The sequence below is a fragment of the Colias philodice genome, chromosome 10 (assembly GCF_061535455.1).
Source record: "Colias philodice isolate Cphi_HAF_F1 chromosome 10, ilColPhil1 Martin Lab GWU primary, whole genome shotgun sequence".
In the NCBI taxonomy this organism is placed as follows: domain Eukaryota; kingdom Metazoa; phylum Arthropoda; class Insecta; order Lepidoptera; family Pieridae; genus Colias; species Colias philodice.
In genome coordinates, this window is record NC_143095.1 from 8,940,209 (window position 1) to 9,147,684 (window position 207,476).

At 33.4% G+C, this 207,476-nt stretch overlaps 13 protein-coding genes across 15 annotated transcripts; 7 read left to right on the top strand and 6 right to left on the bottom strand.

Moving 5' to 3' along the window:
- Nucleotides 1-1,404: 1,404 nt before the first annotated feature.
- On the top strand, nt 1,405-6,513 carry Cont (Contactin). The gene is made up of 3 exons (XM_089700134.1): nt 1,405-5,055; nt 5,140-5,325; nt 5,412-6,513. Exons 1-3 carry the CDS (start codon nt 1,615-1,617, stop codon nt 5,706-5,708), a joined length of 3,924 nt encoding a protein of 1,307 aa, XP_089556260.1. The 5' UTR covers nt 1,405-1,614; the 3' UTR covers nt 5,709-6,513.
- Nucleotides 6,514-7,172: 659 nt separating this feature from the next.
- On the bottom strand, nt 7,173-10,311 carry LOC149485359 (uncharacterized). Its single transcript, XM_089699685.1, has 6 exons — nt 10,141-10,311; nt 9,853-10,057; nt 9,655-9,779; nt 9,366-9,470; nt 8,846-8,968; nt 7,173-8,753 (listed from the first exon to the last, which is right to left on the bottom strand). Exons 1-6 carry the CDS (start codon nt 10,309-10,311, stop codon nt 7,173-7,175), a joined length of 2,310 nt encoding a protein of 769 aa, XP_089555811.1.
- Nucleotides 10,312-11,041: 730 nt separating this feature from the next.
- On the bottom strand, nt 11,042-136,823 carry LOC149485360 (uncharacterized). 2 transcript variants are annotated; one of them, XM_089700168.1, is made up of 15 exons: nt 136,423-136,823; nt 46,448-46,583; nt 35,913-36,034; nt 25,844-26,656; nt 25,586-25,726; nt 24,731-24,855; nt 24,224-24,352; nt 23,324-23,492; nt 22,966-23,129; nt 22,209-22,376; nt 21,557-21,759; nt 19,248-19,413; nt 15,540-15,670; nt 15,135-15,261; nt 11,042-14,954 (listed from the first exon to the last, which is right to left on the bottom strand). In XM_089700168.1, the coding sequence occupies exons 1-15, from the start codon at nt 136,526-136,528 to the stop codon at nt 13,374-13,376; spliced, it is 4,281 nt and encodes a 1,426-aa protein (XP_089556294.1). In that variant the 5' UTR covers nt 136,529-136,823; the 3' UTR covers nt 11,042-13,373. The 2 variants fall into 2 exon arrangements, with proteins under 2 accessions (XP_089556294.1, XP_089556295.1); XM_089700169.1 differs by lacking the exon at nt 19,248-19,413 and adding an exon at nt 19,444-19,609.
- LOC149485361 (uncharacterized) lies at nt 28,328-29,905 on the top strand. The gene has a single exon (XM_089700207.1). It carries the CDS (start codon nt 28,682-28,684, stop codon nt 29,636-29,638), a length of 957 nt encoding a protein of 318 aa, XP_089556333.1. The 5' UTR covers nt 28,328-28,681; the 3' UTR covers nt 29,639-29,905.
- Nucleotides 136,824-137,256: 433 nt separating the features above from the next.
- LOC149485362 (putative malate dehydrogenase 1B) lies at nt 137,257-139,081 on the bottom strand. The gene is made up of 5 exons (XM_089700190.1): nt 138,944-139,081; nt 138,314-138,870; nt 137,757-138,228; nt 137,564-137,687; nt 137,257-137,492 (listed from the first exon to the last, which is right to left on the bottom strand). Exons 1-5 carry the CDS (start codon nt 139,079-139,081, stop codon nt 137,257-137,259), a joined length of 1,527 nt encoding a protein of 508 aa, XP_089556316.1.
- A 287-nt stretch (nt 139,082-139,368) lies between these two features.
- On the top strand, nt 139,369-140,574 carry Rpp30 (ribonuclease P protein subunit Rpp30). Its single transcript, XM_089700214.1, has one exon. The coding sequence runs from the start codon at nt 139,450-139,452 to the stop codon at nt 140,230-140,232; it is 783 nt and encodes a 260-aa protein (XP_089556340.1). The 5' UTR covers nt 139,369-139,449; the 3' UTR covers nt 140,233-140,574.
- lili (LMBR1-like protein lilipod) lies at nt 140,562-165,905 on the bottom strand. The gene is made up of 10 exons (XM_089700189.1): nt 165,542-165,905; nt 165,201-165,465; nt 164,834-165,061; nt 159,714-159,779; nt 153,896-154,048; nt 148,735-148,934; nt 147,418-147,579; nt 146,581-146,812; nt 145,896-146,052; nt 140,562-140,840 (listed from the first exon to the last, which is right to left on the bottom strand). Exons 1-10 carry the CDS (start codon nt 165,599-165,601, stop codon nt 140,693-140,695), a joined length of 1,671 nt encoding a protein of 556 aa, XP_089556315.1. The 5' UTR covers nt 165,602-165,905; the 3' UTR covers nt 140,562-140,692.
- On the top strand, nt 156,059-158,876 carry LOC149485365 (tetratricopeptide repeat protein 12). Its single transcript, XM_089700217.1, has 3 exons — nt 156,059-156,360; nt 157,797-158,042; nt 158,617-158,876. Exons 1-3 carry the CDS (start codon nt 156,079-156,081, stop codon nt 158,821-158,823), a joined length of 735 nt encoding a protein of 244 aa, XP_089556343.1. The 5' UTR covers nt 156,059-156,078; the 3' UTR covers nt 158,824-158,876.
- A 1,031-nt stretch (nt 165,906-166,936) lies between the features above and the next one.
- On the top strand, nt 166,937-179,418 carry PolZ1 (DNA polymerase zeta catalytic subunit). Of its 2 annotated transcripts, XM_089700136.1 has the most exons (22): nt 166,937-167,029; nt 167,231-167,483; nt 167,561-167,682; nt 167,996-168,124; nt 168,818-168,912; nt 168,985-169,772; nt 169,846-169,988; nt 170,882-170,910; nt 171,019-171,113; nt 171,189-172,339; nt 172,416-172,532; nt 172,612-173,296; nt 174,188-174,379; nt 174,616-174,736; nt 175,344-175,588; nt 175,929-176,086; nt 176,447-176,584; nt 176,808-176,945; nt 177,354-177,544; nt 177,989-178,216; nt 178,557-178,896; nt 179,167-179,418. In XM_089700136.1, exons 2-22 carry the CDS (start codon nt 167,426-167,428, stop codon nt 179,326-179,328), a joined length of 5,325 nt encoding a protein of 1,774 aa, XP_089556262.1. In that variant the 5' UTR covers nt 166,937-167,029; nt 167,231-167,425; the 3' UTR covers nt 179,329-179,418. The 2 variants fall into 2 exon arrangements, with proteins under 2 accessions (XP_089556262.1, XP_089556261.1); XM_089700135.1 differs by lacking the exon at nt 166,937-167,029 and having other exon boundaries at nt 167,168-167,483.
- Nucleotides 179,419-179,923: 505 nt separating this feature from the next.
- LOC149485367 (interleukin-1 receptor-associated kinase 4-like) lies at nt 179,924-182,283 on the top strand. Its single transcript, XM_089700137.1, has 4 exons — nt 179,924-180,194; nt 180,411-180,577; nt 180,660-181,753; nt 181,883-182,283. Exons 1-4 carry the CDS (start codon nt 180,019-180,021, stop codon nt 182,264-182,266), a joined length of 1,821 nt encoding a protein of 606 aa, XP_089556263.1. The 5' UTR covers nt 179,924-180,018; the 3' UTR covers nt 182,267-182,283.
- Nucleotides 182,284-188,689: 6,406 nt separating this feature from the next.
- On the bottom strand, nt 188,690-193,229 carry LOC149485368 (uncharacterized). The gene is made up of 6 exons (XM_089700138.1): nt 193,203-193,229; nt 190,884-191,554; nt 190,261-190,383; nt 189,794-189,940; nt 189,341-189,562; nt 188,690-188,998 (listed from the first exon to the last, which is right to left on the bottom strand). The coding sequence occupies exons 2-6, from the start codon at nt 191,370-191,372 to the stop codon at nt 188,732-188,734; spliced, it is 1,248 nt and encodes a 415-aa protein (XP_089556264.1). The 5' UTR covers nt 191,373-191,554; nt 193,203-193,229; the 3' UTR covers nt 188,690-188,731.
- A 3,058-nt stretch (nt 193,230-196,287) lies between these two features.
- On the top strand, nt 196,288-197,027 carry LOC149485369 (MICOS complex subunit MIC13 homolog QIL1-like). The gene is made up of 3 exons (XM_089699621.1): nt 196,288-196,438; nt 196,519-196,675; nt 196,774-197,027. Exons 1-3 carry the CDS (start codon nt 196,431-196,433, stop codon nt 196,975-196,977), a joined length of 369 nt encoding a protein of 122 aa, XP_089555747.1. The 5' UTR covers nt 196,288-196,430; the 3' UTR covers nt 196,978-197,027.
- A 656-nt stretch (nt 197,028-197,683) lies between these two features.
- On the bottom strand, nt 197,684-202,991 carry LOC149485370 (proliferation-associated protein 2G4). Its single transcript, XM_089700201.1, has 8 exons — nt 202,832-202,991; nt 202,404-202,638; nt 202,166-202,319; nt 201,733-201,954; nt 200,963-201,055; nt 199,997-200,110; nt 199,225-199,371; nt 197,684-198,492 (listed from the first exon to the last, which is right to left on the bottom strand). The coding sequence occupies exons 1-8, from the start codon at nt 202,914-202,916 to the stop codon at nt 198,403-198,405; spliced, it is 1,140 nt and encodes a 379-aa protein (XP_089556327.1). The 5' UTR covers nt 202,917-202,991; the 3' UTR covers nt 197,684-198,402.
- Between the last annotated feature and the right edge of the window lie 4,485 nt (nt 202,992-207,476).

Below are 207,476 nucleotides of genomic sequence, written 5' to 3' on the forward strand. Positions count from 1 at the left end.
CATACATTAAAACATCGTTCTGGTTACTCAAGCTTCAGTCTAAAACTTTTCAATATTCCAAAGGAGAGTTGCATCGCTAGTGTTGATGTGTGGTAACGATATTACAGTTCTCAGCAATTCGTATGTCTTTCAGGAGCTGTACTTACGGTTACTAATGGTTTCATGGTGGTTAATTATAATTACTTTATCAGTTGAGACGCAGTAACAAGAATGTGGTAAATAAAAAGGTATAGCACTTTTCAAAAGGTATTTTTTTTCTGGACCGTAATCCTCAGGCTTAAAATGCAAACTGCATATTCTGGCATGTTGATAAATTTTACCCTTGATAGGCACTATGGACAGCCATTTATTTCTTTTTATTTCATTTTTGGAAAGCTGAAATACGTAAAACAAAAAAATATTAGGTTAAAAAGTATAAATTTCAATGTAAAAAAGAACAAACCACAACATGTGAGTGCAATACCGATGTCGTGTGTTATTTCATTACTAGTATAAAAATTTTTAAAATGGTGTTCTAAATGTTCATCATAATATTGTTTAGCAATATATTATCGTCGCTATCCGTAAAAACCCATCATCATGGTTACCTTACTTGTTAAATTTGTTTGTTGAAAACTTGTTGAAAAATGATGAAAGTATTAGGAAAAGAACTTATTTAACATGATTGCTTAATAAAATGATGATAAATTTGACGATTTTTGCCATTAACATGATTCTAAACAGGTAAATGCATGAGTATTGAGGAATATTGTAAATAACGTAAATATACACTTGCCTGTGAAATTATAGGCCAGAATTTGGTGTCCAAAAACTTCTGCAATTTTTCACAATGCAATACATTATTAATATTCGGAAAATATTTATTAAATACGCAACAATATTAACTTAAATATTCGAAGCGACGCAATTTTTTTGACACTTATGTCATATTGTCAAAGTGAGAGTTGCTACAATTTTATTATGGTAACTACCCATAATCAGGGAATATCGCTTTTTAATAATTGGTTCAGATACTTATTTTATTTAGCATAAATAATAATTGTCTCATCCAACAATGCTTCTGAATGACGTTGTTGGCAATTTATCAACAAACTCATGTACAAAAACTAACCTTTTGCACAGAATATTACAGCATACATAGTAGCCTTGGGAAAACTTCGTATTAACAGTGGCAATACCAAGTTAGGTGTGAAAGTGATAGAACACAACAATTTTCTTGTTACACGTCAAATGTTCATACCGAAATCTCCAGTGTATAAGATATAAGCTTCTTGTACACAATATATAATATATTATCTATTTTATTTCCATAGATTTAAAAATTTTATCTATATTATTCCAATTTGTCAACAATATACAAAAATGACAGTTTGTCTCAGATCTAGTTTGTATATTGTTGTTTATGGTAACTCAGCAAAGGCGGGGCTTGATTTTTAATAGTTGACTTGAATTGTTTTACCGTTTGGTTTCGTTTTCACCTTAGTAATTTAGCAATAAATTGACTTACAACGGTTGAAAATATCACCTTTAAATGATAAATAATCAAAAGTGTTAAATGTTCTTGTAAAACTCAGTGTAATGGTTGGATAGCATTGTTATTAGCAGAAACAAAACATGAAACAAAGTTTGCTTATACTGACTTTGCTCGGATATGTGACTTGTCAAGGTGGAGACTCGTCGAGTCCTTTTAATCCGAATTATCAAAAACCATACCAGTCAGATAATTTCCAAAATAACACTTCTTACCGTCCTATATCTCAAGTACCTTACGGAAGCTTTCCTGTAAACCAAAATGAACATACATATCAGAGTTCTTTTTATCAAGACAGTGGGAACTCGGACACTTACGGAGACGGTGACAATGAAGTAGATCCGCAAAATACCGCTTCCTATTATGCAGGTTTGGATTATGAAGAACGTTATAAATGCCCGCCCAATTGGATTCGTTTTCGAGAGTCGTGTTACAGGTTTACGAAATCGCCAAACAGGCCGCGTAACGAAGCTCGTAAAATTTGTCAAGCGTACGAGTCAGATCTAGTTTCAGTTAACAGCCCTGAAGAACATGGATTCATTATCACAACATTAATGCGTATAGATCCGCAAAAAGGGTCGTGGTATGTGGGAGCTCATCAACAATCACCAGGCTATTGGGCAAACGATGGAGATGGCTCACAATTATCAGGACTCGATAATGCTTTCTTTGATGATCGTAAGTTGACATACACCAGTTATAATTTACTGCCCCGTGACTATTTAGTTTATAGATTTTCAACAGAAGACGGCCGATGGGGCCTAGCCCCTGTTGAGGGTACTCAATATTTTCATTTTATTTGTGAGGGACAAACTCAAAGATTGCATTACCTCATTGAAGAAGCAAGATCTTTTACATATGGATTGGATACTTTTGATCCTGAACGCATACCCAGAGGTCCATACTTTATTAAAGAACCTGTAGACACTATTTATGATCCATTACGAAATCATCATGTACAACTGACATGCATCGCAGGTGGCTATCCTGCACCCACATACCAGTGGTTTAGGGAAGATTATCAGGTAGATAGCCCCGTTTATACTCCAATAGATCCCCTTGCAGACTCCAGATTTATATTAAGCGGGGGAACTCTTATGATATATAATCCTGATGCAGATAAAGACAATGCTAAATATCACTGTACTGCAACAAATAATTTTGGTACAATTAGATCTGAATCTGTGAGGCTATCATTTGGTTTTATTAGAGAGTTCAATCAAAAAAGGCCTGTGGAAAGTGGGAAGCAATATTGGGGTAAAGTAATGTACTGCGATCCACCTTCATATTATCCCTCTGTTAATTTCCTATGGGCTCGTAACTATTTCCCTAATCTTGTAGAAGAAGATAGGAGAGTGTTTGTTTCTTATGATGGTGGTTTGTACTTCTCTGCATTAGAAACCATTGACAGAGGAAATTACAGTTGCAATGTCATGAGCAAAGTGTCAGATGCTGGCAGGAATGGTCCATTCTTTCAACTTCTTGTTTATCCACATTCTGATTATCAACAGTTGAAATTTCCAAACAATTTCCCCAAGGTTTTCCCAGAAGCTCCTGTTGTAGGTCAAGAAGTGAGATTAGAATGTGTATCTTTTGGATATCCAGTACCATCATACAATTGGACAAGGAAGAATGGGAACATGCCTAAAAAAGCATATTTGAGCAATTTTGACAGAGTTTTAACTATACCTCATGTAGGAGTGGAGGATGAAGGTGAATATATTTGTGATGTGCGTAATGACAGAGCACACATATTAAATAGTGTATTCTTAAAGGTACAAGCTGAACCAAATTTCACAATCCCTCTTGCTGATAAGCATATGGATAATAAAGGTGACCTACATTGGAATTGTGAGGCATTTGGAATTCCAGATGTCAATTATACTTGGTGGAAAAATGGAGAGAAACTCTCAATGGACAATTTAGCTGTAGAAGATCGGGATAGGTATGTGATACAAGATAATGTCTTAATAATAAAATATTTGGATCCAACTAGAGATCCAGGCATGTACCAGTGTGAGGCAAAGAATCAGTTAACAGCTAGATATTCCTCCGGGCAGTTAAGAGTACTCTCATTGAAACCATCCTTTAAAAAACATCCATTAGAGCCAGAAACTTATGGTTCAGAAGGTGGCAATGTCACTCTTAAATGTTACCCAGAAGCTGCACCTAAACCAACATTTACTTGGAAAAAAGATAATATTGTCATAGGAGCTGGAGGGAAAAGATTCATCACTGAAACTGGAAATCTTATCATTCGGCAACTTTCTCGAGATGATGAAGGGGTGTATACATGTGTTGCAAAAAATCAATATGGAACAGATGAGAGTAGAGGCCGACTTATTGTTTTGAGAGCGCCACGTTTCATCGAAAAGTTGCCACCACGAATAACAACACAAGTTGGTCGAATTGTATTTTTGCATTGTAGTGCCGATATTGACGCTTTACTGGACACTGCATATTTGTGGAACCATAATGGAATACGCATGAAGGATGCGTCCGATTTCTTTGCCGATAAAAGAATCAAAATAGATGGCGGAGAAATGACGATTTATGACGTCAGTCTTTCTGATGTCGGCGAATATGAGTGTATAGTAAAATCCGCCATTGGGCGGATTTCTTCTCGTACACAATTACGCATCGAAGGCCCTCCTGGTCCCGCTGGTGGCTTACAAGTTTTGAATATACAAAGATCTTCACTTACGCTTGAATGGACCGATAGTAATCCCAATGGGCGGCCAATCACTAGTTACGTCATTACGGGACGTACCCAGTGGAATTCCTCATGGTATATTATTAACGATAATGTTATGAACGTAATGGAAATCGACAGATATAATGGCCGTAAACGTGCAGTTATTTCCACGACTCTGATGCCTTGGTCTGTATATGAGTTCAGGGTGCAAGCAGTAAATAGTTTAGGTATTGGCGAACCTTCTTCCCCGAGTCCACAATTCTCAACCCAAGCCGATAAACCTGATCGTGCTCCAAGTAATATTGGAGGTGGCGGTGGAAAAATCGGTGATCTAACTATAACATGGACACCTCTACATCCATCTCAACAAAATGGACCTGGAATCCATTACAAAATATTCTGGCGACGAAATGGATCTGAGGTAGAATATCAATCGCTTTTGCTCAAAGAGTATGGTAATGTAGGCATGCACGTTGTACATGTAGCAATCGATTATTTCTTTACGCCATACAATGTTAAGGTGCAAGCGTTTAACGATATGGGTGCAGGACCAGAGAGCGAGGTGGTCACCATATATTCAGCTGAAGATATGCCACAAGTTGCGCCGCAACAGGTATCGTCAAGATCGTTTAACTCTACAGCTCTGAATGTCACCTGGAATCCTATTGACCAGTCTCGTGACAGATTACGAGGCAAATTAATCGGCCATCGCCTCAAATATTGGAAGAAAGCAAATAAGGAAGAGGAATGTATATACTATTTGTCTAGAACTACTCGCAACTGGGCCCTAATTGTGGGTCTTCAACCTGACACTTATTACTATGTGAAGGTAAATAGTAATTTTTCTTCTTTGAATTATTCTGATAGATTATGAGTGATGGAGTTATTAATTAATAATATTATATCTTTTTAGGTAATGGCGTTTAACTCGGCTGGAGAAGGTCCTGAAAGTGAAAAATTCTTGGAGCGCACGTACCGCAAGGCGCCACAAAAGCCGCCAGCGTCTGTGAACGTGTGGGCCGTGAACCCCAGCACAGTGCGTGTTGTGTGGAGATATGTGCAACCTACATCTGAAGAGGAACCTCTTCTAGGATATAAGGTATGCATTTTTTTAAGCTTACAACAAATGTATGTACATATTGTTTTATCCAAATTTGAATATAATGTATTTAATGTTCTTTTCAGGTGCGAGTATGGGAAATAGATCAGGATATGAGTGCGGCAAACGATACATTAGTGCCAGTGGATCATAAGCTCGAAGCGTATGTTACGCACCTCACACCCGGCAAGACGTATAACCTGCGAGTGTTGGCCTACTCTAATGGTGGCGACGGCAGAATGTCCTCACCAGCCATTACTTTCCAAATGGGAGACTATCATAGCGACTCTTACGGCTACTATGTTAAGTCAGCAGCCACCTCACACACAATCTACAAAACTATTTTATTGATAATTGTATCTGTCTATTTCAAAGTATTGTGATTTTAAGATTTTCATAGGTTTAGACATTAGAATAAAAATCCAGCTTATTTTTATTATACTTTTACACTTGTAAGTATCGCTAACTTCGCATTTATTTTTTTGCGTGGTGATAAATATCCGGCCATTTTACTTTTTTGTATTTTTTTGCTTTACATTACATATTTTTTTACAAAGGTTTTTTTTATATTGTATTAACTATTAACTTATTAGTATTACACATGTTACTTTTATTTTATCCGTATCGACAATAATTAATAAAAAGATGTTTAAACAAGTATTTACGCGTAGATGTTTGTCTGTAAGAATCATATCACTGGACGAATCTCATAGTTGTAAGAATAATTAATTTGTATGTAATGTGAATCCGAGCCATTGTTCTTTAAGAGTAGTTTATGTGTATATATAGGTAACAGTTTGGATATGTAGTACAAAATATTCTATTCAACTATGAAATACATTTTAACAGACAGTTATTGTAACTTATATTTTTGATTTGCTATTTTTATGCAGTGCTTTTTATTTTTTAATTTATAATATGGGTATATATTATATGTTTACAATCAATAAATCGGTCCAATTATTAGTATCATCATCTGTTCTAAAAGACTGTTTGTAATCTCTCTCTTCAAGAACTTGAATTTTTAAAGGGTTCATTAATAAAAGTATGAATATATTAGCAAAGAAAATTTTTGTAACTGCAATATATAGCAATTTTAAGGCTTAAACCTATTTGTAGTCTATAATAAATTGCCTTATCATTGTTATCATGTAAAATCTTTTATTTTTAATAAACTTTTTAAATACAGTACAAGTGTTTGAATCAAAAGCGTATTTTATAAAAACAAGACGAACCATTCATTTCTTACTGGATTATAGAGATTAGAAAAAAAGAAAGAAAAGACATTTAATTCAACACACATGAAAAACTTAGAAATAAAAACACAGAAATTGAAAAGTGTGTGTGACACAGTGAAATTGCGAAATAAAATGACTTTTTACTAGATACTATTCAAGATTCCGCTGGGAGAGCGTTTGCGCAATTGCTGAAACACTTAGCTTTCCGCCATCGGCTTCGACCTCGTAGTCAAAGAAAAATAGTACGCATAGTTCCCGTTCCCGCGGGATAAAATATCCTATGTCCTTCCTCAGGTCTCAAGCTAGCTCTGTACCAAAAATTTGAAGTCAATCCATTCAGTACTTTTTGAGTTTAGGTACATTACAGTATACAGACAAACACAATAATGCTAAAAACTTTTTTGGAAATTTTTGGCTTCGGTATCTATTGTAAAAAAAAAAAAATTCAATGTACAATTTTGACTTTCCTACGATTTTATTATATGTAAGTGTACCTATAGATTAAAACGGCGCGGCAATGAAATAAAGAAAAGTCCAAGATTTTAATTCTTAGTTGTCATTTATTGCACAATCCCTTATTATTAATTAATAATTATATTTTAATTACCATTACATAATTTTGTGTTTTACTTTGCGCTTTAAACATTTTGCATCAACGCTACTTAAATCATCTTCATTCATTCTTTTTTTACATATATCTGAGCCCTCCCTTTGCTTTTGCGCTTTTAATGGGAGTAAACCAACAGCAAAAGGTATATTCTCGTCTAATGTTGGGCATATGTCACGACGCTCTTCCTCTGCTGCATTTTTATCTGTCCACTCATTTGTAGCACGTTTTAAAGTTTCAGGGTCATTGCCATTATTCATTTCATCATTTTTCAGTGGCAATGGTTCGATATTATCTTCAATTGCATCTTTATCCCATTCTAAATCAACGGGAATAGTTCCAGTAAACTCATTTTTATCGCTTATAGAATCAATTGCTGTGTTTGTTTCCCTGTGTTCCTCATTAAACACACATTTCATATTTTCGAAATCAACGTTATTATTTGAGTTATTTTGCGCTGTATTAATTTCACTCGAATCGTTTTGAACATCGTTAATATTGCTCTCTAAATCCATTAAGTCTTTTATTATTTCGTCTTGTTCCTGAGTTCTTTCATTATGATTAAATCTATCTGTATCATTAGATTGCTTCGGTGCAGAAATTAAACAATCTATTTCATCTTCTTTAAAGTGTGTGGATTCTGTTAGCTGCAAATTGAAGTCATAACAATCTTCGTTTCTTACTGAACTTAAAGGATTATATTGTTGGGATATGCCTTCACCCAACTGAGAACCTTTTGTGTCTAATAAAGACATACTAAAACTTGTATCTAAAGAACTGCTCACTGGACACAGCTGATCTACCCCTCTATGGTCGTTGAGCTGTTGGTCTTGATAATATTTTTTTACATCTTCACTCATAGATTTAGTAAAGTACTGCATATCGTTTTCGATACATGAAAAATCATTTGTGCTTTCGTTGTCAATACTATTGGTTCCATTTCGAAGGCCACTGTCCAAAACCACATAGTTTTGTTGTTCGTTGAATGATTCTAAACTATCAGGTAACAAAGCGTTCAAATTCGTGTTTATTGCATCGTCATGACCAATGTTATTTTTATCAAAATTACTATTTGACGTATAATTGTTGGAGCCTATAAGCATTTCGCCTCGCTCTATAGATTTTGATAAATCATCAATGCTTTTAATTTCACTTGGGTCAGCAACCTTTTCAATGATGTTAGGTTGTTCAATGACTTCATATTGTATTTCACTGCTTTGAACCATGTCTAAAAGAACTTGTTCGTTAACGTTTATGTAAGACCCGTCACCCGACTCAAAGAGGATAGGTAGATCTGTTGGAAGTCCAGCACTCTTTAGCGCATTAACATACTGCGACATGGCTGAACTTATTTCATTATTATTTTTGTTTGTGTCACTTGTAGTTGTAGTGTAACTGGAGGTGATGGTTTCATTCCCTAACGAGTTTTCTTTAGAAAATGATATTGTTGGATCCAGGACATTGGAAGAGGCAGTTTGATCCATATACATGAGATCACTATCCATATTCATGTAGCTGTTTGAATTTGATTGCGGTTCGCATATACTGTTTACAGCTTGGGATAATGTTCTGTCCATGTAGTCCTATAATAAAGATTAATTGATTATTTTTATTTTTGATTAAAAAAATATATTTTTTTTAAAGCAAAGGATGAATATTATGAATTAAGGTGTACCTGCATCTGTCGGCTCTGTAAACTCTTTAAATGGTGGATAGCTTTTCGCGAATCCTGTTCACGTCGAAGCAAAGCTCTTTCCGCAGCCCGGCCTAGGACGCCACTTCCATCCCAACCACCGGACTATATTATTAAAAACATTATTTCTTTTTAATACAATATTATTAACGAGGTTAGAGGTAACTACAACTTCGTTAATTTAGTAGTAAGGCATTTATTCTCAAATTATGATTTTGTGTGTATAGTGAAATATTCTATTTTACAAAGACTTTGTGACTATTACGAAAATTTTTTAAATTATTATTATTTTTTTTAAATATAGTTATCCTATGAATAATTTTCTTCATCTACGATATTATTTCGTTTTCTATATAATCTTGTACCTGCTAAATATTGCATCCATGAAATATGGGATCAATAGTAGAGTATCAATAATATGAATATAGTGATTTAAAATTCCATGACTAACTTCTACGGTCTACATGGTTTCTAAATAATTAGCTATTTAAATATTTCTTACACGAAAACTAGGACGACCTCTTCGTGGGCGAATCGATCGCAAGTCAAATTCTCCACCGTTAATGCCTTTGTTTTCGATATCAAATGGTATGCGCACAACAGTGTCCTGTAAGGATGGGAGTCATGATCAACCAAATAACATTGCTTCAAAATATACTTTAATTTTATATAAGAACTAATTACATTAGCAGTAGTCCGATTTTCACCAGTTGGGATAGTAGTTGGTATCGAATTCAATGTCTTGTCAACGTTATCCTAAAAATGTGTTGGTTAATTATTCATTTATATAGTAATGTAAAAAATACTGTTACTTTTGCATTAGGTAGAGGTACTTTTATTACCTGAGAATGTAAATCAATCAACGACTGAGGCGGTCGATTAATTACCACTGGTGGGGTAAATACGGGTAATTCACCTTCAACATAAACACAAAATTAAATAAGGTAATATAATTATAAGAATAATTCTTGGTTTACTTAATTTCTTACTGGTGCTTGTAATTCCAAGGCCTTCTTTAGTGACTTTCGACAAACCCTTTATTTTAAGAAACTGTGCTGCAGATACCAATTCATCCAAATTTTCTTCAGGGCATTGAGTTTTGCCACAATACATAAATTCTACAAGGCATTTCATTACACCAAATCTCATTTTTAATATAATTAGCGGTTCTCCTGTTTGTTTTTGTAACACGTCCTAGAGTAGTGCTTTTATTAGATTCGAAAATATTAAATATGGGGAAGTAAGGAAACTATGGACATAAAAATATACCTACTCACTTGAAAGTATGCACTACTTGCTGCCAGAACAGCTTTGTGAACACGAAGAGTATGTGAACTACACATAAGCGTCATATCCACTAAGGCTTGCATTTGCAATAGCTTTCCAAATCTTGACATCAAATGTTCTGAATAGTCCTCATAATGTAAGCTGTACCGTATCGGAGCCATTTTTATTTAAATTAAACGTTACTAAAATCATGTACAGAATGTTTCAAGTTACATGACAGAATGTACATTTGATAGTTTAAAACAAATGAATTTTGAAAAAAAAAATTGGTTCAAATAGTCTGTTTATGTTTATCAGCCAGTTTGAAACGTAAGAAGTAAAAAGTTTTTATATACTTAATATGCTATTGTTTTTTGTAAATTTTGTAATAGCTTGATTGATTTTAGGAATTTGTGTATATGCGGTAGGTCTGAGTAAAACTACTTATAAAATAAGTAAAGTAGTCAGATGAACGCTTGGCGGGTAGCCTTGGTCAGCATACATTGAGTTTTATTAAGTACTAGCTGTGCTCCGCGGTTTTACCCGCAGTGCTCAGCTCCTATTGGTCTTAGCGAGATGATGTATAGCCTTATAGCCTTCATCGATAAATCGGCTATCTAACATCGAAAGAATTTTTCAAATCGGACCAGCCCCCCTATGCAAGTTCCCGAGATTAGCGCGTTCAAACAAACAAACAAACTCTTCACCTTTATAATATTAGTATAGATAGGTACTTAAATGTGTCATCTGAAGAATATTTAATTCTACAGGTGTTTTTATTTTCTGATGTACAAGTAAAAACAAAATTTTCCTGCTTTTTAATGGCATGACAAGTTACAGTCGGCCTAAGACCTAAGTCGAAGTTTACCATGGTAATCACAGTTGGTAATCGTTATAAAAAAAAGACAAAAATAAATTGGATTCCTTTTATTTATTTATAAAATACAGAAAAAATAGTAAAATGTTAGAAAATGAATTTATTACAAATTTGTATTCATAATGAGTAATATACTGTTGATTTTACATAGTCTTAACTGATAAAGAAAAATAAACATAGTATTTTCAAACATATTCTATCACAGTCTAATTAAGTACTGGAAATACAACTATAATAACGTACATAATATAATACACATTAAACAGGAGGTTGGATAATGAATGCCACGATAACATTTTTTAAATAAGGATTTGCGTGGAATGATCGTAGGAATGTAATAATTTGCTCGTAAGGCACTTGGAACCAATATTTAATTAATTTCTTCAAATATACATCAGATTACCTGTGTAAACAGATATAATTAAAACAAATAGCCGATATCGATAAATATCTACAAAACCATTTAATAGTTCCATAGCTGAGTTAATTACATTTAAATACATGGTACATAATGTCCGATTTCAAGATCAAAAACAACACGCTATTATAATCTAAATTATTATGATCGGATACTGGAGTAAAAGCTAACTACCTTTTATTAGTTAAACATCGATCTGTTAACAAGCGAATGCTTTAAAACAAACTATCGAAGTAGCAACACCCGTAGGAAATAACTTTCAAATACAAATTTGTAACACGTCCAATACTTTGAGTATCATCTTAGAAATCATTTTTACATTACAATACTTTTTACCCTTACTTTCCTATTACGAAGCTCATAGACGCTTTTGCTCAGTGGGAAAGCATCGCGACGTCAACGCAACGTCCGCCAGACCTAGTTAGTGTCGCAATTTACAATACCTGAGACAGAACATTTTGCCGATTAAAAATAAACGCTTACGTAAAAAACACAGCTACCACATAATAACATACGGTTATCGCAAAAATGTTACTGTATTGTTGCCAAAAAAAACTTTGTAAAATAACCGAGCTATCACATAATTTTACAGCTTGTAAACTTAGGCGGGAACACAACTACATAATACCTATATATCTTCTTACCTAGTAATAATTTAGAGAGTTTACAAAATTACTATTTAATAATATAAAACATTCGATCAACGTGGCTCTATGTACTTAAATATTGTCCCTCTAATACAGTGAATTACGTAAATACAAATTCCATCTCAGACATTAATTGTTATTGCAAATAAACTGCTGAAATTTGCTTTGCTATTTTTCTGTTATTAAAATTTATAGAAAAATATTTTTAATGTTAAAAAGCTTAAAATATTATATTTTTTGATTATCGTTGCGTATCGATTAATACAAGATTCATTTATTGGTTTTCGAGGAACATAAACAATTAATCAATATTTTTTTTAAATTAGACGGCGAAATAACGTTGCCTGAAATAATATTAGGTGAAGATAAATAGATCGATAGAGAGAGTATATGTTATTTATATTCTTGCATTAATCAAATACGTTCCGTGGCTCTAACTTTATTACGATAATTGGCATTTAGCAGTTTTGTATGGATATTTTAAAGGAATTATATAAAATATTTTAATGTTTATAACAGATTGACATATTTAATTGACAGACATTTAAAATAAAATATAAAAAGCGAAATTCATTAGCTTGATAATTATTATTTTATTGTACTTACCACATTACGTTACTTATTCATAATATTATAATATAGTTCAACATCGAAATAATGCCAGTAATATTAGTTAGTTTGTAAAGAAAATAATACGAAGAACTAAAAGAAAAATACATACACGAATAATTTGAAATAATACTACTATATGAACACTTTACATAGGTATGAGTCATTTTGTACAATAGGTTATGTAGAAAAAATAGAGATTCATTTATAGAGATCATACAGTGAAACAAGACCATTGGTAGTTTAAGTAAATAATTTACATAATTTACTGTTTTAATAAAAATAATATGAAGTTACTATCCGAGATAGAAAATTCTACAACGATCTGATGACTAAATGTATAAACTTTGTGAACAATATTTAAGTAATATTAATTAAAATCCTTTAATACACAATTTATTTTTCAGCCCTTTAAAATTTTAAACAAAGATGAACGAAACGAATAAACTTAAAAGTTAGAGGTTTTAAATTAACTCAGGTTTTCCTATTTCATATTGAGGCATTTTACAATGAGAACACACTTTAACTAATCAATGGTCTGTTTCAGTGGCAGGTTTGTTCATTCTTAATATTAAAGAAGCGAATACAATATTTACATTAATTAGCAATAGATACACATCGCAAATACCTAACAATTTACACAGCGATTATTTTGTTCGTAAAAATATTACACCTAAATGTCCACACGGAATGTTAGTTATCGATTATTTTGAGGAATTCTTCTGGTGAGATGTGGATGCCGTCTGCTGTCGACGCTTCGCTGGCATTCGGGACGGTGTTCTTCAGTTCGCCGAACGTGTATGTGGTGCGCTTTGTGTTGTTTCGAGGTTTCGACACGCGGTTCGCCGGCAACGACTCCTCACAATCTAAACTGGATCGTTTATTCCAACAAAATGGCTGCCGCGGTTCGGCTCCCGCAGACATCGGCATCGCCAGCTGCAAGCGTGACCTCGTCAGTTCATTGTCACTCAACTGCCGCTTAAGCTTTTCTTTGCCCACTACTAATTGGAAGCCCCTAAGCTTATTATCGTTGTTTTGTGATTTATCAAGCTCTATTTCACTGAGTTGTCTTTTTAATTTGGCAGTCTCAGAAATACTCGGTCGGCCGTCGACTAGACTATTTTGTCGGGACGTTCTAATCCCGTGTTTTATGCTGCCCTTGGAAATCTCGCGACTACTTCCAGAGGAACTGCTGGTGTTCGTGTTACATGTGTTTGCGTTGTCTCGCCTCAACGTCTCAATGATATTGTAAAAGTGTTCTAGTCCACTGTTGCTATTATTTCGAGACCTGCTTATATTGTTAGTACTATGTCTATGTGGGCGGATTTGAGCTCGAGGTAAATGGCCATAACTGCTCTGCCGAGATATGACGGCGGAGTTTTGCCTTCGTGGCATACTACAACTCTTTGGAACGAACGTATCTTGTGACAACACGACGTTTTCATAAACGTGAGTGTTGTCAAACTCATCTTGAGAGATGAGATTTTGGCGACTCTCGGTCGTGTCGCGTTTTTGACCTACAGAGTTGCTCTTCTTGTGGCCAGCTCGAACTTTAGTTTCCGAGGATTTCTTCCCCAGTTTGCAATCACTTGTACTGCGAGGTAGCAAGTTTTCATACCCGTGACTGACATTCTCTGGCTGAGGCGCGTCCGAGGTTTGGGCGTTCGTTGTATTGTCTATTGTATTTTTATTTGAATTTAAATGTTTGGGTTTAATATTGAGATTCGATTTTCCAAGATCAACGGGGCAAGTCTGTTGAGGTAGTGAATCGTGGCGTTTTCTTTCGAGTTCGGGTTTCGAAGACTTATCTAGGACGACTTTAGTTTTGTCGCTTTTACAAATTTTTACACTAAATCTAAATGGAGGTTTAAACACTACTTGTAGTCTTGCTTTTTCTCCGGAGAACAGATTTGTTGCGCTCTTAGAAGGTCTCGTTTTTCGCGAGCCTTTAGAGATTTGTCTATGTGTTCTTTCAGTAAGTCCTACGGGTATTGATTTAGATTTGGGTATGGACGAAGGTTCGGGTGAGCTGAGAAGCCACTTCTGAACTTTAGTTAAAGCTTCAGTGTCCTTTATCGGCGAAGACGGATGTTTTTGCATTGAACTGTAATCTATTGTTTCTTTCTTCATTTTTAGCTTTCTTTTCTTGACTTTTCCCTTATGTTTAGATAATATCACGTGTTTCGGCGACTTCCCATCTGCATTGGTTACAACGGCAGTCGCTTCTTTAGCTACTTTAATAGCGTCATCTAATTTCGCCTGCGGAGTTGGTTTCTGGAAAACAATAAATATTTTTATATTACAGAATCATACTTATTTTAAAACTTGACATTAAATTCACGTGTTTTTCTAAGATTAAAATATTTTCCCAGTAAAAAATTGTAAAAACAGTATTTTTTTATTAAAGATAAAAATAATTTTCCGGTTAAAAATTGTAAAAGACGTTTTTCATACCCGTTTCTTGCCGTTCTTAGCGGCATGCGAAGGTGACGCTTTGTCACTCTGTTTATTTGTTTGATCCTTCTTGCCTCTATAGGCGCGTGTGCGGAGTGCCACCTTCTTCTTTAGAGGAAGCTTCGACCTATAACAACAAATGTATGAAAACCAATGAAAACCTATCTTGATAAAAATGCTTGTTTGAAATATCATCATAGCAATAGCGATATTGCAATTAAATAAAAAAACTATAAAATATTATCAAAGTCCAGTTAAATAGATAAGAATACTGACTAGCCATTTTTTTAATATAAAGTAATAAATAAATCAACTGGATACAGATGTGTGTAGTGTGTACACATATTATAAAAAATATCATTCGTATTGTGCTACAGTTAAAATTATTTTGAAAATATGACTCACCTGACAGCAGTATGTACAATCATCTGGTCAGCGGCATCCGGCAGACGGACGGTTTCTGTAGTGGATGAGTGAATGATTGTGACTGATTTGATCTTCTTAGCGTGACGACCCAGGAAACGGGTACTGGCCACCTGAAATATTTATGAGAAAATTCATTAATTTATATCCATATTGTTCGGAATAGGTAGAAATAAAATAATTAACGTTGAGGGTAGCGTGTGACGCGATATATTCAATTGGCCGACGGGAGCGGCATTCGCGTTCGTTTTTTTCTGCTTTCGGCAGTCGTTCGTGGGACTCGAGATTTTGCACTGGTAGCAATCACGCGCGGATCGCGATGTATTTAATTTGATACGGATTATCAAAAGCACTTCTTGGGAAGTTTTGGTTGCTTCTAATTGTTTTAAATTTAATTGTGATATTCATAATAACGCCGCGGTTTTTACATAACGCGAGAATTGTTCGTTAAATGAAACAAGTATTCAATGGCGACGTAGTGTGCCTGGCTGTACAACAGTGGTGACCTAATTCGTAAATTGTATCCTTTTATATAATCTTTTGTAATCTATTATTCCCGTAAATATAGTTTTCCTCCCCAAAGGTACCCTATTGTCTTTATACTATTTGACCGACCGACACACCACATATGTACCTATGTTCTACGCAACGTGGTATCAGGTATGTACCTAGGGTTGAATTCGGTAATATTTAACTATTGTTATTTTGGAAAGTGTGTATCGACGGCCGCCGATCTGTTCTTTGTGCTACACATTTTTGGTAGCAGAGCGTGGTTTCGATCCACGGACCTCTGGGTTATGGGCCCAAGCGTGGTTTACACGGAAATATTGATTATATAAACTTATTTTATTTGGTTATAATTACGATATTTTATATGTTCGGTTATAACATTTAAATTGTTATACATATAATTTTCGTAAGAATATCGGCAATTTATATAACAATAGTTGAATATTTCAATCCTAGGTGCATTACTTACGTTTTAAGTTGTAAGGCTTAAGCTGGCCATACACGCAAGGGTGTACCTGACAGGTTTGCCCGTGCAGTTACGCCTGTCAGGTAAAGTTGAGTTGAGAAGGGGACATACACGCAGCGGTAAACCTGCACAAACTTTCATTTGAAACCATGCCCTCGGCCGCGGCGCTTGATATCGACGCAGTAGCGTTAATTGGTTTATTATTTATTTTATTGAAGAAAAAGAAATATAAACGAAGATAACGTGAACGATGGTGCAAACCATGGTTATTGCAAAGAAAAGAGTACTCTCATGTGAACTTGTTGAAAGAATTGAGATTTGATTTTGTATATACATATTATATTTTTACATTTTGCACGGCAACGCGCGCACGTGTTTCCCTGCTGTCCTCACTGGACAACTGACGACTACGTCGAACCGCCCCATACACGCTCAGGTTTGCCTGCACAGTTAAACTGCACAGGTATACCCACGCGTAAAAAATATCAATTTTCATATTTTTTCTGTCGCCTGAACAGGTGTGAAAACTTGCACAGTTCTGTAACATACACGCACCGGTTTACCTGAACAGGCAGACCTGTCAGGTACACCCTTGCGTGTATGGCCAGCATTATAGATTAAGGATTGGTCTCCGCGCGCGCGCTACGACTATATACCGCCCCACCTAAAAACAATAGCTCTGTGAGTGCGGCAACTCATTTCTGTAGTGTGTGTTAGGCAATTTGTAAGGACGCTAGTGTGTGTGAAGAATTGTGCTGCCAGCTACATAAATTTTACCTCATAAATGGGAAATCAGCCATCTTGGAAAGAAGATGGCTGATTGAAGTGCAACAAAATATATCGTGTTGGATATATTTTGTTGCACTTGGGATGAATTCACGCGAGTAGCTTTATTTGTAATATGCTATAAAAAGTGATGTATTTAGTTTGTATGTTATATTATATTTCTAATTTCGATGTAACCATGATGTAACCAATTAAATGTAAAACCACTATCGTATTGGGAAACTGTAATGTTAGTGTGTGTATAAAAAGAAAAAAAAAAAAGTTTGAAAAATATTTTTTTTCATCCTAACCTGGCCGGGAATCGAATCCATGAACATGCGACTCAAATCCACTTGCGACGCTACTATACTATAGTCACAAAGGTTGTTTAAAAGTAAAAAAGCGGAAATAAAAAAAATAACATATTATATGAGTCAGTTAAACATGGTTAAATAGAAATAAGTTATTGTTATTATACTTTTTATATATGTGTTATTAATAGTATTGAAAAAAAAAGTTCAAATTATTACTAAAAGATTTCCTCAACCACGTGTATTGTTTTGGATATGCAGTACGGCAACACTGAATGGCGTCGTATTTTCGTAGACAAAATTTTCGAAGTAAAGGAGAAATTTCGAATAATACGATACTAAGTGATGGTACGTGATCCCAGTGTCTTTCTTATTTTTTGTTGTATTATTTTTAAATAGTTTTATGACGCAGAGAGGCATTTTACTTCAGATTTTGTTCAAAATCTTTATAAACTATCGGATCGCCCTCTCCACACAATGCTTGTGACACGACTGCTTGGGTACGCCGAATTCGGCGTACTATTAGTTGCCGCATTTTTCAAGTACGCCGGCGGTATCTAGTCGTAGCGCGCGCGCGGAGACCAATCCTTAATCTATGTTGTAAGGCTATATCAAGGTTATAGGTATTGCATAATATTGTGTTGAATAATTAATTACGTTCTAAAAATAGAACATTGATATTCGAATAAGTGCATTTGATATTTTGTTATAGTTTGTTTATTCGAATACGGTTATTTGTTTTTAACTTGTGTTTTTTTTCATATGGCTTTTTTAATTTTCAGGAATTATGTAGCTATTATGTAAATCACGTAAATAGAATACAAGATAATTTTTAAAATAGATATTGAATTATTTTATAGCTTCATTTTCTATTATCATGTACATCAAATCATCATACATAATTTTCAAGCATAGTATCATAACTTTTATAATTAAATATCTAATACTTGAAACATTCTAGCTTTAATTCTAGCTCTTACTAATTAATACGGATTAATGAGTAATTATTATAGAAATTCTCAATGATATGTAGCTTTTAACTAATGAATAAACCTTTTTATGCTGGCTTTATGGATCTGGCGACAAACAGATTACATTGTTTTTAATACCTTGGACTAAGAATGGGATTCTATTCCTTAACCTCGATTTCTGTTACAGAGTCTAAAATTCTGCAACAGCGCTAAAGAACAAAATACATTGACATTATTTTTTGAAGAAAAGTAAAAAGTCTATGCAAGACTGCAGATGATCAATTAATAGTTACTAAGCCGGATATTTCAGCATATTGAAACTTTTTATAACCTTAAGAAATACATTTGCAAATACTTCTGAAAAAAATATATGATTCAAAGTATTTTTTTTATTCTCGTAGTTTTACCATATTTGTTTATAATAATAAATCATAAAAAATCTCCAAAATCAAAACTCTTAATTTTAAATAATATCCAGAAATTTAGGACAAACGCAAAATACCTTAAAAAACCATTTTTTTTAACAACACGGTAACGTAACATGACGAGGCTCTCGTCCGACAGCAGCAGCTTGCGCAGCGTGGCCAGCGGGCCCGACGGGTCCACCTCGCGGCAGCGTTGGAACACGTCGCAGTAACTACAACACGTGTTATACAATATGACGTACCAGGAGCGCAACAACGGCGAGCAGTATGAGCAGCACGGCGTACCAGTGGCGCAGCACCCAGCGCCTGAAGCCGGCGAGGCTCTCGTCCGACAGCAGCAGCTTGCGCAGCGTGGCCAGCGGGCCCGACGGGTCCACCTCGCGGCAGCGTTGGAACACGTCGCAGTAACTACAACACGTGTTATACAATATGACGTACCAGGAGCGCAACAACGGCGAGCAGTATGAGCAGCACGGCGTACCAGTGGCGCAGCACCCAGCGCCTGAAGCCGGCGAGGCTCTCGTCCGACAGCAGCAGCTTGCGTAGCGTGGCCAGCGGGCCCGACGGGTCCACCTCGCGGCAGCGTTGGAACACGTCGCAGTAACTACAACACGTGTTAAATATGTAACTACAACACGTGTTAAATATGATTAAAGTCACCCTTGAGGTATTATTACTCGAGAGGGCATCACGAACAAAATCTGTGCGACAAGCGCGGCGGCGCGGGGCGGCTAGGGAGTCATACACTTTGTAGATATTCTGCCTCTTATTTCTTATAAATTAAAACCAATCAATGTAACAAATAAATATTGTATATCTTATTAAAAAAATATGAATAAACTTATCAATTAAAACCAATCAATGTAACAAATAAAAATTGAGTTTGAAACGATTGACTCTAACTCGTGTTAAAAAAAGTGTAGTAGCGATGTCCTCTCTAGTACGTAATACATGTAACTCAATGGTTAAATATGATTATAGTCACACGTTTTTTTGGCACACTACAAGTGTTACACGTTTATAGTCACGAGTTTTGGCACTTTGTATTAAAATACACGTAATTGTAACCCCTCGTTTTCACCAAGAAACAAGTTAAATACTAGTTTGTTACAAAACTTGTAGAATACTTTTCAAAACATAATTATTTGTTTTATACATGTATTGAGACTGTCTCAAACATTCTTTCGTTCACACTTTGTAGCCAACAAGTATTTATACAAGTATAAAACACATTTGCGTTTACACTGAAGTCTGTGACATGTTTAGAACTTGTCTGATCCATTGATAGCGTTCTCACCTACAAAATACAGTCGTGGTTTAGATAAGTATTGTTTATTTTATTGCAATTTCTGTATAATACTAGTAACAAACAAGTTTTAAACTTTATACATGTTTGTTGGATAAAGTTTTCAACATACATACATCTCACAAAAGTTTTTTTTATTAATAGAAATTATACAAGTAGGTACGACTGAATTTGTCTCGAATTCTACAAGTATTGCTACAACAAAAACAAGAGATTATAAACATGTAGGCAACTAGAAGTTTTCAACCAGCAAGTTTCATTAAGTTATCCTACATGTATGAAATTTTGTATACAACATGTTTTACACATGTCTATGAGAAACGAGAACATTGCATCAAATTTGTAAAATACATGTATTATACTTTGGTGAAAACGAAGGGTAATACGTGTGTATGTGTTATATTTAACACATAGATTATAGTCACAAGGTTTTCATACTAAACTTTGCAATAACTACCTAGTGTTTGTTACACATTTACATATACGTGTTAATCTTTATTAATAAGTGAAATTTATTACACCATGTATAGAGGTGCATATTGGCACTTGTGTTAGCACCTACTTCACTTGTATTGATAGACTAGCGGTCCGCCCCGGCTTCGCCCGTGGTACATATTTACGTTTTCTCTACATAAGAACCATCCTCGTACTTCAAGGAATATAATAAAAAAAAGAATTATCGAAATCGGTCCACCCGTTCACACGTGATGCCGTGACAACGCGAAATGGGTTTCATTTTTATATATTGATAGATGATAGATATTTAGAAGCCATCATGCATCACCGAGTAGTAGATAACTTAAGCTTTTATGGCTGTCATCAGAATTAAGGTTACATTCGTAGCATTACAACTCACTCTCGACGGGTTCTCCGTCCTCTATAGACCCGTTTAGACTTTAACTGCATAGATCATTGAGATATACATATGGAGACGACACCGCCTACATCACTTATGTTCCGCTCAACATACGCCATATGGCGTAACTGCACGCCCATTTTTTATTTGTTTTAAAGTGAAACGCATCAAATATGCCTCCGTGTGTGTTACGATATTGCACAAATAATACAAATAATACGGAAAAGTGCAAAGGAATAACTTTTATCGGTAAGTATGTACCTAACTAGATAATAATTTTTAAAACTTAGTTAGAGCAAAAAAATGGCGCACAGATTTTGTTCGTGGTGTCTCCTCCATACGTAGTAATATTATTTCAATGGCATAGATCTAATCTACTTAGTACTTACCCATTATAGTCATTGCATGGCGTGCCCGGTTTAGCGTACATATCGGGCACGTCAAAGGGCGGCGTGTTCCAGCGGAAGGACGACTCGCAGGGCCCGCCCGGCTTGCGGCAGCACAGCTCGCACGCGGACCGCGGGTCGCTATTGTGCGGCCTGCATTGGCACGACTCCAGTCCGTATGCGAGGCAGATTGAGCCGGTACACTCCTGTGAAATTGGAAAATAAGCAAAAAACAAGAACATTTGCAGCTGAATAGTGATTAAAAAGCATGTTGAAAACTTAAAAAATGCACGGAACTTTACTGATTTTACATATTTGGCAAAACCATCAAAAATTGATTTGATTTGATATGTAACATCAAATCAAATGCAAGAATATTCTCAATTTTTGATGGTTTTGCCAAATACATTACACAATTACAATTCACAGAGTTCCTCTAGTTTAAGAGTCAGCGTACATATTTTTGTAAAGTTAATGTTTTTGGCAAAATAAATATTTTATTTATGGAAACAATTATACCTAACATAGTAAGATTTTTGCGATTCGTAGGCTACTTTTTACCGCGTTAAATGTCTTATTCCTATAGGAATTTCCCTTGACCACACGTTCAAAAGTAGCCTCATATTGTTCAATTATAGGCTAGGCTAATACTCACTCCCATAAAGCACACAAGCTCTCTATCACATCTGGTCCTATTCGGCTTGTGTCTACTAGCTGGGCAGGCGGCTCGCTTGCCGTCACAATGTGCGGCGTCGCGACACCCGTTGTCAGAACGACACTTGTCACCGAACTTGAGCGTACAAGATGATGTGCAGCAAGGACCCTGGAATGTTTTATGTTTGGTGTGAAAGTTATTTTGTAAGTGGACAGTGTGCATATCTGTGTCCTATAATAGATAGTTAGTTTTTGCTGGTCAGTAGACAGCGTCTAATTATGCTATATATTTTGTAGTCTGTGCAAAGTGTACACTGTACGGCTACTATACCGTAGGTACACTGTTGCAAATGAATTTTAAAGACTTGGTACTTGGTTTTTCATTCAGCCCGATATTTCTAGATGACTGACCCATACACAAAACGTTCTGGCATGTAAGATAAAACAGAGCTTTTCACTTTCACAGCAGAATTTATCCCATTCTTTCTATATGATTCAGAGCGTTCATGCGTATGTTACGTATGTCTTGGCGTATAGTGTCTGCAAAAATGGAGCTTTTTAAGCTATTGCATAGCTTCTTTCGCGGGCCTTGAGCGCGGGGACCGAATCCAGAAATTCCGTAACGAAAAACCTCACGCTCCCCACGAGGACGGGCGCGGAGGTGTGGCTTGAAGGCATAGCATGAAATAGCTTTACCGCGGCAGTCCCCGAGTGCCACACGTCTTTTTTTTCACTTTCACATCAGAATAGGATCATACCTGACTAGGACTGCACACGCTATGCTCCGTGAGCGTGCATGGCTTATAGTGCGGTCTGACGGCTTGCGGCCGGCAGCATACATCCGTGCACTCGGACGCCCAGCCACAGTCGCACTCTTCGCCTTCTTCAACCACACCGTTGCCGCAAATTGCTGGTTGCGGTTCTGTAATAGGTGTTTTATTTTTAGCAGGATTTTTATTTTAAAGTTATTAATAAGTTGTGACTCCTACGTTTTATTGGCAATTTTCATCATGGTTCGTGGATTGGTTAATATAAAATATTTTAAAAAGTTTTCATATAAAGTAGAAGTTCGCATTACGTCCCAAACTATGAATTAAGATAGGAAAAATATCTCACCTGTGAAGCATCCCTTGGGCGAACGTGCTTTATTATTAAGTACTGGATCTATCGCTCGTAAGGAGCAAGGCGAAAATTTATTGTTGTTCTTACGATCGCCGCTCGTGGCTCTTGCGAACATTATGTAGTTACCGTCCTCGCCGAACGGCGTACATACTTCTGGGTCATGCTGGAATAAAAAATAATTAGTATTAAACAAAATGCATAAAATAGTGTAAATTTATAGATGTGACCATAGAAATTCTATGTTCTAATTTTAGTCTTTAAGAATATAAAGCCTGAAAACAATTTTAGGTCTACATCTTTCTAACGTAGGGGATTCTGTCATTGGGTTTTTCAGGCAGAGAATCCTCTGCCTGAATCACAAACAAATACAATTTTCACATACAAACATAGAACGAATTCTAATGCCTTCTATCATTCAACATTTTAAAATGTTATTAAGTCGTTAAATCGGAAATATGTAACAAATAAAAAGTATAATATCAACAACTTACAAAGATATTTGTTAAATAACAACTAACTACGTCGATATTATCGATAATGGACGAAATTCTCAGAAATAATTGGGTACGAAACGTCATTATAATTGCGGTGTATCGTTTGATATGTTGTTGCTTTTAATAGTGGTCTTCCTAGTAGAGGTGGTACAATAATATTTTCACATGTAAACATTCAAAGCTAATAATTGTTGGTTTTTCCGCTTTAACTCATTCATAAATTTCCCCGAAACGTAATCATTATTTGTGTTAAAAACATTTATTGGTCATTTCCATACCAATTTAATAAAGCGAAAATATATTATTGTACAGTAAAACACTTCAGATCAAATAATTTAAAGACCACCTATCTAGATATCTCCCTTATTTTCATTGCTTTTCTCCAAAATATACCACTTACCGGCGAGCCGAAATTATGGCCGATCTCATGAGCCAGAGTCACGTGGGACACCGCCGGCGGCACGTGCTTGCCGTAATTAAGGAGGGTCACGATGCCCGTGTTCAAAGACTTCATGCTGCCTCTGTAATGCTGAAGTAAATGGTGTCGGAATAAATTAATAAATCCAATTTGCAAGTAATGAAAACTTTTATGGTTGGTTTGATTTGGCTTTCGAATTTGGCTGCTACTGTATTAATTTTCCTTTGGATGATGTTATATCGAATAGGTAGTGTGTTTGATTGTAATTAAGACAAATTTTAAGTCACTCCTTAGTAATTTAAATCCATTTTGTATACATTGCACTTTAAACTACATATAAATAATTCTTTATATTAAAGTCAACGGTAAAAATTTCAAAATATCGAGTCTATCATTAGGTAAAATAAAAGTGCCTATCTACGTATTCATCAAGTCGAAATATATAATCTTTTATATCGCCAAGGAAGATCATTGTTAAACGTTACTTACTCCGTTTTTTTCACAAACGCCACCAGCATTCTTGAGGTCTCCAGTCCAGGCCAAGCCCAGTGTGCCCATCTCGAAATCACGGTACGTAAACATATACGCTAAGCAAAATGCGTCGTAATCTTCCTCTGAAATAAAAACCCATTATTTAGGAGTTTACGACTATCCTCCTGAACAGACTTATGGGTTATATCAGCTAATGCTGATATAACCAATGGGTCGATTATATTTGTGATCCCATTATAATTGGGTTGTCATAAAGAAAACGCTTACCAAATTATATTTTTATTTGGCCTGGCTGCTTTGGACAGCGTCAGACGTGGGTCTATTAACTTTTATTACTCGAGAAATATATTTGGCGATCGTTTTCGAATATACTAGTTACTAAATCTATAAATAGACTGAGGAAGATAAGTTTATTACTTTTTCGAATGGGATGTTTTTAAATAATAATAAGCTGTTACTTAATATTTATAATAAGAATATATTGTAATGTATTGTATAGTTACATATTTTGTAAAATTAAATTGTAATACTGAAATGATTTAAAAGAGCAACTATGGAGTTTCTTGCCGGTTCTTCTCCATAGATACTGCTTTCCGAATCGGTGGTAGATGTTAAAATTATGTATTGACGTTTCAAAAGTGCTTCTCGAAGAAGTCTTATTGAATAAATAATTGTTTGAGTTTGAGTTTGAATGTGACTGTTATGTAACTCTACTAACTAGAATGTTTGTAGGTTTTTTATTAATTACCTTCATACTATGTACATGAGTAATGATGTTATTACGCTAAATATATTCTTGTTTAGTCGAAAATTATACAAACTCTCAATAAAAAATATCGTAAAAAGACGTACCTGAAAAAAGCTCTAGATATTTCTCGACGCCATAATTATTCGGAAAGCGATACGCGGGGTCTTTAAGCGCGTCTAAAGTGTGAACTTTTATCCTTTTTATCATGAACGTAATATTATCTGCTTTCCCATCCTGATTAAAATCTGCAAGGTAAAGAAAGCACAGTTAACAACATTGGTCTTCGTATAACTATTGTAATAAATAACATCGTAACCTAGTTTACATATTAGTTTAATCTTCAAGGCATTCATTAAACGCACCTGTTACTTTATATATGGCATTAACTTTCTGCACATGTCGTGTCATTACTTCAATACAGGCTTCCTCGGAGCCGTAACGCTGATAAAACATGTGATCTGCCTGTAAATAGACTAGACAAGTAGTTTTTCTAGGATCAACTGTTGCCCTTTTATTGACGTGTCTTCCGTCATCGCTGGCATTCGCTGACAGTATTGTATATCCCACTGGCTCCTTCTTAACAATATCTTTACTAACAGTCACTACACCTGCTTTAGTTTTTATCACTTCCACGTGAGTCTTTGGTTTCGGTCTCGATTCCTCCGAATCGAGTCGCACTTTTGTGATGAGGTTACTTTTATCGATTTTGGTCTTCGGTTTTCGCGTGCTAAATTTATCGAAAGGATCGCTATTACTAGTGTACGGAACGTCTAAATCTAGCGGTAAATCAGGATTCTTCTTTGGCTGATCATCTTGCATTTCATCTTCTGGAAGCCATCTCTTTTTTCGTCTGTTTATTTCAGTTCCTAAATCTTCTGTTTTATTGTTAAATGGAATTTCTGTTATACTTAATTCTTGAGTGAAGTTAAATAGTTCTCCGTGTTGCCCGATAGTTCCTTTAATGTGAAGAAGATGAGAAGCACAATGTGTGGTATCTCTGTTGTTGTGAGGGTGGTCGACATCAGATCGTCTGTAGATGACGCTGTGCATGTTCGGATGATCAACATTGTATCGAGATATTGGCTCTACATAGTACTCTTCAGTCGAGGTCCATATTGTACCATCGAAGAGACCCTCCGCTGTAATAACTCCATACACATGAGAAGTTTCGTCATCTGAAAAGAATAATTTTAAATAACTATGAATAATATACATAAATAAAGTTAATAATGAAATGAAAGACTATTACAAAATTGCTCTTTGAATCTCAAACAACTGGGGACGCTTTAATGAATGGCCGGCTATATTTTATGCAAACTAATGCGAGGTGCAAAGAGCCCTGGGGTTTTCGATGAATTAAAATCACAACTTGCACTCATCCGGAGGGGTGAAAACCGCTCATAAATAACAGTAATTACAAGCTCTATTTGTCTTTGAATTCTAAATCTTTTGAAATTATTGATGGCTTAATTAAGGTAAATTTAGCACTTAGTAATGAAATCCACTTTATGTCTGATGTAGTTTATTCTATATTAGTAATCTTTAAGGTGCTTCGTAGGTAAACTCAAAACTCAAACTCAAACATTTACTCATACAAAAAGACTTCTTCTAGGAACGGTTTTTTAATCGTAATATAAAGAATAAATATTTCTTCAGAAAACAGCTGCTACAGAGAAGACACAAATAAAAAACCTTGTCTGCAAATGTTTATTTCAACATTACGCGTAAACTGTACATACAAACACAAGACGGTTAATATGTGTAAGTTAGTCGGTTTGCATCCGTTTACCCCCCGGTAGCCCAGCAATGTCATAGACGGGTATTAATGTCGGCATCATGATGACAAATACAAGAACAGTCAAACCGAGACTTGTACTCTATTAAACTTGTGAACTAATTTCATCAAAATTCACTTTGTCTCCACGTAGCAGATGGGTCGCACCTCGTAATTTCGTTTATTAAGTTAGCTTCTGAATGGAACTTTTGCCTTGTGTTTAATTTATTGTTTTAACGACTTGGAAAATTAAAGGCATAGTGAGTTTTAAACTGGAATCGTTGCTATGGAAATGTATTGAGAAATTTAAACAGAATTTTGCCAAGAAAAAGTAGAAGGCTGAATTATGAAATTGATAATTTGTATTTACGAAGTATAAATGAATAAGAATAGAACAGTGATAAACAACATTGAACAAGAGCCTTTTAATCTTAAACCAAATACGACCGCATCTTTTTTGTAATAAACATATTTTTCATGAGAATGTACAATTTATATCACGGATTTGCCTATTGTTGAGATGATTGTATGAATCGAAGCAAAACGAACCACAGTTTACGTGACCAGCCTACGAACCTTCGCTCGGCAATATATATAAATCCAAGATGATACTGACTACTGAGGTAGGTACAAATCATACTGGAGGCAGAATTAGGTCACGATCGCGATATATCACACGTATAAGATGTATTTAATTGTTATGTAAATTTCCTTAACTTGTTTATTGTCCTCCATTGCATCGTCGTTACTTCCCACCCACTCCCCCTTTACGATCGTATGAGGGTGAGGTAACCTAAATTTTTGGAACGGGGTCAATATAGCAACATCCGAATTAATCTGCTTTTTTAACGACGCAGTTAAAGATAAATAATTCTTATTTGTGCTCAATATTTCAAAACCCCGTTATAGAAGGGACGAGAAAGTTTGTTTGAATGCCTAATCAATCACACAATATATAAAGTGAAATAATTTAATATACTAGTGGCGGACTTTGTATAAATAGATAGGTAGAGCCTGAATCTTATTACCTCGTCTCTTAATCTATACATAATATCTATGGTGGTCGTGACAGTTGGAGTGTCAGTTTAAGCTCCGTAAATTTTATATTATAAAAAGTATTTTATCATAGCTAGAAAGTTCTAAATGTGTATTTGAGTGATAATCTAACCTACTATTTAATAACGAACCGTATAAAACTTTAATTTATATACTGCATTAGTGTAAAAACGTTAAAAAGTGCCAACTGTCAAACAGCCGTGAGCCGATTTAAAATTCTCAACCGAACATCTGAAAGTGTGCTAAGTGCTAAGTACGATTTGAAGTCATTTATACACAATTTATATACAAAACGTTATAATCTGGGCCATCACGTTAATATTTTACATAATTAATCGTTCCTTCATCATAAATCGAAGCTTGAATAAACATGGCAAACAAATGCAACAGTTGTGGAAAGTTCTTCGGGGCGTCAGATAGCACAAAATGTAATAAATGCAATATAACTTACCACAGGCAGTGTAATCATATAAGCCCGTCGTCCCGTAATAATAACAAGTGGATTTGCAAAATATGTACTACTAAAACAACCTCTAAAACTGTTGATGATACTCAGCCTGAAAGCCAAGAATCGGATAACTTTGAAGATGTCAGCACCTCCCCACAGGGCTCAACATCTCTAATACAAGAGATCAAGCTTCTACGGTCCGAGTTATCCAGCTTCCGTTTAGAGATATCTCGTCTATCCACTCTGGTCTCCAATTTTGGCTCAAGGTTGGATAGTATAGAGGAACGCGTATCACATCTTGAATCTGAACCATGCATCGAGATCGGCCAGAAACAAGTTCAACAGAATCAGGAATCGATTGAGTCCCTAAAGGGAAAGCTGAACGACTCCGAACAAGAGAAACTACTATATGACGTTGAGATTACTGGTATACCTGAATCTAATGGAGAGAATCTACTGCACACCACTATCACACTTGCACAAAAAATTGGTCTAACCCTAGATGAGCGAGATATAGCGAACGCGCACCGGCGTGGGCCTAAGCGTCTGCCCGAGTCCAGCTCGCAACCACGTCCCATAATAGTACGTCTCACCCGCAGACCCTTGCGTGATAAACTACTACAGGCGGCGCGCGTGCGACGCAGCGCCGATACCAGCGGGACGGGGCTAAGCGGGGATCCATGCCGTTTCTACCTAAACGAACATCTTACATACGAAAACCGTAATCTTTTTTATCTCACACGGGAGAAGCTGGGACGCACCAAAAATTGGCGTTTTATATGGACTCGTGGGGGCCGAATTTACGCTAGGCAGGACAATAAATCTAAAGTTATCAATATACGTACGGAAGACGATCTAGATAAGGTTTTTCATATGTGAACTATTTTGATGTATGTTTTCTATCATTAATATCTATTTTTAATACAAGTCTAAGCTTTTATAGGTTTGTTTATTACTACCATAGTCTAATTAATGTATTTTTATTGTATAAACTTAACACAAAAGCTAAAATAACTTCTCTTAAACATGTTTACCGCTTACCTAGATATAAATATAATTGCACATATTATGTGACTCATTATCTGAGTTTAATTCTATTTTATGTTATAATTTCATTGTTTTCTTTAATAGTGTTATGTGGCAGTGATGTTTATTACTTCCATAGTCTAATTATTGTATTTTTATTGTATAAACTCATCACAAAAGCTAAAATAACTTCTCTTAAACATGCTTACCGCTTACCCAGATATAAATATAATTGCACATATTATGTGACTTATTATCTAAGTTTAATTCTATTTTATGTTATAATTTCATTGTTTTCTTTAATAGTGTTATGTGGCAGTGATGTTTATTACTACCATAGTCTAATTATTGTATTTTTATTGTATAAACTCAACACAAAAGCTAAAATAACTTCTCTTAAACATGCTTACCGCTTACCCAGATATAAATATAATTGCACATATTATGTGACTCATTATCTAAGTTTACTTCTATTTTATGTTATAATTTCATTGTTTTCTTTAATAGTGTTATGTGGCAGTGATGTTTATTACTACCATAGTCTAATTAATGTATTTTTATTGTATAAACTTAACACAAAAGCTAAAATAACTTCTCTTAAACATGTTTACCGCTTACCTAGATATAAATATAATTGCACATATTATGTGACTCATCATCTAAGTTTAATTCTATTTTATGTTATAATTTCATTGTTTTCTTTAATAGTGTTATGTGGCAGTGATGTTTATTACTACCATAGTCTAATTATTGTATTTTTATTGTATAAACTTAACACAAAAGCTAAAATAACTTCTCTTAAACATGTTTACCGCTTACCTAGATATAAATATAATTGCACATATTATGTGACTCATTATCTAAGTTTAATTCTATTTTATGTTATAATCTCATTGTTTTCTTTAAAAGTGTTATGTGGCAGTGTTGTTGACTTTGACTCTAGTTTCCTCAGTAATAAAAGCAAAAACAAGTTTCTGTATGCATGTTTGTATGGATACTCACATAAGGTAATGATTAATTTTTCCCTAAAAATAATTTCCATAATATTTATATTCTATGTATGTATTACTGCATTCTTATATTATCATCCTAATCTATATAGTATATTTACTTATTATTCTATACACCTACCCTATTTTATTTTTATTTTTTTCTCATTTAAAGATAATAATTGGTCTTCAATTGTAAACATAATCTGAAATTTGGTTTTTTAAATCCCGGATCTCTGGGTAATAGGCACGACGAGTTCCTCGTGGCGATGCAGCGCCATTCTGTTGATATAATGGCTATAAACGAAACATGGCTGAGGGCTGGTGAGGAGGGACGTGCTCCTGTTGTCCCGGGATACCGGCTGCATCATGTACCTCGACCAACCAGTGTGCGGACCCGCGGAGGTGGGGTAGGCTTCTATTTGAAAAAAGGGCTTCAAGTGCGTATTTTATCTAATCCCTCTCCATCTACCGTTGAACAAATGTGGCTCAAGCTTGTAGTACGAGGTAAAAATTTAGTTATAGGAACTGCATATCGTCCACCATGGTTGGATGCTGGAATATTTTTTGAAGCTCTGTCAGAATCTATCGGATCTTTTATCTGGTGCGACTATATGGTACTACTAGGAGACTTCAACATAAATATCTTCAACCCCTGTCACCCGAATTTTATGAAATTGGACTGTTTTTTAAATACCTACAAACTACAACAACATATATCTGAGCCCACGCATTTCACAGCCGAAACGGAAACATTGTTGGATTTAGTCTGTACAAACACACCCGTCTCACATGTCACAGTTGATTATATTGAGGCACTCAGCAATCATGCTTTTGTAACATGTGTCCTCAACATAACCAAAGAAAAAATGCAACCCAAACATTTTACATACAGACCGATCAAAGACATCGACAAGGAAGTCTTCCAACAATCTTTGAATAACATTATTTGGGATAACCTATTACAAATTAATGACGTCGATAATGCTGTTATTACTCTTACCAGTTACATTTTATCCTTATTTGATTTTTTTGCTCCAAAACGAACCATCTATATCAAGGACAAGCAATATCCATGGATTACATACAATTTGAAAATGATGATGAAAAGTCGTGATGAAGCTCATGTTACAGCGCGCAAGAGTAAACTTGATGTACACAAAAAGTTCTACACGGATCTAAAAAATTATGTTAAATTTGCAATTCATAGAGAAAAACAGGCATATTTCAATTCATATATAAATAACAACATAAATAAACCAAAATTCATGTGGAAACATCTTAAACAACATTTAAACCCCAACAAGAACTGCATCCTTCCAACACATCTTAATAACCCTCATAATATAAATAGTCATTTTCTAAATATCCCAGGCACTACTCAAGTTGATATATCAACCATCTCATTTTACAATCTTAATAGATATGGTGATGCTGTATTTGATTTTCAATTTGTCAATGAAGATATAGTCCACAAACATATAAAAGAACTCAAATCTCAAGCTGTAGGGATAGATGACATACAACTAGATATGTTACTACTTACCTTACCAAATACATTACCAGTGATAACACATATAATTAATAGATCCATTCAGACGTGCACCTTCCCGGAGTTATGGCGGCATGCCCTGGTAATTCCTAAACCTAAAATAAATAATCCTGAAAACCTACATGATCTACGTCCCATAAGTCTCCTCCCCTGTATATCCAAAATTATCGAGAAAATAGTTCATAAACAATTATCAGAATTCCTGGAGAGGAACAACATACTCCCTGATCACCAGTCCGGTTTTCGGAAAAAAAGAAGTACCACCACTGCACTCTTGGATGTAGTTGACTCTGTGATAGGAGCGCAGGATGAAGGAAAGGGAACTCTACTACTGCTACTTGATTTTTCACGTGCATTCGATACTATAGATATTACTTTGCTTCTCTCCAAACTAGCCTACTACGGATTAAGTGATAATAGCATCAAGTGGTTTAAAAGCTACTTAAGTAATAGAATGCAAACTGTGATGGTCACAAAAGAGGATGGAAGCAGGTTGTTCTCAGAATGTACCAGCATAGGAAGAGGAGTTCCGCAAGGATCAATATTAGGGCCACTTTTATTTATTTTGTACAGCGCAGATATTATAAACAACATTAAACACTGCAGTTACCAGATATATGCGGATGATGTACAACTCTATCTCTCATTCTATCCTAGTGAAACTATACAAGCACTTGACCACATGAATTCTGACATTAAGCGAATTGACTCTTGGGCACAAAAAAACTCCTTGATTCTGAATCCCCTCAAAACCAAGTACCTTATATTAGGAAATCCCAAAGTAATTGAAAAAATAGCTAACCACGATCCTGTCATAACAATAAATTCAAGAAAAATTGACCGTGTGCATGAGGCACGTAACTTGGGACTAATTTTTGACGAACACCTTAGGTTTGAAAAACACATTAACAAAACAATCTCCACCTCATTCTACAAATTAAAAATGCTTTATAGAATAAGAAATTATATCGAAACACCTCTACGCATTCAACTATGTGATGCTCTTATCCTCTCCAGATTCAATTACGCCGACACTGTTTATGGCCCCAGACTTCTTTCTCGCACACAAACAGCGATACAGCGTGTACAAAATGCGTGTGCGCGTTTTTGCTGGGACATCCCTTCAAGAAGTCATGTGAGCCCCTACCTTAATACCGCAAACGTCCTAAATATGAAAAAAAGACGCCAGGTACACTTTGCCACTTTACTTTTTGGATTGATGCAGTCGAAAATACCCACATATCTCTACGAAAAACTCGCATGGGTAGGTGAACGAAGTGCCTTAAACTACCTAACTAGGTCTGCAAACTGTAAACTATCCATACCCAAGCACCACTCAGCTGCATTCAAGGGTAGCTTTCGATACAATGCCACTAAGTGTTGGAACAACATCCCACCACCATTAACCAGTTTGACAAATATTAATAATTTTCGTTTTCAATACCGGAAACATATTTTAAAATCCTGTTCTAACACTTAGTGCATTTGTATCGAATTACACATTAAATATCTATTTTATAACATAATATTATATACGCATTTATTCTCTGCCTATCTATCGTTATAATTATTATTAACATTGTATACATAATTTCATTTTATTTATTTACATTATATACATAATTACATACTGATATTATATATATATTATATCTATCATATTAATAGAAATATATCCTTCACATAATATACTCATGTTAAATTTTCATTACATGTAATTCTAGACTGAAACTCCAATAGTCACTTGGGGTCACTGAAAATCAGTGGTGGTAAGGTATTAATCACCTTGCCATCATAAACTGAGTTGGCTCCATTTGTCAGGTCACTCACTGCCACATTACCTACTGTTTCTTAGGAATAAGCTTCTTCTTATTCTTATTATTTTTCTTTTATTTGTTTTTCCTTTGTAAATCAATTTGTAATCATGATGTGATTCTGACAATAAATGTGTTTATTATTATTATGTATCTCAATTCCATAATACTCGGGTACCATCATGAGGAAGGTACCCGGTCCTTTGGAAGGCTTACGTGGGGACACGGATCCAACACGCAGAGGCCCTTTAGAGAACTTTACTGTGTTGTGGGACACCAGCCGCAGCCTGCCCATGACTGCACTATAGAGATACAGTCCTAGGCAGTCCGCGGCCGATGTAGGACTATTGCAAGATAAGGGAATAAAATAAACTGGGCTATGGAATGGGATGTTAATGGACCGGAATTAAGGACTATGGAAGACTATGGCACCTGCCTTTCTACTAAGATATAGCAAAAAATTGTTGGCAGGTGGTGACTCGCCCTCTCACTGTATGGGCCCCCGAAATAAGTCGCTGCAATAGTGCGACAAGGGGGCAACATATTGTGAGCAGCTAAGGGTGGAGAGGCGTCCCTGGACTTTAAACTACGATCACGCGCTCCCTGAGGGTCCAGCATCACGTGCCCACTCGCCACTTACGCTTCGCATCCACCCTTCGAGCTAAAAGCTCTCGCGACTCCACTCTGGCCGGCCGGTTAAGGCAAGCCAGAGGTGGGGGTCCTGTCCTCGTCAGGCCTCACTCAGACCGGCCGGTGAAGGCGAGCCGGAGATGAAGACAGGGGCCTCCCCCGGGAGCACTCGGTTCCCGCGGGGTCGCTACTCCCCGACACCCCGCCACAAGGTGTCCTGCGGGTTGACTGACTGCACGGGTGGAATATCTATTATCACGTAAACAATAGATATCCCAACCGTTATTATTATGTTTCTCATTTCCATAATACTCGGGTACCACCAGAAGGACAGTACCCGGATCTTTGGAAGGCTTACGTGGGGACACGGATCCAACACGCAGAGGCCCTTTCGAGAATTTTAATGTGTTGTGGGACACCAGCCGCAGCCTGCCCATGACTGCACTATAGAGATACAGCCCTGGGCAGTCCGCGGCCGATGTAGGACTATTGCAGGGTATGGAAATTTAATGATTGGGCTATGGATTGGGATGCTAAATGGACTGGTACTGAGGACTATGGGAAACTATGGCACCTGCCTTTCTACTAAAAGAAAGTAAAAATATGTTGGCAGGTGGTGACTCGCCCTCTCACTGTATGGGCCCCCGAAATAAGTCGCTGCAATAGTGCGACAAGGGGGCAACATATTGTGAGCAGCTAAGGGTGGAGAGGCGTCCCTGGACTTTAAACTACGATCACGCGCTCCCTGAGGGTCCAGCATCACGTGCCCACTCGCCTCTTACGCTTCGCATCCACCCTTCGAGCTAAAAGCTCTCGCGACTCCACTCTGGCCGGCCGGTTAAGGCAAGCCAGAGGTGGGGGTCCTGTCCTCGTCAGGCTTCACTCCGACCGGCCGGTGAAGGCGAGCCGGAGATGAAGACAGGGGCCTCCCCCGGGAGCACTCGGTTCCCGCGGGGTCGCTACTCCCCGACACCCCGCCACAAGGTGTCCTGCGGGTTGACTGATTGCACGGGTGGAATATCTGTTGTCACGTAGACAATAGATATTCCAACCGTGGGCGATGGGGTCGTCACATCCCTACGCCCTTATTATTATTATTATTATGCCTGATAAAACTGAGCAAACAATTGTAACTTAATTACCTTCAAGCTTCCCCGAGTACACATGAGCGGTGTTGTACTCCATGGGCCCGGCGGTGGAATGGAACTGCACGTCTTCAGCGAACACTGAACTGGGGTCCGGCTGGAGGACTAGCCGGAATTCCCTGGAACAAGCAAATGTTTCGTGATTACATATTAATAAAATTATTTGACCGTCTAGTTTTTCTACGCCTATTAATACTATTATCACAAAGTACATAGTATTAGTTGTGTAATGGATAATGGATAGTAATTATTAAGTATAAATATCAAGTAAATAAAATTATGTGAAAAAAAAAACTTTTATAGTAATAAAACGCACACATAAAATTGTTTGGTGTTGGTCATGCTCTTTTTGTTACACAACTTAAGTGTTTGGAAAATAATAAAGCGAACTGATAAATGATAAGGCACAACATCGACTTGTCTTTTCTTGGAAATTAAGTGTCGTTCAGGCTTTTGAATTGTAGAGATCGTGTCGATATCTTTATTTAATATTTATTGTGTATTATCCGAGAAGTATGGATTATTCTGAAATCCTATACATATCTGTAAATTTGTTTGATATTCTAGTAAGTATTCCTATAAGTATAAAGTATGTATTAATGTTTCTAGAAAATAATCAACCATTCATTAATTATTATACACTTTAGTACATTTTAAGTAAATCATTTAAACGCAAATACCAAATACTATTCTAGCGAACATTTACATCGTAATACCTAGTACATATGAATTCAATAATTTAGTTCGTTAACATTCCTGTTCCGAACACACAAGGAAAAGTTATGAATCTGCTTTAATCTCATTATAAATCGCAAGTTAAACTAGAGAAGTGATTTCGTAGATATCCAGCTATAAAGGAGCGTACCCACTATACATCATGAGGTAATATAACCAGTGTTTTAAAGTTAGAAAGTTCAAACTACAATAGTCACGTGGAGGTAGTAAATTTATGTTACGTAAGTCTACTCTGAGTTATAGTGGCTGCGCCGATCTACATTTTAACACCTGAAGATGTGACGTCGTAAAAATGTCCTGTTCGGACGCATGCTAAAATATAACCCTGCGTGCTTTTTGGAATTGTTGACTACGTAAGTACGTAGACTTTGGTTTTAGTAGTTTTGTATTAATTGTACAGGGAGATGATTATTGCAAGAGATTTTAGCAACAGGAAATATGTAATCGAATTAGGTATCTACATTTGTGATGTTAATAGAAGTTATTATTAGATAAATAAAAACTGATACCTCAACTTGCGATAGGAAAATCTATTAAAATTATTCTATACTGAGTATCCAATATTAAGAACCTATAAATTGACACAAAAATCACACTCTGTATAAGAACGTATCATAGTGTTTTTATTAAAGCCTATCTACACTGGAAACTTTAGTTAAAATTTTGATCACGCAATTAAGCGATTAAGAGCAAGAACTGTGAATTACATCATTGTTGCTAAATTGAAGTGGGTTACCAATTTTCTTTGTATACAATTTATGACAAGTCGTTATTAATATTTCTTTGCTTAATGGAGCTTACACATTACGGTTCTCATACAATTTACATGTTGGTCGGGATTGATGACTTTTTTAAATTTAATATTTTCCATATTTATTAATATTCATTCGAACATTTGCATACTGTGAAAGATACATGGACGCTTGGCAGCGATATTGAAACGAAAAAGCTTAAAATGCATATTTTTATTGAATAAATATTCTTAATATGAAGATATGTATTTATGTATTTTATGGGCATGGTCCAGCAATTATTTCAATTAATAATAATTTGTCCTTCAGTGTCCTTTGAGAGCTGAATATACCTAGTTCCTATAGTCAAAAGAAAATAATATATTTTGTCGATAGAATAACGATCTAAATCTTATTTACATATTTTCGAGATATCACATTTGCTTTATAAACTATCATTTATCTGTTGTCCCGTGTAAAATGAATGAGCGAGCGAATAGTCCTCCACCATAAGGACTTGAACGAATCTTTTTTATAAACTCAATTCATTATTGAAGATCTATTTGTATACCATAAAGTGGTGTTCATTCTATCTCATTATGGTAATCAGAATCAATTCTAGAGCACTTTCCTCAATATAACTCTGCAACTTTATTAATTTTCGTCAAAAGTGAATTTTCGCTGGTCTAATTGTTTGCAAACCTGGTGTTCTAATCCAATTAATTACCTGAACATCAGACTCGGTGAATTTGGAAGCCGTGATTGTTTACCTACTTGAATAAATATTAATAAGCCAACTTTCCCAACAACTTCATTTGGATCCCCGTTCGGGAGGAGTAATAAGATTAATGTGCGGCTTATTTTACTTTCTTTATTAATTCGATATCCGTGGAGACGATCAATTACCTCTGATATTTCGCTAAATCTCGTGTGGAAAAAGTTTTTCGTGTGTTTGCGGAATTGTTTGGAAGAAAAATGGCAATCGTTTTAGTTTTAGAAATAGACGGTTTATTTTTAGCACTTGTTTAGTTAGCTTCCCAAATATATTTTGGTCGAATTCTATTTCTATTTCTAATCACGAATGTGGTTTGAAACTGTATACTTAAGTTCAAGTTCATCCGTATTTTGATTGTTTAAAGCTAACTTATAAATAAGAACATATTGTAAAGCTTTTTGCTGTCACAAATTATCTAAATTTTATAATCTCGCTGAAGAAGTATTAAGCTTACATAATATAATGATTTTTATTGTATTTATATATACTTTTTACTGTAGCAATAATTGACGAATTGCTGGCAAAATGATTAAATTATTTACAGCTTTATTGCCTCTACTAAACGGTTTACACGAAATACCTTTTAATAAGCTTAAATATACCTGTAAGCAAATCAATCCTCTCGCTCTTTGAATCAGCGTTTATCAAACGCGACAGTGATTAAGCGAGCCTTTAATCAAAACAAAGTGACGGCGTAAATTACCAACTTTTATTAGCGAGTCCAACATTCGCTCGTCCATCCTTATTTGGGGGACTCAACACTGAAAACTCTGAAAGAAGTTATTAGGGAACGCAATTTCCCGAAGCCATTACTCATTTCTGGTAACAAGCAGGCTGTCCCGGGGCGCCGACCTGCCGCATTGTTGATTACAGAAGCCGTGGGAATATTAAGTCAGTGCTTTGTGAATCTGTGCGGACGCCAGACGCAAATACCCAATCCCAAACACAAGCTTCGCCTCCTCGTTTACGTAACAATAGAAATTGTTCTCGATTTATCCCTCCGATAAGGATTACATTTATTATTTAATGTCGTTGTATCTCTGTCCGTGTTTAACAAAGTTTAAACAAATAAGCTGTAAATTCGCATATAGTATTGAAATTGTTCAACAGAAGCAGGACAGGAATTCATAACATTTCGGCTCTGAATTTGACAAGCTGTAATTACTTGGTTTTATTAAGCGTTCGAGCTCGTCTGGATACGATCGTCGTTCGCAAATTCGTACTTTTATTATTAAACTCGAAGCTCGGCGAGATTCCGACGAAAGGTTTGGGGCTGAACCTTCGGAAATATTTTTGCAATTTGTCGTAAAAACTTCCATAGCAGTCTCATGGATTACCTCGCAGTTGAGCAGTGTTTGTGATATTGTTAGAATTTTTTGGGCACGTCCCATCTACGAAATAATCTAACACTGAGTTCAGAAGTTACTTTGACGCTCGCGTCCCTTACAATAAAACTTTCTAAATCCCACATTCGAGTGTTTGCCGAAAGAAAAATCAATAAAAGCTTTGTTGGTTTGATTGCCACAGTTCATTTAGCAAACAAAGAGTATATTTAATAAAATTCTGCATATTTTTAACATACAACACAGATTATTTTAGTTTCTATTTTTACTTTTAATATATTTATAATGCAGTTCGAATTTATCAAACCAGTTTTAAGGCTTTGAAATGTTAAATGATCGAAAAGTTCGTATTTATTTCATCAAAAAGAACATTTTATATGATGTTAAAATAAGTTTTTCAATCCTATCATCTTTATCCTCGAGTGGAAGAGAAGGAAAATTGCATCAAGTTAAATCATTTATCCGATTCGAGTCAGTAGCTGCAGTTACTTTGGTTCGTTGGCTTTCATCTTTACAGTTTATTAAATATTACCTACTGGATAATTTTTAATGGTTCTAAAGTACTCGAGAAGTTCACAATGTATGATAAAAAAAATACGTTTTAACATTAAACATCTTTTGACTATTTTGGTAAACCATAATATGAGTCTTGTCTATTCCAGTCTTTTTTAGCTTGGTAATATAATAAGAAACGTAATTGGATTATATTTCATACGTCTTTCCAAGTCATAAAGGTACAAATACAATTCTCGTCACTATTACTGAAATGAACTATTCTATATCGGTCAATTAAGGAAAGCTGGCATGTTCACAGTACTCACACTTATGCAATTTCACTTACAGTATGTTCAAAAATAAATGCGACTCTAGTTTCATTTTAGACTTGAATTGTAAAATGGGTGCGTTGTAGATAAATACATATATGCAAATATAATTATGAAAGCTCTCATAATTTACCTGTAAAATTATAATTTAAAAGTAAATCAATTGATGAAGTTAATTATTTATTCTAATAATAATCAATTGGATAAAAGTATTAATAATTATTCAATTATCAAATAATAATTAAATTTCAGGTCATAAAAACAATACAAATAACACGTGCGCTCACTCCCAACATACACCAGGGCCAATCCCTTCCAAAATGATAAAAACCTAAAAAAAATAGTAGTAGGATGAAACCCATTAGAAAAGGAGGAGAATGTGACAAAAATTAAAGGAAAAATAAATTACAGACAATCCGAGTTCGGGAAGTGGGAGGGGGGGAGCTTTTAAGGCTAAAAAATGGTTTCTCTTGATTTCCAACAAAACTACAAGTCCTATGGAAAAAAGTTCAATGGCAAAGTTGTAGGTAATAAAAAGTACAAAAGTTGTACTTTTGTATTAACAATTTTTTCACATAACCTCAAAATTTAGGTGAAATATTCAAAAAACCAAGTTATTGGTTTTTAAGCTATTGCATAGCTTCTATCGCGGGCCTTGAGCGCGGGGACCGAATCTAGAAATTCCGTAACAAAAAACCTCACGCTCCCCACTCCGACGGGTACGGAGGTGTGGCTTGAAGGCATAGCATGCAATAGCTTTACCGCGGCAGTCCCCGAGTGCCACACGTTTTTATTTCTTTTTCAAAAAAAAATTTTTTTCTACTATATTTGGTGAAAAGTTACCTTATTGTGTCTCAAATACACTGTAATTTATTTGATTGAAAATATTTATTTTTTCGCCTTATTTCAACTTAATACCAAAAATGTTTTTATCGACATCATTTTGTTTATGTACATACTGTCAAATGTTAGCTGTGGTATCGTTACTTTGATCAGATGAAATTTTTTCTTTTGAAATGTTACCGAAAAGCCGATACAAGAGAAAATATAGAGTTCGAGAAGTGTGCCTGTATTAGTAAAAGCTCATTATCACACTGTTATTGGTAAAAATGCCGATTTTAGTCAAAATTTATATTTTTCTAACAAGATCCTTATCATCCAAATTTCCACCTTGGTGAGAAAAATTGACATTTCTAATGAAAATGAACAAAAAATTAAATGATTTTATTAAATACTGTAAAATAGTCTATAATTCTTCCATTTACTGTATCACAAAATTCTTCATAGATTTTTAGATATTCGTACTACACCAATTACATCAGCCTGTATTTATAAACAATTGCAAAATATGACACATACATAGGCCGGGAGATACTGACACAAAATTTCGGGTCATTTGTAACAGGATGGCGGTCTAGAGGGGTCTTAGTACGCAATGACTAAAAGAAAAATGATGGTCAGAACGCTGGTACCGGCGGACTAGTCGCGTGGGCGTTAGTTACACTCGTCGGATACAAATCAACACAACTCGTTTGACTTTCGCTATTTATCCGACGAGTTCGACTAACGCCCACGCGACTAGTCCGCCGGTACCAGCGTTCTGACCATCATTTTTCTTTTAGTCATTGCGTACTAAGACCCCTCTAGACCGCCATCCTGTTACAAATGACCCGAAATTTTGTGTCAGTATCTCCCGGCCTAACATGTGCAATGTGTAAATGTGTTGACGTTCCAGCTCTTCTTAAGGCGTTACCCGGCAATTTCGACTATGTTCAACCTCTATAAACTCTGGTACAACATAAAGCACAATACCGAAAAAAATATATAAAATAGGATGGTCTTTGATCTTTAATTGCTCGCGAGGACTTTTTTCCAAAGTTAATAGATTTCTAGAAAAAAAATGTGCCGTGGTCATCGATTTTTCCGCAAATACTCTATAAACTTCGTAACTTGCAGACTTAGAGCTCTGAAAATTTTATATTTAATAAATTATTAGTTACACAACAGTCCCTGACGAGGATTTTTTGTTTCACTGATTGGTATCTTTTTAAATACAAAATGCGAGGAAAAAAGAAGGTGCAGCGGGAGAGGTTTGAGATCCGTCAAGTATGGTCAAGGTTATTAGCGCATGTAACAGCCTTAGGCGCGGGTCAAACACAAGCGGCGCGGGCGCGGGCGTGCCATAAGCGCACCTCTTGAATCTGTTTTGCACCACGTCCTTCTTATACATTTTGTATGAAAGAATTTTAGAAAGGCGACGAGGCGGCACGCCACGGTTGCGCCGCGGGCGTACCGCAGGCGTACCGCAGGCGCGCTTCCCCCATCGCATCCAAATAGAGGTCAATTCACGGTCATACACAATCAAAAACAAATCGGGTGGTAGTAGACCGGGAGATACTGACACAAAATTTCGAGTTATTTGTCTGTTACAATTTTTACAAAAAAAAAATTTGCAGATTTTCGGCGGTATGGCGACCATTTGGAATCGTCCGAAAAGTATGGCATGGCGATTTTCGTAATTGGCTGCACGACGATGGTTACCTGTGCAAAAGTTAGCCTGGTACAAATGGTTGAATTGTTTTTTTTAAATCAACACATTCGCGTCGGTATGGCGGGCTGTAAGTCACACCGGAAAAGTATGGCATGACACTACCGCCTACTTCTTTTTTATGGGCTATCGGTAAATTCTAAAATTTTTGTGTTACAAATCGTTTGACTTCGCTATTTTTCCGACGAGTTCGACTAACGCCCACGCGACTAAGCCGCCGGTACCAGCGTTCACACCATCGTTTTCTTTTTGTCATTGCGTACTAAGACCCCTGTAGAACCGCCATCCTGTTACAAATGACTCGAAATTTTGTGTCAGTATCTCCCGGTCTATAGGAGACGGTAGCCTGTCAGTCAAAAATGTGTTCTCTCTGTGTGGAATTATATAGAGCTGCTATTACATACCCTTCTTCGTTTTGTTTTTAAAGGTGAATTGAATTAATCGATGAAATGATTTACACAGGTGATGGCAGTAGGGAAAGTGAAAATGAAGAAGAGCATAATGAAAGTTCCCATGTATTTACAATGTCAGAAATAAAGATAATCCTGATTTTGATTGTGTTTTTTATTTATTTGTAATTGTAATAATATTGTGGAATGATCAGTACTGTAAATACTTTTGAACTGAGATTTTAATGATAAGATTTATATGGTTTAAATGTAAACCTGTGTTTGAAAACCATATTTTATCTATACTAATATTATAAAGAGGAAAGGTTTGTATGTATGTATGTATGTATGTATGTATGTATGTATGTATGTATGGTTTTAGACCCTGAGAAAGAACATAGGCTACCTTTTATTGCGAAATATGTACCACGGGCGAAGCCGGGGCGGACCGCTAGTACAATATAAATTTTGTGTTATTTTAACCTTCTTTTCTTCCATCATTACACCAGTACTACTTTAAAATTACTTTAAAAGTACTATAAAATTTTCCAAGTAAATTCCAACATTTCCAACAAAGATATATTTGCAATCGTGGGGTTATCCTCGCTATTTACTTACAAGGAATTATCAAAACAAAATCGTTACTTTCTAATTAACGTTACTTTCAAATCTCTTTTAGCACAAAAAACATAATTTTACTAAATTATGCATGAAGAAAATGCATTTAACCACTCTATATAAATATCATTTTCGGACGCCAACAGCGCGCCCGATGCGCGCCGGCAGCGCGCCCGAGGCGCGCCGGCAGTGCGCCCGAGGCGCGCCGGCTGGCGCGCCCGCGGCGCGCCGGCTGGCGCGCCCGCGGTGCGCCCGATGCGCGCCGCGCCGCTTGTATATGTCCCGCGCCTTAATATACCTATACGTATTGTTGCCTTGTATTAGCATTGTGTTAAACCTCGGCTTCAATACCTTAATGCATTTATGCTTTTCAAAGGAGATTATCAACTTAACATCTAGACCTATTGACTATAGCTGTATAGCGATCGTTTAGCCTAGATATTTTAAATGATAAGGCAATTGTGGTCCTCGATCAAACCCTTAACTGTCTGATTGGCAATTGACCATATCCTCTCTTGATCGATTGTTATATGACCTCAATTGTTGATAATCAGTCATGCTATTACTGTTACCATTATGATGCTAGTATTAAGTCCCGTTCAACCCTTTGAATTAAAGTTTCTGTGACATTTATACACAAAGAGATGGAACGGATGTTCATGAACACACAATGACTCGTTTATCGATAATAATTTAATGTGAAAGTTTATGAGCACATAGAGATGTATTTTTGTAGGATGAATTTCATTTATTAAAGCGTAATGAACTGATATAATATACGAAATTAAGAACGGAGGTTAATTACCCCAGATAATTTAAATTAATGAATATACAGTGTAACAGTGAGTTATGGAAGTATGAAAGACAGATAGAAAATGATCTGGAAAAGGCAGTGCAATACATATGAACTGTTCCATTTATATAGGTATGTATGTATGTTTACGTCTATTAATTTATACACAATATAGAGATTGCTCTATATAACAAAAAACACCAAAGTTTTGAAAAGAAAGATCCGTCTTACAATTTATTATTTTTAACGAGTCGATAGTATCAGCAGATAAAACTGAATACATACTATAAACTGATAGTTAATGCAGTAGGAACCATATCAAAGAGAGTTGCTTATTAGCATCGTAATAGCGTGATCTCATGTAGCACTAATATAAAACGGGAAAGTTTATCTATTTTCAATAGTGTATAAAATAAAGAGCCGTGAAGGGGTCGGTCGGAACGTTTTAATTAAGGGAATGGAGGTTGTACTCACAAATGGATTAGTCTGGGACACGTTCGATTGACTGGCTTGCGGCGAGTCGTATTCGTCCACGAACATTTACATATACCTTCATAGTCCATATATATGCGAGTTTATGGGGCATTACGTGAAATGAACGGCTTTGTTAATCGGTCGGGGGAATAAAGATAGTGGGAAGGTGATTGACATTCTATATGTAGGGAGCTTTTTGTTATTCTTGTTAAGGTTGGACGTAATGTATAAATATTAATTAGAAATTAAAGAGATAGAAATGTAACGTATTTTATATTCTCCCGTTTCGAATACTTAAAGTAGAGAGAGCAAGAGTAAGAGCATGGTCTATAAATTGAAACGAAAAAAAAATTTTAATTATCAATGTATTGTGTAAAAGCGATAACAAGAAAGCAACCACGTTTAACTATTTTGTTTCAAACCTATGTACTTTATTATTAGTACCTACCTACTAGTAGGTACTTATAGTAAAGTAATCTACGAAGCATACATTATAAAGTACGACACGTATAAATTATTCCTCTTCGACACGGATAACTTTAACAAAATTAGTATGAAAAAACACCGAAGAGCTTTACACATATTTGCATTTGCGTCGCGTTCCGTATATTGAAAGTATCGTTAGCGAAACAAAAGTGATTTTCCGTTTTCATGGTATTAATATGAAATCGAGGCGTATTGTTCGTTTGATTTCACTCGACGCTTTCAGTTGAAAATTTCATTATAAACAGTCATTGTTGTGTGGTTTTCGTTAAAAATCCGCAAATATTTCTAGTTTGTGTTGCTATTTGTTCACATGTACTCGAACAAGTTAGAAATTAATTGGTTTTGACATGCGTTGGTTAATTAATTCATGATATAGTTTTACCATTAGGTATATACGACTAACTTTTAATAGAAAATATTGTTATTACAGATAAAGTTTCGTTCACCATTAGCTGTTGTAATGCTTAAGCTAGTATACAGGGTGTAATCAGGGAGTGTTTAATGTAAAGTTTTTGGATATTTCCCGTTTTATTTTTAAAAAGTTATTATTGTCATTTTACTCATTAGGTAATGTACTTTCGATATCAGTTTAGAGTTTTTTGATATCTGTAATAGTTACGAAATAATCGCCTGTGCACACTTAACGATTACACCCTGTATAAGTACTGTTTTTAAATAATCACAATAACATTTTAGTGCATCCAACTTCATCTGTTAAAGCTTAAAAACTGTCATAAAAATCTGAAGTATGATTCCAAATGTCATGATTTCATATTAAAAAAAGCCTCAATAAATATAAACATATCACATTAGTACCTGTTATGTGCTTTGAACGACAATCGCAGAGGTGTGGACGGCGGAGGCCGGGGCGCCGCCGCCCGCCGCCGGCGCAGCCCTAGCGGCTTGTACTCCGCGGGCTGCCAGTGACGAACGAACGGTGTTAGTGTCAACCCTGGAATAAAAAAAATTGTGTAAGACTCGTCTGCAATAAAATCGAACAATATTAAAATAAAAGTTTTAAGTCAAATTAAGGTTTATTTCTATAAATGAAAATTTCGAAAAATTTCAACTTTTACGCTATTTCTTTATACTATTACAATATAGTTATTGAGGAAATCACATACAAATATGAAAATGAAGATTTTACATCGTAAAAAGCCCTAAATCCAATACAAAGCGATTAATAAAAATAAATGTAAATTCTAACGCATTGAACAAATGATGATAATCCTATAAACGAAGCCCTTTAATACCTGGATAAAAGATAAACAGATGGAATATAATTAAACCAAACTTTGAAATAAAACCACTAATCTATTATAGTGAATTTCGGTACGTCCGGGATTACAAATAACATTACACATTTACAGAACCTATCAATTATGCATGTTTAGTAGCGAATGCCAATTAATGAATTTCACTGGAGCTTTAAATTATCTGTATAAAATTGGATGTACTAATTGAAAATATATTAAGCTTTAATGTAGTATCAATTAACTAATTCAATTCGTATTTTACGATACGAACGATTAGTATTGGTTTTGGGAATGCTAAATATTATAATAATTCGGCGTTACACGAAATATTTCATTATGCGGTGCTTGAAATATTTAGTAATTTAATTTAACGGCTCATTAAGCTTAATTATAGAGTTCACGCTACATACATATTGCTAAAAATATATTTTGTTTTGGTTATACTGGCTTGTCTCATGTAATTGGAATATAGATATTGAGAACCGTCGCCTATACTTTTTCGATATTTGAGCATGTTTGAATCTTGAATGACAAGGAATTTATAACACGCCCTATACAAGATATGGCACAAAGATTTTTGGATCTATCTGTTGAACAAAGATAAACTATCACACAGAATAATTATTTTAATGCTTGACGCTAATATATATTCTTTTGTCTAATATTTAAAAAAACATTGAAGATCAATCAAATCGTGATTAGAAATTTATCAGCATTGTGCACGAGGTAACTAAATTTGCATAATGCGTCGGTTAGATCCGCAACCTCCGTCGGATTTTTAATTAAAATTTCCGAAACAGCGTTCGAATAAATCAATTTGATTGATGGTATTTTAATAACCTTTAAATGCGGTATTCAATCATTATTTTCTAATTAATAGGAATTTGAAATACGGATTATGAATGAACATAGTAACTAAACTGTATACTAATGTAAAGTATTTCGGGACCAATTGAATGTGAAGTATTTCGTTATGTAACTGTATTGTATAGATAAGTAGTGATACAAGAAATTTGTACATAATGTTAATAAGTAATAACTAATTATTCAGGAATTTTTATCAAAAACAGGTTCTCAGTCCAAATCGCTCCTGATTTAAAATTCTTCTTCTTCTTCTTCTTATCAGCCGTGGGACGTCCACTGCTGGACAAAGGCCTCCCTCAAGGATTTCCAGTACGACCGGTCACCGGCGGCCTGCATCCAGCGGCTCCCTGCCACTCGGACCAGGTCGTCTGTCCATCTTGTGGGAGGTCGTCCCACGCTTCGTCTTCCCGTACGTGGTCTCCATTCCAGAACCTTTCTGCCCCAACGGCCATCGGTTCTACGGGCTATGTGCCCCGCCCATTGCCACTTCAACGTGCTAATCCGGCGAGCTATGTCTATGATTTAAAATTATACATACGTAATTGTTTCACCATATTTTAAGCTAAGGTATAACGTAGATATTTTATCTAGAATGATACCTAGCTAGAATAGTTATAACTATTATGAACATACGAGTAACAGTGTAAGTGTACAACAATGAAGTTGTCTAATATTTAAGTGAATGAAAAAACATTTATTACATCCTCTTAAGAAATATAAGCTATCCAACAATTGCGAATAATTTACAATATCCGCTATGGATAACTAACTAGATAACGTTAGAACATCAAACACATAACTACTATCATGTGTGTGTCGTAAAGAGATTTCACACAATATCATGTCAATACATAACTGAACATGAGCATAAACACGGCACATAAATACGGGTTCAGTAATCCCAACCTTACAATTATCTGCTTCGTTTATGGAAAATACCGTTTACATAGTCTGTAGGTACAAGGAATTACCTACATCCTACAAGCTACAAAACAGATGCACGTCTATAAAAGTCTCGTAAAATGCATGCTAACATTTTATGTCTATATGCAAATTTACGATCGCGCCCAGAAAAGGTATATCTTTGAGCAGGAACTTACAATATATAAGTTTGAAACTCGGCAGTGAGTAACCATTGCAAGTTGCAAGATTCATGGAACCTTAGTGCACTTTGGCCCCTAACGGAAATTTGAGGTGCAAGTTGCAGCTAATTGGAAAGTCGGATATTATATATCCTTTGGGAGGCCGAGGATTTACGTAGAAATGTACGATAAGTTTGTTAGAGCTATTTGTTAGATGCAGACTAACTCAAAAATTTCACTGCGAACTGGGGAAACGAGGCGAGGTTCTAGTTTTGTAGAAGGCTCATTTAATTAATTATATTTTTAATGTAAGCAAATAAACTTATAATTTATGTTTGAAGAAGTGTTTATAAAGTTTTAATTACTATATTCAAAGTACATATAACATATTTCTTAAAGAAAAACTAAGAAGAGTTTGAAATCATAAAATTATAGACAATGGACATCCATACTTAATATTATAAATGCAAAAGTAACTCTGTCTGTCTGTCTGTTACTCAATCACGCCTTAACTACTGAACCAATTTGCATGAAATTTGGTATAGAGATATTTTGATACCCGAGAAAGGACATAAGATAGGTTTTATCCCGGCAATCCTACGGGAACGGGTTTTTCTTCGAAAACGCGGGCGAAGCCGCGGGCGGAAAGCTAGTTTGTATATAAGTATTTAATACATACTATTTATAAGTATTATTAAAACATGTTTTCAAAACAGCCTTTTCCTGTATACGGACGTATATTCACTTCAACTCTTAGTCTAAGGTTATTCTCAAACATAATCGATATAAAACGAACGAACGTGGTCACTGCATGTTATCAGTAACTACTGCATACTAAACTAGTGATGTGCAATTCCCGAACTTAATAACAGTTTCATGTTAATCGCTAAACTCGTATGCTTATAATAGAAGTTTCTCTACTACATACACAACTATTGGGTTTCTAGCAAATAGACAATTAAGAAATACATCTGAAAATGTTTGTACAGTTGGAGAGACCAAAAGTTTTACATAACAAGGAGTTTTAGATATTAGACTTTTAACAGATTTAAAATGTGATTTATTCATTAAATAAAGAAGCACTCGCGTAAATCTAAACAAATTTATGGAGATCCCGTTTTACTTATTCTAAAATGCAATCCATCAGAAATAACACTCTTACTGTAAACATTTTTAAATAAAATATTAACAGGACTTTTGTTATTGAATGGCATTGGAATCGGTTGCATTTACCGACAATCAATTCATCGATCGATTCGTCGTTAGTTTGTCCTAGTTATTTTTTATTAGACACCATTCAGTTTTGATTTGATTTCTCGGTTGTCGATTTGCTTCTGAATACATCATACATTCCTCTCTCTCTAGGTCTATTTTTGAGTTTGGACAATTTGATAATGAAAAATACGTTTGTATAGTTAACTCTAAACTGATTTCATTAATCATTTAACTTCAATCACTGTAAGTTGACTACCAAGTTTATCGAAACGAAAAACAAACAATACCTATCCTAAACGTAAAAGCATAAAAAGTTATAATTAAATTATTTGCTAAAATTAACTAGCTAAGTATAGAACCGAAAAAGGCATAGAACAATTTTTTCATGGAGAAATTACAAGCAGGTTCTTTCAATAGAATTTACGTAAAATATTGTCAGAAAATGTAGTCCATATGGAACCTGTGTGGAATTCAGAGTGTATAATTTTTCGCGCCATTTGCCATCGGACGTGCTCGCCGTCAGCGTGTGAAAACGTGCCTCTTTTGCTCTACTAACCTTTTAAATTCCATAAAAATATAATAATCATTGGAATAAGAAATTATCTATAAAATCACCCAGGGACTTGAACACCTCGACGAAAAGCAGTCAGTTTTATCACCAATAAGTGCAATGCTTTTTAAACAAATAAAGAAAAAGTACATACTTACTGTCTTTTAGTTTAGCGGTTTAAAAATAGCAACGTTTTAAAAGATTTTCTACAAAACCCAAATGGAATAGCGCCACGTCGTCTTGAAAGATCAAGCAGTATGAAAAAAGTCCGGATCGCAAAACGTAGAAAAAGAAAACTCATTTGACGAAAGCACTAGTCTGCTTTTAAAATCCACGGAAACCAATAGGCGGAGTGAATTCATTGAAATACAGAACTTGTTAGAGTAGTGAACGGTACTGCCTATTTATTGCTGAATAAACAACCACTCAAGGCATGGCATTCGGCGAATTGAATTTAAGTATGCCGAGTGTAAATCGACTTTACAAACTGCTACATCCGCGCTACGAATATAACGTTCAATTTATGAATGCAATGGCAAATGAAATATAGTTGAAAGAGTAAAGCAATCTTCAAAGGCACTGCGGTGGGCTATTAATTGAATCCAGAGCGGAACAAAGCGCGCGTTTTATTAGAGCTTCTTTTCGTAATTCCGACGCAGTATTGAGGAGAATTTACCTTTATTAGACGAACTTCAAAATCGATAACCTCTCGTCTGCGGCTTAATGAATACCGCTTGAACGCTTATTAGCCGCAATGCTGACTTCGAGAAAAAGGTTAAATGAAAACTAAGAGGATTCCGCCTTGTCAGCCTAACAAGCCGTGTTCCGGATTAGTTTCAATGATTTTAAACGCAGTTGTCGTTCTTCGTTCAAAGTGACTATTAATATTCCTGCAGACCTTATCAAATTTTAAATTATTTTATCGTTCTACCTCTGTAGATATGAATACTTTACAACACAATGATTTCAATTTGAAGGCCTGCGAAATATTTATCTTCGATATCTTTCCACCAATGCTTAATCTCGGATTTTAATTGGCCAATATCACTCCGTAGGCGGAAAGCGAGGAACCTTTGTGCTGATCTATATTTGAGTTTAAAGACTATTTTTTAATGTTTTTCATTTGATCGACCATTAGAAAACGTCTTGCAAAACTGTATACTCTTTTTACCATTTAAAAATTATATTCTATTGTACCTAACAAAAGCAGTATTTTCTTTGAAATGTTTAAAAGCATAGTTTATTATTCAAGTTCACTCAGCAGGATTCATTTAGTATATACGCAGTGTTCACTTAACAAAGTAATGACAAAGATCTTAAGGAGATTACTGCTATGATCTCATCTACTTGGTCTTCAAGGTGACGAAGGGATGCTTTTAATTTAAAACTAAATTTAAACAATACTTTAACACTTCAATTAAGTTTTCAATTTTGCAACATCTTATCAATTAGTTATCGAGCTATAGATTTCATAGGAAGCTTTAGATCATCATAATATTATCTTTAAATTAATTAGCCGTATTTCTGTTAATTATATACGCGTGCTCATAGAATAATTTTACCATGTTTCCTATAATGAAAAGAAATAAAGAAGAAAGTTTTTTAGTTGCTGAACACTAAAATACAAGTAAAGATACCTAAAGTCTAAACATAGTTAACCGCTAAAATTCTCATGAGGCTGAATATAATAGTGCACTACGTAAGCATCGTTTTTATGTAATAACATTGCAACGCATACGAGAAATTTACACAAAAGCCGCATGTATTAAAACAATATTAAACGAAAATTAATTTACATACACTGTTCATACGCCATTTAATGGGGAATTTTATAAATATCTGAATACCGTCTGCCATTTCTGTATCCGTAATCCAATTAAGTTGGAGTAGTGGGTACTCGGTAGTTTCAGTGTAATCACTGCTTCGCCCCATCGAGTGCAGGCAGGTACCATTGTTTGTTTGGTTTCCAAGTTTCGAGTTTCCTATATAAATTGGTTACCTCACTGGCTCGCCGGGGCACGCTGCATACGGATATTCAGAGCGATGATATGGGATTTTTGTTAGAGCAAACTTTGGTAGAAAATTCTAACTAAATTGCTATATATATATGCGATTGTTAAGATTCGTACAGCAAGCTGGATAAAAAATCTAGACCGATCATGAAATGATTACCTATTATAATCTGTTCTCAAAGTGAAATCATTTTTTTTGATGTATAAAAACATACTGAATTACTTCTAATTAAGGTCTCCATCTTATAGCTTTGTTCAGAGGAAAACTGTGGGGATAAATGGAAAATAAAAGGCCGACTGAATAAGCCATAGAAAATCGTTACGGTTTCTTTAGATAGGGAGATTAGATTTGTCACATTCATTAGGAAGTGTAACACGAAAAAGGAAATTTTCAAAGACGCCCATAATTACGGCAGCCTCGTTAACGAATTCAATTCACCCACCAATGGGAATGGCAAATTTTAATTAATATCCATTTAATTACGTATAATTCAAACATGCTGTATACTCTTATTTTATTGGCTAAACTCACTTATTATTTATAAAATGAATTTGTACAATATTTGCTTCAAGAAATATTTTATGGTTTTTTTGTATTTCATCTTGATTTCGTATTTCAAAGAAGGTTCAAAACCAAGTACTATTAACGACTTCACGTCATTCTTAGAATTTATACCAGAACGAAATGTTATTAAATTTATTCCTAAGGTTTCTTTCTCCAATTCTTTATAAAGGCAGAATTCCCAGACTTTTAAAGAAGCCAATGCGGTATTCGTACACAAATGTTTTATTATTGTTTCCCTTCTAGGTATATACTTTGTTAATAAAACAAATTGAAATGGATTAATCATTAATTTGATTACGTTAGACAGTACTCAAACGTTCACATTGACACACACAAGCCATTAATTAAATTTAATTAATAAATAATCGATGGCCAAAATAGTATTAAATCACCCATCTCCCGAACAAACATCGATCGTAGGTAACAGACAAACATTTGTCCTTTATATTGGAGTCGGGACGATCCCTTTTTCATTCATGTTCCTGCATACCGTTAGGGGATATTGGCCCATGAGAACAAAGAATTCCTCCGAAACCCAATAGCTTTGGAATCGAATCACGTGTAAGGAATGCTCTAAATAGTTTGATTGAACGCATTTCACTAGATCAACTCCGGCTCTAACAATACCACGTTTTTCTTATTGACAACATAACAAAGCCCGTATTTTCCCTGAGCTCTGCAGATGTTTATTATAAAAATAATACATCAATTATACTGTTTCATTTCAATTAACCAGAAATAAACACAAAAATAAATATTTATAAAGAAACGTTGGTCCAGCCGAAAACATCCGACAATAATTAGCGTTAAAATATTTATTTTAAAACATCGGGCAGTCGCTTGCATTAACCATTTTCGAGCTACAAAATGAAACATTTTACTGCGGCCAGTTTTTTGGACAATTTACTTTTCCATAATTAAACTACAAAACAGGCGCTTTCCGGACACGTTTCACATAATATGTGTATCGTTGGTTTTAATTAATTCACGGACACCTGCAATTTTTCCGAGGCACGGTTGCTTTTTTAATGTTTATGAATAAAGAAAATAATTTACAATGGCATTCTTTATGGCATGAACAAAATGAAAAAGATTTTTAGAAGTAAATTTTAATAAATAGCCCAAGATAAAACGCCATGCAACACGCCACAAATGCAGTTTGTTAACTGCCATTCAAAGCAAACTAGAAGTTCGCATTTGATAACGTATTTGAATACTAAAAACTTTGTTTCACTTTTATTTATAAACAACATATTATTATAAAATAAACTAAACTGAAAGCTCAATTTATAAACTCTAGGTTTGTATGACTCTAGTATGACTGTATGAATAGTATGATTATAATATGGCACCTAACTATATTGTTTTTAGAGCATGCGCCATCCCTTTAATGAAAAAGTTTTATAGGTAGAGATTGTCTAATCTAAAAATGAACGCCCCTCCACTAAACTTAATTGTTTCAATGTGTGAGGACAAATAATTATTGAACCACTATATATGTGTGCGCGCGTCGATTCTACTGCAAACTTTGACACTCGCGCACTGATTTGTCAACTAATCGGGCGATCAGTTCAGGTGCCTAGCATTGTATGGCGGGGAGAGCGCGCTATGTACGGAATGACACGTCCGTTCTATCGTGCATCGCGTCATTTATGCACTAGTTGGCCAACTGGTCCTGTCGTTCGGGCATGGACGGGACTGGAGGACTGAACGACCAATGAGGCAGACCAATTTGTGTGTATTGCGTCTATACACGTACTTTGAATGTGAGCGTAAACACAGTGGAGGGGCGTTCATTTTTAGATTAGACAATCTATACATACATTTCAGGTACGCACACTAGAGGTTAATTGACATTCTCCAAATACATCGAGCGCTCATTAAAAATAATTAAAACGCCCAATTTAATTTACGTCTTTAATTTACAAAGAATATACAATAACCTATTATTATCTATTATTACAAGTCTATTTAATACTTTTCGACGTATTTTATTTAATATAAAAAATTATCGTGTCACAGAGTTTGTAATTAAACTCCTCCGAAATGGTCCAACCCAATCTCATGAAATTTTTGAAGTGAAAACTTCTTTAGCGGCGTTGAGCACTTTTTCTGTAATGGGTATAAAATCTTAAACTCGCGTCAGGACACGTGACCTGATCGAAAAAGCGTCAGACGGATACCATTCCAAAATATCAAACATGCTCAACGTTAATAATCAAGTTTTAACTTCTGCCGGCACTCCCGGAGTGCAACCCGTCTTTTTTTTATGCATATTGGGTAGGACTGCGAATCGGTCAAAATGTATATTCCATATTTCATTCCCCTAAAAGATAATTAAGGCAAAACAACATTTGCGGATCAACTAGTAATATAAACAAACGTTTATAATATGAGTCTAAATCGCAGATAACTCAGACGATTTCAATTAAATGTAAATAAGCACAAATACTAAACTAACGAAGTTCGTAGACAGGTTGCTCTTCGCAATAGGAACACAAGGACCCTCAACTATGTTGACTTTCAAAAGATCGCATGAGAGCTTGGTTTGATTGAAATATCTTTCTTTGCAGTTTGAGTGGTTCTCTGCTCATGTTCGCTACAAATGAGATCGACAAAGACATTAAATTGCAGTGTTTATCATTCATTAACGTTTTCATAAAATTAATTTCGCTGTCGATACAGATAACTCATGAAATTCAGCACTCTTGTAAAAATAGTGAGATATTACCTTCTTATAAGGGATGTCATTTATTCATTTGATATATTTTTATTTCGATTTTCTAAATATCAAGACGATATCTAATATCCATACTTGAAAATCGTACCCGAGATTATATGATAATCACCAAAGCATTTTTGTATATTACTTCCACGTACAAGTTTACAGGAAATATCTTTGTGCAGAAGAAATATCAACTTGTGCGTCATCTAATGCTCAGTGACATATTCACAAGTCAACGGTTCAAAGGGTTTGAAGATCTAAATGGGATTGCATGAAGAATAAGAGTTTCCAGCCTCTTTAACGCCGATCTGCAAAGGCTTGATAACGTTTCCAATAGTGTGACCCAGATTTCTAATCCTGCCCAAATTCCAATAGGCAACTATAACTTGGAATATATAAGCTGTAGTTATAACACAAAGATTATTTGGTACCTAATAGAAAGGTTCTAAATCTAGGTGTTATCTACTATATAAAAATAAGTCGGGTTTTCCTTCCTGACGCTATAACTCCAGAATGCACGAACCGATTTCCACGGTTTTGCATTCGTTGGAAAGGTCTCGGGCTCCGCGATGTTTATAGCAAAGAAAAGGTGTCTCTGGTGGCGAAACGGAGTTCGACCGGTTTGCTAGTTCTATATGAAAAACAAACGAAGAGTATAAAAGTAACAAGAGAGCAATGAAAACAAAATTGTAATAACTTGTGTGATGCTAAAATGGGCAACTCTGTATATGGTTAGTGTTTTAATTAGCATAAAGCTAGTTAAATATATTATTACCAAGTTAGATTTTAATTTAAGTGCAGAACGAAAATACAAAGTTGTAGTAATGAAACGCAAACATCAACTAGTTGAGAATAATAATAGTTAGTAACGTAAGCATATTTCATGAGCAAATAAATATTAAATAGTCTTTACTGCATATTATATTCGCTCAATTAAAGTATTTTTAAGTTAAAGCGTTCGTTAATATTCAATAACTTGGCATTCGCGTCATTTTGATTTATTAAAGAGACATAAACGACATAAATATCTGAATTATTACCAAGGTCTATTTAATTTTTTTTGGTTGATTTATATTATGAATTGATAGTAAAATTATCAAGTAATTCTAATTGAATACTTTCTTTAGGTTTAGACGTATCATTTAATACGAGAACTTAAACATTTTTTTCCTATAAGTAACTAGTAACTACTATAGGCTATATTATGTTTTAGACATTTCAATCACGCATCTAAAGTGTTCTTTGGCCATAGAGACAAGCCTTTAAGCCCGTAAAACACGTCACCCATATGCATACCGTCATACATATGCAGAACTAATCGGCAGTTTCGTCATAGGCAATTTGAAATGCCCCAGTAAGGCATCACAAGCACGCCAATCGGAATCTACCGGAATTCATGCAAATTGCCAAGACGCCCCAGATGTTCGACTTTACTTACAATCGCAATTGCCTTCTATTTCGGGATGCGGAAATTTTGAATCGGTAATTAAGTGACTGCAGTTTTGTGAATCGGTAATTAGAACGGGATAGTGTTGCTGTGTATAAAGTGTTTGGTTGTAGGTGTCAACCAAATATTGAATCGTATGTGATGAGCGGGAGCTAGATGATATTTAGAAATACAAGAGGGATAAGAATTACATTTTTGTTACAATTGTTAATTTAACAAAAATAATTAATTTTATAGAGCAAACCGTATGTTTTTGACTTATATTCTTTAAACAACGTTGATCATAATATAAACTTAAGTAAATATCTCGTAATATAATCAGATTTCAAATATTTGTGCCTTCTGCCTATATCTCCGCCAATAATAATTTATCTTATTCTGTGTATCTAAATTTAATATAGTATTTTATTTTGATATTTATTAGCTTATATTTTATCCATAATAATGTTTAGTATATTTTTATTTTCGTCTCTTTTTATACTCTGAAAAACCCGACATCAAATTATAGTTCATTGTGCCTTCTGCCTATATCTCCGCCAATAATAATTTATCTTATTCTGTGTATCTAAATTTAATATAGTATTTTATTTTGATATTTATTAGCTTATATTTTATCCATAATAATGTTTAGTATATTTTTATTTTCGTCTCTTTTTATACTCTGAAAAACCCGACATCAAATTATAGTTAATTAATAATAATAATAAAATAATAATAAAAATCTTTATTGACATAATAATTGTACAGGTCTAGATAATGAATCCTTCGACTCCTGAACTAGTTAAAACTGTGTCTCAGGAGCCAGAGGCTTCTCCCAATATTGATCATAGTATTATGTCTATAAACTAAACTAAAAGCTCTAAAATAACAAAAATAAAGACAAGGTAAGTTAAATTTATACGTAAGCGCATTTGTGTATAATATCTAGATGAATGTGAGTGAGTGTGTGTGTGTGTATGTGGGTGTGTGTGGGTGTGTGAGAGTGTGTGCGTGTGTGCGTGTGTGAATGAGTGAGTGTAGTTGTGCATAAATGTTGTAATTTATAAAAATTTTCTGTTGATGTGATTTATTATATACAATATTTTTTTTTATCTATACTATGTTGTTAAAAGATCCCTTAAAATAATTTCAGTATCGTCGTAGTCAAAGTTCTCAAGCCAGGTGAGTATTAAGTTTTTTATTCCATTATTGTTTACTTTTTTCAATTTTAATTCTTTATTTATAATATTGTACAGGTGCGGCGCAACTACATTGTAGTGCTTTTGTGCGAATCTTGATTTCGTTATCGGAAATGGGCAACGGTCCACACGCTTGGTACTTTCAGGTAAGTAAGGCACGTCCTTTTTATGATAGCGTCTCAGGGTTTCAAATATGAAAAGCTTTCTGATACTTAAAACTCTGGCTTTTTTATAAACCTCACTTGTGGGATGACTGAATGGTAGATGAAGGCAGACTTTAAGAATTGCTCTCTGGGCACGCTCAGCTGTTATAAGGAGCGATTTGGATGCATTGCCCCAAGCACATATACATGAAATATTAAGAATTAATAATTGAAAAGAAACAAGCTAAAAATATCTACCTTTTTAGCGTTTATTTTGTTAGACATAGACATGTAGGTACTTAGTTGTTAAATGTTTATAAATCTTTTAGAATCATTTAAGTGGAAAAGCAATTTATTTTGCTTGCTGAAAAGAAGCAATTGAGTATTTTAATTATGCCAATTTTCCAGACTTTGATTACTTAGTTGTACCTACTTATAAGTACTTTTATATGGCGGGATCATATTGAGTTGATTAATTATAGAATATACGCATGAATGTAGTCTTTGCTCATATGCGCAAAACCTACGTAAGTTTTTCTATTTTGATATAAGACCGTGAAATCTATGGATTAGGTAAGCACCAGTAACATATACTTCAGAATTTAGTCACGAAGCGTTGTTTTACACGCCGTTGGTGTACGAATTGGAGTAAATTCGGAATCCAAATAAAACACGCGATTGTAGACTCTAATCCTATGGAATAAGGCATCTGCGCCGTATTGTTTGGGCTTCATTCACAATGTTACGCACCAAATGCCAGTATTGTAGTTCAGTGGGTTATAAGGTTATTGCATAATACAATTTGTTAATTTAATTGTGGAAAGTGTATAATCGTAAATAACTGTTCATTATGCTATCTTTGTGTACTTGTGTTGTTTACATACAACGTAAGTACATAGGTATTATACGTAGGTATACAATATTTTGAGTATTTTTTAAATGAAACTTCTTTAGGCGCGTTGAGATTAAAATTTGAAGGTCACGTCATGGCAATACCGTCACGTCATCGAGTAAAGCAACGATTTTGGTATCTTTGAATCTTGCCAAAGAAGTTTCACTTCTGACACGTGTGCTCGGCAAACACGCGCTTTTTTAATGTTCTGTTGCTAACTCGTTTGCTTCTTCTTACTAAAGGTTCATATTGTTTTCTACGCAGTATTACTAGGTAATACTAGATCGCCCTTAGGTGAAATTTAACCTTTTAACTCTAACGACTCTCACCTACTATCTGCGTGATAAAGACATATTCAACAATTCTGGATTGTAATGTGAATATGACTACATATAATATGTTACTACATCTACATATTGTATTTGTATTATATTGTGCATGGAGGGAGCACTATTAAATAAATATGAGAATACAAACACCAGTATAATATTATGATTTCTGAATCAAATTTCTGAGACTATAACTACACAAAATTAACAGCAATTTAATCATTTAATAAATGAAATTATAACAATTCAAATTCGAAAATGTATTTTATTTTGGGCCGAAATCGAATAACGAAGCTAAATTAATTTGTATTGTATTTCATCATATAAATGAACCGAATTCCAAGCCTGTAATCCCGACATTTAATATTATTTCTGAACAATCTCTAAGCATTTATCACCCGCAGCTTCGCCCGCGCAGTCAAAGAAAAACCCGCATAGTTCCCGTTCCCGTGGGATTTCCGGGATAAAACCTATCCAATTTCCCGGGGTAAAAAGTAGCCTATGTCCTTTCTCGGGTATCAAAAATTCTCTATACCAAATTTCATGCAAATTGGTTCAGTAGTTAAGGCGTGATTGAGTAACAGACAGAAGCGGCACACTATCGTACACTTTAGATCAATAGGTGTTGTTATAGTGAGCGAAAGAGACAACGAAGTAAATTGTGGGTTTCACGTTTCGACATGACATTCCCTAATAACCTATCCATGTCTTTTTGCACATTGCATTTAGCCGCGATTTCAGCTGATGGAAAGTGATAATGTGAGTTAGTGTCGCTTTCATACCTGGAAAATAGGTTATATTTGTATGTTGGATAATCTAGAGAAAGGAGAGAATTTCTCAGAAGATTTTATAAAACATAACGAAATTGCTATAGCGTGGGCTTAATCCAATTACTTACAAAACAAATTACGACAAATTATTATTTCGGATCCTAAATTATATAACGTTAAGATTTCTCCAGTTAAAAAGTAATTTGATATGCTACATTAAATTTTGCAATGAAGCTAATCATCTATAAGTAGACAATATTACAATTTAAAAAGAATTTCTTTAAACGAAAAGCTGTATCTTAAACAATAGTAATTTATTTTCAATTATATTAAAATGTTAACTTTTTGATTAAATTAAAATACAATCTTTCAAGAAACACTTCCAACTGAGCCTAATTTTATTATGAATATCTGCTGAAGCTTTCGAGACAGTAGAATTTTCCAGTAAGTCTACAGAAATCTTTTTGGAACGCAGCCATTACTCTTGCAGTATTTCAAGGTCACAGACCATAGAGAATCATAGAGCGCTTTCCCATGCCAAGATTAACCGTCCTTGGAAAGAAAGTTCTTGGCTCTGTTTTCATTATGTACGGCCAAAAACAAGCTCGTGCATGACCATGAATCCTTTGCGTATATTCAAACTGCATTCATATATCTCCAATGGCATGTAATAGCAAGAAAACTGCGTAATTAAAATGTATCTAAAATTAGTAAAATCTTTCAAACTTCTATTCCAATATCAAATCGCTTTAGAACGCTTTTAAAATGTTGTTTTAATTCCAAGTATATTTAAATTATTAATTTTCGAAAAGTTAACAAACAGATCCATTATAGCTTAGTCTACTATAAATATTATGTTAAATTTCCACTAACATAATATAACACAACAGGGATAACTAACTTTACTGTTTATATTTGACAACTTATGAACAAGCGAAGCGCTGGAGGCGTTTCTAGTTTATTAAATATATGTTTTAATTCCCAGGGAGTTAAATCCATACTTCATTGTGTAAACGCGATATTAAATTATGCCCGGATTTATGTTTTCTTCACATTCCTGATTTATAGTATATTGTAGACAACATAGAGTAACAACATCTTTAGATAGGCAAATTTTTGCTCAATCTCCAACATCTATAGAACTGAATTCAGAATTGGAAGTTATAATATTCTATGAAAAAATTGGATCAAAAGCTCGGTAGAGATGATATTTAATATACACGTAAACAAAGACCGGGAAAACATAAATAGATTGAAAAAATAACAATACGCGGAAGAACTCAAAACGTTAAGACGAGTAAAGTAAAAACAGCTATGTATGTAAAGTTTTACCTGTCAGCTTAAAATAAAGATAATTCACATATTATTAGAAAAACAACACACATTTCAGTGTCGCTTCGGGGCGATATTACAAAGGAAATAACGTTTTATCGTTTATCTTTTTGTTCCTCCAGCCCTTGAATGGCGCGATGTATTAAAATGTGATTTAGGGAGCCGATAAATTTGCTTTTAACAATATACCAGACCTTCGTGAAGAATTGGTACTCGTACTTTAAGGTAATTATAAAAGAATGCGCATGTAAATAATACGGGTAACGTTTTTATTCAAACAAACAATTTTTATAATTACCTATAGCTATTTTCACAAACAACTGATAAATACATCTATAAAATAATTTACCCACATTCAATTAAGTTTTATATAAATCTATGGAGTGTTCTATTCTGAGCTAAATCTCTTTTGATTAAATTATTTGTCCGCCTTACTTTGTACATCTACACATAGAAGTTGGACCTGGCTTCATTAGTCGACGAGGATTAGAATTTAGAAATAAAAACATCTCCCAGGTTCATTGTCTAGGTAATATGCCAGATCACGTTCTGCTTACAAAGAAAAATCTAACAACTTTATTACTAAATCTGTCAAGGAAATTCTTAATATTTTTTAGAGTTTTACAAGGAGTTTTACCATACTGTTACTGCGGCTACAATTTGACAAATGAGGTAGGTTGAGGAGGTAGGTATGTATATTGTATAGGCTGTGTCACATTAAATTTAAATCAGAACTATCTAGAACTGTTTTTCTAGAAATTTCGAATACGGCGGAAGTTCTGAACTAGCTCTAACATCACCTTCATCATAGGAAAAGCTCCTGGATCACGCAATAGGTTCCTTCTTAAACTAGGACAAACAGGCGAACGTAATAAATAAATTAGATCTACTATAATGCTATATCAAGAAGCTTGGCAATCCCGTATCTTTTATTACATTTTTTGCAATATTCTTCATTTCGGGTAACTGAATTGTCGACGAGGCTCGGTCATGCGTTCACCGAACGGAATGAACGAAGGGAATCCAATTTTTGTAATAGGTAAGAATGTAATTTAAAGATATCTTATTATTCCGAGAGCTGATTTTTACCTTACTTTTGTATCCTTCTAGTCTTATGACTAGAAGGATACAAAAGTAAGGTACAGATTATTCTGATTTATTTCATATTCCAAGTGTTATTAGAATTAATAGTACTACTCCGGATATTAAATTCTACCATCAAAATAAGTTATAAAAACACTCTTGCTTTTCTATTTAATAATACATACAGATATTATAAATACACAGTAAAACACGACTATAGCAATGCAAATAAAGAGTATAAATCAATACGAATGTCCTGGAATAACTAAACTCAAATAGAAAATTTCTCAGAATAAAATATTGTTTTTACGTATACATTTCAGAATTTAGTGTCGTTTTAAATCAATAGACGACGATCATCATAAAACCTTTACATTTGCTGGCTTTATCGACATGTCATTGAATTGAGAGTCTCGTAAATCTCAACAGAGATTGTAGGCGTTCCTTCTGAGATTTAAATACTAGGATTCTTAATGTTTATTGCTTGCACGTTAAAACCAACTTAGGCTTTATATTTCACGTTTATAGACTTTGAGATGGTAATGAAGTAGATTAATTTAAATAATGATAAGAGAGTGCTTAACAGAAACGGTTGATACACACATTTGCTTGTGGTTATATCGATTTTATGTGAATTCAGTGTCACAACACATTATGTGTGTTACGAGAAATATTTGTCGGTAAATCAAAACCTTTTCGTAAATAATATTACCGTAATTTTTATTGGCTTTTTTTTCTCTCCGGCTTACATTAACAAGATTAACTATCAAAGCACTCGTCAACTATACGCTACTTGATACTTGACTCTTGTATTTTCAAATGGCCCTTCCGTACAGAGCGTGGTAATATATGAAAAGCTTCGGATTGTTCGATTGGCGTTGCTTTTCACGAACACTCCGCATTCATTGTACGAAAGCCTCATCAATTTCCATTGGGAATCGTCACTCATTCGAAACCGAGAGAAATCATTATCAGACTTTGGAATATTGAAATAATTGCTACCAGAGAAAGATTGTAAAATGTACAGCGGATCGATAACTTCTTCGGTACAAACTGCTTATCAATTTTTTTTTCATGTGCTTTATTTATTTAGCGGTCGAAATATGAATAATTAAGTATATGAAATAAATTTTTATCATTATCCAACGTGCATTATATCTTGTAATCGATAGTGAATATTAATATTTAAGAAAATAAACCAAAGATTAGTTAAAAGACAGGTGTGGAGGAGAAAAGTGAAATTCGTCTGTGGTACGATGTCGCTACATTTGATACATTAAAATGTTTTAAATATAGGTACATACATATTTTTTTAGTTTGATACCGTGACGCACAAATTCATCAACGTTTCCTTATAGAGCTACTTACTCTACATTATATGGTCTAACGGCAATTAATTAAGATTTAATTAAGCATAAAACCAGTTGTATAAAATCCTACGCATGTGACACACAAAAACGTAAAAGAACATGTTTTTTTGGAATATCTTACTGTAATACAAAACATCTCATTTGCAATTAACGGAATTTGTTTTATCATGAAATATATTCGCAGATTAGCACATATGCCAACAATTATTAACAAAAGTATATAACCTAAACAGATACATAGTATTAAAACTGGTTTCAGATGTTTTATATCCTACAAATTAAAATGAGCAAGGCACGGATTTCGTAATGACACACTTCCGACCTCCTTCCGACCTTGCTACGATAAAAATCGTAAACAAAAGAAAGTATCAAAACGTGTTTGGCTACTAAGTAGCTATTTATGATCATGAATTTTTTAAGTGTTATATGAATTTAGAATTCTAGAATGAGTTTCTATGTCGAAATGCTGAGAAAAATTGACACTTGATCTGATTATTATTAATGTTGAGCGATGCCTTAATTTTCATTATTTTATTCTATTTGGATTGGCGTGAAAGGCGCATCCTTTCAAGGTTTTCCGGTTCAAGTCCCGCCTTGTGATCGATTTTTTTTCTATTCTTTATAAATTTATATTTCAATCTAGTTTAGAATAATAGAACAGCTTTCATTCCAGGGAATCGTTGTTCTTATTTCTTCCATGACCTTCTAGATCCGGACTCCATTGTTATATACCTAATACCGTAGAAACCAGAATTGTTTGTACATGTCAATCCAAGAAGGCTTTGTCTATCCAAACACGTGTAAATCTCAATGATAAAGCGATTGTTACTTATGTTACATTCAGATCAATATCAAGGCATCATCTGCGAATGTTACAAGCGGCATTTTGTCGATGTATTAGGGTGCTTTTCCACTAATAATGTGCATACATTTTCCTCGCACAGCTTTGGTAGAAACCCCACACATTTTCACAGCACAGCGACACATTTCCCTCAAACATTATTGGTCGATAAGCACCGTTACCAATAATACCAAATGGATTGCCTGTCAAAACGGGTACGTTTTTGCGATAAAAATGTTTATGCAAAACAAACATTGAGGGGGCCAATACGCGTGAATAAAGTATTCATTTAAACATGTGTTTTATTCACAGCAAAACCATTTCCAAGAAAAATAAGTCTTGGAATTATTGAAATTATTTGAATATTAATAAGCTTGAAATTATTAAAACTCAGAAATTGTATCTTCTAGCTGAATTAGGTGTATTATAATAAGCTTTCTTCGATGTTGAAGGACAGTTTTTACAACAATAATATCGAACTGAATTGGTCACATACAACCTTGTTTCTTTTTAGGCATAATTAAAATTTAAACAGCCAATGTAGGATGACCTACAAATTGTACGGCTCAGTATACGTAATAGAGACCAAGTAAATTCGGATAACTTCACTTAAGAAAATAAATCACAAATAATTCGTCGTTTAAACATTCATCATCAGTAATTATATCTAAGTATTTTAATGTTTATTTTTATTAAATTTATTTATAATCTACGAAACAAAACTGTTCCTTTTATCTTCTTATATAAAAACAAAAATATGTGCGTCATAAGCCGTGTCAAAATAAGGACTCGTTTTGAGGAAAATGGAATTAAACATTTTATAGAGAAAATGTTTTAAGGCGAATAAACCGCTTTACCAGATTGCTCATATAATATTAACATGTCGTCTTTAAATAATAAGCGTTCCATGTTATTTTTATATCATTGATAATAATTTTGGATCTTATAAAACCAATGTTTTTTCACTGTAAATGTAATTAATAAAGAAAAGTATGAAGATGACAAAACAAATTATAATAAGCCGAGTCGTCGACGACATAAACCAGTTGGCTTTTCGCTTAACCTAAAAAAAGATAAACTAGATTTTCTCATAATTAATTATTTACTTTTACATATTATCTTACGCGTTTCTAATGTGAACAATGAAAAATGTAATCCATAACTGCATACACTTAGATTACAAAATAAAAGACAGATGGAGCGTTGCCGAACTAAACCGAATAATTTATCGTCATTTCCATAAAGCTATGTGTGCTGTCATTTCGCCGTTGCACTGTACGTACACGGTGCTTCTGTGTGGGTGTTATGTTACCAGATATTGAAAATTTTCCCAAAATTTTCCCCGACTACGGAAGAAAGAGGGTTATGTTTTTCGAGTGTAGGTATGTAGGTATGTATAATATTTCTTTGACACGCCCTGCAGTATAAACTGTTGGATCGATTTTGAGTTGTGACTTATGAGGTGTCATTGCAATCATCTGAATTATGAAGGTAGCTGTGGTGGTAGTGACGTAGGCTACATAAATTATTAGCAGTCATGTTTTAATTTTTATTTTAATATAAATTCGGGTTTTTGATGTTATTTTATAATATTGTAAAAATTATTTTATCACCTCTACTAAAGTTATACATGGACAAAATAATTTTATTCAATTTTTATTAAATAAATTACATAAAAAAAAAGTTTTTATTTTTCAAAACATATGAATGCGAAGAGCGGTAGTTTTTAGTCGAGAATGCGGGACATTTTATTTTCATCATATCCATCATGTGAATTAAATCGCAAGCGAAAACGACGCTTTTTATAAAAGTAACAAAAAAATGTATAATGCTTTTTAAAATAATCTAATAATGACCATGAACTTTTATTGCACTATACAAATAATCACATTCACGATCGAAAAATCCAACAGCACTACCCCGAATATCTTTTAACCATTTTACCCCTAAAAATGGCAAATTCATTTTCAAAATACTGGCAGCATACGTTGAAGTTTTGAATTCCTTCGTATTTGTAAAATTATTATTTGTATACAAAATTAAATAAGCCAAATAATCTACAGAAAATCTGTAAAACGATGTTTTATCTTTTTGTTTGTTTTCGGGAACAAGTTTTACAGCGTTTTAATATCACAAGACAGCATTTTTTTACTAAAATATCAAACCCCTTTTGACGTATTGCATGACACTAGAATCGCTATAGCACTAGCGGAGGAACGTATTCGTTTTTGATTTCGTATTTTCTTTGACAAGGGCGATGAATGATTGACATGCTCCATCTGTATTTTATTTTGTAATCTAAGTGCATACATATATAGTTACATTAATTGTTAAATACATTTATTATGTACCTACATATTTCAAAATTTCGAAATAGAAAAAGCGTGGCACAAAATAAACATAACGTAAGCAATTCAATAAAATAAATCTAAGCTTTTTGGTCCTAGGCACCAAAGCTTCTATACAATACTGAAACGAATATACTTAATATTATTTATATCATTATACTAGATTTCCGCCCGCGGCTTCGCCCGCGTTTGCAAAGGAAAACCCGCATAGTTCCCGTTTCCGTGGGATTTCCGGGATAAAAACTATCCTATGTGTTAATCCAAGTTACCCTCTATATGTGTGCTAAATTTCATTGTAATCGGTTCAGTAGTTTTTACGTGAAAGAGTAACAAACATCCATACATCCATACAAACTTTCGCCTTTATAATATATATTAGATTACGGATTTAGTTATTATCCAAGCTGTAACATAATTTAAAGTAAACAAGGGCTACATGTAAACCGGTGCTCAAACATAATGTTAGAATTTGTAATGAGTCGCCATCATACTTTGTTTACTTTACATACTGAATGCTCGCTTAATTATTGTACCCTTATATAATGTTCTATATAATGTGCTAGACGAATTTAGCCTGTAAAATTATACCTCGTATTGTATAACTTGTATTGGTATGAAAATTGTAAACTCGACTTATGATAGACGCGGTATTTCGAAATGATACCGCTACTTATATCTACATATTTGTCTACATAATAAAAACTCAAGTTTAACAATAGAAAGAAATAGTTACACATTTATTCACATTTAAAAACATAACCGAAAAAAATATTAATTTGCCGTAAATCATTCTTGTGAGTAAAGTTCGTACGTTCTCTAATATTTCCTACCACAAAAAATTAAACATTCCGCATCTTTTCAAAACTGCATAACATTCTTCGTGCACATTCAAAAGAATGTACAAAAAAGTATAACAATTAAGCCAGCCTAGAAACGATTCTAATTACGCATAAAAAATCCAGTTACCACGACACGAACATAACACGTTTAACTTGATGTAATTATTTTTCCCATGCAACTCATTGTTAATAGAATTGCATACTATACCGTTTACTACGACGATAGAATTAGACTTGATCAAATATATTTGCATATTCATTCTATGTATGTGTGTTTCTGTGAAACCGAGTCGTGTCCTGCTGAGAACTAATGATTTACTAAGCACTCAACATAATGTTTAATCAAACAGTGTTTGAGAATTGTCTATTTAATTCCTATGAAAACACCTGAAGCGTCGTTTAGGATGTATTAATGTAACATTTCTATCACCGTAAGATTAATTATCATTATATTAGAAATGGAACGAAGAGATTTTCTACATACAATCCTACAACTAAGCCTAACAAGTTTATAATTATGAACGTTTCATTAGATTTTTTTTAATTGAATTACCTACAGATTGAGAAAAGAATTATTAAAATTAAACAACAACAGCTAGGCGTATCTTTTTATCAATAAATTTTAATCATGGATGTCAGGCGAATAGATACAATATATAGAATACTAGCTTTCCGCCCGCGGCTTCGCCCGCGCAGTCAAAGAAAAACCCGCATAGTTCCCGTTCCCGTGGGATTTCCGGGATTGCGTCATTTTCCCGGGATAAAAAGTAGCCTATGTCCTTTCTCGGGTATCAAAATATCTCCATACCAAATTTCATGAAAATTGGTTCAGTAGTTTAGGCGTGATTGAGTAACAGACAGACAGACAGAGTTACTTTCGCATTTATAATATTAGTATGGATTTTATCCAGTACATATGCGACTTTGTTCATATATTCATTCGTTATAATAACCGACCCTAAAACCTAATACCGTTTAGAATGTGTTATAAAGAAAATGGTATTCGCATTACTTGGGCCGTGGCTCGTCGTTAGCTTGTGTTTGAAGTTCAAACTTTACTTTACCTAAAAGCTAAGTTCAGAGTCGCCTACGTTTCTTTTAGTAAGATAAATAAATTAGTGGATGATTCCTTTTGGATTTAGGTATATTTTTGAAATGAGTACAGCGCTCTCGTAATAGAAATATCGTCTAAGAGCTAGTTATTAAATATAAATATTTTTTCGTATCTACATGATAAGATAGGGACTCAAAAATATATATACATAGATATAAATTTATTTATGAAATAGTGTGCTCAGCTTCATAGGATTCGAATAAAGAGTTCAAAAGATATAGACCAAATCAAATTATTTTATGAAGTTCCTTTATATGTATGTTTTGTAATATCGACTTGTTCAATAAGGGTATTGAACTAAGAACTTATCGTTGCAGACAGTGTCAATAACAAGTGTTATTGACAGTTTCGTTTAATTAATCTGTCTCCCAAATTAATATGTTCTGTGAAAGGTCCTTCTAAAGACCTTTGACTTTTCCATTCTCGACATTGTTTAGGACAATAACCAACAAATACAAATAGAATAACTAAGAATGTTTTAAATAATCTGTGAGTAATGTTAGAGAAGGGATTTATTTAAATAATTCTTATTGGATACTAAATACAACGTAGGTTTAATTTAGTCGACAAAAGATATCTTTGTAAGATCACACTATTATTTCTAACTTCTTGGAAAAGTAATAACACAAACGAATAATGAAATAAGGAATATAAAACAAACATGAAACTAAAATGAAAGCTAAATACACAATTTAAGAAAATAGAGCACTAGTTATTTTGATCTCTCCTTACATTATTATTAATTTAATTCGACTAATGAAATTAATCAAAAGAAAGACGAATTGTTTAAGCTATTGAATTGATAATAAAATTGCTTTGAAAAAGTTTTCTGTACGAAATGATACCAAAGGTTTAAGATAGATAGATCTATTGGTTTCAGATATAAAAGAACTTTTATCAAAGAGAATTTGACAAAAGTTAAACGGTACCTACTTCAATTTGAAACAAAATACAAATAATATCTATCAGTTCAAACTATGTCCTTAATTTATTATTTTTACTGCCGTTTAAATTTAGATAAATGAAAATAAACTTTTCATTTGATACAATTGAAAACATCTGCAAATATAACAGTTTTACAACCTTTATAAAATATTAGTGTATCACGTAGCTGCTATGTTATTTAGCGATTCTGGTCACGGACTGTGTGGTTTCCATACTCGCTCTAAAAATCTATACAGTTTAATTTCTATATTCAATTTCTGTTTACGGATCCGAATACTGCGTTTATTTTTCGATACATATAATTTGAACCTTTACATTCGATGGAAATAACAAACCATCCGTACATGACCCATACTAAAATTGTAAATGCAAAAGTGTGTTGTTCGTCTTTCTTTCACGTCGCAACAGAGCTTTTTTGTATGACTTTTATCTCTGGAGATAGTTAGAGGGCTAGAGAGTACAATAGGCTACTTTTTATCGCGGTGAAACATTTCGTTCTTATCCTACGCGAGCTAGCAAATCGCCATATTATTAAATCGCTTCATAACTTAAACAAAGACAGACAAACACTCTTTCGCATCATAATATAACAGTAAGGATAATACTTATTACTAACATCATCAAGAAAATATATCACGTAACTGGAATCAGTTAAATAACTGTATTCTTCTCGGTTAGGTTACTTGGAGATGATCCAAGAAGGAAAGCTGTCAATTGCCTTTTAACGCAGTGCAGGCGAGTTCAGTAATCACCGTGACGTCTGGCGGGAAGCCAGGCTCTTGAGGACATTCGTTTTATTTGCACTTAAATATGGAATTATTTTATCCTGTACTAGTATTATGTGATAAATTTTGACGTCTAAAAGCATGTTTAAAATTCTTGTAATTAATCTTAGGAAAGGATTTATTGTAAGACGTTTTAACAATGCGTCTGTAAAATACCTCCTTATTCCATCAGTCCCCGGAATCACAGACACAATAGATAATCTATTGTGTCGCGCCCCGATCGGGGCGCTCGGTGGTCAATGGGTTAAAAGGTCAAATAAACTTATATGTAAGTTCTATGTCATCATGTTTCAAATCTTGCGACTCAGTAATTACTATTGGTTTATCAAAGTATATTTTTAACAACTGAATGCAATCCTTTTACAAATTAAGTTAATATAACATAATCGCAACCAAACAAAACATCTAAAGCTATATGACATCAATTGTGCTTCTAAATTACATATTTTATGTACAATTACTCATAGCGTATACTACCATTTATTTATCATTAAAATATAGCCACTCAGTACTGCAATTTTAGTTGCACGCTATCGCATTTAACGAAAGCTTCCCTGAAACTTTTGATTGACTACTTCAAGTTGTTGGTTAAAGTCGGCTTGAATATTAATACGTTTAACGCACGGAAACTGTACTTAAAGATAAATTACTAAACTAAATTAGTATGGCGGTTGCTGTGTTGTTATCTATACTAATATTATAAAGCTGAAGAGTTTGTTTGTTTGTTTGTTTGAACGCACTAATCTCGGGAACTACTGGTCCGATTTGAAAAATTCTTTCGGTGTTAGATAGCCCATTTATCGAGGAAGGTTATAGGCTATATTTCATCACACTACGGCCAACAGGAGTGGAGCCACGGGGGTGAAACCGCGCGGAGCAGCTAGTTATGGAAATATAATGTGTGATATAATTTAATTGTTTAGAGCATAGAAGAGTGTAGAACACATAAAGCGAAAGCGAAAAGGCTTTATAAAGTCTATAATAAAACGTGGATAAATCCCTACTAATATTATAAATGCGAAAGTAACTCTGTCTGTCTGTCTGTTACTCAATCACGCCTTATCTACTGAACCAATTTGCATGAAATTTGGTATAGAGATATTTTAATACCCGAGAAAGGATAGGCTACTTTTTACCCCGGGAAATAGGATAGGTTTTATCCCGGAAATCCCACGGGAACGGGAACTATGCGGGTTTTTCTTAGACTGCGCGGGCGAAGCTGCGGGTGGAAAGCTAGTATTGTAATAAACGTGATACAGAGATGAGTCTATATTCTTTAAAGAATGTAATTATTATTTAATTCACCTATAAAAAAAATATGGAGTATAGTATAAGAAATCCGCAACACTATAAAGTTTAAACTAACTACCTTTTCGGATGATACACACCTAAATCGAGGTAAAACCTGACCGTGCGGATTTAAGCATAATTAGTTGCACATTCCTCAGCCTTCATTATCAACAGTGCCTTGTTTTTCATTCCATTCCCTTATAGCATCTAGCTTTTACTTTCCAGGGCATCAAGCAGTACGACCAATAACAATAAAACACAGGAACACCAAGTCCTAATAAAGAAATAAGACCGTTCTTGGATTAATTAGCTATATAGAGGCGCTTATACCCAGTTTACGAGCGCATTCAAGTGGGCCCGATCTTAAGACCATTCGAGGCATTCGTGGTGGCTATAAAACTGGAATTTACTGACTCAGCAGTAAACACGTGTTTTAGGTTACCTACATTTGTTTCAGGCTAAGCCATTCGCTTTGATTAGACTTGTATAATGTTTTGTGTGGCATGTCTTAAAATATTGGGTTGAAACCGGGAAAATTTTGCAGACCTTTTGTTACATTTTATTTATTATTACTTATGATTTATATTCAGAAAACAGTCTTGAACCATATTTAATTTATACCGTAATAGCATTGATTTAGTACGAACATCTTTGATAGGTATGTACAATTTTTTAAAAGCTTTGGCCTTTAATATTATACGTAACTTACCTTCTATGCATATAGCAAAATTTCGGTCGAACTACATAGCACAGTTGTTACATAAATTCAAAAGCAACCACCTAATAAAAAGTAAGCAAAGTTTGCAACAGTGTTGAACTAGTAACACAAACACGCTTCCATTCTTATCTCACGGACCTCGGAAGGGACCTCAGAGGGAAATTAAAGTTCGCTACTGGCTTTACAAGTCCAGTCATGTGTCAACAGATAGTGCTCTTATTGTAGCGTGAATTCCAGTTATCTTTATTCCGTGTAAGTGCGGCTTTCTGGCCGCTATTGGTGGAAAGGAATTTTAATATGTAATCCGTTTTGTGATTTTGTATTGCGCTTGATTGGAATCCCATTGGAAGATATGGGTTAAATGGTGTTTGGTTGGAAGTAATGATTGAATATGTGTGACAGTTCATCAGTTATTAATAGAAGGCGAGTGGATTTGAACACTACTGGGACCTATTTTTAATGGAATAAATGAAATAATGCGTATGAATTTGATATGATGAAATAATGATTATGATTTTCAATATAGACAGACATCGTTTATGACTTGTTTAATGAAACGACTGGCTTTTACTATAGTTTCCAGAGGTCTTCATTAATTAATTTATATCTCATATAAACGTTAATTAAATATATCATAGGAAGGTTAGTGTCATTTGAAGCCACGCACATCGCACAGGTGACCGCAACAATTACTTGTGGTTCTGATGCCATTCTCAAATGGGATAGAGATTGAAATAGGTATAGTATAGGAACAACGGCTGATAGTGGACTTCCGCTTTCAATTAACATACCTTTGAAATTAACTAACACATACTGTTTAGGAATACAAGAGAGAAAACATGCGTTCCAAAAAACGGTTTTACAAATATGTCCAGATAGAGACCTGCGTAAGTTATAATACGAGAATTGGTTTCTATATCGTATCTAATTTTTAAAGCCTATTTGTTTCTATATCGTATCTAAAGCCTAAGAGCGTATACGCACTATGCGGGTTGCCGCATTGCGGGTAGCCGTCCGGCTGACCGCAAGCACAATTATGTACGTAATATTCATTTCTATGCGCACTGCGATGCGGCTACCGCAGACCGCACAGTGCGCATAGAAATGAATATTAGAGCGTATACGCATTATGCGGGTAACCGCATTGCGGGTAGCCGTCCGGCTGACCGCAAGCACAATTATGTACGTAATATTCATTTCTATGCGCACTGTGCGGTCTGCGGTAGCCGCATCGCAGTGCGCATAGAAATGAATATTACGTACATAATTGTGCTTGCGGTCAGCCGGACGGCTACCCGCAATGCGGCTACCCGCATAGTGCGTATACGCTCTTACGTACATAATTGTGCTTGCGGTCAGCCGGACGGCTACCCGCAATGCGGCTACCCGCATAGTGCGTATAGGCTCTAAGGGTATCGTATCTAAAGGTTTCTATATCGTATCTAATTTTTAAAGCCTATTTACGCGTTCGGTAATCTCCTTTCATAAAAATAAACAACGACAATGAATTCCAACTAATAAAACAATAGGAAATTATAATGCCATCGCGCTCGTCCATTCGCTCTTGAATAATAAGTACGTTATGCATTTCGACGAGTAAAATAATATTATCAAATTTTATAACTAAACACGAATGCATTTTATAGTGAGCGTCCCTGATTTCCAAAACTAAAAGCTCTAAAGCCATTCTAAAGCCAATTTCAGAATATTATGAATTTTGGAATCTTTATTCTATTGTTTGTCAAATACAATTTAATAAAACTATTGCGTGTTACAAACGATCAAAAGCAAGAGCTTAAACGAAATGATTGTTTACAACAAAGGAAAATAGACACCCCAAAAAGGGGCATTAAATCTTCTATAAGCCAAAGCTATCGCAGTATAAACGAAACGTTGACAAAAAGCAAAGGTACACTTAGAGTACACGGGTCGGCACTCAGGTGGCTTAGCTCCTCGTTTTGCGCTGATCCGATCAGGCCCCGACGAGTGACCTGAGGCTATGTGCTCACTTGATATCGCAGGCTTTCCCTCAAAAATGAAACAGAGAGCTTATTTTTCGTGGGCATGTTGGTTGAGTAGAAATAGTAGAATTGATAATCAATACATAGTATAAAACAAAGTCGCTTTCCGCCGCCTGTGTGTCTGTATGCTTAGATCTTTATAATTATTATGCGAAAGACTTTGATGGGGTTTTTTAAATAGATAAGGTAATTCTAGAGGAAGGTTTTAGAATATGTTGTATGTATGGTTTTACAAAAAGCAGGCACAGCCGCGGGCGGAAAGCTGTTTTATAATATAAAGCGACATAACCTCTACTCTATGCATAATATTAACTTACAACAGGATTCTTTGAAATATTGCTCACGATTTTTCGAATTTGCTAGCGTGATCAGGGACAGACTGAACCGTATTATATTTCGTGATATCCTACACTTAGTGTAAGTGAGGTGTAAAATTATTTTCACGGTCATGTTTAAAATAACTTGCTGGTTATGAAACTAAAAACCAATATGTACATACAAATGAAAAGTAATTTGTGTATACCTCTTAGCTAATGATCGCTTCCTTTGTCTATGGAATTGTTATAATAGAAATTGAGTTGAAACTTGAAACTATGAGTAGGAATATTGTGGATGAAAATCCTGAACTATTGGACATATTTGAATATACATTATTCTAGTCGAGTGGTCGGCAACAGATGGATAGACAGACAGACGAACGTTGATCCTTGGTTGCCAAATGTTGCTAAGGGGCATATCATATTTCGACGGTCATTTTGATGGCTAAATGTTGTTCCTGTTCCGTATAAACAGGTGTTAATTTTAATAAAATATATTTTTAAGAACACTTTTGTTTAATATAAAAGCTGGTATGACTTGTTTTTGTTACTCGATAAAATTTATAATATTCGGATGTCTTTAATTCGACTCTCCGACTCCTGTACTTGATGTTCTTCTCTACATCATAATATTAAACTTATTAATTGTTTAGTTGAAGCCAAGTAGGCGAATAGTATTAGATAAATGAAGATTAGGTTAAGGTCGATGTCTTACCTTCATGTATTTATAATATTATATAACTATCACTACCACTACGCAAACTGGATATAATATAAAATAGGTAGTTATGTAACTTCTATTTTTTTTAAACACAACAATAATTGAATCATATATTTTATCGTTCAATATACGTCCCTATATCTAGCTATATTTCATATTCTTTGAAAACATACGAAGCTTTCAAGTTTCATACAATTTTCTGTACGTGTGCTTGAATGTTATACATAGAGTTCAATCGGACATCAAAGGCAAGTGAGAAACTAAATAAAACTCCTGTAGGTCTTTAACAGTTCACAGTAACACTTACTAACACGTATTTGCTTTCCTTTTACCGTGCAAAAATAAACATTTCCATTATTTACACTCGCACTTTGTTACATCTATGTCAAAGCGAATAAAACATTACGTAGACATGTGAACACAAATTCTGGCGTTCTCTGGAAAAGCGTGAATATGCAAATAATACATTTATGTCGGCATTCTTTTTCTGTCACCGCCTTGATCAACCAGCCGCGAAATTACGTACCTATACCTCGACAGGTACCTATATTTTTATTTACCTCAATCGGAACATGAGGAAAATTCGTGTCAGCAATTCCCCACCTTTAATCTTTTATTTCGTAAGCTCATACAAATGACAAAGCTTTGAATATTTATGCCATTTTTATAGGCCGAGCACATTTGCGTCACAAATTTTTATATGCCTAAGTACTAAGTAATATGTTTTTCTTGTTGATTTATCGCACCGTATACGTCTTTAGAAATTTAAAACATAATATTTTTGTGTGTATTTAACCTCGCTCACAGTATTCAAAATGGCTTTTCCCAAAATATAACAGAAATGAAGAAAAATATACAAGTATTTAATTCCCTTCTAAGCTTTCGAATTAAATTTGAGTCATACTGCAATCTTACATACGTAGGTAGGCAGGTAAGTAGAAATTATATATACTAATAACGTTGATTATACCATATACACACAATATTAAAGTTTAAATCCAATTTAATTATGTAATATGTATAACGAAGCATAATGATAACGCTGGTAACCAAATATTTTATAGCATGAACGCTCCGTTTAACACAACACAAATGAAACAGAAATAATATAGAGAGAGTGTCATTTATATTTTTTTCTATTAAAACTTATTTGTTCTATTAAAACTTATATCATGTATTTCAACAAAAGCGTGTTCGTGCGCTAACATCGTTCTACACAAAACAATTAATTTAAAAAATATTGTTTTATAGAACATTGTCATTAGTCTTGTATTGTTCCTGTAGAATTTTGGACATCACCAATTTCATCGCGTTGTTTTATTCTTAGCTAAGCACTACCACGCACTTTACATGGAAATAGATAACAGCAATACTCGACATTTATATTGAACCCTTTTGCAATATTTATGTATTTTTTGCTATGCCTTTAGTGTTGAATACTTGTGTATTGAAAACAAATTGCAACTCAAAATCCGAAATCATATTTTTCGCGTTCTAGCAACAAATTCAGTCCGCATTAAAAGCGGCGTGCATAAATTAAATTTCGTTAAATTCGTTTCAGTCAATCGTTTGTAGGCAGTTACCTAATTAATGAGCAGTGAGCACCGTGACCCGCAAAACCGACCACGTTCAACTTCCGCGAATATTCAAAATACATATTTCCGTAAATGATTTACAAACTTTGCTCAATGTTCTATTAACTTGTGATTTTAGGGAACCGCGACGCAATTGAAAATTGAGAAAATTATTTCATTTTCGTACAGTTTGATCCGTCTTGTTTCCACTTCGTAAGAAAGTTCGTCTATATAGTCACAAAAGTCTACTTTTGTATGATTAAAATGAATACCTATTCTTTCATATTTGTAATAGAATGAATTAATAGATATATAAGCATTATGTTATTCAGACTGTTTAACAAGACCATCTCTATCTAAAAAAGTTGTAGTACTTAAAAGTCCTCTATTTTAAAGTTCTCGTCGACAGATACCACACCCACGCTAAATTTTACCAACCAAATGAGTTGCTACTTAATGGAATCTTCCAGCAATTTCCGAAATAGGTCATCAACCGCAAATACGGGACAACTTGCGCAGAATATCTTAAGTCTATTTACCTTTTACCTAAAGATTTATGTATACAATAAACACGCCGCTCGTGTGCCCAATCACGCTGCCTATACAAGGGGGTTGCGTCCAAAGCCTAAATAAACTTAATACGGAGCCAGTAAAAGCGTTAAATTTAGAATCTTTATTTAGGTTTAAACCTAATGAAATGGTTGCTAGAATACTAATTTACCGGGGATTATTCGCCAGTTCGAACGCGCGAAACCGGGATACAATTTAACTTATTTTCTGCCGCCGCGCGCCGTATCGGAGAAATGGGTAAGTAGTTATTTTTTTAATGTAAGAATAAACTCAATTTACATAATGCGAAATATCCATGATTAATAAAATAACATCGATATTCTTCCAAAAAAAAAAATATATATATATATATATATATATATATATATATATATATATATATATATATGTATATTTTTTTTTTCATAACCTCAGTAAAAAGTCAATAGTTAATTACCCTTTAACTTTGAATTCATTAATTGTATTCCGTCCATGATTGTTTATAACATTATTGCAAAATTATTCTTATATTTCTGCCAATATTATATAGGTAGAAGCTCTATAGAGAGAGAGGTTTCGCGAAACTCATTTAAAGTGTATTTTTCTTTCTGCAAACTGAAACCACAATGTGTGTTTCACTAATTTAACGTTTGAACTACAATGAAGAGCATAAATGTTGGTTTTAGTTAATTATATTGTCCATGACTAGCTAGAAATACCTACTTTCTTTATATTTTATGAAAATTCATAATTCATAGTAAAACATCACGAGTTTCAATGAAAACGTGCCTTTGTACTTATTCCTCGAATATTTCCAGTTGAAAATGAGAATTCTAACACAAAAGTGAAAAATAGCCAAAATTCATGCAAACTTTCGTCCTTTTAGTGGCCCAGTATTCTATTATCCCAAGCGAAGTCAAAGGTACAGATATGTCAAAGAAATACACCGGACGAGTTGCGTGGATCCAAAACCCTTTTACATTGCAAACATAAAGGGCACTTTTAAAATCATCCTCTAAAGGTAAAATACCCTTTTGAAGTTATGTACACCTAGTACTCGCATTAAATAGCTATTTACAAGGAACTACGGATTTGTATGCGGATTATGTGCTTATTTAAGTTTAACTAACGATAAAATTGTCAAGTTTCCTTGTTCTTCCGTAATACTTATAAGGATAAATGCAATAAAAAGTATACTATAATTATTATATACAAAAATATTAAATAAACTATTGCATACTGTTTAATATATCACTTGAATTATATAGACCTAAAACATATACCGGAAATCGGAAACCGTAATTGATAACTGAAAAATAGCATGTGCTTTAAATAAGTAGGTGCGTACTATTGTCAAAGATAAGCCATAAAGCCGGCTTTTATAACCTTCAACAGTGACTCGTAAAATATCTACTCAGTGAATTTTCCTGCGTAGCCCAATCGTAGAGATATATCAGTGGCTCGGAAAACGACAATAAATAAAGCTAATTAAAGTCCCTGCGCACGGCATTTCCAACTTATTTTACTAGCTAGCGTTTGCTTTTAATTTCTCTCGACGTTTTGTGAATACATTGGATATTATCTTCATGTAGGAAAATTTTTCTTAGTTAATCTTAAAAGTCTACTTGGTATGGAACAACTCAAATAGTTTACATAAAGTATTTTAATCTGTGAAATACATCTTAGATTATTTGAAATGGATTAATAGTATAAAGATAAATGAGAGCTGTAGTTTAACTATAAAAATAAAACATATTTTATTATATTATTTAAAGAAAATATATCCATAGAGTCCCGATACGTTCAAGATAACCATAATATTTAAGTCATTAATTTAGCGGTCAATTAATCAGTAACTCCCTTTTAAAGATGTTTATGGTATGAATAAATTAACCATTTTTCATATATTTTTATTAAAGCATTCGCTCGGATCTCATTTTATATACCATTAAGACCTCGCATAATATTCTACATCTAATTTACATATCTATTCACCATTTTAGCGAAACAAGATTATTCATTTATACATTAAAGTTATATCAACATTCCTAACATATGTGTTGCGCACATTTTTTAAATAGATGAGCGAGCCAAGGCGGCGTGATTAAATGACAACAATATAAATGATGGAGGAGTACAATTAAGCTGGCTCGCCGGCCACCGGCCACATCAATCACTAAGGCATCCAGGGAACTGATTTTATTTCGTTATTTTCTACCTCTAGTGGCCCATGCAGACCTGGTACCTCATACTTGCCCCGTGATATATTACAAACATTAATCGCTTTACTGTTTGTGCGAACACTTACTGAATGAGTCAGAGAAAGATACTAGCTATCATACACTCTATGCTAGTAATAAATTGATAATGATCTATTAGTCCATTGAATGAGTCCCTCCAAGGGGGGTCTAGAGTGCGTGAGTTAGTAACGTAAGATGTTTCTTCGGAAACATGTCAAGAGTCCCTAGGTAATAAACATACTAAAACCCCGGGACACTAGGAGGAGCTCCGGAGTGGGGGGAGGGGGGGAATGGGTCCATTTTTTCATTTTTCGCTTAAATCTCAAAAACGGTACATGTTAGAGAAAAACTTTCAAGGAAAAGTTGAAAGGCCATAAAATTATCTACAAGTTGTACCTCAATCATTTTTTTCTATTCGCAGCCGTTTTCGAGCTACATTCCATGAAAGGTGAAAAATTCAATTATCGTAATTACCCTAATAAAATTCAATTCCTCCTAAACGCCTCCATGGTGGAATTTGGTATTTTTACCAATGATAGACCTAATTATGAGCAATCTATCAGTACCGGTCACAAGTTGCACTTTTGAGTTTTTTGGAAGAAAAAAATAAAAAGATCAAGTTCTCAAACTAACCTAATATAATATTTTGACAATCGATTCCTCCTAAAGGCTTCCATGGAGGAATGTGTTTATTTTACCAATTACAGACCTAATTATGAGCAAGCTTCCTGTACCGGTCACAAGTTGCACTTTTGAGTTTTTTGGAAGAAAAAAAAATAAAAAGTTCAAGTATCGTAACTACCCTAATAAAATTCAATTCCCCGTAAACGCCTCCGTGGTGGAATCTGGTATTTTTATCAATGATAGACCTAATTATGAGCAATCTATCTGTACCGGTCACAAGTTGCACTTTTGAGTTTTTTGGAAGAAAAAAATAAAAAGATCAAGTTCAGTAACTCAAACTACCCTAATATAATATTTTGACAATTGATTCCTCCTAAAGGCTTCCATGGAGGAATGTGTTTATTTTACCAATTATAGACCTAATTAAGAGCAATCTATCAGTACCGGTCACAAGTTGCACATTTGAGTTTTATGGAAGAAAAAAATAAAAAGATTAAGTTCAGTAACTCAAACTACCCTAATATAATATTTTGACAATCGATTCCTCCTAAAGGCTTCCATGGAGGAATGTGTTTATTTTACCAATTATAGAACTAATTATGAGCAATCTACCTGTACCGGTCACAAGTTGCACTTTTGAGTTTTTTGGAAGAAAAAAAATAAAAAGTTCAAGTATCGTAACTACCCTAATAAAATTCAATTCCCCGTAAACGCCTCCGTGGTGGAATCTAGTATTTTTATCAATGATAGACCTAATTATGAGCAATCTATCTGTACCGGTCACAAGTTGCACTTTTGAGTTTTTTGGAAGAAAAAAATAAAAAGATCAAGTTCAGTAACTCAAACTACCCTAATATAATATTTTGACAATTGATTCCTCCTAAAGGCTTCCATGGAGGAATGTGTTTATTTTACCAATTATAGACCTAATTAAGAGCAATCTATCAGTACCGGTCACAAGTTGCACATTTGAGTTTTATGGAAGAAAAAAATAAAAAGATCAAGTTCAGTAACTCAAACTACCCTAATATAATATTTTGACAATCGATTCCTCCTAAAGGCTTCCATGGAGGAATGTGTTTATTTTACCAATTATAGACCTAATTAAGAGCAATCTATCAGTACCGGTCACAAGTTGCACATTTGAGTTTTTTGGAAGAAAAAAATAAAAAGATCACGTTCAGTAACTCAAACTACCCTAATATAATATTTTGACAATCGATTCCTCCTAAAGGCTTCCATGGAGGAATGTGTTTATTTTACCAATTATAGACCTAATTAAGAGCAATCTATCAGTACCGGTCACAAGTTGCACATTTGAGTTTTTTGGAAGAAAGAAATATTTTTTGATCGATTGGAATTTTGGAAATTGTTTGAGCCAAAATCATTTTTTACTGCGTGTAACTCGGAAACGGTAGGATATAGGAAAAAATGATTCAGGTACAACTTGTAGATAATTTTATGGCCTTTCAACTTTTCCTTGAAAGTTTTTCTCTAACATGTACCGTTTTTGAGATTTAAGCGAAAAATGAAAAAATGGACCCATTCCCCCCCTCCCCCCACTCCGGGGCTCCTCCTAGTGTCCCGGGGTTTTAGTATGTTTATTACCTAGGGACTCTTGACATGTTTCCGTAGAAACATCTTACGTTACTAACTCACGCACTCTAGAACTTTTTATTCAATGGACTATATTGCTAGGTATATGTAAAAATAATGTTCCACTTTTCTAGGTTATTAGGATATTCATATCGTAGCTTATTTCATTAGGCTTTCAATTTATATAGTAATTTTGGGAGAATATTACATATTTTTACTATAAATTTTTAATAAAAGCTACGATAATCTTACAAGTCTTCCTCTTTAATGATTATAAAAATACAGGTTATGAAGGCGCTCGTCCACATCTAATGACTCTAAAATTACATTTTATGAAGGCATCGTAAATATCGCTGGAGCTTATTAATTTTTGCACGCTTTATTAATTTTATAGGGTTCGCCGATTTCTTATTTTATTTTTGAAAGTATTACCTTACGCAATCCAATTATGTGGATAGGTATCTACAATCTCGATTTTTAATAGATCATCATATTTCTTCTTCATCTTTACATTTTTCCAAGATTATAGGTAAAGAAATATTCAGTGGATAAGAAGGATTCTTATTCCAACCAATACTTTTTAAATGTATCCCTTAATACCATTTAACCCATTGACCACCGTAAGCCCCGATCGGGGCGCGACACAATAGATTTTCTATTGTGTCTGTGATTCCGAGGACTGATGGATTAAAGCATTAATGTAAACAAACAAAGTATTACCAAAAAGATTCAACTTACTTTAGCCCTAATCACATAAAATTACGTCATAAAAGCCCTGCCATCGTAAGTTAGGGATGACAACACCGCTCGTATTTACCTGAAACAAAGGACAACGTTGTTTTATTAACATTTACAATATTGCAATTTTCTTTAAGATGGGAACAAAGAACTGTATTATCTTTTCACTTGAAAAAAGGTCGATGTCTGCTTTGACATGAATAAAGATTTTGTGAAACAATAAAGCGTAATATAAGAAAGTAAACCCGCACAAACAGGGAGACCAAAGAATATTTGTAGACAAGTTTTGCATAACTATAACTTATACTTCTTTGTTAAACATGTTAAGAAAAAATACTTAGAAATTCTATGAGTTGTAGTTTCGTGAGTAAAATATTAATATCTGAATATATTGTCCTAATATGATAATATTGTAATTTAAAATAAATATTGCAATGCCCACTCAAAAATCTTTAATGTATGAGGCCCCTGAACCATTAGGGTCATCGTACAATGGAAAATTACAAACAAAAGTTCAAAAATCCAGAGGCAGTGGGCGGGACAATTGCGGACTCATACGCCGAGTTCGTTCACATCTTCCCACGACCCACATGGATCCTTTTAAGGCATCCCCTGACTTGTGCAATGACGTGTATCCCTATATCACATTTAAACAGACCCTGTTACAACATATTTCACAAAGAAATATATCACGTTTACTTATTATACTTGTGTTAACATCGGTTTGAATTTAAACATACAACTAGAATAGATAAATTATTTGGCGTCTTTTAAACTAAAATTGGACATTAAACACATGTGTATATCGACATATAGTACTGTATTATTCACTCATACAACGTTTGTTAATCTTATTGGAACATTCTCCTATGAAATATTACGTACACTAAAGCAATAACAGTCGACAGTTTGCGGTAAACTCGCGCTTGTGAAGAGTATTTTTTCTTGTTTTGCGCTTTTCGTACGCGACACTCCTCAAAGGAAAAAAATAATATTTCTGCCAACAAGCAAGCTCGTCATATATCCGGACAATAAAAAATGGTGTTCTAAAAATACAATATTTTACTAGGAGAGAATATTTCGGAAGTAGATTTATAACTTTCATAAGAATGAGTGGGTTCAGTCCGCGAAGTAAATGGCCAAGCCCCTTGGGAACTAGCTCGCGTTTTTTTTACTTTTACCGACTATGTTTTACAAACCGTACACCAGAGATTCGGGAAATATATTCAGTAACAAAGGAAAATCGATGTAAATGCACATATCTATAGAGTCTACTATCAGTGATCGTTTTATCAAAATATTGAATCTCAGACGTAATTAACTATCTTTTATTTAAAATCGCTTTATGCGTTCATTCTTAATGAAAATTGAAGTAGATTTTAATCATAATTTGAAACCACTGAAATAAATTAAAACTCATTTCATTTTTTCCAAAAATACAATAACTCGTTTGCATTCATGTTTATCATCCAAATATCTTTGCAGTGGACGGACAGCTAATTGCTTTACGAAATAAGACGTCAATCTGAATGGAAATTAATTGAATGTCTGGAAAGGTCAGATACTTTTCGAGTTTACAGAATTCTAAATTCAGCTCTCTTTTTTTCACTTTAAATTGTCCACAGTGCAGTACATATTAACAGTGATACTACATATATCTTCAAATTGCGCGTCACAGTATTCTCATTTTAATTACAAGGTGTGTCTAGCCAATATTTTTTAATTTTTTATTAAATTCTGAAAAAATTTTAAGCCTATCCAGTAGGTCCTAATTTCTAAACGACAGCGATTAATTAAAAAAAAATCCACCTTATCTATATTACAAAAAATCTTAAGATTTAAAATTTTCATAATTACATGAAGATTTGCAATCCAAGACTTAATAGCGACAAAACTAAGCGAACAACAATAATCTACGATTGATTGAAAAAAAATAGAAAATTCAAAGCCTTAAAATCTTACACAATGAAAATACGAGATGAAAACGGAAATTAATAGAAATTGGATTTGTTAAAAGCATTTTCACATTTCATTATGTTTTTCCTCCTTTTGTGAAACATTAGAATTATTAAGAATAGGCATTGTATTGAAATTTTCCTGTTGTATTATAAATTAAGCTTCAAGTTACAGTTCTAATATTAATATAACATTAATTTTCTTATAAGAGATAAGAAAAAACAAGCGCTATGAATAAAAGTAGATATAAATAGAATTTTATTAAATTAAGTATAAGACTAGGAGCCTTTCCAACTTAAAAGGCAATTTCATCTAGTCAGGTTTAAATTATATGAAAAGGGAGGGATAAACTATATTATGCTTTTCAGTGGTTATAATACAGTGTAGTATTAAGTTTTATACGAAAAATGGTATCTCCAATATTTTTTTTTCAACAAGACTGTTAATAGAAATTAACACAGGTTCGCAAAACCTTTTCTAGATAACACAAACACTTCATTATTATTTAAAAATACTCACAACTTAAAAATATTCATGACAAGAGCAACAAACTCTAACGCAATTTAAATATTTCGTCTAACAGTTGAAATTAAAAACAAAATATTTACATTACAAAGAAGAATGTGCAGCTAGAATGTAAAAAATTAAAAATGTTAGACTTCTCGCTTTTATGATAAGTAAAGAGTATTTTTAAGCGAGGCACGAAACATTAAAATGCTTTTTGCATCTGTAGCACGCAATACGACTAATACTTGAAATGTATCGGCACGACTGATCGATTCCATTTAATTACTGCATCGCTACGACATAACATGCAATGCCAATCATTATCATATAATAGACTTTTCCCACAGGCTGTAATGAATATGGCATAGAAATAAATGCAATGAGGAAGTCAAATACGTGCACATCATAAGCGTACGTGACATTTTAATACTATAATAAAATACCGTTTAGTGACATAAATGTTGGTATAATTTAGCCTCGTAATTGATTCTTTACAGACACATTGATAGTCTGGCGGAGGCCATCCCAAGATACTATAAAAGATGTTAAAAGTATCTTCTGTAAGAGGAATCAATTAACTTTAACTGCGAAAAACAAGTAAGCAATTGAATAAACACCAATTACGTACCCGTTGTATTTTATTACACTTTTTCATAACGACCTAAAAGCTTAATTGATATCAGTTTTTTACGAAAGATTAAAATTCGCAGCATTACAATAAAAATTGAAAAATTTCCAGCATCTGTTGCAAGAGCCAGTAAAAGCCAATAAAAGTAAAAAATTACTTAACTAATGCCCATTCAATACAGTCGATGGGGTCATTTATCAACATAACAATCTCTCGTGGGACAACGAGTTTCGAAAACCTAATATCAGTGAGAGCTAAGCCCCATTCCGCAAAACCCTTTTTTGTGTGACTCTAACATTTTTCAGAGGAGAGTGAATGGGCTGTAATTTGTATGGCTTGTACATTTGTATTTTGCTTTCTGCTCCCATATACTTAACTTACGACTGAAACGTAATGTTTACATTGCACGTACTCGAATATTTTCTTTATTATTGCGTAAATTCTCTTCATATCTATCTGAGACAGCTGCCGAGCACTCACGATATAATACTATTTAAAATATTTCGCGTTGTGAAAGTTGTTTGTATTTATTTCTGTAACGTTTCAGTCGTCTTTCCATCTACGTGTACTTTATGCATTACCATAAATTATGGTCCAATTTTATAAATAAATCAAAAAGTGCTATCAATTATTTTATTTCAATATTTGTTTTGCTTTTGCATATGTAGATTTCAATTCATAACGAACGAAGCGAAATTATCTTTTTTAAATTGATCATTGTGAGCTTTTATAATTAAATAATCAATTCTGTTTCAATACAAAGCGAGCTAATCCCATATATTTTTCGCAAAAACTAAACCTAAAAAGCCAAACTAAACTACCTCGGATAGAAGGTTGGTACTCTATATAACTACAACTCGTATAGCTCATAGCTTTTAAAGTACCACCCTTCCATTTTTTATCCGGCGTATTATCGACAGCTTAGTGATTTTAACAACGAAGATAAACCGCAACCTCAGGCTGAATATATCGAAGCTGACGTTTATCATCCTAGATATAGATCTACCAACTATTCACTACGGTAAGTACTTGTCACAAGCGTTTAGGGAACTACCGGCTGATAAAATGTGAACGATTATACGTGATTGAATACCATGTATGTATATACATATATGACTCACAGATAAAAAATATAACTTCAATAAAGTTTTTAAAATCTGAAAAAGTCTTCTCAAAAGAGGTCACATCTGTTGATGTTAACCTGTTTTTAAATGAGGAATAAAAAATATTTAACTTAGCCTCAACTTTTCAGAGTATATTGTACATCAGTGTGGGTTGAAATCAGGCCCACTCATGATAAACACTAAACAAAAGACAATACCATATAGATCACACAAAGGACATTATCTATTTTCAGAGAGGATATGGTTGATATTAAATCAAAACTACTGCACTGCAGATCACATCCCGAATACAGTTTCGATTTGGATTGTCACTTATCAGATTCAGATCTAAATTAATATTCTGGAAATATTAAGCTGCTGCGATTTTAATAAAGACCATAAATAATAGTTCTCTTTGGGAGTAAAATCAGTTATGAACAGATATTACCTGGAATATGTTATTTATCAAGATACTCCAATACAAAATGAAATTGCATACCTACATCGCAATGCAATTCGAAAGATTTTTTAATTGTTTTATTTAAATTATATTGGACGAATAGTAACACACTTTGACATCTTAAAACCTAATTAATTATCAACGAACAACGTTAATTCAATAAATATTCAGAATTTTGTAAGAATTAACAAAAATGTTATTTTGAACACAATTTGGATTAATAAAAAGGCCTAGCGAAATCTGAACGATCGGCTAGTTAACAAATAAAATTATAAAGAATGAATTAGAATTTAATTTAAATCGGATTAAAAGCAATGTCTTGTTTTCGTTAAAAGCAATAAAACAGTAATATTTTTAGTTGAACACTCATCAAATAGTCTATTTAAGTATAAATTAATTTAAAACTTTGGAGACAGTTTCGAGATACTGTTCATCAAAGGAATGAGGTTGATTATACATATTTTGTCTACCCTCTTAGGAGGCCCGTGTCCCAGCAGTGGGAACGTATATGGGCTGATGATGATGATGATGATATTTTGTGTTATTAAAACGTTTTCCGTGAGCGCAAAAACATGATGTAAAATGGTTATAAATAATAGTAACATTATCACGTTCAGTGATTCAATGTGCAGGTGAGGTCGTGGGGTTCGTTGTCCGATCTCGATTCATCGGCTGCATGTTAAAGTGATTACTTTGTCAGCTTATTTTATTCTCCGAATCGTGACCAACCGACTCCGTAGTGTAAATGTTGCTCAAACATTTTTATTGCTTTAGGGAAAAGAACGTACCATTAGCGATGCACTGCGGTGATTATTTAACTATGTAAATAATATTAACATAGTTGTCGGAAGTCATAATTAAGACATTGTAGCGTATTGATACAAAAATGCTCCAAATTCAATTTCAAATCCCACGACAATTTCGGTATCATGTTTCTCGAAAAATTATGTAACAGTACACCGTAATTCAATTTTCATAACAGCCATTACCTCACCACAGATAAGAAATATATTATAAAATGCATTAAGTGTCACTGAACCTTTGTCTTGTTCTTACCAATGTTACAAGATCGTTCAAGGTCTTACAAGAAAAGTATCAAGAAGAGTGAGGCGAAGTGTAACGAGTTTGTTCGTGTTCGTGGTTAGCGCCTGATTGGATCTGTCCGGACCAAATATACAGGGTTGTCAGCGACAGGCTTCCCCAAAACCGCCCTAACTTTCCTAATATCGTTCAATTTGAATTCGACGTAGATATCTGGGGAACATTTCAAGTACTCAGACAGTGTAAAGGAATATTTATTGACTTTCGTTGGAACTGTCTCTTGATAAAAATTTCTCCTTTGTTGTTTGGAATATGCAGATTATCGAGCTACAGTGTTGTAGCGGTTGGCAGCCCTACAGTAACATGCGGTCAGAAAGCCAACATGCAGCATGCTTCATCTCACTACTTCTTGTTCGCTCCGATAATTCGAGTCAATATGTTGCGGTCTGTGTCGCAATGTTCACGCAATATGACATTTTGTATCCACCTTTTTTTCCCTGCGCAGTTTGTAATATGAAACTTATTTATTGTGACTGTAATAGCTTTGTGGTTGGGGATAAACAAATTTAAGGAATGTTTATGTGTACTTTATGGAAAACTGGTAATTTTGTGTTTACATATTATACGCCTTTATCCTGCACGTGTATCATGTATGGGATATAGGATTTATCTATGCTTCGCGAATTATATTTCCTAAAGCGCTTAGCTGAAAAATTTATTGAGATGTTTATTAATTTTACTGTAGAAGAGCATATAAGTAGTCCTATCCTTTCCAAACTATTAAAATGCATTTAAATTCTAAATGAATGGCGCGCACTGGCTTAATTTGCTCTATTCTAAATAATAAAATTAAAATCCTCCTGTCTTTGAGCGAGAATACTTTCTGGCCACAAAATAAATACCATCCTTTTTAAAGAAAATATCAAACTAATGTTTGTCTCCGTCTCTCTAATCCCTTACTATTTAGTTAGAAAAAACAAATAAAAAAGTAACAGATGCTATTAAAACGCAATTTCCATTTGAATGCAACGTTGACAGTATTACGCGTTTTATTTAATACAGAATACAATTCTCAAAGCGGGTACGATAAGGCCATTAACAGCTGCGTCGTGGAAACTATGTCCGCCTGCATAGAACTTTCTAATTAACTAACGTTCGCGCTACTGTCCTACATTTATTGTACTTACGCCTCCCCGAGCAAACATAAATTAAAAATGTGTGTCTACTCTACAGCTTTAGGAATGCAAATCTCGAAGGACAGCCGTGGCTCTGTTAATCAAGAATGAGGAATTTATGTTTAAATGTTTACCTTCGGGTGGAAATTTTCGAATAGTTTCCGAGGAAAGGTCGGCTTTATAAAGTTATTTATTTACCTTGTTGTTTTGTTGTAACAAGTTTCAGTATAAACAGCGTTAATGGCTAGTCAAAAATGTTTAACAATTTGTTTAGAAAAGCAGTTTATCAAAGTTCAGACAATTACAAATTTTATCAATGTATTTTGACATATTTGAATACAGTATAAAAAATACTCCCCAGTTCTCTTGATCTTCGTAATCGCAAAAACAAATTTCAATAGAAGGCATTTACGTCTCTGCGTTGGCGCCAAAACACGGCCGGCGCCATATTGTCCGTGGTGTTGTTTGCGTGGTCTGCTGACAATGCAACGATGGCGCGTGGGGCTGACGCCAAAACATCTACTGTATTTACGTTAACTTCATACATTAGTCTAGTATGAAAATAGATTTATATATAAACAAAATTAAAGTTGTTTTGAATTTGTTTTAATTATTCTAACTAATCAATATCTTTATAAACAATCAAAGTATCTTTATTTATTAAACTTATTTAAGAGATCCTTTAAAACCTGAGTAGGTGTAAAACATAAAACATGTATTTATTTTTTGTGTAGTCACAAATATTTTAATATTTTCGAAAATTAAGTATACATATTATGCTGAATTTCTAAAAATATTTGGACGACAAGTCAGAAGTCAGAACTAAATATAATTCAATTGTAAAATTTAAATGTAAATTTTGTGAACGAAATGTAGTTTTAAAACGTAATATCATTAGAGGACATTTTTAAAAACACCTTCAGCAACGCTTCCTAAATATTGTTAACAGCAGGTCGGAAAATATAATTAGAGCTACCTACATTTTCATATTTTCGTTTGCATTATAAGTAGATTTATTTTAAAACCCATAGATTTGTACTTTGCGAATATTACGACAACATAAACAACGCGTCTTTGTTTTTTATATCCCTATTCTTAGTACAATGCGCATAGAGATTTTATACCTAAAGAAACATTCAATTATCTATGCTAAGTGAATTATTTCAACCCGGTAAACGTAACGAAAATATTTGTCTTAGGTACATAATTCAGTTCATGGTCAAACGTAACAAGACAGGTGATATGGACAGCTTTCATTTACACACGAATTAATAAGAGAACTTTCGAAATCCCAAACACATACAAGAAAACCCCGAACTACTATGTATTACGAGCCGAATAATATACTGGGTAAAATCTGTGTTCAAAGGATTTCCGACTAAACTAAAGCAAATAAACTGAACATGCATATTACCAAGCAATATTGGATCGTGAGAGTGTACCACGGATGCTGATACATCTTCTTAATATAATATTCTGAGTATGACGTACGAGCGTTAGAAGTCAACAGTGAATCTTTTTGAGTGCACCCTTTTAGAAAGTCGTTTAATAAAAAAATGTGGATAGGGATAACGTATAAGTTTAAATGTTCTGAATGTTATAATTGGATATCTGAATAACTATAAATTATTTCAAAGTGGGAAAATTTGTAGTGATTAATATGTACTTACTATATTTAATCTATTTAAATTGAAAATGCTCTTAACATCGCATCATATTGTACCTATTATTTGGTAGAAACTCATGCCATCTTGTGATAACTAAATCTTTCTACATTCACAAACCACTACAGGAAAAGTGTGATATCTCTTTACATCTGAAATTTCTCTTTTTATAACATTTCCGAAATTTCATACATCGTGTTATATTATAAAACGTACACGGTCCAACCATCTGTCCGTATCTCATGTAAAAATCCAATCATTGTCCAATCAAACGGTTTTACACCAAAATGATCAGGATCGCATCCTAAATCTGAGCAATTCCTGATATTGGACGATATTTTCAATTTCCCACAACATTTCGTTTTATTTCGTTTTTGCCGGCAGTTATGAGCGCCGATCTCAAAATATCTAGTTAGCAATTTTATATATTTACGATTTAATTTTAATATAAAATTACTTTCCAATCATTAATGTATGCTCTATAAATTATCAAGTTAAATAACCTTGTTTTAACTTGATAATTTAATATAATTATAATAAACATTTTTTAGCACTAATTAATCAACCATCACAATAGTTTAATAAATAACATTTAATAAAATATGATTAATAGATAATAACTAAACGCTGAGCTTAATTTATCGAAATAGGTACGTTAACCTGATTAAAGGTACTGTAATATTAATAGGGCATGGATTATTGTTCCAATTAATCTGATAATGACGAGCAATGCTTTTAAATCATACATAAAACAAATTGGTCATTCATATTAAAATGTCCATTTTCAAATGTAAAACAAACAACATACTGCTCTGGATGCAGTCCCGGCGGATTTGCAAACAATTTATCATTCCTACTAAATAAAATATTATGCATGATTCACGGACAAGAAATGATTTATTATTTAAATGTAAATAGTGAGGATAAAAGGAATTTTGACGTAGCACTTAGGTTTAATTTATTGTTGTTACTAATAAAAACCACTATAAGACAAGGTATACCTTTCTGTTAAAGGGCATTATAAAATAACGAACAGGATAAAAATAAACGCTCCTAAAAGTATTGTAAACACAACAATACATTTCAACCCCGTCCGTTTCTTTGTTCCTTCAAAAAGAAATCCCTTCAAGTACTCGTCAAATCATTATATAAATTAACTTTGTTAACATTAATCTGACATTGTCAACTTTATTCGTGTCTGTTATTTTCTTTTATTTTTTAGCGCTAAAGTTTTAGCAGCTTCCAAGATTTTGGGGAATGCTTAAAGTGCTCTCAAACAATCTCACGCCCCATCTGAGAATTACAACCTCCAGGCGCGTTTACCGCTCGTCTTTCTTTTAAAAGTTACAAGGAAAGTACTAACAAAAACAATTTCTATATTTTAAGAAAGAGGGAAGTCGTCTGTGGAAATGTGAACGTTGTTTTGTACAGAATGCTGTAACAGCTATTTAAGCAAATTATTGTAAATCGTAATACTTTTGGAAAACAATTCTATTTTCATGCCTGAAATGATTATTTTCGACGATATCGTTATTTTTCCATAAAGCCTTTTATAATATGTCTGAAATAATATTGATTTGTTTTGTCATCCGTTACTCTTCACGCATCTAAAAGGGTCACAGCACGAAATCTATCAGGCTTTCCAAATCATTATTGATCAGCACAATACAATACGCCTAAACAATGCCGTTTCGAATCTTGCTGCACGATGTTTTCGTTTAAATTACGTCAAAATAAAACAGTCTCTACTTCTCTCACAAGTATGAAATGTCAAAGTTTATAAATCCGCAGCATTGCATTACTTTCAAAAACATTTTACGTAATATTCAAAACAGAAGGCGTTCGTAATAAATGGCGAAGGAGTGCAATATTCCCGAGTCGCGACACCATACCGTCTGACACCTGGGACCAGAGGTGTTTCAGCTGAGTCACTTTTAACTAAATATTAACTTTGTACTTCGCAACGCAACAGAATTGCTGTTCAAGATTGCAACTTGTGTTACTAGTCTTGACTCATGTGCGCTTTAAAATTAATAAATTTATTACAGCTTTAAAGTATTAAATATGCTAAAAGCTTCTACAATTTATACGTAGTTTGTTTTTCCGAGTGCTAATTTGTTAAAGGAAAGTAGATAGATATACTTCATATTACTACATTGAATCAAACCTCTGAATAGTAAATACAGGAATAAAATGGTAAAGGAAAAGCAGAGAAACATTGGCGAGGGTCCATTGTTTGCTCAAACCATAGCAAGTCAAACACGGCAAGGAAATAACTTGAAGCACTGAAATGTCTAGACCGCAGCGGTAAACGTGTTACGTTCAATATCTTTATTTACAAAGCTTTTTATATATACTTACCATTACATTTTCAACCATTAGGGGCTGAATTGAATAAGTAACTAACTATTGTTGTAATTTAAAGTGATTTTAATTTGAGACTTGTTTATTTAAATTAACACACATGACACAATACTTAACAGTTGATGAAGTATAAAAACAAACATTTACGCTTAAATTCCTAAAAAATATAAAAATACTACATTTTTATTTATGTACTAGGTATATACTATGTTCCAACCCCAACATTATCCTATAGATAGTATTAATAACGGATCTTTTTAAGGAACATCTTATCTGGGAAATTATAGTGTGTTATGTGATCGCTAGTAAATCAAATAAAGCCCTCTACGTCTTGTAAGTCGCGTCGCGACCGCATATACTTATATCAATTTGCCTATTGTATATTTTGTCATCGCTATTTTCCTTTCAGCCGCTGTATTTCCACACAAAATAGTCTATCATTATTTTACTTCCTCAAATCAATTTGTTTTCTTTTAACAAATCGCGTTCAAAGTCTTTTATTCGTACAAGAAGTTGAAAATTTATAGTCGAAGTTTAACTCTCACTTCGTGCAATTAAAAGTTTTTAAAGTGCAAAAGTTATTAATTTCTAAAGCAAGCAGAATCTATAACACAAATAAGCGACATGAAGTGATACGATAACTTCCCCGTCACTGTGTTTGCTTACTGTTGAGGTACTTATTCACTGAATTAATTTTCAATTCTGTTGTTCCCATAATTAATTACTTGCAGAAGTGAGATTTATTTATAACACATTTGTTTGAAGGAAGGAAGTTTCGATGAGTTTATCCATATATTATTTACGTGGTGTAAACACTGCTACAAGAAGAAGAAGGTGAAGAAAATCATTATGATGTACCTAGAATGTAGATAACCGGTCTTAGAACCAAAACTTTGTCGACATGTGACACCCTCTAAGCCGCACTTGGCCAGCGACCAGCGTTGTGGATTTTGGCGTAATCCTTTTTAAGTCTACGTCTCTGCAGTGGCATCAAAATAGTTATTTTCAAGATAATATTATTTTTAAATGAGATAGTGTAAATAACGTGGTCGACGTTTTTCTTTACGAAGATAAACTATTGACTAAATCATACGAAGAAGGTAGACCATAAAATATGAAGCTTTACTTGGGACTTTGTGGTCTGAGTTTCGTCGCAATATAATAGTTAAGTAAAAGCACGTAAGGAGAGTTCCCTTTTCACAATACACATAGTTAATGATAACAGCGGTCGTAGCTGAGTTCCTATATCCCTTGCGTCCCAAGCCGTATATTATAAGGGCGTGTTTATAACACCTCCGGCCACATAATTTGCACCTCTTGCCGCCCGCGGCTACGCGTCACAAGCGCGCCATTTCGGGGCTTAACGTCACCCCGAGTGAAAATATTTCCATGGCATTTAATTAACTACGATATATACGCAACTAATTTATAGTATGTTTAATGCGAGTGCAAATAACAAAGCACAGAAGACGGTATTATAACTTTTCAGGATAATATGATATGAGATATTTCATCTAGCGTATAGGTACACAAATTTACGAATTTGGATTTCTTCCAACTTATAATGCCTTCTTCGCGACGGCCATACATAAACACCGTATATTTTTCATCTTCAATAATATGTACATATCTTACAACATTTATGTTTCCCTCCTAATTGCCATTGTACCGGTACCATTTTTCATTAAATCCGACGCGAACCCAATAGAAATGTAAAATGAATCGCATGGCATTCAACGAGACGAGGGCTGTGGAATGAGCATCGGATTTTCGCTTCGCATCACAAAAGGGATGAAATGTCACAGGGCCCTCCAGGTGTGAGGGCGAGATCTCATTATGTGCTAGACAATAAGGTGCCTCTTGATGTGACCTCCATAGCGGGAATTTAGCATGCTCACTGGACAGGGCGATTAACACGCTCGAAACAATGTTCCGAAAGCTCAGAGTTAACTTGCCTTCAGAATTCAGATGAAAAGGGTACATTTTAATATAGCTTTTGTTATGCTCTTGTTTCAATGGTTTATTTGTTTATTTTTGTTTTTGTTGTATGTTAAAAGTCAAGTGCTCTATATTTAAACTATTATTAATTTTTAATATTCTTTTCTTGTATAACAAGTGACGAACTTAATCAAAATCAAATAATATAAGCTGGGAACAAAGTTCTGTCCAAACTTGTCTCGTCATTATATGGTAATCTATATTTCTCATCAAGTTCTACATAATCTATGAGTCAAAAGAATCGCAGAGTTATCAATAATTCATAAGATTCACAAGGAAACCGATATTGTATGACCTCGACATCGCTAATGGAAAATATTAGTTTAATTACTAGTTAGTTCTGATGATACAATGCACGTTTGTATGTTTGATACGTATATCTGCACTACCTGTTTTTTTTTATTCTTTAAAAATAATCTAAGCAAGAAGTACTTTATCCAAAACCTATATATAGAGATAGAATTGTAACACAAATAAAAAATCAATCCCCTGAACTTATATTTGCTATAAATTGAATCTATTCTTAGTACCTACCAACAAACCAACAATGTCAACACCTTTTATTTTATTTAATTGTCCATAGCAATTTCTTATAGGAAAATATGTATGTAGGTATTAATATCATTCATCTACAGATAACCAGATACCTATCAAATATATCAGTATTGTACATTACTTATCATTATCGATTAGTCTGAGGGTAGTTTAACTAATCAGAAACCCGCCCCCTATGTGGATTGCGGCGGCTGTAATTAAGGGCCGTCGACAATTAATCACGCAGTAAACATTCCGAGACCTCTGTTAATATACCGCAATAATAGATAGGCATTGTTATATCTGATATTAATTTAAATCTAATAAATATTGTGCTATTTATATATTAACTACAATTTATATAACATTATGTAGATGTATGCTTCATTACATCGTTCACATGTTTTCCTGATCGTGCGAGGGAGTCAGATTTTCTGTCATGTTATTTATTTCCATCGGGAAATGTGCAGGAAATTCTGATATAATTAGCGCTCTCATCACTAGACTGGGAAGTTAGCAGGCTGTACGCATAATAACTCATTCATACATTTATTAAATTCAAATGACGTCAACACATTTATAGACCAACAAAACGTAATAACGTCTAAATATCTGTAACTAGTGGTCCGCCCCGGCTTCGCCCGTGGTACATATTTAGTATCCCATGTCCTTTTTCTGGCTCTAAACTACCTCCCTGCCAATTTTCAGCTAAATCGGTTCAGCCGTTCTTGAGTTATAAGTGGAGTAACTAACACGACTTTCTTTTATATATATAGATGATCTTCTAAATCAATGCTTATGTAACAATGATTACAAGATTATTTTAAGTAATGTTATTTCTTATGACAGTTCCGTCCAGACGTTCACGAGAACGGACAAGAATCGAGTAGTTGTAGAGACAATAAAATCAGGAGAAGTGGCTTTCCTAACAGAATTATTCCACTTATCGGGAGAGCTCGTTTCTTATCAATTGATGGTATTATATGGGTGAACTGCGTTCCGCTGTATAAGTGAATTCCACGATAAAGTGGCATAACAATAAATCCATCTATCTTTATAACTGTAGATAAAAGAGGAAAAGTTTGAGAATAAGTGTTCTAAAAACATGGCACGTGGAACACCACGAGACAAAAATCCTTGTTTGTATTTCATACACAAAAGAAACATTTAAATAAATCTCTTGTATAGAAGGATAGAATGTGTAATAATAGAATGCTGGGGCGTGATCAAAGCCCTAGACAACGAAAGATATACCTAACTAAATATGAACAAAATATGAAGTACTCTATGCAGTCTATGCTATTCAAAAGAACGTGTAACCTTTCAACATGTATATACTGAAAATTAGTAATAAGATAAAGTCTAATACATACATTGAGATAATATTACTACGTATGGAGGAGACACCACGAACAAAATCTGTGCGCCATGTTTTTGCTCTAACTAAGTTTTAAAAATTATTATCTAGTTAGGTACTTAACGATGAAAGTTATTCCTTTGCACTTTTCCGTATCACTTGTATTATTTGTGCAATATCGTAACACACACGAAGGCATGTTTGATGCGTTTCACTTTAAAACCATAAAAAAATACCGCTCAACATACGTCACATGACGTATGTTGAGTGGAACATAAGTGATGTAGGCGGTGTCGTCTCCTTATTAATATTAACTCAATGAATACATATGGTATTAGGTATATTGCATTATACATTACCAAGAAACATTGTTATTAATAGAGGGTGATATGCGAACAACAAAGAGGATTTATAACTAGGTATAGGTAGGTGCTTGCTTAAAATGCCACGCCTGTTTACGTAACTAAGTTTAAAAAGAAACATATTTTGTTACACTGTTTAGAACTATAAGAAGTTGTTAAGTATTATAGTTTTTTATTCTTATTACACCTAGAGTGCGGTTTTCATACTTACTGCTCATCACACCTAGATATAAATAATAGAATAAATATATATTTTCTAATCTGACAATGATTTATCATTGTATTGAGCTTAGAGCGTAGAAGTATTTATATTATTTGCTCGGATTTTTGCATTCCGAGATGTTTATTGTAAAACAGCCGCGTTATATTGTAGAGCTTTAAGCTTTAATATTTTTCGCTCTTTTTATATCCAAACCTTTTTAATTCTCGCGAATATATTTTTATGGATAGTAAAATCAACAAAGCCCGTAAAAGGATTATTAAAATATGACGATAGAAAATGTTGGTACTTTAAAATACTCATTTCATTGTTTTACTTTTAAATTCCCGACGTTCTAAGAAAGTTGTAATAATTTCTGCCACTGTAAAGGGAAATATTTTACAACTATGTTGAAGGATTCGCAAATTATTGAATTTCCTGCGAAGTTGAAGACGTCTTTGTAGTAAGTTAGTAGTTAGTTTAATTTAAAAACATTTTTTTCTATGAAATATTCTCTGAGGTATTTTTTAGCTTGAATAATTTTGGAATCTCAATTGACTACCTACTGAGTGTAAATGTTTGATTAATTTTTATTTTGAATACTTTTTATTCTTAACTCAAGTTTTTGGGACCTGACCACATCTGATTATTACAATAAGATTATTTTTGTACTTTTTCTATAGTGTATAGTCTATACCAATATTAAACAATTCTAAATTTTATTTTTCACCGCATAACAAAAGATTAATAAGTATATAATGTTTAACTAACCATAAAATCTATCTACATTCCAGATCATATTATTTAATATTAAAACCAGTACTCAATAGCTAGGTACATTAAATTTAAAGCTTCAAGTTACATTTCTAAAACCGACTTATATCTTAAAATGCGCGCCATAAAAGTGACTTGAGCGCCATGAGGCCTTTTTACTACCCCTACAACGTGTGAAAGCTCGCTATAATATTCACCAAGTTTTGTGTCACAGCCATCAAATAGAACATACCTTTTTATTCCTGAATAAACCTATATACGGAACAAAGCCTCTTATACAGCGCGAAGTAAGATGGAAAATATTGTAAACTTGTTATGTACCCACTATATGATAGAACAATAAGACTATAACACTTTTTGTAAATTATTTATCGGTACTCTTTTTCATTACCTAAGCGATTCGACTCGACATTCTTCATTGAAACCGCAAGGCAACTAGAACATGCTTCCTAAATCTGGAAGAAATATAATCAGGCTCTTCAAGAGTGAACGGATACCTTCTATCGCCTGATTGAAACATAAGCTTTTCATCAGGGAAGTTCTGATCAAGCGCTGACCAATAAAAAAAGATCACCTAAAATCGTATTTGAAAATGGATGTCATACAAAATTTGCGTGTCAGAACTGCAATTTTAAATTTAGGATTCGGTTTTGTTAGAAACGCATTTTGTTTTCATAACAAGCATCTCGTATCTGTCTGCATATAGCGTCCAAACTTTGTCATTGCATTAGCGCAGGTATTGACGAGTTCACAAACTTATCAAAACTTCGAGATCTCCGGCATAAAGTTATGACAATATTGGAGAATCTCAGGGCGATTCAAACGCCTTCAATTATTATTAACCAAAATAATAACATAACTTCTTCTGTTGTATTTTATGTTTCCAATTGAAATAAAGTCAATATACGAAATATTAAAGCATTTTAGAAATCGAAACCTTTATTACCAATTTATTCGACACCGCAATTTTTATTTCGCCTACCAAACGCATGTTGATAATAAAAACAATTTATATTCTATTGACCAAATCGTACAAAGCTCGAACTTACTGAAAAGACGTGATTGAATTATGTCATCCAACGACCTACTTCTGAAGAAGTATCGATCATCAAAACAGGCGTATAAATACGCAACATAGATAATTGATTTTACACATTCCAAAGTTTCGAACACTTAGGAGTTTGTGGTTTAATGCCGTGCTCGTAACAACGCGAACGGTTCTTCATTATTAAGATATATATCTTTAAGATATATTGTGAAACACTACACATTCCTATAATAATCAACATTCAAAATTCACATGTTTAATATTTATGCACTAATAATTTTGTAAATTTCATTAGTACTTAATTTATTCGTCCTACTTCTTAATGTAATTTTCATACAAAATTATCAAATCAATACGTCGAGTAACTATCTACGTGTATTAAAAAAAAACAAAAAAGGTACGCTTTGTTTCGTCCCTCACATCAAAAGAAAAATTTTCCATTGCCATCTATTGCTAAATGCCAATCAATACTGTCCCTGGCAGCCCTAATGTGATTGTGACATTTCATTCGAACCTAACGCCTTTGCGAGAGCCAGGCCAGCTTTACACGTCAATTACCAAAGGGAACAAACACATCTGTCCAGGGTGATTGAATAAATCACGCTCAACTTGTCTTAGCCCTTGTCCCTTCGCAAAAATGTTCGCTGACCTCAAAAGACAGCCTCAGGGTTTAGGGTCAATTTGGTCGTAGTGTGACCCTCAACTACATCCTTAGTTTAAATTATATCGGGCTCGTAGGTTATCCAAATTAAACAATTTAGGTTAAAGTTCGATGTGTTGGTGGGATCTTTATATACATATACATGTATGTACATAATCGTATTGAGATGAAAGTCTAACCGATGCAATAATAATAAATGCATTAAGTGTTGTTATAAATATAATGTCGGAGCAACAATCTACAATTTATATTTCACATTCGATAATACAAACCGAATACTTATAAATATACTTTGTGAAAGTATATTGTCTTTACTTTATAAATAAGTATTTGTTTAGTAGGAAATACATAGTTATAATTTTATTTCACGTCAAAAATAGTCATGCGAGGCATCATCCATCTTTCTTACGACTAGACCTCACTAAATTGCAATATGATTGCGCATGCCCATTATGACATAACATTAAGTTTAAAATAATTGAAAAGCATCGCGTGTACAACGTTGCATATTCCTCTAGAGAAAATTAATTATAAGTCATCTAACTCATCGACGCGAGGACATAATCACTATACCGTGAACGGAGAAAGTTCAAACAATCGTAACAACATTAAAATATAATAGATTTCGTTTTCTATACACTTCTCAATTGTGACTGCAACAATGGATGAAAGCTTAGATCATTAAGTAATGGATAACACTCGCAGGCGTTTCCCCTTTTGCCGAGGTATAAGATTATTTTCATCGAAAAATCTTATCCTTTCATAAAAACTACTTGCGTAATCGATTACAAGCACTCTGCGTATTCGTAAAACGTCGAACGGACGTCTGCGAGTGCTCCGCTAAAAATGCCGTTTTGTATTGTCAAGTCTTGCAGAAGCAATTCAAACATGTCGAATATTAAAAAAGATGGAATAACCTTTCATTTGTGTATATTTTTTTATTTTTTTAACGTACATTTCTAATAAAATGCAATTTCTAATAGTCGTCGATGTATCGTTTAGCGATATGATCAAGAAAAATAATCGAGTCATGTTTACTCGATCATTGATGCGGCCCCACGAGACTATCATGGAAAGAAAATATACAAATTTAATCTTTATGAACTAGGAGATAAAGTTGAATTTAAAACGCCTTAATGAACCGCATTCCTTACGAGACTATCTTGTAAAGAAATACAAATTTAATCTTTATGACCTAAGTGATAAAGTTGAATTTAGAACGCGATATTGAACCCCACTCCACATGACTATCTTGGAATGAAATACAAATTTAATCTTTATTATCTTAGTGATAGAGTTGAATTTAAAAACTCGTCGCTTATAAGGTCGTAAATTTTTACGACTATCGTGACACAAATTATTTTTGTGAATGTGTGATTATGTTTCATTGTGTTTCATCAGTGTGAGTTACCCTCCCCGCACCAAAATCAGCAGAAAGTTTAGTTAGAACATTTGCCAGCGTACTCCATCCATTACTTAATGATCTAAGGATGAAAGTGATGATTAAGTATTTAAATAAATTGTGCCAATTGTGTTGTGTTGTGATTTGCTTAAATAAGTTTCATGTAAAGGTAAAACGGATTTCATTGTTGCTCCGAATAATAATAATATATATTTTATTTACTTTTTGTTATTTATAAGGAAATAACATTTTTTAAATCCAATGCTGGGATATATCTTCAACATTCTTAAAAAGGTATCGTTCAAAACTATAGAAATGTTTGATAAAAACCTGTTCACCCGTTAACGGATCGTTTGCTCTTTTCTTTGTTCTTTGAAATACAATACATATTTATTTACTACCATTTTCCTCGCTCTTCACAACACATCCTCCAAACTTTGCCATAGAATTACCTAGAATAGATATATCTATGGTATAATAATTGAATTGATAATTCATCACTTCTAAATAAATACTCATGTTACCTAACAATTATAAATAATAATGTATATAGTTTGTCTAATAATAGTTTATCATAAGTAATAACCGTCATTGTTGAAACTTTCTCATTGTGCGCAGAGTTCGAGTTGAATAACTGACAATAATTACACTAACCGTTATGGTTTGAAGAAAAACAATCGGTCTAATTGTTGGCACGAATACGACATTGTTTCGTTACAGTCATCTAAATTCCCATTGTAAAAATGGTCGTGTAATGAACCGTTTTTAAAGGATTTGCCTTTTTACGTTTGAGCCATTTATGAATGTATAATTAGAAAAAATAAAGTTAATTATGCGCAAATAAATGGAATTTATGTACCTATTCCAATGTGGTATTTAAAAAAATAAGAAAGAGTAGGATGATAACAATAATACTTGTTCAGTTCAGGCACAACATCTATAATTCTAGTGATAGATTTTTAAACAGGTTCTATTTTTTCGAATTTATATTTATTTGGATTACTCGAGTATTAAAAGTCTAGATACATTTACGAGGCGATCTCATCCAAACGACGATTTAAGTGGGAACCGAGGGACGGATAAAGGGTCCCTTTAGTTCTTATAAAAGATTTTAAACACGTCTATTTGGATTCACGATCAAATGAAAAGGTTCAAAATAGAATAATCAGCGCCATAGATACAGAACAATTGACTGAAGCATGTTTTTGATTCAAGGAAACAAAATAAAAGGCATATGGTTGTAGGGCATAGGGGTATTTTAACACGGGACTTACCTATTAGTTTAATTTGCTGTTAATTTGTTAAACATATCAGTTGTACAACTTTAAAGTATGTAGGTATGAATGATAAGATTTTCGTGCTATGAAATAATAACACAAAGAATACATTAAAAGTAGCTGAAACGTAATACAAAAAAATAATTGCCATAATCAAAAACTTGTTAATAAAGAGATTTCAAAATTATATAATACCACTGACTATAAAATGAGTGCTGTACAAAAGCGCTCTTGGGAGTTTTTAATTACGCACAAGTACTAGAAATTACGAGAAAATCATATCAAAGTGAATAGCTTGCTGTCTTAACTACGAATTTTCATTTGCGCTCGGTATTTTGCATGGAAATAACAACATCTATCTGTCCTCTACAAATGCGTAAAAACCTCATTTATTATAAGGCACTAAGCTTGTAATATAATTAATAAGCAGTTATATTATCTACATTGTCAATTACTCATCATAATTTACTCCATCTCTTCCAGTTCCATACATTTCCATATAATATCAATTTTTCTGTACACATTCATACGTCGATAAACATAATTACACATTGCCCACATCAATTATTTCACCGCAGTTTTATCAATACCCTTACATATTCATTCCATTTCAACACACGCTAGCCAAGTAATTATTTTTATTCCTTTCATCATTACATGTAGGAATGAAATTCGCACAGGGCTTGTTCCGTGATCATGTAACAAAGAAATGATTGATTGTGTATACTTTCGAGTGTTAATAGCAGATTGTATTTCAAGAGGCTTATTTGTATTTGCAAAGGTTTTATAAATATGCATGTCATAGGCACCTGTACGGCAAATTTAAAGATAAAAAAGAATTTGTATTTGCCGTAAATGCGAAGGTTTTATAAGCATTCATGCAAAAGGCACCTAACCGTTTAAAGATAAAAAAAGAAAAATATTATATAGAGCAAAGAGATTCTAATTTTGTACTTTCTTTTAAATACAGCCAATTCGCTTCTCAAGATTAATTATCGTTCTTCGAATAAAATGAATTGAAAAATAAATGATTCTTCGTATCACACTTAATTGAATCTATAAATGCGGTGGTATATTTGAAGATAGAAATACATTGATATTTATACTCTTTCATTCCACAGAGAATGTTAGATCACAGATAATATAATAAACGTTGCAATGCAATGTAACAATAAGGTAACAATACACCTTATAATCTTCTTCTTATATATATAAAAATGAATCGCAAAATGTGTTGGTAAGCGCATAACTCGAGAACGGCTGAACCGATTTCGATAATTCTTTTTTGATTATATTCCTTGAAGTACGAGGATGGTTCTTATGTAGAGAAAACGTAAACATGTACCACGGGCGAAGCCGGGGCGGACCGCTAGTTATGAATAAAAAACTTTTCATTACGTATCAAACTTTTATACAAGACACTCAAAACAAAATTGGGTAAACAGTTCCAAAAGCAGAAGTGCATTTTCTAGTCCCACGATATAACGTAGCGTTTACGCGCGAAACAAGTACACTACAGTTCCGAAAAACACGAAGCTCGGCGCAAAATTATATTACAATAGTGATGTAAACACGAGTGAAAGCATTGGAGTGGAAGCCTCCGTAACGAGTTGGCAAGGAGCAGCCATTGTGAGATCACCTAACGAGGATACCGAACACGAGAGCACTCTAGCCTAAGTTGGACGATAACGTGTGCTTATAAACTATTACACTACTTGAACCTAATGTGTTATGTTTTCACCGCATCCTATTTTGTTTTTGATTCTGTTTTTATGAAGATCTTGAGTATGTATAGTTTTGCTTAGTTTTGTTGTTGGATAAAAGGATACATTACGTGATCATATTTTTGTAATGCTCACATAGTTAAGTTTATGATGTGTTCTTATTTCGATTTCTTTTATCCAAATCATGGAAGCGATCTTGATATCTACGACGAATATCAGTATATCGTCTAATGATCTAACTACAAAAATATCACAATGTAAACAGCATCTAGTCAATAGAATTCCCATCAATTTGTATTCACATAGTTGTGAGGATTTCCGATTAGCAAGCAACGTCGTCGACATCTTATTAACGGGGCGGGGCGGTGACCCGGGTACCGTCCGCAGACGCTTCCCTCCCACTAGCCACAGATTCACCACACGTCAATGTTTGCTACAGTTCAACAACTGTAGTCCTAAAAATATCAGGGGTTGAATGTCCTGGAAATTATAAGACTTTTGTTCCATTGCAATGTAAGCACGCAAATTGCAGTTTATTTAGCCTTGATATTCCATTTTTATAAGCCTTAAACGCTACGAAAAGTGAATGAAAATAACAAGTTACACAAAGGAACAATCGTTTAATAATTAAATCATTTAATTTACTTTCAGGACCGTGGCGTGCCCGCTAAACGATGGAGTTATAGATATTGTTATCCAGACCGGAAAACCACTTAATACGCCGCTTAAGCCCAGTATTCCTTTATCGATCTAACTTTATTGCATCAAGTTTGTCCAAACACGAGTCGGGGTTTATTTGAACTCAGTGAACCATGAAGATTCAGTCTGCAGACTACACGAGAACGAAGAACAATGCTAATAAATCAAGCTGGCGCGCTTGACGCAGGATTACAATATTGTTTCCATTATAAGCACCTCAGTATAACTGCTGGTACTTCGTCATAAATTGCCGTCCCCACTCCCCACCAACTGATTTTATGAGGGATTGTTACAATTATGCTAAATGAAATACGCTGTTTGTTCAATGAAGTTCTGTACGTGTTCCAGCGTTTAATTAATTAGCCCTGTCTGTTAATATGTTTTTAATGAATTTCACTGCTTTATGTAGCGTTCATACGGTAAATTTTAGTACATATTGAAATTCACTATTTTATGTCTTTTAAACGTGGAAATAATTCTTTATTGAATAGGTAAAAGGATTTATTATTAAAACGAATGATTGGAAATTTTAAATCCATACTAATATTATAAATGCGAAAGTAACTCTGTCTGTCTGTCTGTCTGTCTGTTACTCAATCACGCCTAAACTACTGAACCAATTTTCATGAAATTTTGTATGGAGATATTTTGATACCCGAGAAAGGACATAGGCTACTTTTTATCCCGGGAAAATGACGCAATCCCGGAAATCCCACGGGAACGGGAACTATGCGGGTTTTTCCTTGATAACGCGGGCGAAGCCGCGGGCGGAATGCTAGTATGTTATATTTTAAATTTTAATACAAAAAATCCAGTTACATTTAAAGGCTTCCAGCTTTTGAAATAAAATAATATTGGAAATATAGAACATTAATAATTGTGCCTCGTGGGCGCTTCTATAGCCATGAAATTCATGTCTTCATATTCGCAAGTTTTATTAAATCGCATTACTTATGTACTAATATTATTAACTAAGCAGTATCACTTTGATACGCTTTACTATTGATGAAATTAATCTCATACCAACGTCGGTTTTACATCGAGACATAAGCGCCTTGTGGGTTTGTAAGACATAGCTCTGTACTTAGCAGGATGTCATTTGTGTTAAAGTGTAATGAAGATACCTTCACTACATTCAGCATTTAATAATTTAGCATATGTGAGAAACTGTGTTTGGTATTATGCGTTTGTGGAATTTAGTTAAATCCATACTAATATTATAAATGCGAAAGTAACTCTGTCTGTCTGTCTGTTACTGAATCACGCCTTAACTAGGTACTGAACCAATTTGCATGAAATTTGGTATGGAGATATTTTGATATCCGAGAAAGGACATAGGCTACTTTTTATCCCAGGAAATAGGATAGGTTTTATCCCGGAAATCCCACGGGAACGGGAACTATGCGGGTTTTTCTTTGACTGCGCGGGCGAAGCTGCGGGTGGAAAGCTAGTTAAAGATATAATTATATAAATTATAAGCAAATATGACCTATCATTATCTTTATAGTAGGAATATTTTGCACGGAAAATAAATTTATATACGTTGCCTTTTAAGCGTAATTGAGTTGTTAACTTTCGGACACGCTGACTGACACTTTTCATTCGGCAGGTTTACTTCAACATCATGCTGTACTAGATTCTGCCCGAGGTGTAACTCTTATAAAAAGGAGCCTCATGTGCTAATCCACATTATAATGTATCCCAATTTTATCCATAATCGATCATTTATTTTTAAGTTAAAGAAATATAAACCGATCTATCCACCGAACCAGAGCTTGAAATAGTGGGTCAATAAAGGATATAGCTACCTAACATCAAAATTTCTTTGATTTGAAGTCCAATTACAAGAAAGTAGACATTGTGGCAAAACTAAATAATTCCACAAAATGTTTTAGTGCAAACAGTTTTCTATTTGGCAAAATTTAATTGCTATATTATTCATTTGTATTTTATCCCCTTCGTCCGCTGACTCACCGAATCTTTCCAAGTTGATATGGGTACCTATTTAAGTTCGTCCAGAACTGGGTTAGGATAATTTATATGTATCATTTATCACGCTGTATAATAGCTATATTATATTTATTTTTAGTCAGCTTGCTACAGGGCCAGGGTTGTGGACTGTAATGTGTTCAATATTGTTCTATAGGATATAAAGAAGAATATTTTTCACAATTCTAGTAAATAGTGTTGTAATCAAGATGAATACAAACTCATTGGTAAGTAAGTCTTAATTATTTTTTTCCTCTTATGGTCTTTGTATTAAGTATTCATTTCACGCAGTAGGTATTTATTATTCTACGATAGGCAAGTTCAGGAATATTCAATGTTTACTGTTTATAGAGTTACTTATTAAGTAGAGGGCACTATTTAACTTTGAAACGTTTAAAATATAGTTTTGATATTGGGCAAAGAAGGGACCAACAGCTAGTGTTGTTAAAAAATAATAAAAAACTGCTCTACACCAATAACAGAATAAAACCTGGAAATACATTTTCATAAAAACATTCTGTTTTTACGAACATGTCGAATAAAGTAACGAAGTAGATACCTACATGTTAGTTTCCGTTTTGTTTACATTGAACTAAGTTTACATTTCAACGTTTTATATGACCATAAACCGATTTTGTACGAACAAATATTGGTAATAAAATAAAATTTATACTGAAAATGTAACGATTAATTTAGCGAAAGGATAAAATACTTATGGTTAATGGTTTAAACTTTAAAGGTGCATACCCACTTTATACGTATCAACAAAAAATAATATAATCAAGATTAATCACCAAAGTATACACCTAAATGTCTTTGTACAAACCTATTAAGCCAAAACATCGATATTAAGAGTAGAGATTTAAATAAAGATATCAATAAATACGAAGTAATATTCCAAAGCACTTCTTTAATAGCCACTCATTTACCTAAACGATAGCTTTCGGCTTAAATAGGTTGTGTAACAGGCAATCCTATTCTGAAGATAAGAGAGACATAATTTCTTTGTAAGGTTTCTATTTGGATAATTAATACCTTATTCCTTCTCATAATGACGTAATTATACCGTTATTATATACGTCGGTGAGTGAAATAATAATACGCAATATTTATTTAACTTCGTTGGGCTTTCGTCTAATTTGAGCTGTTATTAAAGAGATGATATTAAATCAAATAACTCAAACACAACCTATTTTTGAATTCTGGTGAGACAAATACACTGTTAATGATTTTTTCAATGTAAAAATATTTTTTCAATGTGAAAGTTCGCTACCTAAATATCGCAATTTTTCAAATAATCGAAAGCTGTAATTTAACTTACAAAAAGCTATTTACAGTGCTAGAAAAGTCAAAAACCCATAATTCCACATTGAAAACGACCTTGAAAAGATAATTTTAATCAACATAAACACTAACAAGCACTATGGACGGATGATAATCGAAATAACCCTTCCAATAATTAAGATAACAAAATCAATGAACTTTAACGTTCGATCCTTAGAAGTTCTCATAAAATAATTTAAAAGTTACGGCTTGAGTTGACAATTATCGAAGACCTATAAAGGTATTGCAAATTGACTTGAGATTGGATTTTAAACGAATCGCCTATAGAATACTGATTCACTTTGTTGATTCCTAATGAGATAACCTCTCATTAATGGACTCCATTACTAGCTAAATGGATAACAGAAGTTTAATTTGCCATTAATTAATAATGTAATTAATTATAGGTATGTACTGCTATTTTTATCAGTTCAATGCGTAGGTTGTAGATGTTATGACATATTCTAAGAAATTTACATTGATATTTTATTTATTATCTGTACTTACCTGTTTGTCATATTTTCGTTATAAGTTTAGAATCTGTAATATAAGTCGTATTATAAGGTTGGAGCTTTCATCGAAGAGCAGATGGAGAAGTCAGAACGATGGAACTGTCCTACTATATCCTGATTACGCTTTAACCACTTGTTTATTACTTAAAGCTCAAAAAGCACAAACCGGCAAGTTTGTTAGAGAACACAAAATAGTAGTCTAAAATCTGATTCCAAAAGCAAGTTCTATTCAACAATTAAATCTGTACGCAAATGACTGATAAATCCGTCTAAATCCGAAGCTTCCAGTAATACTCGGAACGGCTTGTGCCGAGTCTTTCATTAAGTGCTCACTTAAATACGGCAAAGCTTTACGCCGCATTCTTAAATACAGGCCACGGGAGGGACCTGATGGAATTTAAAATTTAAATACTTATCAAATGAAATTCACATCAATTTCTTGAATTGTGGTTTTTCGACGTTTCGAAGTTTCTACTGGTGACCCATGGCCAGACAAAAATATTATGTAGAAATTTAATAAAAACTACCCACAAGACCTATTCTAGTGAGAAATTGTATCGAAAAGCATTACAAAGAAAACCTTTCATTTATCTTTAATCAAGCAGTGAATTACAAATCCGTTGATACTTTTAGACCCTCTCCTATAGAGTGTCGCAAGTACACGCCACTACAATTCACGAGCCCTCATTGTTTCCCAGAGATCTTATATTACCCCTTCACTCAATTTACTCTTCCATACCCAACTTCCTGTAAACAGTTTGAATATTTATGAACGGGATTTTACAAGCAATATCTGCTTGGATATTTTATGCCCTTCAGCGAGATAAGATGAAAACTTTGAAGATTCCGTCAAGTTCCAAAAGTATGGCTAGTTATCAATTTAAAATTATCAACTGAATATTTTATACTTTCAATTTAGTTTTAAGTATCTTATCTTGTTGGATGTAAAACTTTTTAACAGTTATTTTATCATAACTATAATATTACCCAATGCAAAGAATTGTGAGGATTGGTATCTTGGTAACAATTTTTGCATGAGTAAGTTTTCGGACGACGCCTACATATTTTTTTAGACGACTGACGTCATTCAAATGAAACTATATAATGGCGCTGCAGACTTTATTGTCCTCATTTATGTCGAAAAATAGTTATTTATTTATTTTGTATTATCATTGAGGCAATAGTATTAAGTGAAAGCAGGACAAGGCTCAGGTAAAGCGCCCAAAATATACCTATGTATACTCAATGCCGGCGATAGCACCCATATCTCGCTAAATGCCGTGTAGCCTTGACATTATCAACTCCAATCTTGTGTGTCTAGTGAATCGCATCCGTGTGCAATGCTTTGCAAGCAATGACGTAAGCTATTTCTTGATTATGTGCGGTGTCTTCAATACATTTTAGTGGTAAGAACTATACTACTTTAATTTATTACCTAGCATAATTATTTCTTATATAAGCAATGCAGTTGAAAACGGATTGGAAGTCCTAATCGAAAAGCTCAGCGAGTATTTTGCACTGATAATGATAGTGACTAGTTTCACAACTTCTGGATATACTCTGTTTAGTTGATATGACAGTTTAAATAACAAATAACGTATGAAGATATGAATTAAAAAGAAAATATCAAAATACAGACTAAGACGAAGTCGTCTTCACCACCACTTGGTGATACTGGTTACAATAAATCAATTATAAAGAACAAAGACAGAATTCGAAAAAATAAATCTATTTTCAAAGAGAGAGGCGTGTACCATAGACAATAATATAGTTTTGAAAACAGTTGGTACTTGTAACCCGATACCCGTTACGTCAATGAGTGGCTCGTTGAACCGTATCGCACGCTCTACAAACTGCAATATACGAGCAAACCTCAGGGTCTGTGCAGTGTGCATACGTGTGCAGTACATTTTATAGTAACTAGCTGTATTGATCTATAATAAACGCGGATACGTATTTATTGTTGAGCCTAGCTTTAGGGGATTACGTTAAATATTCTGTAACTATTTTATGACCGAACTACGTTAGCTTTTCCATTCAAACATAGCAACTATTACAAAAAACGTACCTGATTTCGTTATGGAAGATCATTAGATAGTATTCAACTAAAACGTGTTAAAATAAAGAAAATACAGACTTTCTATTGTTCTATTCCAGTAACATTTAATCATAAGAACAAATGGTACCAGATGAAAAATAAATTAGAACGATATGTCTGAATTTGTGAGACAAAAGGTTACATCATTCTGATCTTATCCTCTTAAAAGGTCCTTGCTGGATTACCCGTATTAAGTAAATAGACGTTTCCAATATTTATTGTCAAATAGTAAGACCAATAAACATGTAGATTATAATCGGATAGTCCGAATATTGTTTATGTTATTTGGATTTTTGTACGTTGGTACCGCTATAAACGGCGGAACGAAACTGAAAGAAATTTTGTATTTTATAAATGGACCATGACTATATTCTATAATAGTTTTTACCTCGTGCGCGGTAGATTGCAAAAACTAGATTAAAAAATTATTAATAAAGCATTTAACAACCTTAACAGAAATGTAAATCCGGAATATCACGCATCAGTTTAATACGTGATGTAATTGTTGGAGTCTATTAGTATGTATTGCAAATCTATTTGAATAATGGCGTCGTAGCCGCAATTGTTAGCATCAGTAACGGTGTTGTTTATTATAGACATATCTAATTCGATTGACGTCTTCACGTAGATATTGTGACAAGACAATTCTGTCGAGTTGATTTTGTCACGTAGGCGTGGTTAGACAATTTAGGTTAAAAAGGTCCACCATTAAAAATGTACAGTTGGATTGGAACCTATACACATTATTTTAAGGATCATATTAACAGTTAAGATCGATTAATAATATATTATTCTTTACGAATATAATAAAAATATTTTACATAATCAATGTCTAAAAACCAAAAACAATACCACTTGTTGATCGGGTTTTAATCACGTCCATATATACAGGAATGAATAAAGACTTTTTTTGCATATTACATAGTCTTCATATAATTGAGTAAGATTGTCTATACATAGTTAATTCGATAAACTGTAATATAGGTTCGTTCTCCACGAGAAATTCTCGTTCCATTCACTCACATAGATAATAATATTAACCGAGCAATTTAAATCGGTTTGACAGTAAGTCACCGAACTCCCTCCTAGCAAACAGTTAACATACATGTAACAATCATGACGTTATTATTTGTGATACAAATGATGATAAATTGTTTCCCACGATGCATTATGTTTTCTTCATAGTGCTCAGTGACAAGCATAACAATATGTAATTAGTATAAAAAACAGTGCAATCGTATAAAGACATACAATTTGTACGGCGATTAATATTTAACGGTAACTTAATTGAACTCGTTTTTGGACTTGTCTAGTCTATATAGGTAGTTTGGACATTCTGCATGCGATGTCTACGTGTTAACGGTATATAGAGGTGTCAATTGAAACTTAGCGTTATGTATAAGAGATAAAAAAGTATAATAGTTAAATATCATGCGCACTATAGATACAATACGTCAACTGCAGTCTCCTTCTAGAATCTACATAATATTTAAAATACGAATTAAAAAATAAATAAATGTATTGGAAGCAAATCAGAGCATTTGAAATAATACTGTTTTCGTAATTCTTGCGTATTAGACTACAAGCCCACATATGAAAAAAATATGGGTCAAATGAACCACCACGGGACATATCTAGTACGAAAGAAGAGCAAAAAATAATAAGATTCATCACTATGCCGTCACTTGTAAGCTGTCCAACTGAGTGCAGATGAGAATTGAAAAGTACAGGTAGACTCGGTAAATTTTGGTCATATATTTTTGTACGGCATTCTTAACCATCGATAGATCCATTAAAAATAATAAGAAACCGCTCAGTGCCGTACAAAAATGTTGGTCCACCAAGTCGGAATTTTAATTTAATTTCCGAGAGTTACCGGGGGTAAATTTGGTCATTTGACCATGTACGGCATCTGTGTCATACTATTGCTATACTGCTTTTAATCCATTATTCCGCAACGCCGTACAAAAATCATGGGGACAAGGGGAAAAAATCGAGAGTTGTAATCCCCTCTCTTTCCCCACTCCAGGGGGTCATTTGACACAACACGAAATAAATTTATTTTTAAAGTATTTTATGCATAGATAATATTTTTTCATGTGCCGTACATTTTCGTTGGTTCAAAGGGGAAAAATCTGAAAAAGAAAAAATCCATATAACGAAATGTTTGCTTTATATTTTGATAATAAAATATAAATATACATTAATATTAAGAAGCTCGAGGTGGTTAATTATCACCTTGGAAAGTCGGAGTCAAGTGGAATGGACTCCGTTAAATTGATGAACTAATAAAAAAGCTATGAACGAAAAGATGTGAATTATATGCAATCAGCCCATGAATACAGGTAAAGTCACAAGCAAGCAAGTAAAGCGCTTTCAAATGATACCAAACACGGCATATTTATCTTAACTTTATTTTTTTACTCTGTATGTTTTGTCCGCTAGAGGGCGCCACATTAGATTTCGTGAAACCCCATATAGCCTTTAGCTAGCTGGTCGCTGGTTATCCAGTGAACAATTCAGATGCTTCTAATGATATGTTATTTGTCGAATTCTGATAAGTAGTTTAGAAGTTACGAGGGAATAGATGAACATACATACATGACCTGTCAAAACCATAACCCTCCTTTTGCTTTGCCGTAGTTGGGTAAAAATATGTTAATGCCGTACTGTATCAAATGGCCATAAAGCCCCCTTAAAATTGTAGCTTTCGTCGCTTTCATCAGCCTAAAAGATGTGGTCTGCACAAAAATGTACGGCATCGTTTTTTCCTAATTTATCTATGTTAATACTATTTAAAACAACGAATAAAGTGTAGAAAACTATTATATTTCATTAATCTACGATGTTTAAACTTTAACAAAATTTCTGGTTTTGCATTTCTCTATAACTTTTTTTAGAACGGTTTCTTTTGAACGGCAATACTATACAACAATTGAATTTTACAATATCATGTTAAAAAAAAGTTCCCGTACAGGGTCAAATGACCTTACAGCTCTTTATATCAAGAATTCGATGAAATTAAGATGATTATTGGTATACATTTAAAAGAACAATTATTTTTTGACGGCATTGCTTTTAATAGTACTTTTGAGTGCTAGATAATGTTTTGGAACCGAAGCCGTACTTAGTCAAATGACCCCCTGGAGTGGGGAAAGAGAGGGGATTGCAACTCTCGATTTTTTCCCCTTGTCCCCATGATTTTTGTACGGCGTTGCGGAATAATGGATTAAAAGCAGTATAGCAATAGTATGACACAGATGCCGTACATGGTCAAATGACCAAATTTACCCCCGGTAACTCTCGGAAATGAAATTAAAATTCCGACTTGGTGGACCAACATTTTTGTACGGCACTGAGCGGTTTCTTATTATTTTTAATGGATCTATCGATGGTTAAGAATGCCGTACAAAAATATATGACCAAAATTTACCGAGTCTACCTGTACTTTTCAATTCTCATCTGCACTCAGTTGGACAGCTTACAAGTGACGGCATAGTGATGAATCTTATTATTTTTTGCTCTTCTTTCGTTCTAGATATGACCCCTGGTGGTTCATTTGACCCATATTTTTTTCATATGCGGGCTTGTAGTCTATATATTTTTATAGCTAATATAGCAATATTACACCTCTTAATGATTTCCCGTTGACTTTGACGATTTGAAGGTTATTCTCGATTTGTGCCGACACTGAGAAAATTCTAATATCACACCTTTAACTTTTATATTTAGTTATCAAAAACTCGTTACAAAATTCTAATCAAATATGGACATAGAAAAGTACCTATGTATGTACATGTAATACCTTCGTTACAAGAAATTTTATTGCAATTCAATTCCAGACCTTTCAACGCCGAGAGACATTACTAGAATTCATTTTGCGTAGATCTTTTACAGTTAACTTTATGTAAGTAAAGATAAACGTCGTTTCTTTGTCTCCTGAGGCAGTTATTTTTTCAGAGACCAATGGATTCAATCAACGTTTCATCCACGGTCACATTGAAAATTCGAACCGATGTATTTCGATGATATCGTAAATAACTAAAAGAGAATAAATATTTCTATCACAATAGGACATTAGAGTTATAATGAAATGGTGCTAAAATTAATATTTTCTCAATGTGTTCAATGTCCGTGATGAATAGAAATGATATCGAAAGCGCCAAGTTCTGTCTCGGCTATCAGGCTTTAGTTTACTGTGAGGAAATCAATTTACTGATATCGTTTATCCGTTATAAAAGTAATATCCCTTAGCAGATGTATACCTCAAGTGAAATGCAATCTCCCACTGAGCGTGATATATTTCTTCGTCTGTTATACGGATCAGACGTTTGACGATTCTTCGCTACCCGTAAGTATGCAATTTGGTTTCTGTACCGGGATTGAATAAATCTTTGAAGTTCCTTCGCAAAATAAGTGACTATTTGTATTGATATAATTCTACAGCTTTCTTAAAAAATATGAATTCAATGTGTTTATTTATTGAATATAATCTCAACTACAAGATGTACATACAATGGCTATATTTGCATGTATGAATGCACATTTGTTTTGCCCTCAATTTCCAGAACAGGCCGCAGTGAATAAATCGGTTGATTAGTTCAAAGGTACAGATTGTATGCTGTAGACAGTGTATCAAATTTGCAAATGCGTAGATTAATAATTAATAAGGTGTACCTATAATATTGTATTAAACTGATTACTTACCAAAGTGTAAATATGTCGATGAGCATTCAAATAGCGCGTTAGAAGTCTCAAATCCCGCCCAATTCCGTAAGTAAATTACCATTAGACTCAGTGTGTTTTTATTTTCAGGTCAGGGGAAAGAAACCTTCCAATCAAACAGAAAAGGCGACATAAAGCGACCGGTTCAATATTGATCAGGGACGTTAGATTGCTTCCTGAATAAGTAATCGCTTTAAATCGTAAAGTACTGCTTTTCGTTGATGAAATACAGCTGTACGGATTTTATCATTAGATTAGTGTTCAGTTTTGGTCAAAGTTTGTTTCTGGTTAAAGCAGTTTGCACTAAATTTGGACAGAAACGACATTGAGTAAATATTCCGAACTTTTGTATCAATGAAATGTTTAACGAGCCGCAAAATTAGCTTAAATTTTAATATCATATCATTATCATGCTTTCAAATGCCTTTATGGCATAGAAAACATAAGACCTTGATTGAATAAGTCGTGATACTACGACGCGTTATGTGGAAAAATAACAACTACATACATACACGTTAATTAAGTGACAATTACAGCTATTTCTACGAAATTCTATGTTATGGTCTTCGCATGTTTTCCTCAAATCTAAAAACACTCGCCTTTATATTTATTTTTAACGTGCCTTAACGAATGATGAAAACACAGAACCCATTCTCATGTTTCGACGAGATATCAAATTGCTTAAACAGTATTAAATTAAAAAGTTCTTGAGATTCCGTATGAGCATAAGAATTTGCTGTTCAATCATGCGAAAACTTACTGAACCGAACCTGGCATTTGATGTATAGTGAGGGCGGAAAGGGGATTGAACGCAGGCATCAATAATAAACTCTAATCCTACACTATACGGGAAAACAATCAACATGGGTTAGTGACATCTGAATATTTATGACCAATGCGCGTTCAATTCTGAGTACAATGGCCTCTTCCTATTAGTAAACCATTACCCACACATGGGCGGTTGCAGGTTAACGACCAATTTGAATATTCGCGCAGCCGTTATTGTATTGACAGGACAAAATTTATCATCTGAACTAATGATGACTCCTAAACAATAGCATCTGGTTGTGGTAAATGTCGTTCAGTTAGCATAACAAGAGTGTAATTGGGTATCTTTCGACACGATTATGTCGTAGTAATGAGATGTAATGGACTTTTATTAATATAAAATTATGATTACTGAAAATATAACATTTAGGACTTAGGTGCTTAATTCCAAATGTAAGAGCCTCAAAGCTATTATATTTTACAATAAGCTGACATGACGAAATTATTTAAAATACGATAGAAGAATAAATATTTTTATTGCACATCGATACTAGGAAAATTATAAAAAACGTTTAAAAAGGCACAGCAGATGAACGCAAAGACACAAGATAGTCTGTCGAGTCTGGAAACAGCAAACGTAGTATAATTAATTGTAGGTAACCTCTACGGTTCGGGGAACATAATAATGAAACATAAAATAATAACTATCTTATCAAACAATATGTGTCCTAAAACCCTAAAACACATTTTACATGGTCACCAGGCCTGTAGCAACGCGTTTTACCTACTAGCCACTAGGTACTTTGTACTTTCTGAGTTAGCCAGGTGCTATCAAAATTTCATCCTCACGCCGCCGCGCGGTATACATTGTACCTTTTTACGATAAAGCCCCTCATTTCGAGAGGATAACTTTCGTTATACCGCTAAGATGCGGCCTTTGTGAGAGCCTGGATGAATTAAAATTTAATTTAAATTTTTGTCACATCATGGACAGGTATTTCTACTTATAATTAGGTAGATAATTTAGACTTTAAAGGCTTTGGGCATTTCTTTTATGTGTGGGATGTATAGATAAGACGTATGATATAGATATGCTGAGAACCAAATTAACATTCAAATCTTATAGCTTTAAAGCTATGCTATAAGGTTCTTTGGGAAGTGTATACCTGCCTATAATATTTGATATATATATATTTTAATTTAATACTAAATTTATTTTAATATTAATTTTAAACAAAGCACAAACACAAAACAAATAGGATGACAAACAAGCTTATTAAACTTAATTTATTAACATACTAGCTGTTGCCCGCGACTTCGTCCGCGATTCGGTCGTTTTTCGTCATTCGTCGTTTAAAAAAAATACGTGACACTTTATTTTTGAATGTTCTTAATTGTCTCTTATAAAATTTAACTACATTAAAATTGAATACTCTGATAAGAAAATCTTAAAATCATCGAAAATCATAGACATCGAATATCTGAGGAAAACATGAATGAATGTGATTTAAATTCTACATTTCTTAGTAATTAAAATAATAATCTAAATTTAATGTAGATTAACAGTTTGAGCGCACCATTATAGAATATGTACCTAAGTAATAAATTACGTTAGTTTACATAGTAACTTTACTAAAAACACGATGACTTTCTTTCGCGCTCGGTACCACAAACTAAGCATGTTTGTGGTACGTGGCCCGCGTCACTTTACCCCCCACGAGTTCCCCTCCGTTGCTATGCGAAAATACAGTCGAAAATACAGGTAAGTCGCCCTACTGTAGGAAAAATTGTAATACTGTGGCCTGGGCGTTATAACACGCTCAGGGAATTCCTGAGTGCTGATAGACTTCCGTCTATCGGCATTTATACCAATTTTATATTAATATCACCATCTTGAGGAAAAGCTTCTAATGTCGATTTAAAACGCATATATACGGATTAACCTGATGAATTAACATGTTCTAAAATTGTGAAATGAGTTCAGTTTTAAATTCGAGAAATATTGATTTCTTGTATTCGATTATTCGTCGTAGTCGAATACAAAATATATCTAAAGAAACTTAGGTTGGCCTTCAGGCAAAAGGGATCCTATCAAATGATAAACTTGACCTTGTATCTTAAAAGTAAGAATGAAAGGAGCATCTGATAATTGTTGAGCACCAAAGGATCATTTAAAACGCAATACTATAAGAGCTAATATTGTCTAAGAACTGTTTAGATTGCACATGTTCCTCTAAAACTTAAAAGTAGTGATTTCAAAGGTTCCGGCGTATCTTCAAACGAAAGCCGACTCCTTACTCCACTTTAAAGCATTACAAAAAGAACATACTACGTTAATATCGCCTATACAGAAGATGATCTGTAGGTAATCAATTGTGAGGTTATAAGCAAACCAACTTTTATATTTGTCGGACCACACCACCGAATTTGTAGATTGATCTTCTATGTTTACCTCTAAGTCATTAAGACTATGTCGAAATCTGTCTGCAGTAAGACGGGCCTCTCGCTATTCGTCTGTTTCAAGAGACCAATAGTTTCAATTCTTAATCTTTCATTAAACAAACTTATTAATCGTTCTTGTCTCAAATAATGGTAATATTCGCGTCCCTACTCTAGTCATTGCTCATGCTCATGTTCATCTTCGAGAGATCGAATAATATTATGGTGCACCCTATTATTTGTCAAACGGTCTTCATATTGAGTAAAAGTTTCAGATTCTCGAGATAAAATATGACGATCGTGATCAGCTGTGAGACGTAATTCCCTCTCAGTGAGGGTTTCGGTCTCACGGGATAGTACAATATGCCATTTGCGATCAGCTGTGAGACGTTATACCCTCTCAGTGAAGGTTTCGGTCTCACAGGATAGTACATGCCGTTCGCGGTCAGCTGTGAGCCGCAATTCTCGTTGTGAAGCGGTTTCAGGTTCGGCATAACACATGTTGTTTTCGGTCAATAGTAAGCCTCTTATCTCTAACGATCCTTGAGAACTCTTATTTCTCATTTTCTTAACTTTGCTCGAATTTCGATATAAAGATTTTTTAGGTGGCACTGATGCGGGTGAATAAAAATTAAGTTAAAGCCTGATTCCCACGACATGTTTGCTTCACAAATCCGACCGCGCCACACCACACCACATGCCATGGGAATCGGCGCGCTTGTCGCTCACCAGTGCTTGCCATACGCACACATGCCGTGGGAACGCTCAGTTTAAATCGCGACGGATGGCGACAAGCGCTTGTCGTCTGCCAATGCTTGTGAAGCAATACATATAATAAAATTGTGGAAAAGTGATGTCTGTACAATTAAAATATGTAGAAAAAAATTAGCAGGTGTTATTATTATCGAGAAATCGAGAGAAACCATTTTTTTCTCTTAAAAGCTCCCCCCCCCCCTCCCACTTCCCGAACTCCGATTGACCGTAATTTATTTTTCCTTACATTTTTATCATATCCTTTTCTAATGGGTTTCATCCTACTGCGATTTTTTTTTGTTTCAAACATTATCTACCCTGGGCCTGTAGACAAAGTAACAATTACAAAACGATAACGAAGTTAGAAATCGCAAAAATGTATGGGATTGACATACGCCGCGTTAGATCACGTGGTCTATCTAATGTCAATCCCATACATTTTTGCGATTTCTAACTTCGTTATCGTTTTGTATTTGTTACTTTGTCTAAGGCCCCTGGTGTATAGGTAAATTTTCCACATAAAATGTCCTTTAAATTATGTCGTATTATATTTTTAACCCCCGACGCAAAAAGACTGGTGTTATGTGTTTGACCGCTATGTATTTCTGTGTGTGTGTGTGTGTCTGTCTATGGCACCGTAGCTGGCTAACAGGTAAACCGAATTAGATGCGGTTTTTTTTGTTAGGCAGAATATTTTCCGACGCTGGTTCTTAGATAAAGTGTATCAAAATTGGTTCATCCACTTATTATACCTACATAGGGGTAAAAGTGGGAATGAAAAAAATGAAAGTTATAATTTATTTTTAAAGATCGTCGGGAAGTTTATGAAATTATTTATTCCTTTTTCTATACACTTTTCTTCGTCTAAACGGTTTAGTTACGTGCTCTCTCTCTCTTCAGCCTTTAGTTACCTACGTGCGTGAGACAGGAAAGATCTAATTTGGATTTGTTGCTGGATTTGATAAAAACTGAGTATCGATTAAGCTGATCAGTGCAGGCTACACCATAGATTATTAAAAACATCCGTTTAAGAAAGGAAGGAAATAGAATTTGCTCCTCTCCCCCCCCTGGTTCCTAAAAAATAATATGACATAATTTAAAAGAAATTTTACGTAGAATTAGTTAGGCATTTCTTTTTTGATTTTCGATATTATATACTAATCATAATTTTTAATTACATTATGTAGTAACTATTTGGTATAGGTTAGGCATTTCATTTCTTGATTTTCTTTAATAATTTATCTTAAGTAGTAATTCAGCATGGGCGTAGCCACGGTGGGGCTGGGTGGGGCGCTTACCCTGGCTTTGATCTGGTAGGTACTAATTGTGAAGGGGACTGGGCGTGGGCGTGGGATTGGGACTGAACGTGGCATATGGCGTGGGAGTGCGAGTGGGCGCGGGAGTGGGAGCATGAAAATAAAAATGATTTTTTATTGTTGCCTCACCCTGAGCCCATGGTCATAGGTCCCATAGTCACTATTCCACGCGAAAGAAGTCGCGGGGACAGCTAGTAGACAAATATAATCAGAAAACTTTGAACTCCTAAGCTCAACCATAAAAGATAGACATTTATGATGTCGGGAGATATTTTTTATATAATATGGAGAACATTTCTTTCATACTTGATTTCTGTGTAGCTTTAACCATTAAGATACACGCATTAAGAACGCACACGCGACGAAAGCTTAAAAATGGAGTTGCTGCTCTGCTCACGAATATGAAAAATAATAGTTATTTAGGAAATATATTTCATGTGCAGAATTGACCTCTACAGATTTAATATAAGTAGGTATACATATATTTAGATTCCAATTTCCATGTAACGTTAAATTCGACTATACAATAACTAACAGACAACGCAGGTTACTCTCGTTTCCGTAAGTTGAGGCGGCTACATATTCGGTCCTAATAACATGACTTTTTGTGAACGAAACGACAGCGCGGTTTAATTCGATGGCAACACCATCAGAAAAAAGGAAATATTTTTAACTTTGAAAAAATATTATGATTTACACTATTATTAATACTATTTTAACATTAACACAAAATATAAGACTGTGAGTGTGTAAAAATAAATCCAGCTAGTTTCACATCACACTTATGTTTATAATTAGGTATACGACATGAAAATATATTAATTACCAAGCAATAATCATACAGATAAATACTGAACAAAAGTATTAACAGTCAAAGTATATTTTTACTAACAACATGTAAATGATGAAGGAATAATAATTATCAACGAACTAACCTTTTTGTATTAGAGTCCCGCTTCGTGATCGAATTATTAAAACACGAAGATTTTTAAAAATGTAACCAATGAACACAATCAATATTAGATTAACTGTAATGGTGTCTAGTTTGACTTATAATAATATACATCTACCCTCACTTTTAAAAATGTAGTATATTCACACGAATTATAAGCGCACCTTATAGGGAAGGGAAGATTTATTATGGGTTAAAGAGTTAAATAAATAAATAACATAATTATATTTAAATTATTAATTTTTAACATTGTGTTCAGTAGTGTTAACATGTAAATTGATTTGATTTTTACGAAATCTCATAGATGGCGCTGAATCAAATTTGTCTTTATAGTACTAAGATTCATTAAACAGTTTCTCTGCCCAAATTACGTAAATGACGTAGTTTTTATAGTGTAAAGCTAGATAATAGCATGGCTTACTCAAAAACAACATTTAAACATGAGTCTTTAGATTGTACGCTGTTGTAGTACACGGAATACGTAAGAAAAGTAAAGGTTCACAGCTCCTCCCCCGGAGGTGATAGCATGATAATATGTTTAAAAAAACCTCACTCGACCTGTTAGTAATATTCATGCAAAATTTGAAGTCAATCTATGCAGTACTTTTCGAGATTAGCTCGGACAAACATACAGACAAACAGACAAACAGACAAACAGACAAACAGACAAAAATTCTAAAAACTATATTTTTGGCTTCTATATCGATTATAGATCATGGAATATGTATTCTTTTAAAAAAATATTCAATGTACAGTTTTGACTTTCCTACGATTTTATTATATGTATAGATATGTACTCATTAAAACTTTCTGAAAGTTCGCACCTTGCTTCTAGAATATTAGTTTTTCAACACGCACAGGGCAATGACAATTATTAATTAAAATATTACACGTGGAAATACATTTTGTTACTCATTACTTATTACGTTTTAATTAGGTATTGTCATTATAAGATGGGTACTGTCGTCAATCGTCATGGACGTAGGTACCTAGATAGCGGTTGTTTAAAGGGAAATTTCTTTTGTCTGTATCCACCTCGCTAAAGGGGGTCGGGTAAATATTTAATAAGCCTAATTAGTAATTTCGAAGGATAGTTAATATGAATTTCTTGGAAATATGTAGGTATTGCCGGATATTTAATGCTCTACCTCTCTATTTGCGTCATCATTAAAGAAAGTCGAAACTTCATTCACACTAAATTCCATGATGATCAATCTTTACTTATAATAATTGTCAAACATAGAATATAATAAACCCTAAAAATCGTATATTTAAAACGTATATTCTAAACCGACTCAGTGTAAATTGAAGCTTTCCAAAACACGACACTAAAAACAGAGAAAAGAGTACAATTTACGATATTGTTGGCGAATCTGCCTTCGCGGATTAACGAAAAAAAGCGTAAAAGTAAACAATACAAAAACACATTACCGACATTCATGTGGAACGGGAAAAGTAATTTAATCGTCTGTCTGTTCGGAAATTGTGAAATTCGATTTAACCTTCCTCAGTTCACAGTTGCTCTTACATTTTGTATCATGTGAAAAAGAGCGCATTTATCTATCTGTATAAGTACGAAATTATAGTGTACTATGTGTACCTATCTATTATCGTCTTTCTATAATAAATTGGTTACATAAATGTCTCTATATTTTTGTATGCAGTATACATACCTATTTTAGTTAATTGATAATTTATATTTAAATTGTAAAGCAATAGGTAGCAATAGTAGGTAAGCATACTATTGCTTTAGTCATTTTAAAATCTTAAAATTTATCTTTATTTTACGAATATTGAATATTCATGAACGTCACAGCTGAGATGAATCTTTTAAAATATTGTGCATCAAAATATAATTAATCAGGATAATATTGAAGTTTTTATGACATAATTAAAATTTAAAATTAAAACAACAATTTTATATGCAGAATATGTTAATTATGCACATCAAAACAATTGACCTTTCTAATGCGCTGACCTTGGCGTTGTAACGTATAATGTGTCTTTGAAACAGCTTCATCTGAATTTAATTTAAATTAATTAACCAGATTTTTACAAACATTTCAAGTCCACGGCAATATTTATCGTCGCAGTAAAGAACTTATTAAAGTTACATTCAAAATTATTTTTGCAATTTTTGTCATATTTTATAGTTTTTATTGCAATTCCTACGACATAATTTCAGTTCTTTCATCGAGTACAATCTAAGTTCATACTCGTAATATAAGTATCTCAGGAAATAGAATTCATACTCATAACTCATACGAACAAATATATGTTATGTATTTTAATATTTCAATATAAAGCACTCAACAAGTTATCAGATACAAAGTCAGCGATATTACAATTTGTGAACCGCTACGTAAAATTATGAGCATTATACAGCATTATACGAACCTCGCCTATTTTATTATTGTTATAAACTTTGTTCGGGTAATCATACGTTTTAACTTTTACTGCCAATTGCCGGAACCGCTCTAAATGGAAATTTTAGTACACGAAATAAGATAAACTCAAGCACCTTCGTACGAAGTGCTAAGTAAGAAAATATTTTTATTATTCAACCCAGGATAAGTACTCTGTGTAAAGCAACACCAAAATGAAACATTTTCTCTTTACCGCCATAAACAAATCTTTCATTACGTCCCTATACATTTAATCACAAAACACATTTAACATAATGAAAAGGGGGTAATATTTTCCACGACTGTACATACATATTGTTCAAGTTGCATAACCTACTACTTCTGTAACGGCTAATTTTATGGCTATAACAAATCTCATTTGCGCCGCGAGTCCCACAGCCCACAGTCCACAACGTGCCACAACCTACCCTCACTTGCACAAAGAACAGCACGTCATAATGATCTAATAGCACGATTCGAGTCGAAACCACACAAATGTCATCCAATAAGCTTATCTCGCTGGCCGGCAAATAGCTCTTCGTAACAATGCAATATGACGTTGATAATACTTGTTACATAAGGATTGTTAGCAATATCTGTAATCTCATTTCTATTGTGATTACTCGTGTAAAAATATTACGAAACATTTGTTTTGTTATTGCAAATTTGCTTGATTGATTTGATGATGGAATGGTAATAAAACTAGCTGTTCTAGCGTAGCTGTATCTGTATGCGAACTTCACAAATTGAGCATAAATTTATTTTTATGGTCGTTAACATTCTTTTGGAGTCATATCCTTTCAGAGGAATCTTGAATATATCTGCGTAATTACTATTCCATTGGAATGAGAACGTCTCTCCGTAGCGTTTATTACTTCTACCCTTTCGCTATATATAACTAGTTCAATAAAATGGTTATTTCATGCCCAAAATATCCAAAGTATTCATTATTTTTGTTAATAATAAAATATTGTTTTGCAACATAACACAACCTTATAAAACTATGGCATTATTTGTGTATATTTTTAAAATGTATAAGCATAACAATTTAAGGTAGATGAGCAAAAAATCAATGACCATAAAACGCTACACGGCTATTAAGGATATCACGCGCACCGATGACCTAATGCTTAAGGGGGCGCATAAAGCAAAATAACCAATCTTCTATTAGATGATACGTGTAATATGCTAGACCAAATCTAAAAAATAAAATATATATCAAACTAGATGATATGTTCAACGATTCTGTTTAATCAAAAACATAAAATATTAAAATTTACTCGATAAAAAAAAATCACCAAGTTAGCTCTAATTTTCACACTTTTACGTTTTCTACTTGACATGGTAATACTTATTATGATTTTTTTTTCATAAACAATTATATTAAAACATTTGCAAGATATTTGTCAGAGCATTTTGTTTAATTACTTTTAGTTTTGGTTTTATCTGCGATAAACCACTTTTATCGTGACAAAATCAAACGTTTATCTCGAGAAAAAAAGAGCGCCAAAAGTGGTTTATCGCAGATAAAACCAAAACTAAAAGTAATTAAACAAAATGCTCTGACAAATATCTTGCAAATGTTTTAATATAATTGTTTATGAAAAAAAAATCATAATAAGTATTACCATGTCAAGTAGAAAACGTAAAAGTGTGAAAATTAAAGCTAACTTGGTGATTTTTTTTTATCGAGTAAATTTTAATATTTTATGTTTTTGATTAAACAGAATCGTTGAACATATCATCTAGTTTGATATATATTTTATTTTTTAGATTTGGTCTTGCATATTACACGTATCATCTAATAGAAGATTGGTTATTTTGCTTTATGCGCCCCCTTAAAATATTATAACCAACAAAGAAACTTTGTTGAAACAATTTTATGATGCCCTCCCATTTTATATCACCTTCACGTATACGGTTATAACTTTGACATTTTAAATTAGACTCTATTTTCGTAGAGGAAAGTAATAATGCTTCATATTGAAGATTTTCAAGATATTTTGTTAAATTTACAACGATAAAACAGGTTCCTTCACATGTTGAATATTTGTTAATAATTGCAAAATACTATTTCCAATAATTATTTATTTATTTATTGCACACACAAAGGAAATAGAGACACATAAAGTACAGGTAAGAGGAAAACAAAGTGTACAAACGGTGGCCTTCCAGGCCACCGTAAGTAATATGTAAGGAGAGACGTTAAAAGGAGGTGGGTGAGCAAAAAAATAAGGCGTTAGGGAGAAAGAAAGAATAATTATAAATATTCAATGTATATAATATATATCACATACAACAAATACATAGAAGTATATATAATAAGAGAAAATATAATTATAAATATTTAATAAATACAACATATAGAACAAGTATATATAGTAGTAGGTATATAACAAAGAAGAAAATAAGATAACAGTAAGGAAATAGAGGAAGAAGCTAAGCAAGAGAAAGATAGTGTGACTTAAGAATTATGCCTTAACTACATAAAAAACTTATTATAATTGGCAAACAACAATAAACAACTAGGTATTAAAATATTGAAGTATTTAAATATTGCCAAGCTTTAATGAAATCAGTCTCTTAACTTAAATTAGTTCCCGTTGAAATAATTAGACACAGGGTATACCAACCAGTGCCTAATTTAATAGGAAACCGCCTGCCGAATGTATTATGGTAAATCCTAATTAAAATTAGGTATATGGCACCGCTAGATAATTGTGTTCTACTGTGAACATGTTATGTTCAAATTTCTAATAGAAAACAGTAGTAGAATAAGCATTTAATAATTAACATATATAAAGTAATTCATACCCAGATGGAGTTAATTGCTTGATTTTTATAAATTTGGGTTTACCACGCCCTATACTTGGTTACCTTTATTTTCTCTATAAATATAGTTTGATAATCATCTCGATTAATCACTATTTTTACCTGAGAAATGTAAAGACACAATTTACTTATTGGTTATAAAAATAGGTTAAATCCATGAGTGCCAAACCCGTTAATATCTATTATCTATTTGTTCGACAAATGTTAAACCTATCGTCTTTTACGAAGAGAGTTTTCACAGACCATTGAGCAGGGGGACTGTCTATAAGCCCTTACTTGTGTGAATGAAATGGAACGAAAATGCGCGTGTTCATTGTCATTCTCTGCTGACCCAATCTTTCAAGTTTACTTGAAAGATTTCGACTCAAAAATGATAGACGACAATATTGGAATATTTCAAGTTTACTTCATCGATAAGTAATTTCTATGAGGAAGAGCAAAATATTTTTAACGAGAAGCTTGCTCCAGTGAGTCAAAGACATCAGTAAATCCGTTTAACATAATTGAATAACAAACATTAAATAAACTCATATTTATTATACAAGAAGCAATTAAATAAACACAAAAATAACAATGCATCCAAACGGAATAATCTGTAAAACAATACAAACAAAAAAATCGCTAGATACATAATTAATTATCCCCATATCATATTAATTATCCATTTAGTTCTGCTAAATGATTTTTCAATAATTTCGCTTAAACTGGCCATAATTATGAGAATGAGAAATCTATAAACGATTGTGAACAATAAAATTCATATATCACAAATTTACATTATGACTCTAAAATCTTCATAAGCCTAGTTTATGGCAGAGTCGACAAAAACAGAGTTCTACTCCTACTTGATAATAAGCGTTCTAAAGTTCCAACATTGCCACAAGATTTGGACACTATCCAGAGAAAAAGATATTGAGTCTTCTGTCTCGCTGTCTCCGGCAAAGTAAACAATATATTAACTTCAATTCTTGGCTCTCACGGCAATGCGCTATCAATCATGTGCTGATTATGACATTCACTTTTTATAAACACACTCGACAAGCTTCAAACCCACACTAAGTTTGTTGCCCTGGAATAACTGTTTAGGTTCAATTAATTTAATAGTATAGTAATTTTATGGACGATTTATGCTTTGGATCATTAAATTTTGATTTCTGTCAGTAAACGCTCCAAACAAGTTGGGGAAAAAAATTGAAGAACTTTTTTGATGTGATAACTAGCTCTTTTAGGTGTCAAATAAAAATCTGCAATAATTTACTGTATACTTTTTCATAACTTCAAAACGTAAATTAAAATTTAACGTAATTTCAAGACACAAATTCAAATGGAATCGAAATTATTTTTTAATTAAACACCAATGATTTAATCAATATTTTTTAATAAAACATTGGTAACGAATTCCTTTATTTATGAATGTATCAATACGTTTTCATTAAAGCGGCTCTAATCCATCTTCTCTTCAATAAATTTCAATCAACATATTGTCCTATACTGTTTAATATACGCACATAATCATAAACCTTTCATTTGCTAATAAGATAAATCCAACGTGTTCCTACCGTAAAATAATTAAAAACAATTAACATTTCGTGTGAACTTTACAGCGAAGGTCATAGTTAATAGAATCTTGCTTCAAAAGATAAATAACAATTTATCAAAGATATGCAGTAGATTAGACAGCGACGGTTATTCCTACCAAGCAACCGTTAAATGGTGACCATAATTGCTAAAGGTCAACCATCAAGAAACTAGTCGGCAGCGTAGCTTATACGTTGGGACAATGTTCAACAATGTTTTAGTGCTAACTACGCATAAAATTTAAAGATCCTTCAACTTCTATCGACGTATTTTATGATATTTTATTTTAAGAAAAAATACGCAATTTTTGGCAAAAAATATAATGCTGCAAATATTTGTATTGTAAAATAAAAGAATGGAAAAAAAATGGAAACCATCAGGCAGATGGCTTCGAGCTGTCAACAGAAACTAAAATTAACCGTGCCTATCTACGCGTATTGTTACATTCTAACCACACTTGCCCATTTCCGAATAGAACATCTGCATTTTTAATACAAAAACCCTATGTAAAAACTTACGCCAGTTCTATTGTGAATAAGCCGAAAACGCTCAATGCCGTTTCTCTATTTAACAAAAAATATAGGTTGTCTGTATGACCGTCATTCTAAACATGACGGTTGGAAATACCTTTGTTCATCTCCACTTTAATTTCCGTTAAATTCTGGGGCATTCGTGAAGAAGATACAAACATTCGTGTACAATATACCTGTATAAGTAATAACAATACTGTGACTCTTCGATATTTGCCATACCTGCGACGAAGTTACACAATGTCTTGTGATCTCGAGGCCGATACAAACGCCATGTCGTAACTTTCCCATCATTGATAATTGTTTTGTAATATCATTATATTCCTTCACACACCTATCAAGATTATTCATTTGGACTTAACGCGCAGCAACAATGAAATTGGAGGAATTTTCAAATCAGATTGCTGTGTCCTTGCATACACTAAGCCCACATTAATCAGACTATGAAAATTGAAAATCGTATGCAATCTTAATGTGAAAATTTATTATCAAACGTAAATTTAAGTCGAGATTTTATCCTGCCATTCTATTTTAGTAAATGCCATATAAGATGATAAAATTATATTAAATTTCAAAGAAAATGCAAGTGTTCAAATTCTCAAAGCTGTATTTATCTACAAAACACATGTGGACATAATTCTGTTTCGTGAAATAGCGTTCTTAGTGTATGTACCCTTAATACCCTGTTCAGTCGAGCGGAGCTTTGTGAAGCTCGTTATTCTAGGAACAAAAGAATTGCCACATCGAACAGGTTACTTATTTCTTTTTGAAGATATTAAACGATGTGAGATGTCTTAAACGCTTTGACGCTCTCATGAACAACAATTGAAAAATTGCTCCGTGCAATAACGTTTATTTTTATTTTTTTTAATGGAATATGAATAACTATTTATTGATGGTACACGGATTACTTCGTTTAAAATGTATAGAAATTAAATAATATATTAAGGATACAAAAGGGCGTTGCTTGCCCTGTCCGGAACAAGTTATATGTATATCTACTTATAGAACAACACAAATTTTGCTACTTTTTGAATGGAATCATTAACAAAATGGTTCAAACAAAATTATTGTCTTTGCTGAAATAGCTAATTACTATAATGAACGACGGCTCACTCCAGTTTTGCAAAGGTTGCCACAAATAACCTTCATTATTTCTTTAACCTCAGTACCTCCTAACTAACGGCTTACATACGACACTTGCAATGTCTATAAAACTTTAATGGAAAATCAAGGAAAAACGTCTATACGAACGTGGAAACTCGGAAGATATTAAAACGCTGCCATGAATAGTAATCTATTACGTATTCTAATGCAATGATTCACGTATACAAATTAAAATCATTCATTGCATAAGGTTAAATAATGGATAAATTCTCATTAGCCTTGAACATGAAGGCGTTCACATTTCACACTATCGTCATTGCCCTTGCGAAGTTCGATGCACGTAGGTATAGAAAACAGGAATCGCGCTCCGTGCTTTCCTCACACGGTGAATATGATTCAATTACATGGAAACACGTAACGCTCAGGGGACTTTATAATAAATGCAATCGACGTACAGCCCGAACAGGCTGGTATTAAAAAGCTCAGCGATATTGCATCCGCCAGGAGCATTGTGTCTATCAGTCACGGTCTCGTTCACGACCACGCGAACCTTGCGTTCACGTTAATGGTGAAGTTTTTGATCATCTAATTTTTCATTTAATTTTATTCGGTTTTGTATTATTGTAAATAAAATACAGTTTGTTATTGTCGGTTCAGAATATGCAACAAAAGAGTAGCAAAACTATATTAAAAATATATCGATCGATATAGAGATCGTCCGCTTATATTAACGACGATAGAGGTAAAAAATCTTACAACGTAGCTGTGACTAATCTACCTTCTTTTGTCTCATCTGTAAAGCTAATGAACACAATAGCATTAGTTTGGACAGATGCAAATGACCGGTCAACGTAGCTGTAACGCGTTATCAATCTCGGTCGGGCGTCTGCGGTATCCGAGTGGGTAAGTCCTAGCAGCCTAGCTCGCGCCACTGTCCCGTTAGCCGGACGTAACACCCGCTCGTTATGCAATTGATGTATTCTGCGATCATCAACCTGAGCCTTAAGAAGCCAAATGTTGCACTGCCATGCTTGGTTAGTCATCTATATTATATTTAGTTGCCAACGTAAGTCTAAAATGTTAGAAACAGAATTATTTTATACGAGAACTGTTAAATTAAACATCACTATAAATTTAAATTTAAAAGAGCAAGCGAACCTCCAATTTATTTAAAACCACAAACAAAGCCAGTCAATCGCCTTAATAGTAGTAAAGTGTCATCTCAGAAATAATCCCCCAGCATAATACATACGAAACATGATAAAGTTAAATGAACTAAGAACAACATCCAACAAATTATCTTCCACACGTGACGCGAAACCAGCTAATTCCCTCTAGTTGACGTATCAAAGAGATTAATTTACAAACTATCTGAGCTCCTTTCCATGTAAGTTTGGACGTGAGACTGTGCTTATGTAACATTCATTAACAACCACGAGCGGCGGAACATGTCTTCCCGTGACATGCGACATGAGATGGGAATATAAATAATTTCATAGACGGTTGCCACTTGAGCATACTGTAGCCTGTAACCGCTTACGTTGTGAAGCTTGTAAATAAGCCATTGTACATGCATATAAATAATACGTCTTCATTAAGTTATAATAAGGAAACAGGTGGTCTCATAGATCGGATCAGATCCAATGAATTGAAACGAAAATAGTTTCCCAAATAAATTGAAACCTGTGTTGTTAGTTTCCCAAATAAATTAAAACCTGTGTTGTAAAAACGTGGATCGATTAAAAGAAAATGAGAACATTCCACAGTGCGTCGGGAACTAATTCGTTCGAGATAGATGCCTTCCAGCTCTCTACTTGGGCTTAACCTTCGATAGCTGTCAGATTATCGTTTCTAGAAGCAATTTGTAGGGATTTGTGGCTGAGCTTGTAACTAAGCTTGGTCATCCGTCATTTCATACTAGACCTTATTTCTGTTATCTGATGAATAAAATAAATGTACTTGTAGCAACTTATTAGTTTAATTAAATAGCTGAGATTATTTTTAAGGGTTAGCTTAACTCTTCATAGGTACTTATATGCATCCTACGCAGAAAATAAAATCAGACAAATAATTACAAAAAATTAATGACGCGGTACAAGATTCCTCGCGTCAGCTAAATAAAATTAAGTGTTATTAATTTAAAAATTTCATTGCTTGAGTATTTTAATATCCTAATAATAAATCATAAAGATTGATGATTTTTATCAATATACTTAGTAGTTTCCCAAGGGATAAATTGATATAGGTATGTTATGTACTAATGACTATGTACTATGCAATTCAACTATATGATCCTATAGTTGAATTGCATAGTACAATTCAACTATAGGATCGATTGAGCGCCATTTTGTAACGTCGTAAGTATTTATCCAAATGAAATAATCATTCGAATTCTGAGGCAATAACATTTGTATTATTACATGTCCTCGTACAAGTCAAACAAAATAACCTCTAATGAAATGCAAAAAGCTATAAAAAAAAGCTGTTGAATGAATTAAAGATTAGCATTTTTTAAAACTGTTGTGTTTATTTAGCTTCCAATTATCAAAATATCGGGTACAAGTCAGAACATACAATTTTTTTAACCTGTGTTTTTAACAGTAAAAATCCAATTAGTTAGAACTTAATTAAAAAAAATACCAACCCACACATAAATAAATCATTTAACAAAAATTGTTATGCTCAAAGTATAAGTATTCCACGATTAATATTCATTAGCAATACCTTTTTTTATACTGTTTACATATGAGTACCTATTGCAAATAACCTGTCCCTGATTACTTTTAAAAACATGATTTTTCTATTCCACCTTATAAGGTAACTAACTTGCATAATTTAAAAAAATACTTAATTAGATGAAAATAAAATACTGGCTGAATACTGACTCTAACTTCTAAGTGGAGCTTTTGCATCAACAAAGTGTGGGAAGGAAAATAATACTTGTAAATAAATATGTATGCCATTTAGAGTTTATATCAGAAATTCTTTAAGTAAATTATCAGCTAAGTAAACATACCAAATACCACAGCCAAATACCAATAATTTGGTATGTTTACTAATTAAATTAAATTTCATATATTTTTTGACCCATAAACTTTTGAATGGGAATGTTACTGTTAGATGATCATCCGATAAAAATAACATAATTTAAAGCTTATGAACATTATAAGTCATTAAAAAAAACTATAAAGTTGTCTTAACTTTGTCATACAACACTTTAAAGTTAAAAATTTCTTTGCTTTGTTCTACATTCTACGTTCAGAAGTTACAAAAGTGGCTTTTTACAAAAAATGTTGTGTGGTTTTATGAAACCACGGTAAAAGTGAAACTGTTTGAACGGTTCCGAATACTGCTTTATACCTACTCGGGAGCCGACCGTCACGCGACATGGCCTACACATACCAAAAAGTTTGAGACGATGTAATAAAAGTTTCACTTTAATAATTGTGACTAATTGCCCACTTGGTACCTCAAATAAGACTACAAATAGTATCATGGTTGCTATTTTAAATGTTATTTTTGGAGCATTATGTCATTTGTATGTAATTGCTATTACTATTCAAGTACATTTTTATTCGCCTTTCTTAACAATTTTTTTATTTGTAAGGCAATGGAAATGGTTATGTAATAAAATATTTTAGTGTTTACACTTTTGTAGTAAACTTAAACCTATTATTGGCAGGTATAGTGTGTAAAGTATAATGAAAAATTGTCATGTATTGAAAAGAGCAACTACAGAGATTCGTACTGGCTATTCTCGGTAATGAGAGAAACTGCTAACTGAACATAGTAAGTAATATGTGTATTGTTGATTCATAGCTACAACAAAAATAATCATTAGATTGGTATGAAATGATAAAAATAGATTATAATATCTTGAATCTATCTAGAGAGATTGTATGAAATATGTAGCAGCATAACTTGCAGATGCAGATTTTTATACAGACAAAAGGATTTGGTATTTAATTCCATTCTTGCCTCCTGCTTGTTTAGCTGAGCCATAATCCAGCATATGAATTGTAAATTGAAATGTGAACAATAATTAAAAAAAAATGCCTATAAAAATCAATGTAAATCTTACAATACCTATTTCAAAACTTTAATATGCGAAAGGCCATAATCAAAGAATGAGGTGGTAATGGAATAACTGAAGAAAAGAAATATACAATCTAACATACTTTTTTATATTATTTTTAATTTCATTAATTATAACGAAAAAAAACTTTATAAATCAAATTGACTGTTAACATTAAAGATAGATTGTGCTTCTACAGGATGGGTCAGTACAGAAATAAAAGAAAGAAGATAATAAGAGAAACAACAAAAGTTTAAGATTTTATTTCAACAAAAACAATAAAGTTTTTAAGTGGCCAAGTAAAATAAGCATAAAAATGTAGCGCATGCAGTTTATTAGGTAAGCAAGCTTTCAATTGTGTAGGTGGCAAGGCCTTGTCTCACCTCGCGACAACGGCAGCCCTGGCTCCAAAGGCGTCGAGCCAACCCCCACGACGAGCGCCAGCACCTCGACGATCCACACCACTCCCCACATGTTCCACAACCACATCACGGCACTCCACTATCTCATTATTGGCACAAGATTCACAGAACTTAACCAATATGAACACCTAAGTATTATACTAACTCCTATTGGCACGATCATACTTTGGAAAAATACATTGAGGTGCAATCGCGTAATATTAATGTACGCGATTATTCACATTATTTGACTTGTAACTTTAAAAAAAACAGTACTTTTTCGGAAACAAAGACTCGTCATAACATCTCTCTTCAAAACATAAATGTAAGTGCAATATCTACTCGACAATCAACGGCAACGTTCCATCTAGTACTAGTGTTGTAATATTCTGTTTACAGGTTCTGTTTAGAAACGGGAGAATTGATACTATTCGATATAACAATAATCGATTAATCGCGATTACTGCTATCGTGTAGGAGTGTGATTTTATATACCAAGTTTAACCATATTATTAATGATCTTTACTTCATAATGTTCTAATAATAGTATTATGGTAAAGAGTTTGTTTGTTGTTAATGGTTGACGGCGCGTTCATCTCCAGAACTGCTCAACCGATTTAAAAAAAATCTTTCACCGTTGGTTTTGAATTTCTAACGTAATCTTACCTAAATAATATGGGCTATGTATCACAGTGTACGTTCTCTTTATAGTTTATACTATGTATGTATGTACCACGAGCGAAGCTGACGTAGACCACCACAGTAGACCACTAGTTTAATATAGTTTAGTTATCTATCTGTGTTTTTTGACAAGTTTTACCAAACTTTCTTCTTCTTGAAATATTTTGGTTTACATACACATATCTTTCTTGGAATAATAGGAGGTAAGTCATTTTTTTGCAACTTCATGCAAAACTTAGCTATATCCTCCAGATATTTGATATTTATTTCACGGTCTTTGGGGAGCATATAATGCTTTGCTGGCTTCCAAATACCATTTACGTAGCGGCATGGTTGAGAAAAATATCCATCAAAATGTAATCCAAACGATCCTTAAAGGAAAAACCATTATTACAAAATCTATATATGTATTTAAAAATATAGCATAAACTTAACAGTTTACCATCACATCGTATTCCAATATTAACTATAACATCTTGAGGATAACTATCAAATAGACCTATTTTGAGCAAGTCAATAATAGCTGTACTTTTATTTAAAAAGGTCTGAATTTGCGCACCTTTTGCCTAGAAAATAATATCTTTGTTTTACTTTCCAATCAATTTAATTGCTAACTGTCAATTTTGAGGTTTTACCTTTTCATCAGCAATTTTGTTCCATAGAGATTGATCAAAATATAAAAGATATTCTAGTGTTCTCATCTCAGGTGTTAGTGTCCCAATGCACAAGCTTGAATTTCGAACTTTTGTGTATCTGCTATAGGGATCAAATCCATTATATTTATGAACTGTATTATTAACATCTATTAAATGATTAATCCCAACGAATCCCCAAACCGGAGGGCAAAACATATTTCTCATTGGCACTTCAGCTATCTTTGCAATTATAGGTGCTACTTCCATACCCAAATCTGATGTAGCAACGACGATATGGTGTTTGTTAATGTGTGTTATAGATTGGGCTAAAATTGTTGCATTAAAACAAGCAGGTCCTAAATTAGGAAGAATAACGTTCATTGTCTGTGAAGCTGAAGCGTTTATCATTAATGCAATTTTCTCCATTACTTTTTTATTCTCATATAGCCATCCCCCTATCGACATTGTATCACTACAAAATTTTACCATTGTTAAATTAATAACTAAATAGAATACAAATGTAAAAACAACCTAAGCTACTTACTTTGTATACCTACCTTAACGGAACATGTTCTAAAACAATAAGAACATCAGTATTTGTAAGAGCAACCCCAATTTTATCAACATATTTTACTACTCTGGGAGGGTAATTTGTTCCAATATAACTACATTCACGTTCAACAAACTCCATAAATGAAGGTAAACATTTGCCATCGTAGATGTAAATCTTGCTTATACTTTTATCATCGAAGGTTGTTTCAAGTAGACCAGAAATTATATGCATGGCAATAGGATTTCCTGCACCGGTAATACATATGACATATGAATTTTTATTAGGTTCTTCTTCTAGATCGAATTCAACTTCATTCTTAGATTTAGTTTTATTTTCTTGTTTAATTCGTTTGTAAAATTGTCTGTAGTTCGATACCAAGTTTTCATATGTATCGGAAGTCATAAACACATCTAAATCATAATATGAATTGCAATAATCCATAAATTCAGGTGCTCCTCCAATATACAACGGCTTACTTCCTGTTGTTAATAATTCTTTCCATACAAGCGGAGAGCCAGTATGATGCCATTTATTTTTTTGATTAATTTTACAGAGCCATGCCTAAAAGAAACACATACATTTGTGTGAAAAGTAACAAATTAAAAAGCGGTTTAAAAATACTTGACTTGCAAACCTTCCATTCCAACACAGGTTTTTCAATTCTTTCATAACAAAAACTGGGAAGATTTTGAGACAAAAAATTTGCTATTAGGCAAATTTGGGCAAAGACATCACACTGTGATTCACCTGCTATAACAATTCGTGCCACCATATTTTGAATTTAAACAACAACATAAAATATTATATATTTTGCAAAACTCGTATTGCTAACATTTAAATATGTTGATATATTGACGTTATGTAATGTTTCTTTTTTAATTAAGCCTTTCCAACAGGTTGTATATTTATTTCAAACTCCAGATTTGAAATCGATTTTAAATCGATTATGGTCTTCGACATATTTTTATTCGGTATCCAGTAATTTTTGAACGAGTATATAGCTGTCATAACATCTTTCACTGTTTGACATTATTGTGACACTGAGTGAAGTCTGTGAAACAGCCATGCAGAATTTGTGAATAAACACATGGACATGACATTTTCAATAATTTTAATTTAACTATTTTTTAATTTATTACAATGACAGTAAACGATTGGGGTTTTTGCGATCTATCGATAGGTAAAGAATATGATTTAAGTAAATTATACCTTTTTGAAAGACTTGGTTTTGATACGATAGCAATCAACACCTTCTTTGATGACTGTGATGAGGAACCAAAAAAGAAAAAGAAGAAAGGCGACCCTAAAGAGAAGAAAGATTGTTTTCCTCCACCGATAGATATACCTAAAGATTCAAGTAAAACCCTGAATATATTACAAAGAATCACGATAGCGTTTTCTGAAACTAGTGTTGCTATTAAGTTGAATCAGTCAGAAAATTTGAAAAGGTATGACATTGTAGCAGTTGTGCCTAAAACACTTCAGGCATTTCAGTATGCATGCAGTACTTTAGATGTAGATATTATAACCTTTGACCCAGAAGGCAGAATACCGTTCAAAGTGAGTCGTAAACTTTACCGACAAGCAATAGAACGCGGTATGTTTTTCGAGTTAATGTACTCTCCCGCGATAAAAGATTCAACAGCACGGAAAAATATAATAAGTACAGCACATAATTATCATGCTGTTGGAAAATCAAAGGGTATTATCCTCACTAGCTGTGCCGAAAATCATTTGCAAATAAGAAGTGTACATGATGTCATAAACCTTGGATTTATTTTCGGACTTAACACTAATGAGAGTTTAGAAGTGATTAGGAATAATGCTCGGAAACTTATCCTTAGATCACGTGGAAGAAAATTGGGCAAATATTATTTAGAAGTTAAAGTTTTGGATGATGAGAATAAAAAAATGGAGCAATGAACAAAGTGTTTCATTTATAAATCTTTATGACATTCAGGTGAGAAATTACATCTGTGTTTCTTTAAAACTATGTCAGTAGTTGATTAGGGAAGGAGTGAATTGATGTTTTGTGATTGTTTCAAATAAGAAATAATGAAGGTGTTAAGGTAAAATTCGTCCCTTCAAAGGCTCAACATCTTAGATTACTCTTTAGTTATTACCTTCAATACAATTACAGTTTTTACAACAGTTTTAGTTACAAGTAGTTAAATTGTTGGTCAGAGAGATGTTTCTGAAACATTGTTGAGATTTCCTGAGTTCCTGGATGGAAATAAACAATATACACAATATAGGAACTTTATATCATTTAATATTTTATTCACGTCAATAAATAAATACAACTTCAGCACAATATAAACTTACATTCCATATCATTATAAATTTTATTACATTTTCAAAGTAATATTGTACTTAATAAAAACTAGTCAGATTTCTCTTTATCTAGTGTGTTTTGATTTAATTCAGTCTTGTCAACAATAACTGATCTGTCCATAGACATTCTGGAACTTCTTGATATGTTCTGTGGTGTTTCATCAGGTACTGTGAAGAGATCTGGGATCCATTTCAATCTGAACAAACAAATAAAATATAAATATATTAAATATAATTATTGATGAGAAATTTGAGAAGAAAGGTGACCTACGATATAGCTTATTGCTTTTAACCTGTTTTGGCATTGTTGTTAAAATTAAATTTCCTAGATAATGAAAGATGGATCTCATATTTATGTTTCAATACTTCTGATTCAAATATAACAGGGTAAGTGTGACAGTAATAAGCTGTATCCCTCCTTATCTAATCTATTTTTACCTTTAAATGCTATTTTTATACTTTAATCCTCCGGATTTGATAGTATCCTTTTTTGAATTATCCTGTGAATTATTTCCTTTACAGGTAGAACAAATCTTTAGACAGCTCTGAATATCAAGCAATTTCTTGCACAGCAATGCATGTGCGTAATGCACTATGTAACTTTTTTGGTGGGTATCTCCCTGTCAAAGATTTGTTCTACTTATATGTATAATTTTAATATATTTCAAGCCCTGCCATAGACTATCTCCTTCCCTAAACCTAAATATGTATATCTTTGAGCTGCTAGAATTCATTAATAGCATCTACAGACGCTCCGATTTGGTTGGTGCCAACCATCCGACCACGACCAAATCGGAAAGTGTAGAGAGCGGTCGGTCCGACATAATTATTATTAATATTGGTTTGACGTGGTCGGATGCGCCAGCAATACCGACCAAACCAACTTCCTATCTGATCCAACCAAATTGGAACGTTTGGAAGCTTTGTTCCGACCAAATCGGCTCATTCCATAGAGTAATATAGGTAATTGGCTCATTCACATTCGCAACGCCGCCGGTGTAGGACGTCAACATGAACGCCGAGGGAGTTACGGTCACCGAACGTGACATATTAATAAAATTACTGGAACTATATAAAGACTTTCCCTGTTTGTGGGACTTAAATAACAAAGATTACGCAAATAGAGATGCCAGAAATCAAGCGTATTTTATTATGTTAGAAGTATTAAAAAAAATTGACAGTGCGGCTACATTAAAAACCTTAAAAAATAAGTTATAAGAGCCGCATATGACTGTAATTTTCTCTATTTCTATAGTAGGATTTAGCCCATTCTCTTCGTACTATGGTCAACTGACATATTACTCTATGGTCAACTGACAGCTGGAAGGCCAACCGTCGGACAATCTGTAGCAATGTTGGAATGGTTGCCATGTCGGTTCCAATATGGTTGGCACCAACCAAATCGGAGCGTCTGTAGATGCATTAAAGCAGCACATTTTTTTTTTTAAGCTGACTTCAAAAGAGGAGGTTGTGTATCATGTGTTACTGAATTTTGATATTATTTTATATCTGTTCGTATTCGTATTTTTTCTATCTGTTCTATAATGTTATAATAACTACATCAAAAATTCCAACCACAATATTTACTTTGACCTAATGAGACTGAATAATTTAAAAAATTATAATTTATGTTCCAAAATATAAAGATTTCATGACTTGTATGAATGAATGTATTTCTTTCAATAGGAACTCTCTTTCACTAGAATATTGTTAAAGATGATAGATTAGTAACAAACCTTGTGATGAAACATGAAATTAATGAAAAGCAAGCAATAAGGCAACATTGAAAAGTTATTTCTTCTATATCTATTGAGGGTATAAATAAAAGCAACATGTCATTTATTTAATGATATATTTTTCAAATGCAATCTCAACATTTGGTACAGGATAATACAAAGGTATAAAATCACACACCATTACAATTACTACACATTTTGAGAATCCACACACGAGCAACTAAACAACCTACAAAACTAAATTCATTTATTCTATAGTGGTTTTACTATTTTTATTTTACTCGCTATGCAACTAGCACCACTTTAACATATACATTTTTTTAACATATTTCTTATCTGTAATATAACAATCGATATCATATTAATATGTATTTGAACATAGTAATTTTCTAGTGCTACTGTTTATTTTTATTTTTTGTCGTATTTTAGGAACAAATGGAAAATAAATCAGATATTTTAGATATGAATATGAGTCACAACTTTAAAATTATTTATAATCCATCACTTCTACTATTATTAATTTTACTTATATTAGCAATTAACTAATACATTAGGCAAAATGTGTGCAGTTATATTATATATTTCAATATAATATATGCAATCATGCGGGATCTCTATTTGTAATAAAAAAACTGTGATTAATTGAGATTGCAACAAACAGAATGTTATAAATTGTATTTCAAAGATATACTTTATAATTTATTCAGACACATTTTTTTTATTAAAAATAATTTCAATGTGCTAATTTATTATATTCATATAGGTCACATGTATGCTTAAAATGGAAGTGAAACTCGACAAAATATTCACATTTAAAAGGAACACAATGTAGGACTGCAGTGGAATAGTGTTAAAAGGTGAAAAAAAGGACCACAATCATTTTTATTTATTTCCGAACACATTACATAAGTCCTACATGGTTCTTTTCACTATTTATAATACAAATAACATTTTCATAGCCTTATGTTAGTGCCAATGAGGATGCGTTTAGTACAATGATCCACCAACGCGTCAATGATATCAAGAGATCCACTACGACTAGAAAATATAACTAAGCCTCTAGTTTTTAACATTTGCATAACTTTCAATTTTAAAGCATTATAGAGCGTAGACTATTATATCTAGATTGTCAAATGTTAAGATCATACCTGCACAATTCATATTTTATAGGCAAATTCATACAATAGCTGCCTCATTCAAATAATATTAGAATAAAATGAATTATGAAAATATAATGAAATAGAATTAATTATTGTTAGAAACGCAATGCGAATTATAATGTAGCAGTCTTAAAAATGTCTTTTATAAGTTTTAATCATTAGCTCATACATAGATTATATTCATAATATGATGAACACTGTCATGGCATCTTAATATCCAATTAGAAATAAACATAAACCAATAACATCCAAACACTCACGATACTAGACACAGCAAATAAATAATCTCATGTTATTAATTTTCTCTAGTTAACGAATTCAGTCTCATTGGTTAAAAGAACAATAAAATGCTGGCGTCTTTCCACAAAAACCACAAATTTACATTAAATCTAAACATAAAATTAAATACATTATACAAATAATTTCATCTTAAATAAATGCAGATTATTTATAGGCAGTTACAATCTACAAATTATCAACAATCATAATTTGTTTCATATTTTATAAACTACTGTAGTCTGTATTCTAAAAATACAATTGGTACAATAGAAGATACTTCTTACTTATAAAATTAACAAAACACAATATTATGGCGTTTATACCTATTATTCATTTGTTTAATATCATTATTATAATAAGGTATTTTTAAACTATCTAATGCCAAATAACTCGTGCGGTTTTATAAGATCGCAAAAGGACCATAACTTTAACACAATCTTGACAGTCATACATTGAATGCAAACATTTAATATATGTATAAGAAAAGCATAGAAATACATAAACTGAAAATAATTTCACAACCAAGTATAGTGTTAAATTTCATACAAAAAATACTACAGAGTAATTTTGTCTTGCTCATTAGAGTTAAAATTCATACATTATATTTTATGCTCTGGGAAAGTATTTAGGCCAGTAATACGAAAGAGCCGTAAAAAAAAACAAGAAGAAATAGTGCACTACATCACAACCAAAATTATAGTGATCATAGACTATTTTAAGTCTAAAATATGGCAACCATTATCAAAGAGCACAAAAAAATCACGATCTAGTCAACCAACTTACATATTGTAAGATTTCAAGAACATAAAAACAACAAAGCAGAAGACAAATATGTCATTATTCACTATCACACAGGAAATTATAAAAAAAATCATGGCATTTCATAAAATAATCCAGACATTTATTACAAGTTCATAAGGACCATTATAGTAGTAGATGCATTAAAAATTCTGCCATTACACACACACACCCACAACTTAGACGTAATTTAGAAGTAAACCGCACGAGTTTTCACCCAAATATCCATTATGATATTCTCTCATATTTCATTTTAATCGAGATTTTTAGAAATCTAAAACGCAGTTTATTTATCATATTACTTAATGGGACATTTTGATGGTCAAACATGAATTGCGTAACAATTTACAAATCGCCATCATGTATCTGACCTTGACCTAACTGAACAGCATTCCAAGGTCGGTATAACAAAATAATGAAATATATGCGTTTTAAATTACTAATAATTTCTCTCAACTGATTCCTGGGGAGGGACTTGTTGTGCTTTACAGAATACCGTGCCTATACTTTTGTAAAAACAGTGCGCAATCAGACAAGAAAACATTTTCTTACGTACTGCTAACATTTCCTCTAATATGTTAAGCATATAAAGCGTGGGGAATAACCGTGTAACCAAACCCATATGATATATGACAAAATATTAACTTCACCTAGGTAGTAAACTACCTTAATGACGAGGCAAACTGTTACTATGGCCGGGAATACCGCGCTATACAACAGGACTATCCGGAAGCTAACTTTCTCCATGAGCCATCCCCCCCTTCTACCCCGCTTATTACTCTTATGTCACGTTATATAGCCGTACAAGCCTAAAGTTAACTTTCCTATCAGCTAGTAACTATCCCCCCCTACCGCACTACATAATCCCCCCCCCTTCCTAGCACGCTAGTTGCTCAGAAACGACACGCATCTCGCGACCGTATTCACGTTCTCCACCAACCTGTTGACGAGGCACAGTGTGACCGTCGCAGCGAATATCGCGTTGTATAGCAGCACTAGCCGAAAGTTAACTTTTCCTGAGAGCTAGTAACAATCTCCCCTACCCTGCTACATCCCCCCCCCTAGCACGCTAGTGCGCACGTTCTCCACGAACCTGTTGATGAGGCACAGTGTGACCGTGGCAGCGAATATTGCGTTTTATAGCAGCACTAGGCGAAAGTTAACTTTCCCTGACAACTAGTAATTACCCCCTCTATCGCACTATATGCCTCCCCCCCTAGCACGCTAGTTGCTCAGAAACGACACGCATCTCGCGACCGTATTCACGTTCTCCACCAACCTGTTGTACAGCTCGCGGCGCACGCTCGCCGTGAACTTGTTCACGAGGCACAGTGTGACCGTCGCAGCGAATATCGCGTTGTATAGCAGCACTAGACGGAAATTGCCGAGCCACTCGATACGGCCAAAGTCGCCGAGTAAATCGAAGTTTGTGATGCCTGTGGGTGTTATATTATATATTTTAATGAGATTCATAAATAATAATAAAATACGCTTTTAATTTTTGCTGGGTTTGTAGTGGTGGTTTATAACTTGATTGTGTTTTGATGAATTAAGAATTATGTATAATAAAATAAACACAATTTTTTGACATTTGTGGTGGAGTGTACAAAATAAAAAGCAAGGAATATATAACATATATATGTGTCTAAAAAGCATATCTTTAATTTAAGTACAGGATGTAAAAGTAGTAATCCTATTAATTATCAAATGCTGCTTCTGATAAGGCTAGATTGAATTAAAAATGTTCCTAATCTTGTTAACAATTGAGCAAAAAAACATTCCCATATTATCTGTAAATTATTTGCCCTTTCTGAACATATCTATTAAAGAAGGTCAAATCAAAATTTATAGCCGCTTATATTTGTCAAATTTGGCTATTACGGCACAATTTTCTCCAAACTTTCCGGAAATCAACCAAATCATTATTTTCAAACAAATTTCACTTAATCACAATAAGAACTCACCAAGGATCTTAACCAGCAAAGGTTGCGCAGTAGAATGCGCCAATAGGACCGCACACAATGCAATAATCCTTGTTAAAGGTGTCCGTCTCGTCTTGGGCAATACTCGCAAAGCGCTCATCGGCGTACTGAGGCCGGTAAGCGACGCCGCGTGCAAGTATAGTATTAGAAATGCTTCTAAAGTGGCCCCCGCCCAACCAAGCTTTGATAGAGACGCTATGCCTAGCGTGAATTGCTGAAAATATATAGGTAAGGTGTTAGACCATACGGTAGAAAAAAAATTGGTTGTCTGTAAAGTCGGTTTACTGACGATAGTTGAACGTGACAACGTCCGATTGTGCTTCTTTGTCGCTCTTTCCGCGCTCTCGCTTGCGCTTCAAGCCTTACATGGAACGCCTCAGAGCGAGGTAACGCCGCATGAGTCATGTTTTTTCGTGCGTGCAGCCGGCTATATCGAATTATAAGACGTTGTCACGTCAAAAGGAAGGCATAATAATGTTAAAAAATGCTTATATAGTTTTTACCGAAGCTTTGCATATCGTAATAGAATAATAATATGAGATAACTTTTACAGAAATTAATATATTCACGGTAACCGTCAGATACACCTAGATTTGTATAGCAATGGTGTCAAGGCATAATGCGAAAAATGCATCTGCATATATTCTGTGTATTTATGTATTCAGTGTATTGATATCCAACAAAGTATTCTAGGACGAATTAATCTTATGCAGAAGACAAATATGTGAAGATAGTAAAGGTGTGGAATATAGGAAGGTGCACTTGGTACTTGGGAAAGTGATTTATACGCAGTCATATTTTATTATATTTCCAACTCACTCTGGTACTAAGCGGCAGAGCTTTAATCCCGATCAGCAGTTCCAGTGTATTCTGCAGCACCATTAGCACCGTGATGGTAGTCAGTGCTAGTAACAATAACATCGCAAGCGGGTACACCACGTTACGTTGTAGTGATGATGTCTTGCGCTTGTTTTCCACTTCCTGGTAAAGAATTATTATTGTACCATACGTAAAATCAAGCATTTCTTTAGCTTATTAGTTGTTAGTACATTAAAAAATCTGTTTGTTGGCTTTTTCGTGTGAACGAGCTTCTACGCCTTTTTACATTTTTCATTGATGTCTAAAATCGTTCATTTAAGAAGTCAAAGTATACCTATTTAAGTTTTATAATCCACTCACCGGAAAATAAATAAGCTATTAAAACCAATCTTGGAAAATTCCAATTTGAAAATGTATTCTCTAAAATTATAAGTTTATTTTTTACAACTGTGCGTCAATATTTGCGCATTGTCTGTCCAATGATTGACAATAAATAATTAAATACAATATTTAAATACTTGGGTATTTTACACGATATAAGTCCGTGTTGGCATTACTCATCGCAGACGATGTTTAGTATTTTATAAATTTAGCAATATATTACATTTCTAAAATTATTTTTATCTCCAATGAAAGTACATATTATTAAGTAACATAATACCAAAATAATAACATTTCTTATCGTCTATTTGTTGATAAATGTAAACGTTAACTAAAATCGGGTCTGTTATATGTAATGACTATTATCTCTTAAAAGCAATGCCAAATCGCTTTTACGTTATCAATAATTGATTTACATTCATCTAAAGCATGCCTACGGAATGATGATTCATCTCAAATGCAGATTGAAACATTCGCTACAGCAGCTATCGAATCACACACGTAATAGTGTAATAAAACAATTTTAAACGCTGTTAATGGCTGCATAATGCATTATCGTATAAAGCCCACGACTTATTGCTGACGACATGTCACATCCGTTCTATCGATTTTAAAAAAGTAGGTATATTATGTATAATAATCAGAGCAAAAAAAAAGTTTAGAAAAAGTAGAAAATAAACTGAAAAATTCCACTAATTAAGTAATTAGTAATTACAGCTAATGAGGCAAGTCGTTTAAGCCGAACCAAAAATGTAACGTGAAATAATTTGGGTATTACAAAATATCAATTTGGTAGAACTAATTATTCTTGTTTACTTTTACTACCTACATAAAAAAGATTGCCTAATAATAACAAGTCTCTAGTACTTAATATTTTTTTTCTTTACACATTTTTTATAAACAATGATTTTTTTTTTCAAACAAAGATGAACAAACCTTTCTCATAGCGACGATGCGATGTAACCTCTCATTCAGCCCGGCTTGCAAAGCGCCATTCCTGAGGCGTAATAAAGGTATTTCTTTCCCCTGAGATACGGATGCATTATTCTCCTTTGTTATAGATATACTCGCGTCTATGGGGGCTGATATATCACCACGGTCTGGGTACATTGGCTCTGGGGATATGTAGCCGACGCCTGGAAACAAAGTTTTTAATATTATATCGATGTAGGAATGAATGAATTACTATTTCTTAGTCACGCATTTGGCAACGTCTTCTTTTTAAGAAATGAAAATGGTATCAAAACTTAAGAATAAAAACCATTTTACTATTATTTAAACGACGTGGGATTTGCAATTTGAGTCAACTAAATGTGCATAAAGATAATGCTTATTGCAATTAACGATCTTACATTCATTGCTAATACATAGTTAATTTCATTCATTTTCAACGACATCGTTTTATGTATAGTAGGCGGCAAGCAAGTGATAAAAGTATAGCAAACGATTATAAATTAATAATAAACTTCATAGATACAAGAATCCGTATGTAAATTTGAACAATTTTACATGAGAGGAAGACGGCTGCATTCCCATTTCTTATTTCTTAGGATTCTTTTTATTTTTCGTCATTCAAAAGCGGCATTATTCATTAAAATCACCTGGATTACTGACAGCCAGGTACATTTGGAATTATTTCAAGTCTTTGCACAAATTCAATTAGATTTTTTTATAAAGCATTTAATGTTATAAAAGAAGAAATTAAAAAGAACTAAAGTTTCTATTGTGTATCGCGGAAAGCACCCTACCATATAACAAGCACGAGCTCAGATTCAACAAATAATACAATTATTGCTGGCCGGTTTATTTCAAATGGAAATTGATTTACATTCAACCTTAGTACTGCGTTGATTTAATTTGATACGAGTTGGTACCAAAAATGTTCTATAGAAATAATGTATTTCATCATCTTTATTATGAATATGAAATGTTTTTTCTTTAACAGTTTAAATTTATCACAAATATATTTTTTCTTATATCTAGAAAACAAAATAGACCCACGTGATCAATAATTTTCTCAAACATATTTAGAACACTCCACGCGAGAATCAAACATCGTCTGTCAAACGAAATGTAAGCAAAATAGCTCCTCCAAAAGCATACAGTCAACATCTCGCAATCTGTATCCAGTCACACAACAAACAGTTTATTTATAAACGCCCTACTGGGCTGTATTTATTGAGTTTACAAGCAAAATATTATTATCAGGCGCATATTGTTCACGTCCTTTCTGCGTTCTATTGTTGCGATATGACGCTACAACGTTAGGCAACTACGCACAATGTGCATCGTGACAATGCTGCGTTTTAGTTTACCATAAATATGTGACTAGACTACCATGTCCTAGCTTCCATGTTATACTTGTTCAGATTTTTATATGCTTTCGTTAACAAAGCTAAATAAAAATTCTTATCCAACTTAAGTTTCTCCTGAATACATGCTTCTATAAATCTACAATCTATCGTCTATAAATAAACATTTTTTCATGTACATCAAAAATTCACGACCTGGCCTTAAACTTTAACTTGGTACAAAAATCTAAAACCGTTGCAATACCTTGAAAAAAGTGGCACAGGTAAATATTTGGTGCTAATCAATGCAACGGAAAAAACTCAAACCTTCGAACTAAGGTTCATAACGCAGGTATACGTATACGGGCAGAGAAATTTCATCATAACTTCTCATATTGTGTCCTTATATTTTTATACAAATATTAATTTTATTAGTGCTCTATCGATCGACTGTAATTAATTACACTATATCGATATTAATATAGAAACATAAACGATGAAACTCCAAGGACGTTCACCGCGCTATCGGCTGATGAACCCCTATCCCGGCCACTGCTTTGTTTTCATTTGCGTCTAACTGTATTATTTATTTAACATCAACCACAACATCTATATTTAAATGAATATGTGATATGTACTAGGACCAAATTTTCATATACATGAGGCGTAATAAAAGAATCTCTTTCCCCTGAGATACGGACTTTACACTATTCCCAATCGTTAAAAAAAATCGAGAAGAACATAGGTATGTACGACGGGCTAGGGCCAATTGAGAGGTTATGGCCTAAGATATATTATTGTCTCTTATCAATGAGAAGAATTTCCTTCTTACAAATTAATAATTATACATATTACTGTCAGCTAGAGCTGAAGCTTTCGGCTACTTTTATACGAAAAATTAAGGTTTGATAATTGATACATTAATAAAACATGTGTCACTTCCTCTAAAAGATACTGATTCGATTCTCTCTCTCTAGAAGATACCACACGATTGTATTTCTACACACGTATATACCAACAGTTGCGAAGGTCACACGGCTCGGAGGTCAGCCCAATTACACTGGTCCGGAAACTGTTCAGCATTCACGAATTACCTACGAGATTAGGGCTCATCGATCATATTTACGTAACAATTCTACACGCTATACATTGTTGGATGTTTAGTTAATGCGTGGAATCCATAGTAAATCTAATATCGTTATAATCTAATCTAATATAAATAAATCCTAAAGTATCTACTGTTCAAATCAAAACGGCTGAAGGCTCCAAGTTGATAAACTAATAACAAAGAAAGGGCTTTTCATCGTTCACATAAAACTTGAAAAGGTTGAATAGAGAATTGAAATTTGTATTTTCGCTTTTACCCAAATATCACTGGTGGATGCATGTTGATTTTTCAGACTGCGTAATGGTATAGTTATGTTTATCATTTGTATGTTTCGAAATACACTCTTTCGCATTTAAACGGACTGGTGTAATCTTTTTCATGGAGAATATTAGAAAATCTCATGTATGTACACAGCAGTACATAAAATATTGGCGTCGTAGACATAAAGGTCAACGCAAAATTATCAATTCAAGTTTAATAGGAAAATTTTACAAACCGCAGACAGATTTGGTACCTTTGTAATTGTTATCAGTTGCTAAGTATATCTACAAGATTAGAAATAATTATCATAAAAATATCTCATCATATCTCCAATTAAAAATTAAATTAATAATGTCTACAAAAATAAACAATATGAACAATATACAATATGTAAGTGATTACATCTACTTGGGGAAGCAAATTTCATTTAAAATGACAAGCAATGAAGAAGAAGTAACAAGAAGAATCAACACAACTTGGAAAAAATTCTGGGCACTGAGAGAAATCTTAAAAGGGAACTACAGCTTGCACATGAAAAGGACTATATATGATACATGCCTACTACCTTGTTTGTTGTATGGCTGTCAAACTTGGATATTCACAAATAAAATAAAACAAAAAATCAAATGCAGTCAAACAGCGATGGAGAGGAGCATTTTAAAAATCAAAAAAATACACAAAGTTAAAAACGAAAATATTCGTCAAAGAACTAAATTCACTGATGCTCTCAGACACGCACTCTCACTAAAGTGGAAATGGGCAGGGCACATCTCATGGTATGAAGACGGAAGGTGGACCATGGAAGCTACAAGATGGAATGGACCAAAAGGGAAAAGGAATGTTGGTCGACCATTAAAACGGTGGGCTGATGATATTATACACGTTGCAGGAAAAGATTGGATAAAGACAGGCAAGGACAGGGAATTATGGAAAAGGATGGAGGAGGCCTTTACCCAAAAAGGGGTCGAAATCTCTTAAATAATACTAACACTAATTATAAGTAACCTTAATTTTAAGTAACTACTTACTAACAAAATTGTATATTACATAATAATTGAGATTCGAATAAATGGCTTATTTATTTTATTTATTATTTATACAAAAATAATTGTTTGTTTTTGGGAAAAATACAAACATTAATTAATATATATCTATGTAATTATATGTATATATAACAGGTTTATAAATTAAGTATAGGTAATTTTTTAATACGGACGTATTCAAAATACCCGTAATGCCACTTAACTACAGACGATATGGAAATGCATTTTTTCAAATAAAACATTGAAAAAATGCGTTAAATTTAACAATACACGTCTCACGACATCGACCTTGATGCCAACACATTTGGCATTAGCTTATAATATAGGTGGTATGTACATTGTGACGAAATAAATATAAAATATTACATTATGCCTCGCGTTCCGCGTGTCGTGCTATTTATTTTACGTTTCAAATCTATATATGTGACGTGTTTACACCACGTCACATATAGAGACCGTTACAAATAAATATATGAATAACTAGCGATCCGCCCCGGCTTCGCCCGTGGTACGTATTTACGTTTTCTCTACATAAAAACCATCATCGTACTTCAAGGAATATAATAAAAAAGAATTATCGAAATCGGTTCAGCCGTTCTCGAGTTATGCGCTTACCAACACATTTTGCGATTCATTTTTATATATAAGAAGATTAAATTCGTTTGACTTTTCATTCATATTCTAGAATGTTGTTATGTATTTTAAAATTTGCTAAAATTTTTCCAATAGGATAAGGTAACGATAAGTGATTTAACTACATATTTTAAATGAATAGAAAAACTAGAAGATCCGCAAAAACTAGACATCGCGGACGCGGTTCAACGACGTAGGTAATATTGAAACAAAAACATACAAATTAAGGAAGTTTCCTATGCTTACGCTTTCGTCTTTATGGCAATACGGAACAAAAAATAAAGTCTCATATTTCGTTTGTATTTTTTGTATAATTTATATTTACATTCGTAATAAATTAGCTATGATCTTAGGGGCTTTAACCGAGATCATATAAAATATTATTGAGCATTGCATACATTATACAACAACCAACATTATAAAAAATCAAACAGAAAAAATATTTGTCATAATAAGACGGAAATGACACAAGAATAATATGAGGAAGTGGCTCTATTTCACCTTGCAAGAAAATCTTTTAACCACAAAAATATACATGCAAATATATTAAAAATATACACTACTCAGAGTTTTACACACTACACCACATGTAATAGAACCGTACATAAACAGGCTAGGCTCTGAATCAAATGTCTGATTAATATAGTTGGCTCATGGCTGCGATATAAACACAAAATTAAAATCGTAATACATATAAATTTTAATGCGATTAAAGCGTTTGAATGCCGTAAAACACTAAATATCAATAGCTTAATACATACCTGTAGCAAGCGAGTTATTGATCCTCCTCCTGACGGTGTCCTCTTCAAACGAATACACATAATACTCCTCGTTGAGGTCCCGCAGAAACTGCGGTTTCACGAGAACCCCGCCGACCACGCTGAATAACCTCACGAAACCCAACGGCGTAAACACTGTAGAATTAGAAATTGTTAAAAAACACGTAGGTACCTAAAAGTATTGTCTTTAGATATAAACTCGTCATCATCATCATCAGCCCATATACGTTCCTACTGCAGGGACATGGGCTTCCTATGAGGGTTCAGGCTACGCTGGCCAAATGCGCGTTGGCAGAAATAAACTAAAAAATTAATATGTTTGCTAGGATGGGAATTTAAACGTCGCAAAAAGCAGGAATCGTCGATAATAATTATAAATTCAGATACTGATACCTTAAGGGCGTTTGTCCACTACAAGGAATTTTACGGTCCGGCATTCCGATTTTTTACGGTCCGGTATGGCACGCCATTAATCTATATACTAGCTTGTGCACTATACGTAATTTTACTGTCCGACATTTTACTTTTCCCTATTCCGGATGGATTTTAATGTCTACGAGTCGCTGTAGGTATAATTGTTTTCGAATGCCCACTTGCTTGAATTTTACTGTTTTTACTGCATATGCCAATTGAAAGCAAGCTCTTGTTTTACTTTCTTTTAGTTGGCAATGAGATTTGAGAAGTCGGTATTGTTATTTTATATACATTGACCAAGCATTGACCTATAATTATTATCTAAGTAAGTGTTGGTAAGTTAAAGTCAAGTGGGAATAGCTTTAGCTCCTCGTCACCGATTAAAATAAATAAGTGAAACACGCATTTTAAATCTCTTACGGAACTTTACTTTTTATTATAACGAAGTAATATAATATTTCACCTTCTATATTTTTTACTCGTTTCTTGTAAAATGCAAAATAATCATTTATGATAGCATTATACCGACAAACTTCCTTCAACTGTACAGCACTGATCCGAGTAAAGACGGACAGGTGCACAAGCAATTCATCGGTTTTTTCATGCCGCACCGGACCGTAAAAAATCGGAATGCCGGACAGTAAAATTCCTTGTAGTGCACAAGCGCCCTTAGGGCGTTTGTCCACTACAAGGAATTTTACGGTCCGGCATTCCGATTTTTTACGGTCCGGTATGGCACGCAATTAATCTAAATACTAGCTTGTGCACTATACGTAATTTTACTGTCCGACATTTTACTTTTCCCTATTCCGGATGGTTTTTTGAGTTTACGAGTCGCTGTAGGTATAATTGTTTTCGAGTGCCCACTTGCTTGGATTTTACTCTTTTTATTACATATGCCAATTGAAAGCAAGCTCTTGTTTTACTTTCTTTTAGCTGGCAATGAGATTTGAGAAGTCGGTATTGTTATTTTATATACATTGACCTATAATTATTATCTAAGTAAGTGTTGGTAAGTTAAAGTTCAAGTGGGAATAGATTTAGCTCCTCGTCACCGATTAAAATAAATAAGTGAAACACGCATTTTAAATCTCTTACGGAACTTTACTTTTTATTATAACGAAGTAATATAATATTTCACCTTCTATATTTTTACTCGTTTCTTGTAAAATGCGAAAACAATCATTTATGATAGCATTATACCGCCATACTTCCTTGAACTGTACCGCACTGATCCGAGTAAAGACGGACAGGTGCACAAGCAATTCATCGGTTTTTTCATGCCACACCGGACCGTAAAAAATCGGAATGCCGGACAGTAAAATTCCTTGTAGTGCACAAGCGCCCTTACAGTTAATTAGCACTGAACAAATTAGTTTTTATCGTTTTAAATTACATAATGATAAATATTCATATGCATTGTCTGAACAAGACATTCACTTTTGATATCATTGTGTGTGAAATTGTCACGTTTCCACAATAAAGTTTATTATTTCAGATTCTTCTTTGATTCCTAATTCCTGTGTATTGTGTAACGTATTAATTTTATGCTAGCTCTTTACAAATGCCAATTACACAATACATTGCGTAGACACCAAACATAGATAATTAAAACCTCATTCGTCAACCCACAGATCATTGACTTGGCAACGGTAACTATGTACATTAAATCAATATGACAGACAACAAATGTGTTAAGCAAAACAACGGAGCAGCAACGGGATTATTAGCATACAAGTTATAACTATAAAATGAGTTTGAGGAAAACGTTCAAGAACCTTGCTCTTCACGAGGAAAGCAACTTGGAGTTGAACGAAGAATGGAACAACTTTGTGAAAAGGATGGGCGAAGTCTCTGGTTTGGTGAAAGACCTAGCAAGTGGTGATAAGGAAAAAGCAGACGTAGCTAAGGTTCTAGCCGATCAGTACCTTGAAGGGAAAGTTATTTTAGATGAAGAAGTAAAAATGACGATAAAAGATGACCGTACCGTTATAAACCAGAAAGCTTTTAAATCTATGGACAAGAAAGATACGGTATTTATCGCTTTAAAAACACAAACAGTATTTTCAAATCTTTTCTAAACATGTTCATATTTTAGTGGCGCCAATAATTTTAAAAACACATTTAGTGCGATTTATAAATAGAAAATTATCTAATTCCATACCATTGAACAATAATTTTTAATTACTGATAACTATTTACGGCTATTCATAAGTTAGAAATAATCTCAGTACACGCACACTAAATAGGTTATCAATTATTAATCAATTGTATTAACTAACACAACACGCTTAGGTATTAATAGTCTCTTATCATTACCTAAGCTCATAGAAATTCACGCTTAAAACACGTTTTACATTATAAATAGAACGATATTAAGTAATGATAGTTCATAAATAGCACGATTGTATTGGTGAAAGCAATTTGGCTCGTGTACCGCTATAAATACCTACCATTCTACTAATATTCAAAGAAAGTTCTGCGGTAATCTAAACATCTAAAAATAATATAGACGTCTTTCTCTTCAAAATAACTACAGACAAAAAATAGTACGAAGAAAAAGATAAATCTGTGCTATTTAAATCCGCTTAAAAGGCAACCATTCAGCCCGATCTTTATATTCTAAAATTTTTCTGTAAGTGGTCTCTAATATAGCTTAAAAATAAAACTATTTCGAGATCAAACTAGCATTTTTCATCGTCTGTTTTCTCGAAACTTTGCACTCACACAAATTGCAGAAATCACAGATATAATTTCTACAATTATTAAAACTCATACAAATTGCACAAATCACAGATATAATTTCATACGTAAATAATCTTCTTAGTAAAATACCACAATCAATTTTGTTTACTTCTTGAACATTATCCGGTGCTATTAATGTGATTATAGAAGCTTTACTGCTAAGTAGCTTAAGTTCCAGTAAGCATTCATACAAGTGACACTTCTAAGTTACGAAATAGCCTAGGTAGTTATAAATAAAATAATATAAACAAACACGCGCGTGAAGACCTTGTATCTGAAATCCAAACAACTGGTAATCTAACATAGACGATTAACGGTACTGACCTAATAGTGACTAACTGTTACTAAATATGCTTCATTCGCGTCCTTTTAAGCAATTTTGCACGTAATGTCCATATTTGTGGAAGAACTGTTTTAACTGTTGTAATTCAAAATTGTGCTGGATATATATTGTTCTGCACTGATATTTTAATATTTATATGACTATTGTAACGCAGCAATCAAAATGGGCTGCAATTTTTATCAAAATTGACACATTAACCCAATTTACTTCAAGTGTGGAAACTATTGTATCAAGTCAGATATTAATGTTAACGTTTATCTTTGCTACTCATAAATTGAAACAGCTCCATTGTCGCAAATTTAATAATTTGAGTCAAATGCTTAAACCATTTTTTTTTATTTCGAATTCATGAACATCTGAAATAATTCATAATTTCGCCAGGGAGAAATCGATAAGGATGCATGGATGGCTGAAGTAAGCAAAGATGCAGAACGCCGCGCGCTGGACCGCAAAATTCGCCACGAAAAAGCTGACACACTAAAGACCCAAGCAATTAAGGCTTTTCGACGTGAAGAATACGACAGGGCCTTGTCTTACTACAATCGTGCCATAGAACAAGTTAAAGACAATCCAATGTTTTACTGCGACAGGGCTTTAACAAACATTAAACTAGGACACTTCGAAAAGGTAATTACAGTGTGGTTACTTTGAAGGTCATCGCCCTCCGTTGCATGCATCCAAGAGACTGGTTTTGAGCCGATAACGATGTTATTCAAAACGCGTAAGTTATCTACAACAAATACCAAATGCAAACGCATTTACTGGTCCCTAGTTACTCTCCGCTTACGATTTATCAATCATTTATAAAATTTGTTTCAAAGCCAAGACATTTACGAAAACAATTACGACGATGCTGAAGAATCTAAAAATAATGTTCTGGTTTTATCTAGCAGCGGCTAAATAAAACGTGTTCGATGTCTATTGAAATAAAACCAATACAGACGTATCGAATCGAATCGTATAAATTCGATAGAGCACGTGAATAAACTCAATTAGTGGTTTAAGCAAACAAAAAATTATACAGTCGGCTTTAACTGAAAACATTAATTAAATTCGAGTTCACTGTTCAGGCGAGTCGATTAGATCGCTTTAAATAACATAGCATACACCTCTGATCGATAACATTATTAGTATTGTCTTATCAAATGGCAACATTTATAAAGGACCGTTATATGTCTATTAAATAATAATTACCGAACAGGTGTTCAAAGACTGCGAATGGGCGCTACGGCTGAACGAGAAGAGTTTCAAAGCTCGGCTCTACAAAGCGAAAGCTCACAAGGAGATGGAAGAATTTGACAAATTGGAAGAGTGCAAGAAGGAACTGTACGAGATGTTCCCACAACACGACGACCTCATTAAATACTTCCTGGATAAAAAGGAAGGACTCGAAGAAGAGACTGAGTAAAAAATATGTTTTGTTGTATAGTTTCGTTGTCATGTTATTGTATGTTACTTTACATCGATTCTCAATATACTTTAATTACTATCTAGAATCTATACTTATCTATATTTTATCACGTATTTCGTAATAATTCATATCAGTGGCGGTACATTTGAACTTGGAGGAGATTAATTTGATAAATATTGCCTAATTAATATACGTATATCAAACTTAGTCTAATAAAAATGTAGTCTTTTCTCCATTTACCATAAATGTTTGAAGAAATTCCCCGCTAGTTCTGCTGAATCATATTTGTAGGCGAGAGTCGGGTGTGCCGATATGACTTGCATTCGATAAGAGCTCCAAAAATGAATACAACGATAAAACTCCGTCAAATTATTCCACCCACAAAGCAATACTTAAAAAAGACGGGTTGCACTCCGGGAGTGCCGGCAGAAGTGAAAACTTGATTATTAACGTTGAGCATGTTTGATATTTTGGAATGGTATCCGTCTTACGCTTTTTCGGTCAGGTCACGTGTCCTGACGCGAGTTTAAGATTTTATACCCATTACAGAAAAAGTGCTCAACGCCGCTAAAGAAGTTTTCACTTCAAAAATCATCACTAATATTATAAATGCGATAGTGTATTTGTTTGTTTATCTTTCACATCGCAACGAAGCGATATTTTAATATGAATTTTATGTCTGGATATATTTAGGAAACTTGAGAGTGAGATAGGTTTTTTTCTGCAGTAATATTCTCTAGGAAATTATGGTGCGCATTCGAATCATTTTGAAATTTTTAAGTTTCTATAGATGGCATATTGAAAATATGACATGGGTGACAAATATTATTTATCTTTCACCACTCGAGCAAAGCTGCGGGCCATAGTTAGTATTAAATAGAACTTACCTAATAACATCAATACGCCGACGAAAGACACGCAGGAGTAGAGAAACGGGAGATACGTCCACAAATCTGCGAACAAATTGTACAAATTATCGTTTGATGTAATTTTATTTGGTCGTTTGTCATTATGTCATTTTACTAACGAAGATCATTTACAAGACGAACATGAAAAGATGAACGAAAGAAAAATATTTATGCTACAGTAAGATTTATTGTTTATTATAAACTAGCTGTGCCCGCGACTTCGTCCGCGTGGAATAGTGACTGCATAGTAGTTACTAATTAACACACAATTATTGAGTAAACACGTCTTGAAACACGTACTACCATAAACAACTAAATTATAAGTACTTACAGATTATTTTACAGTTAAGAAATAAAATAAATAATAACACAAAATAACTGTTAGTAAAATTTATTACTAAACTGAGCTAAAAAAACTTAGGTACAAAAGAGTTCAAAATTTCCAGGGCATGGCTATCCTCCCGCTCCCATATCCTTCTACTTTCACAGACTTTCAACTTTTCCCTTTCACCCCTAGTAAATGGCAGAACCGATTTTGATGTAAACCATGTCTAATTATTGTACCTATATATATGTACACGTCATATCCCTTCGTTTGGTGCTCCATTTGGATTATTTATCCCCACTATATCACCCCTAAGGTGCCCTATATGTAATAAACAGATGAACCGATTTTGATAAAACATGACTAATTGTAATTCAGACGTCAATTGATATGCCGCTTGAGTATATTATTTGACCACATTCGATTATTCATTCCCACTTTTACCGCTATAATCCAATAAATGGATGAACCGATTTTGATTAAATACCTAGATGCCTCATTATACTTCTCACGTCATGTCATGCCCTTTCATTTGATATGCCACTGTCAAATATACCCAATTTGACAAAATTCATTTTTTTATTCCCACTTTTATACCTATATCCAATAAATGGATGAACCAATTTTGATAAAATATGTCTTATTGTACTTTACACGTCATGTCTTTCATTAGATACGTCACTTGAGTATATTTGATAAAATTCATTTATTTATTCCTACTTTTACCCCTATATAAAATAAATGGATGAACCGATTTCGATAAAATTTTACTATTTTTTTCTGACAGGTCGTCTATTTTCATTTGATACCTATATCACTTGGGTATAACTGACAACATTCATTTTTTCCATTCCCACTTTTACCCCTATATATAATAAATGGATGAACCGATTTTGATACACTATACCTAAGAACAACTAATGTAACAAAAAAAAACGCATCTAATTCGTTTTACCCGTTAGCGAGCTACGTTTGCACAGACGGACACGCAAACACACATAGCGGACGTAACACCCCTCTTTTTGCGCTGGGGGTTAAAAATATAATACCTACGACATAATTTAAAAGACATTTTATGTAGAAAATTTACCTAGAAGTAACCATAATGCTATTTGTGCATGTTTTAGACTTATGAGCAAAAATCGAAATAAAGGTCCTTTGATCCCCCTACTACCCCCTCAGCTAAACCCCCCCCCCACCCCATGGTACTTTCGATATGATCATCTGGACATGTCAAGGAATAACTTTAGCGTATAATTTACGTAATAAAGTTATTCATGTAAGTTATTCATGTATAGAATGCCTTAGCAAATGTTCGCCGTGATTACTTAAATGGTCATAACTTTTTTATTTATGAACCGATTGACATGAAATAAACACTAAATGTTAAGTGAAGCTTACCACAATATATTAGTGAAAACCGCATCTAAATCGGATAAGCCGTTTCTGAGATTAGCGTGCACGAACATACAGACAAACAGACAAACAGACAAAAATTTTTTTAACTACAGTTTTGGGTTCAGGATCGATTTAATAATAACACCTGCTAAGTTTTTTTTTAATATTTTCATTGTACAGACATCACTTTTCTACGATTTTATTATATGTATTGATTGATGATGATTGATTAGCACAAAATCAACAACGCTCGGAATTTGGAAACTATTATTCATAAGACTCTCCTACGCATAGTCGCATAATAAAAGCAAAATAATATAGTTATTGGTGTACTTTCGGTTCGCATTAAATTGCATACAAGTCCTCGACAAGATATCCCGTTACCTTATTGCATTCGATACCAAACAATATCGTATTTACCTATGAAACGTTATTTTATAAAGCAATATTTATTACATAATCTAAGTAATACAAAATGTATTGCTTTTCTTACTGTTACTGATTCTGTATCTTCTTCTTCTTATTGACTGTAATTAATCATAATATCAATATTTAATTATTACATATTTAAAGGTCAAATTTTTTATCGAACTGCAAATGAGATGAATTTATTTATCGGCTCTCACTCTACGTTCAAATCCGTTACTTTTTTTATGTTTGAGTAACAAATATTCGGGTACGAAAAGATGCATATTTCTGCCATTCAAATATATGGTCCTATTAATATTTCTAGTAAGTTCATCATCATTTTAAGGATCTTTTACGAGTAATATTTTATATAAAAAACAGCAAAGCGTAACTAAAACTATTTATTATTATTCGTAGATGTAATAAAATGGTGTATCTCATAATCTTAGTAACAATAATCTACTCCAAATTGTGTAAAATTTAGAAACGAAATAAACTATTTTATTTTATTTAATAATGAAATGTTTTTTGTTTGGACAAATATAATTCGTAAACATTAAAATCACGAATAAAAAAATATAATTTAGATCACGCGACCGTAGGTATGTCATGTTTTCAATTGGATCAAACAATCAAATTCAACGCTTGTGTCAATTACGCCTAGTGAATTTTTCTATACAGAATACGATTTAGTTTATTCATACAGTGCAAACATGGTGCATAAATTCGTGACCTATGTTCGTGACAATATTCATGTCATAAAAATACCGTTTCAACTGAACCTTTTCGCGTACGATGCACAAAATCAAAACTTGGTCATTACAGAAACCAAAATATCCAAAACTTTTTCGGCCTTACTTATAAAAAGTTAAACAATGGATAAATGTCAACCATTTCCTATCATAGCTGTGTCCTGCTCTTGCTCACATGAAACGTCATTCATAAAAACAAGACAGGTTATTGCAATATCTAATCCATTGCTTAGCGAATGGGTAACATTTTATAAGTAAGACCGTTAATCTCTTCGTTTCTCTATTCATAACTGACATGTTCATGTAATTACCGACTAATAATTTTCAATACAAAAAATCTACGCAGACGTTACCCTGACGATGATATAATAAGGCTATTGTTTATAATTTATACTAATCCCAGACAATTATTTACAAATATTCTGCTCGTGACGCGGACGCACCCACTAACATCGCATTGACCGAAACAATAATGTGGCCGGCGTTTACACTCAATTTAACATGAATAATGGCATTTACATAAATAGATTATCTGCTATGCATCCACATACAGTATTCATGTACTCTAGCCCCGTAACCTAGAATCACTGTAAGGGAAACCCAATATGTATTACATGAATATTAAAGAATTTACATACATTAAATGTTTAAGTTTATAAAACAGCATTTCTATGGTTTGTATTTCGAGTTTATTGAATTTTTATAGAAATAGGATTTGCCGGTTTACATGCTCCACATCAAAAATAGCAAAATATGTGAGAAAAAAGGTGAAGGTCACATCTTATCTTTAACTAATATTATAAATCTCTAGTTCTTCCGCGGGTGTACGTACGCGTGTCGCGCGGCAATTTATTGACTCTACAAAAATTACCCACAACCAACTCACTACAGAGCTTTGTTTATCTATGCTCCACTTGCATACAAAACATACACTTCATTAACACTATATTCAATAAAAAGTTAAGATAGTCTATAGCCAAAATGCAACCTTTTCATTCTGATTCCCACATTCATTTCAAAGTATATACAGCAATGCTCTTTGCTATATATGTAGAGAAAACCATCTAAAATGTGAATGAGAAATCTTATTGTGTATTAATAGGTAAGAGTTGTGGGTTAAACAAATATGCACAAAAGAATTGTGAAAATTTGACTATTTGCAATGCAAATTTTCTTTGTCAATGACGGACAACATTTGTATAAGCACAAATGCATAATATATTAGTTATTTTTCCAAAACAAATTTAATTTATTAATGAATAATCACTTCACATCTATATAAAAAAGTATAAGTCTCAAAACAATCATTACCTACTTTTTATTTTCATCAATTACTGAATGAAACCATTTCACCTATTAGATATTGATAGACAATAAACCCATTAGGTGATGAATGTCTTTTTAAAGTGAAACTTTTATTACATCGTCTCAAACTTTTTGGTCTGTGTAGCGCATGTCGCGTGCATCGCGGCTGCCGAGTAGGTATACCTACTCGGCAGCCGCGATGACCGTCACGCGACATGCGCTACACAAAGCAGTGTTCGGAACCGTTCGAACAGTTTCACTTTTACCGTGGTTTCATAAAACCACACAACATTTTTTTTATCATTTACTTTGTTCATTATCACAATATAATTACTCAGATAAAAATCTAACATTCAAAACAATTTGTTAAAAAGGTCATCATAATTACTATTTCTTTTGAAAAGGCTGTTCATTTTGTCTATTATCTAATTTCAGTGACACTACTTGGAAATATGCTTTTATGTATTATATTTGAGTGATTAAATGTATGTGAAAAACTAAACAAATTACTAATTCATAGATTATGTACATAATAAACTTCAAAAGAGGGCCGTATGTTTGATATACATTCTGTAGAAAATAAATTTATATAGAATTTAAAGAGTTGCTATTTTGTTATTTAAACAATACCAGGAATAGAAAATTTACGATGGTTTAATTATATTATGTGTTTTTCACTGACGCGGACATGATAAGGTGATTTTAGGCCATTTCTTTTTCTAAGATCTGACATGACATATAGGAGAATCATCAGTTTACGTTTTAGTGTCAAAAATATAAACACATTTACCTATATCAATACATAGATATTTCAACATAACACATACAATTCTAATAATCTTATAGCAAATAAAGAAGCTTTACCTATAACCTCCAGTATAATATACTAAAAATAATTATTAAGTACTCACTGAGCAAAGCATCAATGCCTGATCTGTCCCCTTTGAGCCAAGCCGAGATGACATAAGCCAGGCCTAACATTGCAATGCCGAGTAAGATCAAGACAATAAATGTCTCATACACCCTGCCCTTCAGCCCCCTGCATCCCGGAAATCCAGTGGACTCCGAAAATAGATATGCAAATGGCAGGAACACAAACAGAGATAGATTTGAGAATAGGAATACATGGTTCCATAGACCTAAAAAGAAAATAATTATCAGTTACACACTTCTCATAATTCAACATTAAGAAAAAATTATATAATGGATGTGGAATTATCATGAAAAAAACCCGTAAGTTAATTGGATAATGTATATGGATCTAATAGTGTTTCTTACCTTGTATTAATGAGCTATTTAACCACTTGACATAGTAACTGTTTGGGTACAGTATAAGCACTTCATTGCTGACTATTGACACTGGCAGCAAGAGTGCAGAACCCAGAGATACGGCAAGCGCAAACGTGCACAACCACAAACTTATACGGTAAACCTTTACTTCGTCTTCATCTGCCGTAAAATAATCTTCACTGTCTCGCCTCCGGAATTTCTCGATTAACATGAACGAGAAGAGGTACAACAAGATAAACAGTAGCAGGAATATCTACAACAATATATTTATATGTTAAAATAAAGCACAAATGTTAAAAATAAATTGACACCATTACAAAGAGACATACAATTTGCTCCCTAACATTGTTGTGGAATATTTGCTCCCGTAGATCTGCCTCATCATCCATCGTCTACCATCTATTGTTTATCTTTTAATAGATTTTTCTAACAATAATTGTTCTTCGATCAAATAGCACTTCATTTTCACTTTTTACATTTTTATTTGTATAATAGACACCACATTTACATTTTTCAGGCGATTTGCCACTATTAATTTTATGTGTTCAACGTCACTTTATATGATTTTTATTTCTAATCAATACAATAAAGCAAATATTGTTCCGACGAATGGTGTGAAAACACGACTAATTTTATTTTCTCTTGCGATTTTTGAGTTCTGAGTTCTGACTTCTCAACTCAATCTTGTAATTTGAAAACTGAAAAAGTCAAACTTAAATGCACAGATAATATAACAATAAAGATCACAGATATCTATAACAAGTTAAAGAGTCTACTGTCTATGTGACTTTCACAGAATACAGATTATATCACAAAATATAATTTTCACTTTAAAATAAAAAAGAATCTTATTTAAACCATAATGAGAAAAGTAAAATGAAAATTAATGATTGAAATCGAAAATGAACAAGGAAACCGAGCGAAGCGAGCTTTTCTAATTAGTATTTCTGTTATAAACTACCAACGTGCCACCACTGCACCGTGCCACCATTCACCAACAAATTTTATCTGTGTTTCAGATAGACACGTTCTAATTAATAGCATCTACAGACGCTCCGATTTGGTTGGTGCCAACCATCCGACCACGACCAAATCGGAAAGTGTAGAGAGCGGTCGGTCCGACATAATTATTATTAATATTGGTTTGACGTGGTCGGATGCGCCGGCGGTACCGACCAAACCAACTTCCTATCCGATCCAACCAAATTGTAACGTCTGGAAGCTTTGTTCCGACCAAATCGGCTCATTCCATAGAGTAATATAGGTAATTGGCTCATTCACATTCGCAACGCCGCCGGTGTAGGACGTCAACATGAACGCCGAGGGAGTTACGGTCACCGAACGTGACATATTAATAAAATTGCTGGAACTATATAAAGACTTTCCCTGTTTGTGGGACTTAAGTAAAAAAGATTACGCAAATAGAGATGCCAGAAATCAAGCGTATTTTATTATGTTAGAAGTATTAAAAAAAATTGACAGTGCGGCTACATTAAAAACCTTAAAAAATAAGTTGTAAGAGCCGCATATGACTGTAATTTTCTCTATTTCTATAGTAGAATTTAGCCCATTCTCTTCGTACTATGGTCAACTGACATATTACTCTATGGTCAACTGACAGCTGGAAGGCCAACCGTCGGACAATCTGTAGCAATGTTGGAATGGTTGCCTTGTCGGTTCCGATATGGTTGGCACCAACCAAATCGGAGCGTCTGTAGATGCTATAAGTGTTCATTAAAAATAAAATATCACTTAATTTCATTTATAATTTATTCCAATAAATTCGTAGCGGCTATGAAGCTTGATATAATTTACAGGTAAATAAAAAGCATTATTTTTTCTAGACAACTCTCAAAGATTCAAAATAAATCGGACAGTTAATGTCATTTGTCATCCGAGTTTGTCATGGTCCATGCTCCATGCCTCCATGGTTTGTTTGTCAAAATCAAGTCAAAATAAACAACTAATCTCTGAACAACGAATCCTCGAACGAATCCTAACAAATTCAAACTTTACAGATCCCAAAGGATTCCAAGGTGTGCTGAAAACTGAACTCTAGGAAGCAATAAATTTATTATTTACTACTGTCACTACTGTCTATCTCTAATCTGAGACGGAATGAAAAAAAGCCATTATGATTGTTTTATTACATTGTGCAATAATATATTATGTTAAAAAGTACGAGTTAAAGCACTATCAGTAGCTGTGATATTATGGAAAACTCTTTCCAAGATACTTACATTAAAATAACTAATTCTAAGAGCCATACAGGTAAAAAAGATATAATTTTAATGAATGTTTTTCTTACACATTTTGTTCTAAATAAAACCAAATTGTCGTGTTTTCAGGAAGTCTTGATTTGAAACCTGAGTTTTCTGTAAGGATAGTTGTATGTGATTCATATCTAACCAAACCGTTACCAGGAATTGATGTAATCTACTCCGAATTTAGAGGAAGTGATATTAAACAGGTATAAAAATATTTTGCACCGACTTCAATGATATATCTACAAATACTATTAAAACACTAGCTGCCCGCAGTTTCGCCTGGGTGGAAAAGATAGCTTTTCATGGTACAAACTTTCATCCCTTATTTTATCCTCTTGGAGGTAGAATTGATCGAAATCCTTTCTTAGAGGAAGCCTACATTTTTCAAAATTTCAGCCCAATCCATCCAGTGGTTTGGTTATGTGGCTGTGCATTGATATGTCAGTCAGTCAGTCAGCCTTTGAGTTATTAAGATGAACTAACAATGTCTTGCATGACACCTTTTCCAACTTGCAGGTTCCAATACTGAGAATATTTGGTTCTACACCAGATGGAAGAAAGGCCTGTCTTCATGTGCATGGTGTTTTCCCATACTTTTACATACCCTGCCCTACATCACATCCTGAGCCACAGTTCTTATATCAAGTATGTAAAATAACCAAATAATTAAACACTATAATGTTTCTTTACATAATAATATTATGGTTGCATACCTTCTCTATCTTAAATTATCAAAGTGTATATTCAAAATTGTATGTAGTTCTTTAAATATAATATTGGCTTCCTAATATAAAAAAATAATAATAATTCGAGAAATAAATCAATGTTTCAAACAATTTCCATTTTTTATCAATGTGATAATTATTTTTATTTATTTATTTATTTATTAATTCTTTATTGCTTGCTATTGAAAGTTACAATAAAACTTAACCTAGGAATACATACAAACAATTGGCGGTCTTATTGCTATTCAGCGATTTCTTCCAGACAACCAGACGTACAGAGAGAAATTAAATTAAAGGAAAGGAGTAGGGCAGAGCAAAAATATATAATATAAGTATTAACATAATATAGGTATAACACAAACACAATAATATAAAATTTACATAATAAATAAATACAATATAATACATACATTAAATACATATATATATATTTACAATCGAATAAAAAAAATACATAATAGTAAACATAACGGAGTATATAATATTAAGTACAGCAAGAAAGGTGATAATTGCGTAACATTACTTTAAAACTATAACTAACTAACTAATTATCAAAACTTAGTTTACAGAGTATTACAATTTTGAATTATAATATTATTGTTTTATATTTCAGGTAACCGTCAGCCTTGATAAAGCACTAAATATAGCTCTTAAGCAAGCAAATTCATCTAATCAACATGTGTATAAAATATCTCTGGTTAAAGGACTGTAAGTAAAACTATTCATTCACATTTTATTTCTTTTTTTTTTCCATAATCTGATTTTATTTTTCAATTGCAGACCTTTCTATGGATTTCATGATAAGGAGCATCTCTTTTTGAAAGTATTTCTGTACAATCCTGGTCTCATTAAGCAAGCAGTTGAACTTTGCAGTAATGGAGCCATACTTGGACAAGTGTTACAGCCTCATGAGTCACATTTGAATTTCACATTACAATTTTTCATAGACTTTAACTTATTTGGCATGAGCAATATTGACCTACAAACTGTTATGTTTCGTAAGTCATTATTGTCCCAACAAAGCGACGAGCCTTCTGATAGTCCGGAAGACTTCAGCCTAAAACGAGAAAGTATGTGTTACTATGAAGCAGATTGTGTCGCGTCTCACATAATTAACAGACTACGAATTGGTAAAGGGGATGGAATCGAAAATCCAGGCCTTGAAGAAGTGTGGAAACAGGAAATGGCGAGACGACGGGAATTGAATGTATCAATAGCGTCAAAATCATTATCACAAAATAGATTGATGAGTGAGGGAACTGAAACACATCACAAATTTAAAACTGGATTTCTTGCTAAAATTTCGAATTTAATAGATAAACCGGTTGAAGTTGTGACTGAAAATAAAGAATTTGTGCACTATCCAGCTGAAAGTTTGGAAGGTTCACAGTTTTTCAATGCAACTGATATAAGCACACACTTACATGATACTGTTTTGAACAATAGTTCAACTATAAATAGAAGTTTAAGAAGAAATAGCATAATAATAAGTGGACATGAAGACACAATTGTTGATGAAGATATTGCCTTAAATAGCAGTTTTTCTGTTCATTATAGTCAAGTTAACTGTAAGTGATTTTCAATTTATGAAACAATTATCATTTTTTTTATAAACAATATTAAATCTCTTATAATTTTTAGTGGACAATGATGATTTGGAGTTAGTGGATATGTTACAAGATTTAGATGATAAACCTATAGATGATGATAGTGTGATGGGGACCCCATGTGATCAAAACCCTGAAGATGATATAAATGATGAAGACTATTCTCAAGTTTTTAATGATGAAACTAGGGATGTAACGATACCGATACTGATACCGATATATCGGCCGATATATCGGCAAGCCGATATATCGGTATCGCCGATAATAAATCAACCGATACCGATATTTTTTTATTAAATTCTTTCTTTTCTTTTATGTATTTGCATTGTATTCATTCATATAGTTTTATTTCTGTTTCTGTAATAGTGTTAAGGAAGAGCGGAACCTCCTGACACAAGCATTTTATTTGCTTACTAGGAGTGTTCCAATCACAAATTTGTTTATGTAAAGGAAAGAAATAAATAATTTTGAATTTTTAACGTGATAACGTTTTTAAAATCGTTTTAGTCGGGTGACATGTTCATAAACTTGTGTCACACCAAAACCTCACGAGCGCGATCGCAGGTATTAAACGAGAGAGAGACGGACCGATCTCCCGTTTCATCTCGAGCGCTGCCACTGCATTATGTTATCATGTAAACATCTCGATCGTAAACCTACTTTACAAACAACCAATTTTTTTGATATCAAATAATTCAAAAATCCGCGCCCAATGAACGATGCGGGAGGCCGCCCGCGCGTGCGCACTTTGTTTTCTGAAAAAACTCTACCAATTATAGTAAACTTTTATTAGGTACTGATTGTATGTGTATTACTTAAAGTTTAACTGACTTCGTAAAATAATAATACTAAAATAAATGGTTTTGTTGTTTTTTGATTTGGCATTTTTATTTAAAAGAATACGATTAACAGTCGTCTCTGTTAAATGTTGGTAACTTTTTATGCATAATTCACTATTTATTTTTCTACCAAGCCATCGATATCGGTATCGGTATCGGTATCGCCGATACATTACTACAAATATCGGTATCGGTATCGTATCGGCAAAATCATGTATCGTTACATCCCTAGATGAAACTATTTTTATAGGAGATAAATGGTATGTCAATAAGGTAATGATTTATTTACTCACCCATGCAAAATTATCTTTAATATTTTTGTTAAAAATTTATGAACATTTTCTAAAAAAAGTTTCAATTAATTATAGTGAAGAAACTATGGAAGAGGATTCACCATCATGGCATGACTCTTTTTGGGAAGGTGTCAATATTCCGCAACTAGATGGCACATGTGATGATGACCGTAAGTATTAAAATCAAAATTACAACAAACAAGTACTTTGACCCTAGTCTTTGTAATATCTTGGAAATTTTTCAGATGTTAAAAAAGTCCGCAAACGAAAAAAGTTACCTCTAAAATTGGGGTTATCTAGGCCTAAAATAAAAAATAATTCTAAAAATACTGAAATTTCTCAAAAATCCAAAGAAGAATTAGATGAATCAGATGAAATTAACGTATCAAGAGAAACAATTGATAGTATATCAGATTTGCATCTTAAAAGAGTAAAGCCGGAGCAAACTGAGCCAGATCATTCCAGTAGCACTAATTACCAAGAAAGTCAATCCATTCTTGACAAAGAATCAATTTTTGACCTAGTTAATAAAATTGAAACATCTACTGTATATGATCTCAAAAACAACTATAAACCTAAAGCTGGTCCTTCGAAAATACCGATGGTTTCTGAAGTAGAGGAAAGGATTTTATCATTAAGTGATAGTGGAAATTCCTCGCCCGACTCTAAAATTGGTATAGAAAGTTTTTATGACCAATCAAAATTCTTTGATGTGTCAATTGAAAATGAAATAAATGTAGATCATGATATCTCCACGAATTTTGAAATTTTACCAAAAATAGATCATTCTGAAAATCTTAATCAAACACCTTATTCTCATGTTTTTAATAAATCGAATGAATTAACTGTATATAAAACAAATGATAGAAATGATTTAATCTTAACACCTAAAATCCGTCCACCCGCAAGGGATCATATTATGTTAACGCTTAAAAAGTACTCAATACCAAAACAAAGAAATCCAGAACCCTACTTTTCAAATCCCAAAGATGTGGGAGATAAGGTAGAAATTGGCCAGATTATATTAAAAACTGGCAGCAAACTATCACAAGATCAAAAGCCTTTTGAAAGGGTTATAGATACAACTACCATCGAAGAATGGCGCCAACTTCTATTTTTACAAAGAAATGAAATGTCAGATAGTAACTCAAAGCCAGAAACTTTAAAATCCCTACTTGCTGGCAATCGTCAGTGCATTTTAAAGCCATTAAAATTACCTCCAACAAAAAAAGAAATTTTGAAGTGGAGTCATGAGAGATCTATTCAGAATCAAGTTATAAGCGAAAAAGAAGTCGATGTTACAGAAATCAGTAAAAACTTAGATGAAATGGAAACATCACAGGCAATAGGTTTAAACGACGATGACATAAATAATAGCATTAGTTTGGAAGATAAGGTAATTTAAACTAAGATCATTTTCCAATAATGCAATATTTTCACTCAATTCTAATCATAATAATATTTTATTGCAGAGTAAACAAGAAATGGATAACACTTTACAAGTTACTATGCATGGAGATGGATCATTTCTTTGCTTTGGAAATTCTGAAGTGCAGAATGAAGCCTCTATTTCTACTCCTGCTGTCGAGGTTAGTACCTACTTACTTACTTACCTGCTCTTTATACAATTTTCTAACTTTTATTGAAATTTAAAATGCTTTATTTTAGGTAGATTTTCTAACACTAATGATATTAGAAGTACATACTAAAGTGAGAGGTGAGATGTGTCCAGACCCTGCATTAGATGATATAAAAGCTGTTTTTGTATCTATCACAAACAATTGTCCCGATAACCATTTTCTAGCGAAACAACTTACTCAGATATTGGTTGTCGATGAATCGAAACCACCAAAACATTTAGACAGATGTGTTTTCAATGCAAATGTAGTTTATGTAGATACTGAAAGTGATATTTTTGATAAAATTATCAATTTGGTAAAAGAGCATGATCCTGATATAATGTGTGGTTATGAAATCGAAATGAATTCATGGGGATACGTCCTAGAAAGAGCTCAGTTTCTGGGTATAGAAATAGTTAAGGAAATATCTAGAATAACTGAAAAGTACAGACAGAAAAAATGGCGACATGATGAGAATGAAATGGAAGGCAGGATAATTGGTAGAATCACATTTAATGTGTGGCGTTTATTTCGCTATGAGTTGGCTCTCTCCAGTTATAGTTTTGAGAATTGTATGTATCAGATTTTAAAAGAAAGAGTACCCAAATACAGTCATTCGCAATTATCCGAGTGGTGGAATGATGAATCTCGTATGCTAAGATGGATTCCAGTTGAATATTATTTGACCAGGTTATCGGGAACCGTAAGAATGCTAGAAAAGCTTGATATGATCAGTAAGTTTTTATGTTTTATTCGACATTTACCACTATTATTTAAGGAGATCCTTTTTACTGTTCATGTTTTTAAAGGAGATTGCCCAAGTGACTATGGCACTTGGTATCGCAATCAAACTTATTGTGTCAAGATGAAATATAGCTCAATTTAAAGCTTGATGTTAGTACTTTTAGAAACGATTAAAGTTTTTATGTAAATAAGCCGCAGTTCACGACAATAAAAATAAAACAATAGTTTTATTCAACGCTTCAAAAAAATACTTTATCGAGTTTAAACTAACGATGAACGATAGGTTTTACATTTATTACATAGGTAATATTTTAATTTACAAGACAAATGTGAAAAGTAAATCGTAATAAACATTATTTCATAATAAATAACGTCGAACAATGCGTCGAACACATTCATTCAACTATGACATATGACGCAGGACGCTTGCAAGAGAGATAGATATATATGTGTCAAAACAAAAACTTTTACTTTTATTTCTATTTATTCGGTATAATTACGACTTAATAGTGATAAATATGATCATTATAAACACAAATAGGAATTAACAATATCACGAACACGTGACACAACTAGTATTTTACCGATTCCATACGTGGTCATACATGTTTCAAAAGAATAACTTTTACTATTATGTAAATTTATCCGGTATAATTATAAGACTTAAAATTGATACATATGATCATTATAAATACAAATAGGAATTAACAATATCACGAATACGTGGCACAACTAAAATTTTACCGATACCACCCGTGGTCATTCTCCTTTGATAAATTTATATATTTTTTACCATAATTTTGATTTCAATTATTAACAGTTTGGCCAGATATTTCTGCAAATCTAGACTTCCCAAGTTTGATAATATTGCTAAATTTTAGACAGAACATCAGAATTAGCAAGGCTTTTCGGCTTGCAATGGTGGGAGGTACTTTCTCGTGGGTCCCAATTTCGCGTGGAGTCACTTATGCTTAGAGCAGCGAGGCCATTGAATTTAGTTGCGTTATCTCCCACTGTCAAACAGAGGGCGGCTATGCGTGCTCCGGAATGTTTACCGCTTATATTTGAACCAGGTAAGTGCGTTATTACTCTATTTTTTAGAGCATTGTTTGTTTTGCTATCCTTACTGGTATGATAAATCGGATTTTTAGATATATTCCATGTGTTTTCCAATTTTAATTATGCCATTTTTACCGAACAATAGAACTTGAAGAGCGGAATGTGTAAATAAATGAGAGCAAAGCCTCGACCGAAGTAGTAAAATTACCTAACCATTGTTTATTGTTAAACTACCTGCGTTTTGTTTCAGAATCTCGTTTTTATAATGATGCCGTAATAGTATTAGACTTCCAGAGTCTCTATCCGTCTATGATGATTGCATACAACTATTGTTTCTCTACTTGCATTGGACGTATACAAAATATTAACGGGTATGATGTTTTAGTTCTTCTTCTTCTTCTTCTTTTTTGTTTATGGCCTTCCCAATCCCATAGAGGACGGATTCTGCCAATGTCAAGTGTCATGTGTGCACAGATCAAAATTGATTGTTTATTTCAATTACTACGGTTATAATGTAGTAACTTGATGCTCTGTGCTGAGGAAAAATCACGGAAGAGATTGAGCAGTTCAAATGTTGGATCAGTCTTACCTGGATAACCAAACAGGACATATACAAAAGCAAAGCATTAAAATTTAAGATTATTGAGGTGGATAAATTTGGATAAAACGTTAACAAATGAGGAGGGAACCAAACATTTAAAATTAGTGGGACGGGGAACATCAGGGGGAAGGAGATCCAAAAGTGAGGAATTTCGTTTAGGGCACTCAAAAAATATATGATCATTGTCACCTTCGGCTAAGCCACGGAAAACCACGGCTTGCAGGGAACCGTGATGTTTTAGTTATTATATCCATTATTTATGATAGATACCCATTACAAAAACACATTATAAAAAAAACTTTAACGAACTTGAAAAAAGCAAGTCTATATATTATAGAAGAAGTGTAATTAAATAGTTATACTCAATCCCCTTACAGAAATTCACCATACGAATTCGGAGCATGGCGTCTCCGTATACCAAAGGAAAAATTAGAGGCATTAGCGAAAAACGATTTAGTACACTGGTCGCCAGTAGGCGTGGGCTTTGTGAAAGCAAATGTTCGTCGTGGAGTATTACCAGCTCTATTGAGAAGGATATTAGCCGCAAGACAAGCTGTGAAAAAGGGCATGAAGATGCAGACTGATGAAGCTGTTAAAAAGGCCATGCATTCTAGGCAATTGGGTAAGTCACTTTAGACAAATATTACCAAGCTATAAACTTATGTATATTGTGCTTTCCTCGCTACTCTCGTCAAGCTGACTGTTTGTGCTGCTACGTCTATTGAAACATATATTAGCCGCTTGACAAGCTGTTAGGACAATAAGATGTCGGATCTATTCTAATAATTTCGGTAGCAGCGATGTTCATTCACGAATTAACAAACCAAAATAATTTAGAACAAATCTCTTTGAAAATTCATAAGTGTGAAAACGTAACTATAAAAAACTAGAATAGATTTTCGAGCAAAGCTAGTCAACCATAATAATTCATCGGAAATCATATTGTCCTATTCGAATTACAGGTCTGAAGTTAATAGCGAATGTGACGTACGGTTACACCGCTGCTAACTTCAGTGGGCGAATGCCGTGTGTCGAAGTTGGTGATAGTGTGGTGTCTAAGGGACGGGAGACTTTAGAAAGGGCCATTAAACTCGTGAGGGAAGGAAAATGGAACGCTAAGGTAATAAATAAATTCTTTATTTGACAACAAAAAATAATGTTTGGAAATAATTTGGTTTCAGCAGAATTTGAGTTTTGATAACGCCGAAAAATTGTCAATTTCCACTTTATTTTTGGGACAATGTTGATAATTGGAATAGTTGATTTTTATAGAACTTTTACAGATACAGCTTTGTGTTTCCAAGTTTTCTGGACTATGTTTGAATTTCAACTTATTATCCATACTATGTATTAATAAAGAATTTAAAACTAAACGTTCTCAAACTATTCACTGGGCAAAGAACAAAACAACATTTTCATGGAAATAAACTTTTATTTACATTCAATAAAATCACTGAATAAAGTTTTATTTCATTCCTAGGTCATATATGGCGACACAGATTCAATGTTCGTTCTTGTACCTGGAGGCAGTAAGGCTGAAGCTTTTGAAATAGGTCAGGAAATAGCTGATGCTGTGACCGCAGACAATCCCTCACCGGTGGTTTTAAAATTGGAAAAGGTATCGGTTTTTTATTCATTTATGTTCTACGGGTGTTGAAAGTTGATAATACCGTAATAATTCTGAAATGTCATGTTGTATATCTTCTTCTTTTCAAATGTGATGCAAATGAAATGAAATTTGAATTCTATCTTAGTTGATATGAAAAAATCTTTTCTTACTTTAGAGAGAAAAAAAAATTATAGGTAACATTATCTTATAACTTTTTTTATTGGTAAAACAGGTGTACCAACCGTGCATCCTACAGACAAAGAAGCGCTATGTTGGCTATATGTACGAGAGTGCAGATCAAGAGAAGCCAGTGTATGAAGCTAAAGGCATTGAAACTGTACGCAGAGACGGCTGCCCTGCTAGTGTTAAAGTAAATATTATCGAAATTATACAACTGATAATCTAACTTTCTATTTCGAATCTCGAATTTATTATCGAATAACGGAAGGTTCACAGCTCCATATCTATGCATTTCCATGGCTCAATTATAATATAATGGAGCTTACTTCAATAGCAAAAACAATTAAAAAATTTAATGGGTCATTTCCCCAATCATATTTTAGATTACATATTTTCGATGATACATATTACAATATGTATTGCTATTCGTAGACAACTAATACTGAGACCTTATTGCTAACAAAGAAACGCAGGTAAAAGACTGAGGCGTTTCTCTCCCTTTTTAGTGGCATTCCTCATAACAAACAATTTTTGAACCACCTACCAAGTCCTTTTCAATTTACAGTATCTATAAAACATTCCCTTAATATTTCCACAGCTCCTTCAAAGTTCCCTATGCGAGTTATTCGATACCGGAGACATATCTCGCGTAAAAAAGATGGTTAAGAAACTACTATCTCGGCTAATAGACGGTTCTCTGCCACCACAAGAACTGTTCTTCACGAGAGAGTATCATGGAGCCGCTGGGTACAGACCGACGGCTGCTGCACCGCCTAATGAAATTGCTAAGTATGAAAAATTGTGTTTTTGGTGTTTAATTCCGTATGGCATGTGATTGTTGAGTATAATCCTGAAATGCTTCAGGCACTGAGTAAATAACTTTGCGATATAATTTACCACCAGTATAGGTATATATAGGTTGAGTTATACTGGATGAGGAGGTTCTATTTATTTTAAATGGAGCATTACATAGGTAACAACGTATTTATAGTAGAAACACTTCGGTAAAGTTTTTACCAAATCTCAGTGGAATGCGACTAGCTACGCATGCGATCACATCAACGCAAAATTTTATAGTTCCTAGTCTTTTGACAAGGAATTTCGAATTTCTGCTTTTAGTTGAGGCGCGCCGCGCCGCTCAATTCTTTCTCGCAAAGTTCCATTGGTCAATTGCTAGACAAGAAATTTTGAATTTCGAACTTCCACCAAACTATATATAATAATCCCTTGCAGTCGCCTCCTCAGTCGCGACCCGCGCGCCGCGCCGCGCACAAGCGAGCGCGTGTGCTGGCTGGTGACAGCTGGCGCGCCGGGCACGCCGCTAGTACGGCTCGCGCGCACGCCCGCGGAGCTGCACCGCGACCACAGCCTCGTGCCGCACGTGCCGTACTACGCGACACGGGCGATACTGCCGCCGCTGCATAGATGCTTTTCGTTATTGGGGGTCGATGTTTTTAAGTGGTGAGATGTTTTTTAACTATCATATTTTTTATATAATTAATAATTATGTATTTAACTATTCGTTTGTATTGTAAATCAGTTTATAAGCGTGATAAATTTAATAATATCTATTGTTCTTATATTTTATTTTCACGAAGCCGAGCACACGTGTCAGAAGTGAAACTTCTTTAGCGGCGTTGAGCACTTTTTCTGTAATGGGTATAAAATCTTAAACTCGCGTCAGGACACGTGACCTGATCGAAAAAGCGTAAGACGGATGGATATCAAACATGCTCAACGTTAATAATCAAGTTTTCACTTCTGCCGGCACTCCCGGAGTGCAACCCGTCTTTTTTTTCAGGTGGAACGAAGTAGGCCACACGCGTGAAGCTCTTACCACCCGCGGCACTGTAGGTACAGCAAGTACCCGTGCAGTCGGTACAGCAGGTTACCATGCGGTCGGTATAGCAGGTGCCGTCGGTAAAACAGGCGCAGGTGGTGTCGGTAAAACAGGCACAGGTGGTGTCGGTACAGCAGGTGCGGGTATCGCGCGGTACATGCAGCGCGGGAGATGCGCGGCGTGCGGGGCGCGGGGGGCACGTGCGGTTTGCGCTCGTTGTGCACTAAAGCCCCGACCCGTTGTCGCTATGTTGGCTGCAAGGGATAATACCGTGAGAGGATACTTGGCTCATACGCAAGTGGTGAGTGTGTAGCTCCTACAAGAACTAATACACATCTAGTGTGTGTATAATATATAGCTGCTACAAGAACTAAAGATTAATTATTAATGTCTGTTGTTCAACTAATTTTGAAATATATGGTTTCGTTTGATCTGATAGTCTTAATAAAGGTGCAAATAAAGTGTTTAAATAGCCATAATAAAAAAAAATATTTATAATAATGTAACGTTCGAGTTCACGACACAGAAAAAAAATTTTTGTTACAAAATAGACAAATTATTATTTTTTCAGATCTGTAGTTCGTGCTGTGGCCATAGTAACTATTTGAAGTGTAATAACACTGAATGTCCTGTCCTCTGGCGTCGCGTTTCCGCACAACAAAAATTAAACCAAATGCAAGACGTTTTTGCGAACCTACCGGAACAATTTAATACAAATAGTTTAGATTTTTAGATATGTAATTTAATTATAATATTACAATCATGTGATAAAATGTGTTGTTACCTAAAAGATTATTAAATTATATTAAACTTATACATAAATAAAATTTTATATTATTTTTTGGTGTTGGTATTTTACTTTTTACACAGTTTCAGAAAAATCTATATTTTCCATCCCTTTGAATCTCCTGTATTATATGAGATTTACTTAACGGAAGTTGTTATTAATATATGTATTTTCTAAAACACGTTGATTTTCTTTACAAATTAAGTAATAGATGTTAAGGACTGTATTTTAATAATTATTATAAAAAAAACGAATAATTGGCTATAAAAGCTGTATAAACTTCTTGATTCGACTCTCACATATTTGATAAAGATAAATCCTAATTTTATATATGTAAAAATAATGTGATTGCGGTGTTATATAGTATATTTTTATCAAGGATATTAATACTCTTTATCTTTATTAATAGATCAACTGTTATTTATTTTTTAATCGGAAGACAGTAATCACGTCTTTTTTTAATCTGCCATATTTGATTACTTATACACTCTGTGATATATCAGTATCTGCTCACTAGTCACTGCTGTCTGTGGTATCTGTAACTTGTCACAAAGTGTCAAAGTTGAAAAGTTTTTGATTATTTTGTATTTTCATTATGTTTAATTATTAACGTTTTGTTCAATAGCAATATTATAAATGACTATAATTAAAATGTATAAAAACGTTGAAATCCGTAAACTTCCTGCGGAGCTCCTTTGCAATATTATAAACATTTTGGAAACCGACAATGATTGGAAAAAATTTATGTCCAACATCCCAAAAGATCTTCGTAGCCCAAGTTTCGAGCCTAAGTATAATAACGAACATATAAGGTAAATACGATCGGTTTAGAATTGTATAATATAATAATACTAAAAAAATAAAGATGCAATTTCAACAAAAAAAATAACAGTGAACTTAAAACATTACTGACTTATTTTCTGCTTACATAGCGTTAAGCCTTTGTATTTATGAATTTTAGATGTAATAAAATAGTAATAATTGCAAACTTATTTAGATATTGTATTTATTTTTATTATAAATTGCAGAATGATCGAAGATTATGCTAGAGAAAGCAATCTAAAGTGTTCCGAAATACTGTTTGATGAGTGGGGAACATCAGGAGTAATAAGACCTACTTTAAGTGATTTGAAAGATATCATAATCAGAACACGAATATACCGCGCTGCGGATGAAATAGCACTTATATTAAATGGTATACTTTATTAACCATTAATTTGTTCACAATAAAAATATTTGTCAAGTTCTTAAATGTGCTGTTTATATTCATTTTGCAGAACCAAAACCTCAGCGGCCCTTAGAGGGACCTGAAGCTCCAATAAGTACCAATGTAACAGATATGTTAAGTGATAGCACTATGAATAATATTGACTCTACAGATTCTATTCATATGCAGAAATTTTGCAATAGACCTACAGCTCAAATGAAATCTGCCAGTAATTTAATAAAATTCACTGGAACAATACAGTCTGATAATAATAACCAAAAACTCATGCAAAATGCAAAGGCAGAAATAAAATCTGCCAGTGATCTCATTAAATTTTCGAAAAACCAAATTCCAAATAGTGAAGACAATTTACAATCTGTTCAAAATGATGAATTTATAGAGACCTCTATGAATATACCAGATTTATCTGCAATCTTGAGCAAAAGCCAACAAACAATGGGAAATTCTTCCCAAAGTACTTCTAATGAAAATTCCAATACTTATAATCAGAACCTATACAGTGGCTATCAAAAATCATTCCCTAACATAAATATTTCTCTTGCAATAGATAGTGCAATACTTCAGGACACAAAATTAATTCACTTTGAATATGAAGAACTACAAGATATCACTAATAATTTTTCTGATACTCTATCTGTCAGGCCAGATGGCCCCAGTGGCAGAATTGGCAGTGGTGGGTTTGGTGATGTTTTTGTTGGACAACATCCAAAATATGGCACTCTGGCTGTCAAAAAAGTTCATGAACATTTAACATTACACAGAAAACGTGACATTGCTATAAAAGTTTTCAATGCTGAAGTTAAATTTTTGTCACAGTTTAGACATAGAAATATTCTGCCTATTTTTGGATTTTCCAAAGATGGTCCCATGCCCTGTATAGTTTGTGAGTACATTGATGGAGGATCTTTGCAAGAGAAAATAGCTGAGAAGGTCCTCACTGAGATGCAACGAATAAATATAATGGAAGGCACTGCAGAGGGCCTTAAATATTTACACACAAGTGAACCGCAAGTGCAAAGTAATGAGGAATTGCTAAATCTGGGAAGACCAGCTGAGTTTGATTCAGAAAATTCCTCCAAAAACTTTGTACATGGAGATGTGAAGAGTGCTAACATTTTATTGACTAAAGACTGTACACCAAAGGTATTATCTTACATAAGCTTACCAATTTCATTAATATTACTTGTTTCTTATTAAATTACTGTACAAATTATAGCTTGAATATGTAAACTTTGTTTATGGCACTTTTTATATTAAATTTTTTTGTTACAGTTATGTGACTTTGGCTTGGCGAAACAATATGATGCAACTATGGTCACATCCTGTCCAATGGGAACATCAGCTTACATGGCTCCTGAGGGTCTACACGGCACTATTACACAAAAAATCGATATATTCAGCTATGGTATAGTATTATTAGAACTATTAACAGGTTTGAAACCTATTGTAGTAACAAATGGTGAAAAGATAAATATAAAAGATTATGTGGAGGATAATTTCAATGGAGATATTAATTTACTATTGGATTCCACTGTACCTCAATGGACTAAAGCCCAGGAACTCTATGCCTTAGCTCAAAACTGCTTACAAAGGGATAGAAAGAAAAGACCAAACATGAATGAAGTGTGCAATATTTTGTATGAATTAAAAAACTAATTTTTAAGGTAATCATATATTATATATGATCAAACGAACTTCAGAGTGAAGTTCGATCATTATTATATGAATCGCTTCATTCGAAGATATTATTTACTATGTAGTTCCCTTTTTCAATGCTAGCAACCACGCACGCCTTTAGATTTTTTTTTTTTTTTATATTGAGGGTATTACGACCTGACAAGTATTTGCTCGCTTTGAACGATATTCATTATTTTTAGAGTCTAATCTTACAAAACTTTGGGTTAGGGTGTGGTGGGTGTTAATATCTTCGAATGAAGCGATTCATATAATAATGATCGAACTTCACTCTGAAGTTCGTTTGATCATATATTATATTTCATCGCTTCATTCTTCAGATATTATTTACTATGTAGATGTTAAGAGATAAAAGTTTTGTAAGAACCATTTTGGGTGCAAGTTTAGAATAAAACGTAAACATCAATATTATTAATTTTGTATTATAAATTAACGAAAATATAATTAAATACTATTTCTGTAAAATCGATTATGCAAATTCGTTCTCATTAAATACATTAAGTTTATGCAAAGGTTTTGGAATGTTTTGTCCAACCAGCAGTTTTACGTATATTATACACCACTAGCAGAGGCAGCAGAAGTTGAAGCGTGTCTTGTGCTATGTGAATTAAATATTGAAATGTTGACACTACTTTTCGATAACACATTTTTGATCCAACAACTTATTGTTGGAGTTGTGGCAGGTTTATTCGGTTTTGTAAAAGTAAGTAATAATCTATTTTCCTCATCCTTCCAAAAATGTTTTGTGACATAGATATAATCAGACAGTGCAGTAGCGGGGCAAATACTTATATTTTGTTTGAAATATGGAAGTTTAAGAAAAGGTTGATCTCTACCTGGAGCTGAAGTTTTTACGAGGTCTGTAATGAAAAATTTTGCAGGCAGTGATGCCTGAGAAATAAATATTATTAATATTTATAAGAGATAACGTCTGCACTCGCTGTGCTGTACACAGCGCTAATAAAATTACTAATTTTTTATTCAATTGTTCCAATTTTACGTTTCTATTAGGAAACCAGCTTAAGATATGGTTCAAAACTAATTGTGGGTCCCAAGAATAATTGTATTTAGGCATTCATCTGACCCGATATTATTACCTAATATTAAAGATAGGCAGACGTGTGAGTTTAAAGTACCATACGAAACCCCTTTGTTAAACTAAAACTACCACCATAATTGATATGTTACGTTATAATATTGCTTCTTAGTGTTACTCGAAAGCGATGCCAACATTAGTTAGATAGCTTCCCATGGGATGTATCTCCGTAGGAAGGCTTCACGGAGAGCCTCGCTGCAGCCAGCGTTAGATGTGAGTGCAGTGGGCGCTGGACTGGGATGAGAATGCGTTAGATTCGTACCTATCTGTTTTCAAATATATAATTTTTGATGATATTAGCTCTCTGACGAGAGGGAACCATGGCTGCGAAGGCAACCACGGAGAAACTTGTATCCCACACGCTTCGTATCGACTTCGATATCGATTCAACTATTTTTTGTAAACATCTCAAAATAAAAGTAAATGGGGAAATGCGTAAAAATTTATATTATTCTAATTTATGGTGAATGCGTCGACACATGACGCATCAGGGTCAAGATGCCACGACACTTACTTTCTGCATTTAGTATTGTACCTAATGCTCTTCCAAATTTTTTGATATGTTTCATTGCATAAACTCCATTCGATATCCGGATTTATTCTTCTTGGCTGTGTCAGTGTCGACGTTATTTTTACTATTAATACCTATAAGACGCGAACCACCATATGTTTCGATGCTCGCATCATTGCCACAGTTACTTTGTTAGTTTGTTAAGGTGGAGAAATTGTATGCCACCCATTTTATTTATGTTACTAACTGCAGTTTTGTTATCAATTCGTAATAATATTGCACAATTAGAATAGGTGTTTGCGAATGTTTATAAATTTAAAAATGCAGCTCTAAATAATTTATGAGATAGATTTTTTCACATTCTTTCCATGAACCATGCACTCGTTTATTACCTATTGCAAAAAGACCCCAACCTGTCCTTGAGACATTTGAAAAAATACCTAATGTAAATTTTGGAGATTTCATAAAATTTGTTTTATATATTATGTTGTGACCACCAATTTAATTGTTATGTTGATTTAAAAATAAAGACACTAACGACACGAATTCTCGGATTGTGCAAATAGGTAATTTTGAAAATTTATTAATTAAAATATGTGCAATGTTATTACGTTTATCATCAGGCAAAGAAAGTTAGGTTACATGAATCATATATATAACCCCAAGGAATTTACATTTTTGACTTGGAACCAATGAAGTTTTTTCAATAGTGATTACCAAGCCTAGACAAGATAATAGTTTTATTGTCTCTTTTAAATTATTTAGGCATTCAGTATAATTTTTACCTGTACATAAAATATCGTCGAGGTAAATGACAGACTTAGAACCTCGGCTTAAGAATGCTATAACTTCCTTCATTAATATACCTAGTAAACACTCTTAGCGCAATAGAAAGACCATAGGGCATAGCTTTAAACTCTTTAAGTTATGCTATTACCTTTGTTATTTATGAAAAAATTGTGAAATACCGGCTCAATTGGCATTAAAAGGTAAGCTTCTTTAAGGTCTATTGTAGCCCATGAAACATTTTCGGGAATAAGTTTCGACGCCGTCCTATGATTTTCGATTTTTAAAGTGACATTTTTAATATAAATTTATTAAGATTAAGTATGAATTTTTTACCGCCGTTTGATTTATGTGCTAAAAATATATTTGGGATATATTTGCCCTTTACTGGGTTACAAACATGAATATCTCCCAAGTCTATAAGGTTATTTATTGCCACAGGCATGTCAGCTTTATATTGCCCCGACCAAAATTAAGTACGCACTGAATTTTGAAAAACTTCATTAAAAAATGGTAAATCCACTCCGTCTTTAACCCATTTAAGAACGGTTGTATTATTAGTAATTTTACGCCAACAATCGTAAAATAACGTAACTAAATCTTTATTGTTATTTTGGTGCACAATCTTAGCTCGAGCTGGTCATCTTTGGCTACGAAGAGGGGATTGGTCTTTGTATGTCCCTCTTGTAACCTCTTCGCCCCCCCCCTGTTTGACTGAAAGCGAGAAGGTGTCTGCCAGTTTCCCTGGAAACTATTGCGAGATGTGTGTGCTGTATGAGCATGTGAACTATAAGGTTTTGGTGTAATAACCTTCGAAGCTTTTATTTTATCCGATACATTGTCTCCAAACAATGTATTATCCCTTTCAGAATGATCGACAACTTGCAAAAAAGTTTTGTCTAAACAAGGCCTAATAAACTTTTTTCTTGATTCCGTTTGTCGATGATGGAGGTCCGAGAATATGCGACATATACACTTATAAACTTATTGGCCTCCATCTTATATTTCTTACTACGAACTAAGAACTTGTTCTTACTACGTAAATAGGGGATTATTATTAACGCCTGTTATAACGGCCCCCAATTATTGCCAATGCAAATTAACCATTTTCTTATCCCAGAATTTACCTGATTCAGGGGTAGCAGCCTGAATCTCCGAAATTTACGTAGGAGCCTGGAGTAATACGCAATTTTCGGGAATCTAATAAGTTTTTAGAAAACTTTCTTAAGGATCGGCAACCATATTTTGGCGAGACTTTCGTGAATTTTTTCACCATATTCTGGAATCACATCATTAGCCTCGCCCAATGCTGCTAAGATATCAGGTTCTAAGTCGACAGGCTCCGATTGAGGGGCCGTGGTATCAACCGTTACTGGTTCATTTGCTTGAAGCGCAGCTGAATCCGTCGTAATGTACATAATTCCCGGCAAAGAATTTGTCGGTGGACCGTTTCTAGGATATCTGGATCCGGTAACAAAAAATTTTGTTATCGAGGGTACTTATAAAATTATGATTTAGGCTTAGATTACAAAATAAAAGACAGATGGAGCGTTGCCGAACTAAACCGAATAATTTATCGTCATTTCCATAAAGCTATGTGTGCTGTCATTTCGCCGTTGCACTGTACGTACACGGTGCTTCTGTGTGCGTGTTATGTTACCAGATAATGAAAAATTTCCCAAATTTTTGCCCGACTACGGAAGAAAGAGGGTTATGTTTTTCGAGTGTAGGTATGTATGTATAATATTTCTTTGACACGCCCTGCAGTATAAACTGTTGGATCGATTTTGAGTTGTGACTTGTGAGGTGTCATTGCAATCATCTGAATTATGAAGGTAGCTGTGGTGGTAGTGACGTAGGCTACATAAATTATTAGCAGTCATGTTTTAATTTTTATTTTAATATAAATTCGGGTTTTTGATATTATTTTATAATATTGTACAAATTATTTTATCACCTATCTAGTATCTACTAAAGTTATACATGGACAAAATAATTTTATTCAATTTTTATTAAATAAATTACATTAAATTTATTAAATAAATTACATTAAATTTATTAAATAAATTACATTAAAAAAAGTTTTTATTTTTCAAAACATATGAATGCGAATAGCGGTAGTTTTTAGTCGAGAATGCGGGACATTTTATTTTCATCATATCCATCATGTGTTCACATGAATTAAATCGCAAGCGAAAACGACGCTTTTTATAAAAGTAACAAAAAAATGTATAAGTAATGCTTTTTAAAATAATCTAATAATGACCATGAACTTTTATTGCACTATACAAATAATCACATTCACGATCGAAAAATCCAACAGCACTACCCCGAATATCTTTTAACCATTTTACCCCTAAAAATGGCAAATTCATTTTCAAAATACTGGCAGCATACGTTGAAGTTTTGAATTCCTTCGTATTTGTAAAATTATTATTTGTATACAAAATTAAATAAGCCAAATAATCTACAGAAAATCTGTAAAACGATGTTTTATCTTTTTGTTTGTTTTCGGGAACAAGTTTTACAGCGTTTTAATATCACAAGACAGCATTTTTTTACTAAAATATCAAACCCCTTTTGACGTATTGCATGACACTAGAATCGCTATAGCACTAGCGGAGGAACGTATTCGTTTTTGATTTCGTATTTTCTTTGACAAGGGCGATGAATGATTGACATGCTCCATCTGTATTTTATTTTGTAATCTAAGGATTTAGGGTTATTTTATTTTTTAACATAAGTTGATATTCAACTAACAAACCATCGTGCTATTATCTCGAATAGCCTCCTGGTAAGCTGGTAATTATTAAACAAGTAATTACTAATTATATATGTACCAATAAAGATTTATAATTTTCCAATAAAAATACCATTGTGATATCATCGCGGATATCCTCCCGGCTTTTATTTTTATTTTTTATTCTATTAAAAATTTTCGATTTTAACCTTCGTGATGCTATCTCGAACATCCGCCCGGTATAAATATGTATATCAATACATTAATGATATTTAAGTATGTACTCGAAAGTAAAAAATTACATAACCTTTGTGATGCCATCGCGGACATCCTCCCGGCATAAATTGAATAATAAATTGAATAATATGTAAATATTATTTCACTTCTAGAAGTCATGAACTATTAAATTACCTTTGTGATGCTATCTCGAACATCCTCCCGGTATAAATATGTATTTCAATACATTAATAATACTTAAGTATGTACTCTAAAGTAAAAAATTACATAACCTTTGTGATGCCATCGCGGACATCCTCCCGGCATAAATTGAATAATATGTAAATATTATTTCACTTCTAGAAGTCATGAACTATTAAATTACCTTTGTGATGCTATCTCGAACATCCTCCCGGTATAAATATGTATTTCAATACATTAATAATACTTAAGTATGTACTCTAAAGTAAAAAATTACATAACCATTGTGATGCCATCGCGGACATCCTCCCGGCATAAAGTAATATGTAAATACATATTATTTCACTTCTAGAAATCATGAGCTATTAAATTGCCTTTGTGATGCCATCTCGGACAACCTCCCGGTATAAACGAAAAATATTTGAATATTTTTCAACGCTTCAATTTCGTAAGTTATAAGAAACTTTCATTCGTCGTATTACAGATCGAAATAAAGACACTTTAAAACTCCAAAGTAAGTACTTACTTGTGTCGTCTTCGGATTCCGAAGATGATATTATAGGTTTTATGTTTCTTTAACTTCCTAATCTTCATACTATAATCAATTTTCTCCTTCGAATTTCTCTTCAACATGACGAAACCTGCACTTATTTGAGACGTCCGTATGTTGCGGCGCACGAAAAAGGAATGAATATCGTTCAAAGCGAGCAAATACTTGTCAGGTCGTAATACCCTCAATATAAAAAAAAAAAAAAATCTAAAGGCGTGCGTGGTTGCTAGCATTGAAAAAGGGAACTACATAGTAAATAATATCTGAAGAATGAAGCGATGAAATATAATGTTAAGTTTATATTATTTACAAATAAAACAGATATTTTATATTTTAAGATCAGCTTTTATATTTTTTATTTTCTCCCTAAAAACAGTACATTCTACATCTCTTTCTTTATCAAGGTTAGATATAATAAGTTTTTGTTCTGAATTATTGCACAAACAAATAAATGTAACAATCAACTTGTGTGTCTGTTTCACTAAATGATCTTCTGTGCAAATGTACAAAACTTTGAACAGTGCAGATAACATTTTATGATCTGTATTGAACTTCCAAACAGGCCAGCAGAATGTTATCCATTTCTCCAAACACTGAAAGTAAACAAAGTAGATTAGAATTGTTCTTGAGGAAAAACCATTATAAAGATAAGGAGGAACTTTAAATAAAATTACCCATTTATTATGTACTGATAACACATCAGAATGATAATTAGATTTCATTTATCCCTACCTAGAATTTGAATGTGAAAAAATGTTATTAAAATCATCCAAATCTGTTTAGATATTATTAATGTAGCTGGAAATTCCATAAGTTGGGTTTTCTTTAATTATTCAATATTATTTGTGGTCAAGGTTAATAACCAACAAGATTTATTCATTTATTTTTTCAACAATAACACTACACTAAAATTAGTTTGTAGATGAGTGGCTTACCTTTAAAAGTGGGCTTAAAATGATTCCTGACACAGCATCATTAGTGCATATATCCAAATTGTCACATATAATTTGTTTAAAAATCTTGATATTAGCACAATTGTCTTTGTGCCATTGTATTATTGAAGTAGCAAAATTAAACAGAGCAGCCTTTTTGTACAAATTTGAGTCAGTCAAGAGCTGATCCAGAGTGGTTGTGTATAATTCATCCAAGATGTTTCTCTGAAAAAAAAATTGATAAGATAAAAATAGGGTTTTTTTTTTTGTTTTGTGTATTAGAATGAACTGACATTTAATATTGATAAATATAACTCATTACTTAATAAGATAGGCTAATCAAAATAGTGAGCACTTTTACAGAAAAATAATTTGACATGACCTGATAGTTTACCCATATCTTTTACTAATCATTCTATTTAGTTATTATAATATTTAAATTATCAGTTCTTATACCTTTGCACTATCAGGTACAATTTTGTGAAGAGCCAAAAGGCAAATGTGTGTTAACTTGACTATCTCCATGTCTTTCTCTACAAGGTTCTTTTTCAGACTGCGATAAATTACTTCATAGTAGTTACCATTTTGGAAATCTTTTGGTTTCTGTAATATAAAAAAAAAAACATAAGTGCTCTATATAAACATTCTTTAGTATAATGATAAAATTATTTTAGATATATTTTCTGTGTAACATTAAATTAAAATTATGCAGTAGGTAATAATATTTGGATTATTAAAGAGCATTCCTCACATTGTAATGCTTTGTTTCAACATCGCAAATACAGAACAATACAGAATAAAAAAAATAATCATGATTCTATTTAACCCATTGAACCCCGAACGGCCCGATCGGTCCACGGCACAATAGATTTTCTATTGTGTCTGTGATTCCGGGGCCTGAGTTATTAAACAGGTTAACATACCAGAGATTGTAATAAAACTGAACAGGACTGGAGCCCTTTCTTCTTATTAGTAACTGTATAGTCTTCAATCAGAAGGAGAGTGATTGGAAATATTTTTGACGGCACCAATTCAACATCATACTCCTGAAATAATAATAAATGTTTTGTAATCTATACTAATATTATAAAGCTGAAGAGTTTGTTTGTTTGTTTGAATGCACTAATCTCAGGAACTAATGGTCTGATTTGAAAAATTCTTTCGTTGTTGGATAGCCCATTTATCGAGGAAGGCTATAGGCTATACCATCACGCTAAGACCTACAGGAGCGGAGTAATGCGGGTTAAACCGCGCGGAAAAGTTAGTCTTAGATAAGCAATTATGAGACAGTAAAATTGTAAGTATGATATAAAAACTATAAGGTAACTATTATTTTATTGAATTTGAAAATTCAATGGAATTCATTACAATTGATCAACAGTTTATAGAACACCTGGCTTTTCCGTTGCCCAATGAGGATTTACCTGATTACATGACAAAGTTAAAAGTTAAGTTTTATTTTATATTATTTGTAACTAAGTATATGAATAAGACACTTCTCTGAATTTTCATTTTATTTTAAAGTTAAAAAATCTTAATGTTTTACCTGTAAATCCGCTATTATGGACATATAGACCTCAATTTGTGCAGGGTACATCTTAAAAGTTTCATAAGTTATTTTTGAATGAAGGTCTTCTAAACATTTATCAAAAATGATTTGGGAATTGAACATATCATTCTTATGAAATACGGCATCTAGATTTACTGTAGTAATAACTTCAAAGTATGTGTTCATTTCCTTAGCAACATCCTTAGCCTTAGATTTGTTCCAAGGGCAATCACAGCTTAATTCTTTATACAAGTTGACCATATTCGAGACTATAGACGGATTTTTTTCAAAGTCATCTTTTGTTATATCTCCGAAGCTCTCAACAAATAGTTGGAAGTTTTTATCCATATTTTTATTTCGTAGTTCAAACTCAAAGTGTTCAATACTTTCATCGTAATTTTTTGCTAATTTTGGCACTAAGCATCGATTTATGCTTTTTAAGAATCTTGAAATAAACTCCATTTTCATCTTTTCAGTACACTCCATAATGATAAATATTGAATTTTTTATAATTTTAACCCTTAAATTATTCTCAATGAAAATAGTACTGAAAAACAATTATTTATTTAGTTCAGTGTTTTAAAAAGTTGCAAAAAAACCCTAGAAGTGTTTCATTTATTGCCGGCCAAAACAAAAATAATCATTTAACCCTTAAAGCTTTTCTGTCACTTTTTTAGTACATGTACTTATAGCCGTGTAAATCTTTAACGTTCCAAAAAATCTAGAAAATTGACTACGTTGGAGAAAGTACGATAACAATCATTTATTTTTCTCCTACATGCCAATTATAGAGAACATTTAATTCGTGTGCTAGGTGACTGTTGAATTTAGGGATTCCCGGAATTAGTGATGGTTTGTGTTTCTGGTCAATAATAGCTTTAATGAAATAGTTTCCGTGTTTGATTGCTATTGATTTAACTTTCAGGTGAGATAAACTGTTGTTTTTGCTCTAAAGATTATGAAATATTAAAAAAATTCTATGACAAAATATTCGAAATATAGCTGGTCCGTTTTTTGGGACAGTGCCGAAGATACAGGTAACTAAGAACCATTTGGAATGTCCCAAGAAACGGACGTTGCCATGATTCGTACTTTAATAAAATATCACTTTTATGGGATTTTCTTGCTTTAGAGTCTTTAATTATATGTAGAATTATTTTTAATTAAGTTCAAAATGACGAATATAATCTAAGATCACTTAAATCTGTTGGGTCTACAATAGAACCGGGAGTTCCTCGACCTCCACATGCATTTCGTCTAAATGTCCTAATCATCGGCCAAATATCACTTCACATTTAGAAAAACCATTATTATCTGTATTACATGAAACCAAAGGTTGCTTGACACGAAATAATAAATGTTATTTAACATTCCATACAACTAAATAGTGTGATTGAGCTCGAGAGGGCTCAATTATCATTTGTTAGGTATTTAGTTAAAATTGAAGATTTTTTTGTTATAATAGATAGTGAAAATACTGCGATACAATAAAACAATAAAATGCTACTTGAAATTGTTTTCAATTGTGTTATATTAAGTGAATATTTTTGTTTTTCATTTTTATTTTATAAGCTGTATTACAGCGTTGTCCGTTTTTTGAGACAGCAATGAAGACGGGGTTCTTGGCAAAGGCCGTTTTAACGGACATCCTGAAAAACCTACTTACAGAAAATTTGTTTTATTTTTTTCTCTACTATAGTATTTTTTAATCAATAACTATCACTAAAACCAATTCTGAAATATCTGGGTACATTATTTCAGGGCGTGCCGTGTTAAGGGTTAATAGCAAACAATCTCACGAATCAATATTAATCAGTTCTTTAAAGAAACGAATCTTCAATGGCGGTGCTTATCATTCCCTCTCGCTCACACACGGCCGTACGGTATGCAAAAAAAAATGGAAAAATAAAATCACTAAAATGTATTTGATTTTCCCTATAATAGCTTTTATCATAAATATACAATGACAATTATGCATTTGCGAAAGTAAATAATGTTTTATTGGAATTTGACAAAATATGTTCTTTGGGAAAAGTTGTTCAGTTTTATGGGCATATTACAAGTGTTATGGGGATTTTATTACATTCTGTATACGTAAATATGATAATTCATATAAATACACAAATACAATAACAAAAAAGTTTGCCAACAAACAATTTGAAATAATTAATAAAATAATTATCAATTTACGTTATTTTTATTTTCTTTTTTGCTGATCCTACCATCTGTCAAAGTCAGCTTTGGCCGCCATTGAAGATTCGTTTCTTTATTGAACTGACTAATACTCTGAATAACGATCATCTTTGTTCTGAGGACTAATACAATAAACAACGGTGACAGTCATTTGTCAATTATGACATATGTTTTTTTTTTATTTTTAAGACAGGCACAGAGTTGGCTTTTACACCGATGCAGATGCAAGGATACAAGAAGGGTACCAATAACTCATAATTACGGTATTCTGTTTATAAATTAGTGGAGTGAGTTTAATATAATTACAGGAAGAGATGCGAATAAATAAATAGGCATTTTCTAGGTAGACATGATTTACCACTACCAGCTTAGACCGCGTCACCACTTTTCCATGGGAGTCCGTGGGAGTGATGGGACTTTGGTCAAATGTCTACCTATCTTAATCTAAAAAAACGGAGCTACCTAACTAGAGTGCGTTTCACGAAAGAGTTCCCCTGCCGTTATGTTGGCATACCTGACTGTCAAAAACGAAAATATTTTTTTTTAATCAAAAATGACAGAGAAAATATTCTCCTTTCTTCCTAGCCTTATCCCGTATCTTACGGGGTCGGCTGCCTAGAAAGGAGAATATTTTCTCTGTCATTTTTGATTAAAAAAAAATATTTTCGTTTTTGACAGTCAGGTATGCCAACATAACGGCAGGGGAACTCTTTCGTGAAACGCACTCTATTAGCCCGGTTTATACGCACACTCTTTAGCGCGTGATTGAGTGCGCGGGATTGAACGCGGGAAAGCACGCGCGCTGAGGAAAGAGGAAAGATTGTGCGTGTAAACGATAATCACGCGCGATTGAACGAAGAAAAGCATGGCGCGTTGGAGTGTGTGCGGAGTGGACGCGCAATCTCGTTCTCTCTGTCATCGTTTAAATGCTCGCTCTTTCCCGCGTGAAAGCCGAATCGCGCGCGAAAGAGCGTGCGTGTAAACCGGGCTAATGTTCCTCATTCTGTCATTCATCCTCAATGTATAATATTAGAACTATAATTATTATTGCTAATTTTTAAGAAGTAAATTTAGTATGAGAAAATAGCTTTCATGATTGCCTACGATAGGTTTTATCCCGGAAATCCCACGGGAACGGGAACTATGCAGTTTTTTCTTTGAAAACGCGGACGAATCCGCGGGCGGAAAGCTAGCTAGTACAGTAGAGTATATATATCATCACGCTAAGACCAGCAAGAGCAGAGAAACCGCGGGGCGCTAGCTAGTTAATAAATAAACCATTTTCAGCACTATAAGCTTTTTAATAACTCAGGCCCGGAATCACAGACACATCACACAATAGAAAATCTATTGTGTCGTGGACCGATCTCGATCGGGCCGTTCGGGGCTCAATGGGTTAATCAGTTCTGTGCTAATGAATCACTACTGTTCTGTGTAATAAATAATACATTTATTCCAAAAAAACATCACTTATTCAAATACTTAGGTAAAAATCTTAAAAAATGACCATTTCAAAATCTGTTTTATATAAATTCCAAAGTTTGTTAGTGATTGGCACGCAAAAATTATGCATTGAGTCATGAGTTTTTCATTGAGGCATTGAGAGTGAGAATCTCATTCTCACTCTCAATATATGTATACAGGGTGTAATCGTTAAGTGTGCACAAGCGATTATTCCGTAACTATTGCAGATATCAAAAAACTTTAAACTGATATCGAAAGTACTTAACCTAATGAGTAAAATGGCCATAATAAATTTTTAAAAATAAAACGAGAAATAACCAAAAATGTTACATTAAACGCTCCCATACAATTTATTTCCCATACATTTTGTATTCATAGTAGATTTTCGAAGTGACGTCCTTATTGTGCAATACAATGAGGAGGTCTATTTACAGTTTCTAAATGAACTTCCCTCCAAATTTGCGAAGTAATTAAAGCAGAAAACCAAAAAAACAAAAAAAAAAGCTAAAATCTTTCATATTAAATGTATAGGTTGATCCAAAAGTAATGATAATTGGGTATTTCCTGTGCACATAAAAATATAAAATAAATGTTTTATGCTTGCTCATGTAATCACTAAGTTATCATAAAAAAATTATATCTACAGGCCACGTTTCCAAGTATTAACATTAATTTTAATGTGAACAGTGCGAGCCAGAATGTTTCCCGACGAAAAGAAGAAACAACGATTCGACATTTAGAGGGTGAATTTCTAAATTTTTAATGAGATCAGGATAATTTTTTGTCACGATTTGTGACCATGGGCGTTACCTGGGTTCACCATGTTTATGCTGAAACCAAGAAACAATCAATGGCCTGGATGCGAGCTTCCAAAGTGACGGTGAAGATTTTCAAAGTGAAAATTAGTGGGATAGATTAAAGCCGTAGTTTTTTGGGACGCTGAAGAAATGTGGAATATTTTAAGAAGGTAGCCACTACTACACAGGGCTCTTACTACACAGACCAAATTAAAAGATTGCGGGTAGGTTAGTAAGAAAAAGAGACATGGCAAACTTCGGTCTTGAATGTTGGTTCACCAAGACAACGCACCAGATCACAAAGCGTCAGTTGCGATGGCTGCCAATCAAAAATCGGCATTGAAAATGCTTGAACACCCACCCTGTTTGTAAGATCTAGCTCCTAGTTAATTCTATCTCTTACCTCGGCACAAGAAACACCGTCGATACAAGAAATTTTAAGACGACAGCGAAGTGATGGCCGATTTTGAGGGGTTTTTGTAGATGAAGTCAAAGTTTTTTTTTTCTAAGTTAAGGAAAAAAAATATCGAAGTAGAAAAAGTATCTAGTTAGAAGACTATCTAGAGAAATACATAATTATTTTAACTGTAATGACCTTGTTTAATATTGATTATCATTACTTTTGGATCAACCCATGTACATGGGATATTCATATCTCATACTAAATGTATGGGAGGGTTTAAAGTTAATTTTTTAGATATTTCTCGTATTATTTTTAAAAATTTATTATGGCCATTTTACTCATTAGGTTAAGTACTTTCGATATCAGTTTAAAGTTTTTTGATATCTGTAATAGTTACGGAATAATCGCCTGTGCACACTTAACGATTACACCCTGTATACTTATTAAAGAGACTCTCAATGTAATGCAACCACAATGCAACTGTATCTTCAAATTACCTATTCGGCGTAAAAAACATAGTTCTGCAAAATATATCAATGTCAATGCATTGTCAATGTCAAATTGTCAACTTTACAAACGAAAATGTCATTTCTCTAAATAAAACTCGAAAAGTGTTTAAAATTACATAATTCCCATATATAGACATAATTATTATATATTGGCCGTCACTAACAGTGTGTAAAAAACATGTTGAAGTATGTTTAATCAAAATTATCTATTTAATCAATGTGTATTCTTGTATTATTATAATTCGATTTTGTGTGACTGTTTTAAGGTTCGGTATAAAATCGGCGATTTTGGGCTCAGCCGTTTACTACACAGTGGATAAAGGTGTTTGGAAAGACAGTTCCACTACAGCTGAACTTTACAAAGAATTAGAAGAGGGAGTTTCACCATATGTTGGTGAAGTAAAGAAGCAAATACCATATGAGGTAACACCATTAAAATATGAGAGCTACTGTACATATTGAATTTTGCTCTTATTAATAGATTAAAAAACATGTATGGCTAAATATATTTTCAATTTCAGCTTCCACCCTTACCATCAAATGACAGAATATCATATTTATTTAAATACTATTGGAATTGCGGTGTCAAAACAACATTTAGATTTTTAGTGGATTTACCAACACACACATCAAATGCAGCTGTGAAGACATATGATTACATTTCCACCTCGTTAGAAGGAGGCGACCAAAATAAAAGCTCTAATGAAGAACAATCGAAACAATGAATGTAGTTATGTAGTATTTATTTGATGTTAATAAATTGGTTTTAAAGTTACTGAATTTTTAATTTTATTAATAAGATATATTAACTATTAGTCAATAGAACATCTACATTATCCATTCTCATGGGTTTTCCAAGTAAAAGATAGTAGATACCTCTTACTATATTTGCACCAAATTTCATACAAATCAGTTCTAATTTAGTAGAGAGATAAACAGTTAAGTAATTTTGCATTTATTAGGATGCAGTTCAAAGCTATTTAATTATTACCAGCTAGACATTGAAGTAAGATAGAGCCCTAAGGATAAAAGATTAGCCAAATATGCAAAGCCTAACATGCAATATAAATAGTTATACATATATCCATTGTACAACTTATAAAATGTAATGAACATTTTATTACAAAATCAATGAGGACCCAGTCACAGATTAGAGAATAGTTACTTCATACCCAGTGTCTGTAAAAATCTGTTAATATTTGTGGATTTTTCAATCAGAATAGAGTGCAATGAAAGTCCTTTCTATCTATTTTACCATATAATTTCTATTCTGATAATGTTCAGTTAATTTATAGAAAGACAACTGAGACAATTTCTTTGAGAAATAAATGTGGATTATTTCTAGTGATTCAAACATGACTTGAAATGAAACAGTTCCATGGGTAATGGCTATTGTGAAATAACAATGGGTTTTAAATAAAACAACAAAAAATTACAAAAAACAGTCCACAGCTGTGGCAGTTCTGATTTAATAGTTTCTCCAATGTCACAGGTTTTACAATTCAGAGGAATTAGTTTGTTCCATAAATATATGAACTTTCATAAATGATTTATAGATATGCACAATCCACATATTCAATATTTATGGAGCTAACAAAAATGTTGTAATGTCAGGAAAATGACACAAGGAAAACTAAACTAACACGTTGAATGTAAGAGGTTGTGTGGTATTTATTAATTCATCATAAAGAATTATTACATTTATTTATTAACCTTATCAATTTCACAATCATACACCAGATACATCAAATTTTGTGCCCAAACACAATATTGTGTGAGATGATTTTTTGCGTGTAAAACGGGTCAATTATTTACAGTCACAGAATTTGAATAAGAGGGAATGCAGATGACAGGACACCTAAAGTGAACATTCAAAATTATAAAGATATGTCTGTAGAAGTTAAAAAAAGTACAATTAATTCAGTTATATGTATGTAAAAACAGACATACCTTTCAACATTCAAATAGTTTAGTATACAGAAAATATAACTGTGTATTAATTAAAAATTTGTTACAAAAGGCTGTGAGAAATGTCAGTTTAGCTAAAGCTAAGGCATATCTTTAATAAATTTTTCACTATTGTGTCCAGAATATAGTCTGTTTTAAAAGCTTTGTATTGCAAAATCCACAGGGCAGTGGCCAGCCAGTTGCTAGGCAGCTGTTTCGACTTCCATTGCCTCTTCAGCGCCAGTTTTCTTTTTCTTCTTCTTGTTCGACTTTGCGGAGGAATTGAGGAGGGCCTGTACAAAACATTATTTAAATAAATAAAATAAAAATAAATAAAATATTTCAGGACAATTTTCTCACACGGCACGATCTGATCCCATACTAAGCTTTCGCTTGTGTTATGGAAACCAGATGGCTGATAAACATACATATATAATTTTAAATAAATACTTATTTAGATAATTAACACCCAGACACAGAGCAAACATCTATGTTCATCAGACAAATTTTTGCCCCGGGTGGGAATCGAACCCACAACCTCTGGCTTGGAAGGCAGGGCCACTACCAACCAAGCCAACCGGTCAGTCATTTGCAAAATTATTTTGTAGGAAAAAGATGAATCTGAAAAGTCTTGAAAAGATGAAAGCTTATTTGTATTTTACATATTAAATGTGATATAAATGTAGTAATGGTTCAAACTGAAGTGTCTATAAAACAACAAATCAGCTCAAAAAGATTACATTTATTTACCCTGAGCTTGTACCAAAACATTCTATTGACAAAGAATGCTTTGAAAGATATCAGGGAAAGAAGTATTTTGATTTACACATATTTATATTAGACCATGTAATTATGCCTTGAAAATAATTATCAAAAATGTTTTATGAAAAAAATTCACAATCTATGAATATTTAGTATTTTTTAAAGACACAAAAAAATAGATAACGGTGTGGGATTCATGATTATTTAAAAATGTATATTTATAAAGCATTTGAATGCTATCCTTACTATCAAATTGTACTTACATTAAGTTCAGGATCCTTGATTGTGCGTTCAGTTTTGCACATGTTCTTGTCGAACGGCAGACCAGTGATACGATGTGTGCCGCTCGGCAGTAAGAGAACGGTGAACTTGAACTGCGCCACTAATTCCCCGGGCCGTTCATATAATACCTGTATTTTGTTAATATTTTTAGTAAAGTATCTGAATAAAAAACTGGTTGTCTGTAAAGTAGGTTTATGATCGAGATGTTTACGTAATAACGTCTTATTGGTGGCAGCGCTCGAGATGAGACGGGAGATCGGTCCGTCTCTCTCTCGTTATACCTGCGATCGCGCTCGTGAGGTTTTGGTGTGACACAAGTTTCTGAACATGTCACCCGACTAAAACGATTTTAAAAACGTTATCACGTTAAAATATCTTCTTCATATGGAGCAGGTGCATTGAGTCCATAATGTCAGAATATTTGCTTGACTATGAATGAATATAATGCTTTCAAAATCAAATTGCATTATTAGATTGCACCTTTTAATTTAAGTTCAATAATCTCAAGTAACACAAATTATCTAAAATGATGGGGATACACAAATACATATGAAAGAAATAGAATAAATAAGCAGAGATATAGAAAATAAACAGAAACTTGTCTACAATCTTATCAATTGAACTAACTTTAAATTTAAACTCAAACTCAAACATTCATTTATTCAATTAGACTTCTTCGAGAAGCACTTTTGAAACATCAATTTAATTTTAAAATTTACCACTGATAACTGTAAACAAACTTCAAACACAAACCTGGAAAGGCTCAATCAGTTTGTGGTTGACACACTCCACGACGCCCAGTCTTGCACTTGTCTCCTTGTCAAAGCTCCTCAGATTGAACGGCATTGATCCATGTTTGTTACGAACCTGTTGGCATAAATAGTTTCATATTTATTTTTTACTAGGTTTCCGCCCGCACAGTCAAAGAAAAACCCGCATAGTTCCCGTTCCCGTGGGATTTCCGGGATTGCGTCATATTCCCGGGATAAAAAGTAGCCTATGTCCTTTCTCGGGTATCAAAATATCTCCATACCAAATTTCATGAAAATTGCTTCAGTAGTTTAGGCGTGATTGAGTAACAGACAGACAGACAGAGTTACTTTCGCATTTATAATATAAGTATGGATTAAACAATATACATATTAACAAACGTAAACTTAAGTATTCACTTAATAATATTAATATTTGAACTAGGTACTGATATTTTCAACAGTCTTGATTTAGAAAGCAGTTTCTACTAGAAGAACAAGAACTCTTGTTGCCTTAATGATTAATCAAATTAAATCAATTTTTATCCAACTCTTAATTTAAAATAACTCACTTAAATGATACATATACATCATACTAGCGGTCCGCCCCGGCTTCGCCCGTGGTACATATTTCACAATAAAAGGTAGCCTATGTTTTTTCTCAGGGTCTAAAGATTAAATGTGCCAAATTTCATCAAAGTTGGTCCAGTAGTTTATGCATGAAAACCATACATACATACATACATACAAACCTTTCCTCTTTATAATATTAGTATAGATTAAAAGCTGTTGCTTATATGATTTAAAAAAGAAATGTGGTAATGTTCTATACCAAATTGCCCTATAAATGCAAAGTGGTTCAAACACATCACATTTTTTATACCCCAAAAAGGAAACCAATACCATATGAATGATATAGCAAGTATGTTTTTGGGGTTAAGTAATCAGACACAACAAATATACAACTTACCTCACTGTAGAACATTCTTGAAGCCTTAAGTTTAAGTTGATAGACTTCATCTGTTTTCTTATAAATTGTACACCTTGTATCCATTTCTCGGCCCTAAAATGTTTAAATTTAATATTAGTTTACAATAATAATTTATATAGGGATAGAAATTATTCAGATGAGACTTAGGTTTTTGTTACAACAATTTTGTCAGTATTTTTTTTAAACTAAAATGCACAGATCATTTCAGTTAAGACTTCATACTAATTTATATCCCCTGAGTACTGCCAGACTTGTTACAAAACTAACCTGGAAAGAATTCAGGGCAGAATTTTGTTTATTTTTTCTTAATGTTCAGATCAAAGTAAGATTGAAATATCTGCTATAATAATAAATAAATATTTTCAGGACAATTTTCACACACAGCCCGATCTGATCCCATACTAAGCTTTTGCTTGTGTTATGGAAACCAGATAGCTGATAAACATACATATATATAATTTTAAATAAGTACTTATACAGATAATTAACACCCAGACACAGAGCAAATATCTATGTTCATCACACAAATATTAAATAAGACATAAAGAATGTTATAAATAAAAAAGACAGGTTGCACTCCGGGAGTGCCGGCAGAAGTGAAAACTTGATTATTAACGTTGAGCATGTTTGATATCCATCCGTCTTACGCTTTTTCGATCAGGTCACGTGTCCTGACGCGAGTTTAAGATTTTATACCCAACGCCGCTAAAGAAGTTTTCACTTCAATAAATAACTGTGAATCATCTTACCACTCCTTCCCCTGTGGACACTAATACATCCATGGCATATACCTCATATGTTTCAAAGGTTGCCTTTTCATGTTCCTTGCGTTGTGCCTCAGTGGGATTTTGAATAATACTTTTTTCCCCATCAATACGGAACTGCTTTAGTTGGTGGGAAAGCATGCCTTCTATTGGTTTACAGCCATATTCTGCACTTATCTTTTGCACAACATCTGTAATTGCATAGTTCTGCAAAACAATCATTTATCATTAGAATTCACATAAGAAAACTTATTTACTAATTAATAGTAAGTACAAAGAGAGAAAGTTTAGGTTTATCTCTATCAGATTTAAAAGGTCATTATGCAGGTCAGTTTATTATTAGATCATGAGTTATTTAAAATAAATCAATGATGGCATTTGTAACAACTGTTTTCTACAATAAATAATATCAACATACCTCATTTCCTGGTCTTAATAACCTCAAGGCGGCCTCGCTTGCCTGATGAGCAGCAAGTAGTACATCTGCTGCACGCCCAGCGATTTCTCCTTCACCAATAAAGACTGTATGTGCTACCACGGCGATAAAGCCATCTATGTGGGCACCAAGGTCTCTAAAAGTTAAAAGTAAATATTATTATACATACTATGTACGCGTCAAAATAATAAAAAAAGTTATTTAGAGGAGTGGTACATACATTTTCGCAAGATCTCCTTGTTTCAGAACATAGTCAGATTCGCTAGGAATAGGCGAAAAGTGACATATACAGTTATTTACTGAGACACACGTCGAAAACGCTATGCCCTTCTTAGAATCTTTTTCTTTTTTAAATACTTTAGAAGTCTCATCTAATAATAATTTGTCGCCGTATTCGCAAATCTCTCGAACGCTAGCGTCAGGTACGCATTTTGCAATTACTTGTTCTAGGACGCCTGAAACAAGAATTTAAAACCAATTATGTGATTGAATAATACGCTCGACTACGAGAATTTAGAGAAAAGAAAGTATGCGGTACCACATTGTCCACATGGTGATGACACGCGTCCAGTCTAAATGATTGTTAATTTGGATATTTCGAAAAATCAAATTAATAAAATCACACATATTATTTTTCACATAACTTACGGTTTACAATTTGTCCAGCTAACTTGTACTTGGTTACGACCAAGTCTTCGGCAATCGTTTTCTCAACTTCTTTATCGTCAGCCATTTCTCAAAATTGTAGTTTGGTTATGTCATATTTGGACGTTGATTGGTGGAACAAATGTCAACCACGTGATCATGACGTCAAAAGGAAATGGCGGCAACAAACTTTCCGCTTGAAGCCATTTGTAGTTTTGTACTGGTTAGAGCTAGCACGCACGAGCAACTTTGTCTCCGCAACTATTTTGTCTCTCCCATCAATTGTATGGGGAGTTGCGTCGCTACATGCGCGCACTTTCATACTAGCCCATGGGTGGAGAGACAAAATAGCTGGCTCTTAGAGCGAGCGCGCACGAGCAACTTTGTCTCCGCAACTATTTTGTCTCTCCCATCAATTTGTATGGGGAGTTGCGTCGCTACGTGCGCGCACTTTCATACTAGCCCATGGGTGGAGAGACAAAATAGTTGCCGAGACAAAATAGTTGCGGAGACAAAGTTGCTCGTGCGCGCTCGCTCTTAGATGATTAAATAGTGATTAAATATATTATTCAATCTAGACAGTGCGCGCACGAGCAACTTTGTCTCCGCAACTTTTTTGTCTCCGCAACTATTTTGTCTCTCCCACCCATGGGCTAGTATGAAAGTGCGCGCACGTAGCGACGCATCTCCCCATACAAATTGATGGGAGAGACAAAATAGTTGCGGAGACAAAGTTGCTCGTGCGCGCTCGCTCTTATATAATATTATGTATACTATATATTTTACAACAATTACATATTATAAGGATATTAGGATAGTTTAGGAAGTACCATGAAATTGTAGAGCTGACTGAAAAAATACATGTAATTGCACGCCTCATAAGCGAAGCGTTGAGGTGGGTACTACTGTCACTTCGCGCAAAACATCTGATTTTTCAAACTTAAAATGTCTTTATGTATCATACATTGCACTTGTAAGATAATACATACACACACATATTAAGAAAAAACACTATTTTTAACGTTCATGATATTTTTGATGTCATTTTTGTTATTTAAACTAGTTAAAAAAACAGTTTAAAAAAGTTCTGTCTTGGACGTCCGTGTGTCTGTATGTGCGGATCCTTTTTCTTGTTAACACGATAGTGACCGAAATACTTTACTAATCGAGTCTTTTTTTTTCTCTTACGCTTGAGTATGCTCAGGAATAGAACCCTTTCATTTTTCAGGGTCTGATTCGATGTGGTTTAATTGTAATTAAATAAACAAAAATAATAATTAATAAATATTTATTAAAAAAAAATTATGAGGCGTGCACTTTTGGATTTTCCAAATTATTTTTTTTAATTGACCCAGTGTTTTTATTATATACGCAGATTAAATACAATATATTTAATATTTCTGCGGAATCACGAATAGCCGCACAATTCAAAATTATTCAATTCAATGAATTATGAATGAATTATTTAAATGTAATATGATGTCAGGGTCTACTATATTACTTGCTCTGTGGATTATATAAATATCTCTGATATAATATCTGTGATTACCTATATGTTCTATGCTGAGCCATAGATTAAAGAGGGTGCTGAGCAGTGCGCATGCGCTGCCATTGCCCATTTGCCTATTCACAATTGCCATTTGCTAAGTGTCAAGTTAATGTTTATTTAATTTACGAAGAAAGTTTACAATAATTCTTTAATTAATTTTAACACTGTCTATAAATTTTAGTTCATATCTGATTTAAGGAAAAAATATAGATTTAACAAATTATTTCGCTTGAATCCCAACTCTCAAGTGCTGTATGAAAATAGCATCATATTTGATAAGAAATAACAAGTGTTCTTTTATATAAGTTTAACTAAAAAAATAAGAAACGGAGCAAATGGTAAGTAAAAATATGAATTCTGAATCTCAGATATATCTGTTATAGCTTAACTGTGAAGAAATTAAAAAAAAAAAAACATTGATGAATATTAGTTTTTTTTTCCATTTTGCATTATATTTAATTGTGAAACAGTGTGTTAAAATATTTAGTATTTAAACAAAATAAATTGTTATTTACTTTTCTTGTGATCTCACAACATTAATTTTTATAGCCAAGTATGCTTAGTTTCATTCAATACCAATAATACAGAACAATGTTTCCTCTCCAAAAATATGGGTCTATGGTGTATTGCACTAAAACATGAGCATCTCATATTAATCAATTGTTTGTTTCAGATGGCACCATTTAATTTAGAGGAAGAAACTTTAGGAAAAAAACACAGAAGCTATAATAAAAAACTAAATGATTTAATTTCTCGTAATCCAAGTCAAAAGCCTAATTATGACGATTGTGACATAGAAAACTTATTAAAAAAAAATTGGTTATCTGTAAAGTCGGTATACTGACGATAGTTGAACGTGACAACCTCGATTGTGCTTCTTCGTCGCTCGTTCCGCGCTCTCGCTTGCACTTCAAGCCTTACATGGAACGCCTCAGAGCAAGGTAACGCCGCATGAGTCATGTTTTTTCGTGCGTGCATCCGGCTCTATCGAATTATAAGAGACTAGCAATGCCCTGCGGTTTCACCCGCATAGATAGCGATATCGTTACAGTGAAAAGTATACTATAGGTCGGACTATAGGTTTAATTTTTAATCACATGAAAATCACCTTTACCCCGTCCCGCACTACGGCCTTTTTTTTTGTTTTAGTGGGGAAATCTTTCATAGATACCCACGGCCTCCGGGGGAGGTGCCGTGGGTTATGTCGGATAACGGATTCCTACCGACGAAAACCCCACTGTGTTCCGTCAAGACGCATATTGGTAGAATTCCTCCGTGACCCCCGCACTACGGCCTGCTCGAACAGTGTACCTACTATTTTCTGTAGATTGACACTTTTAAAAATTCGTTATATCTTTTGAATGGAATATCCAATTCTTTTCATTTAAAAAGTATTTTGCTGGTATTGAAACAGTCTATAATAAAACATCATTAAATGGGATAAGGATTAATATATGTGTATGGATAACATGGTTTGATTACTGTCGGCACTTCTATTTACTTTGAAAACGTAAAAAAGTTGTTGTAGTAACATAACTACTGAAGATGGACATATGGTATCGCGGACTTTCTTGTAGATATTGATCCATTCTATAATACCGTAGAACATTTTTTTGTTCTATCTTCAATAGATTCCGCAGCGCACGCGATGACAGAAGTTTTATTGAGGATTTTTTTACACCTTGGGTTACATTATTGCATTTTTGGTAAGGATCTCTAATTTTTTTGAAAATGCAATATAGCCTATGTTGCTCAGTAAAGATGCAGCTTTCTAATGGTGAAAGAATTTTTGAAATCGGTCCAGTAGTTTTTGCGTGAAAACCATACATACATACATACATACTTACATACATACTTACAAACTTTTCCTCTTTATAATATTAGTATAGATTGTCACGTCAAAAATAGATATTGCTTGCTGGCAAAAAGATGTTGAATATATCCTTGAGATATTTAAATGTAGGGATATGTTATATGTAACAAGAGCCTTAAAACAGGTGAAATGGCTAATAAAAGAATTACAATATGCTCACATTATCAATCCAAAATTACACAATATGATGAGTTACTTCCTTGCATGAGTACAAGAGCATATAATGAAGAAAACTTATGCTGCACATTCGATTAAATCTCAGAGATGAGGAAAGAGTTGATATGTTTTACACTTACATTGCAGACACAGATCTTAAAAGAGCATTTAAGTGGCTACCTTATGCCTCACCAACATTAATATGAAAAGTACTAAAGCACTATGGTAGATCTGTACCCTTGACTGTCACAAAACGGCTGTATAAGAAGTCAGATTATTTATTTCAATACTGTAAAGATGTATTTGATGTGAACAATTATGAAGAAAATAAAATGGTCCTGAAGTTGTTAAGCAATAATCACACTGATTATATGAATTATCTTAATGTAATGCCAGTATATCAATTACCTAATATTTCAGCCAACAAGACAAAGAAAATAATGAGAAATTGCCCCAATGAAATTGTAAATAATATTGCAAAATTCATTTGTGAAGTTCATATTGAAACTGTTGCAAGAAATATTCCATCAAAAGATATTCAAGCTTATTTAGAGACAAATAGTCAAAATCCATACCTTAAGTCTCTGTACAAATATGACAAACTAAGATATTTTATCAAACATTTGCCAGAAAAAGATAGGATTGATTTAATAAAATCTGTATTTTTGGATAAAACAGAAGTAAAGTTTATAATGGAAAATGATCTGTATAATAATACTATGATCCGCTGTTTAACCAATATGAATAATGAATACTTGTGGTATGAGTTCATGCCATTTGACTTAGCATTTGTTGGCTTAAAAACATTAATAGAAAAAGAGTCGAACCCTCTTAAAAAATGTAACATGATTTGTTTGCTTTGGTCCTGTGCTGGCTGTGAAATGCATATGCAAGAAATACTTAAATATTATAATGTAAACCACATACATGAAGCTTTTAAATACAAATCAAAATTTGTCAAACATGTTCTAAAAAAACAGACACATAATTTTGAAAAAATCACCTGGAAATTTTTGAATAATTTATTCTATAGCATGGGAATTTACAATCAGTGTGTCAATAGCAAAGTG

Excerpts from the sequence above, each read along its gene's own strand:
- Cont (XM_089700134.1), top strand. The coding sequence starts at position 1,615 with ATGAAACAAAGTTTGCTTATACTGACTTTGCTCGGATATGTGACTTGT. Across the intron at positions 5,056-5,139 it reads ACACTTATTACTATGTGAAG|GTAATGGCGTTTAACTCGGC; the intron begins GTAAATAGTAAT and ends ATATCTTTTTAG. Across the intron at positions 5,326-5,411 it reads AACCTCTTCTAGGATATAAG|GTGCGAGTATGGGAAATAGA; the intron begins GTATGCATTTTT and ends TGTTCTTTTCAG.
- LOC149485359 (XM_089699685.1), bottom strand. The coding sequence starts at position 10,311 with ATGGCTCCGATACGGTACAGCTTACATTATGAGGACTATTCAGAACAT. Across the intron at positions 10,058-10,140 it reads CAAGTAGTGCATACTTTCAA|GACGTGTTACAAAAACAAAC; the intron begins GTGAGTAGGTAT and ends GCACTACTCTAG. Across the intron at positions 8,754-8,845 it reads TACAGAGCCGACAGATGCAG|GACTACATGGACAGAACATT; the intron begins GTACACCTTAAT and ends TCTTTATTATAG.
- LOC149485361 (XM_089700207.1), top strand. The coding sequence starts at position 28,682 with ATGGCAAACAAATGCAACAGTTGTGGAAAGTTCTTCGGGGCGTCAGAT.
- LOC149485360 (XM_089700168.1), bottom strand. The coding sequence starts at position 136,528 with ATGTGGTTGTGGAACATGTGGGGAGTGGTGTGGATCGTCGAGGTGCTG. Across the intron at positions 24,353-24,730 it reads GCGTTTGTGAAAAAAACGGA|CATTACAGAGGCAGCATGAA; the intron begins GTAAGTAACGTT and ends CATTTACTTCAG. Across the intron at positions 14,955-15,134 it reads CTAAGAACGGCAAGAAACGG|AAACCAACTCCGCAGGCGAA; the intron begins GTATGAAAAACG and ends ATTGTTTTCCAG.
- LOC149485362 (XM_089700190.1), bottom strand. The coding sequence starts at position 139,081 with ATGGTGGCACGAATTGTTATAGCAGGTGAATCACAGTGTGATGTCTTT. Across the intron at positions 138,871-138,943 it reads AACCTGTGTTGGAATGGAAG|GCATGGCTCTGTAAAATTAA; the intron begins GTTTGCAAGTCA and ends TGTTTCTTTTAG. Across the intron at positions 137,493-137,563 it reads TATTGGAATACGATGTGATG|GATCGTTTGGATTACATTTT; the intron begins GTAAACTGTTAA and ends TTTTCCTTTAAG.
- Rpp30 (XM_089700214.1), top strand. The coding sequence starts at position 139,450 with ATGACAGTAAACGATTGGGGTTTTTGCGATCTATCGATAGGTAAAGAA.
- LOC149485365 (XM_089700217.1), top strand. The coding sequence starts at position 156,079 with ATGAGTTTGAGGAAAACGTTCAAGAACCTTGCTCTTCACGAGGAAAGC. Across the intron at positions 156,361-157,796 it reads CTATGGACAAGAAAGATACG|GGAGAAATCGATAAGGATGC; the intron begins GTATTTATCGCT and ends TAATTTCGCCAG. Across the intron at positions 158,043-158,616 it reads AACTAGGACACTTCGAAAAG|GTGTTCAAAGACTGCGAATG; the intron begins GTAATTACAGTG and ends ATTACCGAACAG.
- lili (XM_089700189.1), bottom strand. The coding sequence starts at position 165,601 with ATGGATGATGAGGCAGATCTACGGGAGCAAATATTCCACAACAATGTT. Across the intron at positions 147,580-148,734 it reads GCATCGTCGCTATGAGAAAG|GAAGTGGAAAACAAGCGCAA; the intron begins GTTTGTTCATCT and ends ATTCTTTACCAG. Across the intron at positions 140,841-145,895 it reads CGCCGCGAGCTGTACAACAG|ATTGAAATGGATCCCAGATC; the intron begins GTTGGTGGAGAA and ends TTGTTTGTTCAG.
- PolZ1 (XM_089700136.1), top strand. The coding sequence starts at position 167,426 with ATGGAAAACTCTTTCCAAGATACTTACATTAAAATAACTAATTCTAAG. Across the intron at positions 169,773-169,845 it reads TCATTATAGTCAAGTTAACT|TGGACAATGATGATTTGGAG; the intron begins GTAAGTGATTTT and ends TATAATTTTTAG. Across the intron at positions 169,989-170,881 it reads ACTATTCTCAAGTTTTTAAT|GATGAAACTATTTTTATAGG; the intron begins GATGAAACTAGG and ends GTTACATCCCTA.
- LOC149485367 (XM_089700137.1), top strand. The coding sequence starts at position 180,019 with ATGACTATAATTAAAATGTATAAAAACGTTGAAATCCGTAAACTTCCT. Across the intron at positions 180,195-180,410 it reads TATAATAACGAACATATAAG|AATGATCGAAGATTATGCTA; the intron begins GTAAATACGATC and ends TATAAATTGCAG. Across the intron at positions 180,578-180,659 it reads AATAGCACTTATATTAAATG|AACCAAAACCTCAGCGGCCC; the intron begins GTATACTTTATT and ends TTCATTTTGCAG.
- LOC149485368 (XM_089700138.1), bottom strand. The coding sequence starts at position 191,372 with ATGGAGTGTACTGAAAAGATGAAAATGGAGTTTATTTCAAGATTCTTA. Across the intron at positions 190,384-190,883 it reads CCATAATAGCGGATTTACAG|GAGTATGATGTTGAATTGGT; the intron begins GTAAAACATTAA and ends TTATTATTTCAG. Across the intron at positions 189,941-190,260 it reads CAGTTTTATTACAATCTCTG|AAACCAAAAGATTTCCAAAA; the intron begins GTATGTTAACCT and ends TTTATATTACAG.
- LOC149485369 (XM_089699621.1), top strand. Across the intron at positions 196,676-196,773 it reads AGAAGCAAATACCATATGAG|CTTCCACCCTTACCATCAAA; the intron begins GTAACACCATTA and ends TTTCAATTTCAG.
- LOC149485370 (XM_089700201.1), bottom strand. The coding sequence starts at position 202,916 with ATGGCTGACGATAAAGAAGTTGAGAAAACGATTGCCGAAGACTTGGTC. Across the intron at positions 201,056-201,732 it reads TGTCCACAGGGGAAGGAGTG|GGCCGAGAAATGGATACAAG; the intron begins GTAAGATGATTC and ends TAAACATTTTAG. Across the intron at positions 199,372-199,996 it reads AACTGATTGAGCCTTTCCAG|GTATTATATGAACGGCCCGG; the intron begins GTTTGTGTTTGA and ends AACAAAATACAG.